General features: G+C 45.8%; 7 protein-coding genes across 15 annotated transcripts; 4 read left to right on the top strand and 3 right to left on the bottom strand.

Moving 5' to 3' along the window:
* The first annotated feature begins 33,601 nt into the window (after window positions 1-33,601).
* APOBEC4 (apolipoprotein B mRNA editing enzyme catalytic polypeptide like 4) lies at window positions 33,602-34,620 on the top strand. Its single transcript, XM_075037548.1, has one exon. It carries the CDS (start codon window positions 33,602-33,604, stop codon window positions 34,580-34,582), a length of 981 nt encoding a protein of 326 aa, XP_074893649.1. The 3' UTR covers window positions 34,583-34,620.
* A 1,714-nt stretch (window positions 34,621-36,334) lies between these two features.
* Window positions 36,335-41,250, top strand: ARPC5 (actin related protein 2/3 complex subunit 5). The gene is made up of 4 exons (XM_075038677.1): window positions 36,335-36,527; window positions 37,398-37,469; window positions 39,270-39,446; window positions 39,962-41,250. The coding sequence occupies exons 1-4, from the start codon at window positions 36,384-36,386 to the stop codon at window positions 40,022-40,024; spliced, it is 456 nt and encodes a 151-aa protein (XP_074894778.1). The 5' UTR covers window positions 36,335-36,383; the 3' UTR covers window positions 40,025-41,250.
* A 4,119-nt stretch (window positions 41,251-45,369) lies between these two features.
* NCF2 (neutrophil cytosolic factor 2) lies at window positions 45,370-56,775 on the top strand. Its single transcript, XM_075038675.1, has 15 exons — window positions 45,370-45,586; window positions 46,076-46,158; window positions 46,477-46,585; window positions 46,811-46,945; window positions 47,287-47,394; window positions 48,386-48,445; window positions 49,585-49,628; window positions 49,845-49,986; window positions 50,275-50,337; window positions 50,726-50,804; window positions 52,484-52,527; window positions 53,290-53,441; window positions 53,516-53,627; window positions 53,875-54,037; window positions 56,155-56,775. The coding sequence occupies exons 1-15, from the start codon at window positions 45,413-45,415 to the stop codon at window positions 56,250-56,252; spliced, it is 1,566 nt and encodes a 521-aa protein (XP_074894776.1). The 5' UTR covers window positions 45,370-45,412; the 3' UTR covers window positions 56,253-56,775.
* Window positions 56,776-57,724: 949 nt separating this feature from the next.
* SMG7 (SMG7 nonsense mediated mRNA decay factor) lies at window positions 57,725-113,389 on the bottom strand. Of its 9 annotated transcripts, XM_075038671.1 has the most exons (26): window positions 113,032-113,389; window positions 104,434-104,585; window positions 103,427-103,534; window positions 90,432-90,463; window positions 89,036-89,153; window positions 87,907-88,039; window positions 84,439-84,610; window positions 83,513-83,584; window positions 82,310-82,460; window positions 81,840-81,975; window positions 79,580-79,742; window positions 78,357-78,513; window positions 75,331-75,401; window positions 74,936-74,996; window positions 74,146-74,265; window positions 73,469-73,904; window positions 69,581-69,725; window positions 68,206-68,346; window positions 67,958-68,088; window positions 66,836-67,201; window positions 65,151-65,300; window positions 62,932-63,012; window positions 62,157-62,316; window positions 60,636-60,806; window positions 60,395-60,546; window positions 57,725-59,879 (listed from the first exon to the last, which is right to left on the bottom strand). In XM_075038671.1, the coding sequence occupies exons 2-26, from the start codon at window positions 104,460-104,462 to the stop codon at window positions 59,766-59,768; spliced, it is 3,570 nt and encodes a 1,189-aa protein (XP_074894772.1). In that variant the 5' UTR covers window positions 104,463-104,585; window positions 113,032-113,389; the 3' UTR covers window positions 57,725-59,765. The 9 variants fall into 9 exon arrangements, with proteins under 9 accessions (XP_074894772.1, XP_074894767.1, XP_074894769.1 ...); XM_075038666.1 differs by having other exon boundaries at window positions 67,958-68,346; XM_075038668.1 differs by having other exon boundaries at window positions 67,958-68,346; window positions 78,360-78,513.
* A 13,299-nt stretch (window positions 113,390-126,688) lies between these two features.
* On the top strand, window positions 126,689-156,106 carry NMNAT2 (nicotinamide nucleotide adenylyltransferase 2). The gene is made up of 11 exons (XM_075037547.1): window positions 126,689-126,773; window positions 147,917-148,005; window positions 148,733-148,800; window positions 149,495-149,573; window positions 150,747-150,876; window positions 151,523-151,603; window positions 151,719-151,763; window positions 153,076-153,152; window positions 154,777-154,878; window positions 155,122-155,189; window positions 155,319-156,106. The coding sequence occupies exons 1-11, from the start codon at window positions 126,689-126,691 to the stop codon at window positions 155,419-155,421; spliced, it is 927 nt and encodes a 308-aa protein (XP_074893648.1). The 3' UTR covers window positions 155,422-156,106.
* A 2,651-nt stretch (window positions 156,107-158,757) lies between these two features.
* On the bottom strand, window positions 158,758-178,929 carry LAMC2 (laminin subunit gamma 2). The gene is made up of 23 exons (XM_075038665.1): window positions 178,764-178,929; window positions 174,164-174,352; window positions 171,539-171,668; window positions 170,501-170,599; window positions 170,185-170,321; window positions 169,671-169,793; window positions 169,352-169,541; window positions 168,885-168,997; window positions 168,351-168,569; window positions 167,194-167,373; window positions 166,448-166,681; window positions 166,069-166,205; window positions 165,584-165,737; window positions 165,255-165,460; window positions 164,898-164,977; window positions 164,282-164,419; window positions 163,344-163,488; window positions 162,929-163,078; window positions 162,287-162,401; window positions 162,000-162,199; window positions 161,240-161,402; window positions 161,056-161,151; window positions 158,758-160,844 (listed from the first exon to the last, which is right to left on the bottom strand). Exons 1-23 carry the CDS (start codon window positions 178,843-178,845, stop codon window positions 160,594-160,596), a joined length of 3,531 nt encoding a protein of 1,176 aa, XP_074894766.1. The 5' UTR covers window positions 178,846-178,929; the 3' UTR covers window positions 158,758-160,593.
* Window positions 178,930-184,373: 5,444 nt separating this feature from the next.
* Window positions 184,374-256,296, bottom strand: LAMC1 (laminin subunit gamma 1). Its single transcript, XM_075038664.1, has 28 exons — window positions 255,650-256,296; window positions 211,454-211,758; window positions 209,349-209,479; window positions 208,158-208,324; window positions 206,768-206,956; window positions 204,635-204,752; window positions 204,437-204,535; window positions 204,196-204,332; window positions 203,200-203,322; window positions 202,925-203,114; window positions 202,550-202,662; window positions 200,989-201,210; window positions 200,706-200,894; window positions 199,056-199,301; window positions 198,559-198,712; window positions 197,973-198,115; window positions 197,081-197,259; window positions 196,764-196,920; window positions 194,338-194,543; window positions 193,836-193,915; window positions 192,146-192,283; window positions 191,809-191,953; window positions 189,894-190,043; window positions 189,376-189,490; window positions 188,802-189,001; window positions 188,412-188,570; window positions 187,779-187,878; window positions 184,374-187,364 (listed from the first exon to the last, which is right to left on the bottom strand). The coding sequence occupies exons 1-28, from the start codon at window positions 256,044-256,046 to the stop codon at window positions 187,108-187,110; spliced, it is 4,809 nt and encodes a 1,602-aa protein (XP_074894765.1). The 5' UTR covers window positions 256,047-256,296; the 3' UTR covers window positions 184,374-187,107.
* Window positions 256,297-257,350: the final 1,054 nt, after the last annotated feature.

Raw genomic sequence — 257,350 nt, 5'->3', positions numbered from 1 at the left:
CCGGTTTTCCACATCACAATTTTTAGGTGCGAAAAATGGAGTCTGCCTTGAATTCATGCAGCTGGCCCAGCAGGCGTGCAAGCAGTTTCAGAACAAATTGCTATTGAACAGGACAAACATATTTTAGCATATTAAAATGGATATCCAGCTACAAGGACTATAACACCAAAGCCAAATAATTAATCTGTACTGAAATAAAAGCTCTATTGTGGTAAGATGTTCTGGTGGCACTACCATTACTTTGGGTGGCAGTCACCAAAAAATGGCAGGTATTTCCAACTATTTCTTTAATAAGAAGAAAATGGCAGTGAGTTAATACATTGGGAAGGGGCACACGTATTTGACTCAATTTAGCTTCTGTTGAATCACGCATTTCAGACTGTATCCTTAGGGAACACCTTCTTATGGAGAAACAAGCTCAGGACTTTTCATTCAAGGTAGGGCACAAGCCCTCTCATGGATGATGTTTCTGAATCCTCTTGGTCACTGACAAGTGACAGAGAGAAGCTCCGTCAGGAAGGAGTGCCAGAGGAACTCACCCAGTTTAACAAACAGCAAAAAGCTACCCTTTTTATTAATTGGATTTGCCATTAGTCCTGCTTAGAGTTAGACTATTGTCCAGATTATTTTTGGTGAGACACGGTGCCCAGACTTTGTAACATTGAACACAGACACACCTTTCTAAAAAAAACCAAATTGAAATCACAGTGAAAGGTTACAGGAGGGACAGTAATCAGGCATATAATTCTGTGGTATATCAAACTGCATCCTACTTTTGTAATAGTGTTAATAGTGTTTTGAATTTACACATTGTCTTTCATCCTAATAGACCACAAGGACTGTACGAACAAGCTACCGTATAAGCTGCATCACTGGCACATGGTCACACCTGGGCTGCTGAACAAGAACGTGCAACATGCACAGTGGCCTGCAGGGCAGTAAGTGGAGACGGAAATTTTGGCCAAGGTGATGAGGTCCATATGGCAACAGATAGAAGTATTGTACAAAAGCAAAGAGCTACCTACGCTCTTCCGGATTTGAAGCTGAAATTTCATACAATCTAAATCACACACAAATGTTAATCTTTACCCCTAGTTCTCAGCTCTGCCAACAAGCACCTGAGATGGCAAATTGTTGTTATCTGGGTTTTTTGAGCATCATCCACCCTCCGCTGTCATGGTGCTAAATGCTTGTGAAGGTATATATACTTAAAAGGCAGCTATTTTCCAGCTCAACAGATTTCTGAGTGAGCCTTGAAGATGATATATTTACAACGGGATATTTGGTTCTGTAGTGTCCTCAGTCAGCTCATCTGGGAGGAAAGTATCAGAATTAGCCTGAAGGAAAAATTCATTGTCTATGCTAAGAGTTATTGCTTTTTAAGGATGAGGCAAAAAAAACCCCAACCCAATATTAAAATACTCTGTCTTTTGTAGAAACCTTCAGTATTTACTTGATTGAAATCTTAATCTAGTTATTTTGTTTACTTATCCCTTAAATTAATTTACATGATTAAGCTTCTAGAAACTGTTTCTATTCACTAGTTTAGCTGCAAGGGGAAAATTGCAAGATGGCCAGGACAACACGCAGTGCAACTTAGTCTGACAAATTAATTTGATCTTTAGCCCCTACCTAGTATGCTAGTTCAGAAAAGCATGTAAGCAGTAGCTTTACTTTAGCATGAGCTTGAAACATTCACATCAAAGGAACTAAATTCTTAAGATTCTTTGATGAACTGGAGTCTAGACCCTGAAATCAAAGTGAATTGCAGGTTCAAACCTCCATGGGACTGAGTCTTCTCCCCACAAGAATTGCATCAAATATCACATTGCAAAAAAGCCCAGCAATCACATTTTCAACAGATTTTCAGTGAAAACCTGTTTATCCAAATCCTCTACCAATTCTAATATTTGCAGTTTTCTAGTTCCTTGGAAGTCTGGACTCTCCTGATAATCATCTCACTTGGGAAAAGGATATTTGTAGGTTGGGGTGGTATCTTCATTAAAGCAGCTGGCAGGGGATGGGATAGTGTTTTCCAACAGTATTTGCTTCTTTCCAGCTAAACAAAGATGTCAGTTTAAATATATTACCTCTTTTGACAGACCTTGTCCGTATTTATAACATCAGATCTCATAGCTACAGCAACGCTGTTACACGGAATACAAGAAATTTCTCTCGGACTGGTAGAATGTTTCAAAGTGAATGAAACATACTGTACTGACTACAAATTTAACAGAAGGCCCCTTTTTAACTCCAACTCCTGTCATTAACTTTTACCAAAACATGTCTGTGTATGTATATGTAACATATATGTATTTATTTGGTCTTTCAGAGAGAAAGGATTATGCTCAGTCTAGGCTCCTAAACATCTGCCTTATATCCAAACACTGATTATTTAATACTGGAAAGGAAGAAAAGCATATGTAACATTTAACTTCCATTTAGTTGCATTCTAAGACCATTATGTAGTATTCAACCACTTACTTGAGACCAAGAGACAGGATCAGAATGCACAAGGAAAACATGAAGACAAAGCAGGCTCTGATTAATCTAAAAGATGTTCTGTAAAGATTTCAAGGACCGAAGGAAGCATGAAAAAGAATAAGAACAGTCTGCAACTCGGTTCAGTAGAACTGCTGGTTTGCTCTTTTAACAGACTTTAATCATGAAACCGATCTATACCAATGAGCCACACTCATGGTCAACGTTGTGTTAAATATTTGGTTCTTTCCAAATCATGTTCACATGCAATAATACATTCCTGCCATAATCAAGCTCTTTGCCTGCCGTTTCTACTGAATCAGAATTGTTCCTCTAATACATCTGAGCATGTATTCGCTCCCCCTCACAACAAGAGAGAAATACAAATCCACTTGTGAATGCAACCTTACACTTCTCACAGTGAAATGTTATATAAGAAAATACTTTGAGGTCTGGAAAGTTCTCAAACTGCAGATCATTGACCACTTACAGCCCAACGAGAACTCACTGACTGTCCACAGAGCAATAAGTTAGTCACAGAGTGATGATTTTTCCTTGTTTTCAGCTGTTGCTACAGCTGGTGTGCAGACACTTTCATGAGAAGACAAAGCAAAAGACCTATAAACCAGCTGGAAATAAAGAACAGCTAGTCTTACTGCCTCTGCTAGGGGCCTAACAGAAGGAGAAGAGGAAACAGAAGTCAGAGATACCCAAATAAGGAAAATATTTGGGAGAGCAAAGGAAAAGGATAAAGTAACCAGGTGATGTAAGTATCATCCCAGACAGCTTCTCCATGAGAGAAAGGCATCATGCAGACTAAAAGGAAAGAAGCCAGGTACCAGCAAGCTACATACATATTAGCTTCACTGGGAAAGGATGCTTAGTGGGAGGTGGGAAAGAAAAACACACAACTGTCTCATTTTTTTTCCAAAAAAGGGAAAATACTCCTTGCATTACAAAAAATGTAAGTTAGGCCATGGTTTCAAGATGTTCCTTTCAATGGCAGTGCCAGATCAAGCAATTTCCACTCCCTGGTGCTTGATCATGCCAGGGGCTAGAATTGTTTGCATGTTGGATATGCTAGATGTTTCCTAGTAACCATGCCTTTGCATTAAATTTTTTTACAATATTACCTTTTTTTCTGTTTTTTTCTAAGAAGCAATGGCTACCACCTCAAGGCTACTATCTATACGTGTGCAACTGTTAATTGGAAAAGAGGATTCCATGAGACAGTCTGCCTGTTCATCCTGTAGAAAATATGAGAATCTATCACATAGAATAAAGCCTGTCCAAAGAGACACCCCTGCAATGGATGATGCATTAGAAGTGCATGCCTACAAAAGGAAATAAATACCATTTCTATTAAGACTATCTCATTAATTATTATTTGTCTGGTTTCTCTATAACCACATTTAGTTCTTGCTTTCAGTTTATGGCACATGCCCTCAATTTGATAACTAACAGGTGCTGCAGACTACAGTTCTTGAGATTGAAACTAATTAAAAAAAAAAATCACACACAGATGAGCCACAAAAGCTATAGAATGCAGAGACTATAGAAATGCAAACACAAATCAGTTTTATATTGTGTTTTAATGACTGTGGACTCTGACCTGTAGTTTGGCTGCAGAGAGCTCTTTACCACAGTTACCATATGAAAATCACCTGGTAGTATTCCTTTACATTGTGCACACTCGAGTTCCTGCTTTCCACTCAATTACACAGTTAGCTTGTCAGGGAGTGCTTTAGATCTGCTTAACATTTAGTATGCTACAATCTCACCTACACTGAAGGTCCTTTACAGCACAAAGCACCTCACAGGCACATACCTCATGCAGTCATTTCCATCAGTACAGGGACAATACTTTGCACATGCTGCATGCTGATGTAGAGGGTGACAGAGGTGAGCCAGGTCCTCCATCTTCCTCATTTGGAAATAAATTAACTTGGATATTTGTATTCTTTAAATGAATGAGATGCACTGTCACTACATGTCAGAGAGTAAGAAAAATTGTTGGGATCAAAAATTAAATTTTAATTTCAAACCACTAACTAATCAAAGCAAAAGAAACATTACATTAAACACTGTATGTCTGATCTTCTACTGTCTGCAACCTTAGCAATCCTTACTCCTGTACAAAAAGGGAAAAACAAAGTTCCCCACTCACTCTGAAGAGAGTTGAAAAATGTGACAATGCAGTAGCAGCTCAGTAAAGAACTAGATACACAAGTTCACCATAATCTGTCTTTGCTGACACTAGAATTAGAGGCCTTCAAGTAATTGGAAATACTAACCAGCTTCATTGTAAAATGCCAGAGGAAATGTAGCAGAGCTCCCATACATAAAACTAAATTAATGATTCATAAGGCTGCATAATTAACAATGCTAAGTCAAAAAATTATGTAGTTAAGGAAGCACATCCAGCCTTCCCTTGACCTCTCATTTCACATGTGATTGCAATTAGATAGGCATGCACTATTTCACAAACTATGCCGTCCAATAGGATATGGCATACTTTTGTATAATCTCAGATCTGGGTGGCGTATCTCCTTCAGGAACAGCAAGTCCTTAGACTTCCATTTGTTAAGACTTCAAAGCAATGCTGCTTGCAAAACCAGTCACATCACCGGTAAACTACACCACCTGCAACATCATATGGAGAAACAACGGCGCATTCTACTCCCTGTCCCTTGAACCTTTTGACTCAAAGAGGAGTGTAAGTAGTGCCAGTGTACCTCAGAGTCTGGTCTTATACCTGCCCCCTACTCAGTCTGCAGAAACCTCTCTTGGTGCTTTCAAAACGACCTGTAGGAGCAGAGACAGAAGGTCCTAGGAACTTGAGTCTCAGTCACACATATCTCAAAACACCCAGAAACTTTTCTTAGACCATAAGCGCTTTATGAGGTCTTGTGTTCCTTTTCCAGCCCCATGTGTCCCTGCTGTTTCAAACCAATATCTTTCTCTAGTTTCATGCTGAATAGCTACTCAGGTGTTCACAGCAAATCCTGTTGGCTGCACCCTTCACAAGCTTTGAAGGAAAAAACAAAACCCTGAAGTGCATGCTGAGTACATGGTTTTCTAAGGCTCGTAACTCAGTCAAATCAAAGCCAAGACTAAGACACTTCATAGGTATGGCTATTTCAATGCCAAATTTTAGCACACAGGCCTCAGCCACTCACGCTGCAGAACTGTTCAAAAGAAGGCAGAAAAAACTCTTTATGGAGGGGAAAAATAGTTTTCCACTCTCCTCATACTCACACATGGATGAAATGTTTTCACTCAAACTTTCCAAAAAATTCACCTTTGAGCAGAATCCAAGGGCCTCATTTGAACAATTTTAAAACTTTCTGCAAAGAATAAATACTTTAATCATATAAAAAGGCATTGCTCAATTACAAATTTGACTGTGGGTAATTCTCCTGACATCAATTCCATTTCTCCTGATTTACATTGTCATGAGACCAGAATGAAACCCAGTGCCTTCACAGAACTAATAAAAATTATTACTCCCTTCTCCAACAAAAAGTTATGGAAGACTGAAAAGAGAAGGCTAATATAACCAGCAAGCATTATATACCTATAAGAACAGTGACAAAAATAACTGTCATAGAAGAGCAGACCAAAATGCCTAAACCTCTAAGCTTCATAGCAAAATATTCATGTTACAAGACAATGGAAAATGGTGGAAAGGCAGAGCTCCAGAGGTATTTGAGGTTGAAGAGGACAATGGCTCCCCATCAGTCCTCCCCAGCCATGGTCAAACAGAGCTGGCCTTGGCATACAGCAGAGCTCCAGGACAACCTGGTGACTTCTTCAGCCAAATGGAGATTTGGATCTTGCAGCAGATCCTGCACGAGCACAGCCCATGTCTAACTCAGCTGATAGTTTAGGCATGGAGTTATACCTGAACTGCCTATGAGTTGCATGCATTTACTACCATTTCATGATAATTCAATCATATTGCCAAAAAAAAAAAAGGTAAATACAACGTCACATGGTAATGTCACTCAGTAATTTCTTTGTAAACAAGATGGTACAAAACACCTACAACAGGTCAAGGGTTGAGAACTGAAGAGGCAGTGAGCGAAGCATTCAGATCTTGCTCAGTGCAACAAGACTATCTTGAGGGATAGCAGGGTATTAACAAAGTGAAAGTTGCTTATGCTGTTGAGATCACTCTGATTGTAAACAATGGGACCATGTTCCTTTCTCTTATTATTGCTTCATAGAGCAATAGGCAAGCATGCATATAAAGGAGAAGACAGGGAGATAGAGCTCACCAATTTCTTCCTTTTTCAAGGAAGGGACTGATTTACAGTTACATCTTTTATACGCACATACACAACACACTTCCATTTAGTATCATCAGTATTGTAACCGCTGAGTTTTCTGCCATAGCTCCTAGACAGCATCATAGAATAAGTAAGTCAAACAAACATAAGAAAAAAAATCCTACAGGCATTGTAATATAAATGGGTCATTTTTTTGCATCAGCTGAATTAAGGAAAAGAAAACCCCTTTCCTGATTTGTGAATCAAATGGCTCTCATATACAAGTGTCACTCAAAAGATTGCCTTCTCTGTGTTTCAGATCTTTTTTTTGCACCTAAGTAAGGTTTAATAATTAAATTGGTCGTGGAGCAAACACATATTGGGTTGGTTTAGCAAAATTTTAATTTTCCCTAATTGCTCTCTCGTCTCCATAAACAGGCTGATTCTTCATAAGAAGCTTCTTACTTTCAATACATTTACAAATTTGTTATTTATATTATTGGCTAGTTGGTACTCAATCCTCCTCCTCATCCCCAAATTACTTGCCATAGTTTGTGTTGTCTTCTAGCAAGCTTCAGTTTCCAGAACAAGAAATTTAACTATTTGATTAAATGAGCTCTCAAAACTTCCCATTTACAAACATAACTTTCTTTTTCCCTTCTGCTCTGTTTTGTTTTGCTTTGGTTACAGATATACTACACATATGCCTTTTATGGCCCTGTTACAGTATGCTTAAACAGTATAAATCTCTGTTGACTATGAGGATTTCCATCTCCTTAATTTTCACTCTAGAGTCTTTTTCATTTTTCTTCTTAAAAAAGAAATATTTCCTCCTCTAGAAGGCTGTATCACTCTGGTATCCTTTAATCCAAGCACTCCCCAGAGGACTCTGGGCTTAATAATTATATTGGAGTGTCTATTATTTAGGATACTGGGAGTACTTCCCACTCTATCTGGGGCCTCCCATTCCTCTGAACAGACTTTTGCCAGCTAACTCTGTATTTATATCCAGCTAGTTCAAAGCCCAAGGACTTTGTCCCTCCCACCCATTGAGTTATAATCAGACGGCATGTCTTAAGTTTGAATCATTCACTTCATGCAGACGCAGTTTCCAGAAAGAGTAAATGAAGAGTTTCAATTTAAATGCTGTTCCTACAACAAATCCTAGTATTCACATGTTTTCAATGGCATTGTATATGTTGGAGATCACAATTAAAATGTCCAAAAGTAACTCCATAGCTTAGACTTAAAATAGGAAAATCTGTATAAACCCGTCTTGTGAACTGTGAACCCCAAAACAAAGTCTGGCATTTCTGAACGTTGTGCACAAACACAACACTCTTAACCTCTAAGAGGTTATTAAAATAACAGGGATAAATTAATCATAAATCCTTGTATTAATATCATAGTTTATCTTATTTGCTTTTTTATTCTAAATGACCCATATTAAACTTAAACCTACGTCCCCCTTTATTGTGAGACATATTTCAAAATACTCAGAAATCCCTAGACCCCGTTTTAAGAAGCCTGCCAATCATATAAGGGAGCTCTTCTGGATGCTGAAGACTCTTGAACACCATGGACAGATTTCTCAGCCAGATCTAAAACAAATTCTTGCAAGCTTTCATGTAAGATGGGCACTCTGTGAGATTCTCTGGTCTCAGATCACAATGCTGTTAATCCAAGCCAACAAAGGATTCCCAGTAGTGTAACAGAAAACAGAACATAGGCTTCAATTCAGCTCAGAGCAAAGACATGAGAAAGAATCTAATTTTCCAGTTGGCTTGGGCTACTGACCCTACCTTTTTCCCATTGCTCAAGCAACAGTAAGCCAGAGTTGTCATCTTTTTTCTTTTCTTCATTGGGTTAAAAGGGAAATAATTGAAGTGAAGCAAGAATTCAGCTTATCTATGGGTGTCTTGTTTTCTTTAATGCTACATTCATTCTATCTGATTTCACCAAATCCTACAGGGATTTTATTACCCTCTCATAGCCCTGCTACAGAGCCAAGGAGGCACCATTAAATCAGACTCCTACTCCACAGCTTTCTTTTGAGTGCTGTTTGCAGGGAGGAGCAAAGAACAAGAGAGTTGTAAACAAATATGTAACAATTAACATTAGAAATGTATATACTGGGCCCTCCGCAACCACGTAATGTTTTTTCATCATACATACCACGCAAAAAATTAAAATTTCAGGGCTTTACTAACTACCACAGCCTTGAACACAGAAATCTCTAAATTAGAAAGGAAATCTTTTGAGTGCAGTGCAATAAAATCCAGGTTTGGGGAGGCTGGGGTTTGGGGTTTTTGAGTTGTTTTTCTGTTTGTTTGGTTGTTTTTACCTCCTCTATCTCTAAAATATTCCATAGTAAGATACAACAGTCTATACACCAGTGACTTGCCTTCTGCGGGCTGTCTGAGCAGTTCACGTGTTGCTCTGGTGAGTTGCTCCTTGATCTTCTACCAAATCTCGAAAGAAACAGGTCCCTGAAGGAGAAATTCTGTACCTGTTTGAAAGCAACAGAAAAGCAGTTTTAAAATGCAGATAGCAATACATTTACTTTTAATGTTTATTATCTCTCTCTCTCTCTTGTGAAACACAACTGAATAAGATCATTACACAGAAAAGGAAGATGCTCAGTCATGTTCATTAGATGCAGTGCCAGCCACTCACAACCGATGGCATGGTTACATACACCCAAGCCCCTTCCTGGCTCGCTTAAATTTCTGCTTTCTCTGACATTAGAGTAAGTACTGCTATTGCAGTAGCCTAAACCCGTAACCTAGGTAGCACATCTACTTCTCCCTCTTGACTACACTGCATGTGTAATAGCAGTGCTGAGACTTCCTTGATCAGGACACATCTAGATTAAGAAAATGGGTACTAAATAAGTTTCTGGAAGTGACCTATTTTGCTAGGAGAGGGAAAAATGCTTTTACCAGCATAAGTCAGCTCCAACGTTTTTCCCTTTATGTTGTTATGACTCTTGTCTTCCACCTATTGCAAACTCTGAGCTTTCCAAAGCCCATGTTCCTGTCCTCCAGATCAGTCAAAACGCAGCATTAAGACTTTCTTTCTCATTCAGTTATTTAATATTCACTTTTAAGATCCCTCAGAACCTGATCTCTCTTCTGACTCTCCTTATTTTCATCTCTTAGAAGCTTCTCACCTCTGCTGATGCTTCTCACAGATCAATGCCTGCCAGAAGCTCCCAGTGGTAAAGTTCACTGCCAGGCTTTTTCTTTGGTATGCTACCAATACACACTTGATAACCATTTCAAACTGATAAACCCAGCTTTGAGATGCACCTTTATTCTGATGCCAAAAAAGGATCTCCAGTTCACAACAGTGACATAAAGATCGTGTGCGACACAAGCAATATTTCCTTTACTAACAGAAGTTTAAATGTTTTACAGCCTGCAGTTGATGCATATCACTAGTGATCTACAAGTATTTGCTCTCTCTGGTCCCTTCCAACCCAAGCCATTCTATGATTCTATGATCCATAGAGTCCAACATCCAACAGTCATGCCAACCGATGCTACTCTGATGTAGATTAATAGAGTACAACCCACTTGAAAGTTAGATCAATACCTATTAAAAATTCGGTGAACTTTTGGGACCAGTATGCCCCAGCATGCTCAGCTATCCTCAGCTAAAGAGAGATCCCTTTTACTACTTGTGCTCTTGCTACTTGGCTGCTGCTGTAGTGCATATATCACTTCCTTGAAGAAGTGCTGCTAGTGACTTCAGTGGATTCACTTGCAAGGGAAAGGTGACAGGATTAGAACCACAGCCTGTAAACACTTCAGTACCCTCTGGGATTATGTTGTTTTATTATTATTGGCACATTGTGCTCAGACAGCAAAGACATTCATTTAAGGATACTAGTTTCTATTTCCAGCTATTTTTACATCTATTACATCTATTTTTGTTTGAACTTATTTAAAGACAACATTATCAACCCAGAAACAAACGACAGGAAGGAGATGGAAGTCCACAATGCTTGAGACTCTAGACAATGACAGGAAATGCCCTGTGTTTTGACAGTTCCCCCAATTCTCTTCCAGATGATCTTTACTGAAGAATTAGACAAAGTCCAAAAAGCAAAATAAAAACATAAACAAAACTCTGTGAAGGGGAAATCCTCTTGTATTCAGATACCAGCAGAGTGGAAAAGTTTAGAGAGAATCCAGGTCTAGAACATTATGTCAGAAAAAAAAAATTGTCTATATAAAAGCAGGAATGGAACAGCGACACGACAGTTACAAGATGTAACAGGAACGAATGATTCTGTGTTCCACTTGGAGAAATCTCATTGTCTGCCTCGAAGCAAAATTACAAACAAACAAACAAACAAAACAATCATTTAGTGTGTTTTGTGATGGGTATATTAACAAGATATTTGGCTTAGGTATTTTCAAAGTACCCACCATAGTGACAGTTGAACATTGTACATGAACATTTTAGGTATATGAAGCTTCACATCCAATCTGTTTCTGAGATCTCCACTAGCTCAGACAAGAAATGTCCTTTAGCTTATATATGCCTTCTTAATAACTAATACATGAACATAAAATCTCAGCTGTGTTAAAGAAAAGTTTAGAAAACCTACCAACGAGCAAGCCAGACTGTAGATCAGTTTTGTGCTATTCTGAACAAGCATCTAGCTTACTAGCAATGGAGCATTACTGAGCAAACTCAAACCCTATTCATTGTATCAGGATGACATTACTAAAGATGTATTTTGAAGTTTTTACATATGCAAAGATCTAGCTGAAGTCAAACATAGTTTCTCCTCAGTAAAAACCAAGTAAGAACTTCAAAATTGGCCAAGGTTGAACATTGTAACACAAAAGTTTGAGCAGAAGCCAACTGTTTTGCTCCCCAGAGATCAGTTGGAAATGCACCAATAAACAGGATGGAAGATACTCTTTTCAAGGGAATAGTACAAACAGAAAATTAATTGTGCAATATGTTACTGTGCTCAGGGAGACAAACTGGATTGGAAATCAAAACCTAGAGCAGATAATTAATAATTATGCAGTTATATTACAAAACACTAAAATACACACAAAAAGTCAAAGGAATATTAAATTCTTTCACTTTGGGTTATAAGCTGAACACTGATAGGATCCATGGAGGAACTTTTCCTATAAGAAGTTACTCCATCCTTGTCCACAACTGAACTGTCAGGAGCTATATATGCACTACATAGGCAATTTGTCAATCTTGGTATAGCCACAGCTGCCTTCCACATCACAGGGATTTTGCAGCATCCTCAAAGAATGAGCTAAAACATACAGTCTTTCATCCACAAATAATTTCTTACCTGAAACTGCCTTACTAGAGAAGACTACTCAAACTGCAAGGCAATTCTTTAGTAATACTGCCAGCAAGAATACCAAAAAGTGTCAAATACAATAAAGGAGTTTATAAAGTGGTAACCAGTGCACAGAGGACTGGAATAAACCACCCGATGCATTTCCCATCCAGCAGCAGACAGCATCAGATGGCAGTATGTTTCAGTCATTACAGATTTATCCTGAATTAAACCTGCAAGCAAGAAGTGAAATGACTTTATATCTTCCTCTTCCCCCAAATATGTGTCAATTATTCTTTATGGCTTGTTTTCTTAACCTTTCTTTTGCAAAGCAAAAAGAAAGCAAAGAAGCCATAGCCGCCTTATCTTTTTCTTTTTTTTTTAAGAAAAAAACCAGAGAATTTTTAAGCTTACTGCAAACCACTACCAGACGTGCATTTATCACCATAACGTGGTGTGATGTGTCAGTTGATAATCTGGCGCCCACTTAAGAGAAGGAATTCAGCTTATTTTTTGTTCCACTAGCTAGTCCAAAACCAAGTGCAAAGTTGCACAATCCCTCCAACTTTGTTGGAGATGCAATAGTCAGAACCAAGATTCACAGAAGAGGGAAGGAAAAAAAAAAGTCATATGTTAAAAACGCAAGAGTTCGGCAGAGAAAAACACTGCTCTTTCACTTTCCCAGGCAGGTTTCTTGCTCTTCCAAGTGGACTCCAGACTTCATGTATTTCTTTCCCTCTTTCCCTCCCTCCCTCTCTCCCCCAACCCTTGATGATAGTATTTGGCAGGAACTTTTAATTAAAAAAAATCCAGACTGCCTTTGTGCTACCCCAGCAAACCTCTCTGGGGAAATGATGTTCTTTGCTCAGCAATTCCTGTTCAGCACAGAGTGCCAACACGAGGAAAACAGCTGGAGTGACTTCCTATTCTCCATTCAGGCCTGGCGGCCTAGGAACAAATCCTTACAAAAAGAAAGAGACGTTGAAACCAACAAAGATTCATTGACAAAGAAATCCACGATGACTTTTGTAAGATGTTATTTTCAGCTCATGTTTTTAAATTAATACATTCAGTCTCGCAGAATAACATTGAACTCATTAACAACCTAATCCAACTACCACCAAAGCTGTGGAAAAGCTTCATACCAAGTGGCAACCAGAACAACAACTTTAATGAAGAAAGCTGATCAGTTGTAAAGACTATGCAGGAATGACCTGGGCAATGGGCTTGAGCAGCCCTTGCTACAACAGTCTGAACCTGGACACAACCTCCAGCACTAACAAATAGCAACAGTAATGCAAAGCAACAGATATACACTCTATATCATCACCCAATAAATAAGCTGAGGCTCGAGTGTACATTTTCTAGGCCAGACGTGTCCTAATACAAGTGATCCAGGCAGCAATCTTGCCATACATCACGATTTTATCTCATTTTGCGTTTTCCTTGAGGAACCTCCTGTTTAGTCCCTGAAAAGTCTTGCCTTTCATTCACATACAAATAATTTGCTATATTCCAACACTGCAATATGGGTCCCCCAATAACTCCTTAAACACCTAAAAAATGAAGATAATGCAAACATTACTACTTTTTAAGTCTTGCAGTTATGTCATCCTCATATGGGGGAGGGAGGACCTTGCCAGATGGGATTGATAATTATGTGGCTGTAATCCTAACAGCTGTCATTCAGACACATAAGAATATTGTCCAGTTTAATCTGAACACCAAGAGATTTACTTTAAATCCCTTTCCACTCTGTAGAAAAGCAATACTAACTATGCAGCTATCACCACATCTCCCCAGGCTTCAAGATTATTTTGATGGACATTTATTTTTTTCCTGAGAAACACAATGTCTATTTACATGTGCAGGAGAAGCCAACATTTAATCCAAGGATTACAGTCATGAAGTCCTGCTATTCTAAATCAGTCTGCTCCTTGGGCTTTAAGTTGAAAATCCATATATTACTTGCTAACTTCCTTACATTTAAATCTCAAAATGCAAAGCATCTGAGATCATAGCCAAGTTCTGGAAGAGACCCAACAGTTAAATCTCCAGGGAAGTCAGGCAAGGCTGATAATTGGGTTCAGACAAGGATATATATTTGGTTTTTTACTACACCGATACTGGATAACACTCCAGCTTTTGCATTTTTCCCCTTTTTTCAGCTTTGCTCCTTTCTGCCTTTTAAGGAAAGGTGACCTTTTTAATTGCCTCTCATCACTAATCACATCTAGATAATAGTAACTAGCTAACCCTTTACAATAGTCTGGCTACTAATGGTTTAGTGAGGGGGGAAGGAAGAGAGGAGAGAGCAGTGTTATACCTCTAAGGCGATAGACTTTACAATTTGAAGATCTGTCCTTTTCCTGAGGCTGTGTCATCACAACACTCACACCGCTTGCATCTGAATGACAGGATGGGTCCCTTTCCTTCTCTCCCCATCTCCTTTTCTTAAATTACCATGAATTTCCCTCACTGTAACCTTGTTGCCAGTTCTCAGCCTACCCAGTGGACAAATGACAGATTCCTTTGGTTCAGTCTGCAGTTGAGGGATGAGGAGAGCAGTTCCTCCAACAGTATTTAGAAAAGAAGAATGGAAACAAACATTCCAAAATAATATTCGACTGATTATACAAATGCTGATTAACATAAAACTACATTAAAACAAAGTGCCCTGCATGTAACATACCGGGCATATAACTTGCCTGTTCCTACTTGTTTAATCAAAAGACTTAAGAAAAAAAGACACGAAGTGTATCACATTCAAGTTATGACTAGTTTCAGGATCAGAATACAGCGCTAGCCATCTCCCATAACAGTCATATGGCAACAAATCTTTTACCTGTGCTAACCTGTCCTCCATAATCTTTGTTGGTCTCCTATGTTTATACAAGAACGGAGTACAACACCCAGATCAAATGCAGTTATTAAACAGGTATGCTAAAAAAGAGACACCACAGCAAAACTTAATTAGTCTCCATGGGAGACAGACACCAGGGGGACTATGGAGTCCCTCTTCAAGACTTTATTATGCTTCTTGTGCTTGTGAAAATGTTTCTTATCTAGGTCACTGTTTTACCTTTTCCTACTCAATTATTTGAAGAATTGTTTTACAGCCTCCTTTGATCTAGGTATTCAGGCCAGCAACAATACAGCACAGAGTGGGGTAAATGGTATCTTAAACAATATTTAGTGAAGACCATAGAAGAATTTTTCCAGTTTATCATGTTTCCACTGCAAAGAAAGGTGCCATTAAAACCGAGAGCACACCTACACAACAGTAGCTCAAGAAGGCCCCCAAGATAAGCAGCTACTGACCTGACTGGGCCTTTCCTCAGCTGCAGCAATCAGTGTGTTTGCCACATATAATCTACCCAAACCCCTGAAATTTATTGAACAGCGAATTGAGAGGATGCGACAACTGCAAACCGATTCTTCATTAGACCTGCAGCTAGAAAGGCATTATGTACGTGTTGAAGAAGAAACTCTAAGTCCAGAGGTTTGTAAGTTAGTAGCAAGTCATAAAACTCCTAACCACAGCAGTCAGAACCTGACAAGATGTTGGGAAGGATCAACCTTACTCTGAGGGCTCAGCTGGCTAACTCTTTAAAACAACACTGAAGGAATTAGATCAGTGTACTCTTTCTTTTTTTGGCTTGATTTCCCAGGCAATCACACTGCCTGCCACCCTCCCCCTTAAAACAGTGGATTCAAGCCAGGTTGAACAGAAATTTAAACTGCTGCATGGTTGATGGAAATCTTCTACAGCTGGAAAGGAGGAAAGGCTGGCCCTTCTAGCATCTCATTGATAAAAAATGACCTAATCTTGGGAAATATTTCATTCTGAGCAAACATCATCTTCGAATCCAGAATCAATCACAAAACACAAACTAGACAAAAACCAGGCTTCATTAATTCTGGCCTCCATGGTTGAGAGTGCCTGAAAACACATAGTAGGACATATTCGACAGATGTCAGAAAACCTTGTATGTGGAGTTTCGGAACAGATACAGAGACGCTCAGAGACTTGGATTATCTTTAAACCCCATAATGCAGACCTGAAACAAATCAGTTTTGTGAGCAAAAGAATGAATGAAGCCTAACTTCTGATAGATTTGTAACCCAAGTCTTTCATCCCTTCCTCCACATAACTCCCTTACAAACACCTTAATCCTACCCTCCTTCCCACGTAGCCCAGGAAAAAAACAACTTATTTTGTAGCTGGTCCTCACTGCCACTGACTGCCCAACCAGCACATCCATGCCAAGTGGCCCACTAGAGGAAAACGGAGGAGAAAACTTTTGGAGCCTCAGCTGCAAGCCTTTCTCACAGTGGGGTCAAGACAGAAGTTCTCTATCCAAGTGCTGATTTTTATGACTGTTGCATTACTACCTGGGAAACCTCTACTGCTTTGCCAAATTGAGCTGATATCTGCAAAGCGATTCAAGATTCCATTGAAATACAGGTAAAAGAAGGCATAGTCACATAAACCTCACTTGCTTAGGCCAATAAATAAAATTGCTTTGAGATTAGAGAGAATTTGAAAATGTCCTTGTGAAAGAGATGTTTTGGAGCAATGTTAGGAAACCTTTAATAAGAGATGGCTTGATTATACAATTGTAGCCAAAAAAAAGAAAAAAAAAAGAAAAAAAAAAGAGCATCTTAGGCATGAAAGGGATTTTATACAATATTGACTGAAACAGATGAAGACAATATAAGATACAGTTGATTCTGGAAACAATCAAAAGTCAAAACTAAGACCTTCACGAAGCTTTTACAAAATCAGAATTCAGGCTCTCCCAGGAGAAGAGAGCTGCAGATTCTGAGACTGGATGACTCACAGCAGTTTACAGTCCCGCACACACACACATACAGTCCATTGGTGATATCCATTTATGCTATTGTAGTGAACTATACAAGTTCTGGTAACTCAGAAGTGAATACATATCCTGTTTGGTCATTTTTACTTACAGGGTCACTAGTTTCAAAAGAAGAGCATGCAAGGCAGCTAAGGGCAGTAGCTGCATCTGGCTTCCCAGATAAATTAACTTGCCATCATAAATGGAAATTTTTACTTTTCACTTGAGTTTTAGCACAAAGTCAGAGCATTACATATTCCTTGATCAACTTGTATGAAGAAAGAATGCTAATAAGAAAGAGGACGGCAGGTGGATACCCTGTAAGCTGTGCAATGACAGAGAGGAGCGTGGGAAATGTGCTACGTGGAAAGAAGTTGGAAACTGAAGGAAAAAACCTCCTGGCAGTTTGAATCCTCTTGTATACAAAGTTGTTGCTTTTATAAACAAGTGAATTGGGTTTATAAAAAAGTCTGGCTCTAACGATATTTTCTATCTAATGAGAAAAGTCTGCAAGAACCCAAAATACTGGCAAGCTGCTTGGGTCAAAAGGGGACCACTGTAACCGGAACGTAATACTATCGATTACTGAGGATTGGGAGTCAGGGCTTTGGCACTGCCTCGCATAATTTTTGGAAACTTGCATGATTTTAGGAAGAGTTTCCTGTGTTTACCTATGTTTAAGGCATGGATAACACATAGAACTGCTCCAAAATTTTCTGACATTGTTTTTTTTAACCAGAAAATGGGTCATCTATTGAGTCAATGTGGTTCATTAGAAATACCTTTGGTTTGAAATATCTTTCCCCCAAACTGAGAGACTTTCCAGCAGAATTCTCCCTAGACTCCTACCATCTTTGTCCCTAGCCAGAGGCTCACTAGTGCTTATGACTCCAGAAACTGTAAATTGCTGAAATAAATGTGTTAATGGAATTAACATAAATGCGAATGGCATTTAAAAAACCACAAACCAACCAATCAAACAAAAAACCCTGCAGTATCTAGGGGACTTCTCTATTTGTGTGAAATGTAAGCACTAGTTTGTTTGAACCAAAATTAGGCTTTGAAATAAAACTAAGGCTTTCTGCTTTTTTAGACACCTCTTTCTTTCCTCACACAGGATAGTATGAAACTTCAGTTACTTCACAGCAGTTTATGGTCCTTCCTCCACTATTCCTTCCCTCTTCCAAACCAGACAAAATAAGCATGTCACCCCTGAGTTCCTTCTGTCTACAAGAAGGTAACCATTCAGCTTTGGCCATGTCCCCACAAAGGAATAAATCTCTTCAAGTGTTTCCCATTCATGCTCACCAAGAAAATATACTTGCTTCTTACACATATTATGATGGAATCTATACAGCAAAACCAAGATCTAATCCTGTGTCAGACACTTTATAAATAAATACAACAGGACTCTTCCTGCCCCAAGGAGTTTAGTTCCACATCTGTAGAGCACTTTGAAGACATCAGACTGAAGGTACTACAGAGATATTAAATAATTTAAAAAATATTAAAAGCAACTAAACCAGCAGGTTTTCTTTCATGTAAAGGAACTATGCCTTGCTAGCACAACACAAGCTGTATGTTGGGTGGAAATCCAGGTTTTCCATGACTCACTATGACACCTGGCCAAAACCAGAAAACAGCTACATTCTTCCTGTGCAGAGTTCTATTTATTTTCTGTTCATATTTTGAAAAGAAGCTTTATCGTCATGTATTTTTACTTTACTTTCATTGTTTTATAAGATCATTTTAATTGTATTATTTCTTAGTGGCAAAAAAAGGCAGATATTTAGAGTGCCCCTTCTCCTGCTAAATTCAGAGGGAGAAGGGGAAAAAACCCCATCACTCTAGAAGAGCAGAATCGAGAAAAAAAATTATCACCTGTACAGGAGTGTTACAAAGACTATGGGTAAAAAAATGCCCTTCTCAAAAAACTTGGTTTGGAGAATACAAGAGGTAAACACAACTTTTTTTAAATGCATCTAACCTGTATTCAGGGCAATAGTAGAAACTATAATTGTGGAAAGTGAAACAATGAGTTACAGTACTACAGAGCAAAAAATTCCCGTGTCCTGTACATGGCAAGTGATACAACATACCATGCAGGCTGAGAATCTGAGAGGCAGCAAAATATTTCATCTATTGCATTCCAGACTGGTATCAAAATGGAGACATGGCATTTTATAAATTCAGCTATCAAGCACTTGTACATAAAATAGAGAGAGATAGCAGCAGTCAATTAGGTAGCATCCACAGCTGTCAACCATTAACCCTTAGCCCATATATATATATATATATATAAACATACATAAAAATACATAAAAATCAAGGATCAAAGCACCAACACCCAACAAACACACACAAGCCATTCTGCATTGTCTTTGCAAGTGCTATTAAGAATTATCCAAGGTATTCTTAAGATCTGATGAGAAATCCAGACACAGCCCTACTAAAGCATTTGAAAACCTAAAGAAAAAGAAAATTGCAGTTCTTTAAGCATTTCCTATATCACAGTAAGATTTTTCTCCCACTCTGGGATATAAAAGCCTGAGCTCTTTGCAAAAGGCATGACTATACCAGATGTACTTTTTTCTCAATCAAATCTGTTTCAATTTCTCTTTTAGAAGGATATGGGTTTATGCTACAGCCTTCATACTGAAGTGCATCAAAAGGCTGTACAGAACAATGATTTACTTTCAATTATCACCTGACTTTGTAGGCAAACCGTATGAGCACAAAGGACCCACCATTAAGTCCAGCACAGTTTGGGTCATTACAACTTGGGTTTTGTAACATTTAGCACTTTTATGACATCCTTTATGAGGTCTCCTCACATTTCACAGATTTTTACTGAATTGAACATCCCACAATTCTCTAAGAAGCAAGGGTGAAATGTTACAAGGATGAATATTACAGAGCAGGAACTGAACCACTGGCAGTTAAAATACTGGGAGGGACTGTCTCTGTGGAAGAGCCAGGAATAAATCCCAGAAGTATTGATTTGCCATTCTTTGCTCTAACCAGTAGGTTCAGCCAGTGCTCCTCTCCCCAGCCACATCGACTGTCTTTTCACCACACATTCAGCAATTGGCCACATACACAGCTATTGTATAGGACAGAGCAATTCCTCTATATCATCTTGCAGGGCATTGTAAACATGCTCTCAGGAGTTAGCAGAGCAATACCTGGAAAGAATTAGCCTGTTATTTTGTACGTAAGCAGCAACACAAAACGAAAACCCCAAAACATCCAAATATAATAAACTGTGTAGTGTAAAAAAACATGTTCATTAAAAGCAAACACACAGCAAGTATATATATTGGGAAAAAATGTATCTTGCTTTCACATATACAGTCTGATTCCATTAAAAGGCAAAGCTGCAAGAAGCAGGACCAGTAAGCTTCACACACAAATTCAACATCGATATGAGTAAGAATCACATCTGCATTACACTAGTTAGAACAACAACCAAATGGGCTGCCGGACCCTCAGCTTCTGGGCAGGACCTGCCCACTGATGGTGATGTGTAATTCAGTGAGTTACAGGCAAGTCTGGGATTCTCCAAAGTGTCTGACACTGGCCCTTTTTTTTTCAGATGTGATGCTGATCTATTCAGAGTTCTTTGATCTGTTTCTATAAGGGCCAGCTCTAGGGGGATGTGAGAAGGCTACATCTGGCTCCTGCTACAGCACATCTGGCTTGTAATGGGAACAGCTGGTGCATACAAGCATTGGGGCACTGGAAGAAACTGCTGTTCTGGGGAAAGTTAGTCTTGCTGACACAAAGCTGGAAAAATCTGGATTCTTTCCCTCGCTCAGTTAGTAACTCACCTGTACCTCAGTTTATTGCTCTATACACTGAACATAAATGGTTCTGATTCTGTTACACTAAATACTACTGGTACAATGACTTCATAGATTTAGCTAGCTCAGAGAAATGCGTAGTCTATTTCATTGCTATTTACAAAAGTGTTTTAGAAGTCCTGAAACAAGGGTTATATAGCAGAACAGGGCATCAGTATTTTGAAAATAATCTTTAGTCACATTCAGAACAAAGAAAAAATAAGAAGATGTTCCTCACCCATAAGTTTATCCATCTGAAAGGTTAGCAAGCATTAAACCTCCTAGAGTGTCTCAAATATCTGGACAGAAATATCAAAACAGGGGCTTTGAGGTATTTTCAACACAACCAGAAGGAGGAAGGACCAGACTGCAGACCCATGAGGTTCAATTCGAATAGATAACTTCACTGCTTATCTGATCTACATCTGCAATCTGAATCTTTTGAGGTTCGCCCGCCACCACTAAATATGACACCAAGCTGAGAACGCAGGAAACCTCAACTGATTTAGTCAAGAAATCACGTAGGCAACAAAATGACATCATGCAATTCTTGCAATTTAACACTGGCAAAAGGGAGAAGGGGGCAGAGAAGGAAGAGGGAGGAAGTCCACTATCCCATAAATGCAGGGTACTCCATAGCCAGTGATATTCTCATATTTTTCTATTTGTTTTTATCCACTTTCCTGTTCTGCTTTTCCCCCTCCTCAGAAGCTTCTCAGCACTGCAGCTAACATGAAATAACACGAAACTCAAACTTCCCATTGTCTTAATACCATCAATTATACCAGGAAATGCCTTGTTCTCTCCTAAATGATTCTGATAAAAACCAACTTCAATTGCACAATGCACACATCTAGAAACAGGAAATTATTTCATATTGCAATTTCTACTGGACCTTGAGGTGACTAACAGAATTTAGGTAGTTTACATGAGTTTTAACCAGACCAAATAAGAGACTTCAGTGCTGTATACAGAAACAGTTTCCCCTATTCAATCGGCAAGCATGGAGAGCTGCCCTGCACATATCAAAGGAGTCGGAGTGAATTCCTGTCATCCATACTGAATACATCACTTTATCCAACCATGACATAAAAGAAAAAAGCTGGCTCTTTTCTCATAAAAAGGAAAATAGCAATACACTGAAATCACATGTCTTCTAGGCAGCTTGCCAAGCACACTTTGTTTTCATTGACTAAAATAATGCCTAACAATAGAAATTGAAAGCAGATTTTCCTATGCTATAAAAAGTCTTATTCTATTAGAGACCAGCAGATCTTAAATAGTGTTATTTAGCTAACACTCATCTCTGCATAGTGAAAGAACATAGGTCATTTAAATAGAGAAATATTAGTGACTCTTTCTCCACTCTTCTACTGTTTTAATGACTAAGTTAGAGATGGAACTGGCCCAAAACAACACTTTGAGCCCTACCAAACCATTTGGAAATGTACACCACATAGTCCCATTTATTGGTTCCCTGATGACCATTCTCGTAAATAACCCCAAAAGTCACAAGGGCCATAGAGGCTGTTTGGGATGCCCAGGCTCAAAGCCCACAGTTAAAACATCCCCAGGCATCTCTGGGTGTTCCCAAAGAACACCAAATTCTGTCCTCCTCTCTCTTCTTGTTGACATACAGCCAGCACTTCTCAGTCTGTTTGATCTGAGTCACCACCAGGCAGCTAGTTTGGAAGGACGAGCTGATAGGTGTAATCATCCTTTATTGCACTAGCTAATTTTGATTTGCCTGGTTTATACCAACAACAGACTGGAATCACAACTCAAATGGGGTTTATGCCAGTGCAACTCCATTTATTTCAAAAGAAGGGCCCTAAATTAGACAAGTGGAAGTGAGATCAGAATTGGACTGAATATTGGTGCAATATGCTACATGTACACAGCTCATAGTTCATACAAAAATTAAAATGAACATTTCTGCCTGTCTCATGATGCTTACGCAATTAGTCAGTAAAACTTTCTCTGGCCCTATCCTTCTGGAAACCGTCCTAACTCTACTGCTCTTCACTGAAGCAAATCTGTATACACATTAATCATTTGACCCTAAATCTCAAATTATTTTCTGAACTGATAATTTCTAAGAATGTGTTGTGGTTTAACCCTAGCCAGCAACTAAGCACCACGCAGCCGCTCACTCACTCCCCCCCCACCCAGTGGGATGGGGGAGAAAATCGGGAAAAGAAGCAAAACCAGCAGGTTGAGATAAGAACAGTTTAATAGAACAGAAAAGAAGAAACTAATGATAATGATAACACTAATAAAATGACAACAGTAGTAATAAAAGGATTGGAATGTACAAATGATGCGCAGGGCAATTGCTCACCACCCGCCGACCGACACCCAGCTAGTCCCCGAGTGGCGATTCCCTGCCCCCACTTCCCAGTTCCTAAACTAGATGGGATGTCCCATGGTATGGAATACCCCGTTGGCCAGTTTGGGTCAGGTGCCCTGGCTGTGTCCTGTGCCAACTTCTTGTGCCCCTCCAGCTTTCTCACTGGCTGGGCATGAGAAGCTGAAAAATCCTTGACTTTAGGCTAAACACTACTGAGCAACAACTGAAAACATCAGTGTTATCAACATTCTTCGCATACTGAACTCAAAACATAGCACTGTACCAGCTACTAGGAAGACAGTTAACTCTATCCCAGCTGAAACCAGGACAGAATGAAATGTGGCTCTCCGAGCCCCAAGAATCATCTTCACTTTAAATGGAAAGAAGATGAAGTGGCATAGTACTAGCAGTCAATCAGTAGCTGTTTCCAATCTTTTTTTTGTTAAGTTTCTTCTTTCTACTTGCTTCATGTGTTCCATGTGAATTGCAGCCAGCTTTGTAGACCTGCTCCATTTTCCAGTCCTGTAAAAACTGATAGGTAAATAGAACCAAACTCAGAAGTATCATTCTACCTTAAAAAAAAAAAAAAAAGTTATATATAAGGTCCCTTCTCTTTCCATCTCTAAATTTACGTTTTGGTCTTTTATATTTTCTGTCGAAAAACACAGGCTTTTGGCAAGTTCACTGGCTTTTTCATAGGTCAAGAGGAAACCCGTCCAATTGTTTAACAAACAAAGCATACTGATAACACTTTAGAAAGTAATATGGAAGAATTTATCAACCTAGAATCTGTAGTGTGACTATACTCAATAGAATGGGAATTTTTCTAAAATAATCAAAAAGCAAAAAAAATCCTGAGTTACTTAATCTATAATTTTTCCTTATACTTTTTGCTGTCCTAAAATTTAAACTGGTCAGCCTGCCTATGACATTTAGGTATTCTTTATTTGTCATTCACCTTACAGATTGCTTGCTGCTGCAGGACAAATCTGCATTTCAGTACAAGAGATTGCAGTATCTCTCTCATGCCTCGAATATGACTAATGAGGATACTGCCCAATTTTAATGTCAAATGGGAGCAATACCCAGTCTAAAAGCCATCAGGAGGAGAGAACTCACATTTCAGGAAGAGGTGAGTAGGAAGTGCATAGGAAAACCACCAAAATGAAGAGACAGGTGTCAGGAGAAGGATGAATGTGATTCACTAATTTACCCGAATGGATGCGATGGTGTGTATCTCAAGGTTACGCAAAGACTATAAAATATGAAGGAAGACTGCCAGCTTTCTCCACTCTATGGCACTCACAGCTTATTCTTGACTCGACAGTTTCCTGCTTTATTCAAGATGGACAATATTCCAAAGCCAGCAAGCATTTGTCTTTCATTTTCTCTGGTTTTACCTCTGCCCACTCCAGACAATTGCAATATATATTTTTTTTTAAGTAACATTCTTGCCTTCTCTTCAATATTGATTAGAAACAATCTGACAGATGGAGTTTTTGATCAGTTAACAATTAAATGTATTTTTCTCATTTTTATGATCTAGTTACTTACATTTTTTAAGCCTGTGAATATAATCAAAGCAGGGCCAGATTTTTCCCATATGCAAGCACAGGAGTAACCTACTGTAACATACAGACCATATAAAAAAATTGGCAAACCATTAACCAAACTGTCAACAATTCATCCTTAGGTAGCAACTGGGGAAAAAACCAACCAACCAAACAAAACCTCAAAAAAACCAGACAAACTAACACCACTACCAATCTCTGTCCAGTGACATTCACACTTTTCAGAATATTTGCTGCATGGCCAGAAGTTAGGATACTGATAACTAACATGTTAAGTTTCCACTCTGCCTTTAATGCCAATAGCATGTATTATTCAGCAGTCACCAGTTAAAAGGCTGTGCACAAAATCATGAAAACCCTTATGTTAGATTTAGTTGCTGCAATTTCAGTTTATATTCCCTAGGAGAATGCATACATAAGGACAGTATTTTTCTAGCACAAAAGAAAGACATATATATGTTCTGAGCTTCACAAACTGAAGATACAACAGCCTTTATGGAGATTATTATACAGGCGAATAAAGCAAATCTCTCTCATTTACCATACCCACATGGTTCCCTGAAACCTGAGCACACGAATGTCTGGTTCTGATCATTCACCCATGTAAGTGTGTGTAAACCATACCTTATGCAGGAAAGGATGAGCAAAACCCTAAGAAATGTATCAATATTACTTGTCTACAAATAAAGCCAACAGAGTAAAAGTCAGATAGCAAATATAGGTATGAACTTCCCCTTCCTTCCAGTGGGCTGGAAGAAACCATGAGCAAAACCACTTGACCAAGTCCTGAAAAAGAGGATGAGAAAGGTCACCCTGCTGATCTGGAAAAAAGACTTTTGAGCACTGCTGCTAGATTCCAGGAAGAAACTGGAAGAATCATCTCTTGAAAAGAGGAGGAACAAAAGATAAGTCAGAAGATGATGACAGCAGTATACTGTGGGTCAGTGTTGTTTAGAAAACAGCTTGTTTCTTTTGAGAGCTAAAGGACTCCAAAAGCCTTGAAGAGGAGCATGACCTGGCCAGGAAAATGAAGTGATAAAAAAGAGGGATGACCAGAAAACCCGGAGCAGCAGGTGGCACATGACAATTTGTAATACCAAGCTTCACACTGCAGGATGAGGCACCTTCCAGATCCACATGCAAACCTCACTGACATGGTCAGCATCCTTCCTCTCACCTGTGTCTGCAAAACCAAGAAGTAGGTTCAGTATCCTCGCTGTTATGAAATAAACTGTTTCCTCTTTCCAACAGAAAAATGATACCAACAGTTACTTTCAAGAGCTAGACCTCCACTGAATCCAGTCAAAACTACATTTTCTTTTAGAAGGAAAGCAAGGTAGTGAATTAGGCTGGTGCTTTAGATTACCAGATCATTTGCACTGCTGCAGATGAAACCAAGACAAAAAGGAAAAAACTTTGTCGTACCTGAGAGACATACAAACATACACAAAGTACAGACGATCTCACTCTTGGATAGCAATGCTCATACTTAGCCCTTGAGATAGGAACCCAGCTAACAAAACCAGATTACTGCTGAAGAACTTCAGTGCTTTTCACTTTTTCAAAGTTTGAAAGATTTATTGTTGGAAGGCAGATGAGCCCTTTCTTTCAGTAAAAGGAGCTTAACTTTCACACCAGCCTCATGAAGTGCTGAAGGTTGGCAATAATACCAGTGCAAATCTTAGATCCTAATTTATTTGGGGTGTACACCAAGAAATAAGGCATTTGTAGCTGCCGTGTGACATATCTTTTTTCGAACCTCTATTTACATTTTTTTAATCCAACCACATATTGATCCAAATTCATATCCATGACAGTAACAGCAGGTATCAATTTGACCAGTTTTACACAATGTTAACCATCACCCTCAGCAGCCAGTACCCTCCCTCATACAATAACTAAGTAATCTTTGGCAGCTGTTACTGTTTTAGTCCTGTACCCTGCAAAGATTTATACATCTGCTTAACTTTATCCATGTAAACAGTCCCAGTGACATTAGCAAGAGCCCTCACATTTGTTAATTTAAATTTTGTAGAAACAGGCCATTGCCTAGAATTCTCACAAGCAAATAAAACCTGAGTCTGAAATAAATATGATTATAATTTCTTCACTTTGTGTTTTCAGGTTCCCATTTTTCATGACACCTTCTCAAGTGGCCTTAGAATCAAATATGTGTCTCCAAGCCCAGAAAATCTTTCAAGGGCCCTTTTAGATGTCTGCCTGTCTACAAGTGAAAGCCATCAAAAGGAACAGCATGATCCTTTGAAAAGAAAACACTTGAATATCAGTTATGGCCATTTGCCTCAACAGTTTTATAATCACACTGAATAGTGATCTACATAGACTATTGAAACTAAGTGAACCAGAGGGTAAGCGGCTCTCAGGCCAGTCTAGCATATTGCATATCTATTTTTGCTAATCTTGGCCTAATTCAACAGCAAAATTCTATTTAATGGCCACATTGAGGTCACGAGCACCTATCTAATAAAAAAAAAGTAATAAATCAACATTGTTAGTGCAATGTATTCTGGAGAGAGCAAACACTGAAGTATGAGGGGTGCTAGAGACATCAGTTAAAACTGTCTGGTCTTCCTGATTCAAGATCATGCAGTTTCTAGCTGTAACTCTTTTCCTTGGCCATTTACTTTACTGCCTGTTGTAGCTGCTACAACTAAGAGCATATGAGCCAAAAGAACACCCGCCCTTTGTTGCAGTCTCCAGGATTCATCCACAACATGCAAAATATTTTCCCTTGCTTGATGCCAAGGTGAGGGGGCCTAATTCTCAATTCCTCTAATATAGCAAAAATAGAAATGACACAGCTGAAGTGCGCAAATACCCAGTATCGCTTAATGGCCCTCTGCATGTTACAGTCCCAGGCCATTACACCTCCATGGACATGCCATTTGGCTCTTGCTGGCTTACATTTTCAAACATTCAGTTTACATCCACAGCGTTAAGGTTTACCCCATTTATGCACATAATAGGTGAACTTCTGGTATAAAGAACAACTCTGTAGTGAGTTGATCTGTGTAGTGCTATAGAACCCAACAAATTGACACCACCTTCAACAAGAACCAGCAAAGTTTCCATTGTTTTTATATATTTAGCATTCTTAAGCAATTCAGGCAATTCATGCTGAGACCTTCTGACTCAACTGATATAAAATAGGCCTTTCTCTCCTCTTTTTTTGCTGCTTCTGTAGGGTTATTAGCCTAAAATCCTAAAGAAACAAAGCCTATGCAATCCTGCTGTCTTTCTGCTCCCTTCCTGCTCCATCTTATCCGATTTCTGAACTCATTTACTCACTTGAACCCATCAAATGCAGCTGAGAAATGAACAGAGCTCACCAATACGCTGGGTTCCTACTAACTTCTGGAAAATCAGCAGACAAATGGAGATGGAAGAAAATGCCCCCACTAAGGAATATTTGTCAGCGTAACTCATCTGCTACCTGCTCGGCTAGCTACCCATCAGCTGATCAGGACCTGCATGGTTTGAAACACGTCACAGCCAGCCCCTTTTCCTGCCCAGCTAACAGAGAGCTGAGAGACTGCTACCAAAAGGAACAGTTCAGAGGTGGTATTAGGGGTGAGATTATAAGTGATGCCAAAAAAACCCAACCCAGAAATAATTTTCAGGCAAAGAGGTGGTGATAAATAAGACCCAAGCCCCTGTAGTACCTCTGAAACTTCAGGAGGCCTGCTGCCCATCAGGCAGCATATGAAAACCACAGTTTCATATCGAGTCCTCTGAGATTACAGACAGTTTGGATATAGCAGAATGCTTTGCCTGCCTAGCAAGGAATTTAATTTTCATGATCACCATTAGCCGATGTACATGCCAATGTAACAGAAGTGGAAGGCAAGCTGCTGTTCATTACGCTGTTTGTTATCAGAGGCATCATAAAATTTATCAGTGGATGGAGGATTTAAAACTAACTGAAATCTGTGGTTTTAAATTCCACTCTGAATAAACAGACAGGGAAAAATACTTATTTTTAGACATAAAGATAGAGAAAGGGAAACAAACAAAATAAAGCAGTGGAGCTCTGGAAAAATCTCTGGAAGCAAGGTGATAATTTAAATCACTTTGAGGCTGGACAAGACAGGTGGGGAAAGTTTGGTGGAAAGGTTTTGTGAAGGTCTGACTTTCACACAAGCTCGAGCAGGAAACGTTCCAAACTCAGGACCTAAATCCTGACTAATCTTTACAGCCTGGTGGCAGAATGCAAAATACCAGGGCTCCGCTCTGGAGCTGTAAGCCAGCGTTCCTGTAGTCCTAGATATGCCAAACTCTCATGCCAAATGAACTCAAGATTGTTGAGTGTGAAGGCAAGTTATGCCGCAACAGCTCAGGTTTAAAATGTCCGTGTGGATGTGTTTATTAGTAGTTGTGGATAGCATTCTGCTTCTTCCTTCACTTCCTTTGCTTCTTAGTTTTAAAATCTTAGGACTGCACAAGAACGTCAAGTCTCTGGCTGTTTAAAGGACCATGTGACTCCTCTGTACTTTGAACTCAGATAAACTTCTTACTGAATGAAGTCATGTGTAAAATGCTTTCCAACAGAGATTATTTTGAACCAAGCTGTACTAAGAAATGCAACAGAATTTCAACACTCATACTTCAGCAGCAAAACAAGGAACCATTCTTATACTGAGTGCAGCACTTTGTGGGGAAGCACCAGATCCCCTCACATAACGAGAACTACACTTGTACTAGACTATGGAAGTAGATCATGTTTGAGTTCAGGGAGTAAAAAAATCATCATACTTCCATATGATCACACATCAGAAAAAACAGCTTTTGGCTTATCAATGCATGCAACTTTGCTTCCAAAAGACACCTTCATAAATCACAGTATCCCAAGTTTAAATCAGTAAAACCAGTAACAGGTCCAAACTGGCCACATTGGGATGGATCAGAATTTCTGTGTGCTTTTTAGCCTGAAGAGATACCAGGTTTTAGTTAATATTTGGATAAAAAAAAATTCACAGCCCTGATCATTATGCTTTTTTTCCCTCAGAGGAGAACATATGGCTTGTATCCTGGCTAACTTCCAATCTGAGTAATTATGTACTGACCACATAAGTTTCTCCTGTGGTTTTAACTGGATAAAGCATTCCTCTCCAGTTCCTCCTGTGAACATTTATACCTTGTTGTGGAGCACTATTAAAAAGCTACTGCCCTCTGCCCCAAAGATGGCTGCATTTTAGTAATAAGCGAAACAATTTCTTAAAGTTATAATTATATCCCTGTCCCCTCCAAATATAGTTGGGAGGGACAGGGATATGATTATAATTTTAGATATAACTGGGGGGGACGTGGATCTGTTAAAACATGTTTTAAATTCCTAATTGTATCCATTAGACATGATCTTCTGTATCAGGATGATGTTTTGATGCAATGAAATTGATAGGTGAAGTTGGTATTTTTCCTAACAACTTCAAGTGTTAAAAGACCTACCCTTAGGTTCATATGGCATATTTAATAGCAAGCATTTCTTCTGAGGATGTGGAACAGCCTATGAACTCACAAAGGGCTGTGTGTTGAAAAGATTAATATTAGAGAAGATGCGGGCAAGCTTTCTGCTCAAACACGTGGGACAACCAGACAAAGCAAAAGAACAGTTTGGATACCTTGCTTTTATACTAGGGCATTGACGATTTTTATTTGGATAAAGAGAATGAAACAGAATGAGCTATACACAACACCACAGTCTAGCACATATCCTGAAGATCTCAAAGCACTTTGCAACTGGTTAGTGCCAATAGGAGTACTGGCAACAAGCACTAGGAGAGGCATCTTATAACAAACTACAGAACCAAACTAGGTAGCTGATCAGGTAAAATTCTTCTCCCCCCCAGTCAGAATTGCAAACACTGAAATCAAGACTAAAATTACCAAAAAGGGAGAAGTAATTTTGAGTACCTTCTATTTCCCAGCCTGAAACCATCTGAATTCTAGATTTCCAACTTACATAAACTATTAGCTTCAGCTAAAGTCTGCAGCATTTACTACCTCTGCAGATGCATCAGGATCACTGTGACAAATTAGGCACCCTGAGAGTCAGAAGCCACTTTAACAATTTCCCCTGTGTGGGATCTAAGTGACACTAAGCAGCAGAAATACCAGTAAGAGAGCCATTTAGACCAGTCTATATTTTAAACACTTGGTCAGATTTATAAACTGCTTTGAAGATGACAAATGCTACTGAGCTGTTCAGTATTACTGAATAAAATTGTGCATGGGAATGAATTCTTTTCTGCAAGAGAGCTGCATGATAAGTGCTCCCATTAGCTACTTAATCCACACAGCTGTATACATACAGGCACATCCCTATGTACATGCATATATATTCATCAGTTCAAGAGATCTTGTGTAGCACATTTGCACTTTTTTTTCTACTTTAGAAAAATCATGCAAAAAAAAGGAAGAAAAAACAACTTTCTGCTTTCTCGTAAACCAGACATGTGTCCATTCTGAGAACATGATGAATGGTCAGCTTTCTTCCATTTTGCTCAACTTGCACTTTTTGTAAACATCCTTCCTCTTTGCACACCCAAAATGATCTGTTACGAGACTGACGTACATGGCAAATGAGAAGCCTCTGCCATTTATATTCACAGATTCATTGGGATTCTGCTCCCCAGCCCTCTCTGCTCTTCAGAGCCGGCAGAGGATTCAGACGTGTGGAAAGGCTGGAGCCTGCAGTGGCAGAGCGAGCAGCCCTGGTCACTGCGAGCTCCAGCCGGCTCACCAGGACAGTGCTGGCAAAGAAGCCAAAGGCTGGTGCAGCGCACGCAGAAATGCACTTGGGTTGTGGGAACGCTGTTCCGATTAATCCATTAAATTAGGTAGTTTGGGATTTGACTCTCATCCTGTAAGGATGTAACACTATCGATTGAGAAGACTGAATATTTTCTAGGTTTTGATCAGGTTAAACCAGCAAACAAACAAAAAAAGGCAAGTTTTAGGGGGAGATATAAAATTTTAAGTGTCTCTGGTGGCACCCGTTTAAACACACTGAAACGGAGTTCAAGCCGTTGCCTCGATCAACAGGGGTAACATGGGATACATCTCTGGTGTGCAACATTGCCATCATGCGGCCATTCCAGCTCTGCAGAAGTACCAGCAGAGACAGAAGGAATCGGAACCTTGCCCTATGTTTGCAGCTTTTTAAATTCTCTTTAATAATATTGGCAACCTACAGGAGAAATGGTGAGGTGGTGATAACTCTCTCCTAACATCCCTCTACAAAGAAAAACACCCCCTTCTTCAAACCTGCTCTTTTTTTGTGTCAGGTGTCAAACGCATTTTTCATTTTCTGAGACACACTGCTGCCGTGATTATGTTGCAATGCACACTATAGACTAGAACTGAACGTCAAAAATGTACAGAAACATCAAAAATGACAAGTAGAGCATTCCTGATGTCAGGAAGCCAATCTTTAGAAGTAATCTGAATGAGAACGGCACAATGGCCAGGAAAGAGCTCCAACACGGAAAAATACATGGAAGTTGGCATAGAGTCAGGAGTGGGAAACAAAGCAAATGAACCAAATTAGTAATTTAAGAAGAAAATTAAATCCTGACAGCCAGAGGGCAAAACAACATGGAATACAGAAGCAAGCTGTAATAAAATATGGAGATGGAAAAGTTGTACATAGTCAGAAAAGTAGTAACAGAATTAAACCGGACCCAGGGATGAGGAGTAGCTCAATTAGAGCAGCAGTGAAGAAAAATAATTATCTGCTTGAGTCAGGAGTTGTTCATCTACACAAAATTTGTGTTTGCAGTCATCTGGAACCCTGTCCAAGCAGAGCAGGCATAATGTAGCATAATGGCCCACTGCTTGCTTGAATTACAGCCTCAGAGAGGGACACACGCAAACTTCTTAGAGAATGGACAACCTTGTTGCCTGTGTACGAGCGCAGAAGTACAGCAGGAGCTGTCTACCCAGCTGGCACAACAGACAGGCATACACAGAAATAACAATCACCTGGAAACAAATTCAATAACATATTCATTAGAACAACATCCATCCTTCAGCTATAAAAACCTTGTATCAAAACAGCACTAAAGAAACAAAGGAAGCTTAATCACTGATGATAGGAAACTAATATTGACAGGCAAAGAACAGAAGCTTAACTACCACAGGTGGCTGGCCGTACAAAAGAAAATCCTGTTTGTATTCTTGTCTCCTAGCACTTGGCACCTGTAAACAACTAAAGGAGCCTGCCTGCCATCACCATTACAACTAGAGCAAATCTACCGCACTTGGGAAAGATCATTCTACAGCTGAACTGCCAAAACCGGGGGGGCAATAGTAACTTTCTTCTTCATTGTATAATTTTGGGAAAAAAAAAAAAAAAAAAAGCTTCCAATATCACTAAAGTGGAAACTCTGAATCTATCCTAAAAAGCCAGTGAAGAAAATCAGATAAATATTTACTATTACCCTGAGCTGGAGCTGCTGAGATGGTAATTATGCCTTTTTTTTGTTGGTGTTTACTTGTTTGTTTTGCCAGATTGCATAAGGCTCATCTGCTAATCAATTCCTAAAAAAACATGGCTGTTTTTTATTATGCAGTTTCTTCTGTCTAGGGTAAGAGGGCAGAAGCCAGAGAAATAGTCTTTACTCGTGTTTTTAGCAAAAAGGCTAGTTTGTGAAAACTAAAAGTGTTCCCAGGCTGCAAGACAGCTTTGTTCTCTGTGTCATCGACCAAGTTTCTAGACGCTGCTACAAGTTTCAGTATATTTCTGAAGAGATTATCCGCTATTATTTTTGCAGCTTAAATCCAAAACAAATTGAAGGGCTGAATTGAAATATTACTTTCCTTTTTCACTCAGGACTGTCAGCTATACAGCACATAAACAGGGAGATTTTTCAACAGAACATGAATCTGGGAGAGAAAACCATTTTCCAAGAATATCTGACAAATCAGGGGACTGTGGTAAAGCCCTATTGCTGGCAGAGACAGAACCACATCTGTGCTAAGTGTCCCTACCACATACGGACTGGTGAAGAAGCAAGGATGCCTTACGCAGAATTTTGCAGGGTCTTTGCTTTCCCATACAGATCAACAGCAACTTTCGCAACTCTCCGAAATACACACCTTCTCTTCTATGAACTGAGGAGTTTCTCGGGCAGAGTAGTCCAAAAAGGCCATGCTACAAACTGTACTGACCAAGACAACCATCCAGAATCTATGCTGTTTGAGATGGGTGGTTATCTGGATGCAGTTACAGATACCCATGAAAACATTGGATGCATCATGCTCTATTCAAATTACTCTCCTTGTAACGAGGCTTACCACTGCTGCATAAGTAAAATCTACAACTTCTTGCTGAAGTATCCAGAAGTCACGCTCTGCATCTATTTCTCTCAGCTTTATCACACTGAAGACAGTTTCCCCCCAGCTGTGTGGAACCGGGAAGCTTTGCGGAGCCTCTCCAGCCTGTGGCCTCGGGTGACTCTGCAGAGACTGCCTGGGGCGGCACAGCATTACCTCCTCTGTAATTTTGTGTACGGCATCCCAGGGTCAACCCTTTATCACCCAGCTCCACCATCAAGAAACCTAGCAGATGAACAAAATCCACATCAAATTAACAGCTTAAGAGGAATTAAACCATATTTGAGGAAAGCCTTTCTACAAGTGATGCAGGGAAAGCCTGCTGTGCAGCAGAGCTTAAAGGCCTTTTCATCTCCTAGCCTGGCCTCCCAACAGCCTTTCCAAGCGATGAAAGGCAGTCTGCTACCTCCAATGTCTCAAAGAGACTTGGTGCTTTTCCCAGGCATTTTTCTGCCCTTTCAGAGGGAACATCTATACCCCAGACCTAAAAATATAGTAAGGCATTTTAAAATGCCAAAGGAATAATTCAATGGAACTTATAATTCTGAAATGTTTCCAAGCAGCAGACACCTACTCTGAAGATGATATAAATTGAACCACCTTCAGGCTGTAAAACTGAGATCACAGGTGGCAAAAAGAACCCCCACCAATAAAGTCATCTCCTACAAAAGTTAACCCACAGAATAACTGTGGGTCTCAAATAACTGATTATTAAGATAACATGCTTTTATTTTAGTCCTATACCTTTCAAACATAAACCCATAGCAGTAAAACCAAAACCTCAGTATCTTCTGATTACCTCCTGCAACTAATTTATTTGTTGCCCTTAAGGCAATTTCTACCAGAAATATGTAAACAGTCCACAAGCTACAACCACAACTACAGCTGGATTGTAGCCTCCCAGCTGAGGCAACTTTGGTGGAACACGTGACATATCCTAAATTCCTCCTCTATTAAGAAGGTGGTTCTGCAGGTAAGGCTGATATATGAGCAACGTTTTCCCACCAGCTGTTTCATTAATAACAGGGGGGTTTATATACATATATATCTGTGTGTGCGTACATGGTTTTTGTTTTTCCTAGGGCTGCTGCCTTCCATTAAGAGGAACCTCACAAAGCTGTGTGATTTTCTACTTAGTAAGAAGTATCTAACAGGATAATACAGATAACAGATCTTTACAGTCCAAGCGTAACTTAAAGAAGTTCCTATCATTTGGAGCAGTGTTTTCACTTTGTGATTCAATATATTTGTTATTGTACTAAAGGTCTTAAAGAATGGGGCAACTGAAGTCAAGAACATGTTGTTCCCCAGCAAATGGTGGTTCCTTCCCAGGTAATGTCAACTGTGAATAAACACACTGGCTAATTTTGTAGCAGTGCTTCTGATCCTTTTTTACTCTTTCTGTGGTCACAGCCATTATGTGTGCGATTAAAAAAAAAGAGGCTGCTTCCCAGTGTGGCCTTAAACTTCAGCAGAGGTGATCCCACTTGGAAACTCAAAAGTTTTCCTGAGTCTCTTAGGATGTAAGGGAGGCGGAACTGCACTAGCATCCACCAGATCCCTTACTTTCACGGCACCTAGGCGCTTTTTTAGAAAAGCTTTCTTGAATTAGATCATACTCACTCCGCACTTTCTGATAAAATGCTAACTAGCACGATCACGAGAGGCTGCCTGCACTGTAGTATCGGGGTGATTACTTTCTTTGGCCGAGAAAGATAAAGCCAACGCTATCTTTCGAGTCTTGCGGTAACAGAGCGGTGCTTGAGCTCGGGCTCCCAGGTGCGGAGCCAGACCCTGTTTGGGGCACACCCCACGTCGGCGCCAGGCTGTGCGAACCCCGCTTCGCACCCCCAGCAGGCGCCTGACGGGGCGGCGGCCTCCTGCCTCGCTCATACCCATCTGAAAACGGGACCGAAGTCGATCCCGCACAGCATCGCGTGCTGCCTCCAGGTCCGCAGGGAGAGCGCTGTCGCGGTCTGCCAGGGGACGGCAAACCCGCACCTCGCCGGTGGCCGAGGGCCAGCCGCGCCCGCCCACGGCTCGGGCGGTAATGCGCGTCCCCGCTACCGTGGCGACCGACCAGCCCCGCCCTCAGCGATGACGCACTCGCAGCCAACCAACGGCAGCTCGCCTCCCTCCTGCGCCCCCTCGCGCCGCGGGCGGGAGGTCGTCCCCTCAGTGCGCCTGCGCAGGGCGCGGCCCCCTCCCTCCGCCCCCCCCGCCCCCCCCCGCCTCGCGCGTGCGCTCCGGGGGCTAGGCGGGCGGGGGCGGCTGGGCGGAGGGCGCCTGCGCGGAGCGGCGGGCGGCGGCGGGGAGCGGCGAGACCATGGCGAAGCACACGGTGTCGTCGGCGCGGTTCCGCCGGGTGGATGTGGACGAGTACGACGAGAACAAGTTCGTGGATGAGGAGGAAGGAGGCGACGGGCAAGCGGGGCCCGATGAGGGCGAGGTGGACTCGTGCCTGCGGCAATATCCTTCCGCCGCCGGGGCGGGAAGAAGTCCCGTCAGCAGCGGCGGGGGCGCGGGGCGGGCGGGGAGCGGCCGCGGCGGCCGGTGCCGCCGGGGCTGCCTTTTATGGGAGCATCCGTGCCCGGCGCTCCCGCCGAGGGATGGAGGGGGGCGAGCCGGCAGAGTCCTGACAGGAGGGCGGGAAGAGTCTGACGGGCGGCCGGCGGTGAGAGGGAGGAGGAGGAGGGCGGCCGGGGCTGACAGGAGGAAGGGGCCCAGGACGGACAGGAGGAAGGGGCCCAGGACTGACAGGAGGAAGGCGGCCCCGCTTCCTCTCTCAGGGCAGAGGCGGCATGTCCCGGGGCTGCGGTATTGGGAGGTGTCTTATGGGGGGAGGAGGCGGGCGGCGAGAGGGATGGAGGAAGGGGGGTTCCTGTGGCGGAAAGGAGAGCTCCGTCTGCCCGCTCCTACTGCCGGCTTCCTGGGCTGGCTGGCTCCTGGAGTAGCTTTTCCCACCGGCCGCTGCTGGGTTGCTGCCCCGGCGGCTGGTGGAGGTGGATGTGCTGAGCTGAGGCCTGTTCTCGAGGGCAGCTACAAATTGCAGAAGTGATGGAGAATAATTTTTTACTTGGATCCTCATTCAACAAAAGGCCCAAGAAGTATTCTGCAATATTGGAACTGTACAGCATCTTGTTGGTGCTGCTCCTTCCTCAGGTGGCCTAATAATTGCTACCTTACACTGTAATCTATGCTATCTGTTGAGGGAATCATTGCATCCACTGAACCTTAAGTATTTTCAGTCACGCACAAGCCAGCTAGAAGTATCGCTGTCCTGGAGCTGGTTCTGTTGACTTCCAAATACATGGTGTCTAGTCCTTAACCATCTGGCACAGGGAACATGATGGCTGCACTACAGGCGGCTCTGAAGAACCCTCCTATCAACACAAAGAACCAGGCAGTGAAGGTGAAAAATTAACTAAATCACTTACGGGTCACTCCTTAAAAATCCTTTCCTGTTTTTATAACCCCCACTCCACCCACCCTGCCAGGTGTACTTCGAGGAAGCCAAGGAAGCTGGTTTTAGGGTATTCCCCGGTGTCAAAACATCCATGACCTCCAGTGTTTTAATCTTGTTCAAAGTACCGTAGCTTGGATGTCATCTGTCCACATACCTTTAACCTGGTGCTAGATCAGGTCTCGTGTGTTCTCCTAGCTGCATTGGTGGTATATTGTGTGCCCTGACTAACTAACTCCACACCTCACCAGGTGCCCATGTCTGATCCAGACCTGGCAGCACATAGATGTAGTTGGTACTGAACAAGCAAGGAACCACAGCTGCTGTAGTCACCTCTGACTAATGAAACTCTACTAGCACAGCCAGATCGTGAACCTACAAAAAAGGAAGAACTGATGGTTATTGCAGCCAATCAAAATTAAGACGTTAAAACCTCAGAACACGCAAGCACTCCCCCTGTGACAGAATATGGGAGCCTACTGTGTGCATGTATTTCTGAATCACCCCAGAATAAACCTTGAATGGCTAATGATTGCAGCGGGAAGAGGAAGAGGCAGATAAGATGTGGAGCTGCCTAGATGGTGCCTGCAGAGGTCTGTTCTCCCTGGTTGAACAGAGCCCGATGGTCACGTTTCCGTGCTGCTCACCAGGCCACCGCTGGAGATTTTTTCACCTAGCCTTAGCCCTTTCCTGAGGGTTTTCACAGGGTTGTGAGATCCAGCTATCTGTTACAGATAGTGCTGTATAGAAGACTGAACAGCTTTGTCCTCACATTAATGACTTGTTTCCATTAGATGTATATGGATGTATTTAAGAATACACTTTGAAGGCAGTGGAATTGAAGAGAGCAGAGTGACTGAATTCTGATGTTTGGCTTCTTTTTTAGTTGATCTCATGGAACTTTTATGTTTTTACTTATAGCTTTTCATGTGAGGTCTCGCTAAGCCAAGCAGCTATGGGATATTAAATTGAACAAGAAAACTAACATCCATAATTTCTGAAGAAGGAAGCTGCTTGAAGTATTTGTATAATGGAATTATTCAAAAGTCCAACAAACCCAAGACCTTTTTCTTTCATCCTCCCTCAGTTAAGATGGATGAACAGGAATAGCTGCTTTTTGCTGATTACATGGCTAATCTGCTCCTGTAATCATGCCACACACGTTCCTGGGCCTGAAGTGACATCCAGGTCAACTTCCAAATGGTTATTAATGCAAAATATTAATGCTGCCAGTTTGCATCCGGTGTGCCTGGGACAGAATTTGACTGTACTGAAAATATGTGGCTTCCAGCAGTCACCTCTTCCAGGCTGGCCAATGGCACTTCATGGAATAAAATAGTTGCATCACATTAAACAGTACAAAGGCATGGAAAAGGCTCTGATGACAAGGGAGGCCAGTCAAGTACTTAATTCTTATACTTCTTTTGGAATTTGCCAGACCTCGAGTTTTTATATGAAAATTTATTATTTAGCCATAACCTCATTTAATAGGTGGACAATTGCAAACACAAGCAGACAGGCAGAAAACCTAGAGCAGGACAAACGTGTTAAACTCCTTTATGCTGTTTATCATTGGGAGGACGTGTCTGTTATACATTATTATCACAAGCTTTGTACACAAACTGCCCTATTCAAACATTTTAGAATTGTTTAAAAAAAATCTAGTTTTATTTGTTGGAGAGACGAGTAATATTTGAACGCACCTTATATGAGAGTGAATGTATCTCTGCTCTCCTTATTTTTTGAAAGGATCGTGCAGAAAGTATTGTCCTGAAGGTCCTCATCTCTTTCAAAGCCAACGATATTGAGAAGGCGGTGCAGTCGCTGGACAAGAACGGCGTTGACCTGCTCATGAAGTACATCTACAAAGGCTTTGAGAGCCCCTCAGACAACAGCAGCGCCGTGCTGCTGCAGTGGCATGAGAAGGTGCGTTTATAGGGCATGCTCTTGCCTGGGTTATCCATGGTAGCAGGTTCTTGGGGCCAAGGCATGCTCACGGAGCCTGGTAAGAACCGCCTTTCTGTCTGGTAAAACTGAAATGCTATATTTCACACTGTGAGGAAGGTACAGTCATGCGAGCTTATGTGCCTACTTCTGATTCCTTGGGTAAAGATTTTACAGTTAAAAATTGGTTTTATGTTAGACTGAGGCAAACAAAATGGTTCAATCCAGTGATTCAAGAGGATGGAAGTAGAATTTACTTCCTAGAGGGAAGCAAAATTTGTGACTTGGTTATGCAGGGAAATAAAAGCTTGTTAAATAACTGTCTTCAAAGCAAATGCAATCATCCTTTCATGTCACCCTGACTGTGAGAGTTGTTTTTAATGTAAAGAGTGGGGAGATGCTCATTTGAAGCACAGTCGGGAAGCCTTTCTCATCAGCAGTCATTTCAGCCTGTAGCTACCTTGACCTGGTGTTAATTGCCGTGTTTCTCTTCTCAGGCCCTGGCTGCTGGCGGAGTAGGGTCCATTGTCCGTGTTTTGACTGCCAGGAAAACTGTTTAAATCCAGCAGCTAGTGGTTGTCTGCCATCCACGACGTGGGAAATGCTGGTACAAAACCCAAACAACCAAATGCCATTGCTGCCCTGTGGGCAGCACCTGTCTCTCAGCTTGCCTTCTCGCTGCTTCTTTCATACCTGACAAATAATGCATATCGTGATCTCTTTTTTGTTAAATTCTGGAAAATTATGAAGGTGCAATTTTATTTCTAACAGGAATATTTGGTACTCGCGGACATTTCAGTGACACGTATAATGACATATACAACTTCATGTTTAGGGTGATTTGCATTTGTGTATAATTATGGCAGATTTGGACCTGACTTTCCAACCAAATGCTGAGGGACGTAGGGCAATGTCTTAATTATTTTCGCTAGCCAAGCAGTGTTTTGATGTAAGATCTATATTTTGAGAAGTGGGGCAGCTATTAATATAGGTAAAACTGGACCATGTTTCCTTTGGTCAGCCTCTGAACCTACACCCGTTAATAGGACAGAAAGCAAAGGCTCCATTCCAACCCCAATTATCATTCCAGAGCACTGAGTATTTTCCTTAACCTCGCATCTCACGGCCTGTTCAGATTCCTTGTGGTCAGTCAAATGCTGGGTCCGCAGCGGGGAAAGTCACAACGGGATGAAGTTGTCCGTCACGCAGTTTGGATGGTAGAATTTAAAAGGTTGATGGTCCATTTACACTGGAGTCCAGCCCAGTGAACTCTTTTTATTTTGGGGAGCAAAGATCCTGAAGAGAAGAAGAAAAAGCAGCTTTCACACAGCAAATCACCTTTCAGCAACTTGAAAGTGATTTGATTTTTGTCAAGCACAACACAGAGGCTGCCTGGGGTAATCTGAGAAACACATAGTGGTATCCAAGCCATCCTTGCAGAGCTCCCTTATTTTGTTTTCTGGATGTATAGGGTTTTAGTGGATACCAGGCAGTTGACATTCCTGTTGCATTGTGCCACAGCGTGTTAGCTAGTGGGCAAATTGGGTTCCAAAATAAAGAGGACTACTTTAAAAAGAATTAGTAAAGCCCAGGGCATCCCAGGCCACAGATCACCGTTGAAGGTTTAGGGCCAGGGCTGAAATACATGTGTTTTACGTTGGCCATTTTACTGCAGTTCAGTTGTGTAAAACTGTTGGGGAACTTGTGAAATCTTTGCTGGTTTTTGATATCTGCTTTTTTTGTAATAATAATAAAGACCAGACAATAAATCGTCACTGAATATTTACTTGGTGTCTGAAATGCCTTGAATTTTCAGTAGGCTGCTATTTCAGAATGGACAACAATGAAAAAGCAAGCCATAAAACTTTTCCCCTCTGTTATTTTTCTTGATAGGCTTCCTTTCTAGAGGTAATTTGTACCTGTGTGTAATGGCAATACATGCACAGCTTCATCCAACTGAAAAATACAAGATTATTTTAGCGAGATATTTGAACAACAAAAAATGATCCAAACGAGGACTACTAGAGATGTCTCTGCCTATGCTAAAATTGTAGCCAGAGAGCAAGATCCTTACAACCACTAATGTTAGATGCTTTCTCAAGAACAAAAGAAGGAAAAGGGTAATGGCCTAGCAGGGCTGTTGTGTGGAGCAAAACTCGACTTCACAGTCGGCCTTTTGTTTGTGTCTCTGCCTGCCCCAGCTCCAAAAGATTAAACATTTAATTGTTAGTTGTAATAATAATTTAAGCACAGATACAGTCCTGGGCTTGGCCTGTGTGTGTCTACATCATAGCTTATGACATACATACTCAGCTTGAACTTCTGAAGGGCGCAGCATACAGAAACCTGGTGTTGAGCACTCTGACATCTGAAGGACATTGCATATTCATTACCCAAGTCATTGCTTTGGGAAAGCAGAGCTAGTGCCTTCAGGTGGCGCAGACCAAAGCGTTCCTGATGTGCCATGTTTGCTCAGGAATCAGTAAGAAGGCAGCCTCCGTAAAAGCCTTTTTTCCTTTCATCCCACCTCCTGCTCCCTCTGTTTCCCCAGGACAGTCGGAGACCTGCGCAGCTGCTGCGTGCAGTGGACACAGGCAGGCATGGGCAGCCAGCCCGGTGTTGCAGCTGGAGCAGCAGTGCCTTTCCGAGCAGGGCTGCAGAGCCCTGTCACCCCGCCTGCCTCGCTCAGTCGCCCACGGGGCAGTCGAGGGGCACAGTGCCCCATGTCCTTGCGGCCTCAGCGCAGACAGGAACTGGCGTGGTTACCCGTCAACCGCTTGGTGCCTTCCTTCCCTTCCTTCCTAGGATGCTTTTTCTTGTTTAACTTCTGCAGAAGAACATAGGCACAACAACAGGAGGCACTGGGCACACAAAGTGGCAGACCTGGCCTTGCTGCAGAGACCACAGATGGCCAGGTTTCAACCATACATGCATACAGAAGCCTCAGCCTCCTGGGCACGTGAGGTGATGGCTCAGTCCTTAAAGCTCTCCCAGTTACTGTGTCTGGCTTCTCTGTTGCCTTCCGTTTGTCCAAATTTGGTTAAGAGGCCCATCAATCCTCGTTTAAAAAAAAAAAAAAAAACATTAATAAAAAGAGAAGTGAAAAATATTTTCCAAAATAATGGATGTCAAAGCAGGTCAGCTACCTCTAGGTGGCATTAGGTAAACGAAGGCAACAAGAAGGGGATCTTAAGGTTCTCTGGTTTCCCCTCGGCCTAGGCTATGATGTATTCAGAAACATTTACATCCTCTGCATCTGCGTTCAGGGATGTGCTAAAAGAAGATGCACCGATGTGGGGGTAGTAGTGCAAGATTTGCAGGAAGGCATCTCTCCTATTAACTGATTGACAGGAAGGTAAAAAGTAAATCTAGTTTACATTGAAAAAAAATGACCTCTTTTCTCCAAGGGGGTGTTTTAATCCTTTGAGTAGTATGGCACAACAGGTTTCTAAGAGGAAAACAGAGGAAGGTGGGCATGGAAGAAAAAACCCTAAACAAATCAATTTTGCAAAATGCATTTCCCTGCCTATTATGAGAAGGAAGCCTTCAATGAAAAATACTCTACACACAGATCAGACCTACTCGAAGGGGGACAGCGTTTGCAGACTTCTACTAGGAAGGCTCAGCACACTTCTGAGGTTCGCTTGCAAACCTCCCACTGCTGCCTTTGCCTTTGACCGGGATGTGTGGCAACAGCACCTTATCAGTCACATCCTGCTTTTGTAACAGCCAAGAGAAACTGCTGGTCTCCCTCTGCCCGGAGCTGTGGCCCCCGCCAAGCCCTGGGCTCCGAGTCACCCATCACTTGGCCAAAGAGTTCCCTCGGGCTCCTGCCTCACCCCCTGCCACTGTTAAGGGAGTGAGCCAAAAACTCGGGTCCTGTGCAGAGAGAGCACTCAGACCTGCCTTCCAGGGAAGGAGCTGGACATACTCCGTCTCCTCCATTCCTCCTGCGTTACATATCTCCCAAACAACAGCAATCCCCTTGGTCTTTCTTCATGTGTAATGTTTTCTAGTGCACAGATCAGTCTTTTGGGGGGTCTCTTCTCTCCACAAATGATGATAAAATCTTGCATACTGTTGCTGTACAAACTTAAAAATGACTGCTGCACCTTAGCTGGATTTTGGGTGTTTCTACGTATATCTTACCTGTCTCTTGGCAATCTGCATTTGTGCCAGATTCCAAGAATCTCCCATGGGAGATGTCACCATCGCTGTTACTTACTTCCTCTTGGATGTTATCGTAGAAGAAACGTTTGCCTACTAAATCAATTTGATGATAAGAGAAAGAGGAACAAGAGACTCACTCTTATTAGATGGGGTGTGTTTATGGCAGCTTTGAAATTCCTTGAATGTTACATTAAAAATAACCAAGCAGAAGTATAGCTGCTCTGAGCATTTGCTGCGCTTGCATCTTTCATATCCCATCTTTCTGTGAAACGCAAGGAAAAACACTTGTCACAGGGGTGATCTCGCATCCTCCTCCAGCTCCCCTTGTACCAGTTTTGGGATCAACCTGATCCTACTGGTGTGCCAATTCAGATAATTAAATGAGCAGAAAATTATCGCTACAATAAGGTGAACCATTTCCTATGAGATGGGGTCTCCCATTCCCCAAAGGAATGAGAAAAGGCGTCTCAGATGTTTTCACGCTCACCATGTTGTTATTCCCACCCCTCTCCTTCAGCATCACTTTGGCTGGTTGCATTTCCCTCTGCTTTTCCAGAGCTCCAAGAGTCTCCTCCATGCTCCCATAGGAAGCCCACGGGAGCCAGCTGGGTGCACAGGAGTGCCAAGGGCACACTTACAACTGGAGAACCAAAGAGAGCCCAAGGTTGTGCTCCGTCCTACTTTTGACTGAAAACCAACTCCTTGCTCTTCAGTGGCTTGGCTTTCTTCCTGAGCAGAAGTTAAACAAAAGTCTCCTCCACAGTCTCCATCCTGCTGTTGGCATCATAATTTGCTGGGGAAGTGTGAGTAAATGCACGAGGGCCAAGTCCTGCTGACTTATTTTAAGCTCTTACAAAACACCAGCATCACTGGTAGATGAGGCAGAGGCAAAGAACTTCCCAACCTACTTTGAAACCACGTGTGGAGCACCCAGCTCCAAACCTTCTGAGTCAGCAGGTCAGACCCCAGTCATCGCTACCTTTGCAGCTACCACATGCTCAGTGACCCCCTACCCTCCCAACAGCGCTCCGGAGCCAGGTTACGCTCCGTTGGCCATAAAACACCTCAACAGAAGTGACCTTGGGCTGAGCACGAGTTAACCACCGCTGCCGGAGCTCAGCATGGCACGGCCGCTGCCCCCCAAAGCCCCATCCTTGGGCAGCTCCACGCACCCCCAGCAGCAGAGCTCCTCACTGGGGCAACACCGTGGGGGGACAGGCAGGACAAAAGGTTTCCCAGGCTGTGCCTTGGGCTGTACCTCGCCCTCTGGGTTGGGCAGGCAGGCAGGACAGCCCCAGCCCAGCTGCAGGAGATGCCTGCGGGAACTATTTAGCAACTACCTTCATCGAGGACCACGCTTTGGAGGGCACAAGGGGCTCGGCTGCAGCGCTCGCCCTGTGGCTTTGCAACCCTCAATTCGACTGGTCAACCACCCAGCCGACAAAATCCATGGCTTTTCATGAAAAACCCGGAGAAGGAAAACCCAAAGAGGCGAGGAGCAGCTGCCAGAGAGGACCTGGTGTGCAACCCAAGGCAGCGCAGCGTGGAAACCATCTGTGGCTGAGGCAGCCTCTGCCCCACTTCCCCATCCCGGGGCTGCGTTTCACTGACGTGAGCAAGGCCACTTCCTGCCAGGTTTGCAACACAGGCAGCAGGGAAGGCAGAAATACGGGCAGAAGGGAGCTAGAGAGAGCCTGAGCAGCACCACAAGGAAGGACGAGGAGAGGGGCAAAACCCACGACGCGGCCAGGGACCCCACGAGCCGTTCCCACCGCGCCATGTCCCTGGTTGAGACGATCCGGCTGTGGCAAGAAGGGGTGTGCGCGGTGGACGGGAAGGAATGGAGGGCAGCCCTGGATGCCTTCATGGCTGTCCAGAACCCCCCTGCCAAAATCTGCTTTAACATCGGCTGCATCCACCTTGTTCTGGGGAAGCTGGCCGAGGCGGAGGAGGTAAGGTACAGCCCTTACAGTCACTACTCTGCTCACAGGCACCAGCGAGTTTGCACATGGACCTGCCAGACAGGTAGATGCAGTGGGAAAGGGAGGAATTAAGGGTCATGGTCTAAGGGAAGGATTCAGGACCTTTTAAAGCAGGGATGAAGTGTGACACCCCTGGGCTGTTCCTGCTGGACCTGTTTTCTCCGTGGATCAGATGTGAAGCAGCAGAAGAGGTGCACAGCTTGCTGCTTGCACTCTCTCCCTCCCAGATGTGACAGCAGGGCACTAAGCTGCTGAGCGAGCAGTAGCAGATGGTTCCAGCTCAAAAAAATTAGAAGCCTAGTACAGGCTCCAGCATCCAGTGCCCAACGCTGCAGGGAGCCATAGCCCAGAGCCCAGCTTAGGCCGCTGAGCTAAAGCAGAACAGGTATAACCACTATACACCCTCAGTTTTTTAAAGCTTTCTCAACCCCTTTTTGTCCCCCTCCTACCTCCATGCAGGCATTCACCCGGAGCATCGGCTGTGACAAGCACCTAGCGGTGGCTTATTTCCAGCGGGGGACCGTGTTTTACCGGAGGCAGAAGTGAGTGGAAGGGTTTAAAGTTTCTTTTTTTGCCACTTGCGGAGATGCCAGCCTTTGGCTGAGGATGGCCCCAGGCAGGTTGGTACCTCGGGGCCAAACTGCAACCCCTTGAGGTAGGACAGGCTCCTGTTCATCAGCAGTGCAGTCTTGGGATTAACACCAACCTTGGAGCATCTCTCCTCCCCCTGGGGTATCCAAAAACACTACAAGGAGATAGGAGAGACCCAACTAAACTCAAACAAGTTTAAGTAAAAACTTAGAGGCACCTGTGAGGGGTGCCACCATGAGGTGGTGATGCCCTTGTCCTCTGCTCCACAGCCATGAAGATGCCATCAAAGATTTCAAAGAGGCACTGGCCCAGCTGCGAGGCAACCGGCTCATCGACTACAAGATCCTGGGGCTGCGGTACAGGCTCTTTGCTTGTGAGGTGAGAAAGACTTGACCAGCAGTTTTGATCCCAAAGGGTTGTTCACCATCTCAAGAAATCTAAGGAGAAGACAGCCAACCTCTCTTTGTGCCTTGCAAAAAAGCAAGCAAACTGGTGCAGTGCTCTGTGTGATGCCACCACCCTGCTGTCCTCTCCTTCGCCACGCTCCTGGCAATGGTCTGGCTGCTGTAAAAGCTCATTTCCTTGCTCCCATCCCTCCGGCAGATACTCTACAACATCGCGCTGGTGTACGCCACGATGGAGGACTGGAAGAAAGCTGAGGAGTACCTGACACTGGCCATGAGTATGAAGAGTGAGCCCCAGCACAACAAGATCGACAGAGCAATGGAAGCCATCCTGGTAAGGAGGAGCAGGTCTTGCAGCCGTCGTGTTTGCTCACAGCAGCCCCACAGGGAGGAGGGAGAAAAATATGAGTGACAGAGAAACTGCCTTTTACCTCTGGCTTTAGCAGAGCAGGAGAAAAACACAGTGGGCTGAGCAAAATGTGGGTGTCATAGTGAGATATGAGTTGGTGGGAAGAGCTTTGGGTCACTGGGGAGGCAAGGACAGGAAGACCAGGTTAAATTGGGCTGGCACGGTGGTGTTTTGACTTTATGGAGAGAGACCTTAGAGAAAGAATGGGACATTAAGCAGTCCCTGCTCTGACCTCTGAAGAGCGCTATGACTTCTTTGTGCTACAGAAGCAGAAACTCTATGAGCTGGTGGCCATTCCTGCAGGGAAGCTGTTTAGACCAAATGAAAAGCAAGTGGCTCAGCTGGAGAAGAAGGACTACCTGGGAAAGGCTATGGTAAGAAAGAAGCATCTTATTTATTCGGGACAAGCCTGTGGGCTGAGGAGAGCTACTGACTGCCCTCTCACCACCCCTCTGAGCTGCTGTCTGCTGCCTGGTGGGCAGCCAGAGCTATGGAGCTGGTTCATGCCTCAGGGATCCTCCCAGGCATGGAGGGAGGGGTGGCACATAGGCGTCTCATGGGGAACAGGGACACTGCAAGAACAGAGGAGCTAAAAGCATTTTTCTGCAGAGCATGGCCTATTTTCAGTTTCTCTCTTTAGTGAGACATAAGGGACAGTCAGGCAGCAACGAGCTGGAAAGGTTCTGCTGGAGCTTCAACTCGAGCCAAGATTTTTTCAGGGGGAAAAAGAAGCTATTTAACATCTGACACCCACAAATGACCTCCAGCTCTTCCCCTGCTCCATTTGAAAGAAGCTTTTCAGCTCAGAGAAGCGAGTAAGCTTTTCTCCCACGAGTGTGCAAAATCCAAGCACTGGGAGATCATCCTTGAGCTCTGGTCCTGGGAGGCAGTGCTCCTCCAGAAAGGGAACCACTGGCTGTGCAGGCACTGGGGAATCTGACGACCAAGAGCTAAACAGCTCCTTGGGTGTCAGAGGAAGCCCAGAAACATGCACACAAACATTTATGAATTTTCTAAATTATGTTTAAAGTCACCTATAGGAGGTAAAGGCTTGAGCTGGACACTTTGGCTCCCTTCAACATTTGTGATTAAAACATAGAGGGAAACTTTTAGGTTATAATGGCTCTAACCACAGTAACAGCAAAGCTAAGAGCTGAGAACTTACCACAGCTGAGAGGTGAGCTTTGGTGCCAGAAGCACTCAGCCTGTAGTCAAAGATGCTTAGCCTAAAATCACAGCCCCTTTTGAATCTGAAGCATCCTGAGGAATTTGGCTTGGCCAACAGCAAAGGAGAAGGGTGGACATCGGAGGTCTAAGAGAGGTCTACAAGCACCAAGTCACTAACCTGTCTGTCTTTGGGTCTAGGTGGTGGCATCCGTGGTGGACAAGGATGATTTTTCAGGATTTGCTCCACTCCAACCACAGGTAAGGCACCACCAGTGAAAGTTCAGGGGGACGTGGGGATGGGTATCATCTCACAGCTTGCCAAGGGCTCTGGCTCACAGTAGGGAGCAAACAGCAGCATCCCCACCGTGAACTTTCTGCTACTGCTGTGGGGAGGAGGCGGGCACTGCCTCCACGTCTCAGCTGCTCTCTCCATCATCAGAAAGCACAGCCCAAACCCACCTACGTCTGTGGTTGAGGTTAAGCTGGTTCCCTGAATGCAGAAGCAGTGGCGTGGCGGCACATCCTCTGCCCCCGCCGTTGCTGTGGGGTGACGGCTTTCGTCAGGGAGCTGTTTCAGACCCTCCTTCTAAGATTCATTAGGGTTCATCTGTCTAAGCTTGAGTGGAGAAACAAGAGCAGTTCTGCTTCCATTCTCCATCCTCCTCCCAGTTCCTGAAGCCCCTTACATTTTCCATGCCATTTTCCTGATGATGTAGCAGCATCTTCCCATCTCTAAAGGCGCTCGAGAGTTTTTGCAGGAGCTTTTTAGAAGGATACAGGGAAGTGCAGCCGCTGCAGCCTACGGCACCATTACACAAGATAAAATATGCTCTTCTCAATGCAGCCAAGCGCTGACACCTCGCTACAGGAGTCAGGCCTATTTCAAGTAGCTTCTTCAGAGGCCAGAGACCTTAAATTACCTCGGCAGGAGAGACCATAAAGCACTACAGCATGGGATTTTACAAGCAGGGTAATGGGAAAATACAGGGAAGCACAACTTAGTTTAAACCAGCTGATCTCAAATCCTTGATCTCAACACTCTGTGAGCTCAACCCAAAATCAAGAGTGAAAACAGGATTGTCTCTGAAAACCAGCCACAGGTGGAAGAATTAGGAAACTGCTCCTTAGAAGGAGCAAAGCCAGTGATATTCCTCATGGCACTTAAAGCAGCTGCTTTATGCATCAGGGTGGCAGAGAGCCGAAAACCTACTGCAGCCAGCTGCAAAGCAGCAGAAAACTCCCTTTAGGTTCAAATTGTCTGACCTGACACCAGCCCAGGGAGGAAGGAACTGTGTAGGGGTGATGGCAGGAGTGGTAGAAGGCTGCAGGACATTTCTGCAAAGCAACTGAAATCCTCCAGGTTACTGATCAATTTCTTTTTGTCTTCTTGTTGGCAGGCCTCTGGTCCCCCACCCAGGCCCAAGACCCCAGAAATCCTCACGTAAGTTGAATGAAGGATGGACAATGATACTAACCCACGCAGCCAGGTCCAACCCCATCCTGCACCATCGCAGCCGAGCGTCCAGCTGGCACCCAAAACGCAGGGGGGACTGGGAACAGACCATAGAAACACCGAGGTAGAGGTCTGGGTTCCCCCTACAAAGTAAAACAACAATGTCACCTGCTTTACTGACCTGTCTGCTGCTCCCGCACCCAGGGCCCTCAAAGGGCAGCCGCACCGCGTCCTGTACGAGTTCATCCCCGAGACCGCTGAGGAGCTGCAGGTCCTGCCAGGAAACATTGTCTTTGTCCTGAAGAAAGAGAAGGACAATTGGGCTACGGTGATGTTCAACGGAAAGGTACCGGGACGTGCTTGGCAGGAGGGGGCAGATGCTGTGGGGTTCTGCAGAGGACTTGCAGGGCGAAGCCTTGCCATCAGCAATTGAGTTTCCGGCTTAAGTCCCTTACGTCCGCCCTGGCTTAATCCACAGGGCTCAGTGAAACCCATCCAACCTGCAGCAACTAACCTTCAAGCCTCAGGGACTCTCCTGCAGTCAGGGCAGGGTGAGGACAAGCTCAGTTGTGTCCTCCAGCAGTGGGTTGCCTCCTTGCCAAGCAATCCCCACTCATCTTTCCTTCCCCCACAGAAAGGGATCGTCCCCTGCAACTACCTTGAGCCTGTGGAGCTCCAGAACAAGCTGCATATCCAGGTGAGGAGGCCCAGGAGGAGATGGTGTCCTGGGGAGAGCAGATCCCCACACATGCACCCCCCACCTATTCCAGGCCTTCCAGCAGGACCCATACCTGCAACTCCCTCCCCCTCATAATGCTGGAGTTGGTCCTTCTGGCTCATGGTCACCTTAACACGAGCTCAGAGACCTGCAAAATCTGGGCAGATGGCGTGTTGACGGTCCCCTGGGTAGTGGTTGGCAATGCTGGGGAGATAAGGGGTAGCAAAGTCACCCCTCCCCAGTTCAAGACTCCAAACTGGCGTTGGGAAAATAAGGGGTTGGAGAGTGGGCTCCATGAGGCAGCAGTGCCCCAGCTCCCTTAGGAAGGGTGGGATTGACAGCACCACCTTCTTCCCATCCGGCACAGGAAGAAACCCCTCTTGAAGCAGAGATCCCAGAGTCACCCAGCTCTGCCGCTCCAGAGAAGCCGCGGCGGCCAGCACCAGGTCAGTGAGGGGGAGTTGAAGGGATGGGGGTGCCTTAGGGGCAAAACACCCAGCAGCAAGTTTGAGATGGTTTCCTTGGTGCCATGTCCTCACGATTTAAGATCAGGGCTAGGGCTCATCTCCATCTTGTTCCCGGACCCATCTGCAGTCAAGGATGGGGAGACATTAAAGCAGGAAGCAGAGACAGCAGCTGCAGTACTGAGTAAAATAGAGCATATGGGTCCCCAAGGAAAGCAAGTCCCTCCATGCTCTTAATTAGCACAGTGATTAATTGGAAAAAGGGCCTGGGGATAGGAATGGGGCAAGTGACGCCACTTGTCCAAGTCTTGAAGTAGAAGGTTCCTCACAGGTTTCTCCTTAGAGCAGGGCACCTCTGATGATTTTAGTGCTGCTGTGAGCTGGGCTAGATTCAAAGGAGCTCTAGTTGCCCTGGGAAAGGGATTCCTGGCCAATGCTACCCGGTGTCCCACATCCCAGGCCTGAGGCACTAGGGCCACTGCATCGCCCCCAGCACACTTGGTTCAGGATGTTGGGAAGCTGAAACAGGGCTCTGCTGTCTGTATCCGCGCTGCTGCAGGAGCGCTCAGGTGCACGGTCCAAAATTACTGTTTAAAGCTGGGGAGCGTGTGTGTCTTGGACACATGAGAATGCGAGTTCAAAGAGCTGGGAGGAAGCATTGTGAGTTGCCCTCTCCAGAAAACATCATGCGGTGCTCGGACATAGAAGCCTGCGGCTGAGCCGCGAGCTCCCCGCCACTGCAGGAAAAACACATTTGGGGTAGAAAATACCACTGTGGAGAGACTGTACTGCATGGGTGTTAACCTGCTGCAGTTTATTCTGGCTATCGACGGCCAACCTGCCAAAAAAACCAGGAATATGTGGACAACCAATTGCCAAGTCCCCTGCTCTGAGGTGGGCCTGAGCCAGTCGATGGTGGGGAAAGGTGCACCAAAAGACCACTACTGACAGGACAGGGCTCGTGTCCCAAGCAGCGCAGCCTCGTAGGCGGTGCAGTGGTAAAGTTGATACAGAAGATGGCTGCGGCTCATGGGAGTTAAGGGAAAACAGCTCAGGCACCCAACAACCTCAAAGAGCATCTTTATGGCACCAAAAGCCATTGCAGATCTAGCAGCAGGACCACATTCAGCAGCGTAGCTCCATCTCTTCCCATAACGAGCACAGTTGTGTCAAAGCACTGACAAAACGGAGAGCAGATCCTTGTGAAGAGAATTCAACAGATTGGCATAAAATCACCCTACCTGGAGGTCTGAATTTAGCTTTACAACCCCAGAGAAGGACAGGGATTGCCTCTGGTTTTCAGTGTGGACCTAGGGAGATCAGAACAGCAAAGAGCAGCTCAAGTTTTTGGGTTTTTTTTGTTTTTAAGTCCACCCAGGAAGGACATCCCACCCCTAAAGCTCCCATCCCTGTAAGAGGGAAGGCACAGAGCCCAAACCTCTGCTCGGTGGTTATACCTAAATCTTACAGATGAAGCCCATCGCAGCTGATGCTGCATCCGTTCAAGGGACCACTGCTGGCTCCGGGGTTGGTTGATGTTGCTGCAGATCATGATGGGTGTTGAGGAGAGGGCATGCAGGAGATCTGAGTGTGTATTTAGGCACAGAGCAGCAAGGCCTACTCTGTCCCACTTGCTCAGCCACCTCCTTCATCCTCCACAGACTATGTTCCTGCTACTGCAATGCAGCCGAGAGACGCAGCAAAGGTAACATCTCGTGAACGCAGACCCCGAGATCCTGTTGGCATTACAAATCTGTGTTTATTGCACGTTGAAAAGTGCTGGCATGCCCTGCCAGCACCATGGCCCTGGAAACGTTTCAGGTTTTCATTGTTCAGGAGCTTGTCCGAAGCACACCAGGGCTAGGGACCAGCAGGTCATCAGGACCCAAAGAGGTGACTAGGGTTGCTTTTTTGGGAGTTCTCCTCCAGGTCTGCTCCCCGGTGGACCCGGGGCTGTCAGCAGACCCCTTGTACGACTCTCACCTTGGTTGACCTGTGGCATTTGAGAAGGGAGAAAAAGGGGAGAGCTTGGCTGTAATGCACATGCTCCTGGGCAGGGTCAGCACATCAGAAGCTCACGTGGGGGAGAGAGATGGAAAAATATGACAAACCCAACTCAAAAAAGAGAATGAGGGGGTTGGAGGGTGGACACACCTTGAATTTGGTCACCTGATAGCCAAAATTTAGTTACCAAGTGCCTAATCTCTTACTGTGCTCTCTCCTGGGACAAGCTCAGGGCTGCCAACCAGTGCACATCCAACCACAGCTTGGGTGGCACGGCCACTGACCTGCCCCAGGGGAAGTCCCAAAGGCTGTACATGCTAGCAGAGACGTCTCCCCAACCAGCAGCCAGCTGACATCCCACAGCTCAGAGTTGACTCAAGCAACCACAGTTTCCACACGCCAGTCCCCTCTCCCTACCCTCACTAAGCCACACAAGCTCTGACATTCAGTTTACCGCCTGCAGGAGGCCAAAGCTGCCATCTCCAGCCCCCACATCCTCAAGGTGCATTACAAATACACCGTCGCCCTGCAAGTCGAGCCAGGCCTCTCCTACACAGAGCTCCTGGACTTGGTTTGCAAGAAACTGGAGCTCCAGCCTGAGCACACACAGCTGAGGTGAGGTGCTGCCCGCTGCAGGAGCTGTGTTTTCAGGGCTCCCACCCTTTACCCTACGTCCTCTGCACACCCAGGTACAAGTCTGCAGAGAGCCAAGCGCTGGTGACGCTGAGCGCGGATAACCTGGAGGCGGCTTGGGGCCAGAGCAAGGACAACTGTCTGACAGTCTGGTGCGACATCACAGAGGTCAGTGATGGCTGGTGGTGGCGGCCACCTTTTCTGCCCGCTCCCAGCAAGGAACCTAAGCAGACGTTGCCTTTGCTTTCCTTGCTGCAAGTGCAGGTTTGTGGCTTTCAAAGCTAGGCAGCGACCTCATGAAAGGCAGAGGAGCAAAGAGTGGCGAAGAGGAGAAGCAGGGCTTGTGTCTCTTACCCTGGTACAAAGAAAAAGGAGAAGCCAAAAGGTGTCCTTACCAGCTTATTTCCTGCCCTAGGGAGAAGGGTTTTTACCGGACAGCAAACCAGAGGAGTCGCTGCAGGAGCCAGTGCCGGAGGAGAGAGGACCAACCCAAGTTGTAGCCCAGTACAGTTACGAAGCCACCCAACCTGAAGACCTGGAATTTCAGGCGGGAGACGTGATACTCATTTTATCCAAAGGTAATCGTGCTCTTCCTGCGATAGGGGAGGGGAGGGACCTCCCAGCTCTGGTGAGAGCATGAGTCTGACCCTGAGATGCCGAGCTCCTGGAACAGCTGCTGCTCAGTTCAGTGGAAGTTGTGGGTTCCCAACATCTGCCAGTCAGGACAAGAACTCTCAGGTATTTGGTCAGACACTGGATGCACGTTCTTCAGTGGATCCTACAAGCCTCACTGGGGACTTTGATCTCTTTCCCCAAACCCTCCTGTCCTCCAAACAAACTGTTCACGCTGCAGACCTGCAGAGCAACAGCCTGGCTCAGGCAGTCTTCACTGACAGCAAAGTTCTCCTGCAAGTTGCAGTTTACCATGTTTAGACGGAAAACGGGCTGCTCAGATTTCTGCCACAGGGCACTCTGAGAAAGCTTGCATTGCATGCAAACACTTTACAAGATGGGTTAGAAAAGAAGCTTGCAGAGATTGCATGAGCATGAGGTGGCAGCTGGAAGCCAGGGGAAAGGACAACCCAAAGACACATGAGAGTTGCTTTCCTTCACATTGCTAAGAGCTTTGTCACTGAGCTTCCAGTTTCCAGATTCACAGGGCAAATTTGCTCCATCCCCATGAAAGAAAAAAAAATAAATGAAAAACCAATCCAACCTACTGAGGTGTTTCTAGCTTCTGCTTTGCATGCTCCTGCTGAAGGACAGGGTTTTCAGCTTACCAGGCAATTCTCTGGAGCCACAAGACAAGCAGGAGCTAAAGTCTGCAAGATTGCTTTCTACAGGTGCCTTCTTCCACCACAACGGCCTTGTGCTGTAGCAGCAGCAGAGCCCCTCCAGCTCTACCATGGGCTTCCCACCCAAGCGTCAGTGTTACACACACTTCTTCCAACATATTTGCATCCCACCTCCATTTCTGCCACCCCCTTCCCCAAACACTTTCAAGACAGGAGAGTTTCACTTGAGCTGTGTTTAAGCTTACTGATCACAGTTTATTTTTTAAAGGAGATGCCTCATTTTGGCTGCCACCCCCACAATGGGAAAATGCTCTTACTCCTATTCCTCTCACCTGGCACCTTTTTCTGGCTGGTTTTCTTTTTAAGGGTACAATCTTCCATTAGCCTCAATCCTCTTCAATATTAGTCTTTAGTGCTTCTATGAGAATTGAGGCTTAAATACAGACTAAATCTCAGCAAGATCTACAAGATGTTTTTGAGTTGGATCTTTTCAAGCCTGTGCAGAATGCACAGGAGGGAGGACAAAGTTACCATGCTTCAGCAAAAGCTGCTGGTGAGCCCGTATCAGGTGAAGAATTACGTACAGACACTGCACAGGGCATTTGTTTCGCTCCTCAGTTGAGCCTGAGTGAAATCAAGACATCAGAAATAGTTTTAAAGGCAAAACAATTATGATACTTTGCTATATGTAGCTCTATCACTAATTTGTGCTGGCTGGCAGGCTTCAACAGCAGTACACAAGCTATCATAGTCCCCCCTCCACTGCTGTACAGGTGAGTTTTTGCACTGTACAACATTGATGACTCCCCCCACCCCAAAATCCTACTCTCTCCTCCACTGCTGAGCTAAATATTTCCCATCCAAAAGTTGGTTCTCACCTTATTTGGTTCCCACCTTATTTGGTTCCCCACAGCAAGAGTTTTCAGAGCTCCTACGCTTTACTCAATCCAGGGTAGCAGACAGAGGGTTTTGCTTTGGGTGGGTTTTGGTTTTTTTTTTTTTTCCCTTTTTAATACAAACATGGAACAGCAGGTAAAAATACACTTTAGTTGGCATCTTGAAGACGACAGCCCAAGGTCTCAGGTCCTTGCTCTCCACACTTTGTTTCCGTGGCCTTCTATTCAAAGTAGTTTCTAAGCCCCTTGGTCTCTATTTTTGTCTACTTTCCCCAGTTTCATCTGGCAGTGCATTCTTTCTTTCCTTACAGCTTTGCTCTCTACCTCATTCCTCCCCAGGCCCTTTCTCCACATACCTCTCTTTACCAAGCTTTAGCATGGCTAAAAGGTTTATCAGTAGAAAACCTTAAAATGGTGATGTCAAGCCTGTCTGTAGCACATGGAGGTTATTATGGTCCTGTATATCCCTAGGGTGACAAAAATTGTGTTGATTTTATCTTCCAGTGAATGAAGACTGGTTAGAAGGCCAGTGCAACGGGAAGATAGGCATCTTCCCATCCGCTTTCGTTCAACAGTCTAACACTAAAGACCCAGAGATGTGATTTCAGAAGAGCTTAAAGTCATGGACATGGAAAGAAATTAAGAATTCAACTGCTGCAATTAAGAAGTTTCCATATTAATCACTGCATCTGAAGATGAACTTTAAATATTATAGCTACTTGTATTAAAAGCTTTATTTTTTTTATTTTACCTTTTGCATTGTTCTCTAAAACAGGTACTTATTAAAAAGTTGCTAATTGTCTTCCTGTTAGGAATACATTCAGTCCTAAAACCTGTGCTTGCCAAGAGACTTGCTCTGTCCCACTGGCCCTACCCTTAACAAAGCTTTTATACAGACATGCCAGCAGCCTGGAAAACCCTCGAGAGGGTGGTGCCACTTGCATTTACAGCCCTGCCAACAGATCCAGAAGAGGAACTGGCATTCAGGAAGCTACAGACCGGGCAAGGCTAAACAGCGTTTGCTTCCTTAAAACATTACTGCCAACCCCAAGAGCTTAAGGGACACCATGCAGCCTCACCCTGCTCCAACTGACAATTCACTTCAAAATCACACTGACTTTGAAAACCCCCACCAATAAACATATACACATTTTGTTTCACCTTTGGGAGCTGTATCTCAAAGCTTTTTTCTCAGCAGTCAGAAGAGACAGTAACTGAGAAAGACACTGCCTGGAATCTCAGCAGGTCATACAGCAGCCAAGTTGTCTTCTTTATAAAAGCCTACACAACTTTGATGCCCCATTCCCTATTCAAGACATTTGCCCCCCTCTGTACTTGGCACTACTTTCACAGTATTTCACCTTCCCCGGCTGCTGACAGCTGGTACTTCTGGCATTTTAAAATTATCCCTGGCATTTTAAAATTTTCTACCTTGCCCCGTCCTCAAAACACACAAGCTGTAGGTATGGCCAGCCACGTACAGCATTGGGAGCGCTTTCCTTTAAAGGTGCTAAGGGCAGCGGTTTCCCCTCTTCAGATCCTATCACACAAATTCAGGACAACCCCACTGTCCCAATAAACTAAATATCATATTTATTTTTAAAGGAACTTACTCTGAAGAGTCGTCTGGATACAGTGAACACCTGTCATTTCAAAACCAGAACATCTCTGTAGTTTTCTTTGACACATTTAGAAGTATGCTGTTTCAAAACTGACTGCAAACAGTCAACATCCCAAACTGCAGGCAGGTCGACAGCAGAAGGATCTGTGTCCTCCAGCTCTCCCTGCCTGTGCTCTACCTGGTTCAGTCTGCAACTGAAGAAGAGGTTTGCAAGCTACTCCCATCCCAGATTTTTGGTTCGGTACATAAAACGCATTGCACGCAGGAAGTACAAAACCATGATCCAATTAGCTTGCACTGAGCCCAAGCCAGAAACTCTGTTATTTATTTAGTTCTCTTTCAAATAGAAAAAAAAAAAAAGAAAAAAATCAACTTCTGACTTCTCCAAAAAAATAATGCATTTTTATAAACCTGCAGCCAAGTTACACAGGAAATAAATGCTACACACAGACCTGGGTGGAGAGAACATGGTTTAATTAAAGGCAAAGCTGATTTCAGCAGCTGCAGTTCTTGCACAGACAGACAATAAACACAAAAAAAGCTTACGACACAAACCAGTTTCTGTTGGGGGCCCCTTCCCTCGCTCCCCCAGGCGTCGGAGGGCGGGAGGGGAGTCCCAGCCGAGAGTCGGACACATTCCCAAGGCTGGATGCTCATGCACAAGTGGAACGGTGCGGCTGGGACCCTGGCACTGCCGGGAGTGAGATGGCGAACCTGGTTAGCTCGTCTAGGGTGCAAGAGTCAGTGACGGTTCAAACACTGGAATGTCGCAGCTGCCTGGGTGCACAGCTCGATACACAAACCAGGAGGGCTGGAGGGAAGTACAGAGGGGTTTGGTTCACGTTACCACTGGGTGGGAACTTCACTTTTTGGACTTTTTAAAGGAAATACAGCTTCGAAATGCAACGAAGAACAGTGATGTTGCTAAGGTGGAGATCGTGGGGGAGCTGCTCATACCCCAAGAGGGGTATCGTGTCTCCTCCGTCTTCCCTTTTTGTATTTTTTGGGGCTGCCCAGACTCCAGTGTCACTTCGGCTTCTGCATGTGCTTTGCTCTGCAGCTGACTTTCAGCTCAGAGATCCTGAATCATCACACAAACCCCTACTGCTAAACACAGCAAATAGACATTGAGATTGTTTCCGTAACTTCCCTGGGAAACCTAACAAAAATGCTGTCCTTTTCTTTAACGAAGCTTCCAGTCTTCCTTCCCCCTAATAAATAGCAAATAAAACATTTTCCTTTTCCCTTCTGCACCTTTTCATCTATGAACAGCACTATGCTTTCTTCCGTGTGTGGGTTACACACGTGTGTCCATGGGTGCCTTGATTTTCATTCTGGAACTGAAAGTTTGGGGCTGCAGCTGGGGGCGGGGGGGCACGAGGGGACAGGTTTCTGCAGAGCTGATGCGTGCCTGCGGGGGTGCGTACATTCCGCACTGTCCAGGCTGACTGTCGGCTTTACCCAGCCCTGCTGGACCCCTGACTATTTTCTGCAAGATGTTGCACATTGGTAATGAAACTACTAGCATCCAGCAAAGATAGGAGGATGGAGAGAGAAAGAAAAAAAAAAACCCAAACAAAAACCACTGAAAGCTTTCTACCTACCTATTAAAATGAGTCAGGCTGTGAATGCACAGACTAGCCTGCCCTTTGTGGGGCTAGCCACTATGCTACAGTAAAATGTACAGGAATCAAACATTAATTTAAAACCCCATAGCAGTTAACTTGCTTGTCCAGCAGAGTGCTGCAATGCCCCACGTCACCAATTATAGCTCAAACACCTGCTGAGAGGAGGGCATTTCATGCTGGAGTCTCTAACCCACCCATGGGCTGGCCAAAGCCTTTGGGTGAAAGGTGAAGTGGTGCCAAGTGCCAGACTCTCCTTCATGAAACTCCTTCGCTAGCCCAGGAGATAGAGCCCCACCTTGCCACCAACCACCTCTGACCGGAGCAGCAACTGGGGCTTTCATTGCTACACACTGACTACAAAGCACGTCTGTGTACGGAAGAATTCAGTGTGATCTTACTACTGAGATAGTAATAAAGATGTTTAGGAGTAATTTCAACTACATTCTCAGTCAGCAAAGCAATCATTAATGGATTCCTATTTTATCTCCCCAAAGAGAGGAAAAGGATTGAGAAGTTCTCATTGGCTTCTCCCATCTGCCCTTCATTCTCAGCTTTTACTTCCCATGTGGCTGGGGACATGCACGATGGAGAAGGTGAGAGGCGGTGATATCGGGTTACTGAGTGAGACAAACAGCAGTTCCTCTCTCCCTCCAGAGGGCCCAGGGATGGGAGAGTTCCTGATGTTGTTTTCTTGCACTGCAGACGTTTTGTGCACACTCAGTGGGTTGGTGGAGCACTTACGCCCTCCTGACAGCAAGGAACAGAAGAGAGGGCTGCCACCTGCACAGGACTGTGTGGGCCAGTCCTGCAAACCCAACATGCCATGGTTTATGGAGCCTTCGTTTGCAAGGGTTGCCACCTCTGTCTCAATGCGGCGGGTTCATGGTGCCTTGTCCGCGTTGCTGCTTCTGCTTCTGCTGCATTAACAGCTGCTCCAGGGCTGAGGGTCCAGGATGCATCATGGAACTGGACCAGATGGACTAAAAACAAACAGGCAACACTAGCACCTCCTTGCGTCAGACAGCCCCCCTCTTACAGATGAGAAAATGGAGATGGTTTTCTATATTCTCCCTCTTTATCACTCATACCTGGCTTATCATGAAAGTTATCCAGACTTCAAAGAAAGCTTTCTAAAAAGAGGCTCCCTGGAAGAAGCTCATCCTCCTCCAGAATCCTCATTACCATAAATATTCATCCCACATTAACAATTACTAATTTGAGACTAGTCAAAGCAAACGTTGTAATTTCTTCCAGTTCTGCCAACCTGGTCTCATTCTAGAACATATTCTAGAACAGCAAGAACTGGAAAACTGTGACATCTTCCAGCACTGGTCACACCTCCCACATTGCCTGCATAAGTCAATCTGCAGAAAAAGCCTTCGGTTTCTGACACTGAACTCTGACACCTGCAATAGGCTAACACCCATCACTGGATCTTCTGGCCCCACAGACAAGCACCCTGAGCATTCCTGAGCACAGTTTCAGTCAAGCATACCTTCAGGCTCTCCATAAGCACAGCTGAGGAGTCCTCCATAGCAGGAGGGCCTTGGGCTGCCCAGGTGCCACTGGGAGCACTGGACTGGTGCCAGCTGCTCTCTGAAGATGACGATGTTGCTGGGAGATAGTCCAGACCAAACCCTCCTATCGCTAAAATGGGAGAAAGACAAGTTCAAAGGAAACCACTGCAAAACAAAACTGTCAGCTGGCTTCACACAAGCCTGGAACCCAGCACTTGCCTGGCTTATCTGTTTTCCAGCGGTCTGCGACTCTCCTGTCTCTGTTGTCTGGAGTCCCAATAGGTCCAAAGTTGGAGAAGGGAACAGAATTGTGGTTATGGGTTGGAGGGGAGCTTGGCAAGCTGCTAGGGTTGGAGGAGTGAGGAGACTGGCTGGCTGGTGTCGAATGATCTAGTGATTACAAGGCAAGAGGAAAAAGGTCAACAGAAACAGCAGGAGCTTCCTGATTTTGAATTTCTTAGTGCTGCTGCAAATACAGCCATCACCCAGTTTTCTCCAATACTGAAGGTCAGTTTTTATTCCCTCCATTACATCAGCATAATGCAAATTCCTACGTTCTGAGTGAAAATTTTTGTGCATATAAAAACAGAATGACTGTTTAATGCATACATGTGCTTACCAGAAAAAACAAAAAACCAGGAAACCTCAAAAGGGCTGGCTAGCCAAAGTGAGTTTTCCCCATGTTTCTTGAAGAACTTCTCAAACTGAAAAAAAACACCTGTCTCTAAGCTTGACAAACCAATTAAAAAAAAAAAAGACATTAGACCTTGAGGAGTTTGCAAGTTTACAGCTCAAACTCCCAAGTCTGTGAATGTTTACGCTTCAATGAGTCTTAAAGCAATTCAGACCAGAACCCAATACTGAGCAAGAGAGGAGAGCAAGCATGGAAAAGCTTATCTGCAGGCAGGAGAGAATGATGCCTGAAGACAACACAGTATAGCAGAGTGGCAGGAGACTATGCAGTCTTGAATGAAGAGGTGAAGGGAGAGAAAGCTGAAACCATGTGAGCCATAAATCCTGCTAGAATAAAAGCACTTTGCAACTCCTTCCATTTCTCCCACAAATGGTTATTCCTGGTTCATTGCAAAAGTTTCAGTGCAACCAAAAATCTCATCCAGTGCAGATGTCATTTAAAATCCACTCATTACTTAGATTAAACTAATTCCTCCCCTCACGCTCTTCTGGATTTTTAGTGAGAATAAAATGACGACATAATAGTTTTGGTTTATGTCTTTAATATAATTACTAGGGAAAAAGCTGGTTTGCTTTGTAGGCTGCTTAACAGTAAAAAAAAGCCCAAAACCCAAAAAACCACTGTCATATTTTCCTCCACACCCTTCAGTCATATAGTTTCTTTCTCTTTCCGATATCTACATTATGAAGTCCAGTTCTTCCTGCTTTTTCCAAAGTAGCAACACTGAAAGTATATGGATGCTTGAGTTAAAGCCTTACCCCCAAATGCTTGTCAAGAATCTAAGTTAAAGACTTCAGGATTTAACACCTACAACTTTTATCCTGCTCAACTACTTCAATTAAAATCCAGATTCTTACACTATATTAATTACAGAATCCCCTCATATTTCTGAAGATATAAAAAAAAAAAACCCAAAGAGAAACCTTCAGATACCTTGTCAAGCAGGTATTTTTTTAATTTCCAGTTAAATGTAACTTGCAGTAGGTTCAGAATTAACTCAAATCCTATTAAATCACTAGACACAAGAAAAACCATACCAGGATTACCTGAGCTGGCTGGAAGGGATGGAGACCATGGAGTCCCCTCAAAGAGAGAATATAGTGAAGTCTCCTGATGAGCAACTGAAGGGGTGACCTCTGTTTTTGTGCTGGTATTCATGTTTTTCCCATATACCTCATTGAACATGCTGTTATTTGGATATCTTTCCTGTAAAAAAAACATGAATGTAAGAGTTTTGGTCTTGGACTTATTTCAAACACTGAGACTGTACAAAGGAAACAATTATAGATCAGAATATTTTCCTAACTCGTTTTTCACTCCCCAGCCCCCTCTTCTTTGACCATTTTATTTAACATGAAGTCCATCATATTCTGAGTCAGGACAGATTTCTCCTGACTGGACTGCAAAGCCTTCACAAAATCTTTAAATTCCCAGTACTCACAAAAATTGTAGCAAGACCCTGCTCAGTTCTCTGGAACAGAACAGGCAATCCATTGCTCAGGAAATAAAAACCTACACACCATAATACTTTGAGATGCACCTTTTCAGTCAATTTCACAATTCTGCTAAGAGTAAGGGACCCATGAACTCAGCAAGATTCAACAGTATGTCTGCAGAACTATAGCTAGGATGAATTTGAGAAGACAACTGAAAAAGGCAGAGATAATCTTGCTGATACGGACTGCAATTAGGTACCCATATAGATTTCTTTCAGGTTCTCCATTGGTTTGAACTAAAGGTTATCCCCATAGTTCTGCCATGTTACCTAGTTTAATGGTAAGCTCAAACAGCAAAGGGCTGCAGACTCTGGTCCTCACTTACCTGATTAAGAGAGAAGCCACTGAGGGACAGGAAAGACGACGACTGAGACATCAATTCTGATGGTTTTTCCAGCAGGGACTTCTTCAGAAATCAAAAAGGGAAAAAGAGCAGTTAGCGTTCAGTGTAGTGAGCAGGAGGAAAGTATGCTACCAAAAACTGACAAGGTGTTTTTTGGTCACATTTAAAACCTTCTTAGTATTTTAGCTCCAGCACGCTGGAGGACAGAGGGGACAAACTAACAAATGCAGAAAATCAGTAGTTTCCCTACTAATTGTAATTAAAATCTAAATTAAAATCTAAAAACCAACAATCACAACAGCTGAGAGTCTCAGGCAAACCCCCACTGCCAGAACAGCTTTTCAAATCCTAAGTGTAATACTCTGATGCATCTAGAGGGGAGATTCCTGCCAAAAAATCCCTACGGTTGTGTAAAACTTTGTACAAATGAGACAGGATCCGTCCCAGTGATCAGAGGACTCCTTCAAACATGATTAGACTCCTGTATGTTGCTACTGACAGAGTATTTTTCAGTTTTGAGTGCATCCCTGCTGTACAGACATTCTTGGACAGCAAGAGCAGCCAAGTGCTGTGATTTTTTAATTGGGTTAAACAGTCCAAGTTTCATTTAGCACTCACTCATTTTCATTATAAATGACTGTAGAGAAGAAGGAAAAAAAATGCCCAGCGTTTAAAACAGGGGTCCCAAAACTCTCCCTGGGGTTCCACATCAAGATATTATGGACCATGACCTTTTCCATCATCTATGCCATGCCCTCTCATACAGCTGTTATTGCCAGCATAATATTTCTCAGCTTTCTCTTCAGTTCTTACTATGATTAAGCAGTGAAAAATAGCATCTCTAAAACAAGCCTATTTAGGGAAGAAATGGGATCAGTTATCATCAATACAGAAACCAAAGAAAAATTATAAGGCTCAGGTGCTGGATAATGAACACCAACAAATTTAGGCTGAGGATCACCAAGCCATAGAATTAGCGAAGCCATAAGTAAAACTGTGCATGATCCAAAATGAAAGCTGTAGTCTTGTTCCAAATAAAAGCCCTCTTGCACTCATACCACCTCAGCATGTCAGATGTTTTTACATTTATTGTTCAAACAACCACAACCTGAACTAGCATCCCTCTCTCTTTAACGTGGTCTCAGTATCTGGAATATCTTTGCTTTTACCCTGCAAACCTAATACAAATAGCCTCATTTTCTTGGCAAGCAGCTCCTAGCTTGTTAGATTTTCAGTGACAGCTCATTACTTTGAAAGCACATTTTAAAAGGCAGACAAAATTCACACTCTGCATATCCACACAGCTTGCACAGAGAAGAATTGCCTTCCATTTGTCAGCAGTCAGCAACAGTAGGAGCTTCAAAGGAAGCTGCTGAAGAAGCAGCTATTAGTTTCTTAGCAAAGGTATCTAATGAGACAGAAATGGGTGTCTATTTTGCTACTGGCTCCTTGGGATGGCACGTAAAATAACTGAGGAATAGACTTAATCAGAGCTTTCAAGTAGAGTCACAAGTAACTCTTCTTTGTTACTGCTACTAATCTGAAATAGTAGTATTTAATGGACGTGCCTCTAGCCATACTAGAAAGGCGTACTGCATTTTCAGAGGCAATTTACAAATTCAGCAGCTCTAAGACCCTCCAAGCTACTGAACTAGAAAGGTTTTAATACATAAACGTAGAAAAAATCTATCAAAAATTACTGTATTACTATAGGACTTACTGAATATTTAGCCAGTTGCTTGCAATTTTCTTCCAAAGCCATCTTGCTCTTTTACAATCTCTTCTGCATTTAGTAGGGCAGCTTCGCCCTGCCTTTATGGAATTTTTATATGCAGATTATAAGCAGCCACACTTGTTCTGATGACTTCCCACAGCTGAATCTGTGCTCCCCCTTGCCCTTATTAATAAGCCCATACAACTGCAGAAGAATGAGTACATTAAATGATGCACCTACATCTCTCCTGCAGACTGCACTTACAAAAAACCCACTCTGAACAAATTGGGCCTGGATTCGGCCCAAGAGCTATACCGTGGGCCTTCAGCTGGTCTAAGCTCTCGCCTGAAGACTAGCTCAAGGATGAGGGAGGGAAGTGGACAGGAGGGATGGGGGAGAGAAAGGAGTTTCACATTTCTTATAATTTCACAGAAGAAAGAGATGCCAGTTAAGAGTGAGAAGCAGCAGTATTACATCAAATACATACAAATAGGCTTCGTCCAGGAAGAGAGGCGAGAGGCCCCAGCAGAGCTGGGTAAAGATCAGGAGGATTAGAGAAAATCAGCTCTTCCTCATCCTCCAAGGCAGCCAGACTCTTTAACAGGTCCGGAGGAAGCAGAGGGGAGCTCTTGGGGTCCTAGTGACAGAAATGAGCACAGTGAGACAACAGAAAGCAGAAAGGGGATCAGCAAGAGACAGCAAGGAGAGGCTAAGCCACAGCAGGACAAGAGAAATTAGCAAGAGAAAGGCAGAAGGTGGCATGCAGAAGTGCAAGGTGAGAAAGTGGTGCAGCAGAAGCGTGTCGAGGTACACAGAGAGAAAAAGCTGAGCAGAAAACATAACTAGCCACGTAGCCTAATGAGTCCTGGGAGGAGCACCGTACCATCAAAATGATGGGCAGCTAGTTTTAATTAGTGGAGTGTGTGCTTCCCATTGCATCTATCCCAAATACTGAACCTGTTTCACATTCAAGGACAAGGAACACAAAATCTTACAATTATTCTTCTGTAGCTGACCTGTGAGTAATTTAGGTTTCAAGTAAAGTTAGGTTTGCATCTTCTTCCCTCCTCTATTTGTGGAGTTCAAATCCCACAAGACATATTTCCAACTGCTAAGGGCTGCTACGCCAACGTACAGCTGACCAGAACGCTGAGGCAAAAAACCCTGCAAAGTGCTGGTCAAACTTGACATCTTGACTTTTGTGAGGGATGCTTAAAACACAAGCATCATGGGTGCAGCTTCTGTCTGTACTGCACTGCGCTTGCACCAAGGCAAGGTTTTCCTTTTAGAGATGAGAACATGGCTTTGATCCCATCTCCATCTAAAAACCACAACCTGACATCACGGTAGAGGCAGACTTCTGTATATTGTCTGGCTTTTCTCTCTGAAGGATAAGCCAAGTGATCTTAGCTGACCTTCTTTCTGAAAATCCTGAGTGTATTTACAGAGGTGCATCTGACCAAAGGTTTAAAGAGGCCTCTGTTTAAGTTTCCTTATAAACATCACCAAAGCACTCACAGACAACTTCAGGACTGTTAAAAAGTAACAAAGATTGCAGGTTTATAAGCAGCAGCATGAAGCACAACCGCATGCACAGAAGCAAAGTATTCCATTATTGCAACCAAGACCTAAGGAAGTCATTCAGCTCTCTCACTGTGTGGTGTGATTTGCAGGAAAAACAAAAAAAAAAATCCAAGACAAGACTGCTCCTACCATCCTTGATTTCCAGCCTCAATCTGACTATTGCAGCCTCAGCCATTCAACACACTCAAGATGCTATATGGGTGTTAAGAGTTCATCTAATTCAACTGCAGCTATTTGGATAGCTTTTATGGTTTTCATTAGTTGCCAGACAAGAATTTTCCCCAAAACTATCAGCTGCCATGTTTCTCGACCTGACACAGTGCAGAGATCAATGTCACATCTACACTGAACAAGACTTACACCTACTTGGAACCAAATCTTCAAGAGCCGGATCCCAAACACAGGCAACTAAAATGGAGAATTCATCACTGTTGGCTGGAATCCCATTTACTGATACCCCGGCTCCCTACTAAAGCTCACACTGACATACGTAGGGCTACAGGGCATTCCTGAAACAGGCAAACTCCTAGAGCTGTCAGGAATATCAGAGCCTTGTTGGTTTTCATCACTTATAGCATGGATCCTTACCTCAAAGGTCATCCTGGAGACAGCATCCTGCTCTGGGCGGAAGACTCCTTGCCGTTTTCCCCTGCGGTCCATGTTAGATTGCTGTGCCATCACCCTATTGTCAGCCATGCCATAGGAAGAGTCCCAGTAATATTCTGGCACCTTGACTTCTGAGGGGTTCTGGTTATATGGCTCCATTGGGAAAGGCTTCATTTTTTTCTCCAGAGGTTGCTGTTGCATCACGGGAGGCTGTAATGACTGTTCAAATAATTTTAGAGGGTCCTGGGCCTGCAGGTAGTAGGACTGCTTTACGGGTATGATCTTCCCCAGTGAGCCTTGGACTTGAGGTGGGTTCCAGAGCTGCTTTGATGAGTCTGTCTGCGGATACTGAGGAAGACACGCATGATTTCAGCAGTGGGTAGGAACAATTAATGTTAACTGAATGCCTAACTCCATTCAAACTGTCAGTCTGGCTCACTTGTGATAGACATTCCACAAACATTCTGATTTGCTAAATTATTCACCAAAATGCAGTCTTGATAAGCATCTAATACTCCCTATTCAAGCCTTATGCCAACAGCCGAGTATAATCCTTACTCTAATCCAGTACCTTGTAAACACCTTTACTAAGGTACTGAGCCAGCATTTTGCTGCCCAGAACACCAGGAAGGTCTCACCATCAAGTCCAGACATGCCAGAAGGGAGATTTTCTCCTGCACAATGTGAGCATAAAATAAGCTGTGAGGGAACTGACACTGCAATCCAGTTAGCCAAAAGGAGAGTGCAGGTGAAGGTTCAGACTTGGTCAGTCCTCATTAATCACACAACAATACTAGAAAGGCCCAAGACAGAAATACCTGATCAGAAATATCATCTTCATACCTTGTCTATAAACAGAAACACACAGAAAACAGATGACCACTTTCCCATTCCAGTTCCCATACCTCCCTCTCAGTTACAGAATTGTATGTTCATACCCACTAAACTTCAGCGCTTTTTCAAATTTGCCCAGAAGTTCACAGATCAAAATTCCACCCTAAAGTCTTTAACGATGGTTTTGAAATGGCAACCCAGGAACTTAAGTCTTGAATGTTGCCATTTAATTTTAAATTAAGCTTAGCACATTGCATTAGTTAAGTTTACCTGCTGGAATCCGGAGTGGTGTGGCGGGCTCTTCCCCAGGCCCTGCACAGCTTTCGTAGGGGACTGTTGCTGCTGTTGCTGGGCCAGAGCTTGGACCTGTAACTGGCTTGCAGACTGTGCTGTTGCCTGAGCTGGTAAAGATGAGAGGGGTTGCTGGGAAGGAGGTGGTGTTTGCTGAGGTCCCTGGGTCATTGGCCCTGGTCCAGAGGGCCGTTGCTGGCTGTAAGGAATGTGGGACTGTTTCCCACCTTGCACCTGGTTTCCTGCAGGCGAGTGAGCTGTGGGCTGGAGGAAGGTTCCTGGGACAGAAACGCCACCTGGGAAGGTGTACCCCGTGCTCATGGAGAAAGCCACAGGAGGGGGGACAACGTAGGTTGGAGGTGGAAACCCTGGCAAAGATAAAAATGCACCTTTAATCAAAATTTGGCAGAGCAGGTAGCTCCCTCAAGAAAACATTTAGTGTGGGTTTTTGGTGTTGGCTGGTATTTTGCTCATTTAGACCATGAGGACAGAAAACACAAAGTACAGTTTGTATATATGCCCCATAACATCCTTTCTCACCTCTGCATGCACATACATAGCTGTGATCAAAGGGTTATTCAGAGTTTGTTCTTGAGCTTTCTTACAATATTCCAGGTACTGATAACAGTCAGCCAGGGCAGTATCTGGGAGAGTCGTATGTTTCCAGACACACACCCCCCCAACCTCCTTGCCTTTTTTTTTCCCCTGCTACCTTTTTCCTTCACCATTCTGGGGTTTTGATGCTTTAGCCCCAAAGTTCCCTCCCCCCTCAAACACGCGTTTTCGGGGACTAAGCTTCTGCAGCATGGACAGAAGCAATCAGTAAGTCTACTGCCTCCTACCAGAGGATCACCAGTCTCAGAATCAATTTAGATAGAGACAGATGGTAAGCAAACAAATCCTCATATCCACAAGATCAACTTCTTTCTTGTAGTTCACACTGAAAAGCTGGGTTTAGAAGGCAAGCTTTAATTCTGCGTCTCACAGGCCAGATTTTATGCTGACTTTGGGACAGGGAAGATATCCCTTTGTCTTATATTAAGCAACTACACCTAACAGCTGCAGGGAAGATAAAGCTTCCAGCTATTTTCTGAGCAAACGTGGACAGCAAGGTATGACAGGAACACTGCACAACAAAATGGGAACATGCAACGTGGCAGCAACAGCAAATAAGAACACACAAATTACAGCTTGAAACATGAGCACCACTACAAAAGAAACTGAGCTTTAAAGAAGAAAGCAGTGTGATTGATCTTTTGTAATGGAGTCCTATGCACAGAGAACGCTTCCTCCTGAGCTAGCAGAAGACTTTGTCATGTTTGGACTAAATTCAGAAACAGCCTACTGTTAAGTTCCTTGATCTCACACCCACTAACCAAAAAGGTGGCAGATTTCATGACAGACCTTGATTCCAAAGCATAAGGAATCTTATTTACCTCATTCCAGTTCTGCTATGCCCTCTCTTTACTACTTTGTAAGATTATCAATGTGAGAATTTACGCTCATTAAAACAGCTCCTACCTTCAGAGGCTGTAACAACCACTAATACAGGATTTGCTTTGCAGTCAACAGTAAATCACACTTCAAAAGAATGCAAATTACCTGGCCGGCTAGGAAGGGGAGGGAAGGCTCCTGGGTGATGAATGGGGATGAACTGAGAACTGCTGGCCTGACTTGGAGTCTGAGTTACAGGTGTTTTCCTGGCTTCAGACACCGGAGTCTTCCTCATCTCTGTCTGGGATTTCACCTAATGCAAAAGAAAGAAGAAATTAGGTAACTTTTCCTGTAATTACCCACATCACGTCTCAAGCCAAAAAATGAACTCCCAGATTGTCTGAGAGATTATTGTCTTTTCCCTAAGCAACTGGGAGAGGTTTGGAACACAGGAACCCAGTTCCCTCCTCACTGACCTCAGGCAGGTTACCCAGCTTGTCCTCAGGCATTCCTTGCCTCACAAAAGCACTCTAAGGATAGCTACCCAGAAGACTGCAACAGGCTCCTTCTCTAGCAAGAGAGTGGGAAGCAGACATCATAATATCCTCAGACCATACAAAGAACTTACCATGCTGCTCACCTGCAGTGCCCTAAAAACAAAACAAAAAGTGCAGATGCTATTATGCTTCTCCTAGGGCACTGCTTCAACCTAACACATGCTACTTACCTGCAGCACCTTAAAAAACAAATACTACCACATTCTTCCTAGGGAACTCTTTCAGCCTAATCCATACAGTGACTTATATGCATAAACTCCTGCATACCATGAAATTCTTTTGACCAAGAGCATACAAGACAAATAGCAGAAGTGCTTAACCTCTTTCAGTTTACTGTGTAACTGCTGTATGTTTTGTTAAAAAGAGCTGCACCAGTTAAAGGCAGAGAGAAGAATGTAATGTAATGTTTACCTGATTCTGAGTCTGCTGCAGTCTGGGTCTTCCTGGAGAGGAAGACAGAGGGGAAGACTACTTTCCCTTTCTGTTCAGCTCGGCAGAACTGCCTGGAATGCAAGATGGAGCAGGCAGGAAAAAGACAGCAAGCAAGGAACCCGGGCAATACAGAAAGGGCCCAGGAGCAGATCTGATGCCAAGCCTCAAAGGTGGTTGAAAGAAAGGGTTTTATCATGGACCAAATTAAAAAACTCCAAACCAAACAAAACAAAACTGTGCGCTGTTTATTTCAACATTTAGTGCTGCTGAGTTGAAAGGAGTTAGAGGGCAGGTCTTTTCTGCCAAAACACAGTAGTAAAGGGGTAGATGCATTCAAACACTTTCTTAAGTTGTTTTTCAAATAATTCTGAAATTCCCCACTTAGACATTATGGGAATGTAGTTTATTTTTTGTGTTTAATTAAAAAAGCAGGTTGTAAGACTGGGAGGTTTGGGTGTATTTTTGATCTCCCGCTAGAAAAAGCCAGGAGGGAACTCCACCTCAAGGTTCTGGCTGATGCTAAGCACCATGAATGATGCAGCCCCTGCTCATGCCGCATCTGTTCACTGCCCACCTTCACCCTTCATCACATTCTGTATATTCAACTTATATTGTGCTGTCCCTTTTTTCTCCACAATGAGCCAAGCATTTTTATAACTCATACTGAGAGCTGTGCATTCTTTTATAGCAATGTTGGAGAATTCAAAGACACTCTTCCTGCCATGGGATTTTAAAACATGAGCTCTAGTACATCATGAACTCAAAGCTGCTATGACACATTTCCAAAGATGGCTTACAAAACACACCTCCCCCCCCAAGATTTATAGTCAACTTTTAAAAGCTAAATAACTAACATTGATTAATCAAGACAGACAAGTTTCAGTTGCTTCCCTGCTTCTACTTCACCTCACTTCAGAAGTGTCAATACTACAAAATATTTACTCCCCCAGTGGTCCTGAGGGTTTCCTACACAGTGCTTGGGAGAAGCACCATTTCATCACAGTGGTCTCTTAAGAATACATTACACCTTGAGCAATTCTGCATGCAACCTTCCTCAGCACGTAACATTATTTTCCCTACAGAGCAGAGATTCAACCTATGACACGCTTTCATGATCCTGTCTGACTGTGGAAGTTTTCAGCTTATCTGCAAAACAGGATTAATTACTTTTGTATAACATTCTTAACATTTTTGCTAAGTAGGAGCTGCAACATTTGCAGCATTTAGGCTTTGGAAGGCAATGAGCTATGGAGAATATAAAAGCTTGAAATATCAAGGAAGGCCAAAGCAGAGCACTAACAGACCACCAGTCAGTGCAAAACCTACACTGGTTTCTCCTCAGCCAGTGGAAAGCAAACCTTCCCCATCTTCTGGAGTAGGTCTGGATAAATAAGTCCACCAAACTATATAAAACAAAAGACATTTCATTGTAATAGTTGCCGTAACAAATACAGCTGATGGAACTAAACAGTAAAAATTAATTTCTATTCAACACGAGATGAAGAGTGACCAACCACATCAGAACGGATTCGGCTACAGTTGGGTTTGAAATAAGTTTTTCCTGGGTTTGTTATCTCTTAAGACTAAGACAAACAAATTTCTGATAAATCAGCTGGGTTAGAATTAAAATACTTCCCTATCCAGAAAACTACACGTACTTCTCAGAAGATCTATTGGTTTTGATCAGCCTCAAGCCCTTATGTTGCAAGACAGGGGCACGAACACTGAAACTGGGATTTGTGCTCAGGCCTGCAACCACATTCCAGACATGTTCAACAAATAAGAAACCTGCTATTCTAACTCACCTACCTAAGTTGCTTTTTAGATACCAGACTCTTGTTCAGTGACTCATGAATGACTGCCACACGGTTCCTGTAGGCTACTCCCCTTTACAGCCCTTGGTAGGACCCCCTGCAAAACCAACTGAACAACACTGCCAGTTCAGACCCTCCATTTCATAATGATGATGTTTAACAGCAAATAACCAGGAGAAGAACAAGAAGAATGATCCAAGGGTCCTAACATGACAAGCCAGAAACACTGAAAGAGCTGGTTTGTCTAGCCCAGGGAAAACAAGACCTCAATTACACAGGCCTTCAGAACAGTTGCAAAGAGGAAGACTTAAGTTATTCTGCAGACCTGTTTGAGGAAGCAGTAATAGGCTAACACAGAGGCAAGAGAGATGAAGTGCATTAGGAAATGATTTCCACTTACAAGAACTGCGAAGAACTAACACAGTTTCTCTAGGGAAATAATAGTCTCCATCACTATCATTAAATGCCTCCAGGCATCATCAGGGAATGACTGAGATGCAGCCAAACTATCCAGGTACAGATCAGATCAACCCTGAAACTCTACACCCTTATTTACTATAACTCAATGGAAGTCAGACCAGTAAATTCACTATCTACTTATAAGGTGAGCATTTTTGTACATAGTGCTCACAGAAATAGGGCAAAAAAGCATGCCTTAAAAATATGACTGAGAAAAGAGCAGCTGATATGAAAACCAACAATTTTGAGCAAGTGTCTGAGCACAGAATTAAGTACAGTGTGGCTTTCCCTACTTCCAGAGAGCCACCTGACTGCATGCATAGTATGGAGAGTCTTGCTCCACACAAACAACTGGGTGCTTTTGCGATGAGTTCAATTTTTTGAATATGCACAAGTCAACTGAACCAAAAATGCAGAATACCCAGTTACTTCACAAGAGACCAAGAGCATGACTGCGACCTGGCCATGCAATGCCTTGGAAGCCTGAATAATTTATGGAACAACAGGTAGAAGTTTGCTTTTAAGATAGTTAACATAGCAAAATCACCTTTCATTGCTCCCTACCTTTTCCTCCCCAACAAACTGAGACAGCATCAAAGAAAAGGGCAGAGACCCAAAGATCACTAATACCTGGTCTTTGAGATAGATGTGTTTCTGGTTTTTTTGTGCATTAGCTGTACCTGCAGGGCCCACAGTGAGACCTTGACTCTGCTGTACTCTATACAAGCAGCAATGACCCTGACACAAACATTGTACTGCCTAAGACGCAGTATCGCTTTGATCTAAAGGCTTACCTGAACTGCCACGTTCTGTTTTCCTGCTTCCTGCATTTTATCCAAGCCGCACTTCTTGGTCTCATTCTTTCTTTTATTGTTGTCCTTCTTTCCATCATTCTTATTGGCTACTATTCCTTTGCTATAGTCCCGTCTTTCCCTACCTACATCTTTAGGGGGATAGATTCGCCCTTGCTCTCTGTTAATTTCCCGTGGTTTGATGTTCTCTTTGAATGTGACCATTGGTTTTTCTCCTGCATCACAGTTGTTGTTCAGGCTTCTGCCAGAGGACAGAACTGATTTGAGTCCAGGGCTCCCATCTGTAGATAGTGGGTCTGCAACAGATGTTTCCTGCAAGGCGAGACTCTCTTTGGCTTCACTAGGGTCCTCTAGTAATAGTTCTGGGATTTCTGTCAAAAACAACAGCTTTCCTACCTCATTTTCACACTGAATCAACCTGAAAAAGAAAGGAATCGAAAAGCAAGTATATTACTCCAAATACATTCCTTATCATAATCAGTCAATGAAGCAATGGCATGCTGACCCACAGAATATGTTACTAGCGCTGTCAGCATCTTGTATTCACATTATATCTAATTGCTGTGTTGAATAGTGAGAAAAATAACATTCAACTCTGGCACCTGCATTACCTAAGCTTACAGCAGCAAGTGAAACACAGAGAAGCTACATGCAGTTACCTCGGCTGGTTATCAGCGATCCATTTGCCTGTGAAGATCAGGCGCTGTTGCCGTATCCGACGTTGTTGCCCTTCCTTATCTCCTGTAATTGCCTGGTGGCCTTTGGAAAAATCCAAGTTCCTAGTATTGACATAGGAGAGGGAATAATATTAACTACACAATTACCCTCTGCAACATCGTATTTCTTCAGAAATACAACTGGTCAGCATTACTCTACTATAAGCTGTGAAATCTCACCAGATACTACTCAAAACTTCACTGTTACAGATGTCTGACTTACAGATGCAATTCTCTTCTGGTAAGATGCACCTACATTAAAGAGGTTTGGTGGTGCTTTTTGAAAAAACAAAAGGCCAAAAGCTCATCTGTGTAATAGTAAAAAAAAAATCACAAAAATAATAGTTGAGTGAATACATCTAATATTTAGTCAGCATTTGTGCATGATGTTAGGTAGAGGGATACAGTTAAAAACAGTAAAAACCAGCAAAGTAAAAACACATCAAGCAGTTTTCATGTAAAAGTATTCCCTTCCTCACTTCTTAAGTTTTTCCCTTTCAATTTACTAGTCTGAAGACTACAGAAGAAAAACAAAAAAGTCAGGAGCAATGTTATGAGCTCATGACTTTCCCTAGAGTTTTACTACATTGTCTATTATAGTTGTTTTGAAAAGATACCTATGTCAATCCATACAGTAGTAAGTATTCATAAATAAGGTACTGTAGAGAACAGGTCAATGTCTATCAAAGTAGCGACATCAGCAAGAGTACCATTTCCTTCAACTGTCACCCACCTGAATGAAGGCCTCAGAGCCAAGAATCCTTGCAACTCAAATTCTTCTGGAAGGGGGGTTGCTGGCAAATAGACAGTAAACAGCGTAAGGAAAGCATGAAAGCATTAAGTACAGTATAATAAGTAGATACCTCAGCAAGGTCACTACACACAGTAGAGCCTTCTATTAACATGCTCAATTGTACTGGTCCACCCTGCAATCTGAGGAGCTCAGCAATGATAAAGTAGAGCAAAGTCTGCTCAGCATGAGAAAGCAGCATTTGCAAGTATTCATATGCACTAATACTAGAATACAACTTGCTCCCTTATTTGCTCTTCAACTGCAATTCCCCAGAACGTCAGGAAAAACATGCATCATTCCCAGTTCTTTACAGCACAGACTAGAAGTATACTTACCATTATTATTGGATAGATCTTCCTCATGAGGCTGGAAGCTGTTTAGAAGAGAAATCAGCCAGGGCCATATGCTACAAATCAGAAAACAGACAAACTCTAAGTGAAAACTACAAAACATGCAATCTATTCACCAAGAAAACACTGAACTGTTACACAGTCACAGCTCCTATGAATCCTCTGATTCCCAAGAAAAGGTAAAGTTTCTCTCAAGTGTCAGGGAAAAGACCACTTTCTTGAAAAAAAGCAGTGTTTTTAAAAAGCCAGTCTAAAGTTACAAAGGAAGCCAGGCTCTTGCAGCATAGTGTTCATTACCCAGCAAGTCAGAAAACCTGCTATGAATTTAACTAGACAAACCTATTGCATGAGCAAATGTTCAAAGCACCCGTTTGCAATTCATGTTGTCCAGTTCAAAGCTGACTGGTCTCAAGGCACAGTAAATTAATCAGTTGAGAAGCAAAACAAATTATTAAGATACAGCTGTACATAAGTACTTCTGTTCTGCAAACTTTAACACAGTACTGTAGCACTGAAACGGTTACCAGAAAGGTAAGACCGTCTAAGTAACAGTTGCGTTGAGTAAGACCATTAAACTAGATGCTAACTGGCAGTCTCCCTGCCTTGCACTGGCAATACCAGTACAAGCAATGACTGGAAATTCTTTTAAAAGGCCCTGAAGCAAATAATTTAAAAAATCACAATGATCACTGCATAGGTGGTTAACATTTAACTGCCACCAACAGGCTGCTTTCTCCTATTTTTTTAAAGCTCCAACCCAAAAGTCTAAGCACCCTTCTTCTGCTTTAGTGATGGGCACCAAGTCCATGGGGACAACAGAAAACTATTTTAGGAAGGTGTCCACCGTGCTCAGTGTTAGTGAAATGAATCTGTCCTCCCTCAGCAAGGCTTTCAGCCACCATCTAGCACCTGGACTGGAGAATGGAACATGCACCTGAAAGCCTGAGGTCAGCCACTTTCCTGCACTGCCGCAGGGACTGGAAACATGATGTTTATGCTCATTCTCTACACTAAACTAAGCATTAGTTCCTTCCCATGATTGACAAGGAACAGAAGGAGGAAAAAAGGGAGAGTGCAAGTCTGTTGCAACCTACAGTAAACTGCAATCTTCCTGTACAACGTTTGAAATAATGAGATTTCATAATAAGAGATCTCTAAAGAGTGATGTCGTGACACATGTGAAAACTTAGACGTAATGTGGCTTCCACAGGGCAGGTTTGGAAAACTCATTTCCAAAGAGCACACACTAGTACTGATATAGTCATTTCTGTCCTCAGTTCTTGCCTTCAGGTTAATCTGTTTTTCTAGGTAAACACATTTCCTTCCTATTTCAGAAGTTTGTACAGTTTGGGGTACAATTATCCACAGGAAAATGATAAGCATAGAGTGGGGACAACTGAAAGTTTAAAAAGGAATAAGGATTATTTCTTGAACAACGAGCACAATTAAGTATGAATTCAGAATAAGGAAGACTTTTCAATATAAAGCAGACATCAGGTTATTAAACAGAGGCCAATAAAGGTATGCATGTGTGTAGTCTGCAAAGAATGACTTTCATTAGGATCTTCCAATAGAAATATAAAGAAAACTCTCATCCTTACAAATAATGGGGAAGATGGACAGTCATCTCAAATTTTAGAGCCAACAAATGTAATGGCTACTAACTAATGCCCATTTTGACAATTCTTAGCAGTACTTCCTTTTGAAGTTCAGCTGTGCACTTTACAGCTGTTTGCTGCCCACTTCACAACTCCTTTGTACGACAAGTACCTCAGAATATCATGTTATCACACCACAGATTTCAAAACCAGACATGTTCTTTAAAGAGAGCCTCATAGTTTTATGGGCAGAAGGACCTACTCTGGCTAACTCAAAATATATATTCACACCTGATGATTCATTTTGATACTCCATAAAGTACTGCCTGCATCTCCTTTCTGCAATGACTTTACATCTAGTAGTATCAATCTTTCCTATTAAAATACTGGTATAAAGTCTTCCTTCAGAATATGCATACAGTAATACTTATTACCATCTAAAAACAATTTGTGAACTCTTATTTTTCCTTAATATTGCCTTCAGGAACTCTGGAATTGAAGTTTGCAAAACTCCAGGGCTTTAGGTTTTACACATGTCTGAGCGAGTCTTATTAATCGTCTAGCAAACCGAGGTTGTAGGGACCCCTGCTCCCCACACATCAATGTACAGAAAATACGAGCCTTGGCTAGAATTGCATCTTATGGCACACACTGCCAAGACAGAGCTGAAACCACTGTGGCACATTGCACAAGATCAGCTAAGCAAGCTGTTTTCACACTGTTTTCCTTAAAGTGGCCACCCTAGGAAAAATACTCATCCACCTGTGTCAGTAACAGTCACTCTGATTTGAAGAATCACCTTACAGGTCAGAAACACTTTATTGAATCACTGTAATTTATGAAGAGTTAATAGGCTATAAAAAAGTTGGTGAGTTTTGAACTATTTAAGCCTAAATTTATGAGATTAGAAGCAGAAGTGAAAAATCAGAGCAACAGTCCAGAACAATAATGCCTATGCTGACATTTAAAGACCACCTCTACTAAATTCAATTTAATTCCTGGATGATGAGCCAAGAAAACTGAATTCCAGCACTGCCCAAGAGATGGCTTAATGCATGAAATTAAGGCAAGTACTATCCTGCCACCTACCTCAATAAATCTGAGAAATCATTACAATAGATTAGACTAAAGGTACACTCAGTAGTTCTGCTCAAGTCAGACATTATAAAGTAGATCCCTCTGATCTTAAAAAAAGTTACATGCAAACCTAAAGCCAATTAAAACAGTGAGTTTGTTCATGTAGCCCACAAGTCTCACATTTTGTTTTATGAACTTTTTAGCACATACATTCTCTATCATTTTGATGTCTGTAATAATAAGATATACAAACACTTTTCCCATTACTAATTTGTGGATCACCAGTTATTATTACTTTATGCTATCAAATGTATCAAAAGAAAGATTAACACTCACTACCGTCTTTCATCAACCACTGCCTCCTGGAAAACACTGGGCCTAAGTTTCAGCCAGTCCATTGAAACCTTCACAGCTGGAAGAGGATATGCAGCCCCAGAGTCCTCCTGGTAGTCATTTTGTAAAGGACACTTGCACAGAACTCCAAGAAAGGACACTAGAAACAGAGCAGGAAAAAACCAATCAAACAAAAAAAAAAACCCCAAAGGATGAGGGAATGATACTTTAAAGTTGACCAAATAACCTAACCAAACACATCCCACCCATAAAACCCTATTTTTAAGAGCTAGTTCTTTAGAACAAAGCAGCCCAATTACTTAATCTTAAAAAATCCACCAGCAGATCAGAACACCTTTTTTTCAATACAGAGTTTTCTACCATGAAGCAGAATCTTGGTGTTTTTTTCCCCCCTCTCCTTTTATGTGTCACGGCAAATCATTTTGGTAAGTTAACAAAATCCGGTGAGACAAGCCCATTACAAAAATATTCATTTATTTATTTATTAGAAACGATCAACTCAACTATCTATCTGCATTTTATCCACTTTCCCAGGTCAGCAAGCACACAAATCCACCAGAGCTAGCTCTGCAGGCAGCCACCCAGCTCAGACCCATTTGCGCACACAAGCTGACGAACAGTAACCACACCAGTGTGACCATGGTGCTTTCAGAATCAACGCCAGGCTGGAACCTGGAGAAATTCAGCTATTCAGAAATTTAGGTGTTTACAGACAAGGCCAAGCAGATCACGGGCCGGATCAGGTTAAGCAAATCAGCATTATGCAGCTAGAGTCTAAAATGCTCTGCACTCCCACTTATCTCCTAGTTGATATTATCAAGAGCACAGAAGCAGTTGAGGTCCTAGTTCAGTCAGCTTCAACTTCAGTCCTGTTGAATCAGAACTAGCTCCATTCAAAGCAACTCAGACCACATTGCAGCCAACTGCAGAGCAGCCCCACCAAATCGGATCCAACTTTGCACCCAAGTTAAAGTGTTCCTTCAGAACCAGGAAAAAGATGCAGAGTTCTGTAAGGCTTCAAACAGAGTAAGCCCAGGGCACATAAATCCAGTGTTAGTCAGCATTGCTAGACATAAACGATCCTGCACAACCATCTTCTCTCAACTTTCTCCCTTAACATCTATTCTCATCGCTTACCTCACACCACCATTAAGCTAGATCCTGACAGCAAATTACTAATGGACTCCATTACTTTTCGTACTTACTGAAGAGAGCCAGTAACTGTGTCCAGCAGAGCTGCTCATCCTGGCTGTAGCTGTGCTGCTCTGTTTCATTGCTGAAGTCTCGCAGGTGGTGTAGTTGAAACAGATTGATAACAGTAATATGTACTAACTGCTGAGAATTGAAGGCCTTTTGGAATAACAACCTCTGCAACAAAGACACATGTACAATGTATGTATTTTTATATGGTAAAGCACACACTTGAAAGGATTAGTAGTTGCTATTTCACTGCTTGACTAATGCTTCTGCCCTTAAGGCAATATTCATTCTAGATTTTATTTTCAGGTCATCCCTATTAGCACAGCACTGGGCTTCCCAGGAGGACATGGGCAGATGCCCACTGTTAAGCCCAAGGTTTTTGCTCACACACCAACTCACATACATGCACAACAAATCAACACCCCCTTAGATATGGTTCTCTTTCAGAGCAAGTGCAACTTTAATTTGCAATGACAACATTGCAATGCAACTGCACGAACTGCAGAGGCATGTATATCCACTGTATTTTTCAGTCTTCTGAAGACAGAGCACAGAGAAGGTGACATTTGGGAAAAAAAAACCAAACAACAAAACCCCAGGAAAATTTAACTGCTGTGTGGTTATGTATTAAAGACTAATTCCACATCTGACTTCATGGGTCATGGAATGCCACAGTGGACTAAAATAGCATGAGCTATTTACAAATGCATTTCAGTAACTATGCTGTAAGAGACACGTTTCTCAGAACAGGAAAAGAAACTTTAATGCTTTTTTGGAGCATTATGAGGAAAAAAAAGGAGATATCCTAAACCATAACCAACTTACCTTCAGACACAACAGTCAGGGAGGCAAGTGAATTAACCAGCGTAAGCATCAGGAAAAGGTTTGAGCTCCATGTTCAACCTTGATTTTTAGTTAAGGGCATGAAGCACTGTACAGCTGACAACTCAAACTGGCAGAGCTGTCAGCAGCAGAATCATGAGCCTGGCTGAACGCTCTAACCCTACAACTGCTCTCCTCATTCAGAGGTAAAATCAGCTACACAGTTAAAGTGATTATCCACCACACAGCCAATTTCAGATCCACATTCAACCCATTTAAGTCAGAAGAGTTGCTCTCTAGTAAATTAAGCCTTATGTTGCATAATATAAACAAAAAAGTAATCTAAGCAACAAAGCAGGACTCAATTAGCCCTCTTTTAACACCCTGGATCAGTTTAGAAAAGTAAGACTGTTCCACATGCCTGAGCAATGCCCATAATTATTGATTATAAGTATTGTGGAAAAAGCAGTACTTGTTCAACAGCCAACATCACACACAGAGAGATACAACTGTAAAATTTTGAAACATTACTTTAACTCCCAGTGTTCATGCAGCTCACATTCAAAGCTAATACAATTCACAAGAAGTTTTGCATCTTTAAAATTTATTTTAAACACAGTTTGGACCTAGCTGTAGCAGCCCAATTCAATGCAAAAAAATGCAAAAAGACACTGTAACGAACATTTGTAATTCTTTATATTGCTAAGACCACCTTCCTCTTTCTTAATTTGGAAAAGCATCAACTGCTCTGTTGAACATATCCACGCTGAAGCAGAGCAGTTTCCAAAAGGCACCTAACAGTTAGTATGATGTCCTCTTTGAAATTGTACTGCTCTGTATAAATACGTTACAAAATTCTCTTTGTTTCAGTCTTTGCTATATTGTCCAACTTAATGAGCTGGCTATATAATTAATGGGTACTCCTGGATTTTTGAGAGGAAACGTGTTCTGAATAGTTCTAGTCTACACACAAGTCAAGGTTGTACTGGCATACTTTTTAAAGGCAAACCACTGACAGGAGAGGCAAGTTGTCTGAGGAAGATTAAAAGCAGCCTTAATGACCAGTGGGAGTGAATGAATGCCATCCAAAAATGAAGCTCTCAAAATTCCTCAGGCAACTGAGCCAACACTTCCCAGATGAATCAAGTGCTTTTCACAGGTATCCAAGAATCATCCAGGTTAAAGAGCAGAGAATCAGTGGTCATTGATTTCTCCTGTATCTCCACCAACAACGCACCACATGTCAAATGGGAAAAATCCCTACTATTTGCAGAAGTCAACAGAACTATCCACTGTTACCTGCAATGCAAACCTTCCATAACTGGCTACTTGAGCTTCCTGTATTTCAGCATGTGAAAAAGTTATTATTGGACTGTAATTTCAGAACTCAGTCGCTAAAAATATTCTCCTCAACATACTAATTAATATGTTGTTAGAACTAACCTTGAACTGTTCTTCCAGCTTTTCTCGAAGTGGGCTCAGCTTCTCCAAGCTCTTACTCAGGTACACATGGCCATGGAATTTAATAAATGCCTTGATGAAGTCAGACACACTCCATCGAGTCTTCACCTCATCACGACTATATTCAGAACAGAAATACCCGACCTCAGTCTTTGGAATTAGACCCAGCTGCACATAACATTACATACTTTTTCTGTGAAGTTCAAGAAAGGAGGAATGTCCATGTAAAGCTACTTTTTCATGTCAGCACAATATGCCTATTTCCTGCATCCACTATTTGTGCTCAGGAGCGTCCCATTGTTCCACACATGTGTAAGGATGCTCTGACTGGACAGTGGTTGAGGAACTTCTGTTTCTACTACCAAACATGAATAACTTCTGGCAAGGGAGATAGATTTGGAAGAAGTCTCCTCCATCTTATCTAAGCGGAAGTATATTATGCTTAGTCTTACCTTTCCAGTGCTTTAGAAAGTGCTTTCTGTAGGTTAGTGGAGGCAGCTGGGAAAGGAAACTTCACAGCAATGCTTCTGCAGTAGTAGAAAATTGTGGTCAAGTGGTCTCCTTTGGAGGAAGCTAGAATAGCCAATTGATTATAAGGCTGACCTAAGGGAGAAAAAGATGTTATCCAACAAGTTGTCATTCAGTAAAGCATGTTAGAGTTCAGAATAATGTGGTTACTTGAAAAGGAAGTACAAAGTCCTAAATTCTTCAACAGACAAGGTTCAGGTTCATTTGCTGACCCTTTTACTCCAGCCTCATATCAGTATGACTCAAATGAAAAAGCTTCTAAATTTGTGGTGCAGTGTTTTTGGTTGGGGGGATTGGGTGTGAGGTTTTTTGTGGGGGTTTTTTCTGGTCTGGGGTTTTTATTTGGTTGGTTTTTTACAAACATCCTTTAAAACTGGACAACAAATATGGCTTAAAGGTTTTTGTCTAAACAAGAAGATACTGTCAAAAGCAAGCTTTCACCACCAACATATTTATCTTCATCTATTTGGACAAAATCTAGCCCAGTTTTACCTCATGAGGCAAACCCAACTGTCAACAGTTGTTCATATTTTTTTATCTACAGTTAGAATACAGAGAATTTTTCAGTTAGAATATAACTGGCTAAAAAAATGGAATTACTGGTTTCAGCAGCCTGGCTCAAAAATGATTTATCCTTCTCTCACTATCCTTACATTTTGGACCACTGTAAGCCAATAGCTAAAAAAGCTATATCCCTGAACTAAAGAAGCCCTTAACTTGCATGAGGAACTTGAAAAAACCGATTTTAGCTACTTAACTTTACAAATTGTCATGTGAACAAACAATAAAAGAAATAAATGCTGGTCGTAGGCAAGTTTTCATTAATTGTACTTTATAACATATGAATGTAACATGGTATAATGAAGCAGTAGTGAAGCCTTGGAGTGAAGCTTTGTATTACCTTCTTTGTTTCTAAATCTTCACAAAAAGGAGACAAGTGATACAGATCAGGCAAATAGCTATTATTCAAATGATTTACCAACAGTTCAGGCTTTGTTGCATGATTGCTTTGGGTATTTGGGGAGGGAGATTTATATAAAATCCCAAGTTTCCAACTGCCACACAAGAAAAGCAACACCCCAAATCTTCCTTTGGAATTATGAACCTAAAAGGTATCCCAGACTCACCATTAGAAGGGACAAGCTGAGCTGCATGTCTGTAGTAAGACTCTGCCTGGCTGGTCTGATTCCTATAGCGAGCTAAGAAAACAACAAAAAACCCAGCTTGAGGCATAAATGTCAACCATCCTGCACTTTTAATATAACCCAGTTTACCTGAAGAGCATTTTACTACTATTTTAGAAATAAGAATCAGAAGAACATACAATTACACAAAACAGCATGAAGATTCAACACGTTGAATTTTGAAGTGTTTTTTCCTCAGATCCTATGTCACAGCTTATCAGTTCTTATGTAGAAAAATGTTGTGCCAATAGCATCACATCCAGATAGCTACAAAATATTTTTCATACTTCTCTGCACAATCAGCAACTAGATGTACTTTTAGGTTGTTCCAAAAGCAATTGCAGATTCCTATGAATACAGAACTTTCTACAACACACAGTTCTACTCTAATCAACAAAGAAATAAACCTGTTGAACTTGATGTAAAAAAGAAACCTTGTTTATGAAAGGCTGGATTTCTAAGTGCTGCCTTTGTATGTATGTAAGATTTAAAAGTAATGTTCTGAAATGGACAAGTATGCTAGCCTGCTGCAACAAGCTTTTGTAATAGTTACTGGTTTTAACATTTCACTATGCCTACCAGCTATAACATGATTAGTATGCTAGAAGACAGATTCTAGCAAATCACTAGAAAGCTAGTGATTAACTGTCTCCACGCATTAATGTGTAACGCACATTACAAAAGTCTAACAGCATTACTTTCCGGACCTTTCCCCCTGCAGCAACAACCAAACATACAATCAGCTACTAGCTACTGATTTGGAGCACACTTGGTCCAGCAGTTGCCCAGAGTATGTCCAGATCCCTCTTTGTGCAGGCTGAATACAGGTAGAACTCAATGTCCCACCTCTTCTTCCTTCAAAAACTCACCAATATCTCCAAGGTGGACAAGGCAGTGCTGGCAGATGTAAGAGCAGGAGCTAGATTGCGGCTTCACTATGGCGCTGGTGTGCGTCTGTTTATTGCTAATGATTCCCAGCTGGGAAGACTTTACACGACATGGCAAGTCTACATTAAAAACTGTGCACAATTCCTGTAATAACTAGAAAAACAGGTCTAGTTTAGTAGCAGCTAGAGACAGTAATCAGAAAAGCACTGAAACAATTGACAAAACTAACAGAGCATCACTCGGAGGCACAGATTAGCTACACATATTTGAAGTGAACAAGCCTAGGTTACTGAAAGGGAGACTTTAAATCACATTCTCCATACAGAAGTCATTGAGCTCCATTTTTCTGCCCAGAATCATGAAGGGAAGTTTTACTTCTCTTCTGTAAAAAAGAGTTGTGCATCCCAAACCAGTAAGCAACTCAATTCTCATGATACTTAAATTACCAAGCATGTATCAGTGGAGATTGACTATAAGAGGTCTACAAATCTTGTTGGGTTTTGTGATTTTGTTTATTTTGCTGGGGATTTTTTTTTTGTTTGGGGTTTTGATGCTGTTTTTTAAGTAGGACACTCAAGAGGAACACAGTCTTTTTTACACCTTGATGAAGTGACACCATTCTCTGAAAATAATAGAAAGGAATGCCTCTCATCCTCCGAAGAAGCTTGTTCCAACATAAGAAACCGCACTACCCTGACTTAAAATTTAGAGAGAAGCCAGAACAAAACCAAGTTTGTAGGCAATGCAAGGCAACAGTGGCTAACAGCTCAGTGGCTGAGTTGTCAGTAAATATTTGTCCTAAGCTAACAGTGAGACTCTTTCAAAGAACAAGGCATCAGTTACTTGTTCAAATATCTCGAAAGCTGATTGAATGAAAACCTGAACTTTGCCATTCTAATTAGTGCTTTTGAAGTTATTCCTAATGGACTACAGCAAACACTCTGGAAACTAACAGTAACCATGTAGCAATGAAAAGTGCTTGTTATACTGTGTTACAGGGTTAAAAATGCAAGTAAGAATTGAGAGACCTTCTCCCAGCCAGGAACATACTCAAGTCTCCAAATAAAACAGACCTGCGGCAGAGCTCCACTTCCAGATAAAGGCATAAGGAAAGCCGAGGGTTGACAGAGATGCATACTCTGTCAACGGCTAAACACGCAATGCGGTGCTTTTGCTTGCTGCAGAAAAATGTTTGCGTTACACTTCCCTCCCCTTTTGCTCTTTTATACAGTAGATAAAAATCCCCAAATGCAAGGGATCTCACAGCTGAAAGCTGGATAAAAGAGATAAACTTGACATCTTCCAAACATGCTGAATTAGAATTCATGCTCTCTTTCAAAGGTGTCATTTACACAGGCCTCACAGTTGGAGAACAGGTATCTTGCCCGAGCAAAATCTTTAGACTAAAAATGGGACGATTAACATCACAGCAAACAGAGAAAGACGAACCAGTCTGTGGTGTCATACACAAAAAGCACAAAAGTCCCTGATACACTTCAGGGAAGAACAAGGCTTTTGCAAGACAAATGGCGGAGATGGTAGAAAACCCTTGGCAATCATGCCACAGCCTGTCAAACTGGCTGCTTCAAATAAGCAGCTTTCCAAAAAAAAAAAAAAAAAAAAAGATAATCACGCAGATCCTGGAAGAAAAGCTGGGGTTGCCTTGCAGATGTTCAGAATCAAAGTAGGAATTGATACAGTAAGAATGACCTACTGTGCATGTTGTAACCTGAAGACTGTGCAAACTAGCCATGACAGAAAGTCTATTCAGACCACTACTTGAGATCAAGGATTTAGCAGTGACAATGTTGCTGAAGCATACACCAAAGGAGGGGAAAAAAGGAAAGAAAGGCAAGTTATCTTTAAGGCCATTATCACACACCAACTCTTATTATCCATAATCTACAAGCTGAAATCTAACACTGGAAAGAGTGTATGTAAGAGGACAAAAAAACAGCAGTAAGGAATAAATACATGAATAGGAATCACACCCCTTTTGCAATTACATGAAAACCTTGCAAAAGACACTTAGTGCAAGACCACCCACCAATACAGCTTTGCTTAAGGTGAAGAAAAGCTCCTGTAACTGAAGTTAGCAATTCTAAACAATCGTTGACAAAAATATAGAATTAAGACTGAAGATGTGCTTGTAAGCCTGGGAGTCTTGATCAAAAAACAGCAAGACATTATATGTTGTAAATGCCACATAATATTCTTGGGGACAACCACCCTACTTAAATGCACAACCGTGGTGGGCACTAAATTAGGTATTATTCAGAAAAAGAGCTGTATTCCAATAGGTATGTAGAAAGTATATAGACAGTTCTTGGAAAACATTAACTCAATGCTCACCATTGGTGTTAGGAATTACAAGGAAGGGACACAGAACAAAGTACGAAACATTAAGGTATCCTACACATTCTCAGTGCATCTCCATTTTGGAATTCATTCTGTGCTGGAATAACTGGAGCCCAGAACAAAACCAATTATCTTTGCTTATCCTTTGTTATATAAGGGAAGTACCACATTTTTCAAAATGAAGAGGAATTATGACAATGGCCCACAAATTCATGCATAATAATAAGAAAGTGAATGGGAATTTTTAGAGAAACAGCAGAAAAAAGAACTAAGAGTACAATGAAATCATCAGTTAACATGTTTGTTGGGCTTGACATTTTTTTGTGTCATTGTTTCTCTCAGACATTACAACTAAAATACAGAATTTTTCACCACAGATCACTGCAGGGACCAGAGTAAACAGCTTCAAGAGGGACGGGAGAGTCAGTGAAGGCTAGACCTCCTAATAGCTAGATGACTCAGATATAAACTAGCTCAAGAAAGCAACATACCTACAAGGCAGAAAGCAAGAGACTAGAGCAATAAAGTATCATTCTACATTTTCCTGCTGCTTAATGCGCACTCTAAGCAGTCACAGCAGACTACTGCAAGAGACAAAATATGGGGCTAAATGGACCTTTGATCTTACCCAAAGCAGTGGGTTTTAGGCTTTAAAGCAGATTCTACTGGAAGGGAACTTATACTGTTGCCATGTTTTTATGAAGCACCAAAACCAACTACTAGATTCACAGAAGTTTCAGATCAACTCAAGGCTGCAGCTGATGGAAAGAAAGCACATCACCAGCTTTGTAGACATGTTCTACTGAAAGCACCAGTGTTAGCAAGGTACACTGCTTGATCCAGAACAGCAACAGTTTCCTACGCTAAGGGAAAAGAACAGATTTTCCCCACCTGAAACCGATTCTCCTGCCCTTCCTCAAAGAGATTAACACTAGTTCTTCATGCTGGTATGGTATCAGAGCTCATCTCTCATGAGCAGTTGCTGGAGCGGCACAGGAGAACTCACCCACATGCAAGCAGCATAAGGCTGAAGCCTGCTTGCTTCCAGACTATGCAAATATACCACAGCCAACATCTTTTTTGCAACTCACCTGTGTGTAGAAGCCACTAGCTGCCTCTAAGAACAGAGAAAGGTTCGCCTGAACTTCGCTCCGATTTGGATTTGCTCTATTTTTCGCCTGACCCTGTAGCGTTGTGATCTGATTTTTAAAGGCATGATTCCAACTGAAAACAAAATAAGTGTGGTTTGTTTTTTTTTACTCTGGAAGTGTCAATGCAGATAGCATAAGCAACAGGAAAGAACTGTTTAGTTACGTAGCATCAGACATGAAAATGAAGTATATTCAAATTCAGGCAACATGCGGATTACAATTAATGTTAAATACTTAAGAAATACCTTTCCCCACCTCTCATAACTAGAGAAATGAATCCCGATACTGTATAGCTAACACTGTAACAGCATTAATATTTGCTTGTAATTGTTTTGTTTTAGGCAGCATAGTGCTCTCTTCTGAAAACAGGATGTGGGGTATAGAAAGTCCAGTTAAAAATCATTCAGCATCTGGAGGCATGGACAGGACAACTCAGCCAGCCTACTCATCTTGCTTCCCTCAGAGTGCTGGAAGAACCACATGCCTCTCAACTAAACCTGTTACAACCCATCTTAAATAACAGGGAATGGACTCGGGGCATGAAGAAAACTCAGCAGGATCTTCCCCTGATACTGGGGTGCTCACGGCACATTAAGAAAAGTTCTCTCCTGATATTCCTCCCTCTGCCCAGCCCTACCTCAGAGGGCTTAAAGCGAGGGTCTTTGGCAGCTACTCAACTCCTGTGAGACCTTGCTCAAAGCTCCAGGTGATTACATCAGGCAAATTTCCTCCTTTCTGGAAACTCCAAACTTCGGCCCTTCCATGACAGCACAGAAGACTGATGTTTCTTTGCTCTCTCCTTTCCATGTGGCTCACCAAAACCTGCTCCTGCATGACACGGCTGCTGCTAATTGCCAGAGGTAAAATACTAACCTACTGAATGCTCTTCATCAACTCTGCAGTGCATTCTCATGTTTCATCCACAGCACAGCTCTCATTTTAAAGAAAATAAGACAACCATTTCACAGGATACAATCGCTTTTCTGGAAGCCTCAGGGTTTCCTGCTCATCAGCCCAGATTACATATAAATATATATATGTATACACGCAAATTTACTGAGGTACTTACAGGTCCTGCTCCACTTTTTTATCTAAAGCATATTCCAAATCGGTCACTAGCATTTTCTGATATAAGTCCTGTAGAGCCTGTCTGGACGTCCAGACTTCTGCTGGACCCAGCTTTGAATCTGAGCAACAAAAGAGAAAAAACAAAGACACAATAGTTTTTGCAATACTCAAACTTACGGAGTTATTCCAACTGATTTTTCACTCACCCACCAAAGTAAAGAACTTAGCACAGTGTAAGACACCCAATGCCAAACACCCACTTTTATCACAGATTCATCAGAATGGTGAAATACAAGAACTACAGAGGGACTGGGAATTAACTGATCACTGATTAACTGATCAGTCTCCTACAACACCAAAATTAGACATAAGCAAAGTCAGCAGCTGGCAAGTGAAAAAAAAAAAAAGAGGTGATTCTCTGCAAGTCATTAAACTGCAGAACTTCTTGCCACTGGATGAATTTAGAAAAATTTCCAGAGTAGTCTGAAAAAATTAGCAGAAAAGAAATCTATCAAGGGATGCTAAATAGGACAGTCCCTCAAGCCAATACTGTTGGTATTTAGGAGAACATTGTGGACAAGTACTACTGCACGCTTGCCATTTTCTAACTCTTTAGTAGCCATCTGCTTTCCATCACCAAGGGTGAATGCAAACACTACTCCCTGCTATCTCCAGTTACAGAGTCCAATTTCCCCTGCCTTGTAAAATCACCTCAGCTGGGGCTGTGGGAGCACAAGGGATGGGCCTCACCACCAAGAAACCACTCTGCTGATGGTGTAGCCACTCCTGCTGGGTCAGATGGATCCAGGCAGTTACAAGGTTCCTACGGGGACTACATCAACCTGCTACATGTACTTCGCCAAGGTGGTAAGCACAGCTGAGCATAGGTTCATTATGCAAGCTGCTTGTACTGTGTGGCTGATCCATTAATATAAAATATACATATTCCATAAACACACACAGCTTAAAACATAGCTGGTAGCATTTCATAGCATCTACAGGCTGCACTTTCATAACACATGTAGTAGTATTCAGATCAACTTTTCCATCACCCAGGTTTCTCAAAACCATCCAGATTCTTGCTAACCCCAAGTACAGCAGTTCCTGTGGTAGTCTGGACAGGAGTCTCTGGGAGAGGAGTAGGGGTGTGACCTCCAGCTCCAAATGCTTTAAAACACCCAAAGTCAACTTTAAAAATACATGTATTTTAGATCGGGGCGAGAGGGGCACAGTTGTTAAAATGCTATTTATTTATACACAGAGGACAAACCTTTAACATAACATCACACACTTTCCAGAGAATTCTTAGGAAAGATAAGCATACAGAACACAAAAGGAAAACAAAACCAGGAATCAAGTATTACCAGCTAGATCAACTGCATAATAAAGGCAATTACCTGTCATGTCAGCCTTCAGGACTTCTGCCTGCCTGTAAGAAAGCAATAAAACAATAAATTAGAAGCAGACTGATCAAAATAAATGAATTACGCTAAAGCACATTCATGCAGCAGTGAGCAGAGAAAGCGGGGCCAGCTCTGTAGAGGCAGCCTACAACCTACACTGCTATAGTTTACCCCATGCAGTATGGATTTGAGCTACTGTTGTTTAACAGTAGGATTTCTTCTAATTCATACCATAACAAAAGTCAACTGTTCACCTTTCCCTGCTTAGCTTAAGTCTCTTTCAGAAAAAATATAAAGTAGAAAACCCTTACACAATATTTTAAGCTTTACCTGCCAGCAGTGTCCTGCCGATATTAGCGATACCTGCTTACCTGTAACTGGAAATTTGATAGTAACTCTAAGTTGTCACATGTGAAATGCAGTAGCCAACACACAGCAAAGCAAATTCCCATCAGTGCCTGTTAGCACACTGCTACAGCCCTCCTGCCCCTCCGTCCTGCACTAGCTTTCCTTAAGGAGAGGCAATAAAAAGACTTTGGCTTCCCCAGTCTCCTCTCTTCCTTGCGCTGCCTCCCTAAAGTCATGGTTTGTTCAGATTTTCAAGAAGAAAGAACATACAGAACATACAGAAAGAATGGCAACTATAGTGACCAACTACCACTCCTTCGCTGAACATCCTCTGCAAATCCCCACTGTTCATGGAGGCTGGCAAACGGTTTCTCAAATAGAGGAACATCAGGACACAGTCCTCATTAAATAAATATTTACGAATGGTCATCAATGGCTGGATGGAGCAGGCAAACAAGATGCTACAGTTAAGCACTGTGTCAGCGGTACATAAAACTTCAAGGGGCAGTGCTGCTGGCCTCTCTGATAAACATAGAATTAGCACAGGGCAGGCAGAGGCACAAGGGACACAAGGCTGCCTGGTTTGGCTAGGTTTTTAGTGGAACATGTCCCTTTATTTTGCTACACTCAAACGTTTACATATATTTGCAAAGAATGTAAGCTTTCCATACCAGACATGAAATCCTTCTAGCATATGAAATACCCACTTCCACTTGCATCCCTCAGCAAAAAAAACTAGATGGAAGTCACACTGTAACTAACATGAAAGTCAGATGCCAGCTTAGGAAATAATGGAGAGCCAGGCGAAAGCACCACCTAATCCCTAAAGACGCTTCAGAAACAAGCATATACTCTCTCTTGCCAATGTGAAGTTGTGGTGACTGTAAAAATAGTTTTTCAGGTTTTTCTGGGTTCTACCTACTGGCCACAAATTACAGGGAAGGTTTTGAGATCCACATCAGGATTAAAAAGATATCACAATAGTGCCAGCGCTTCACTAGGAAGATGTATACAGGTATGTCCCTTCATAAAACTTTTATTTATTAAATGCAAGAATTACCTGTAGCAACTCAGCACAGTCATCACAGTGTACCATCCAAGAAGCAATGGGATGCTCCAAGGGCTCTAATTAAGTTAAGAATATCTTAACCGGTGCCAGAAGTAAATCTGTACGTTCCTCACCTGCTTCACAAAGTTAATCTATTTAAGATAACTTCTTTGAGTTTATTTCTTTCAAGAAGGTGTTAATTCATTTTTTCAACTCCTAACAACAGGGAACACTGGAAGAAGAGATAACCTATTATTACTGACAGAGAGACAAGCAAGGAAAATTGTAGATATTGTGTCATGAGAAAGCTGAAAGGCCAAGAAACATTTCTGCCTCATCCACATGGAGGTAATGAAAGGCACCTTAGCGATGCTCTCCCCATCGCTGCAGCTAGCAGGATGGGAAAGAGCAGATCTTTTCCCCCACACAGCTAAGAACCACCAAAAAGGATGGCAATCTCCTCTGCGTGCTGTGCCTCGGGAGCCTCTGCAACGCTGACCTGCAAGTCTAGTCAAGCACAAAGCTGAGCCAATTCTGGGATGCTATGACTCGGCAGCTAGAAATGCCACTGCTCAGAAGGAAAAGCTGACTTGCTCAGGTGCTGAAGTCTCTCTTTTTTTAACAGCCAGCCAAGTTAATACAGTTTGGCTCGCACTTTAAACACCTGCCAGTTGTGCAAACTTTTTATTTGAGCTGAGAACACACTCTGTGTTGCCAAAGCCATGAATCCTACTGAGAGGCTCAGCCCAAGCGGGACATGCAGTACTGCTCCAGCAAATTCTCCTCCAGGCAAAAAGACTCTACCCTTTAAAAGCCAAGAACTGCTACTCTGAAAATTACTTGTGCAGTACTTTCCACTATGTTAAGCACTAATCTTTGAAGGGGGAAATACAAATAGCACCACTATAAAGGCTTTCTTTTTATAAAGTTTTGACTAGCTGTTGCCCGGAGAATTTAGATGAAGAAAGCCTCAACCCCTACATCTGTGCAACTGCTGACAGATGCTCTGTAAACGCATAGCCCTAACAATATCTCTGGACCTGAACTTTCATCAAAACGTTTTTTTAGTACACCTTTTTTGGAAGACAATACTTACAGGCTTACAGAACAAGAGCATTTAGCACCAGTCTCTTCACTGGCTGTAAAGCAAACTGCCTTTTATATTTTATAAGCTTGCAACAAGCTACACTAAGGCGATTATCACTGTTTTAATAAAATGTATAGAAGTTATTTCAATACTTCCTAGAGGCCAAAGGAATTAGTAAAGTATGTCTAGCATTAGCATGCTCTGCTTCTCATTTCCACCTAAAACCAACTTTTATTTAAAACAGCTGAATCTACCATGGCTAAGCCAGGATAAGGGGGTAGCCTGGCTACTGAACTTGTTCTGCATCAGTGGCAAACTATTAGCACCTCAAGAGAAAAGATGCATTGCCTGTTCCTCGAACAGGTTTTACTGAAGAGCGGATGCCAATGCTCAGAGAGTCCTAGGTGGCACAAATCAGAGTTCACTGATAACGGCAAGAGTTCCTGACCATGCAAATGGCTCCTTGTATTGTAAAGCATCTTTTAACAAGCTTTTTTTGTCCATATATTTTCTTGCACTGCCTCATATTGAATTTGCATTAGAATGACTCATTCGGGTGCAAAAATACATTGCCTGCCAGCAGACCTGGTACAACTTGCTTACGCATTCTATCATTTCAAGAATATCCTCTGCCTCCTTGCCCAGTTGGACTCAGCCATTCAGTCTTCAAGTCAAGTTTCCCCAAGTTTATTGGTCCAAAGCCACATAAGCACAAACCATAGTTCAAAAAATCGTATTTCAAGCATCACTGTTAGATGATACAGCATTGTGATAACTGTTCTTTGTAATTTCCTAACCAAATATAAATGCAGCCCATGCTTTAGTTCAACTCAAAATTCAAATACAAAAGCCTTCCACTCAATTCAGTAAAATAGTTTGACAGCCAAACAAATTTTCATTTTATGCAAATACTTGAAAAGCTTCAAAACTTTAAAAGACAGTAGTAAGGACCTTCTTTTGATGTTACAAATGCATAACATATATTAAAATTTAAGTACCCACAGATGGCAAAGGGAACTTTTCTTCTCTTAAAAACCTGGCCATATATAAAGTCCAGTTTTGCTGTAACTCAGGGGAACTCAGACACTACATTTAGCCTGGAATGAATCACCGGATTTAGCAAAGGAAGGTAAAACAGACACATTTCATTTTTCCATTTTCAAGTTTTCACCATTCTTGATCAATTTAGTCTTCCCTAAGCAGAAAAAGAAACCAAATTGTTCCCCTTCAACTGATAAACACTACAGAAGCCCCACAAATATAGGGATGATTCTCCCACGCACATTTTAAAGTGTTTAAACCATCACATTGAGAGCCTGAAAGGCATATTGACAGATCATGTAGTAGCCCTTACACTTTCACACTAGGATGGGTTGCTTAATTTGCTCTTAAAATCCTACAAGAAAAGATCATACAACCTCCCTGGTTAACTATTCTATTGCTCAGTGATAGTCCAGAAGTTTTTTCTGAAACAACAACCTAAGGCCCCGCTGCTGCAAACCAAGTCCTCTCCGCAGCGCACCCAGCTGCCATGCAGAGCTCCTTATCACCACTTTTGTCTAACAGCCACTTGGAAAACCAAAGACTTAAATGCATACTCTGAACAACCAGTTCTCTCTTCCAGGCTAAAACGTCAACCTTCATAAATCAAGTTTTCTAATCCTCTTATTGCCACCCAATTTCAAACTCCATTCATGTACCACTAAACAGAAGGATCTATTTTACTGTTGCCCCCAAAACAGCTCATCTGTTTCAATACATATTCTTCAGTTCTGTTATAATTCAAAGCATGCATAATAACAAATTTTCAGTTCTGCGTACACCACGCTGCAGTTGTAAGAGGGTAATATCAGTTCTACAGAAGCACAGTTTTGTTAACAAGCTTCATTATCAAGCACAGAAAAGCAAATAAAATTAAGCCCACGTTTTCAACGCAGGAGTCTTGTGTTACCCAGCTAACACCCGCTATTTCTGAAAGTCCAACAGGTCAAAGTCAAGCTTCACTTACACCACACTCCTCATTTATGCAGTGAGGATGAGCCAGGCATGACCTGCTATGGCACGACAAGTTCTACAAAAAACGTGGAAAAACCCCCACCTCACAAAAAAAAAAGAAATCAACAAAAAAAACCCACACCAAAAACCACCCCACTGAACACGACACTGCTTTCCATCATGTCTAAAGGGGAACTCCACTCGGTTTTCCCCTGGCAGCCCTGAAGCATCAGCAGCTGTATCAGTTCCCTTATCAAATCTCAGTAACACAAACCCCCTGATAAGGAATTGAGGATTTTCAGTACTAGAATGGGTAATGAGTCCAGGCAGCTGGGCTTATAAAAGCAATCAGAATCCAAACTAAAAACCATATTAAATGGTCAGGGTAGTTTCACTCCAAGCAGGAATTTATATGCCTGCACTTCTCTTCCCTGGAGGTACGTGCAGAAAATGTCCTGCAATGAAAAGTGCCCACAGCCTAGTGAGCCTTAGCAGGAGGTGACTGATTCAAAGGCTCATCAAGGGCACTGCCAGAAAGTTTTCCTTCTTCTGAAACTGAATACGAAGATATAGAACATATATAAAATAAAAGTAGGAAATCTTTCATTTTGGGTAGGGAAGGTAAATTTTCCATGCTAGCATACTAAAAAGAAAGTCAAATACACTTAATACTTAAAACAAACTAATATTCTATTTTAATCATTCCAATACATGGCAAGGCTCACACCCAGAAGGAACTCCAAAGCAACATCCAGCAACTAATATTTTAGATTTTCCTCAAAGTAATAGTTAACTTCAACAAAAACTTATAATGGCCTCAGTGGGTTTCTTGTTTGTATTTAAGCACACCCATGCTGATCCAGGGCAGTGGAAAGCAGTAGAAAAGACTAACAGCACGGGCACTGAATATTCTACAGCAGATTTAGGGAAGAGTTGGTTTGCTCAGAAGCCCCTAAACACTGTACCCAAGACAGAATTCACATCTGGAGTTCAGCACTGAGCAAAAATTACTGTCTGATACAAGTGGCTGACAGTTTTATGGGAAATAAGCATTATTCCTTCCACTCCTAAGAGTAACCACTAACACTTGCTAAAATATAAAGCTTTATTAGCAGTTTTTAAAGACTCACTGGGCACTAATCCTTTACAGCTGGTACACTTTGCTAAAGGTTAGATTTTGAAAGATACAGAAATAACTCTGACTTCCCTGAACTATTTTGTAGACAGCAACTGTATCTCTAACTACAACCTCTCAAAGGGAAATATTTTCATAGCAATCTTGGGATTGTGCACAAACCTAGATTTTTATACCTGAGTAACAGTAACAGGGAACTTGCAGTTAAACTTCATCTTTGATATTTTCTTCACCTATTAATTCAATATCACCTGAATATAACAGGCTTCAGACAGCACCTCCAGTTAACAGCCTGACACATCCTTTTCCTGAAAGGGTATCTGGATGGAGTCAGGATTGTGCTGCAGTATAGGGAGTCCGATATAGATTTTACTTACTTATTTGTGTATAGACTTCACCTACTCACTTGTGCATCAGATATGTACTGTTTAACAACTTTTTTTAAGCAGCTTTATCTTTATTGAACAAGTTCTTAATGTTCCAAACTTGCAAGTGTTGCCACCTAATTTAAACTACCATAGTTTTTTCATAAAGTGCTGAAACCACTTGCTTCAGAGCAGGCAGGTTTTGGTGATGTCAGCTCTTAATGACGCAGCAAGAGATCTTCGGGCTGTGAGTCATCGAGTTAAATGCTCCATGTACCTTTGACACTGAAAGGACACTCTTCACAGATATGGCAACGAAAACCACCTTCAACAGTACTGCTTTATTGTCAATTTTATGTGCTAACTAGTTTAAAGCTTATTATTCCTGTTACAGGCAGCTGAAGCCAGCGTACAGCTAATTTCTTTGACCAGTGGCTTTGTCAGATTATAGCTGTAGATCAAAGCCACACAAACAATTAATTCAGCATCAGTGTAACTGCAAGTAAAAAAAACATCTCTGCAAACAGATGCTAAAGCAAGCAATCACTACCCGAATCCAAACCCTCTCCACAGGGAATCCTGCTCTATTACCTTCTTGTTCCCACCTCAGCTGAGAGGAATGGTGAGAAACGGGGACACAGAATAGGATTATTTTTTTAATCCCACCTTCCCCCTTTCTCCTAGTCCAGGCTCTATTAGAAGCAAGTCATAATAATCATCCTCAAAAAGCAACCACCAAAAGCAATCCTTTCCAAGTTTGATCAGAACTGACAATCCTCCTCCCTGGATAAGAGTAAAACTACCCTCGCAGTCAGCTTCATTCAAACTCATTTTTTTCCTCCAATTTACTTGAAGTCAGTTGCTTTGCCTCAAGATGTGCCCAAAGGTAAAAGCTACCCTAAGGGAAGTTTATATGTGCTTACTCTCCGATTTAACCTACAGGGAGGGAAAAACAAGTCTCCTACCCCGCTCAGGCTTCCAGTGTTCAGCTGTCTCCACCGAAGTTGCCACTAGCTCTCATTACAGCCTAGAGCTCACATAAAGCACAGGAGTGAGCCTGAGCCTTTTTAGAAGAGCAACGCTGCAAAAGTGAGCCTCAGAAATGGGATCCTGTCCCTACAGGCTGTCATTCAGGATCAGCAATATGCCTGTGTCTATTCCATAGAGTTCTAAAATTTGTCAGGAGAGTAACGTGCAAACTAAATACCCAACAATCTGTATTCTTCAATTCAAACAAAAATAGCTTGGAATAAATGTACAGTTTTAAGACTAGCTCAGGAAAGCTCAGCTGTGTTTTCCATAGTCACTGCTTTGTAAAGATATTTTAAAAATACTATGCTGTTCTTCAGCTTTTCATCTTGACCTACTACTTATCTGGAATTTTACTGGAGCCATAAGGGAGAAAACTAACCTCTAAATGGATGTTGCCCATGAAAGAAAAGCACAAGAACTCCAATCACCTTTACTTTGTTTACCTTCCAGAAGCTGACAGCGTCAGTCCGCAGGTAACCCTGACAGTGTTTTCAGTATAGAAAAATTAAGAGCAAATATGCAAATGTCTGGCACTTCAAGACATGGATATCTTTTCATATTTTAAGGAATATCTTTAAGTGAAAGTTTCTAATAGGAAACAGTCAGCAGATGAATACACTTATGGAATACTGTTTCCTTATCAGCATCCATACAGTAACACATCTACTGCATAGTCTGACAACACATCAGCTTTGCAGTTGACCTGAGAACAAGTCAATGGCAAAATGTTTCACATAGAATATATAATCTTTCTCTGTATCTCCTTAAACTTTGCGCTATCCATTGGTCAAGATAGTTTTTGAAAACTAAAGCAATCTTAAAGGTGTGAAGGCACAAAAAATTCTTCAAGATTGCCTTGCAATCCACTCAACCATTGACAGCCAGCTCCCTTAAAAATCTACAGATTTTGGAGAGAAAAATCAAAAAGCTCTGCTCACTCACTACCCACAATGAGGAACTTTTGGTAAGCACACAGAACGGTTATTACTTCTTATGACTACAGTGCTAAGCAGGATGTGAGAGGTTTGCATCTGAACTACCTTACTTCCCATGGTAATTCCCACAAGGTTTTGAGACTGAGCAAGGAAAAGCAATAGAATTACCTTCTGAACAAACAAACAAACTCTAAACAACAAGAACGCCCCCCCCCCCCAAATTATGCCCTTGTAATATTACTATCTTTGCTCTTTCAATTCTGCCCTGATTAGAGTGCACACAATACCAGGTTTCAGTTGTGATAAATACATTGTAACACTAGTACTCATTTGTTATATTACAGTTCTTAACACGAGTGAAGATTTTATCAAGTCAAGAGCTGGAAACTGCAAAAAATAGGTGTTAAAGTAAGTGAACATTATTTAACTTCTTTTAACAGCTTTTGCATTGTGAAAACCATGTCCAGAATTATGGAAAATGCAGAAATCGGAGCACTGAGATCAGATTCAGATGGATATCATCACATCAGTTTCAGAAAGTTATGCTATTTAAGTCAGCCTTGCAGCAGCCAGATCAGCTAAGGTCAGGCAGCAGATGCCAACCCTCCCTGGACATTGTATGAGATCCCCCAGGCAAGTGTACCACATTCAGTTCAAAGGCTGGTACTTACATAGTCAATTTAGTGACATACTCTTGCAAGACGGATAAAATATGCCCTCTCACCTGTCTGTGGTGCTGGAGAGCAGAGCACCTGCAGCTAGGAGTTAGTTACAAAGGTGACATACATTTCCCCTTGGGAAGTTCACCCCACTTTGCATGAAGAGAGCAATATTTGCAACCCTGTAAGTCCTGACTTTCAGCTTTAGTAGCTTCCTGCTGCCTCTAGCCTCCACTTATAGCTTGGGATATAAAACTGAGATCTTGCTGATTTTCAGTGTTTTCTATGGACCCCTTTCTTCTCAATCCCTGACTCTGAAATTACCCCTTGCCCAGCAGCAAACACTGATCCTTACACTCAGTCAAGCTGAAAATGACTCACCTGTACAGAGAAAGGAATTACCATTAAAGAGGATTCAGTTATTGGGATTTCAAGATACTGTCTTCCCTGCTGAGCAGCAGATGGAGAAAGAGCAAATATATTACACATTGCCATCAGAGGTGGCAAAAATAAAGCGCAAGTAACCTTTCATACTGTGCTTGTAGCAAGTTCACTACGATAGATACAGTGGAGTTCGGCATTTTGAACATGTGCTTTCCAAGCACTAACACTGAGATCTATGCCCAGATACTCAAGACCTTCATAAACACAGGGCCTAAAGCAAAATTATTGATATTTAAATTATTCACTGCAGTCATTCAACAATTGTATGAAGCTGGTTTTTGCCCAACCCCATTCATTTTATAAACTCACAATTATGTAAACATCACACAAAACACATATCTATGCACAAATGTGACATACCCAGAAGTTTTAAAATAGCTTTTAATAATTAAGAGATTTTTTCAGTCTGGAAGGACACTGCATGGTTTAGGCAAGCTATGACAAATAACACTCAGATTACATCTGAGTATGATCCTAATTGCAAGCTGCATCTTGGAAATTATTTTCAATTCTCCATCTTGAAACTAAATGCAAGCCACACTCTGAAAGCACAGCAATGGCATGAAGGCTGAACACCAGTCAGGGTGAACTATATTGGCCATTTATGATAATTAAATGGGTACTCAGTGCATCATTGCCAATAGTTTACAAGAGTCTCATTAGCTGCTTCCCATTCTCTATCAGAAACACATAGGCAACACTGTTCTGAAACATACTTACTTTTCAACTAGAGAATATTCAAAGAATTATTTTCCCCAAAAAAGTATGGAAATAAGAAAAAGTAAGAGGTGGAATCCTCTACCACCACAGGTTTAATGCAGCTCTATCAAATACAGTAATTTCTAATGGAAAAAAAACCCCACCAAAACCCAGCACCAAACCAAAAAAACACAATCATTAAATTATCACCTCAAACCACACAACCAGCAATATTCACCACATATTTCAGCAAAAGTATAAACATGACACAAGGTACCAAGGATACATGTTTGAGCTGCATGGAGCTATGGGAAGGAGAGTTTGTTACTGAACCTCAGACTCAGCTTCTGTTTTATCAACACACAACTGTCCCGTAGTCCTCTGCTCTTGGTTCTCCTCAGTTTGCGAGCATCTCATCCAGATGGGCTGTCCGCCACAAAACCCAAGAGTCCACCACCAAAACACACGTACTCCTGGAACATGTAAAAGTTACTCTCCTGTCTGTGTTCAGCTGAAGGAGAAACCTATGACCAATCCAACCAGCTCAGATCTAGCAAATTTTATTAGCTAACAAGGAGTGAAGCAGCATGGATACGCTACTACGAGTACTGCTCCTCTCTAGGAACGGTGTAGCTTGAAGCTTTTGAGCCCTGTTGAACACAAATGGGTCCTGAGGAAAAGCAACCTGGCTGAAGTGGTGCAGCTCACTCGGCTGAGTCCGGCTGATCTCCACAGCTCTGCTTGCAGCAGGTCCAAACTGCCTTCGAACAGAGGTGCCACCACCGCAGCCACTGCCCTGCAGAGCACTCTCAGGTACTGCCAGTTAACCAGTTACCTACCTTTCCCATTTAAAAAACTAATGAATTGGTTAGGGGCAAGGCAAGTGTTTGAACAAATTTCTAACTTCCAAGGTTAATCCTGCTTTTAGGGATTAAACTTTTTTATAAAAATAATTTTATTTCAAATTTAAATCTCAATACCTTAGCTGCAGAACTAAAAAGGACTGTGTCTTAGAAGTTCACACAATGTTCAGCCAACTACAGATCAGTATCTGCTTTAGGAATCACGTATGGAAAATTTTTTGGGTTTAGCACATCTTTATTGAACATAAACCAAACTGCAGTTTTCCAGACTACAGTCTCCCTTTCAATAGTCAGACCAGATTGTTCATTACATTCATTTTACCTTCTGCAATGGCTGAGGAACAGACTCCATAGCAATAGACTAACTAACACATCTGGCCTGAAGATCAAATCTTGAGGCTGGAAAGGACCTCAAAAGATTATGTAGCCCATTCACTCCCCCGATGTTATTCCTGACAATCATTTGCAATGCTTGTTTTTTAAGTCCTCCAGAGGCGGATACCTCCATACCGCAAAGCAGCCTACCCCAGCCACCTTGCTAAACCATTTCCACATGGCACTATGTCTTGCCTTAAATAATCACAGTATGCCTTGGTTTCACCCACTCTGGCTCCTTCCTCCCACCAAATCCCTCAGCAAACATCACCAGCCTCGCTCAATGCACCACTACCTCCATAAGGTGGTAAAGACACAGGGACTGTCCTCACCTGGTTAGACTGAGAAGGCATTTTCTGAATCTTTGCTGCATATTAAGCAAGAATGGATGATGCCGGGAAAAGATTCAGCATGTGACTACACAATTACTGATTATTAACTTAACACTTGTGCATTACTCAGGTTGCACAAGCCAACTCAGCCCTGGCATTTCACTTTGCAACCACAATAGCTTGGATCTCATAATCAAATGCTTTGTATAGTATACCAGCATGTCCAAAACAAATTTTAAAATAGAATAATTTTGGCACTGTATTTCAGCATTTGACAATAAAGCATGGAAACTACGTGAATCATGCTGCTCTAACCCCAAAATCTGAAATCCATATGTTCAACAGCATTTTCAACCATACGAATAAAATTTCCTGGAGCTGAATCTTTAAAGGCACAAAGATCTTGTCTTTCTGATCTGTCATTCCTAAAAAGACAAGACACTCTTGGGCCACGTCACTTAACAAATCAGCACAGCAGTTTCTAGTTTCGGAGTCCTCAAAGAACTGTTTCAGGAATTAATAGAATCAGTTATACATAATAGAAAATACCTTTTTTGTAACCATCTTTAATGCAAAGTGTACAGCATTTTACCTGATTTTAAAAGAGCATCCCAAATTCTGACTAAATAATGTAATGTTACAGGTAGACAGATCACTTTTTTTAGTGTTCATTTCTGCCTAGCTGTCTATAATGGAAGCTACCAAAATAGTCTGTACTTGCACAAGCAGCATCAGCAAGCATTTTACACCTTCATTAGAAAGATACTGGAAATGTCTTTCCAGATAGTTTCAAGCTTTAGATGTTATTTTAGTCCTTGATATCAAAACCAGGAGAAGATGAGTACTTCAGCTGAAGCTGGACTGTACACCCAGCAAGCCACAATCCCCTGCAACTGTCTTTGCCCCAAGCTCCATAACTCCTACAGCCTACCTCAAAACAAAATCTCTAGAATGAAAGAGTCAGGCTATGTTCAAACCGGGTGGAGAAACTCCCAGAAGTTCATGCCCTAGCATAAGCTATGCGACCTGCTCCTAAATTAAGGCCTTCTGTATTAATTCAAATGAATGTTGACAATGCATATTCAGCATTTTACCACTTCTTTTCTAGTTAAAAATTTCACATATATGTTCAACTTCATGCATATTAATGGTATTAAGACAAACTGAAACACCTTCTAGATTTTTATTGTAAGTTTACTCTGCATCTTTTAATAATTTATTTTATAATCATCAATCCATGTAGAAAGCTCACCTTTTTCTTCATATTGAAGTAACATTTCCTCTATTTTACTTAGTAACTGCAGCAAGATGTTGGAGTTCTAAGAGCTACAGTTTTCATGTTTTTATACATTCAGTGGGTTTTTTCTTTAGACACTATTCTTATTGCCATTCACAAAAACCAGACCCACTAGTATATTGGCTTTTTCCAGGGAATAGCTGGCTAGATCAAGCCTCTACCTCAGAAATTTTGTCACAGCATTGTCCTCGACAAGTATTTACACTACTTCAAGACAGACAACTAGCACCTATTCAACAGACAAAAGTCTCGTCCCATCCTTCTTTCTCCCCCTCTTCATAGGTACAGATGACTAGCATTTCTACTTTAAGGTGTTATTATTAGGCTAGTCTGGAAAAGCTACCCTGAAGACCCCTCTTAATGGCTCAAGTGTACCTCAAATTAAGAGCACAAACGGTCAATGGCACTGCCAAAATCAGTACTGACTGCAGAAGGAACTGAAGCTGGAGGCTGTCAAAGGTTCCTTGCTGGCTGCAGGAAACCCTGGTTTAAAAAAAGATTATCACAGTCACAGCTGTTTGACACAGCAATATCCACATGCTTTCTTCAAATCACAGTGAGACTAAGACAGGACATGGCAAAGCAAATACCAGGAGACTTTCATTGCAACAGAAAGTACAGTAACAGAATTTATAGGATTATCATAAAACAAAGGGGAAAAAATATTCTTCCCAACAGATTTATTGAAAATTCTTTTCCTTCTCTTCCTGACAACACCTGTAAGGAAGTCAAACTGTGATAAATAATGTAGCACAGACCACTGGGGAGTCCAGGGGGCCCTAGAATAGGCTGGCTGCAAACAAACTGCCCTTTGCTGTAGCCTGATCAAATAGGAACAACTATCAAGGCCTCATTAAATCAAAGCACCAAGAAGACCAAAGTCAGTCTTGAATAAAGATTCTTGATGCCCAAAAGATCCATTTTACTGCATCCAAACAAAAAGTCTAATCTCTGCCTAAGGTTCTATAAAGTAATTTAAGAAATTTTCCCCAAGTTCATTTAGCAGAATCAATCTTAAACGTTTCACTGGAAATAAATTCAGAATTAATTTCTCACTTCGTAACAGCTAGAGAGCAGCTCTCTGAGATAATTCAGCCATACGACAAGTGGGGCCTGCAGACTCAAAACAGACAATGCTTCAGAGGGCGGGGGAGAGGAAATAAAATAAAAATCGGCTTACACATACCAATATTAGATGAGGCAGAAAACTGTTCAATAGGGCTAAGCACTAGGGGATACTTGCAACACCACAGACAATGAAATTAAAATATGAGAAATAGACTGCTGATGTATTAGAGACATCATAAGCACTTTCAGAAAAATGACATTTCTTTTCCCTAAAGGTGGAAGAGAAAATTAACTCTAGCAGGACTCCGAAGTACCTCAAGGGTATCTCTGATTTGAGTCCCATCAGTGAAATTCAGTCTGTCGCCCACGGCTGTGTAACAATCCCAAGAGACTCCTCAGCCTTCTGGTTCCTTATGATAATCCCTTGAGTGCAGAAGCCAGTGTGAATAATCCGAGAAAAGTCCTACTGGAATACAGAAAGAAGAGAAAGCAGGCCTAATGTTACTCAAAAAGCTCTTATTCCACCCCAACTCACAGCATTACATTGATCTGAATAGGTAGCTGCTGATTTATCTCAGAAGAATTGAAATACACAGCAACAGAACACTGCTTAAGCCATTTCCCCTTTGTTGTTGTCTACGAAGTCCCCAAGCTTACAAACAGAAGTTCTTCTTAAACTCAAATGGGAAGAAAAGCTGTGGCCAGACAAGTCTAGAAACATGGCCTAAAGGCAGGACTCAGAGCACAGCTGCACAAGTGGAAGCTGGTGATGAAACCAGTACAACTGTAGAGCTACATTCAACAAGATACTGCATGCAACACCATGAGTGCTCAAGAGGCACATACATAAAAAGCCACCAGCCCTCCCTCCTCTATGAAACAGTGAGAAACTATGGCCCACAAGTCAGCTCCATGATTCCTCATGTCACTCCACAATAAACATTGTTAGCCCTCTATTTTCACTGCAGTAAGATGGAGAATTAGAGTTAAGATGCCATACTCCATACTCCTCCCTGAGCACAGGAAAACTTATGCTTTACCAAACACCACTGAAATCTATGACCTCTCTAGTAATAAACTTTAAGAAGTACAGGACCAAAGTATGCAAATCTGCTAATGATTTAAGGAAACAAATCTGTGGTTTTATTCCCCTCCTGCTTGACAGCAGCTGTGCAGCTTTCAAGTGAGATGAGGACAAGCCTCAAGTTCAAAGTAATAAAAGCAGTAACTAATGTCCTCCCACATACACTCCTTACACATTATAGCTGCATTCCTTAACTGCTCTTCCACCATTCCTTACTCTGAGGAGTCTGCTCCTGCTAGTGGATCTCTACTGGTGTTGTGAAGACCCAATGGCAGTCGTAAAGGACCTTGTCCTGGTTTTGGCTGGGATAGAGTTAATTTTCTTTCTAATAGCTGGTAATGTTTTGGATTTAGTATGAGAATGATGTTGATAACACACTGATGTTTTTAATTGTTGCTAAATAGTGTTTAGACTAAGTCAAGGATTTTCCAGCTTCTCATGCCCAGACAGCAAGAAGGCTGGAGGACCACAAGAAGTTGGGAGGGGACACAGCCAGGACAGCTGACCCAAACTGGCCAAAGAGATATTCCATACCATGTGATATCAGGCCCAGTATATAAACTGGGGGGAGTTGGCCTGGGGGGGCGCAAATCACTGCTTGGGAACTAACTGGGCATCAGTCTGCAAGTGGTGAGCAACTGTATTGTGCATCACCTGTTTTGTATATTCCAATTATTTTATTATTATTGTTGTTGTCATTTTATTATTATCATTTTTTTTTTCCTTTCTGTCCTATTAAACTGTCTTTATGTCAACCCATGAGTTTTACTTTTTTTCCCCAATTCTCTCCCCATCCCACTGGGTAGGGGGGAAGTGAGCGAGCAGCTGCATGGTGCTTAGTTGCTAGCCGGGGTTAAACCACAACAGACCCTTAAAAGTCTACAACCCCCAGCAGCTCCTCATCCAACCAAATCAGCAAACTATCCTCTCCTCCTTCCCCAGCCACCATGCACTCAGACCTGCTATTACTCCTCTTCCATACTGATTTTTGCTGGCTGAGCAGCACAGGGAAGATGCCAAGGCACCTGTCCATCAAGTCTTCTCCCATGAACCCAAGCAATCCTGAGCAGTGACTGCAGCCAGCCTTTTCTTCTCAAGTGGGAAGCACCAAGATATCTGAAAATGCGTGCAATAGCCAGTGTGGCAAACTGAAAAGCAGGGCAGCTTCACATTCCATATAGAATGATGGAAATAAAGCTTTAAGTTGCTTGAGGTAAAAGTTAGCAATACAATTCAAGTGCCCAGATCAGCTTATTTGGAGGCAAAAAAACATCTCACTGGAGCAGGCTAGAGTTACTTCTTATAAAACTGATATGTGGAAGATAAACTCTTAGGACAGAAGGAACAGATTTTATGAGTAGCTTGAATATCACACATGCTTTACATTGAGCACTTAAATAAAATAGCTAAGCATTCATTAAGCAATTTTTAACAGGCAAATGTATATTACCATGCATCAAAATGAAGAAACTCAGCAAAAACCCTCCAAACCCCTATATTCAGGGAAGGGGACAGCCTTCTGAAAATGCCTTGCTGCAGCTTAAGTGCCCCATCAAAACTTCAGATAAGCATCACCTGGTTTCACTGCCACAACAGAACCTTCTCCTTTTCAATAAAGATCAAACTACATTGGAACATGCAGGTTAGAACAAGAACTAATTGCTACAAGAATCATCCCTGCCATCAAAAATAAATACAGCTGTAACTTTACTTACACTAACCTGCACTTCTAGGTCACTGGAACAGTGTTTTGCAAGTAACCTCAAAGCACAGCACAAAGAAAGCCCGGTAACAGCATCCAAAATAAGCTGTGTTCTGCAGCAAGAAAGAAAAAAAAAAGGGGAGACTCTCAGCCCAGACTGAAAACAGGGGTACTCTTTGCGACAGTGATACCAGCTACATTCTCTATATATTATATTCTCTCTATATATTCTATATATAGCTACAGTTATATTCTAGGAGATGAGGCATTATTTACTAGTGTTATGGGTCAGTGAGTACTTTAATGATAGCGAGCGCTAGCACTAGAAGAAGCAGTCCCACCCTGCCCTTACTATTAGTCCCTCATTCTTGTTGCACACAGCCTCACTCCTTTGGTCAGCATGTGTGTGGTAACATGATGAATGGGATCAGGAAATCATCTCAGGCTAAACTCCGCGGGTAAAAAAACAAAACAAAACCAGTTTTAACCTAGTGTAGTTCCCCAATCCAGTTCACTGAAGACCTGGCCATAAACTTACGCCATCAAACCAGGGCTGAGGGTGAGAGGAAGAGTGACAAACTTCTGTCAGGAGCAGTTCAAGTTTAAAACACCCTTTGTCTATATGGCCAAGCTTTTGCCAAGTACTAAGCAAGCAGGGTCAAGTTCTCTGATTATTGCAGCCCTCTTCCCTCTGGCACGCATTCATACATAGTCACCTTCCTGCCAGTCCCTCTACCAGAAAAATATGCCCACCACCTGCTAAACTGCACATGCATTCCAATCCTCGCTATTAACTCCATACAGAGGAGCAAACTGAAACTCCATGCACAGAAAAGCACACGCCACGGCTGACGTGAAACTCTGCACGTGCTGATTTACACCAGCTGAGCTCTGCCTGCTTCTCTCTCAACAGGCACACTCATGTGGATCAGTCTAACTAGCTAACTTTGATAAAGTTAATGGCAACAATCAACTCTGAGACTTCTATCCCTCTGTCGAAGACTGCTAAAATTTCTTAAAGCCATTTGAGAAAGAGGAGAAAAAAAGGTGATAAGCAGTACATTTGCACAAGCCTTGTTTCCTTAGGAATCTAGGCTTGAAAAAAAGTATCAGAACTATGATAGCACGCTCAGCCAACTTGTGACTTTAGCACAAGTTGACCCTGGGTGGCAGGATGCTCAATAATCCAAATCCCCATGACAGGAAGAAGGGAGTAAGTAATAGCTGCCCAGAGACCTGAGGGGTACGGTGCGTGTCTTGGGGCTCTCAGCAAGATGAATTTCCTTCAGCAGAAAGCTCAGAGGAGAACTGCTTAACATTTTTATTGTCATTCTTTTTACTTCATAGGTCACCACAAAACCATTGTTGATCAGTAATAAGTAGTAATCATCATCAGTCTTATTTGCCTTTTTAAACCATTACCCTCAGCCTTAAAGAATAAGAATAAGTGTTGCTCATACTAAATATTGGCAGCAATTCTAGTTATCAAATGTTAGAAACACCTTGTATGGTTAAAAAAAAAAAAAAAGGTGAGAGGAAGAGTGACACCACCCACTCATACTCATTACAAGAGAGACAAAATAAGAAGGGACACTTTCCCTTTATGTTCCCCCAAAGAAAACACTGTGCTATGAGGTGCCTCCTGAAAGGCCAACACAGTATTTCATCTCTCCACTACTCTTCCCCTGTTTAAAATTCAAGAGTAAACAATGTATGAAAGTAGCATTAATCATTTCAGAACATAAAAAAGCTGGAGGGAATACTTTCCAAGACTGACTGGTCTTGTTCAGATAGCAAGGCAAATCAAGAAAGATGCGGATCAACTGGAGCAAGGTCCGCAGAGGCCCCCAGGGCAGTCAGAACTGGAGCACTTGCATTTGGGACTGGAGGAGAGGCCGCAGGAGTGGGGCTTGGTCAGCCTGGGGCAGGGAAGGCTTCAGGGCACCCACAGCAGCCACATGCCTGCGGGGAAGGGATCGAGAAGATGGAGCCAGGCTCTCCACAGTGGCATGTGGTGGGAGGATGAGAGACAATCGGTGTAAGTTAAAAATATGAGAGGTTCAGGCTGGATGTAAAGAAAATCTTTTCCATCAGGAGGACAGTCAAGGAGTAGCACAGGCTGCCCCAAAAGGCTGAGCTGTCTCCATCCTTGGAGGTTTCCAAGACCTGAGTGGATCAAGCCCTGAGCAATCTGGTCTGACCCCAGAGCTGCCCCTACTTTGAGCAGGAGGTTGGACAGGCACCTCCTGAGGTCACCTCCAGCCCAGTTACATTGTGATTCTATGAACTCCAGGAAGCACACTGCAGGCACACGTTACAAGATTCTCTATTAAGAAGTCATATTTACTAACTTTTTCCTCCAAATATTCTCAAGATAATTAAAAAGCTGACTCTGCCTGTCTCACTGAGACTCATTCTGGGTTTCAAACAGTATTCTGGTTTGTGCCTTTCCAGCACTGACAGAAACCAACTCTACATCATCCTGATCAGAATCAGTACCAGAACATGCTCACATGCACAGACTGCAGCACTAAATTACTTCTGCTCTACCCTCCTCCATTAACAGTGAAGAAACACTGCAAGAGGTGTGTCACGGACTGGCAGACAGCAAAGGAGCAACCATGAAGAGACACAACAGATGCAGAAGTTAATGGAGCTACTGATGAGTCTTTGAAAAGAGAGCCACAATTTAAATTATTAAAGCAGTCAAACCTTTAATGAAGTTGGTTATAGCCTCATCATAAGACTACAGGAAACTACCTACTGGTTTGTCAGCACTAGAATTTCTAAGCAGTGTTCAAGCCCTGTAATTCAAGCACTTTTTATTCTATGTTTACGGAGTGCTAAAAGCCACAATTTACCAGGGTAATGTGACATTTAACTAGTAACTAGAGTTCGCATCTTTGTGAAATGCAATTGAGACACTCGTATCTCAGTCAAATTGCTAAACTTTTTAATCCAAGTTATGTTTTGAACATTAACATATAAAATTGGCAATGAAGATCATTTCCTTAAAGTGAACCAACGTGGACTAAAGCTCAATACTGTCTCATAAAAAGGATGCACTTGGAAGTTTCTGTGGTATTATGCTAGAAATCCTACCTGTAGTGATATTTTGCTTAAAAGTGACATCTTCTGTACCTAGCAGGATATGCAAAATGTTTACTGTAAGATGACTGCCCCACAAGATTAATTTGATTTATGGGGAGTACTTGTAGATTCCCAGAGCTGTAGAGATGGTATGGGTACAAATTTTTAGCCAGATGAGACAAACACGTTCACCTAAACGAGAGGTGCGAACCATGCCTCTTTTTCCTAAGAGCTCTTTGAAAGAACCTTCAGAAAGGTCTACTCACCTGACCAGATATAATGCAAATCTTTGAAAAGTGACTCAAACAATGACCAGAGAGAATTATCTAAGAAACTGGATGGGACAGAATACACTCCACTACTCTTGAAAGGTGACCTTGAAAAGTATAAGATTAGGAAAGCAAAAATCCCAACACTTTCTTATAAGATATGAAGATGACTTACAAACAGACTCTCCTGCAACTCTTTAAAAGACTTGGTACATGAAGTCTGACCTTTGATCACTCTGGAAGTGTAGGAGTCTCAGGTGTTTTGCAGTTCTTGCACTTTGATTGAAGGGGTACAATCTTTTAAGGACAGCGTTTTAAAACAGTTGATTCCGGTACATTATACAGAAAGCAAGAGACTGGTAGTGGAGGAGTTAAGGCAGTCCAGCTAAAAGACCTTTCTTCCCTGCTCATTTTTTAAGCGTCTCGATTCTTGCAGAGTCATTATTTCACTAGTTATTCAACCATTATGTGGTCACCTTAGAAATTCAGCTCTCTTCTGTCTAAACTTCAAATATAGAGAAAGATTTCTCACAAAAACTTTCCTGTCCCTCCATAGTTTTAAGATGATGAAGACGAGCAGAGACTAATTGCTCCACATCTTCTTTTGGCACAATATTAAGTTGCCCTTTCATGTAATTATACTTTTGCCTATTTATTCCTTCATCATTACACTCGGATTGAGCTTGTAATGCTAGACTAAGAAGGAGGATGCCCTCCTCCTTAAGGCAAAGGACTAGCAAAACTGGCTCTGAGAGTCTGAGGTTCTATTCCCAGTTCTCTTTATGAGCTTGGGCTGCAGTAATCTGCAGCTCAATTTCTGCCCTATGCAAATCAAACAATTTAAATATACACTCCGTGGAAGTAAAAACCATTTCACAGCTTTTAAGGAAACCGCCCCCGAGCTTACCCCAAATGTTCTTTAGAAGGAGAAGGTGAAGATTACTGACTACAAAGTGCTTGAAAAGTTTGGAAGGGGGAGTGTCCTGTTGTGGTTTTTTTTTAGGAGATAAGGTTCTTGGTGACAAAGACAGGAGTCATTACTTGCAATACTTTAGTGCCCAGATGCTTCAGTCTCCTTGTATTAGGCACAATACAAACAAAGCAGGCGGAGGGGGGAGTGATAAAGGTCCAGGATGAGCTATGGTGTTGGAGGAACAAAGCTAGGAGAAATAGGTGATTACTGCCCACATGGCTGCAAGCAAGGAGGGTCTCCAGCTTGGTACAGCAGAATACATAATGCTAATAAAGAGGCCAGTGGTGCAGGAAGGCAACCGGGGCAGGACAAGCACAACTTCAGCAGTACTGCCTTGTAAAGATGCAAGGCAGCTGAAGACTCGTAGTCATAGGGAGGGAGAGGGGAAGAAGAGATTACAACATTATTAAGACATATACTAAAATACAGAAGCAAGTCTTTTACTGGTAGAGGAGAGCTAATAATAAGGCACTTAAGAGCTTTTTCCATAATGCAGTAGGAAAGAAAGAATGAAGAAGTTTCTAAGACAGCATAGGTTAGCAGCCTGACAGAGAAAAAGGCTCATAAACTCACTATTAGAGAAGGGATTACTACTTTTTTTTTTTTGTCTTTTCCAAAAAGATAAACTTGAGTCAGGATCTGGACTACCAGAAGGAGGCAGACAGAGATACAAGACAAGATGAGGAGGAAGGGGAGGATTTGGAGAATCAGTAAGGGGAGGCAGCTGAAGTGTTTCAGAACCCTGGATAGAAAGTGTTTTGGAAATATAAAAACCTCCTTGAATTCACTCCTTAGAAATCCCTCCCAAGTCCTGAACTCTTCAGAAAGAGCGTGCATGCCCTTTTGGCACATCTACACTTTTCCCAGGAGGTGCTCTGGAAGGGTTGGAGGGGGACAACACGTGAGGGTTCACACGATATTTAGCATTTTACACCTACTGAAAACCCACTTGTATCTCGATGCTCCTTTCCAAAATTACTAAAGAAAGAGCGTTTCACACCCAAAAGCTAAGTTTACCCAAAAGCCTATCAAAGTTCTGCTCATGTCAATGTGAGGCATCTAGGGTTCTGGACTTCAGGGACTCAGGAGCATTTTCGTTCAGCAAAGCATTTCAAAGAAGCATGACCCCAGCAGACTCGCTTCTCCCCCGAGCCCTCAGCTGACCGTCTCCAAAACCGATCAACTAAGCCACGACAGAGGACTTCCAGCAGGCCGCGGGCTGACTGGCGAGGGCTGAGACGCAACTCCTGCTACTCCCATTCTGCCAGAGCACCTCACGGGGCTGCGAGCCCAGGTTTCGCTTCACCGCTGGGGTCAAACTCCGCAGTCGCTCCGCAGTGGCGGGTTATCACGGCACCTACTCGAAAGGGGCTGGAGAATTTCGTCAGGGAAGCCGGTGGGCTCCCCTTCCCTCCCCGAGGCTCCAAGGCACCGGCTTGACCTTGCTGAGGAGCCCTCGCCGCGCCGGGCCGCCCTCGGCAAACCGGCAGCCCGGGCCACCCGCCTGCGGGTACGCGGTTCCGTCCCGCCTCGGCCCCCGCTCCCCGCCAGCGGTGTGGGGCTCGGTAACGTGGCGGCCGGGTCCCCCCCCCTCTCCTCCTCCTCCCCACCCCTCCCCGGTCACATTCCCCTCACAGTCCCGAGCTCCTCGCTGCCGCTGTGAGGCCTCCTCACGCCCGAGGGGACCACGTCCTCCCGCTCCCCGCCGCCTCCAGGGCCGCTGGCCGCGGCCTCACCTCGGAGCAGGCGGCGATCCCCCCCCCCCGGCCTCACTGCTTCCCGGCCGGCGCTCACCGGAGATACTGCGCACACAGCAGGCTCATCCTCCGCTGCTCGCCGCCCCGTCCCGCCGCGGGTCTCACAGCCCGGGCCGGCCTGCCGCTCCCGCGCCGCCGCCGCTGCTGCTACCGCTGCCGCCTCCGGCCGCCGCCGCCATCTTCCCGTGCAGGGCCTGCCGCCGCGGGGGAGGGGCGACAGGAAGGAAGGGGCGGGGGTGTCCCCGCTCTGCGCTCCGGCCGGGCAGAGACGGCCCGCGCCCCGCCGGCCCCGGCAGCGCCGGTCCCAGCAACCTCAGCGGCCCCGGCAGGCCCCGGCAGCCGCCGCCGCTCGCTCGCCCGTCCTCCCGCCGCCCCGCTGAGGCGCCCTGACCCTCCCGCCGCGCTGTCCGCGCTTCCGGGCCCAGCCCCGCCCCCACCGGCACTTCCGGCGGCGCCACCGGCAAACCCTTCCCCCGCGCCTCCCCCTCCCCGCCGACCCGCGGCGGCGCCCGCCGATTGGCTCGCCTGCTGCCATAGCAACCGAGGGGGCAGCGGGGCGTCGTCACGGCAACGGCGGCGCCTTCCCGCCCGCCGGTGCCGGTGCCGGTGCCGGGCCTGGGCCTGGGCCTGCAGCCGCCCCGTTAAGCGGCCGCTCCCTCCCCGGGCCCCTCGCAACGGCGCCTCGTTTTATCAGATTCCCCTCCACGGAGCTCGGGGAGGCGAGAGGGTCGGCTTGCCGAGAGGCGGTGGCCCACGGCGCTGTGGGGGAGCCCCTGTCCCTCAGCGCGAGGGCGGCGGTAGCGGCCCCGCGCTTTCCTGACAGAAAAGGTTTTAGTGGGAACAACGCTAATAGGCCTGGACCTCCCACATAAACCAGACTGCCCCTTCCCTGCCTGCTTGCTCACCCACACTGAAGGATACCCATGGTTTGGCTGCTCAGCTGTCCAGCGCCGAGGGTCACCCCAAAGTGTCCCGAATGGCCCTCATCTCAGATTCCCTCCATTACCCAAAACCACTGGCAGCACCAGCCCCAGCACCTGGGAGGCAGCAAGCTCAGGCTCGGGGTGGGCTTTGTGCCAGGGATGCAGCCCACAGCCCCAGAGTCAGTACTGCAGTCGGCAGGTCTCGGTGTAGAGCCGGGACCCAGGCACATTAGGCGGTAACCTTGCGCATCTGTACAGCAGTCTATCACATCTAAATATTTACACCATTTACACCATGTGGTGCCGCCTCCTGTGCCAACTTGGTGACTCGTTTTATGTGCAAACTTGTCTTTTGGGGCAGGAAAAATCCCACTGAGTTCAGTGACCATTCGACCAAGTGGGCCAGCCTGAAGAAATGAGACAGATGACAATCTGGGAGCAGATGAGCTCTGAGGAGGCTGGCTAATGCAGTTGTGTTATTTGAGCACATAAGTGACCCCGAGGACAAAATGAAAGATCGTGTTTCAAAAATAAATCCCTCATACTTTTTCAGGTTGAAACGAGAACGTATTTAGGGAAATGATTTTCAGGGCGCCACATGTTTAAACAGAAGCTTCTCAAGGCTGCAGAATCAGTTTCCTGGTTTCAGTGCAATCTGGGCTGGGCAGTGAGCCATGCTGCCAAACCTCCTGTCGAATCCTGCGGACCTCCTTGGGCAGACACCGCACCAGGGCTCAGGGCTCTGCCTCCATCCCTGCAGGCTCTCAGCTGCAGAGCAGGAGCAAACTGGTTCAGCACTGGGCAAACTGAGGCTGCTCCTGCCTGCCCGGAGCCTGTCCTGGGCTAAAACAGACAGGTTGTGTCCACACAGCTGCCACAGGAACTCTGTGAGATTGTATCTCTTGTTTCAGTGCACAAATGCAGCTCTTCTAAACTGCATCTCTCAGGGCACACTGTCCAGGACTCTCCACAGACCCTTCACATTGCCAGTGTGATCTGGAGCCTTGTCCCCTGGCTCCTGAACTGGCACACTGAGGCCACCCTGCATCGTGGAGGAGATCCCCAGGCAACACTAACTGCTGCACAGATACCTTGAGCTTGCCTCTATTCTTCACATATTTTTCCATCCATTCCTTCTCCTTATGGAGGAGTTGAATAAGCCAAGTTTTGAAAGTAGAAACACCTTAAACTGGTGCCGCTTTCCCTCCCACCAGCCCCTCACTTCCACCCCCTGTTGCAGCCGGATCCTTCTCCAGTTCCGTGTTTGCAGCATCCCAGAGCAGTGGAGTGGTGCTGTGAGAACAGCTTACATTGGATTAAGCAGCAAAAGCCAAAACCTTACAGGAAGGAATGCAGACTCCCTGTGAGCCTCCCCACCTTCCACAGAGCTGACCTGGGATTTTCCTGTCAGTTTTCTCCATCACTCTTCACCCAGGGGCTGTTCCAGGGACTCGTCCTCCCTTCTTTAGCCTTGGCCAAACAAACTGTTGCTTTTCCATTTTTTTCTGCTTTTTTTGCTGGAGAGGATCCCCTGCCAGAGACTTCCTCCCAAGCAGAACAATGTTGTACAGCCTGACTATAAGGTAGCCACCAAACTGCGAAGAGCACTCTGGCACATCCTCTGCTTCATGCCTTCCTGGCAGCAATGTTATTGCTTAAAATAAAAGGTGATTCCTTATTTTTCAGTCCTCTTTAGCACCATGCTGGACCTTAGACAAAGTCACTGGCATGCAGGCTGTTGTTCTCCGCAACTGCAAGCACACTTCTGAGCTCAACAGGTTGGATCTGTGCAAATAGGACTTTCCAGGGCTGCCTCGCCCTGACCTCTGCATTTGCATATGGATAGGAGAGGGGAAATTCAAAGGCAGAAGCTTGATTTGGGGGCATTTTGGCCAGGGAGGGGGTGACACTTTCTGGCTTTCTGCAGTATCTCTTCAGCCAATGAACGCAGGTCTCATCCAGGAGGCCACAAAGTGCTTCCTTGAAGCATCACACTCATGCTGCGTCAGGCAGAAGCAAGGAGTGGGCAGCGTTGACTCAGTGGTTGTCTTGTTTGGCCTTGCCTGAGTCCAGTCCACCTCCAGAGCCACCCCAAAAGACCCAAGAGCTTCGCATGGGGCAGAACTGGCTTCTGAGTCTTGAGCAGTGGGGAAAAGGCAGCCCCAAGTATTTTCAAGTGAGTCTGATGGGTGTTGTTGCCAGTGTTATTTAGCCTGTTTAATGCCAATATAAATTGCTGAGCAGAACCGTTCCTCAAGGCAGCTGTATGAGGGAAGCTATGGCCCGTCAGGGCAACCTGCCTAGCCACAAAGCCTCCCTTTGCCTTTTCTCATTCATCTTGAATATCTTCCAGCCACAGAAGCAAAGGATATCAGACCCTGCACAGGTTTTTCTGTGTTTTTCAGGGCTTTTCCTCTGAATTGTGGAGTCTTTCACTTCCCTCCGAGTTTCTGTGCTGTTGGAATGGATCTGTCCATTAGGACAGTGTGTCCATGTGTTTCTTTCCCCTGCCTGCCCTTCTTGCCTCTTGGAGAGCTCTTTCACGTCCCCCCGCCTCCAAATTTGGCCTCAGTTTCTCCCACATGGCGTTTTTGAGGACTTGGCATTGCTGCTGATCACTCCGCTCTGTTTCTTATCAATTTCTACTCCGAACTTTTTGTGCACACAGCAAGGGGGCTAATTTCCTTCCATTTAAGGGCAAGCCACGAGTCAATTTCTACTTTGTTTCGTTCCAAGAGATTTGTGATAAAAGCCTTATCTTCAAAGAAGCAGATTTCTTATAGAGGTCAACACATATTATCATTTTTGTCATTAATGGGTCAATAACTGTGGCGTACCATTTTATTAATTACACAGCATCAGGAAGTATTTGATCCCCTGATGAGGGTGGTAGACCAGAGATACTGTGAACCCAGTGAATAACCCTAGTCCTCAGCCAGCAACGCAGCCAAAATGCCCAGGAGCAAAGCTGCTCTGCTCTCCAGAGGGGAAGTCTCGTAATCCCAAATGTGAATCTGTTTTACACCTTTCAACAGCCTCTGTTACCGTACAAGCTCAGCATTTCACAGACCTTGGATATGTTTATTCTCAAAACACTGATCTAGCCTGCTCTAAGAGGAGAGTGAGTGACCATCCCCACTTAACAGATAGTCAGAGGAGCAGAAGAGATTTCCTCAAGGTCATTTCAGACAAGAGTGGAGAGGTGGAGGAAACTGGGGCCCGCTCTCATCCTTCTTCATTAACACTAACATCTTTAATTGTCCAGGAACACCCTGTGAGCCTTGCAGAGTACAAGGTCTCCCTTTTGTGTGTGTAAACTCTCCCCCTGTTTCATGTACAGATGTGGCCGCTGGACAGCCTTCTGTCTCAGTGCCAAACCTTCGCTTTTAGGTCTTTGAGACATCACATTTTCCTGCTGCTTAGGGTGAAAACCTGGGATCAAGGAAAAATGAGAGTACAGCTCAACAACTGAATGATTAAACGCCAGATTCTCTGCAGGTTTGGTGATTATTTCAATCTAAATGTTGTGAATGTGGGAAATTAGCACTCAAAAGCAATTGAAGAACTTGAAGGAAGAAACAAAGTATGAAGATACCTAAACAACCTTAATTTTGCCCTGTATTCATCCCTCTCAGTAATTATGTTACAGTGATTAAAATGTATTTATTGTCATCCCAGATTATACCACTTAGATTTTTAATTGTTATTGACAAAAGCCTCATCTTACTCTAATTATAACCTCATTTCTCCAAATATAGCCCATACATAAAACTTCAGGAATTTTGACTATATAGAGGTTTGTCACGTCTTCATTATTCCCTTGCAAATATCACTTAGAACGAAGAAAAAATTGTAAAATAGGCTGCATCTCTTAAAGAAACCTCTTTTAATCCTTATAATTCATACAGTATCTAATGGATTTACTTTTAATTCTTTGAGAGTAAGTGCTGTGCATTCTGGAAAGAAGTACCCTTTCACACTAAATAAAAGCAAAATCCCTCTTGGAAGGGAAAGAGAAAGCAGCTGTTCCTGGGGAGCCACGCCGAGTGCGTCCGCCTCACATCCCCATCCCACATAACCCAGCTCAGGTTGTGACTGTGCAGATCGATCCATCCTGCACGGCTGAGCTGTAACCTCAGACAGAATTAGAGACATTAAAATGCCTGTGGAGCTAATTGCATCTGTGGCCAATGCTCAGCTGCTGAATATGGGCGAGAGAGAAATCTGTTACCAAGCTGACCTTCCTGAGGAGATAGCTTGAAAAGTCAGTCCAGTGTCCTACAAACACTGCACAGCATTTGGGATCAGTTTGCAAAGGCCACCACACCAGGATGTTAGGTCCACAACCTCAACACATCTCCAGGAGCCCACGGGAGCTTTATCCCACGGCACCCTTTGGCAGCTTCTTCCACGACATGATGAACCATGCCCTGAGAAAAGCTCTTGAGCTGGAAGAGGCAGTCACTAGTTGGGCCCTGGCCATGCTCCCCAGGGTACTAATGAATTTTCAGACCTCAGTTATAAGTCATCTCTTTAACTGGCTGCCCTTCAGCCTTGCTGACTCCTTCCTTGTTTGAATGTCTGCTCCTACCTTGGATCACCAGAAATGGAAGGTTTCTTCCTTTGGGCCAGGCTTTCCCATCCCATGTGGCCTCAGAACTGGTTGCCCTGGGTTCAGCAGCTCCCTCCAGCTCAACCAGGCTGACACCATAGGAGCTACCTCTGAGCCTTGCTCATGTGCTTCCACTTACTGTCCTGTGCAGTTGCTCCATGATCAACTGGTTCAGCTTGGCCAGCCCAATCCGCCAGTCCAGTCTGGCTTCCTTATAGTTGCAAATCCTTTCCCTCCCAGGGGCTGGGCTTGCAGGCCTGAGTTTTGTTTAGATACATTCATGTTAGGTCTCAAAAATGGGTGTAAATCAAAAAGCTGGTTTTGTGGGAACCAAGGTGTCCTGGTTTCAGCTGGGATAGAGTTAATTGTCTTCCTAGTAGCTGGTACAGTGCTATGGTTTTGAGTTAGGTATGAGAAGAATGTTGATAACACTGATGTTTTCAGTTGTTGCTAAGTAATGTTTAGTCTAAAGTCAAGGATTTTTCAGCTTCTCATGCCCAGCCAGCAAGAAAGCTGGAAGGGAACATAGCAACCAGTGATGAGGAAAAGGCCAATGTACTTAATGCCTTCTTTTCCTCAGTCTTTAATAGTGAGTCCAGTCATCCTCAGGGTACTCCACCCCTTGAGCTGGAAGGTAAGGATGAAGAGCATAACATACCCCACTTAATCCAGGAGGAAATAGTTCATGACCTACTATGCCATCTGGACACTCAGAAATCTATGGGACCTGATGGGATCCATCCAACAGTACTGAGGGAACTGGCAGAGGTCCTTGCCAAGCCACTCTCCATCATCTATCAGTGATCCTGGTCAACAGGGGAGGTCCCAGAGGACTGGAGGCTTGCCAACGTGACTCCCATTTATGAGAAGGGTCGGAGGGATGATCCAGGGAACTACAGGCCTGTCAGCCTGACCTCGGTACTGGGGAAGATTATGGAACAGTTTGTCTTGAGACCACTCACATGGCAAGTCCAGGATAAGAAGGGGATCAGGCCCAGTCAGCATGGGTTTATGAAAGGCAGGTCCTGCTTGACCAACCTGATCTTCTTCTATGACCAGGCGACCTGCCTAGAGGATGAAGGAAAGGCTGTGGATGTTATCTACCTAGACTTCAGTAAGGCCTTTGACACTGTCTCTCATGGCATACTCCTTGAGAAGCTGGCGTCTCATGGCCTGGATAAGTGCACTCTTCACTGGGTGAAAAACTGGCTGGATGGCCGAGCCCAGAGGGTGGTGGTGAATGGGGTGAAATCCAGTTGGCGGCAGGTCACAAGTGGTGTTCCCCAGGGCTTGGTGTCGGGCCCTGTTCTGTTTAATATCTTTATTGATAATTTGGATGAGGGGATTGAGTGCACCCTCAGCAAGTTTGCAAACGACACCAAGTTGGGAGGCAGGGTCAATCTGCTTGAGGGTAGGGAGGGTCTACAAAGAGATCTGGACAGGCTGGATTGATGGGCTGAGGCCAATTGTATGAAGTTCAACGAGGCCGAGTGCCGGGTCCTGCACTTCGGTCACAACAACCCCATGCAGCGCTACAGGCTGGGTAAAGAGTGGCTGGAAAGCTGCCCGGCAGAGAAAGACCTGGGTGTGCTGGTTGACAGCCGGCTGAATATGAGCCAGCAGTGTGCCCAGGTGGCCAAGAAGGCCAACGGCATCCTGGCCTGTGTCAGAAATAGTGTGGCCAGCAGGAGCAGGGAGGTGGTTGTTCCCCTGTACTGGGCACTGGTGAGGCCGCACCTCGAGTCCTGTGTTCAGTTTTGGGCCCCTCACTACAGGAAAGACATGGAGGTGCTGGAGCGTGTCCAGAGAAGGGCAACCAAGTTGGTGAGGGGCCTGGAGCACAAGTCCTGTGAGGAACGGCTGAGGGAACTGGGGCTCTTTAGTCTAGAAAAGAGGAGGCTGAGGGGAGACCTTATCGCTCTCTACAACTACCTGAGGGGGGTTGTAGTGAGGTGGGTGCTGGTCTCTTCTGTCAGGTGGCTGGAGATAGGACGAGAGGAAATGGCCTCATGTTGCGGCAAGGGAGATTTAGGTTAGATATTAGGAAAAAATTTTTTACTGAGAGGGTTGTCAAACATTGGAATGGGCTGCCTAGGGAAGTGGTTGAGTCACCATCCCTGGTGTTATTAAAAAAGCGAGTGGATAGGGTGCTTCAGGACATGGTTTAGTGGGCATGGTTAATGGTTGGACTCGATGATCTTGAAGGTCTTTTCCAACCTAAATGATTCTATGATTCTATAAGTTGGGATGGGACACAGCCAGGGCAGCTGACCCAAAGTGGCCAACAGGGTATTCCATACCATGTGACGTCACATCTAGTATATAAACTGGGGATCACCGCTCAGGGACTAACTGGGTGCCAGTCAGTGGGTGGTGAGCAATTGCGTTGTGTGTCACTTGTATATTATAATCCTTTTATTATTACTATTGTCATTTTATTAGTGTTATTATCATTATTAGTTTCCTCTTTTCTGTTCTATTAAACCATTCTTATCTCAACCCATGAGTTCTACTTTTCCCGATTTTCTCCCCCATGCCACTGGATGGGGGGGAAGTGAGTGAGCAGCTGCATAGTGCTTAGTTGCTGACTGGGGTTAAACCACAACACAAGGATTTTATTCCAACTGGGCCACAAAGTGACTGACTCCCTAATTAAAGATCTTTTCCTTCTTAATTCTCAAGGAAAGGCTTTTTTTTTTTTTAATGTACATTGTTGCATTACAAAAATTTCTTAAGAGTTACAGGGCTGGCACGTGGGGAGCAGAACTGAACCCCCTTGTTAGCTCTAGACAGCAAAGGCTCTGAATTGTGCCGGGGTAGGTTCACAACTGGTTTAAGCCGCTTTAACTCCTTGTCTGGACCTCACAATTGCTCGGCTGTGGGTAACATGGCCAAAGGACTTGATTTGATTTGTGATTGCTGGGTCCAGCAGCAGAGAGTAGGTGGGGGGGGGCAGTGAAAGGATACCCAACTCAGGGGCACTTCCCATACGGCAGGTCCCACCTGGGATCAGTCTGCAAGGAAAGGAGCCAGAAGAGATGTGAGGAACCTCCTCAGGGCCTCCATCCTCTGCTTGGGAGATGCTTTTAAGCTCAGGTCCCTGCTTGCCTGCCCTTGCAAAGCAGCCTCTCCCACTGCCCACCCTGGCAGGATTTTCTCCAATAGATTTGAGTTGTTTTAAAGAGTTTGCAAACTGTCAGTTTAAAAACCTTAAGCTGGAAGTTTTCCCTTCCTCCTACTGAGCCCAAGGGGAGAGACAAGATGAAAGGCAGTGCCAAGAGGACCAAGGAGTCCCCATCCCTCACCCCAGCACACACAGTCACAATCTTTCTGCTTTCTGCTGCATGTCCCCACTGCTTGTGGGGTCCCTCTGCCCAGACAGCAAAGAGCTGGACAGATCTGCATACAGAAATACCCTTCGTGTGAACCACAGGCGATGTTTCAGGTGTGCTTAACAGGTCTAGCCTCGCTTCTCAAGTCCCACAGGCAAGGATTTTGCAGTGCTGCTACAAGCTCCCTGTGTCAGGGTAGGTAAGTTGCTGCATTTCTCTGTGCTATTTTCTTCCTTGGAGAATAAAACCAAGCTATTCATCCTTCTGCCCTCTGTCCTGCTGCACCAGCTCCACAGATGGCAGATGGCTGCTTGCCACCATGGGCTGGGTTGGAGCCCAAATCAGCTGGGAGTCTCGGGGCGCTCCGGTGCTGCATGGCAATCACAGCGAGGGCTGGCAGGGAGCATCTGGCTCCTGCGGCTGGGGCCGTTGTCTTCACCAGTAGGAAATTTGCACCCACATGTTCACAGAAAGCAGCAAGGAAAAGAAAATAAAGGCTGGGTTGGAAAACACTGGGGGGAAAATGGTGAAATAACCTCCTCCCACACACCTAGTCTGTGTTGGAGGCGAGGAGCCTCTCTCCCTCTGCACCCCGGTCTCTACCAGGTGCTTGGCTCTGGGTGCACATTTCGGTGGGCTGTGCCTCAGGCTGGCTGATCCACTGCACAGCCTGGCAGGCATCACTCCCGTGCCAAAACCCGCCGCCGCTCCTGAACCAGCAGCGTTGCTAAGTGACAGCTGATTTACCACATCGCTCACCCACCCCAGCATGCAGCAGGAAAGCAAAGGGAGAGGTACGGGCAGCGCTGGCCAGACCTCATCCCCACCATGGGTAACCCACATCTGGACAGGCCACCTTAACCTTTCGCTATCTGGTGTTTAAGGTCAAACCACCTCATGAAATGGAGCAGGCAGAGAGGTTCAGCCCTGCACACAAGTTGCTGGTGGGCCTACACTGGTGGGCTGTGGTGGGGATCACCAGGCAGCAGGAGAGCTCAGCCACGCACGGTTTTCTCCGTTTGTGCCTTCTCCTGCAACAGCAGCACCTGATGCTCCTAAGGCTGCAGGTGGTGCAACCTATGGAAGGCTGAAGGGAAAAGATGCCTCCCTGCAAGATTTCCTGTGCAAAATTAGTGGGGAATGGGGTTAGGATCAACAAAAAATTCATTTTCAAGTGTCTCACCTGAGCTTCAGTCTCTTCTGTATGAAAGGAGCCAGTGAAGGCGTCTTGTAAAGGGCACCCTCCCACATTTCATATCAGTGCAGAGTTGTACAACCCCAAGGGAAGGGGGTAGGACACCATCTTAGGTGGGAACATGCAGAAGAGAAGCACCATGTTCCCTATCGACAAGACCTCTTGCAGCTCTGGGCTTGAGCCAAACCAGTAGTGTCACAATGCCGTTCCCATCTAAAACCTGCTCTGATGTACAGGGGGGTGAGCTAAGGAGCTCTGGGCCCATCACCGGGGGATGGCTGAGCCCAAGGTCGGCTCTTGTGCAGGAACTGTGGCGGCTTGCAGCTTGCTCCATTGCTTTACTCAAGCAATGATTGCTCCCTCTGATAGAGACGCTAGAGCATCCACAATGGAAACAAGCACTGTTATCCGCACTTTGCCAACGTGGAAACTAGCTTACCCAGAAACATGTTGTAGTTCAGCACCAAAACCATGGCAATTGAGGTCTCCCTGCTTTCCAAAGGAAAAGAGGTTTCTGTCCCTTGGTGTATTAGACTCCAGCTTTTGAACCTGTTGGTTAATTTTTAACAAAACTGGACAACAAGTTTTGTGAAAACAGAGAGAGACATGCACACACAGGACCGGTCAGTCAGCACACACATGGGACTGAGAGAAGCTTGAAGAACGTCCTTGTCCTCTGCTGTCACCCCGAGGCTTATAAAAGCCAATTAAAGCCTGTGGCTTTAAAGGCAGAGTTATACTGAGCACAGCACCAGTGTTAAACAGCAGAGAGCCACAATTTTTCCTTAAGTAGCTTATCTCTCCCTTTCGGGGTAAGCTCGGAGGAGCAGCACACAAAAGTCCGACACAACCCCCAAAACCTCATCCCATTGAATCATCAAATGTCCATACAGAGCTAGTAAGAAGGTAGAGCACCACTTTCTGAGAAAACATAAAAATGCACCATACCTTTCCTGACTTGATGCTATTTGTTCATTTATTTATCACCATTTATGCACGCAGCTGATGAAAAGAGATGGATCTGCTTCCCCTGCCCTTTCTGAGCTGAGCAAGCAAAAGTGACACCCATGTTTTTAGGACACTGTTAGACCTTTGCACGGATTAGGGGTCACTGCACACATCTAATTTGATGGCTGACCTCCTTCAGCCTTGCACCCAGGTCATGCTGCCACCAAGATAGTTTTTGGCAGGGGCCAGGGGAGGCAGCTGCATGGGCAGCACCTCTACCAGCTCAGCAGGGAGGTGGTTGGGCTGCCATTCTTGATCCCACCTCGTCCCCCAGCTCAGCCCATCCTGCAGCCGATCTGCCATGTCCGTGTCACCTACCAGCCCATCGTCGTGGGGTTTGCTGGGCTTTGAGACTCACACCAAGAGCAAACCTCTGAGAACCCAAATAATTTTGTGTTTGCAGCAGCAAGCTCCCCACGTGGATTTCTGCTGGTGAGAAAACAGGATTTGCTGAAGGATTTTTGCCTGTAGCCAGACATTTACACCCTTATATACCATTTTTCCCTCCTACTTGAGAGTATTTGCCTAGTATTTTTTTATTTTTATTTTTTTCCTGGCTGTAAGAACCTCTGGCTAATGCACATAAACTTCTTTCTCCTTTCCATGCTGCCTATGCTGTCTGGGTGGGGTTTTTAATGGTTTGTTTAAATTCTGGCAGCTCTGCCTGCCTCCCTCCCGGTCCCCATCCTGCAGCCTTCAACCTGCAAGGCCTATTCAAAGGGGGCTGTGAGCCCTCAAACACCAGCGGGTTTCGAGCTGGCTTGTTGCCAAAGAGGAGCACCCTGCTAATATGTCCTACATCTCCCTGGGGATCTGGATGGAGTCGAAGGGAAGAGACAGGGAGCAAGGGGCAGAGCACACCATCTGTCTCAGCATCCCTCTCCCTCAATGCTAGCTTAGTCTGAACTAAAAATCACCATTAAAAACAAATGCCAGGGTGTGTTACTGCACCCCTACATGGCCAGAGAGACCAGCATTTGCTATTGTGTGCTCCTGAGGGTATGACTGCAGCCAGGATTTAAAGTTTCCCTGAGCAAATGGACTCAATGTCTTCTTGAGTTCTTGTCTGGGGGTGTTGCTCCTTCATATTGCTCAGGAATAGGACCGATGAGCATCCCAGCACCCAGTTGAGTTGGCAGGGCAAAAGTTTTGAAGCAAAGGACTGGAAATAATTCGTCTTAGCAGGACAGCGAGGAATACACACTGCTGTTGTGGGCAGGGCTGGAAGCCACCACCCTGGGAAAGCAGAGGGGAGATAACAGTGGCTGCGAAGCCATGTGGTTGGTACCTCTTAAGGACAGGGAGGGAGGAAGGAGGACAGATGAAGGAAGGGAAAGGGAAACCTTTTGGTGGCAAATAACTCCTTGCTGGGAGGAAAGGCTGCCTGTAGGAGATGGAGAGAAGCAACAGGACAGAGACAGCCTTTGGAAGGTGGCTGAAGGCAGCTGCCTGCAGCTCTGGCCACAGTGGCTGTGAGCAGAGAAGGCTCTGCCAGCCCTTTCTCGGGGAGAGGAGCTTCTTTAGCAGAGAACAGCAATGCTGCAATGATACAAATGAGAAATGAAGACAATTAGTCAGTCAGTCAGTCTGGTGCTGGTTTACCTTGCCATAAAGACTGGTTTTCTGTGCACCCACACCAACTATTTGATGTTCGCTTCCTTCAGACAGTGAAATGGTGGCACTGGGTGAAGCCAAAGCCCCCCAAGCCAGTTTCCCCACAGGGTCCCAGAAAAGGGCATTGCAGAGATGCTGCACTGTGGCTGGGGTGGCTGGGAGGCCTGTGTGGGTCCTGGGCTGGCCCTGCAGGGGCTGGGGCTGGGGTCTCTGGGGTCATCTGAGCAGGACTGGGGGAACACGCAGAGCCTAGCTGCTCTTGAACACTGAGGTGTGTGCGCGGGTGGGTGTGTGTTACATCTCCTCAGCCCTGGGGATGCCAATGTGTCACCGCTGCTTGGGAGGGGGGGCACAGCCCCTGTGTGTGTGTGCGTATGTGCATGCAGGTATCTGTCACCTCTCCCCAGCCCTCCTCGTTGGAGGGACATGCATGTCCGTGTGCGTGTGTGTGCACACGTGCAGTTGTGCACGTGTGTGTGCATGTGGATGTGTGCCCATATGTGTGCGTGTATGGATGCGTGCGTGTGGGTGGGCGCATGCCTCTGCACCTGTGCGTGCACACATTTGTGCCTGTGGACATGGATTCGTGCACGTGGGTGTGCGTTCGCGTGCACACGTGTATGTGTATACATACATAGGTATCTCTGCGAGTACATACCCAGGTGTCTGGCCGCAGCCCCCAGCCCCTGGGCAGGGGCTGCCCGGCCTGCCTGCCTGCGCGTGTGTGTCTGGGCCGTATCTGCGTGTGCAAGCGTGCCCGGGCACCCACCCGTGCCCCAGGCGGTGCGGGGAGGGGGGGGGGGGCGGCCCCAGCCCCGGCCCCGGCCCCGCTCCCGCAGCCGCGGCGCCGCCCCCGCTCCCGCCCCGGCCCCGCTCCCTCCCTCCCTTCTTCCCTCCTCCCCTCCCTCCCTCCCTCCCTCCCTCCCTCCCGCCGCCGCCGCAGCCGCACCGAGACACAAAAAGCGGCTGGGGCCGGGCTGGGCAGGGCCGGGCAGGGCCGCGCCGGCACCATGACGGAGACCACCAAGACCCACGTTATCCTGCTGGCCTGCGGCAGCTTCAACCCCATCACCAAGGGCCACATCCAGATGTTCGGTCAGTCCCGCCGGGACCCCCGGCAGGGGGGCGGGGGGTGGGGGTTGGAGCTGCATGCCGGGGGGTGTGGGGGAGCATTTTGGGGGGAGGGGGGGGTGTCCCCGTTGGCGGGGGACCGCGGCGGGGGGGGGCGGGAGCGGCGGGGCGGCCCCGGGCCGGGCGCTGTCCGCGGCGGGCGGTGCTGAAGGCGCCGCGGGCGGAGGCCGACCCGGCCCCCGGCCCCCCCGAGAGACGGCAGCGGAAGGGCTGGCATCCAACCCGGGGTTACGTTTCCCTTAAGATAGCGGGGCTCCCCCCGTCCGCACTCCCCTCGTCACGCTCCCGCCCCCACACACCGCCGGGGTCGGTCCTGGCAAGGGCTCCTGGCCGGTATTTGTCATCCACCGCTTGGGTCTGCGAGGCTGCGGCGGCTGCAGCAGTTTTGTATCCTCTCTGAGCCGGGAGGGAGGGAGGGAGGGAGCGGGCCAAGCCGCTAAAGCCAGGTATGGCAGAAGTGAACAAAAATACAGGCGGTTCACTGAAGCATTAGAATACCCAACCTCTAGATCGATGACGGGTCAAAGGAATCGGCAACGTTCCTGTGAGATGATTGATATTGCTGAGCATCCGTGAGATGATCCAAATGACGGGGATGCTAGAATCACTGCTACAGCCTGTTCAGGCAAGACAAGAGGGAGGCAGGGAGAGAGGGAGGGATGGAGGAAGGGCAGTCTCTGTCAAAGGCAGTCTGACATGCCATAAATACTGACGGTTCGGGCGAAGCTCAAAATGCCTGGAGATCCCTATACAAACAGTGACTTCCCTGGGGTGGGGAGGAGTCCTCTGAGAGTGAAGTGTCCACTGCAGACCACCAAATAAAATGGGACTAGAAAGATCACCTCCTCTAACAACCCTTCTTGGAGTGTCGAGAGAGGAGCCATCCTTGATGTCTGATAGGAGATTTGAGGCTGGGGAGCAGATGCTGAAGGTCTCGTGCTTCAGCTGGAGAAGCATCCCTGGGGTTTCTAAAAGCTGTACATAAGTTTCTAAGTGCAAAAATAATTGAAATCAGCTTGGGGTATTTCTGCATCAGATCTTGTTCTTGTAGATCATAATGAGTTGGGCAGCAGGCTAGAAAATGATGGGTTTCTAGATGCAAATGATCACATTGTTATTCCATTTCATAAGTGCCACCAAATGTAGTCCTGGGCACCACTATACCTGAAATGTCAAAAAATCCTATTCCCTAAGTGAAAAGCAATTGTGAACAAGAAGAAACCAGAGGAACTATTTACAAGTAAAAACAATAATTAAATGAAATTACAGGGGCTTGATTGATAGAAGCAACTATTGATAAAAGATTTCTGTAATCCACATTATTTAGTCTTAGATGATATTTTGATTAAGAAAAGTAATACTAAAAATATCAACGTGGCCCATATTCAGCAGACAAAAAACCAGTAACAAGATATAATTTAGAAAATAAGGATTGGTGAGATGTTGGTATCCAGCAGGTGTTTTTAGTAGACTTCTGGTGAGATTTTTTTTTTTTTTACTCTATATTGTTCAGTATCTTTATCAATGACCTGCAAGAAAATATATAATCCCTGCTGGTAAAAAGCACCAATGACCCCAAAGTGGGTAGAATAGTGGTTAATGATGGTAATGAGTCAGTTGTGCTGCCTGACTCGGATTGTTTGATAAAAAGGGCTTGTTCAAACAGCGAAGTCAAATGCAAAGTCATATGTCCAGTAAAGAGAAACGCGTGTCAAATATAAACAACAGGCAAATGTCTTCTGCGAAGCAGCGACTGTGTCAAGGACTGAGGAGTGATTGTGCACAGCTCACTGAATACAAACCCTGTGTGACGCTGTAAATAAAGCAGCAAATGCAATCCTTGTAGATAGAAGCAGGGGAATATCAAGCAGAAGAGCAAGATTGTATTAATTTCGTGAACAGCATTAGCAAAACCCTTCTTGGAGGAACAGTAAAAAGAATTACATTAGCTCCAGAAACCAGGCTTTGTGGCAAGAGTCTACAGAGGCTCAGTCTAGATCCATACTTAAAGATGTTAAGGTGCAACTTGATCATGGCCTTTAAGTATCTGCTTGGGGAAGGGATATGTGATATGTCGTGGAAGGGGGCTCCTTTATTCAGCAGAATGAGGACCTGTGAGATGCCAGGAGCAGGTTTAGATGCCACACAACTTCAAACTACAAATATGGTGTGTGGTCTTGAGTGAAGGTAATCAAGTAGTAGGAAAAAGTACTTGAGTACCTGATGGATTCTCTGACACCTGAAGGCTGTAAATCAAGACTCAGACATCTTTCAGGAAGATAGGTTTTAGCTCAAAGAGGATGGCTTGATGTGGAAATTTTCTTTGCCTATGCCTTGTAGAGATCCTGGAATATAAGTCTTGAGATACCTGATAGGGACAAATGAGGCCTCCACGAGGAAAGGACACAAAATTTAGCTTCTAAATCCCTGTTCATTTTTGTTTGAGAAACACTTCCCCCTGAGTCTAAAAGAATAATCATGTGAAGCCACAGGAATCTCAACCAAAATCTGTGTTACTTCTTTAGCTCTGTGCTATACTAGTCCAACCAAAACAGTACTCCATCCTGTAAATGTTGCATTTCAAACAGCTGAATTTGTGCAAAAATATTGTCTTTATCTTTCAGACAAATATTTGAGCTTTGTGAGCCTGATAGAAGGATTTTTTTGCTTAACATAGAGAGATACAATGTATCTATTTAACACATGGCACTAATTAAGCCAAAAGGAAGTATAGGGTTTGCACTGGAATGCCACTGTAGACACAAGATTGTATGCCAACCATCATTTCTCTCAGTTTGGATCTTATCATGTTTTATTCAGGCCAAAAGCCAACCTTTTCCCATAGGATTTCTGCCTGAATAGGAGATGGGTTAATTATTTTGAAGTCTCTAATAGTGGGGGAAAGGTTCCTACTGGGTTATTTTTTGCACCAGTCACATGAAGTTAAGACTCAGTATCATTGCTATCCTTGGGTTTCCAGAAAGCTAGGATTCTTGTCACAACCCCAGACCTGCAACTGCAACCCACTGCTGACCCTCATGTCTGTGTGGAGCTGAACTTACTGCAGCAGGGCTTCCTCCGGCCTCTGCCGGTTACAAGGCTGGGTCACTAGGGCTCACCAAATGAGGTTGATTCATGTCTGTGTATATAAAATGAATACCATACATATAAATTAATAATTAACATAAGATACATAATATATAATAAAAAAGTAGGTGAGATACAGTGCTGTACAGCCATCCATACCAAGGGGTTGAGACAAACACCCACATAGCCCTGAAAACACTCTGAGTTATTTGTGGTATCAGATGTGCTTTGAGATATATGTATGTTCTGAGTCACAATTTTGAGTTGTATTTTCTAGCTTTATGTGGCTATGAGAAACAGTTTAGGATGTTAATGTAGTGGGAAGGAAAGGCAGGAGGAGAGGAGAGGGCAGAGGTTGTTTCTCAAACTTGACATGAACATTGGTGGGCTTTAGCCTGAAATGAAACTCCATTTATATCCTAAAGAAGCAAGGAGAAGGAAAAGCAGATCCCATGCAAAAGGTCTTAATAATTCAGATTCAGATTCAGAACAAAGTCCTGCATTAAAGCCACATGAAAACCCCACCACTGTTTGGTGCCAGGGAGCCCAACTGCTTAGCTCGGCCAGCACACACCCAAACTCAAACCAATTCACTTTAATTTCCAGCTGACACTCGGAGAAACAGTGAGCATGGAGTAGATGCTTAACCCTCCTCCCTTGCAGCTGGCTCAGGAGGAGAACCTCTGAGACGTCCCCACGCTGGCTTCAGCATCTCAGTGTTGAACCGCTGGGGACACGTGGGTAGGCACGTCACTGCGGGCAGTGGGATTTGCTGCCTAAAGGACATCTCCCTCCATCTTGGCCTTGCCACAGTCCACCTCCTGCTTCCTTCCCGTGCAAGCGATGCCACCCAAAGGACAAAAGCCAACGAACCAATGTCAAAACCAAAATCTAATCCGCGCAGCCCTGCTAATGCACTGAAGCCTGTGCTGGCGCTTTTCCAGCTCACAAGCTTGTGCTTGCTTTGTCAATTAAATCATTTCCCCACCTTGTTCCAGCTCAGGGAACCCCTACATGACTGTGTCCTCCTCCTGCCTGGGGTTCAGAGCATGAAAACCAAAGGGCAGCCCTGCAGAGCAAGGTAGAAAGTGTATTTTTCAACCAAAAAAATGTGGTTCACTTTGAAGATGGTCTTGGGTAAAATACTGGTGTTGAAGGCATCAACCGCCCAAGGTCAGAGGCTCCAGGGTTTGCATGGTTCTCCCTCCTGGTGTTTCAGGATTGGAGAGGGAGCCAACAAACTGCCAGAGCTGGAAAGAAGATGCTGAGTGAATTTCTTTGTAGTTCTGCAGGGGAAAGGGCTTGTACTGTCCCGTGGATATGTGAGAATTGGAGGCTTGTTCTGATGATTTCTGCAGACTGAAACAGGAGGGATTTGGAGGGGGGAAGATGGTATCAGGTCAATTGAGATGCAGTGTTTTGATATTGATTTTTTTTTCTATTTTCTTTTTATTCATTTTTTCTTAAATTGTAGAAGAAAAGACCTCTCTGCAAATGCCTCTGTTCCCCACTTCTGCATGTTAGACATTTTTTCTTGCTTTTTTCAAGTTCTGAAATTCCTCACAACCCATCCTTCTGCGTGCAAACTTCTAGCTTCAAGGAAACGGCCTTGCTCACCAAACATGGTTTCATTTCTGCCCAGCTCTAAGAGCAGCTTACACAGCTTCATCTCCGGGGCTTGGGTCATCTATCAACCCCAACTCTTTCTGACATGTCTCTGTCCCGCTTTCCACCTCTGCTCATCAGCCTTTGATTAGCAGAGCTTTATTGGGCATCTCCTTGCCCTTGCAGAGGAAGGTTTCATGCCACCCTTCCCCTCTCCTGGCCGCACAGTGCCCATGAGTTCCAGCGACATGGAGGTGGGGGGCTGCAGGGGTGCTGAGAGGCAGAAGTTTGGGTGACCTCCGAGGAAAGGGTTGGGAGATCATTATTTGACTCTGTCAGCGGCACTTGGCCTTTTTTTACAGCTTTTTTTCTGGATTTTAATCAACTCTGTAGCGTCTGCTCATCTCCTGCGCATTGGTTTATGGAGTGATGGGCTGCTCCAAGTCTGCTCACGTGCAAGGAAGGGGCTTGCAAGATGTTGTTCAGATGTGGCCTTCTTGTAGGGAGCCTTAGTATCTTAGATGTTTTAAACCTGTTTGGCCATAGAGTTTCCCACCCACTTCATTTCAGATAGTACCAGGACCTGGACTTGTGCAGAAAAACATAGCTCATAGATAGAGTGAATCTTGAAAGTCAGCAAATCTCCACAATCTTCCCTTTCCTCACCCTTTGTGTCTAATTAGAATTAAATGGTCCCTATATCCTACATGCCTCTGTTATTGAAGAGAGTTTATATCCCAACCAACAGCTGGGTAAAAAACATTTCTGATGGAAAACAATGAAAGAGGATTCTGCCATCAAAAGTAAAACTCTCCGTTGCATGGCTTCTTAAGAAAATTTGAGCAATTAAAAATCCCAGCAGGCTGCTCTTTGATTATTCAACGCAGCCCTGGTAGAAGAGCAGCACTGAGGTCTGCTGCATCACATAAAGTGGGTTTTGAGATAAAGGGATGGGGTTTTGTAAGTAAAGAGAGAGGAAGAGGCAGGAGCTGAGGCTTTTGTTTTTCTGTTGGGTTGTTTTAATATCCTGAATTTCAAGAATCACTTTTTCTTTTTCTTTTTTTTTTTTTTTTTTGAGATGACTGAGCTGCAGGGTAGCTTAATGAGACCATCACAGCCTGGGACGGAGCTGGGAGCAATGCGTGTGCAGAATGACAACTCACCCTTTTCCCTTTTGCTTAAATGTGAATATATCTGCAAACGACCAGAAGAAAAATTCCTCCCCAGCCCCCATCTAGCAAAAGCTTGTCAGGAGCTCGAGAGAGGCTTTGCCTCTACCATCTGCAACATGAGTAAGAAGTCAAGGCCTCTGCAAGGCTGTCTCGTGTTTCCATTTCATCTCCAGGCTGAAATCTGAATGCATAATTAGCCAGAGCAATCGATGGAGTAAGAGGTGGCTAATGGGATTCTGGGAGGATGTGATGGACAGGGAGGGCCTGACTGAGCCCGGGCTTTGCTCCACATGGCGTTGGCGCGGCTCGGGGACCACAGGCAGCACAGGCAGCATGGCAGTGGGAAGGATTCGACCCAGGGCAGAGCCAGGACAGACGTTACTTATAACACCCTGGGTGACTTATTGGACATGGGGAATTGTAGCATCCATGCTCATCTCTCAGCAGCTTTTTAAGGTAATCCTGGCCGGGCTCTGCAGCCACGTAGAGGAGCTTCCACTGACACCCAAGCTGCTGAAATGGTAGCAGATAGCCAAAATCTTTCATAGGTAGAAGGGGTCTGGGACGGCAAGACATGCCCAGCCTGGCCAAGTGCTCCTGGCTCAAAGCGGTGGCAGACGGCAAAACCGGTCAGCCCAGCCTTGTGTCGTGATGAGTGAGTCACCGACATGCCCTCGCTCCCAGCACTTGCCCAAAATGTGCCGAAACTACAGTTTCTTGGGTGCTGGGCTGGGAGGATAGAGCAGGACTGCAGCACCCATGGCTCTTCTGGGTGCCATTAAATATCAGTTAATGTCACATTCCCATCACTGCACCCCATACAGACTCTTTTTTTCATGGCTGTTATCACCAGCTTCCTCCATCTCAAGCATCTCATCTCCTCTTTATGACCCACAGAGAGGAATAGTTTCCCCAAGCACCAGATTAAACTCCATCAATAACTACTCAGGGATTCTTTTAAAATATTTATAAGGTCTTAAATATTTAGCAGTATTTATTACGGTCTGTGAGACATTACATTGTCTCTATGACAATGCCACCTCCCAAAATGTGCCATGTACCCTCTCTTACTTCCACCAACTATAAACAAAACCTGCAGTGAAAAATCCAGTCCTACAACCTCATTCAAGAAAGAAACAGGGGCTCCGCTTCCATTTAAAACTCTTTGTGCTTGCTAAGATGCTCACACCTCCTGCGTCATCTTCTCTGATACTTTTTAACAGCAGCCTGTGTGATGCCGAGGGTATCAATTAGCTGAATGCTAAACCCCAGCAGTGGCAGTCCACATCTCTTGTGTGACCTTGGGCAAGTCACTTAATCTCTCCTGAGTGGTGCAATGAGGGGGGACTCAAGTCTCTGCTTTGCCTGCCAGGCTGCTCTGGGTTTGTGTCAGGTACCGCAGTGATGGGGGACACAGGTAGGAACGGTTTGTGATTAGGCTGATCTTCGTGCACCTGAGCAGCAGGTAGCCCAAATCAGACATCCTCATCCCTGCATGCTCTGGCCTCCAAAATCCCATCTGGGAGCAAGGCGGGGAGGCTGCAAGGGGTACCCCACGCTGAGGAAGAAGGCATAGAGGTGCATCAGACCTGGGGTCAAGACCACATCCCACCACTTGCAGCCAGGGGGCAAGGGGCAAGCAGAAAGAGTCCAGCTGTGCTGAATGTGCATCACAACCCTAACCCTAACCTTAACCCTAACCTCCACCTGGGACCAGGGAGCCCGAAGCAGCTACGGAAAGACCCAACAACCTCTAAGACAGAAAAATCAGCCTAAAATGGAGATAAAGCCAGGACACGTCTGGATTTTGAGATGAGCATGTCCTCTCTGGCATTCATAACCCCTGAATCCAAGGGGTCCCGGGGTGCCACCGGTGCCCAGCCAAGCAGGGCTGGATTTTCAGGGTGCTCTGTGTGGAGAAAGTCGGGCAAAATATGTAGTGCCCATCACAGCCCTGAAAACAAACCAGGGCCAGGGCACAGCTCTCATCCCCCCCACAAAGCGGCATTGCTTGCACATGTTGATGGTGCGCAGTCATGCCTGGAGAAGACAACCTAGGTTGGGGGCATGTTTTTTTAATCTCCCTTTCCAGCATCAACTAGTTTCCTTCAAAGCCTGAGCTACTGGATGTAGCTTGGTCATACCAGCAGAAAATGGCTAAATTTGTATTTTGGGAACCGAAAAACCTAGAGTCTTTAGAAATATATATTTTCAAGAGCCACTGTAGGGCTTGCCCCAGGAGGAGGTGAACTGGGATGTCTGTTTTGGAGCTGGAGCAAGAGACAAACACAGAGGAGCTTCCCACGGGATGGGTGGAGAGCCTGTCTCTGAGCCAGGCAAGGAAGGACTTACTCAGCCCCTGCTCCACAAAGGTTTCTATTTTCACTGAAAATCCAACAGCCCCTAATTGAGCTTAAGCCCTCCCTGAGGAGATCACATTTTTCTAGGGCTTATTGGCAAGGGAAGTAAGAAAATCTAGTTTTCCCAGCAAGATCTTGCGAGTTGGGTTGGGGATGCTGAAAGGCATAGCTTTCCTTCTGGCACCTTTGCTTTGTGCAAAGACATCATCAATGCTTCTTTTGGGGGAAGTGGCATCTTGGGAATAGATCTGCAAAGAGAGAGGGTTTCACTGAGCCATGCAGCCAGGCAAGACACAGCTGCAGTAATGGGAACGTGACATCCCTTTGGTGTCACCATGAGGCTGAAGTCCTACCTTGGCTACCTCAGCCACCCCATGCTGTCACCAGCATCCCCCCGGCCTTTCTCCATCTGCGTAGATGGGATGTTGTCTGCCTGCACGGTCCTGGTTCAGCCAAAGCAGATCCCTGCCAGCATCAGCATTTTCGGACACTTTGCCAGCAAAGGCAAGCCATGGGTCAGGCTCACAGCGTGGAGGTCAGCCCCATGTAGAGGCAACCCAAGACCAGCAAAGAGCCTCTGGGAAAATGCTCCCCATCTCTGCTCCATGGGGAATCAGGGACCATAAATCCTCCGCTTCTGCTAGGGTTGTGATCCCACTGCACATCAGCCCGAAGGAGCAGCACGACACGCGCCAGGGCGTACAAAGCACTGCCTTTGATGTGCTACAACGGCTTGGAAGTGAAAACAAACGGAACGCTTGCACAGGGAAATTAGGGCAGCGGAAAACAAGTGTGGAAATCTGTTCGAGTTTTTTTTCCCCTCTATTATTTAAAAAAAAAAGGCACTGGGTGACACTGATTTCATAGCCCGTGTCTGGCTGAGATGGGGACTGGGACCTCTCCAGGGATGAACACTGAGGTGCCTGTCCTACTTTGGCTGAGCCACCCGCATCCTGGCGGAAGCAAAATAAGACCATGGCAGAATAATGAAAATATTTGCCAGGTGCCTTTTGCTGCTACCTGTGTCCTGTTTGACTCTATCCATGGGCCCAGGGTGATAAAAATCATTTCAAAGAGAGCAGTTGGGGCTATCTGGAACACCCTCCCCTTTGCTTGCTGAACCGTTTATTTTTGCCTCTGATATTTAGACTCTCATCAAACCTGAGATACAGCCACAGAATACCAGCTCCAGGCCAGATTCACACCACAAATTGATGTTGCTTTACTGTGGGCCATGCGTTTACATCACTTTACACCAGCTGGAGAGCTGTTAGCTTCCAAAAACCCTATAGGAGAGAGGGATTTCAGCTGAAATTGCTCCAACCGCTTTCTCCCCCCTCAGTTCACTCCCCTGGTTTGTACTTAAATAAATCCCGGTGCTCAGAGGGACATTTTACACTGAGCTCTAGCAAATGCACATTTTAGCACGTTTCTCTCTAAAAAATGAGGGAAATACTACACTGGAAAACTCACCTCTCTCCACCATGCACCATGCTACAGTGTGCACAGCTCTTGCTGACTTGCAGGGCAGCCAGCTTGTGCACCAGCCAGGGAAGGGTGGCTCACCTCTCACTTTTCACTTCAATACCATGCGTAAGGACACTTGGCTTACCTAGAGATGCTTCATCCTTCTCTAAGGGCTTCTAAGCAAGATGTTTCGGTGCTGTCCCATAGCAGGGAGCTCAAAAAAACGTCCTTCTTTACATGAAGTTGTCTTCTTCATCCATTTTTATCTGCTAAGAGTTGCTTTTACCAGGTTAGATGCTTCCCCTCGCCTTGCCAGCCCCAAGACCTCTAAGAGGCCCAGGCAGCAGCTCTGGGTGTCAAATACCAGGTGGAAGGTGGTCCACTTTGGCAGGACTCAGCTGCCCATCCTTCAGGTGAGACCCAGCAAGGTGCTGAGCATGTTCCACCTCTCCCTGTGATACCAGGATGGAGATCTCTGGGCAATAAATCATACCACTTCACCTTAGAAATGGTGAGAGTGACAGCACTGTGCTAGTCACCTGCCTGGCAGAAAAGTAGGTCCAGTCCCTACCTGGAGGAGCTGGTGGCAGCTTCAACTCAAGCAGCAGCTCCCTGTATTTGTCCCTATGTTGCTCACCTGATGGGTGTTGCTTGCTCCCACCTGCTCCATCCCAGCAGGGTGGGATGCTCCAAGGGGAAGAAGTGCTTCGGCTTGCGTTGCTTTGCCAGGCTCTTCCTCAGATGTTTCTTCTCAAGCTCTGGGACCTGGAGGGTTTCTTCCCGGGCTCCTGTGTGCCTTCTCACACACACCACCTCTTGCAATAATGCTGTTCTGAAATAAGAGGAAAAAATAGGATGCCTTCAATTTCAGTTTCAATGATATCAAATAAGCTGTTCCTCTATGGCTTCATCTAAGAAACACAGATCATCTGGGACCAGCCAGGTCCCCAGCCCAGGCCCTGTCTTGTGGGTCTTCAGCAAATGCTCTGCTATTCCTAAGTCAGCTCACTGTGACTCAGTCTTCAACCTTTTTTTTTTGTTTGGTTTAAACATCTAATTTCACTTTTCTGCCATGAGGCCACAAGTGTTCAACAGATGGTGATAGTGTGAGTCTCGTTAGTCATCACTCGGGCGGCTCTCAGAGTTGGACACTGGTGGGGGGCCTGGGTGGGCTGAGAGGTGGGAGGGTCAGGTGCTGCAGTGTCACTTCTCTGGGGCCTTTTGTAGTCTTTGCTTCCACCATGAATTTCGAGTTATTTGGTGGCCAGTGCTTTTTTGTGCTTATGAAAAGCTGTTAAAACAAATGTACAGCAATGACTGAAGCCATTTAGCATGGAAGTCCCTTCCAAATTCATTACTTCTACAATGCCTGGGTGCACCTATGGACTAACAGGATGGGGGAAAAGTATGTAACAGAGCAATTAGCTGAGAGATGAAAATCATTAAGCATTAGGGGGCTTAATGGGATTTTTCTACCAACCAAAAGTCTCCTGGGAATCTGACTGAGATCATCTCAGAGGCACTGAGCTCAAGGCAGAACAGGTTGTTTGGGTCAGTGGGACACACTGGGATCTCCCTAGGCTTGCCTTGGGAAGGGTCAACCCCATGATGAAGAACCACTCTCTACCCCTCCTTTTGCTTCTTCCCAAAAGAGAAACCTCCCTTGAAGAGCAGTCAGGGCTTGTTCTTCTAGTAGTAATGTCTTCTTGTCCCTCCAGGAAGTGCAGGGAATGGAGGTGCCAATGATTTCCCCAGCTCTAACCAAGGTCTGGCTGTAGGCGATGGGTGGGTGAAGATGCTGGTTGGGGCAGAGAAAGTGGCCCTGGGGCAGGCGGGCTAGCTGGGCTCTGAGATGAGTACATCTCTGATGAATACATCCCTGATTTGGCATTCAGAGTTATATGTATTTTTAAAAAAAAATTAAAAAATATATATATACACACACACACATATCCCTCAATTAGACTGAGAATAACTGCTGGCTCCTTGCCCGAATTGGGCTCGGGGTAGGAAGCAACATTTAGGTCCTGCAAGTGCTGCTAGCTCAAGAATAAAACAAAGTGTGCTGGCGTATCTGGGTCACTCTCCCCTGCAGGAGAAGGTATTTTAGACAGTGGGAAAGCACCTGCCTTGCCCTCAGCACCTTGTGGCCGCATCCTGCCTCTCATCCAAGGATGTCAAAGGCCAAATTGCTCGAAATGAAAATGAGACACCCGGGAAATGGTTTTGCCTTCTCTATTACTCGTGTACCCTGTGCACTCTCCTCTGCCCTGGCTTTCGGGGAAGAGAGATTAAGATTGTGCAAAACTTTCTTGCCTCTCTGCTACCTCATGTGTGTTTTCGGCAGGCTGGTGCAGAGTATGAGTGGGCTGCAGCTTGAATCCCCCATGGGGAGAAGGGCATAAATCAGAGCTGGCTGGTGGCATTCCTCCGTAAAAAAAAAAAAAAAAAAAAAAAAAAAGGAAGTCTTAGGGGTGCAGATGAACCAGGTACAGAGGCAAAGAAAATACAAGCTGAAATTGCACCTTGAAAAATTGAACATGAGGAATATTTGATTTCATTAACATCAATTTAGGTGATGGAACAGTGCCAGACGAGCCGAAACATTGCGATTAAATATACTCAGTGAGAACCACCATAAAGAAACATCTCTTAAATAAGCACTGATTTCCTACTGGGGAAGCAGGACGCTATTTTTTGACACAATCCAGACAAAATCATCGCTTATCATTTTTGTAGCCCTGGAGCGGTCTTTCCCCACTGTCATCTTGCAGGAAAGTGGTAGACCCAAAAATATTTGAAGTGCATTTGCAGGGGAGGCGAGCAAAGCTGGGCTGGGGCAGTGGGGAGGTGTCACCAGTGCTTGGGAAGGGTCCAAGTGTCACCCGTGTCCCTTTCTTCCCCAACATAGCAAGGCTAAGGTCAACCACCAGCTGCCATGGAAGGGCTGTGCCAGGAGGCATAGACCCTGGGAGCCATGGCTGAAAGCTCTCCACCACACAAGCACGCAGCCAACGGGCTAATGGATGTCTTGGCAGGGTCCATTGCTGGTGTTTATTTATGTCAACAATATTTAAAAGCCATGCAAGGCTGTCTGGAGCATTAAGGACAATTTACACTGGAAAAGAAATGAACTTTTCTCTTCCAAGCCAACATGCTTGCATTGGTGTTGCAGGCTATAAAGTGCTCATAGAAAATGAAAATACTGGAGGGTGTTTTCTGGGGTTCAGCATGGTCTCTGGACATCACAAGTATTCAACAGGCAAGAAATGGGCTGGGAAAGGGCTGGGAAGCCGTGACAGAAGGCTGAGCTCAACGACAATGAACAGGCCAGAAAGCCAACAAACCATCAGAGAAGTGGGACAGAGAGTCCTGAGACTGATGGCTTTTCAGGCCACAACCTACTCTTTCCCAGGCAGAAATCTTTGCACAAGCAGGGAGGGAAGGTTGGGAGCTGCACAGGTGGCTGACCGTAAGGAATATGGATGAGAGGATGAATGCAAAGCTACTGCAGTGTCTTTGGCCTTAGTCATGTCTGCAGGGGGACCATGAACCTGGTCCCCACCAGCAGCATATTTTGCATGAAAGATGCAGCGAATTTTGTTAAAAAAGGTCTTTTCTGAGAACATGGACCTGGGAGTCTGGAGGAAGCACCACAACATCAGAGCAGCCGCAGCGGTTCAAAGTGATGACCTACCAAACCCAGCATCCCATTTCCAGAAACCTGGAAGAGCAACTAGTGCCGTGCTTGGGTGTGGAACTCCTCAGCTTAGCCTCATGCTGTGCACAGCCCTGCTTTCTTCAGGTTGGAAGACTCAAGGACAGCAGAAGACCCAAAGGCAGCAGGAGCCCCAAGGACAGAAGGAGCCCCAAGGACAGCAGGAGACCTGAGGACAGCAGAAGACTCACCCTCTTTGCCCTTTCTGTGCCATCCATGACCGCCGTCCTGTCTCCCTGCCCTTGCTGCCCAACTCCTAGTTGCTCCTCACATGGAGCCATGTTGCTGATCACCCATCGTTTCAAGATACTGAGACCCACACCTCCTCCTGCACATGCCAAGGAGCACACGCTGCGGCAGGAGGCACTGTGACCTTAGCCCAGAGCAAGGAATGAACCACTAACATCCCCAGGATCTCTTACAAGATCTAAAGCAGTTTTGTCTTGCATTGTACAGAGGATGGGACTCAAGGCTTGATGAGCTAACGTGTTTGGACAGGCTTGACTATGGCTACTGGTCGCCCTCTCCATTTAGCCACTGAAGAGTACGTCAGTCTAAGAAGATTCAATCTGTGAGGGGAAAAAAAAAAGAAAAAGGAGGTTTAAATGCAGCATCATGATTGCAGTGCAGATGCATCTAGACACTGCAAACTAATGCTGCGATCTTGTGCCACCCTGAAGCCATGGTGCCACCTGCCCCGAATCCTCAGCCACCGTCCTGGCAGTGAGGGTGGCTACTCCCACCACAGTGCCAGCCCCAACTAGCAGCACAGCTCCTCCCCAAATGGGATTTGAGATGTCATTTAAGAAAATGGAATCCTTTTAAAGGCTTTTGCTTAGGAGTGGATGGCTGTGAATATCTGGGTTAGCTGATGGCTACATGAAGAAGCAAGCCAGCAGAGCCACAAGTGAGTGGACAGAGCTGCCCAATGGACATGGCCCTGCAAGCAAACGGACATGCTCTGTCCCAAAAACAAGTGAGAACAGACCAGTCTGGGACATGAAGAGATGCTCTGCAAGTTGTAGGCAAGGCAGGACCAGAAGGCAGGTCTTCCCATTCCTGGGTCAGCCCTCTGCTACACCATACTGCTGCTTCGTAGCCCGCATGTTTGCCCAAATACTTCCCTTGCAGAGATTTCATAGTCAATAAATATATATTTTTTTCCCATGCATATTTAAGTTCTGTTTGGTATTTCTGAGGTAGACAACAAGCTCTTGAAAATGCAGATCCCAACATTTCTATATATTTTTTGGAGAACAGCATCATTTTTACAGGTTTCTCTAAATAATATTGTGCAGGTTAAAAACAAATGAACAATTTTGATGGCAACACAGAGAGCAACATCCATCTCCTCCCAGCAGCACACCCCTCCGTGAGTGCTGCAAGGCCAGTGGCACATCAGCATCCCACAGGATGTGTCCCGCTGAAGCTGTTGGCCTTGCTGTAGAAACAGGCAAATACATTTTCTGCCTGCAGTCACAAAAACTATATGGGTTTGCTTGGATTTCCAATCCTTGCCATGCATTTGTAGGAGATGAACTGTTTTCTGCAGGAAAAGGTGTTTTATGAAGGCAGGCAGGCGCTGGTGGTAGAGAGTCGGTGTGAGCTCCTGAGAGCTGGAGCTGAGATGACGTGCCACCAGCATGGATCACATCCCCTGAAGATGCGGGCCTGGCACTGGGCTGTTTAAATACAGACCTTGAGAAATTGATAGCCAGGTGAAATCATTGGCTTTTCCCACCAAAAATTCAAGGCAAATTAATACCATCAGCTGTCCTTCAGAATGTGAAGCGGAGGTTACATGCAAGGAGTTCAGCTTGTCTTAAGAGTGAACTTTACGAAGGAGCTGTACGCAGAGGAGAAGCCATGGAAATGAATGGGTCAGTGTTTTTAAACTTCTTTTGGCAAGGAAAATCAAGTCAGGGTGAAGCACGGCATAATGAGAGGATGTGTTCATTTCAAACTCAATGGCATCTTTTTTGTTAGGGAATTTCCTTTTTTTTTTAATTTGCATTTTAAATTGCATTATGATATAAGGGTAGATGCTGGTCCCTCGATCTTGGCTCCTCTGCACACTTGAAGCCCCAGCTCTCCTGCGTGGCAGTGTGTCGGAGCAGGTCCGCTTTGGCTTTTCCAAAAATCATGCCTGGATTTTGTCCCTGTGCGGTGGCAAACAATTCCAAGCATTTCAGTTGTCTTCTTGCGTGTGCTTCCAAGGCAGTCAGGATAGCCTTCCCACAAACCTCCTCTGCTTCTAGGCTCATCCAATAACATTTCTTCTTCCCTTTTAATTCCTCTTCCATCATCACAGCTCAATTCTTTTTTTGCTATAAAAGTCTCTTGATACTGTTTTCTGTAACTTATACCCTATGCAGTCATCTGTTTTTCAATCTAGAAGAGGTCCCAGGACATGGTTGGTGTGAAAGATGCCAGAAAGAGCAGAAGCAGGGAAAAAAATGGCTTTTTTTTCTCTCCCTCTTGATTGATTAAACTTGAAGACACTGATGGGAAAGTTGGTAGCATCAATAAAGGCGAGCACAGAGCATTGGAGAGGGAGAAGTGCTGCTGGTATCCCCTGATTCCTCTTTTTAAAATGCAGAATGGAGAAGAAAGAGGAATTTTTTGCACATTTGGCTTTCTGGGCAGTGGTTACAGAGGGCTGTCATGGTGGGCTGCAAAGGGAATCCCACCACCCATGGAGTTTTGTGCTTTAATTTATGATGCTGGTTCAACCTCAAACCCCCTTGCCCATGGGGAAAAAAAACCCAAAAATCCACCCAAGAATATTGTATTTTTCTGTGTGTGCTCCCCCATAGGGTGCTTTGCTGGGTACCACTTGGAGCACAGATAGCCATAGTCACGCACAGAGCTAGGTTCCGTTCCCTCGCTGCCCTGGTGAAACCCGCTGGCGGATGGAGATGCTCCCACACAGTTCCCTGCAGATAAACAATGAGCAAAGACAAAAAAGTATGGTTCAGACTAAACTGCCACTGTTAACCCCTTTTTGCTCAGGATTTTGAGGGCAGGGAGGGAAACTTTCAGTACATCTAATCCAGGCAATTGAATTTTACTTCCTGCACCGATCGAATTATTTAAGTGTGTTTTTCTCTCTCTGGGGGCTGGCACACCCAGGACACAAGAGCTGGGAAGGAAGCCAGGGAAAGGATTTTGGGTGAGTCTGAGGAAGAGGTTTTATTGAGGCTGGCAAACTTCCCACAGGCTGTCACAGGGGCCTGGGGCTGCTCAATGCCCTCAAGCGGGGAAAAAAAGTCCATGGCAATTATAGTTCCTTAATTGACTTTTAACTGACCTGATAGCTAGTAGAAATTTCAAAATTTGGAGGAAAAAATTTTGTCCAAGTGGTTCTTCAGCGACATCCCTACTTCCCTTCCCTGCTTAGCCCCTCTCGCCTCCCTTGACATACAAGCACTCTTCGTCCATCCCAAGCTATTGCAAGGGAGCTCTAAAATAATCTTAGGGATGAATTTTTGTCCTGAAGCAGAGCAGGAGCGAGGGCACAGGAGCTGAAGAGATGCATTGCTGGGAGAATTGTCCTTTCCTAAACAGCACAATCCCATCCACACCACCCAGAGAAGATAATTTGACAGGGAAACATGCAGGAAAAGCACACCCATCGATGTATCTGTGGAAAAGACCCTTTCCCCACATCTGGACCTGCCAGGCTGTGCTCTCACCTGCCTGTTGTGCCAAGCTGTGGCCCAGGGCTCAGCCACCGCTCCCACATGCTCAAATCCAACCAGTGCTACCCTCATGGTGCTGGCAGGCATGAACAAGCCCGTGGCTAATTTTCAACCAGCAGCAGGACAATGAGGTGTTTCTGTTGCCACTAAAAGCCCAGGAGCCCCAGTTCACCGCAGCAGCTCCAGAAGATGCAGCAGGATCCCCTGTCCGCTCATGTTCTTTGTGCCCATCATGACCATACTTGCATCCAGCAAACACTGAGTGTTCTCCTTCCCCTCTCTTTCCCTGTTTCTCTCTGGGAAAGTTTCTTTTGGAGGGGAAGCAGGAACGTGGCTGCTTTGGCAAAGATGGGTTTGTAGGGTGGGTCCCCTGCCCCAACAGCTGATGCCACGTTGAGGGGCCAGGATAGGGAAACTTCCCCAGATGGCAAGAGCTAGCGTTGCTGCTTATTTCCAAGGAATAAGGCAGCTACACCACTAAGGGAAGCAGGAGCAGACTGGAGAGCTTCGCATCAGCTTTAGTGGGTGCCAGCTGGGGCTGGGTGCAGGTGACAGTGAGGAGGAAGGTTCCCTGCAAGTGTCTCCCTGCAGCTGCTGCATGGGAGGGCACCAGCCTTTCAGGCAGGGCTGCTCCCCGTCCCCTGGGGGAACACTGGTGGCTGGAGCAGGGTGCCTGTAGGATATGATGTGCAGTGACATCTCGGGGTGGCTGATGGATCCTGAAGTCACCTTAGCTTCAAAAATGCTCGTTTTCTTTGCAAACGCAAAATATTTTTCTAGATCCTCCACTTGCAAAAAAAAAAGCGCTTTCTAGTGACTCATCGATCTTGTCTCCTTCTTTTGCTTTTACCTTTTTTATCTTTTTTTTCTTTCTACCATCTCAATAGCTGGGGTGGGCAGTGCTGCACTGTGCACTACCCAACCAACCTCCCCATGCTTGGCAGAGGTGGCAGGGCCAGCACCACCACCAACAACAACCTGCCCCACACTCGCACCTCCCAGCCTCTTCCTCCTCGCTTTCTGTTGGGCTGCAACCCCCCGGCAGTGCCGTGGTTCATGCACAGGCACAGTCTGCCTGGGGGACAAGGTGGTTGCAATGCACCCAGTGGGAGAACTCAAGTAAAGGGGGTGGGTCATACAGCTACAAAAGCTTGGGGGGCAGGAGGTATTGTTGTTGCAGCATGAAAAGATGGGACTTTCCATCCTGAGTGTTGGTGAGAAACCCTCTTTTCTTCTCTGAGAGCATCTTCAGAGAAGCATTGGGGCACAAATGTGTGTGCTCTGGGCGGGCAGAGGGAGGTCAGACACAGCATAGGAGCCCACAGGAGTTTAGCAACTCTTCACCAGCATTTTTATCCTCAAATGCCACCTTTTGGAAATATCAGCCCAAGACTGTGCATCAGGCTGGAGGGACTCTGGCAAGTCTCTTGGCATAGTGGGACACAGGCAATGTGTTGACACAGGGTGGGAGCGGTGTAAGAGCCATGCAGCTGCTGGGGGACCAGCTGGGGCATGGGTGCTGGGTGCCACGGGAAGGGGACCCAGGGAAAAGCCCCAGGGACAATGCGGCTGATGTTTAATACCATGTATCAGCAGGGAGCAGAGAGAATTTGAGGGAGAAATGGCTGAAGGCAATGAAGCCAGATGCATCAGTGGATAACAGCATCACTGCAGCAGAGCCGTGACAAAGATGGGTGCAACCCTATGAGGCATCAGCAAAGAGGTTTCTAGAAGGGGAGGACATCATCACAATTGCCCAAATCCTGAGGCAGCCCTGCCTGCAGGCAGGGAGGGAAGCAGGATGGGTGGCTGCATCAGGACCAGCCCAAGGAAAGAGGGGAAAACTGGCAGGGGAGAAGTGCCCAAAAGCAAGTGAGACTTTGGAGATCGGCCAGCAGCTGCAGCAAGGACCATGCCATGACTAGCCCTGCCATTGCTCTTGCAGTGGACCTACTGTTCCCCGACAGGATGGCTCCATCTGTCTGTCCAAGACCACACAGGGTAGACCCCAGGCGCCCACATGCAGGGCATTTGAGCCTCCCATTCTCCAGTGCATGCAGGAAGGGTTTTCCCCCATCCTGCTGTGATGATGTGCTCTCAGACCAATATTGTCTCTCCTCTGCCAAGACTTAGTCCTGCAGTAGCAGCTCCCAGCAGCTGCTGTCCATGAGTTGGATCAAGCAGGGAGTGAACAGGGCTTGAGCAAGCAGGATACAAGCAAAGTTGGTGCAAGCAGAGTTGGAGCAAGCAGGGTTCGAGCTAGAGGTGGGGAGCTCACCAGCAGCAGCCCAGTGCTTTCCAGCAGAGAGGAGCAGATGGGGTTGAGCATCTTGGTCCTGGTGCACTGCTCCTCCTGGTGAACCCTTCGGCATTTCCAAAACAGCGGCACATGAGGTGTGGGTCTTGCAGTGGGGGTGACAGGGATCCATCCGTGTTAAGCACCCATGCATGCAGCTCCATGCATGATGGCAATTTTTATTCAGGCTGTCAACCAACAGCACATCTTAGAATCACAAACTTGGGTTGGGAGGGACCTTCAAAGATCATCTAGTCCAACCCCTTCCCACCATGGGCAGTGATGTCTTTCAACAGGTTGCTCAAAGCCCTGTCCAGCCTGACCTGCAACACTTCCAATGGTGGGGCATCCACAACTTCTCTGGGCAACCTGTTCCAGCATCCCACCACCCTTACTGTAAAAAATTTTTTTCCTTATATTTACCTTAGAACTACTCTTGTTTAATTTAAAACTGTTGCCCCTTGTCCTGTCACTTCAGGCCCTGGTAAAAAGTCTCCATTCTTCTTATAAGCCAGCTTTATATATTGAAAGGCCACAATAAGGTCTCCCCAGAGCTTTCTCTTCTCCAGGCTGAACAACCTCAGCTCTCTCAACCTTTCTCCATAGCAGAGGTGTTGCAGCCCTCTGACCATTTCCATGGCCCTTCTATGACAGACACATGTCTGTCTTGTGCCAGGGACCCCAAAGCTGGATGCAGTACTCCAGGTGGGGTCTCACAAGAGCGGAGTAGAGGGGAGCATCCCCTCCCTCAACTGGCCATGCTGCTGGTGCTGCACTCAGGACATGATTGGCTTTCTGGGCTGCGAGCACACATTGCTGGTTCATGTCCAACTTGTCACCCACCACTATCCCCTTCTCAGCAGGGCTGCTTTCAACCAATCCATCCCCCAGCCTGTATTGACATCGTCCTGCAGGGAGTTATGGCCAGCCACTGATGCATGAGCTGGCAAAAAGTTTTCTGTTCATAAAACCATGGGGTTGTCTCCACAGCCCAGCAGTGGCGGAGGCAGCAGGTTTTGTTATTATCCTTGGTTTTTTTTAATCTTGCCCACATCTAAGGGGTCCTTGTCAGAAGTGATGCTTGAAGTTAGGGGAGCCATCAGCCACCTTCCAGCTGCTAAGAAAGCTTTTGGCTGGTAGTCAGCAGCAAACTGTAGCAGGCGAGGAAGGGAGAATTCATGAGGAGAGAAAGGGATATAGTTTATGGGCAGGGAAAAATAGAAAGGAAGGGATTTGTCTGCAGGCAGTGAATGAACCAGCTTCATGCATCACCTTGTGAGCTCAGTCTGCCTCCTCCAGGGCTGACAAAAGAGCCCATCTCTGCTGAGCAGCTCTCAGTGGTGCAGGCTCTGGCTGCCCCTCTGGTGCCCTGGTGAGGTGGTTGAAGGTGATTTAGGGTCTGAATGTGATTTAGCTTTTGCTAAAGACTTGCCTTCTTCCACCAAATCCTCATTCCCACAAGGTTTGGGGATCACCAGGAAAATCCATGCTCAGCATCACCAAGGATGGCACTGAATGAGATGAGCAGTAAAGATGAAGCCAGCCCTTCCCTTGGTTGCCTTGCCCATCCGGTGCTGCCTGAGCTGGCATGAGCTGCTCCATGGGCTTTGGGGAAAGCCGGTGGGTGGCAGCGGGGTATTGCAGGGCTCAGTGGGTCCAGCTGAATCCCCCTGCACCCTTTTCCTTGTCCTCCTCCTTCAGAGCGAGCCCGGGATTACCTGCACAAGACCGGACGCTTCATTGTCATTGGTGGCATTGTCTCGCCTGTGCACGACTCCTATGGGAAGACGGTGGGTCACCTGCATTTTCCTTTTCTGCCTCCTACATGCAATGGTATGTCTGAAGCCAGGGGTGAGCGCTAGGCAGCACTGCCTGTACCTGTGGTCCTTTCATGGACCTCTTCTGCCTGGGGCAGCTCCTGACCACAGGAATGTCTCCAAGAGGAGGGAGAGTATTAAACCACCCACTCTTTAGATAAAAACTGCAGCAAGACCCTACAACCAGCCAAAGTACTAGACAGCAGAGAGAAACATACTCACCCAAAATGGCAGTGGTCATCTTGTTGGATTGGGGTTTTTCTGTTTGTTTGAATGATTTCAGAGCCAATTTTATTGTGGGGATGGCAACAATGCAAATAGGGACCTTTAAAAGCACTTTCTGTGGCAGGGGAAATCCAAATTAGGTGAGGAGAGATTTTCCTCTTCTCTGGAAAGCTGGAGAAATTTCATCAAGAAAACCACCATCCCCAGGTCCGACCCCACTGCAGCACAGGGTTGAGAGTGGTGGTGCTGAGCAAATCTTACCAACTGGTACGTAACAAGGGCTGAAGTAAGGCAGGGACTCCTCCCCTCCAGCAAACAGGACTTTAAATAAATTTTTGTGGGCAGGAACAAATCCTTCTGGCCTGTGTCATCTGAGCGAGCCTGATGCTCTGCCTTGGGAAGGTTTGCGAGCCCAGGCTGGCCAGGGCACGATGCTTGCCTCCTGTAACCGTTCCTGAATCACCCTCTCTTGCAGGGTCTGGTCTCAAGCCGGCACCGCCTGACCATGTGCCAACTGGCCGTCCAGTCCTCCGACTGGATCAGGTGAGTGGCAGACCCCACACCCGCTGCGGCACCAGCAGCCCCCGGCAGCCCCTGCCACTTCCTCAGCACCGTGGGGGCAAAGTCCCATGTATGAAGTGGAGATGCCACGAGCTGCTAGAGCTCGAGGATGCACTTTCTCCTCTCCCTGCCAAACCTTGATTAAAAACTAGAGGCCTTCCTCTCCTAGTCTAGCAGAGAACTAATGAGGAGTGTTACACCATCCTTCAAGGGGACCCTTTGGCTTCAGAGGGTCTTGCAAGCCCCCTGCTGAGTCTGTGGTGTCTGGGTGAGGCCCAAAGTCTTGTGCCGTGGCACCTTCCCTTTCTACATCTGCAGCAGCAACCCACGGACTCTCCCCTTCCCAGCATTGCCATGTGCCCTCTGGCAGCTAAGGTGGGACCAGAAACATCTCCGGGCTGGCCTCAGGAAACAGGGTTGTAACACGTGTGGTTACATCCAAGCCAAAGGAAAGCTGGTTAGTTGGGTACCAAGAGTGGAAAGGTGTCCAGGCACACATTCAGGCCCCCAAAGCTATTAATGAGAGCTGGATGTCCAGAGGCCATGGCAGAACTGGGGGAGCGATAGCGGCTGCTCATGGCACTGCTGGCCAGCCCAGTGGGGAGGAGGTGGCATGGCCAGGAGGTCCAGGCAGTGGCGGTTGGCCAACACTGTTGCCTTGCTGTGCTCTCTGCAGGGTGGACCCCTGGGAGTGCTACCAGGACACCTGGCAGACCACCTGCAGCGTGCTGGAGCACCACCGCGACCTGATGAAGGTGAGGCAGCCTCTGCACCGTGGGAGCACCTGGGGTGAGGGTGTGGCGAGAGTGCAGGAGTGGGGTTGCTCTTGCACCGGCACATGGACTTCAACAACCAAAATACAGCCGGGACAGACAGAAAGACTTGCAAGAACGCACCCAAAATCCTGACCTGGAAGAGGTGCAAGATACCTTGACACAGCCGCTTTGAGCTCCTTGCCCTGACGGTGAAAGCAAATTGAGCCCTCCAGCCAGAGCCAGCAGCTGTCCCAGTCCCACGCACACCAGGAGGGGAGCAGGGTTGAAGGCAGAGTGGGCATAAGCCCAAATCATTAATGCCGACCATTTGGTCCACCCTGAGGGGAAGGAGAGGTAGATATGGGCATCCCTACTCATCAACTGAGCCGAAACTGCTGCATGAACCCGACAGAGTGACTCAGTGGGAAATTCAGCATCTGAGAAGTCCCTGGGGAGCCCAAAACCCAGGAGGAAAAGTCCCTCCGCAGCCCAGGCAGGCCTGAGAGCCGAGGAGGAAGGTGACTGCCCTTGGGTGACTGCAGGGACGGGGAGAGCAGGGCTGCTGCCAACACTTGGATATAGCGAGCAAACCAAGGAGGGGAAATGGTTAAAACAGCATCATTCAAACTCACATGCACCCCAGACAGGAGGCACAGAAGTAGCATTAACCAGCCCAACGGGATGTCAGTACAGCCAGGGACTATGGTGCTGAAGCCAGAGAGCCCCTGGAGCTGCCTGCCTTCTCCTGCAGGGACCGGCGGAGGACATGTTTGCTCCCAGGGTAATGTGTAAGCTGCTGGCTTTGCACAGCTGATTCATCAGCTGCTGTATTTTTATTTATTCATCAGAATTTATGAGCACCTCCAGGCGATGGGGGCAATGCCTTCCCGCAGGCAGCACAGCTGCAGCCTTGCCAGCCTCATGGGTCCACACAAAAAGTTAATCCCACCATTCCCAGCCTTAATCATGAATCATTACCCACAGCCTCCTGCTAGCCCCAGGCCCATCCAGTGAGGTCGGATGGGACAGGAGATCCTAAAGTGAGCTTGGACATACTGTCACTGAAAATAACCTTCAGCCTGGGGTGCGGAGGCTCGATATGGGGGTCGTAAAGGTTTTGGGAGGTAGCTGGAGTGAAGGCACTGTTCCAACTACATCTCTCCCTCATTGCAGAGAGTGACTGGCTGCATCCTCTCCAATGTCAACACGCCCTCCATTACTCCTGTGATCGGCCAGCCCCAGAACGAGTCCTCACAGACCATCTACCAGAACAACAATAACGTCTCCAACAAGCCCACTGCGGGTAAGGGAAGGTGGATGACTATCCACCCCTCACCTCCCAGCCAGGGCTGCCAAGCATTGGGAACAGTGCTCCATCATCTTACTTTTGGGTCAGGTCACTCATCAGGCTCCATGCACCAAGGCCAGGGTCAGGTGGGGACGCAATGGAGAAGTGAGTTAGCATCCAGCACAGCAAGGAGAGCCACGAACAGCTTAAAATGGCTGTGAAATCTCACTGGACTTCAGCTGGATGATGTTCAGGCAGTGAGATCAGCGAAGAGAAAGCCTACTTGGTACCCATGGGGTGCATGCAAGGGATGAACTAGCAGGAGCAGTGACGTGGCTGGATCTCCCACAAGCCAGTGGGATGTGGGACGCGGAGGTATTAGCTGGGGACAAGAGGGGACATTATTTAAATCCCATAAAAATGAACATCTTGTGATTTTTTATTTTTTTTTTTTAGTGATTTTATCTGTCCAGCTGGTCCCTTCAAGGCACAGCGTAGTGCTCTTGGGAGTTAAGACTGTGAAAGGAGGTGGTGGGGAGATGCTGAGAGCAGTTCCCGCACCTGGGCACAGGAGCATGTCTCAGGACCAGGGTGGCCAAAGTTCTTCTGTGCATTGGTCGCACAGCCTCTCTCCCATTAATTTTTAATTCTTCACCTTTAGCAAAGATCCTGGGGAAGGTGGGAGAAAGCCTGAGCCGGATTTGCTGCGTTCGCCCACCCATGGAGCGCTTCACCTTTGTGGGTATGTAGAGGAAAGGTCCAGCATCGCCTCTGCTTTAGCTCCAGCCCCCAGCCTTGCTCCCAGCCCCCTCTTCTAGGCCACAGACCAGCACCTCTGTTTTGCTTCCCTTTCCCAGATGAAAACGCCAACTTGGGGACGGTGATGAGATACGAGGAGATCGGTGAGTACGCAGCCCCCCTCCATGTCGCTCCGGCTCCTCTGGGCCAGCGATATGTGGCTGGGGAGCAGCTGCACAACAGATCTGGTGGCGAGCAAAGGACGCTGGATCATCTCACCCTGGTGCCAGCTATTGAGGCTCAGGAGTGAAACAGGAGCAGCGCTAAACTGGCCTGAGCCCATTCCTATTGGCAGACAAACAGCCTGAAATAAGGGAGTGAGCAGTGGGGACCCGGCTCCCAGCAATGGCACAGACCTGCCATGGTATCATGCCTTAAAAGTCACCCCAAGTGCCACCAAATTTGCCCTCTCGTGGTGGTGTCACCCACATGCTCACATTGCCTGCAGCCCTGCAGAGCTTTGTGTGTGGCAGCAGGAGGCATTTCAGCTGCCTGACCAGCCACGGTGCCCCTTTCTCTAAAACCCTTTAGGGGTTTGAGACCTACTGGGCTGCCACACACTTGACACCACGGTACATCACCCAGGGCTCTGCATGGGGAGCTTGCTGGTGTTTCTGAGATCCATTTCATGGGCTAGCTCACACACAGCCTGGTACAACACCCATCCTAGCACTGGCACCATGCAGAGCCCAAAGGCTTTGGCCACCTGGAAATGCCAACCAGGGAGACACCTTCCCATGCAGCCACCTCTTCCCACCCCTCAGGGCAGGTTTATGGCTTTCCTCCGGCGACTGTGCAAATAAATTAATCTTTATGGGCCCATTGGAGCAGAAAGCTCCTTTCCGCAGCACAACTTTCTTGCTGAGCAGCAAAGCCAACTCTCAAAGCAAGCTGTGGGCAAGCACCAGTCCCAGCCTGGGGAGAGGAAGGGAGGACATGGAAGTCCTCCAAGATGAGCAACCCACACCATCAGCTTTGCTAAAGCAAACATGGCCATGCCCAGGGCTCCGAGCAGTCCCCTGGGCTTTCCCCGTTGCCCCATGGCTGGAGCCCCTGCAGCAGATCACAAAGTGATTGTCGGTGCCCATAGCATGGAGAAACTACTCCCTTCCCCGGGGATACCCCACCTCCAATGCTGGAGCACAGCCATAGTTGAACAGCACGTAGCAATGTTGACAACAACCCAGCAGCACAGGAGAGGAGCTGAAATAAAGTAGGGTGGTGGGTATTTGATGTTTGGCACCAGTAGAGATGTGAGAAGGAACACGGGATCTTTAGCAGGACTTGCTTTGGCAGGAGAGGTCTGTGCAGAAAAGGATCCCCCCGAGCAGTGCAATGGGATGGCAGGGGGCAGGGACAGTGCCTGCTCAGCCCTGTTTGCTCCCACCTCTGAGCTTCTGTGTTTCTTTTCTTCAGAGCTTCGCATCTTACTGCTCTGTGGCAGCGACCTGCTGGAGTCCTTCTGCATCCCCGGTCTCTGGAATGAGGCAGACGTGAGTCACCACCACTGGGCACCCCTCCATGCTCCTCTTCCCCAGGCTCCCTTCCTCCTCCTCTGCTTCCCACACCCACCACTCCTGGGAGTCACTCAGGTCCTTTGGGATGGCAGGAGCTGTGCTAACCATCCCCACTGCCTCTTCCATCCCAACCCTGACCCTCACCTCCCCTAGCCAAGGGCAGCCTGAGGGACAGGGTCTTCTGCTCCAGGGTCACCAACCCTACCCAGCCTCCCCTTCCACAGACCCAAGCCCTGGTCCCACTCACCGTTCACGTGGAGGACTTCACCTGGGGTGCAGGGTAAGCCCATCCCAAGGGATTTTCAAAGGCTGCGCTCCCACTCCTTGTCCCTTAGAAGGAGCCAGCATCAGGTAGATGCCAGTCTCAGCAGAGTGAAGTGTGGAGGTACAGGAAATAAGGTATTTACAAAAGTTGGCCAGACCTCAGAAATTAAACATGTTTACAGCCAAATCAACAGCTTTTACTTAATAAAAGGCTTTTCCTGCAATGCAGGGTACCCAAGTACCCATCTTTATAAAGGCCAAGAAATAAAACCATCTTGACTTCTCAGGCAGATGATGCCTCACACCAGTTCACAGCTGACATGAGCCCATCTCAGCACCTTCACTACCACAACTCAAATGGACAAAATCCACTGCCCACCCCTCTGTGCCCCCCCAGCCCCCATAGTGAAGGACTGCAGCAGGACACCCAGCACCCTGGACACTGCGGTCACCACCTGAAGATGCCATATTTTCATGGGAGGACATCAGCCCTAGAGAGGGGCTGGGTTACTGACCCGCACGCTCCTCCCAGCAGTCAGAGTTGTGCTGGCTGTGGGAGATCACCTGGCTCTTCACTGAAATTGGGCGGTCAACACAATCCCCCCATTCCCTCCGCCTTGAGCCTCTCAACTATTTCTAAAATCAGTTACCGCATCTTCAATCCTAAGTTTTTTTAAAACTTAGCTGGCAGATATCTCCTCTGAAAGGCTGCAAAACCTGAGATGAGGCAAGTCTTGAAGCCCAGCACAAAGGATGCAAAAATTGGATATCAAAGCATAGGCAGAAGAGGCATTCTGCCCCAGCACCACCTCACAGGCTCCTGCTGCCTGAATTTGCTGACCTAGAGCTCTTTCAGATGAGCCTCCTTTGTCTCACCTGAGACAGGTGTGAGCAGCAGGAGCTCTCCCCCCGCAGTGGCAAACTTGGCCACCGGCCTTGGTGCAAACAACTTTGCAAGAACAACCCTACAAGACCTCTGTCAGGACCAACACGTCCATCCTGCTTATAAACCCTTCCAGCGAGGCAGAGGTCATGTTCTCCTTGGGCAACCTCTTCTGCCACCACGGTCCTTCTACCATGACAAGTCCTCCCTAAAGCCTAACCTCAATGTCTCATAATAGGATTTAACTCTGTGCGTTTTTACCTCATCCACTGCAGACCACTCACCATGCCTTAATTCCAAGTTTCTGCCAAAGGCCATTGAGATAGCCTCAAATTCACTTTCTGTCTCCATCCAGACCATGGCCCAGCTTTCATGGTGCAGAGGGGTCGGCAGACAGTGGCAGGTTTTGCATGGGGTGGCTATAAAGCTCTCCCTGCTTTGGCTTGCTCCTAGATGGAGGTGATCGTCGGGGAGTTTGGGATCGTGGTGGTGCCCCGGGACGGAGCAGACCCCGACCGGATCATGAACCACTCCTCCATACTCCGCAAGTACAAAGTAAGTGAATACATGTGTGGCCAGGGAAGGCTGTGAGAGGACCTGCAGCCTTCTTTAGCCAGGCGAGCACTTCTGCCACAGGGCACAAGATATCTCAAGGCCAGATGCTCTCAGCTGCTGGGTGGGATCAGCAATAGGGTCACCATGCAGCAGTCCCCTGAGGCCAGTGGGGTGGGGGGCTGGCAGGGCAGACACCCGCTTTCAGACCATCCCTTCATTCCTCTCTTCCTTCTTCCCCTGCAGAACAACATCCTGGTGGTGAAGGACGACTCAAACCACCCCATGTCAGTCGTCAGCTCCACCAAAAGCAGGTGGGTGAGGTAGGGGGACTCCCACTACGGTGCGGGGAGAGGGGTGCCCCCAGCCAGCCCCTCCACTTGCAGGGGTACGTGACCCACCCAAATGGGCTCTGACCCCCTTCTCTCCCCCAACACCCCCAGACTGGCCCTGCAGCATGGAGACGGACACGTTGTGGATTACCTCTGCCAGCCTGTCATCGACTACATCCTCAAGAGCCAGCTCTACATCAACGCCTCCGGCTAAGCGCCAGAGGTCTTGCAGCGAGACAGCCCTTGTGTCCCGCCTGCCTACAGCTCTCCATCACTCTTTCTCTCTCTCTCAGTCCGTGTCTCCATCTCTGTCCCCACCCCATGGCCTCCTGCTCGTGTCTGCCTCTCTCCCCCGGCGCCAATGCTCCATCGTGCAGCAATGTCCAGGGAACTGCAGCACAGCCCTGAAGGGAATGGTTTGGTCTCTTTTTTCAGGGAACTGCCCTCCCCCTCATATGTGGGGAGGGAGGGGGGACCAGTAAAAGAGCGATGTGCTTGGTGCGCTCGAGGGGAGGCAGCTCTGGCACCCCCCTCCAAGCATGTCACTGGGAAATGGTCCCCCCCCCGGTCCATCCTCCCAGCATGCTCAGAGCAGGGGCTTCCTCTTCTGCATCATCTTACAGTACTTAAGCTCAGTAAATCTAGGCGGACTTTTTTTTCTTAAATAGTTTTAGCGCGAGTCCTCTGGGCCTCTCAACACGATGACCAAATGAATCCTGGCTGGCTGTGGGCAGTTGCAACCCAACTGGCTCAGTGCCCCATGGCAGGTGTACCACTTCAGGCCAGCAGTAGGACAAGCCAGCTAACAAAATCCTCCTTCTGGCCCTGAAAAATCATGGAGAGGGCATTTCTGAAGGGGAGCAGAGGCCTTGGCAAGCATTGCTGCCAAAGCATTACTAGGGGAGAATGTCATGTCTTACCTTTCCTTGGCTGCAAGTGAACCCAACCCACCCCAAGGCAAGTGGAGTTGGGGTGATGCTCTACTCAGACCCAGTGTCGGAGAGGGCACCCCACTGCACCTAGAAAGGGACCTGCCATTTATGAAGCCAAGAAAAAAGGGAGGAAGAAGCAAGCAGGTGGTGACCCAAAGCCTCTGGTGAGAATTTGCCCCAAACCCAGCTGAGCTTTGTGGAGGCTGGCTCCATCCCCATCCTCTAGCCTCCAGATCTCCATTTCTGTCTGTAAACTTCCCCCTTCTCCCTCCGCTCCTACCCTCTTCCTCTCCTTGAAGAGTTTATTAAATGCATGATACTTTCCCCCTCCCAAACCAGCTGTGGCTACTTTGCACATCCTTTGGGACATGCCAGGCTTCTGCTCTCCTCCCTGTGACATGCTCCCAAATGCCGGGGATGGAGCCTAGTAGGGATGCATTAAAATCAGGGCAGGTAACAAGGAGCAAAAGAAAATTATTTAAGTCCTGCAGAGAGGAGTGTTGCTGAAGCAGGCCGTTGTCCTGCTGAGCATCTCTAGGGTGCAAGGACCAGGCACAGCCCCTGGGAAAGATCACAGCCGCAAGGAAGAAGGTACAGTCCTGCTTTACTCCTCACCTTTTCCTCTCCCTTTGCTCCATTTAATCTTGTATTGCTTTGGATATAGCCCTGCTGCCTATAGCTCCTGGACATCTGCCCACTCCCCATAAATTTGGGCTAACTAGGCTGAGGCTAAGCCACACCACCACACTCTCCCAAAGCACGACCATTACCCATGCTGGCTTTGTGGCTTTCCCAGGGCAGCGCTGTGACTAGCTGCTGGTCCCCAGCAAGGGACAGTGTTGTGTTGAGACACCCAAGGGCTGGGAGTGCTCCAGGGTGTTTCAGGGAAAGATCTGAAATTACCTGAAATTACACCCCCCATCCCCTTAAAAGTCTACAAAGGGTCACAAGCTGCTCTCATGGAAGCTCCAAAGATGAGAGATTGCACTAAATTTGGTGACCTGCTGGATGCTGCTGGCATCTCTATAACAGCAAGCAACTTTGGACAAAACAAGGTAGCCTACAGCCACAGGCTCCTTGCAGCAGGCAGTGTTTTACAAGCAGTAGCTAACAACTTCTCAAGGAGGGCACAGCTCTTCCCAGAAGGGAAAGCAAGAGAGACAGAAGTGATGTGACATGCCCAAAGGCCAGAAGAGGTCTTTTCTTGCCAGGGATTTCCCCCCCGCACAGAGAGGCTTGTTCAGGAACTGTTGTAAATTGGGCAGCTGAATCCCTCAGTGCCAGGTCTGGTATCTCCAGGCAGTTGCGTACGTATCCCGTGGGGTGAGGAGATACACAGACACCAAAGCAGAGAGGGTGGCAAGAGTGTGCGGGACTTGGAGTGCAGGGACGCCTCTTCTCCAGGGAAGTCTTCAGCCAGTTCGAGCGGCTCACAAGCATCCTACTGAGCTCCCTTAGCTAACACGCTGGGCAGGTGCCCATGGTGGGACATCTCATCCATGAGACACTCAACATACATAAGCCAGTAGCTAGAGTCCTCTCCACCTGTTGTTCTCACATGTTCAGTTTTTCAGTCTCTCCTCCCTAACACAGAAGTTATTTCAGAGAGCAGCCTCCTTTCCTTGCCAGATGTCACCCATGTTTCTTAGCTCCAAGCCGGAGGAGAAAAAGCAATGGTAGCGACCAGCCTCCAAAACACATACACACACATAGAGCGGGATTTTAACCTCCTGGGGGAGCGATGCCTCTTTGAAGGGGGAGGAAGGACAGTGGGTTTTAAGTGAGGAAAAGACACAGGGAAATAAAACAAAGGAGATAGAGAAGGAAGGCAGGCAGCGTGTCCGAGAGCCATCTCAGATCCTCCCTCCCTCCCTCAGGTACGCAAGATGGGACGCAGGGGAAGCCAGACGGCTTCCCACCCCATTGCAGTTAGGACGGCATGCCTTAGAGACGTAGAGTTGTGGTACGGATGATGAGTATATTCTGTTTTACTAGTCTTACCTGCGCCTTTGTGTATCCGCTCAGTAAAACTCACAGTACAGGGGGGGTGGGATGGGGGGTTTGTAACAGGTCATTCAGCTCTGGGACCAGTTTGGAAAATGTCTTTGGGTGGGCATGGAGAAAAAAAATAAACATCCCTGAAGATCCACGTGACCACCAGGGAGGTGAGGACTGGGGTTTCCAGGATGCAGGGGAGGGGTGGGAAGAAGCTCGTGGGTTTTGGTCTTTGAACCTCCACTTTTAAACAGTGCAATTTGCTGAAAGAGAAATGAACTTCAAATGCCTTTTGGGGGAAAAAAAAAAGGGGGGGGGGGAAGGGGTTGAAGTTGCCATGCCACTAATTTCACCTTTGTCAAAAGTTTTGGAGCCTAATTTTTTTTTTCTTCTGTTGCTATATGAAAAAAATGGTCATTGACAAAAAAAACTTTATCAGCAAAATGTTTAAATTATGTAATAAACAAAACAAAACAAAAAGATGTTACTGGTGTCATTTTGAAACAGGCCCCAAGATCAAGTCAGCATGAAGAGCGCAACTGGCTGTACTGCTGGGAAAACCAATGGCCAAACTCACCCAAAACAGGGAGCTAGAGAAAACAAACCAGTAGGCAAGATCCAGCCAAAAGTATTCATTATTTATTGACCTTCTTTCTCCCTTTCAAAAAACCCAACTCATGGAAAACTGAAGTCAGGTCCATATCCCTATGCTGTACAATGGGAGAAGGAAGACATGCCAGAGGCAATACATCTCACTTAAATAAAAGTATAAGGCAGGCATATTACTTGGTATATCCTTATCAAGCAAAAGCATGGGCACTGCTTTATCAGAGAATCAGAGCTAACGAGGGGTGAGCATGTCCCCCAAAGTGTCCTCCTCCGTCCCAGACCTCTTCTTTCACCACCACGCAGGTCAGGGGGCTTCAGCAGAGTTGACTTCCAGCATTTGCTGGCTCTTTTTCCCCCTGAAATGGCATCTAAAGGAAGCTGGGAGTGGTGTCTGAACGGAGCTGGACCCACAGGAAAGCTGTGGGTGGGTGACGGGAGCACTGTGATCTTCAGCTCCTCCAAGCTCTGCTCAGATGTACGGTGGGAAACCCTGCAGTTCTGAGCCTCTGAGAAACAGCCAGCACCACGTGGGAGGGAGAGTAAAACTGGCAGCACCAAACCAAAGGCGGAGACACATTCAAGACATCATCAATGCTTTTAAACGGATCAAATCAGGATGCTGGCAATCCAGCAGGATGGGGCCAAGCTCTCAGACATGAAAGCCTGTGGCTGCAGACCCCTAGAGAAAGCCCCTGTTCCTGTGACAAGTGCTGCAGGGTCCTGGGTGCTTGTGCAGAGGGGACACCACCTTGCTTCTCCTGGGCTCTGGGACACCCAGGAAGCTGCCTGGTACCAAACTGACTGGTCTTGGAAGGAAAGGTTGTGCTTGAGTGTGTAAGGGGATGGTAGGGAGACCTGTGTTCGCCCAGGAGCAACTTTGAAAAGAAGGCCATCCCTGAGGGGCTTTGGGACTCAAAGAGAAGTGTGGGAGAAAGAAAGGGGGCCCTCTCCTCCTGGCTGAAGGGAGCAGATGGAGCAGGAAAGACTTTCCACTTGAGAAGCCCCAGCAGTGCTCTCCTCCTCTGATGACCTGCTAGCCTAGGATCCCCTTCTTCCTCCATCCAGCACATTACCCTGAGCTCAAAACCAGCAGGTATCTTCATTTTTTTCCCTTTAGCAAAACAGTAACCACCTCACCAAGAAGCACCATGGAAGACCTGCAGCTTTATGAAAAGGGTCATCAGCAGCATCTGATGCTGAATCTCCAAGCCACAGCAAAAGCCACACCAGAGCCGCTCCCAGGAAGGTAAAGACTGGGCAGGCTGGGAGAAGAAAGCCACATGAAGCGTCACTGGTGTCACAGATCAAAACTTATCTCCCCTAGCTGCCACTTCATGCTGCTCGCTCCCTGCCTCCTGAGCTACCAAAGGTGAGGAAGACCCTGCAGAGAACATGAGGAGGTGGTGGTGGTGGCAATATCAAAAGTAAGAACAGAGACTCTAGTCCTTCTGTGTGTGCCAGACGAGGAGAGGAGATCCACAGGGGATGGAGAACCTCTCAGCCATGAACTTCAGGCTCTGAACCGTGCCAACTCCGAAGGCTGACACCAAGCAACCTCCATCTGCACCTCAGAAATGTTGTAGAAATGGGATGTTGGGCAGTCAGTAGCACATTCATGTAACCAGGTGTCTCCTTCCTCCTGTGACCGAGGGACATACCACTTTGAAAAATCAGGGACTCTCCAGGGCCAGTGTGACGATGTGAACTTCAGCTGCCACGCTGAACTTGAGGGTGAGGATCAGTTCAACACAATCAAACACAGCTGGTCCTGCCAGGTTTGGGGAGGGCAGCTGGGCCAGGCTCTCCTGCCTTCACAGCCTGGCAGGCACTGCAGCCTTTCCAGAGCTCGTTCACGGCAATTCAATGGCTTTTGTGTTGTAACAGCCCGGAGGAAGATTCTTCTGGATATTCTCCAGGTTCTTAATATCTGCCAGGATCTCGTCAATGCTGCTCTCCAGCGTCTGCACCCGGGCCTTCTGCAGCGCGGCTGTCTGCTCCAGCTCCAACATTTCAACCTTCAGCTGGTTGCTTCTGGTTTTGGCTTTGCTAAAATTCATCTCGAGCTGCTTCAGGCCTTCCTCGTCCACAGCACCAGGTTGGTCTGTTGCACAGGAGGAAAACAAGGAAGAGGGAATGATTCATGGAGGCTGAGGACTAGATTCTCCTAGATACTTCATCTCCACCCTGCTACTGCCCAGCCTGTTTACAGGCATCACCTGAGGCAGCTTCCCACACAACTCCCAGCATCCCTGCCCAGACCCCAGTGGGGACCTGTCTCCATCCATCCCCTGCAGCACCAGCGCGAAACCTACTCATCAGACGCAGCAGCTCTTCCAGGGTGCTCAACGTCTCCTGCACGACCACCCCTGCCCGGCCAGCCTTGGCGTGGACCTTCTGAGCTTCCTGAGCTGTCTGAAGAAGGGAAGGAGACAGCTGTAAGGTGAAGTCTTGCCCAAACATCGACAGGGAAGGGGGCAAGACAAGGGAGATGGGGACCCACCTCCTGTATCACAGTGGCATCCGCCTCGACCTCCAAAAGCTTCCTCTCAAATTCACCATCCACTTCCTTGGCCTCATGCTGCAGGGTGGCCACTGCCTTCTCTAGGGCGAGGACACCATCAGCCGTCTTGTTGGCTTCCACCTTCAGCCTTGTGATCTCCTAGGAAAGACAAAGGGACTTTCAGAGGAGCAGAGTATGGCTGAAATTGGTCTGGGTGCACTGGGGTGTGGAGCTGGTGGGAAGTGGTTCCTTCCACAAGGACCAAAACTACTGCAGGCTATCCATCGTCCTTCATGTGCTCCCACCAGTTGCTCCAGAGAGTTGTTTCTATGATTATGGCTCAACCCCTCCTGCAAACATCACCGAATCCCTTGGGAATTACAACATACAGTCTAGGAGTCAAACTCACCAATGCCAATTCTGGGAGCTCACAAGCCTGCCAGCAGCTCAGACTGTGGAAGCAAAAAATCTCCTTGGGTCACCAAAAGGTGGCTACAAAGATGCCACAGAGATCCTCACAGGACAAACATGCCTGCAAAGATCCTCATGAGCCCATGCATCTATAGGCAACTCTGTTATCTCTGCAGGACCCACTATAGACAAACGTCAGCCAAAAAGTCAACACATCAGGTCCAACAGTCAGTGCATCAGGCCCACCATGAAGGCCCGTTGGAGTTGCCAACCATCTCCTCTTCTTCCATGGTTTTCCCTTCCAAACCCTTTTCTGCCAGCAACAGCACCAGGGCTGGCCCTCACCTGCTGTATCTCCATGGTGATCTCCTTCGCTTCCCCTGCCACACTGCTGGCTGCCTTGGATTTGGAAGCGGCACTGCCCAGGATCGCTTCAGCTTGTTCCATCTTCTCCCTGGCACTTGCAACCATGCTGCTGATAATCGGTAGCCTCTTCATGGCATCTTCAGCTTCCCTTCTCTTGTCATCCGCTTGCAGGTTAAACTCTGAAAGAAACGCATGTGGAAATGAAGCTGCGCTACCTTTGCGAGATCCCACAAGGGAAGGGAAAGGAAGGGTTTCTAGGACATTACCCCGGAGGCTCTTCAGGATCTGTTCCACCTCATAGAAGGTGGCGTTGCCAGCACTCACGGCTTGCAGGGCTGTGCTCCTGGCGAGGTTGGCTCGGGACAGCAGCTGCGTCAGTGTCTGTGACAGGCCAAAGGGACACAACAGGCAGATGAAGGACACAGTATGGGAGCATTGGACACTCCCAGAGCAATCTGCAAGGAGTGGCAGACATGGGAGAGAAGACCCACCACCTTGTTCCCAAATGCCTGCTCTTGCCCCTGAATCAAGGCTACCACAGCCTGATCTGTCAGCAGAGGCTTGTGCCAGTGCTCCTCAACCAGCTCCAGCCATCCTGAGTCATCTTAGCTCTAATCTTTCCAAGACCAGGTCTTCATCCTGCCTTATATGGAGGAGATATGCAGGTGAGACCCCGCACCAGGAGCTCCACGCAGACGGTGAGGTCTCCCGCCGGCTCCAGAAGACCAACCTCAAGTGGCTGCTTTTCTGAGGAAGGGTACTATCCTGCAGCAGGCGGGCAGAGCTACGTCCCCTTTGGCAAACAGGCTAGGACAGCTGGTAGTAGCGGTGGTGCCACAGGCATCCCATCAAGGTTCCAGCTCACGCTGAGGACAACTCAAGCCGCAGCCCCCCAGCCGACCTCTTACCGCTCTCTCCCCCTCTCCCCTTCGCAGCAGCTGCTTGATTTCTTCCTCCCAGCGCCCCGTGCGGCTCTGCAGCTGCCTGTACTGTGCCATGTAGGTGTCCACCAGGCTCAGAAGAGCACTGGCATCCTGCTTCAGCCGGGTTGCTTCCCCCTGAAACAGAGATACGATGACTGGCTGGGGGTCCCAGCATCTCCCCAGTGCTTGCCGGGAACCACGGCAAGCAGCGACAGATGCTCGTCTCTTGCTCCTTGTGCCGCAGCCAGTTACAGGGGCAAAAGGGTGGGAAGATGGATATCCAATGGCTCTCTAATGGGGATGGAGCCCTGGGAAAGGCTGAGCTGCTGGCAGGGTAGCAGGGAGGGCGTAGGGGAGAGCAAAAGGGGATCTCCTGGTCCCACAGGCACAAAGCCCTCACCTCAAAGGACCCAATGTCGGTCTTCATCAGGCGGGACAGGGAGCTGAGGAGCACCAGGCTGCCCTGATAAGCCTTGTCTGCCTCAGAGGCCATCCCATCGGCCTCAGCCTTCAGGCCTCCAGCCAGCGACTTCAGCTCCTCATACCTGCACGGATGTGAGGTTGAAGAGCACGGTACCAGCCAAGCTGCCAACCTCCCACCACAGTGTTAATACTGCCTCCTACATCAGCTGGCTCACGTTCTCCAAGGCCACGTGCAGGTTTATCATTCAGGGAAAGCTAATTGCAAACATCCTCCACATCCCAGCCCCTCTGCCAAGCAGGGCATCTGGTGGTTCCTTGCTCCCGCTTCAGAAACCAAAGGCGTCTCACTCCAGCTGAACCCTCAACAGGCTCCATGGTGGCTCTGCTAATCCCTGCCCTGCCACTGGATGTTTCCTCCTACATAGCCCCATTCAGCTCCTTAACTTCGTTCAGGGCTGTTGCTCGCACTCCACCAGTGGTGTGCAAAATCCCAGCACCACGGTGGGCTCTGAACAGGCACCAGCCCGACCAGCAAAGCCACCCAGACAACATGGGGCTAAATCTACCCTTGGGCTAAACCCAGCCCAGATCCGCAACTATGTGTGGAAGTAGTCCCCGGGAGCTTGTTCACATACACGGCATTAAACCCCTTCCCCCAGCTGCATGCAGGCCCCTGGGAACATTGTGGTCCGTGGGGTGGGAAGCAGATGCTCCGCAGAGGTGCCAACCCTCCATCCCCACCGCTCAGAACTGCCAGCGACCGAAGTCCATGCAAGTCCCTGCCTGCTCTGCCTCCAACTGCATGTTTCTGCTACTAAGCTGGGGAGGCAGGGAAGGGGGCACAGATGCTTGGCCACCCCCCTCCTCCCTCCCACATCCTCCCACAACACGCAGGAGAACGCAGCCTCCACTCACTTCCCGAGCAGCCCCTGCAAGGAGCCGGAGGTGGTCGTCTCTCCTCTGGCAGCCGCGCGCACCAGCTCCAGCGCCTGCCGTGCGTCCTCCCGTGCCGCCTTCGCGGCTTGCTCGATGGTGTTGGCAGCTTGCGTGTGGCTGCAAAGCAGGAGGGGCAGGCTTGTGAGAAAGGTTTCCCGCTCGAGTTTTCCCCACCAGCTTCCTTTACCGTTGTATTCAGCAACGCTGGGTCACACCCTCTCGGGAAATGCAGCGTGTTTGAGAAGGGGACCCGTACTTTGCTTGTCCCTCCTGCATCTCTCCCAAGGGTAGAGGAGCACCAGGGGGGGAGGCAGATGCTGCCTGTTCCAATTGGCCACCCATGGGCCAAACTCTGACCCCAAAGATGCTTCTAAAACACACACAACACCACCTTCAAAGGCAACCGAGGACAGATCTGTAGGGCAGCGAAGCCAGCCCAGCAGCTGCGTCTTCCCCTGCCCCAGGGCTGGCACAGAGGTTGTGGCAGCTGCAGCCCAGTGGCTAGGCAAGGAGCCCCCAAAAGGACTTTCTGGGCACCCAGCAGGATCTCAGTCCCCCTTCCCTTCTCTCGCGGCTGACAGCAGGAGCAACTCACCTGTTGGCCAGTCTGAGAGCCTCCTGGGCCAGCATCAAGAACTGATTCGAGTCCCCAGGAAGGTTTGAAACGGGAATGGTCTGAGGAGAGAGGAAGAGAGGTATGAGTGCTTTTCCCTGCCCTTCATCTGATTCAGTAGCAAGAGAGGCAACTGCAGCATGTTGAACCTGCACAGCCCCCCCAAGACTGCTGCCAGCACCTCTCCAGGTCCCAGCCCTACAGAAAGTGCCACCAGAACATCATCTGCACTCACAAAACAAACATAATAGCTAGCATACATTGAATTCTTGCTTTGTCCATGGATTTTTTTTCAGCCCTGGGCTAGACTAGGAACGCGTTGCTCAAGGATGCTCTTACCACCTGACGCAGAGTGGCTCCACTGCGGTCCAGGTCCAGCCTGGCTCTCTCCAGCAGCTGCCGGGTATCCTGTACCTGCCTCTCGTACTGGCCCCCGAGAGACCTCAGCCTCTCCACTGTTGCCTTGATCCCATCCAAGCGGCTCTGGGAGCTGGACCCTTGCCCCTTCATCTTGGCCACGCGGCTTTCCAGAGACCTGTCAGAGGCTGGTGAGAGGGAAAGAGGAAGGCTGAAGAGAAACTCATCGCTGAGCAAAAAGTCACAAGCAGCAAAACCTTCTCCTGATACAGCGCAGATGGACTTATCAGAGGGCAGCGGGTGGGTGGTACCTTGCAGGCTCAGGGCTTCCCCGAGGATGGTCCGCAGCGTCTCCTCAGCCAGCTGCATCCTCCCCTCCAGCTCCTGGCTCTCGGCCCCACCGCCAGCTCGCACCTCTGAGAACAGCAGCTCCAGCTCTGCCAGCTGCTGCAGGTACAGGTCCACCTGCAACCACAGCAGACCAGGCCATCAGTCAGCGGGGTGACAAACCCACAGTGGAAAGACCACGGTGGGAACCAGGTCCACAGTCTGACCAGAGAATGGAGAGCAAAGCGAGGGCTCATTTTTGGGTGGGGCACAGCAGGCCAGCAGCTCTAGGTTGTTGGGGGTTTGTTGGTTGAATTGGGTATAAACACAAAGTTCAGGCTCAGCCTGCAAAATCACGTCTCACTCGCACCAGGAGGTGCTTGAAGAGGCCAGGAGGAGATGTTTGAATGTAAGCATATCGCTGCACCCCTTGCCGCTCAGTGGCCCCAGGGCTGGCACAAATGCTCACCTGGGCTTTCACCTGGCCGTAGCAAGCCGGGCACTCACTCTCTTCACAGGTGGGACCCTCGAAGCCAGGCTTGCAGATGCAGCTCCCATCACTCCCACACTTCAGGGGCTCGGCACCAGCCGAGTCGCAGGCACAGGCTGCAGGTTGGAGCGGCATAGGTTCAAAGGAGCCTGTCCCCACCTCAAGTCTCAGCAAATCCTTCCATCCACCCTCTCCCCCCTGCTCTCCTCCCACCGTTTAGACCTGTGCTCTGGTTCCTGCTCCCTGCTCCCGCTTTCCAGCCTTGGCTTTTATAGCATTCCCCTTCCCATCAAGCCACTCTGCACTCCAGTGTGGATTTTCTTACTCATCCCCAGCACAAACGGTGCCTGGCTCTCACCTCTGCACTTGTTGGCAGGATCGGGGGCCAGGGGGTTCCCAAAGAAGCCGTCTTTGCAGCGGTCGCAGTAGAAGCCGGCAGTGTTGTAGATGCACTTGAGGCACTCGCCCGTCCGGCGGTCGCAGTTCCCCACGGCATTGGGCTCCACGTTACCGTTGCACTGGCACGGCTGGCAGGGCTGGGAAGCCGCTGGGTCTCCAAAATAGCCGTCGGCACAGTACTCGCAGTTGGCCCCTGGGAAAAGAGAGATGGGGCAAAGCTCACACTCTTGCTCAAAAGCAGAGGCTGCCTCGCTCCCTCTGCCTTGCAGAAATGGGGGCGTTCGGCCCCATCGGGGCTGACACAACAGCACCTCCACTCTCCTCACCACCACCGCCAACACACAATGCTCTGGGCAGGCTCTTGAAAGCGGGATGCAACAACTGACCTCAGGCAAGTTGTTTCCTATTTTTTTTTTCCCCTATTTTTCCATTCCCCTCCCTCTCCACCCATCCTTTTTCCAACCATGTTATCTGTTTAGATAAGAACCTTTCCTGGGACAGGGCAATGAACATTTACACAGCCCTGGGGGCTGCAACACCCCATTACAGGCAGAAGCAGCAGTGCTGTAAGCAAGCTGGGCTGAGAAGGTGAGATGATCCACCTGGCTCTGAGCATCCTGGCCCACCGATGCCTGCGTCTCCCTGTACAGCAGGTAGAAGCTCTAGAGAAAGGCAGAGCAGAAGCGACCTGGGGAAGGGCATTACCGGCAGCTCCAGCAGGGCAGTGGTCACAGATGACCTCCTCGCCGCCCGGCACCACTGAGCAGCCTTGGCCATTGCTGCAGGGACATGCCCTGCAGCTGTGTGGCTGCCAGGGGTCTCGGTAGAAGCCAAAGGGGCAGCTGACACTGTTGCCCACGTTTTCATCTCCTGAGTAGCATTCCCCTGGAAGGAGGAAGGAAAAGGCTTAGGGCAGTTTGGTCTCACCCCTGGTGGGTCACCCTCCATCAGTCCACCTCCCAGCCACCCTTTGCTGGTGGCCACACCACCCTCTGCAACACAAGCACCCATGGTCCAGCGTCCTCCACCGGACCCCTTGAGATCCCCACACCTGCCCATAACATGATCTATTTCTCTGCCCATCAGTCCTTCACCATGCGGGAAGGACCATCCCCTGCTCTTACAATGGGAGCCCAGCAAGACCCCACCAGTAGCCCACGCCAGGGCAAGAAGGCTGGCTATCACCACCCAAAAGTGGCTGTATCTCATTTTTCACAGCTCATATAGCTCCCGAGGAGCCACATGTTGCTTTTTGTGCCTCCTGTTCGATGCTCAAATATTTGGAAATTCCAATTCAGACTTAGAAAATACTGACAGCTTAACTTTGCATTACCTTGATTTTACATGGCAACACCATGGGCTATTTTAACAAGACAGTAAAATATGTTCACATCGCTGATATCTACTCACACCACATAGAATCAAGGAATAGTTTGGGTCGGAAGGGACCTTTAAAGGTCATCTAGTCCTACCCCCCTGCAATAAGCAGGGACATCTTCAACTAGATTAGGTTGCTCAGAGCACCATTCAACCTGATGGGTTACCACACTTACCTTTAAAACAAAAAGTCAGAAGAAAAGTTTTTAATGCTATCCAGGCAGTAGGAGATGCTTTTTCTCCAATGAGCATCATCTAAACCCAATTTGGTCCAAAGGCATCGTACCTGTTTTTCTGTCCACAGCACTCCTAGGTTCTGGGGAGCTTTATCCATGATGTTCCCCATACTCCAGCCCCCCAAGTCAGTGATCTTGCCCCACTCAGTACCTCCCCCCACCTCCCTATAGCTCAATTCTCAGGATGCAGGCAGCCACTCTGCAATCCCATACGCCCTACAAGCACAGCATAGTGGTGGCTTCTCTTACCAGTGTCGGGATCACAAATTCCTCCCCCCTGGCAATTGCACAGCACGCAGATGCTGAAGGGCCCCAGGCCGGGGGCATCCCTGCGGTAGCCAGGGGCGCACCTCTCGCAGAACTGGCCCCGGTACCCCGGTGGGCACTGGCAGCGCTCCACCCAGGGAGCAGGGACTCCAGCGATGGGCTGCGCCGACACCAGGGTGACATTGTCGATGTAGCCAGTGCCTGGAGGGAGATATGGCCGGTCACCCGCAGGGTCCAGCAGCTCCACCTGCAAGTCCCCCATGCACGGGACCTGCACGGGTTGCATGTTTCATTACAATGCCCACAGGCCGATGGACCAGAGCCAAGGCTTTGCTGTCCCCGCTGTTGCCATCCTGCTCAATGTCTTCATAATTTATTTTGTCCATCTTGGGGCACTTTTTAAAATTATTATTATTTTTTAATACCTGTTAGCAAAGGTGTCTCCACCTGGAGACTTAGCATCTCCAGCAACGAGGAGAAGCCAACCCTGTGCTTGCATGCTCTCCCCCCACTTACTGTACTCCCCAAAGGTGGCTCGGATCCAGAGAGCTGTCAGGTTTCCCAGCAGCCTGCGATATTCAAAGTGATTCAGCCTCGGGCTCCAGTTGCTGCTCGGGTGCTCATCCAACCTGCAGTGGGAGATGGGAAAAGTGGAACCGGTTTCAAGAAAATGAGATACCTCATCAAGAAAATGCAGCAGCCCTCGCCCATCTTCCTCCCGAGCTCAAGGCTTTGGAGAACAACCTCCACCCATGCAACTGACCCCGAGCAAAGTACCCAGCCCAACCTCAAGTCAGATTTTCTACTGCCTCTTTCACAAAGTAAACTCCTCATCTAGGAGAGAAGCACCTGAGGTGCCCAAACCAGCCCAAACCAGGCAACCATTTGCCACCTCCAAGGGATCACAGCTGAATCCAGGAGCTCCTTGAAGCTGCAGCCTTTCTTGCTCCCCCTGCCCCAAACACCCCAGCATCTCCCTTTACCTGAACACGTATGTCTGGCTGACACCGCAGGGCAGGACCTTCCCCTGGGGCAAGAAGGGGGCAGTGACTCTCAGGCCATCTCCTTCCAGGACCACGTCATGCGGTGATGGATGGCGTCCCCCTCGGTCCAGGCGGTAATCAAAGGAGAGCGTTTGGCTGTAGCTCAGCTGCTGGTTCCCGAGGAATTTTGCTGCAAAGGGAAGAAAGGGAGAAAATGGAAGGCTTAAAACCTTGCCTTCCTCCTAAAGGCTCAGTTCACAGGATCAGACCAAGCAAAGGGGACACCATCAACTCTCCCCGTCACCAATCCCACACCTACCAGGTGCCACAAAGTATATAGGCTCCGATCTCCTCGCTGCTATGAAGGCATCCTGATGGCGCGGGGACCACTGGAGCTGGGCTGGGGAACCACTTTCATGGACACCTCGCCAGCCTTCAGCACCTGCAGCACCAACAAGGAGCAGTCAGCAGGGACAGGGAATCTCTTTCCAGGACTCCAGCAACTTTCTCAAGCTGTGTCTTATCAAAACCCTCCAGCTTCCTACCCCTTGACCTCCAAGGGGGTAGCACAGATATCCCTGTGCCAATACATCTGTAAATAAGCCAGGCTGAGCATAGAGGTTTCCTGCCAAGTGGTAGGAAAGACATGATAAAGCAAGCTTACACTCCACCCCACCCTCGCACCCTACTTCTGCCTATGATCAAGCCATCCCGACCATCAAAGGACAGGGACTGCCAGCAGGGCTGTGAACCAGGCAGGTCCTCCAGCATGTCAAAGAGGAGGGATGGCAAACACCCCCAGGAGCCGTAGGGATGTCCTGCTTAGGCTTCACCTTGCTGGAAGGTGGAGGTGATGTTGTAGATGCTGTGGTTGTCTGCGCTGACGCACACAGCTGAGTGCCCATAGCAAAAGCAGGGGGAGCATCCCATGGGGTTTCTGGCATCCAGGTTATAGAAATTTCGCTTGCACCTGGGAAAACACAAGAAGGTGACAATGTTCAAGTCCATTTTCTCCTCTTCCTGGCCAACACAACCATCGCCACAGCTTGAGGTCATCACCAGGCTGGGATGGCAAGATGTGCATGCACAACTGCCAGGGAGATGGAGGACATGCCACACAGAGGTCCAGCAAGTCCTCCTGACACCCACCTCTCGCACCGCTCTCCAGTAGTGCTCGCCTTGCAGACACAGCGGCCAGAAAGGCAGCCCCCCGTGCTGCCAGCTGGGTCGCACTCACACTGTAGGCTCCTGCAACAGGGACAGCGGGAACCTCTACTTGGATTTCCAGCTTGGCCTGGGAGCTCAGTGCCCCCAGCCGTTACACAAGACAGTGAAGAACCGCCCTCCCCCCAGCTACCAGTCCCATGCTAGAAGGGAAAAAAATAATCAGCAGAACCATCTCTCTAAGTAATCCAGCTGCAGCAATATGGATGCCAGGCTGAGACAGTGCCCAACACTACTGCCCCAGGACACCCCAGAGCACCAGACCCACCTACAAGAGCAAAGCGAAGCTCTGCTGAGCTTAATAAAGCCTGGCTGAGTTTAATAGACGCTGGCTGAGCTCCAGCAGGCAGCAACATCCCAGGGAGGCTCAGGCAGGAGGCCAGACATGCCAGCACAGCTGCAGGCAGCCACCCCTCACCCCCACCCTTTGCCTGCTGGGGGCCCCAAAGGAGCAACGGCGGGGTGAAGCAAGGAAGAAGAGGACGCAGCGCTGGGGAAGCCAAACCAGAAACGCTTCGAAAGGTGTTTAAACAGGGCTTTGTGCAAAGGAAGGGGTTGATTTTTGTATGCACATCTTTGCATAGGGGCAGTCCTTGCAAGTGGCACCGACACCAGGCAGACCCACGCGTGGGCAGGTTTTATTTTACATCGGCTAGTCTACCTGGTGCCCGTTTGGCGTTATCTGGATAGTAAAGCAATCACCTTGGAGTATGATTAAGCTCAGATTTTGATCCTATTACATGACAGTGAGCCCTGCAGGCTGGAATGGAGGTCCAGCCCCATCAAGCCTGCTCTCTCCCAGCAAGGTTAGCTTAAGGCTATGGGTATGCTGCCACAAAACAAACTTCCTCTGCCCTTGCACAGGGTGTTTTCAGCCAGCACGGGCTCTTTACAGGGGCTGGGAGAGCTCTGGAGGCTGGCCCTCCAGCTGCCCCCATGCCACCAATGGTCACCAGCACTTACTGCCCACTCCTCCGGCACCCAGCCTCAGAGAGGGACTCAAAGCCCGGCTGGCACTGGTCGCACTTCTTGCCCATCACACCAGGTTTGCAGCTGCACCGGCCGTCGCTGTCGCACTGTGGGCTGAAGGCACCTGCGGAAAGAGGGGAAGGAGAGGTTTGGACAGGCACCTCCCTGCACCGTCCCGGCAATGCTGCTGTCTGCAAGGGAGCAAAGCACCATATCGTCATTGCAGCAGCTACCCACCCCCAGCGACAGGTCACCCCTTGAGATCCCAGCACAGGACTGAGACACCAGGTCTGGCTGTTAAAGCTGCTCCAGCCTTCCCAACTGATGCAGGAGACTTGGAGGACATAAATCCCAGCAGGCATTGACCAGATGCCCAGGACAAGGATCCTCTTCTCTCCTATAAAGGTCATTGTGAAGGATAAGACCAACTCTAGGGCATGCAAACCAAGCAGAGAATTTTTTCTTCTTTGCCAGACCCTCTGCTAGTAGACATTGGTAGAACTTGATTTTGGTGCCTCTACAAGGATCTTACGGGGCCAAGGGCCATGGCAGGATCTTTCGTTTCCAACCTACAGCTGTGCATATGCAGACATCAAGGGCAGAGGATGCCAGAGCCATGGGCAACCGTCCTGCCGCTGGGCCCTCCTGGCACACCAGTGCAAGGGGCAGCCAAGGTGATATTCACCCCACCACCACCTTAAAGCTTATTGCTCTGTCCTCTTGCCACCTGTTTTTTGTGTTAGGTGGTGCTTCTAGTGATCTCCCTGCATCAACAGAGACCGACAGGCATTTCAGTATCTATAGCACCTCAGTGCAAAATGTATGAGCTACCTGCTTGCAGAGCATCCAAAACCTGATGAGGATGAAGGAGCAATCATAGCTACTGTGTAACCACCACAAAACCCACAGAAAACACTCCAGGGCTAGAAATCCCATCTTGTAGCCCTGCAGCCTGCAAAAAGCTGCCGGAGGAGCTGGAGAGGCTGAAGCCTCCTGTCCTTCCCCAAGTGCTGTGGCACTTTGCACCACCTCCCCTCCTGAGGCGCAATGCTGTGAACTCAGGAATTATCCTTTCACTTTTACAATGCAATTAAAAGCCTTTGCTGAGCCCGCCAAATGTTGTGACATCCAGGAACCACCAGCCTGACTCACAAAGCTGGCAAAAGCCGCTGCTTCCCCAGTTGGGGCTTGGCTGCCATCCTCAAGGGACAAGCAGCTCCCCACAAGGCAGCTCCTGGTGGGCATCAGCAGGTTCATGGCCACCTGCCAAATTCATGGTGGAGTGGAGCAGGATCCCTCTCAGTGAAGCATGGATTGTTGATGGAGATGCTGGAGGGAAGGGTTGCCATCCAGAGGGACCTTGACAGGCTGGAGGAATGGGCCCATGTGAACCTCATGAAGTTCAATAAGGTCAAGTGCAAGGTCCTGCACTTGGGTCAGGGCAATTCCCAATATCAGTACAGACTAGGGGATGGATGGATGGAGAGCAACTCTGTGGAGAAGGATGTGGGGATACTGACAGGGTGGCAAATTGGACATGGCTGGCAACGTGTGCTCGCAGCCCAGAAAGCCAATCGTGTCCTGGGTGCATCACCAGCAGCGTGGCCAGCAGGTCAAGGGGGTTGATGCTCCCCCTCTACTCCACTCTCATGAGACACCACCTGGAGTATTGCATCCAGCTCTGGGGTCCCCAGCACAAGACATGGACACCTTAGAGCGGGTCCAGAGGAGGCCACAGAAAGGGTCAGAGGGCTGGAACACCTCTGCTATAGAGAAAGGTTGAGATAGTTGAGGTTGTTTGGCCTGGAGAAGAAAAGGCTCCAGGGAGACCTTACTGAAGCCTTTCAATATATAAAAGGGGCTCGATATACAAAGGCAAGCTTTGCAAAGGCTTTTAATTGCATTGTAAAAGTGAAAGGATAATTCCTGAATTCACAGCATTGTGCCTCAGGAGAGGAGGTGGTATAAAGACAGAAAGACTTTTTACTAGGGCCTGTAGTGACAGAACAAGGGGCAAAGGTTTTAATATGAAAGAGAGGAGGTTTAGATTGGACATAAGGAAGAAATGTTTTATGATGAGGATGGTGGGACACTGGAACAAGTCACCAAGAGAAGTTGTAGGTGCCTCGTCATTGGAAGTGTTCAAGGACAGGTTGGACAGGGCTTTGAGCAATCTGGTCTAGTGAAAGATGTCCTTGCCCATGGCAGGGAGGTAGGACTAGATGATCTTTGGAGGCCTCTTCCAATCCAAGTCATTCTGTGAGTCTGATTATTTTTGGGGGTAGCTGGGTCTTAAAGCCTGGATGCAGCCTTGAGCTCCTGAGGGGTTCAAAACTCCCAGCACCAAGCAGTGGAGCACCGAGGAGGAGGAGGAGCTCCTATGACTTACAGTGCAGCAACACAGTGCTGGGCTCTGGCAGCTCCCCAGATAATCCCACCTGGAACCAAGCTCACCCCGCTTGCTCCTCCCGCGATGCTCTGGTCCGATGTGTAGGGATCCAGAGCCTGACCCGGCCGATGTCCTCAGCAGGGCCAAGGGACACAGACGGCGGCAGGCACTTTAAGCCCCCCTTACACCCCTGACCCAACGCCCTCCCCTCCCAGCAAGCGGCCACGTACCCTGGGGGTGGCAGCGGCAGGGCAGGCAGCAGTCCTCCTCCCGCTGGCGGAAGAAGCCCTCCTTGCAGCGCTCGCAACGGACACCCTCCGTGTTGCCGAGGCAGCCGAGGCAGCGGTACCCGTTCCCCGTCTCCCTCAGGAGGTGCCAGTCGAAGACGCACTGCCTGGACATCCCGTTGCAGTCGCAGACTGGGGAGAGGAGAGAGATGTCTCAAATGATGCTTAGAGATGAGGGCACCAGTTGTGAAGCTGTCAACCCACCCTGACGGCCAAGGAACAAGCCCAGGTGAGGCAAACCTCCTCTTCTTGGTCTGCTAGTAGTGAGCCCTGTCCCCACATTTCTGCACTTGTCCCCACGCATCTGCATCCATCAGCCACCCCTGTGCCACCAGTGCCCACGCTGTGCCCCGCATCCCCGTGCTTTGGAGCGATGCCCGATTTCACTGCTGACACAGCTCAGGATGGACAAATCCCCCAAGCCAAGCAGCCCTGCTCCACAGTGCAGCACGGCCAGGGATGTTCTCCATCCTTTCAGAGGCCTTCCAACACAATAAGGTCTTTGAGTAAGCAGAGGTGGGAAAAAAAAACCAAAACAACCAAACCTTGTGCTGAGAAAAGCACGGGGAATCTTACTGGTGACTTCAGGGAAAAGGGAAGGATCCCTGAGATTATGTTTTGCTTCACCCGGCCTCTGACCAGGAGTGAGCCCAGAAGAAAAATTTCAACCAACTTCCAGAAACTCCCCCCATCTAGGTCTGCAGTGCGAGTGTCCTCCCAGCCAAGCGCATGGATGATGGGAAGTGGTTTGTGATCAGAGGAGCTCAGCAGAAGCGTGCCAGCCAAAAGGTAGATTTAAAAAAAAAAAAAAAAAAAAAAAAAAGGTTTTGGCAGGATTACACAAGTTCATCTCACCTCATCCTCCCCAGGAATAAAAGCAGCAGCTGCCCATATCACTGCATGACAGATGCCAGGAAGGACAGACATGGGATTTTTGCATCCCACTACAGCCAGGAGAGACAGGACCTCTGGAGGGCAGACTGGCAGATATCTCACCAGACATGCCTGCTCCAGCACTCTTCTTCATTGCCTCACCCAGGACTTCTCTTGAAGCCACCTCTCATCCACTTGCCAAGCCCTCAGTGGCCAGTACTAGCATTTAAGCCTGAGGATGTTTATTTCAGATTACTTCCTCAGCGCCACCAAGGAGAGCAGACATGGTTGAGAAAATGGTTGGCAAAGACAGGCAGGAGAAAGAAACACGCTAAGGCAAAAAGCAGGATCTGTAGGGGTGCAGAGCCTGCTGACGAGCTGCTCCAAACCACCCCAATGCTGCCACAGGATCCTCAACCTCCCTCTAAGAAGCTCTGCTCACTACTGGCCTCCTTGGCACACAAAAGGCAGCCCCCAGCCACCCACCCCCAGCTCAAGTCACCTCTGACAGCACGGGGAGGTGGAGGAAATCCAAAAGCAAGCGGAAACCTGCAGCATGGATGCAGATGGCAGGTTGCACTTGATACTTGGGGAGGCTCCTCCTTCCCAGGGCTCTTCTGGCACAGCTTAGCCCGAGGATACAAAGTCCCTGTCCTCTGCATCTGTGATTCCCAGGACCAGGCGAAGCCTCCTGCGCTCACCACCCAAGCACGCAGTGCCCGCCACCCTCACACACACCCATGAGCACCCGCATACCAGACGAAGGCACTCAGAAAGCTGCAGCCAAGCCTGCTGCCAAGGAGATGACCTCATGCACCAGCAAACAGGGAGAGAGATTTTTCCAGCTCCGGCAAACATGGTTCTTTCCTTGAAGCCTGCCTGCCAGGAGACTGAGAGCCAGCTGCAGAAGGTCTTCTGCCACCCCAGTCTGCTGGGAGGGGACCTGTGGGTGCAGAAGTCCTGCCTCTTAGGGTATGAGGAAAGCATCTAGAGCCTCAGTGGACATCACCAGTGGCCAAAGGGCAGAGACAGTACGAACAACCCACTGAAAGCAGCAGCGCAGGACTTTCTCAAGGTATTTGTGCTCACCTTCACGGTGGGACTGCTTGGGGTCGATCCCACCCCCCATTCCTCCACCATAAAGCTAGAATATCTCAAGTTGGAAGAGACCCATAAGGATCACCAAGTTAAACTCCACCCATGCATCACCCTACCTCTACATAATCCAGAGGATTTACTGGGTTGCTAAATTACAGGCATGAGCACTGTTACCCCAGGGTATGTAAACCTTTGTTTCAGGTCTTGCTCTAAGGCTACAGCATGTTGAGAGCCAGCTCTCCAGCCCTGGCACAGATTCAGATCTCGCTAATCCAAAACCATTTAAGATGCTGTTGCAGATTAGTGCCACCACCTCACCAGTGTAGCTGTTTCTGTTGCTGGTCTTCTCCTGGAAACTTGGGAGCTCAGGCAGGTTAATCTTTACCAAGAATGAGGCACTGGAGTTGCTAACGAGATAGAGCATGCAGGAGCTGCTGAAAGAGGAGGACCAACTGAGCATGGGATCATTTTTGTACCCAGGTGCCCTGAAGCTCTGTCCTGAGATCATCCAGTTCTCAGACAGCTGTGGAAAAGAACAGGCTCCACAGAGGAGAAGGTTTGCAGCTGGATTTCTTCAGCGCAACATTGGGATGAAGGAGGTCCGTGGCACGCATCCAGTAGGACACCATTCCCCCAGCTCCCGCCCAGCAAAATAAAGTGTGAAAAATGCTTGTTTGCTGTACTGAGACAAACTCTCACATCAGAAGGCTTGGAGAAGACGACAGGCAGCTTTGGACCTCTTAAATTATCTTCTTAAATTCACAAAACCAGAAAATGAGGTTGGCCCTGGGTCTGCAAGGAGCAGATCCAATAGCCCTGTATGTATGAGCTGGTCTGCAAAGACTAATCCTTTCATCAAGAGACCAACAGACCTTTGCATGCAACAAAGCCTCCATGACAACATGTGCCATTCTCTGCTTTGTGCTTTTGGGACAGTGACCCAGAAGGCTGTCCCAACTGCTACCCAAAGTCCTGGGTTTCCCCATCACCTGACTCCACAGCTTTCTCGCTGCAGGAAGACCTGCCTGTGTCTCCATCAGCATCAGCAAGGAGAGACCACACAGCAAGAGCTAAAAGCTGCCATTTGGTGTCTTGTCTTTTCCGACACACCGAGTTAGACGCCTCATTGGCACAGTGGAGCTCTGACCTCCACACCCCGAATCTTCCCCAAACCCTGGCAGATCCCTTCAGCCATCATGTGCAGGCGCACACCACCAAGGTAAACGCACGCTTGCTCGGGCGAGGCTCTGCCCAATTCAGAGTACAAGCACCCTGACCTCTGCTGCTCAACTGGATCATACCTGAACCCAATTTGACTCAAGGAGTTCATCCGCAAGCGAAACAGGATTACGTGTTCTAATTGCAAGGGACCAGAGGAATAACAGCACAGGAGACTAATTCACACCACCGAACCAACTCAGAAAGTCTGCTGCAGCATAAAAGCATGGCTGGTTATCGACTGTCGCTTTTACATACACACAGAAACAGGTTCAAGGGTCCATGGAAAAGCAGAGGTTGCCTACATGCTGCCAGGAAGTGGAGGGAAAGAATCTACACCAGTATTTTAAAACTTGCATACAATTAAGGCTGCTGTAATAATTATCCAAGTAGCATGTAAAGAAAATCAGGTCTTTTCAAAAAAAGAGAAAAAAAGAACACCCCTACCTCCCCACCCCCTGAAAAAAAACCCCAATTATTCAGCACTTTTTTCCCCTATCACGTTGCACTGCACTTAAAGGAAAACTGATAAAAGACCACCTTCCAGTCCAGTAAGCATATTTCAGAACACCAGTACTGAAGGCAAAAAAAAAATTGAAATCACTTAGTATTTATAAAATACATATGAAAACCTTATTTTGGCTAAACATATCCATCTCCAGAGTATAGCCAATATGACTGAAACCCCGATACTGAATTACCACCAGGCTGAATGCACTTAAACATCCCTGCATTGCACTCTCTGCTACAATTGCACATGCAAGAGGATCCTCTAAATTTTTAAAGTTTGCCATCAGTCTAGGTACCATGGATGACTCCCTACCCTCCGTGGGGTGCGGCGGGGCCGTGGGCACATCGTAAGCCCTACAGACTCACACAAAATAAAAACACCACATGTGTTGCTACAGCAAACTGGATGCTGGATGCTTCCAGCTCTTCCGCAGGCTTAAGGAAGGTTTTGGGTCCAGCAGCGGTGGGCAGATCAGCCACCCGCTCCCTGGGTGATGCTTGTGCTCATGCCCGAATCCCACCCAAGTCGCAAGGCTTTATACAGAAAGCAATAAAGTAATTGCACATTAAAAAGAGGTTATTTAAAGGGAATGCCAGTAAAAAAACCAAAGTCTAAATGCTCATACAGTATTTAACCCTGGAGGAAATGTAAGGAGAAGTGCCCACAGATCCAATTTTAATCCCAAAGGTGGGAGGGGAGAGCACCCTAGCAGGGTGCTGCGGCACCCAGGTGGCTCCCAGTTATCAGCACTCTCTGGCACTGGGGCAGGGCTGCAAGCAAAGCCGCCGACGGGATTGCACGTCAGCACAAAAGCAGGAACAGCCGACCTTCCCGAAGCCTCACCTTCTCCTCTGTTGGCACTCAGGGCTGCGGGCAGGAGAGACGCCATGAAGCAGCAGAAGGCCAGGAGCCAGCACCCAGCCATTTCTTGTGCTGGGGAGCGCAAGGTGCCCACTCCAGCAGACAACGGCAGGGCTCGCAACTGGCTGCCTATTGCCTTTTTTTTTTTTTTTCCCGTGTGGTTTTTATGGGCTGCTCCACCTGAGTCACTCCCAACAGGAAGAGCACGTGTGCCGTGGGCTGACTCACCCCAAGCAAGAAGAGCCCAGCCCAGGGAGCGCAGACAGGCTCCCGCCCCGCGCCATCGAGAGAGGCGCATCGATGGGGCACAGCACCCCAAGGACCTCCTGCCTGCACCCTCCTAGGGCTGCTAGCTCACAGGGAAAAAGAAAACGTAGCCACAACCCCTGCAGACGCCCCTCCTGGAGTCCCACTCGCCCAGCTCCATCCCACCCGCTGTCGCTCCCTCCACAGGCAGGGCACCGGTGCTGGCCGAGGAGAGCCGGGCTGCCCGGGCATGCAGGCGGCTTGCAGGGAGCTAAATGAAACACGATGAGCTCACAGGAAGCCTGGGGAAGGTGGGCAGGGACTGCCTGCTCACAAGCCAGGTCCAGCCAACCAACCCCCAAGAGCAGGGCTCAAAAGCAGCCAAAAGAGATGACTAGAAGGACTCACAGCCGAGGGCTGCTGGGGATGCAAAAAGACCCTGAGAACAGCTTATGCACGTACTCAGAAAGCAGTTCTATCAGGATTTACCAGACAAGAATCAGGTTCAGGAAATCCTCAGACCTGAAAATGGGGTGGAGGCCAGGAACCATCACACATGTTTGCTTTTGCTCCTGATGTAGAAAATGAGGTTACAGGGGTCCTTGGCCTGACGCAGTACAACTTTCATACTAGAAAGAGGATGAGGAGTGGAGACAGAGGGGAAAAGGCTTGCCTGAGGTCACTGATGGAGCCAGGATGAGAATGCAAGGCTCCACAGCCCCAGGTCCATTAGCATTTTGGTCCCAAGGGTAGCCAACGAGCCACGCAAGACACGAAGGCCAATTCCACCTTGCTCCTCAGCTTTACCTTGGAGAAGGACATGACCACTTCTACAGGGAAGAGAGAAATCCGGAGGCATGGGTCCTCCTAGTTCTGCATACGTCAGGATAAGTGAGATGCCGGTACACTTACCTGACCTGCAAAAGCAGTCCACCAGAGGATCACAAGGAAGGATGGTCCCTTGTGCTGCATCACAACATCTTCCCTACTTACTGTCATGAGACACCTACTGTCACAAGTGACCACGAGTGGTCCATGAGCATCTTTAGATGGAATGAAGACACCTAACAGATTTGCCCCCAGTCTAAGACACAAGTTGCCTTTCAGGTCACCTTCTGCATTAGGGAGTGAAACTCAACCCAACAGTGCTGACACACTGCTCATTTCAGAGCTAACAAACCCAGGATGATTAACATTTAGGTCCTTATCTGAGCCTGTTACGCTGCCCAACAGCCTCCAGACACTCGTGCACCTGGAGCTGACTCAGAGGGCTTTCCTCCACGGCTCCTGGTGATGTCATGGGCACAACCAGCCCAAATTCACCACATCTTTGCACCTCCCTTTGCCAAGCTTACCTGTCTCCACTGATTGAGCCAACTCTTTTGTAAACAGTCTGTTTCCTTTTAATTTCACATGCTGGGTCTTAACATAGTTCACAGCAAGGAACCCAGCTTCATGAACACTCTGGTGACATGTTGGGTTTTGGCACCCAAGGCTGTCTTATCCGATTTATTTTTTTTTATTATTGTTATTTTTCTTTTAAGAAGCAAGACAAAACCACTTATGGTATTCCCACTGATTTAGCAGTCCTTAGGGTCTACTTATTCCTCTAATGAAACACACTTCATCCCTTTTGCTCTAAAGTACATCACTTGCCCGAAACACCTCTGCTGCATCCTTGCTACCCACTGACACCCCTCTGCTCAAGAAATTCACCTCCAGCAATGGTGTCAGTACAGCGGTTCCCTTGGACCTTGCCCAGCCCAAGTCCTTGGCTGATTTCTCTCTTGGAAGACCAGCTCTCACCATCAGGAAGCTTTTCCCTTATCTGGCTCCTCTGTGTTATCCCTTCTATCTCACCATTATCACCCCACCTCTTACTTCACTTCTGCAAACAAGGCACTGACACAGCTCTCTCTCCAGTCATTTCTGCATATTTACTTAGGTTACTCTTACCTCGTCATCCCCCACCATCCTTCAAAATCACCTCTGAAAACCACATGAATGTGTGCCATGAGACAACCAAAATGTAGTCTCTGGGGCCCTGATTTCCTAAACACACCAGCAAACAGATGCCCACCACCCTGCACAGAGCAAATGTTGCCCACCATAACCCATCACTACAGCAGCACCCTTTAGAAAAAGGGTCTCTCGTAAACACAGTTAACAGAAATGTTACCTTTTAGAGTTAGTGTAAGTGTAAGCGATGGGAGGCATGAAGAATAGCGGTGCTCATCAGACACTCCAATGAAACAGTATTTCTTCACTGGAGAACCCAGGTCTTTTAATCTGCAACATAAGAAGAGTCCTTCTGAAGATGTCTTATGCTCATTCTTCGTAACAGAGCTAAGCAAGCTGCTCCTGCAGGGAGACCACTGCAGCGGCTGGCAAGTTTATCAGTCCTTGAGGACACGGCCATGGCAGAACTAACCACTCCAAAGACAGTCCGAATCCACTAATAATCTGAATTTTGCTGATGGTTGCCAGTGGCGATGAATGCGTGAAAGCCCCAAAGTAACAGTTTTATTGATGTAACCAAGGGAGAGAACCCATTTTGGTGGCTTGTGACAGATAAATGACACCAGGATGTTGTACATGTCCTTGCAGCCCAGCTCAACCCTGGCACCCCTAAAACCTCCCTCCCTCCACAAGGGACTTTGAGCTGCAACATCCTCCTGTAACTCCAGCCCTGGGCTGCTTCTGTAGGCAGCCTCACTTCTCCATCGGGGTTTGTCGAAAAGTGGTTTATCTCAGGCTATTTTCTGTTTGCTTGCCCCCTGTCCTTGACACTGTGCACATGCACCCGCTCATCGCCAGCCTCTTCGAGCCTGAGGAGTTTCTCCTCTAGTCCGGCAGCACACCTTTATCCTGTCACCTGGGACTTCCTCGGTGTGGAAAATCAGGAATCCTGCCCCGCTGGTATCGCCAAACACATGGCGCAGCGATAAAGCCTGGACTTCAGTCTCTCCTCTGCCAGATGGCTGCCCTGGGCTTCTCAAAGCAGGCTTAGAGCCAGCACACCGAGCCGCCTTCCCCGTGCCAGCATGTTTTGGTTTTACGGCTGGTTTTGGTGGGTCTAGAGACACAGTTAAGACACCTGGGGGCAGCCCTTGCTCAGGGGTGGCAAAACTCCTGGTGTCAGGCAGGGCCACCCAGAGCAGAGGGGACCATTCAGGCAGACGCAGGCAGGAGAGCAGGCAGGCAGCAGGACACGGGGGGTCACAGCAGTGACGGCGGTGAGCAAGCAGGGCAGGGCGGCTGTGGCGGCGGCACAGCAAGGAAGCGCCGTCGTGTCTGGCCTTGCCTTGCCTGTGCCCTGCCCGTACCAGCCAGGGGGTGAGACAGACAGACAGACAGAGATGAGGGAAGGCGGCTGTGCTGTCCCACCGCCTTCCCCCTCCACCTGCGTGCCCCACAGCAGTGGCTGCTGGGCTTCAATAGGGACCTCGGTGGGACTTTTTTTTTTTTTTTAAAAGGTATTCCTGCTGTATCTCAGATGGGGGCACTCTGAAGGTATTGGTCTGGCAGCTAACTAGAAAGATGAACTAACCAAGAACGTGGTCCAAGATGGGGAGCACAGGACACCGCCAGTTCGGTGTGACAGCTGTACGTCCTCTTCTCCTTCCTCAGATCCACGCGGGCACACTAGAGCTGCCTCCTCCAGCCAGTCGCTCCAGCACTCCCTAATTCCTGCCAATACCTCATTCTCCCCGGCAGCGAAAGAACCTGGCTCAGCAGCCCCGCGAGGTTAGGTCCCCTGAACTTCAGCCTCCCCAGAGCAGCCCATGAAGCCCCCAAGCCCCGGTCCTCGAGCCACTCTCTTCTCCCACCCTGCTGGGAGAAGCACCCCAATGATTTTTACCCAGCCGCAAAGATCCCGGCTGATGACTGACCAGTGCCGTTCCATCCACGCCCCTCCCTTGCCCCCTGCCAGCCTCTCGCATCTTTAGAGAACACATGAGAGATGACAGAGCTTGAACTTGGATAGTCAGAAAAAACACAGAGAATTAGAGGAGGAAAAAAAGCCACCGGAGCATGGCTTGGCCACTCCTCACCAAGGTCTCTCCTCTTCCAAGCTCAGCCCATGCTGAGCGGAGAACATCTGAGGAGGGTGTTTCTACGTGGACTTCAAAATGTCAATGTAATACTTTAGTGACCTGGAAGCAGTCCTTACGCTCCCTTGAGCGTGCTCTTCCCTGCGGCAGATAGCACAGGTTGCCCTCAAAAAACTCCTGTTTTTTTATATAGCTTCACCTTAATTAGGGATTTTACTCAGGCTCCACAGGACAAGCACTGATGCTGTGTGACCTGAAGATAAAATGAAGGGCACAGACTTGCTTCCTAAGCTGAAAATTTTAGCTCAAAAATGGTAGGAGGCTCCACATCAAGCTACAGCCCATGCAAAGTCAACACCATCCCACCACGTGATTCCCTGCTCCCCAACTGCTACCTACAGCCCAGCTGAAAACATCAGACAGATTTTACCAGCTGGGATTTGCTCAACAGCAATGTTGGCCAAAAAAAAAAAAAAAATTTTTTTAGAAAACAAATGCATTAGTGGCAGTTGTGGTTGAAGAACAAAAAGCTGAAGCTAGACAAACTGAAATAAAAAAAATAACAAACTTACCAATTGAGAAGGGATTAGCTCTGATGCAAGTTAATGAGATGTGTGTTTTCCTCTGCTGAGAAAAATAAAAGAAATCCAGTCTGCAGCTGTAAGATGGGTGTGATTGCAAAACTGCCCAGTCTGTTATCAGTTATCTGTCCTGACATTAAAAACTTGCTTAGTTCAGGAATAAGATTTATCCAGGGCTCTGGCAGACAGGACCCACAGAACACCAGAGTACCCAGACTTATGGCAAATTCCCAGTAGAGAAATTTCAGCTTCTTTACTTAGGGGTTTTGTTTTTCTTCCTAGGAGCCCCATCCTCTTCCATGTTCAGCTGAAAGCAGAAAGGATTCTACCTTTACATTGTAAAGAAACACTGCCCCCCTCCCCCCCCCCCAATTCCCCAGGGCTTTCCAGGACAGTACAGCTCCAATAGCATCAGCACCAACAACATAATCTTATTTTTTAAGGCCTGGAAAGTCAGCAGCATAAAATTCATTGTAGCCACAGCAATGGAGCAGTGGACACAGGGAGAAATCATAATCACTACAGCCATCTGCAGCCCACCACACAAATTTCCAAATTACTTTTCCCTTTTTCCCACCCCAATCCAGGTAATCTGATTAATTAAGCAAGAGATGAATCTTACAACTGAGACACATGCCCATCAACAGCTCTCCCCAGTGCCCTCCCCCTCCCCTCCCCCCAAAAGCAATACTCAAAAGAATGGCAAGGTATAAGGGGTTACAAATATTCAGACTTTATTATAAATAAGAAATACTGTTTTATACATAAAAACTGCAAGTGTTGCATTTTGTTCACCGCCCCAGACAGCAAGACCACAGATTAAGGCAAAAAGCTGGAGTGAAGGCACATACTGAGGGGGCCACAGTCAGGAATAAGGTCATGAAGGGACTGTCACTTGTTGCCCGTGACACCCGGCACTCCACCAGCAGCTGTTGCATCATCACATTACGTAAAGAAATAACTGGACTTATACAATGAATAATGGCTGTAATGCAGTAGTGATTAAGAGATTGCTTATAAAGTTTTTTTTTTTATTTAAAAATAAAATTCTGTTAAAAACAGCTTAAAAAAAAAAAAGCGGAAAACCTTAGGCCTGAGGTCAGCCAGGGCATGCACGCATCTTCGCATCTGCTCTTCTCACAGCCTTGGCAGAGAGGTGACGCGGTTACAGCCAGCCATCTGACCAGAGCAGCCGGCCAAGACACTGACCTCAAAGTCCCACGCGCGTGGGCAAGCACAGGTAAGCTCTCCTCCGTGTATTAGGTATGTCTGCAGGCAGGGGGAAATCCCAAGCTGGTAAATTGTAAGAATCTCTAAGAGAAGGGGTACAAGAGCAATGGGGGTTTGCTGGGTACAGCCCCTGCCCAGCAGCACAGTTCCCGAGGGTGCACCAAGCCTCCTGCCTTGCACAGTGGTATCAAGACATCCCCAAATCCAGCCCTCCGACTACCTCGACACTGGGTCCGGTCTCCCAACAGCACTACAGCTCTTCACAGCCCAGCTGCAAGGCCACAGTCCCTGCTCTCCTCCTGGCACAATGTCCCCAGGAACAAGGGACACAGAACGGGATGCTGCGAGCACCATGCATCAGGGCTGGCTTTGGAAGGAGGGCTAGAAAGCATCCACCCAACAGGCAAAGTGGTTATTGCTGATGCCCATATGGGTGCTGAGGGTACAGAAGAGGGAAGAAAGCAGGAGCCCAGCTAGGAGAAATACCAAGCTCTAAGGGAATAATATGGAGAGAAGCGATATATGGTGCACGCGCCTCGACGGCTATAAGGGAAAGCACATAGAGGAGACCAGGCTGTGCCACTCTGGAAATATGGCTGAGTATATTTACACACACACATGCACACATGAGAGACTTCCTCACACTATAATCATGATAAAAAAACGGAAAAAAAAATCACATTCACACAAAAAATATAAATTTGAAATAATTAATAGCACCAGTGTGTGTCAGATAATAATTTCTTCCCCGCTACGCAAACGTACGAAGTTGCATAGTGTTTAAGGATAGATATATACTGGATCTCAAGGAAAGGGAGGGGGAGGGAAGCCAGGCTGGAGGCAAGGAGGAAGCCGCAGAGGATGCTCTCCGTCTCAGAGGAGGGCTGGAGGAGGAGCGAGGGGCTCCCCACCGCTCCTACCCAGCACCAGTAAGCAGCTGGGAGGCACTACCTGGGGAAGAAGCCTGCTGGGGAGGTGGCGGTAGCGGTGTGAAATGCAGACCTGCCACCCAAGCCTGGCCTGAAGTCCCTGTGCTGCGGTGGCTTTACGGTGACCGGGAGATCGGTAGGCAAAAAGAAAAGAGGGCACTGGTAAATTCCAGCTCTTTCTCCCAGCTTAAAAACAGGCAACAGGCAAGAGCAATGCCAGGAGATACAAAAATACCACTGTCCTCCTTCAGGAAAAAGATGGGGAGAAAGAACTTTTCATTTCCACTTGCATGCCTCCTTCCTTCCCCACCCAAAGACATTCAGCATGAAGGCCAGTACAGCTGTCAGAGCTCTCTGGATGGCAGCTCTCCTCTTCATGACTTCTCCTGCTTGAACAAACTAATCTGTCAAACAGACATTTGCAGCCTAAAAAAAACCAGATTCTCTGGCAAGTCAGTAGCAACACCTACAGACGGGAACACAGCTCCCAGCCTACACATTCCCCAGCCTGGACTACCTAGCAGGTAGCTGCTTACAGACCGGACCCAAAACTTCTCCACAGACCAGGAACGGGGCTGGCAAGACCTACCATGCCACCAGTATCCCATCTTCCCAAAGAGCTCTTCTCAGAGGCTGCGTTTTTCTCAGAGCAATGCATCATCACAGAAAGCATTTCAGAAAGAGGCTTTGGCCATTTTGTCAAAGGCTACCAACGCTGTCAGATTGGCCACTAGTTAACAAAAAAAAAAAATTCACAGGGTTACAAGTTGGGAAGAAGGATCTGAATGAGTGCAGCTATACTGGCCATTACAGTAATACTTTGGTAGCCATCCCCTTCCTTCATAGGGACAGAGAGCTCTGGGACGAAGGATTTTACAGTCGAGGGGAAAAGAGAGGAGAGAAAGTAGGGTTAGTTTTGCCTTGCTGTATACAGCTCACATGGTTATTTCTGAACCACAGTATAAAGAGTCCAGAGCATCTCACATCCTTGCACTAATCAAAGGGAAACTGTGTCTGAGAAAGGGGCAAAGGCGGAGTGCTCAGGAAGACAATTTATATAAAAAAACCCTTTGATGCCCAAAGACGGATATTTAATTTGCTTCTCTTAAAAAAAAATCAAAAAAACAAAAACCACTTTCAACTTATCCTGATTTGAAAAGAAAACAGCGGCTGCGAGCAGTGAAGAGTTGGGGATTTGAAGAAGGTGATGTGTGTTAAGGCACTCCATAGCCAAACCACCGCTCCACCACTCACTGGGAGAATACCCCCCACCCCCAGCGCACCCTTAGGGTTTCTCAATGGACGGGGTGTTAAAACAGCCAGACGGCAAGGTCTTCTTGATGTCTTCCAGGTTGCTAATGTCCTTCAGGATCTCTTCAATGTCCCTGTTATAGGCCTGTATCGCATCATCTTGCTTCCTGGCTTCTCTCTCAAGGAAAGACACTTTCTGGTCCAGGTCACTGTCTTTCATCTGGTCTTTGGCACTGTTCAGGGTACCCTCAATTTCATTCAGTTTGTTCAAGTCCACCGTCTCCAGTTGCCCTGAAAAGCCAGAAGCAAATAGTGAAGTCCACTAAAAAACCTTTGATGCTCTGGTTTTGGGTGCTTGCACAGCTGAGCCCATACTGAGACCTCCATTGGGCCATCTCTGTACTAGAAACAGTGTTTAAAATGGGACTAACCAAATGAGTTACACCTTTAGTACCTCAAAAACAGTCCTCAGCTTGCAGAAAAGCAGTACTGAACATTGCAAAACGAGCATTGAGGCCACCCCAGGAAAGAAAAAAAACCCCAAAGGTCTTGCTGAGAACACGTAAGCCCCATTTCTAGAAGCCAACAGACCCATTTGATTCTTTGCACAGCACCGGCAGGGAAGCCAGCACACCACACCAGCTGCCAACACTGCCACATCAGGAAAACACTCAAAGGCACACGGCACATTAAGGACAGTCTTACCTAATTGATCCAGCAGGTCATTAATGACAGCAAGCAAGCTGTTCACAGAGTTCTTTGCTTTTCTTGCGTTGTCTTCTGCCTCCTGGGCAGCTTGTGAGGCCTGCAGGGTATAAAATAATGAGAGCACAAAAAAGGCTGTAGGGATTACAAAGCTGCTGCCTCTCCTCTTCCCAGGTCTGCCCAAGCAGCTAGTCACACACATCCCTGGCTCCTCTCTCCATGATAACACTCCTGCACTGAGACCTTTACCACAGTGCTGGCAAAGACTGACAAACTCCAAATAATCAGATTTCTGTTTATTTCAGGATGGGAATTCCTGATAACTGAGCAGTATTTTGCAGGAAAAGTCAGAACAGAGTCAACAGGGCTACAGTCAGGTTTCAGTTAAAATCAAAGTGTTGCATTAAGAAAACCGGCTCTCAAATTCCAGCAGGGAACTGGTGCTAATGCCAGCAGAGAAGCTCCTTTGCTCATCTCATGTTTTCAATCCCACTTAAAACTTATAAGAGACTGAACACTGGCTGGACCCAGTGCTGTCTTTGCAAGAGGACAGCAGGAGAAAAGCTTGCATTGCCAGGACAGCAGGGAGAAGGCAGCTTCTTGCCACTGCTGCTACCTGCCAGCATTACTTACCATGCCTGCCATCATCATATCCTGCTCAGCATCATCCTGCTTCCGCTTCAGCTCTTTTTCTGCATCCTGTAGTTGCTTCATCATGTCATCTACTTCTTTGGCCAGCCCCGTCACATCAGCAAAAGTCTTGTCAGCTTCGGCTCTGGTAGCAGCAGCACTCTACAGCCAACAAGGGGAACAGGATGGAAAAAGGTGGTGAAAGTGCAGAACTTCCTTAAATTGTTTTCATCAAAATGCACCGATTTCCTATCATGCCACATTTTGCATTCTCTAGCAGGGAATACAGCCAAAAGCACGTGGGGGCTCACCAGAAAATACTGGAAGAAGAGTTTATGCAGCTACACACAAATATCTCGGCGGGGGGTGGCTTCAGAACTGCAGAGGACTCACCTTCTGAACAGAACCTGCGATTTTCTCAGCATCATCTGCTTTAGTCTTGGCTTCACGGGCATCAGCAGCAGCACTGCCAAGCGCCAGCTCTGCCTGGCGTGTTTTATTATTGGCTTCAGCAATGGTCTGGGTAATGGCAGGAATCTTTTTCAGTGCCTCCTCAGCTGCCGTCTTGTTATCATTCACCCGCTTATCAAAATCTAAGAAAGGGCAAAACAGATTCTTATCACTTGCTCCAGAAGAGCCTTGGGATGCTTCTTTGACCAAGCTACCCAGGCTTTGCCATCTTGACATTAGAGGGACAAAGAGCAAATTCAGGTGTGGGGGAATATATGCTTCAGCTCTCCCTATCACGCATCTTCTGATGCTAAATAAGGAACTTTAACAAAAAGAGATTTCTAGTCACTAAAAACGTTTCTATTTTTTTCTTTAAAGAAAAAAAAAAAAAGCCAAAACAACCCACCCAACACCCAGGTACTGGCAATAGCATGGCCCATTCAACTTAAGATACCCTACTGCCAAGTGACTTGTCACACAGGAATCGAAGGATTCACTGCAAGTGCTTTTTCTTTACCTTTCAGGTTGCTGAGAATGGTATTAGCTTCCTGCAGTGTGCCATTGCCCTTCCGAGCAGCTTCTTCAGCCAGGGCTTTCGCTGCATCTGCTCGAGCCAAGAGCTGGTCTGCAGTCTAAGGAGATATGACACGTATCTATTCTTACCTTTTGAAGGATGACATCTAGATGTATCAAAAAGCATTGCTCAGCCTGAAACACCAAAACTATACAGAACAGCATGCATCCCTGAGCAGCAATGCTTCCTCTGAAACCAGGTGAACTTAGGTACTTTTGGAATACTGTTCTGAACATGGTGAAGACACCACACCTGGGAAACATCCCCTATTATCCTATAGAAACTCAATGCCATTGCTTTTACCAGCTTTTTGCATCTCCTTTCAGAAACCATTCTTCAGTATTCTTCTCAGTAACAAGCACTGCTAAGACTGAATAAGACCAAATCTTTCATATCTTGCCAATTACTTGTTTTCCATGTTTTTTTCCAGGAAACAAAAGCCTGCACAAAACAGAACTGACCTGCTGCTCTGTCTTCCCTTTCTCCAAGAGGTTCTTTACTTCTAGCTCCTTTCCTTTCATGTCTTCTCTCAAGTCCTCATAATCTTTCAGCTTCCTGGCAATTAGCTGATCTAACTCCTCCGCTTCCTTCTTGATCTTATTTGCTTCATTCTGCAGGTAGAAAGCAGAAACAAACACAGACTCCTAAACGTTAAAGAATTTCTGAACAGGTGGCAAAACACAGTATAGTTTCTAACGGTAAAACACACAGAAGCTATGATGGGTTCCCATGTCTTACAACTGCAGTTATAACTTTGCCTTCAAAGCTCTAAATACCATGAGGGTCAGTGCAATGAAAGACAGAGGTTGCAAACAGTTTTGTGTGCAAGAAAATCTACTGCACTACAGTGAGTATGGGTGTCCTGGTTTCGGCTGGGAGAGTTAATTTTCTTTCTAGTAGCTGGTATAGTGTTATGGTTTGGATTTAGGATGAGAAGAATGTTGATAACACACTGATATTTTCAGTATAAACACTACTTAGCAACAACTAAGTCAAGTATTTTTTCAGCTTCTCATGCCCAGCCAGCAAGAAGGCTGGAGGGGCACAAGGAGTTGGGAGGGGACACAGCCAGGACAGCTGACCCAAACCGGCCAAAGGGGTATTCCATACCATGTAACGTCATGCCCAGTATACAAAATGGGGGGAGTCGGCCAGGGTGGGAGCTGGATTGCTGCTTTGGCATTGGTCAGTGGGTGGTGAGCAATTACACTGTGCATCACTTGTCGTCTTCTTGGGTTTTATTTCTGTTTCTGTTATATTCCTTTTCATTACAATTATTATTATATTTCATTATTTGTATTGTTGTTGTTATATTTTAGTTTAAACTGTTTTTATCTCAACCCATGAGTTTTACTTTTTTTCCCTGATTCTCCTCCCCATCTCACTGGGAGTGGGGAGAAGTGAGAGAGCAGCTGTGTGGTGCTTAGTTGCTGGCTGGGGTTAAACCATGACAGGAGAGGGAGCAGTTCTGCAGGCTTCAGAGGGAACTGAAATTTTTGCACTTCTCTGTCCAAGCCAAGATATGGCAAACATTTCACTCAGGTTTTTGTCCTTCAGGGATTGGGGGAGGTGGCGGTTTACCTATGTAGTTTCCTGCATGCAAGTCTCCTGCATAAAAGCTGAAATGCACAAGTCTAGATTATGCCTAGATGGACAAAAATTCCACAGACTGTTCTTAGGCAGAGAAACATGAGCAGAGCATACAAGGTATGTCAGCAACCTGATATAATGCTTGTCCTCATTGATCTTTAGAAAATGCTGTGCATGTGTCCTGGTTTGGCTGGGACAGAGTTGATTTTCCTTCTAGTAGCTGGTATAGTGTTGTGTCTTGGATTTAGTATGAGAATTATGTTGATGGCAACAACTGAAAACATCCATGTGTTAAGTAGTGTTTAGTCTAAAGTCAAGGATTTTTCAGTTTCTTATGCCTAGCCAGCAAGAAGGCTGGAGGGGCAGAAGAAGTTGTGAGGTGACACAGCCAGGGCCGCTGGCACAAAGTTGCCAAAGGGGTATTCCATACCATGTGACATCATGCCCAGTATATAAAGTGGGGGGAGTTGGCTAGTGGGGTGATCGCTGCTCAGGAACTAACCAGACGTCAGTCGGTGAGTGGCAAGCAATTGCATTGTGCATCACTTGTTTTGTATATTCCAATCCTTTTATTATTATTGTCATTTTATTATTGTTATTATTATCATTATTAGCTTCTTCCTTTCTGTTCTATTAAACTGTTCTTATCTCCACCCACAAGTTTTACCTTTTTCCTTCCCATTCTCTCCCCCATCCCACTTTGAGGGGGAAGCGAGCGACTGGCTGCATGGTGCTTAGCTGCTGGCCGGGGTTATACCACAACAGCATGATGGTTTCTGCACGTACCTCCAGCCTCGTGGAATCCACAGTAGGCAGACTGGTGAGATTAGCGTAGATCTGTAGGGCTTTGTTTCCAGCTTCCTCTGCCTCTGCAAGCACCCTGTTGGCCTGTTTCTCTAGGTCTTGAGAAATGTTCTTTGCTTGATTATACCTAAAAACCCCAAGGATCCAGTTACGCTACAATTGTTTTTGTAGATCTGAACTTACTAAGAGAGTAGAGAGACTAAGAAATTGAAAGACAACTCCCATAAAACCCAAAGCATACAACACTACAGAAGGCATCTTAGTTTTGAGCACTGCTTTAAAGCCAGGAAATAATAAGAATTTTCTGTTACTGACTCACTTCTGGTTGAGCTCATCAATGTCGTTTGCAGTTTGGTTTTCCCCAGCCAAGGTCTTCAGCAGCAGTTGATATGCTTCTGTGGAAGTGTCATTTGCTGCCTTGGCTATACGAACAATCTCATCAGCTTCTTTTTTGTGTCTGGACAAGATAATAGAAGGAAGATAACGCCATTAGAATTGTCAGCCAGTGGTTTCCATCCTTGTATTGGGCTTGTGTGGCAAGGTTTTGGGAGCGGGGGGGTTACAGGGGTGGCTTCTGTAAGAAGCTGCTGGAAGCTTCCCCTATGTCTGACAGAGTCAATAACAGCCGGCTCTAAGATGGACCCACCGCTGGCCAAGGCCGAGCCAATCAGCGATAGTGGTAATGCCTCTGTGATAATATATTTAAGAAGGAAAAAAAGTTGCAGGGCACACAGAAACCGCAGCCCGAGAGAGGAGTGAGAACATGTAAGAGAAACAACCCTGCAGACCCCCAGGTCAGTGAAGAAGGAGGAGGAGGAGGTCCTCCAGGTGCCAGAGCAGAGATTCCCCTGCAGCCCATGGGGAAGACCATGGAGAGGCAGGTTGTCCCCCTGCACCCCATGGAGATCCACAGTGGAGCAGATATCTACCTGCAGCCCATGGAGGACCCCACACTGGAGCAGGTGGGTGCCCGAAGGAGGCTGTGACCCCATGGGAAGCCTGCACTGGAGCAGGCTCCTGGCAGGACCTGTGGATCTGTGGAGAGAGGAGCCCACGGAGCAGGTTTTCTGGCAGGACTTGTGACCCCGTGGGGGACCCACGCTGGAGCAGTGTGCTCCTGAAGGACTGCACGCCATGGAAGGGACCCATGCTGGAGCAGTTCGTGAAGAACTGCAGCCCACAGGAAGGACCCATGTTGGAGAAGTTCATGGAGGACTGTCTCCCATGGGAGGGACCCCACAATAGAGCAGGGGAAGAGTGTGACGAGTCCTGCCCCTGAAGAGGATGAAGCGGCAGAGATAATGTGTGATGAACTGACCATAAACCCCATTCCCAGTCCCCCTGCACTGCTGGGGGGTACGTAGAGAATCCAGGAGTGAAGTTGTTCCCAGGAAGAAGGAAGGGGTGGAGGGAAGGTGTTCTGAGATTTGGTTTTATTTCTCATTACCCTACTCTGCTTGATTGGCAATAAATTGAGTTAATTTTCCCCAAGCCGAGTCTGTTTTGCCCGTGATTGTAATTTGTGAGTGATCTCTCCCTGTCCTTATCTCGACCCACAAGCCCTTTGTTATATTTTCTCTCCCCTGTCCAGCTGAGGGGGGGAGTGATAGAACAGCTTTGGTGGGTACCTGGCATCCAGCCAGGGTCAACCCACCACAATCCTCAATGCCAAATTTTCTCTTACTTTTCCTTCCTTCACCCAGATTTGCATGTGGAAGATGCCAAAAATTTGCAATGGAAGATGCTGTTTGAGACCATTTCTGCAACCCAGGCAGCACTCCAGCAGTGCCCACAAGAACAGCGGAAAGGCACCGCTATGGTTGTACATGTCCCTCCTTCACATGTCTAGTGTTTGCCCTCAGTGATACATAGGCATGCACCCAGTGACAAACTCTTACTCAGCAAAGGGCGTATGTTTCATATCAAGCAAATGAAATTTTGCTTCCCCCTTGTAGGGAAGAGCAGGGCACTGATGTGGGCTGTGAGGAGCATGTCTTGCCACAGCCTACCTTTCAGCCAGCTTACGGGCCTCTTCTGCCAATAGAGTCATGTTGTTAGGGTCCCTGCTTGACTCTGGAGGTGTAATGGACTGGAAAAAAAAGAAAGAAAAAAATCTTAAAGCTCTTCTTTCATCTTCTATTCATCTTTGCTTTAAATATTTACTGTCATGATCTAAATGTCTGAGATGTGTCTACCCTATGTCTGATTTCTCTGTATTTTTTTCTTCAGCTCATGCAGTTTCCACCACTGATTATCCCTTAAAAACAAAAGTACTGGTATTTATTTAGGGGTTCTTGCTTTGGTTTCTTTGAGCAGGGGCTAAGACACAATCTATGACAGACACTGGTGATCTTCCTTTATTTATTTCCCATGATCTTGGGTAGGGGAGAAGATATTTCCATAGCAAATTTGCTATATGAGAGAGAGAACAAGCAAAGAAACACACCATAGGGCAGGGAAAGGAAAGGCCCTCTCCACTCCTAACCATGTGGGATCTTGCAGCACACTCACCACATTGTCAGCTGCCATCTTTGCCTTCTCAAGCATATCGGAAGCTAAGCTGATCAGATCCTCCGTGTCCTCCACCCGCAACCGGGCTTGCTCCGCCAGATTCTCTGTCTCCCGCACTGTGCCCTGGATGTTCCTCAGCCTGTTGAGCTGACTCACTAGTGTGCTGTTGATGTCTTTGAGACGATCCATGAGGCCTTGATCTACATCTGAAAAACATGATATAAGAGACAGGCAGCAAAATTAATTACAGCAGGAAGAGAAGCTGGAGCAGCAGCTTACCACTGCAAGCAACACGTTGGTAGGTTTAATCCCCTATTGAAAGGGGACCAGCAAAGCTGTTTCATAAGTCAGTCAGCTTGAGATCAAAGCCATCATCAGAATGTGCACCAAATATGAGAAATGAAAAGTCATTAACTACTGATAAGACAATCCTGCTGGGTGTTGGAACTGACTCTGATGGTGTATTTTGTGTTCAGAATCATGTTTCACCTCTATCATTGACTTAAAGACAACAGAGCTGCTCCTCAAGAGGTACGAAACATCTGCTTTGTGAATTCTCTGACAAGAGCTGGCGGGATAGAGCCTTGGTTCTCCAATGTGTAGGACTTGAGCCCTGCAAACTTCCCCAAATTTTTGGACCACCAGCTAACTCCCCACATAATTATATATTAATTATTAATTATATATTATTATAATAGAGCCATAAAAGCATAGATATGTATCTCATGACCAGGGACAATTACTTTTGAAAAGGCAAGAGCATTATTAAGAGATGAAGTAGAAGCAGAAGCCTGCAGGTCTCCAAAATTAAGATTTTTCCCAAATACATTGCCTTGACCTTGCAGCAAATTTTAAGTATTGAACATGAACATTTGACACATTTCAAAAACATACTATAAACTATGTATCAAGTAGAAAAACACAAATAAGTGCTACAGGTGTGCACAGATTTTTGCAAGGGTAGTTATTTTTGCATTTAACTTGCTTCTTCATTAGGGAAGAGCAACAAAGCTGGTAAAGGGTCTAGAGCACAAGTCTTAGGAGGAGCAGCTGAGGGAACTGGGGTTGTTTAGCCTAGAGAAAAGGAGGCTCAGGGGAGACCTTATTGCTCTCTACAACTACCTGAAAGGAGGTTGTAGCAAGATGGGTGTCCATCTCTTCTCCCAAGTAACAAGCAACAGGACAAGAGGAAATGGCCTCAAGTTGTGCCACGGGAAGTTTAGGTTGGATATTAGGAAAAATTTCTTCACCCAAAGGGTTTTCAAGCATTGGAACAGGCTGCCCAGGGAAGTGTTTGAGTCACCATTCCTGGAGGTATTTAAAAGACATGTAGATGTGGCACTTAGGGACATGGTTTAGTGGTGGACTTGGCAGTGTTAGGTTTACAGCTGGACTTGATGATCTTAAGGGTCTTTTCCAACTTGAATGATTCTATGGTTCTACGAGGTGGAAAGAAAGATGAAAAATACCACCACAAAACCCAATCCATTCCCTCACCTTTCTCCAAACCCCAGCCTCCTACCCCCCTATGTGGGACTATTACCTAGGCATGGATGGCAAGTAAGCAGTGTAAAGCTACCTTAGCTAAAATTGAGAAGAGCTTCAGCGATCATTCCCACTGGCAGGAATCTTTCCAAGCAAACGCACGCATTAGATGTGTGTCAGCTTTTTCCCAGCTTCATGCAGAAGGGCACAGATTTTTCCAAAGTGGGCTAAAATCACTGAACCAACTCCCAGGGGAACATCTTTTACTGCAAAGTCAACAGTCTTCTTCAAGTTGCTCTTCTCCAAAACACACATCAGCTTATATATTAAAAAGACCCTAAGGACAAACCACTGCCACATTGCTTAACATCCTGCTCACAGACATCCTATGGCAGAGGCAACAGTACAAGGATCAATGTGAAGCAGAGTTTAACAGGAAAAATAGCTACAAGTCTCCACAACAGCACTTTTCAGAACATTATATGCTTTATAGCAGCATAATTAAGCCTGCCAGCAGGATTTTGAAGCCTTCATTCTGATCACTGATGATATCCCAACAAGAACTGCTTTATCCCAAGATGTCTGAGCAAATTTATAAGCATAAGTAAGTATGTTGGAAAGCCTTCTGCTTGTTTAACAAGTAAAAACCTCCTTCGCATGTGGAGAAGAGGGTAACACATAAAACACTTGCATTTGTACAGAGCTAGAGGCAGATCTTTACTTGGCATGTACAACAGTGACCACTAGGAGAACAGCAAGGATAAAAGCACAGCCACCGTTGTTTTGATAACAACATACACTGTCTCAGTGCTATCTGAAATAGCTGTCTATCCTAACGCACAGCATAGGCTTGAAATAAAACATGCTGTGTCCAAAGGGAACAGGAACATCAAGCAAAGAGTTCATTTCACATTGGTCCATGTCTGATCAGGTCAATTCACCTTTGCTGTTTTGTGCTTCCTGGAGCAACTCCATAACATCTCTTTCTGCCTGCTTCAATCTCTCTTCAAAGGCTTGATCAGTTACAGTTTCTTCTCCTGTACCAAGATTTGCTATAAGATTTTCCAGCTCCTGCAACCTCTCTCGTTGCTCCGCCACCTACGTGAGAGGGACAGAGCACAGCTATGAGACACAGCAAAGCACCTTGCACCTCTCTGCTTTCAACAAGCATCAGCCAGCCACAGGCATAAAAGCTGCTGCACAAGCGGGCACGTGCCACTGTCTCCAGTGGTACCAACAGTGGCATTTGTGGCCTTACCTTATCTTTCACTAATCTGTAACAGGCTGGACACTCTTGGCAGCCTGGCCACGAACGGTTGTAGAAATAGTTCTCCTCACACTGGTCGCAGCGGCTCCCCACAAAGCCTTCCTTGCACTCACAGCGGCCGTTCTCCTGGCACTGCAGGGAGTGAGAACCCTCAGGATCACAGTCACAGGCTGCGGGGAAGTTACACCTCAGTCAGACTGGAGAAGAGGCAGAAATACCCTAAAACCCACGGGGTCAAAGCATACCCTCAATACCCTAAAATGTCTGCAAGGGCACAAACCCACAGCTGGAGCCCTGCTCCCAATCGGGGCACTTCTACCCAGTGCAGGGCACTCTGTCTAGCTGGATGCAACATTCATTGCATGTATTCACAGTGTTGCAATTACCTCTCCCACAAAGCTTTACAATTTTTTACCCCATTTCGTTGTAACCAACTGCAGTTAATTTTTCTGCTCTTCACAGGCAGGGATATCAAGGAGGAAAGTTTGGATCATCCTGTTTTTCAACCATGTTTACAAGATCTGTTGCTTCTCAAGACAGAATCTGTATATTCAGGCCATTTGCAGAATAGTTGTGCAAAGAGATTTAACATTAGGAAACAGGACTGTTGCAGGACAAGATTCAGAGAATGTATTTACACCTAAGGGAAGTGGGTATCTAAAATGTTGGAGTTCTTCCTACCCCCAATTTAAAAAAATAATAAAAGAAAAAGGGGATAAGAGATCAAATTTATGTCCACACCCTGCATGGTGAAGAGTGCCAACTTCCGCTGCGATGAAGAGTGAGGTGTGAAAGTACCTTCCCATAGACAGGAGAAAAGCAAAGGCAAGGCTGGCTGTGCAACATCCTTGCCATCTGCCCCGCTCCAGCCTCTCAGACTTACGTTTACAGCCTTCGGAGCCAAAGCCAAAGTGGTTGACCTCGCATCTGTCACAATGCTGGCCGGCAACGCCAGGCTGGCACTCGCACTGCCCAGTTCGGATGTCGCATTGGCCGTTGGTGGAGCCCAGTGCGTGGCAGTTGCACCTGGGAGAGGCAGCCACACATCAGGCAGTGACACAGAAGGGAGGCACAGGTGAAGCACCTCTCTGAAGGAGCCCTAATGAGCACAGCTCAATGTTTCCATTTGCCAAAAGTCACTTTCCTTGCTGGGCAGATGCAGGAGGCAAGGCACTGTGCCTTTGAACTGTGCAAGGTCACTTGATGCCTGCACTAAAAAAGGAACCCACGAGTCCCTGCTACCAACAATCACACAGTCATGTGGTACTTTTCTATTTAAAACCCTGATTTAAAACTATTTATAAAGCTATTTAAGTCAGGCTTTTTGTACAGCCTTCATAGCTGCTCTTCCCCACCCATAGGGGCATGGAGGCACACCAGTTACTTGTGACAAACATCACATTCCTGCACAAGGTAAGCACAGACACCCCAAAACCAGGCTCTTTGCCCCAAGCGAAGGCAAACATCACCTCTCACAGCCACGTCCGCTCTGGAGGTTGAAGAAGCCAGGCTCACAGGCACTGCAGTCCCTCCCGGTGACATGAGACAGACACTCACACTGCCCGGTCACTTGATTACAACTCGTCTGCTGATTCACAGTGCCATAGGGATTGCAGTGACAAGCTGCAAAAATAAAAGGGATGGAGAGATATGCAGAAAGTTAGGAGTCCCTTGTTGTGTTGGTACCCTGCTAGCCTGTCCTAGATCAAAACTAGATCAAATGGGCCTAGATCAAAAACACATGGCAACCCAGCCCCCGCACCACACAATGTTTTTGCTTCGATTGCAGTAAGCACCCACAAACACAAGCATTTTAGCAAGCTAGAACCACCGAACCAGGATAAAGTCACACATTGCTGCTGACAGGCACGAACAACAGCCTGACACTGTGTCCTAACAACACATAACAAAACAGCAGCTCTTGGGGACAAACCCATTTTTATATGCAAGAGGAACCGGCTCACACCTTTGCACTTGTCAGCAGGATCAGGGGCCAGGGGGTTCCCAAAGAAGCCGTCTTTGCAGCGGTCGCAGTAGAAGCCAGCGGTGTTGTAGATGCACTTGAGGCACTCGCCTGTCTGGCGGTCACAGTTCCCCACAGCATTGGGATCGATGTTGTCGTTGCACTGGCAGAGGCGACAAGGCCTCACAGCACCGTTTTCGCCCAGTGGGTCTCCAAAATAGGCATCATCACACAGCTCGCACCTCTTGCCTGGGATGCAACAGAAACACACATGCTGCAGCAGAATGCCCTTTGCTGCCGTCTCACCCGGACCCTCTTTGCAGTCCCTTCTGAAAAGTAAGCTCTCCAGCTTCCTCCCTTTTTATCCTTCTGTTGCGGCCAGAAAGGTGCACGAAACCATGCACAAATCCCTTTCCCATCTCTAAATTTAAGCTGCTTTTTCACTGGAACTTTGCATTATGAATTATTTCAGCTCCTCCTTTCCCTCCTATTCCTTTAAGCCGAACCTAATGCTTGTAATTTGTTGTTAATTTAAAGAGTCCAGCCAGGTAGAGCTCTGTGGGGCATCACTGCTCCAGGAAGCCCCACTGCCAGTGAGATCTGGCAAGCCTCTACAGGCAGCCAGTGAAGCATCCAGTTCCCAGCTCCCTATGATTACTGCAGATTTGACCCCACCAGGCAGCTATAAGCTCCATTTCTTAGGCAGTTCTTCCACACGCAAACCCTCTTTTCCCTCACATCCCAAGAAGGTGGTGGGAGACAGGAGGAACTCTTCTGCGATCATATAGCTACAAGTAAAGATGAGCTTATACTGACACCTGAGCTGCTGGGAACCTGGATCCCTAGACTCTGCTTTGGTTCACGAAGCAATGGCCCCCATGGGAACCCCCAAAAGCTGCTTCTGTGCTTGGCCAGGGGCTTTTCTAAGCATTTCAAACATTTACAGGTATTCTGGACTTTGGACTCTACCATGCTAAGCATAAAATCAGTAGAATGTTATGGAGGCTGCCAACCATCCTAAGGCTTCCTTGCTGTTTGCAGGCTGAACAAAAGCCTCTGCTTAACAACTCAGGTACATGCTCAGACTTCATGGTTTTCACTAAGAAAAAAAAAAAAAAAAAAAGATCTGTACCCATTCACATATTTCTCTTTAGAACTGCTGAGCATAAATTTGGTCTTGTATTTTTTGGGCAGTGTTTGTGAGTCACTGCAGCCTTCCTGCTTTTCCTAGGGAAGGCACTGGCCCTCCCCTCCAAGCATCCCACAGTGCCTCTCCAGCTGGCAAACTGCATCTTCTAATTTTATCTCAGTCTGACCCGCCTTCCTGGCTCTTTTAAATCTATCCTATTTTTTGCCCAACACCACACAATTAACAGAGCTCTATTAGAAGCTAGCACGACACACCTATGTAGCACAGAAATGTTCAGACTAAGCCTGCTTCCCTTTTGTTTTTGAGGCAGGCACAAAGAACATGGGTAGCTCTGAGCCTCACACAGGACAGAAGACAGGGCTGAGGAACAGAGAAGGATTTGAATGAGAACACAGCAGCTTTCAGTGCTGCTCACTGTGGGTCAGAGCCCCAGAACTGACAAGAGACACATTTCCACAGGCACACGGGGTGTAGAAAAAAAGACTTTTCGTGTAGGAACACACCTGTAGTGCCAGCCTGGCAGCTGGTGCACACAACCTCCTTCGTGCGGGGCACAATGGCACAGCTCGAGCTGCCTGGGCATGGGCAGGGCTGGCAGTCTGAGGCTGTGCCCACCGTCGCATCTCCATAATAGCCATCACTGCACTTCTCACAGTGGTACCCCGCTGTGTTATCCCTGCAATTGCATGCACCTGGAATAGAGAGGGACATTGGTTTTGCTTCATCATCCAACCCAGAAAGAACCACCGCCCTCTCGCTGCTCCCTGTTTTATCAGCCCTTCTTACCCGTCTCTGGCTCGCATGTCTCACTGTGCCCATTGCAAGCGCAAGGCACGCAGGGGCTGTAGGGCCCAAGGCTTGGTGTCTCTCGCCGGTACCCAGAGGAGCAGCGCTCACAAAACTGCCCCTCATATCCCACTGGACAGGAGCAGCTCTCCACCCAGGCCACGGGCACACCGGGTCCAGGACGAGCACTTGTGATGGTAACATCATCCAGGTGGCCAGCACCTAGAAAGCACCAAGAGGGATGACGCTTTGTAACCACAAAGGCTCTCATCACCACTTCACCAAACACACATCTGAATGGCACAAGACACCAACAGGTGGATGCTCACAGCTGGTAAGGTAAATCAAGAAGCAAAATCCTCCAGGAAGGTTTAGACAGATCAGAAAAGATGCGATACAGCTCACAAAGGGCATACGCAGGGCAGGAAAGTTGAGAATAACAATACAGAGGAGAATGCTGAGAACTGCATGTGAGCAAGTACAGTCAGTTAAAATAAGTTATATTTTGCATGCATATGGTTTCCAATTCCAAATCAAATACCAAAACCAATTCCTGTCTTTTTAAGGAGGGCAGACCATCTCTCCAGCAATTTTAATACGCCGTCTCTAACACGGCATCTGCAAACCATGCCTTGGGGCAAACTCTTCAGCTATTCCTCTCACGCCATTCCTTCACCTGGCATTTGAGCACTCGCCCCTCTCCTCCCTGTCCCTTCTCTGCAGAACAGAGCCCAGACACAACATAGCTGTTTTTTAACTTACAGCAGTGCATTTGTACCACCACAGAAGCTCCAGAGCATCAAGCAGAGCCTCAGCTCCCACATATTAGCAGCAGCTACAGCACTCAGGGGACGGCTTGCTCCACACCTTTCCTCCCCCTCCATTTCACAGCCCCACATTCTACTTTATGAGCTACCTCTACTAAAACACTTGCACCTTTCCCACCTTCCCCAAATACAAATTCATCCTTTGCATCTTTCTGCAAAAATTCTTCTTCACATGACAATACCCAAGGATGCAGATATTTTCACTCCTAATTCGTGACTGATTTTTCTAAATCCTCATTATGAGGCACTTTCACTCAAGTGCAGCACAGGCAGTGCTTTCAAGACCTCGTCCTTCCCATTTGTCATGCCAAGGCAAGACCAGGAAATATGGGGGATGTAACCATTCCCAGTGTAGCAGAAACCAAGGCCAAATGTTGTGAACTCCCTACATCTCTCCTACTATGTCCTTCAGGACTCTGTGCTATGTATTTCTACCAATTTGGAAGACACTGGCTATGCAATACAGCAAAACCCCCACATTTAGAAGCAAAAAATCACAGGTGATGGGTGCTCAGCTTCCAGACTCTCAAAGGCAGCACCTTTCTTCCCCATGTCCTCTTCCGGAGGCCTGGGAGAAGCTGTTACACAGGAAGGCCAGGTGAAAAGCAATTAGCACAGTATTTGCAAAATAAGCTGCCACAGCTATTTATGACCTGGCCCTATAACAAAACAACCCAAACACTAGAGGAATGAGTCTGCCCCTCTCTTCTGCGACATCCTGCTCAGCAACTTACTTCTCTCACTATACGTCCCACGGATCTTAATGGAAGTCAAGTTGTGGAGAAGCTTCTGGAAGTCAAATGCCGTAAGAGCAGGCCTCCACGGGTAGTCTGTAGCCTCATGTAGCCTATGGAAAAGAGCATCATCAGCAAAGCTTTCAGATGCTAACAGCTGTGCCCTTTTAAAGCACCCTTTCTAACAGTGGTATGCTATTGCAACATAATTCATATATGCTTATGCAACGCTGCTAGACAGCAACCTTCCAATCAACCTGATAAGACCACTTCTGAGCTAAAATTTATGCTGTTTGTTTTCTCAAAAGCTCAGAGGCCAGGGGCACCACAGGCTAGGTCCCACCTGCTTCCACCACGCCTGGAGAGTCCTCTCACCTGAAGGTGTAGATCAGCGCCTTCTCACTGGGGTAAGGGTTGCCCTGGGCAATGAGTGGCACTGACACTCTCAGCCCAGCCCCTTCCAGCACCAGGTCCTCTGCAGAGAGGCGCGTGTCCTGTCTGTCCACGCGAAAGGAGAAGGTCAGGTTTTGCCCGTAACTCAAAACCTGGTTGCCCAAGAACTTGCCTGAAAGGGGAAGAAATCCTTAGTTAGGGGACAGAACAGAAAGGGCACAAGCAGCACAGAAAGCCTCACTTTTCAAATGACCTACGTGGTGCAACAAAATACATGGGGAAGTAGCTGTCCGAGATAACAGAGATATCCTGGGTCTCCGCACTCCACTGGAGTAAGACTTCTGAGCCATCGCGCTGCTCAGCACGCCACTCGTCCTCTCCTGAAAAAAAAAAATGAAACGTGCAAGCATTAACACCCTTCAAAGACGTAGCTTTGCACACACTTCTCATGTCATACTGCACACTGCTCATATATAACTCATCTACAGTCTGTACACTGGTACTAACAGACTTCAGAAAGTAGCTGTGCAGAAGAACGTAGATAGCAAACATCATCTTTCCCATTTATGCCCTTAACTCGAGTGCTGATTTGAACCCTCTGAACTTTGAACCCTGTGACAACTACTTGTTCAAAATCTTCTTTTCTAAAGACCTTAAGCAGGGATGGGAAAACCTGCAATCCCCTACGACTTGAGAGTTTCAGCCTTTGTACGAACTGTTCTCCAGTGGAATTTTAATTAAAAAGATGTTCTTTTCAGACTAGGCAGCATGAAAACATGCATACACAGGAAACTGACTGTATGAAAAAAGATTTTTCCTGAGCTTACAGACCCATCGGAAACACAACCGTGTTTCAGAGCCATGTAAACCCCAAATCTAAAATTATTGTAACCCTCTCAGTCAGAAACTCCTGATTTGGTTCTAAAACTGAGAAAATGCCCCCTTGCCAGCACCTCTCTCAAACTATAAGAAGTTTGTATTTGCAATTCTCACTTGCACCTGCATGTTGTACATTAGCACTGGGTGCCTGAAGTCCCAGCTGTGAATTCATTCCTCCCTAGCTGAACAAACGAGCTGCAGACATGGAAGTTCCCAGTAACTTCAGAAATAACTCAACACTTCCAAAAGAGGGATCCCAGACCTGCCTGCCCAAGATTTGCAGTCTTGCAGAGAGAGGAAGGAGCAGGTTTTTTAATCGCTTCTGACTTGAGTCTACAGCGCAGCCCAAGATACAAAGGAAGGTTCAATTTTACCAAACTGGAAGCTGGAGGTGATACTATAGATACTGTAGCCGATGGCGTTGGTGCAAACTGAAGAGTGTCCAAAACAGAAGCAGGGGGTACAGCCCCTTGGATTGGAGGAATCCAGATGGAAAAATCCAGGTTTGCATCTGAAGATGTGAAGGAAAGAGAATTCATTTCCCTGATGCTTACCCCTGGCCATCACTCGAATGTTTCTCATTCTTGAAACAAAGCCACAGGAAGAGAAACTCACCTCTCACAGTGAAAGCCTTCAACATTGTCCTTGCATGTACACCGTCCTGTCTCAACATTGCATTCCCCAGTGCTGCCAGCCAGATTGCAAGAACAGTGCCTGAAAGAGTCAGGAGAGAGGATAACTCATCAAGAGCCAACACAAAAAGCTTTAAAAAGGAGCCTAGATTTTCTTTTAGAGAGCAGCAGTCCCCCTTACCTGCACCCGGCTTCAGAGAGGGAGTGGAAACCTGGCTGGCACCGGTCGCACTTATCACCCATCACACCAGGTTTACAGCTGCACTGGCCATAGCTGTCGCACTGCGTGCTGAGGGAGCCTGTGGGGAGAGCAGGGACAGGCACCTCAGCAGACCCACACAGCTCTATTAGCATGCAATTTTTTTCAACTCTACAAAATGGGCAATAAATATGGGAAAAGAAAGTGGGAAGCATAGCTTCAAGCTGACGAGTGACAGCTTACCTAAAGACTGCCTCTAATTCACAGGGATTTTCCCCCAGCAGCTCTAGAGAGATGAATCGTTACCTAGTCTTCCAAACTATATTCAGCTTTTAAGTACTCCTACCAACCAACCTTTTAATATGTAAGTTGCATCCTTATTCCTGTTTCATCCTCAACATTACCTTGGCATGCCTCTTTAATTCCATGCCTGTTTTACCCTGCAACACACCATTTCCGAGATTTTATTCCTTGAATCCCTTGTGTTCTCCCTAATCACCATCTCCCCTTTGCCAGGGGATATCCTGACCTCTCCCTTTCATGCTACGATTTCCTTTCCTCCCTTGATTCCCAAGTTGGATTTAAAGACTAAACCATCTACTCAGAGTGAGGCTGCATGTGCTACTATTAACCCTAACAAACTCTTCAGCAAAACTCTCATTTTTGGAAGGACACCTTCCTCAGTAATGCCCTGTTAAAGCAAACTTGCACAAAAAGCAGCAAGAGGTTTCTTTAATCCACAGTGGACAAAATGCTTTCTCCCAAGCACCAGTGTAGCTAGAAGCCTAGGAGCTGTCAGCACTGTAAGAGTTAACTACCAGGAAAAAAGTATTTTAATATACAGAAATAGTTGCTTCTTTCCACTTCAATCCACACCAGAAGATTATAGCAAAGTGAAGAGTTAAGATGATTAGGCTGGACAGAAGAACTCACAAAACCTTTACCATATACAGCCAAAGTTCAAACCCCCTTTGCAGCACCACTTATAATAGGAAAAAAACAGTATTTGGACAAAAAATAGCAATCTAAACCTATCCAGGGGCTTCAAATACACCCTGGGTGCCAGTGTGCCACAGAACACAAGCCAATAGCTGTTATAAAGCCCTTTGAAATTTGTCCTTAAAGACCCAAGAAGTCACCTCCCTGCTGCCTCTTGACCATCTCAGCTGACACCAACTCTCACCCCTCTTAAAATAAGGTCCGAGAGGAGGACCTGGGAGAGCAGATGGAGGAAGAAAGAGGCCTTTCTTGGTCAAAAATTTCACAACTGTACAACTCTCTGACCAAATTAGACAGGAGATGTACCCTGGCAGACCTCTCGCTGGCTGACTTTTAGGGCATGCTGCAAGCAATTACTTATTCCAGCTACTCTATTTTGGAATCTCACATCATATCTTACTATCTGTTACCCTTTTGTCTCCTTCCCCCTTATTTGCTGTGGGCTGGTATAGTTATGGCATCACACCATACAGGTCAAGTGGTTCCCTTGACGACAAAAGATTTGTTCTCCTGCCAGAATTTTTTCCGCTTTGTTTGGGGGAGTTTGTTTGCTTTTTAAAGGAGTTTAACTACATATTCTGAGTTTACTTTGTTTTTTCTCACCCCCACCCCCTTTTGTGTTTAAGGTTTCACTGGTTTGTATTTATAGTGCTTGGATACTCAGTAGGAGAAACTGATGCAGCTAAAGTTTACTACAATTCTTCAGTATGAACAACTTCCAGAAATATTCGCTCACATCATCTTGTTTATTAAGAATTTAAATGAGCTCTTTAGTACTGGGAGTGTCCAGGGTAACACATATGCAGTGGAAAAAAAAAAAAACAAACCACAACCAAAAAACCAAAATAAAAATCTATTTCAGAACACATTTGAAGGAGTAAATGCTTCAGAGGTGAACCATCTGCTCCTGCCACCGCAACCCCAATTAGATCCAAGGATAATTTAAACCAAAATACCACCCAATAAACATTTCCTACATGGGGAGAAAAAGCAAGAAAAACAGACAAAAAACCCCTCTTTTTATCCTGTAGTTTGCAATTAGCTGCATAATCAAGAGAAGAGCTAGCTTTTGTGCATGGAAGTTTGCAGGCAGAAATGTTTGCTGCCACTACTTACCAACTGGGTTGCAGCTGCAGGGCAGACATCCCTCCTCACTCCCCAGGCGGTAGAAGCTGTCCCTGCACCTTTCGCAGTGGGCACCGCTGGTGTTATCCGAGCAGCCCGTGCAGTGGCCCCCATGGCCCGTTGAGCGGTATAACTCAGGGTCAAAGTAGCATTCCTGTGACCTCCCGTTGCAGTCGCAAGCTGCAAAGACAAGGGTACCATCAGCGAACAGCCCATGTGGCTATCTGATCCTGACAGTCACAAAACCTGCTATGCAAACCTTAATATTAAGTTGTAGGGGAGCTGGAATAGAGCCTTTAACCATACCGAGACCCAGGCACAGATCCCCTAAGGCATTTATACATCAAAGAGAAGAAAAAGAAGAAAGCATATTTTTGTGGTGGTTGAACACGGGGAGGGGGAAGCAAGGCTGTAGCGACAAAACAGGCTCATTGAGACCATTCTCATCCACATCCAGAAGAAAACCAGCATTTTCTACCCCACTCCCTTCCATATGGGGCTGCCATTTGCAGCTGAAATGCCACCCTCCCACACAGCAATGCCTATCTCCATCATGCAAACAAGCACAAGAAGATAACAACAAGGCTGACTCCATGCTGTAAGGAGAGTTTCCCCCCTGGATTACCAATCTCCTGTCTAGTGAGCAGAAGACCTGGGATTGACTGGCCTGTCAAGGGAAGCCACAGGTCTGGACCAGACAGCTGGGACTGATCAACACACACAGAGGTCAGACAGGAAGAAAGCTTTTCTGTCTGATAAAGCTTCCCCAATAAAGTAAACTACCAGGAGCTGTGGTCTGTGACACAAAATCAAGCAAAAATAAATTGGCATTCGGTCACAGAGATCCACATTTGCAGTCCAGAACTGTTGCAACAGCCTTGAAATTGGATGAAATAGTTGACAAGTAACTGTAAAAACCAATAAACCAAATACAAGAGGAAGTCAGTGGATGCTAAATGAGGCGCTTTTTCAAGGTCAATTATACTCCGGCACACTAAATAGTTTTTTCTATGGGTTCCATAAAGTACAAGCCTGTACATTTTTGCAACATGTCTCTTTTCTAAAGGTTGCTCCCATCCTTCTCCAGAAAGGAGATGACCCTTTCTGGGGATCTACCAGAAAGCTCCTACAAGATAGGAGTAGAGTAGAAGGAACAGCAGTCCCACCAAATCTCTGCTGAAAAACACCAGCACTGGCTAACTGCAACCGAGACAACTTAAAACCATGTGAAATCTCTACTGAAAAGCACTAGAACTGTGCTTAACACTGGTCAACTGCAACTGAGACAACTTAAAACCACCCAGGGCCAGCTTCTGGATGCCAACAGAGGCAGGGGACCCAACCCCTCAGAGATTTTCCCCTCAAGCATGGCCACACGTACGCAAGCATTCATTGGCACTCTCTGCTGTCGCTCTCCTCCATGGACGGTCATTGAAGAAAGGAAGACACTTTTCACAGTCAACCCCAAAGGTGTTGTGTTTGCAGTTGCAGACCAGCTTCCCCAGCTCGTTCTTCACACACTCACTTGCGTGCCCATTACATTTGCATCTGGTTAACAAGAGACAAGGAACAAGTATTTAAACTCCAGCAATCCAGGTCACTCACAAAGCCATCCCAAAACCAAATGATCTTTGAAAGTCCCTTCCAATCCAAACCATTCTATGAAACAAATAGGTGTAGCATGCTTGAGGTAGGCATTTGGAAATGCAAGAATGTCAACCAACTCCTTCGCAGTCTGTCCCTAAAACAGAATAAGCTGAGTAGGAGAAGCAAAGATTTTGTTGGCTTTATGTTAGTACGTTCTCCATAGCTTCTCTCATAAGAGTCCAGGAAAAGGCATGCATGCTGACCGTGTGCTTGTATCAGTAAGAAATTAAATAGTACAAAGGTGACCAATACAGAAGCCCAGGGACCTCCACAGACTGGTGGTGCAGCCAATGCAAATTCCCAGGTTGTCAAATTCCAGTCTCAGGCCTGCTCTCTGCAAACAGTCCAAAACACTGCACTGGTCTCAGTTCTGTTTATGAAAACATTTTATCATCAACAACCTAAGATTTAAGCATTCTGCAATAGGTTTTGGCAAAAGGAACAGACAACCACAGTATAGTACAATGTTTCAGATCTCCACAGGAGATAGCTCCCAAAATATATGTGAAGCAGAGACATTCAGATTTTCTACTTACTGTTATTCTAGGCTACAGATACAGGCAGAGAACAACTAATGACAGGTTAAAAACCACACAAAGCACGGGGTAGAAAAAAGTTGGGGTTTCTTCTTTTGTTTTACATTTTTGTCACTCTTTTCACCCTCCACTCTCACAAATCACTTAACGTTTGATCTAATCACAAAAAAAAAAAAATTGAATCTGTCTGCCCTGAAATTATAGCCACAAGAGATTATATACAGTATTTGCAAGGTTCATAAGATTCATTCTACTGCATTTTTGGTTTAGGACAGTCAATAAAGACCAGAGCCTAATGGTACCATGTGAGCATAATCAAAATCTTTAAAGCACTCTAGTAATCCTGACCAAAAGCTTTTAATAAGTACAGAGGTTTATTGTCTACTCACCTACCACCCACAGCAAAATCAGAAATTGCATAGTAATAAGACTTGAGAACTTTTGGGTCATTGAAAACTTCATCTCCAAATGTGTTCAGACGATTGAGGGTCACTCTAATATCTGTAGCCGTCACCCATTCCTAGAGCAGACAGAAATCCCATCAGATTAAACATCAAACATCCCCCTTAAGCACATACCAGTGCTGTGCCATTAGCAGTCATATTCACAAAGTCATTCATCAATCAGCAAGTTTCTTCCTCATCATTTTAATCCTCTGCACCTCAGAAGCTTATATGTCCCTGCCCAAGAGGCATTACACCACATCCTCTTGGTTTGTGTTTTCCAGACCCTGCTCCTCTCTAGGTACCCTTTCCAATGCCTCTTCAGATCTTGACTGCTCTCAGCTGAGCAGCAGTGGGTAACATTACAAGCAAAAAGCACAGTGCCCACAATTATGCAAGCTTGTCAATTGTACGTATCTATCTGACCACAGTTTTCCTGCAAAGCTTTACAGCATGAACAGGAAAGGGTTTAGGGTACACTTGTCTGCAGACATACACTGCCAGATGAAAAGACACAGACAGATGAATGAGGCTGGGGGAGGCTGAGGAAGGAAAACAGACAGGCAGATCTGACTTACAACACAAGAGCTTTTCATAATATTTACACAGCATCTTCACCACAGTACCCTACCCTCCTCTGGCAACAGCCAGCAAATGTAGCCTGTCCCCAGATTTCACACCACCTTCAGTCAGTGACTGTCATTAGTACCTCCTCGTTTTTACTACAGCTTTTGCAATACCATTTTCCTTCAGACACCATAAAAAAGAACATGAGAAAAACATCCCTGTATGTACAACCGTACTGCAGCTGCGTCACTGCTTAGCCAGTACAACAAGAAGATTTACCGAATTACAAACACTGGCATAAACACATGGAAGCGCTGAGCACAAAATACACATTTACTTCAGTTCTGAAAAGCAATGCCAGAGGTTTGTACATATTTTAGGGAACTGGCGGTCAGGTCTCTCTTCCTTACAAAAAGAATTTTATCAGAAAATTATACACCATATCCCTAACTTGAAACCTCTCTGTTCACTTTAACAATTAAACCCTGTTTTCTGCCAGGGCTAGCTACACCAGCAAGGTGGCCAAACTGGTTCTTTTCCATTTTAGGAGTTGTGTTCTCTTTCCCATTAATCTTTATTTTTGTTTGCAGACATGAGCCCCACCAGATTCTGCTATTCTGCTCTTCTGCCCACTGGCTGGGGATCAGAGACAGGTGAGCCCTGAGCCTGCTGGGTGCTCATGTCTCAGTCTGCTCCTGCTACTCTAAGAGGAAAGGGAAAAAGGGGTGATCACAGCTCCGAAATGAAGGAGATGAGCCCTGATGGGGCAAACCCCACAGCTTCAGCTCCTTGTCGCAATATAAGCTGGAGAAGTCATCAAGCAGAATACAGAAAGTGGCAAGCAAATCGGATGAACTGGTGCTCCTAGTATGCTCATGACTGCTGCTCAACCGGCACTGTGAATGCTAACAACAAAAAAATCCCGACCGAACCCCCTCACCAAGCCACTTGTAAGAGAAAACAAATACTGTGGATAAAATCAAGCTCCCCCACCCCAACACACATGTATGAGAACAGGTTAGGGCTTCCAGTAAGCCTTTATTTGTTTGGAAGAATCTCACATTTTTTAAATTTTTGTGCTCAAAATATACATGCAGATGCCCCAAATATTCATTTGACTTAGGCTTTACCTTCCTCTGTCCTTATATCTGAAACAACAGCAAAATGCCCACAGCTGCTTTTGAAGCAGGCAGAGATTTACATCCAGCCTCTAAAGACTTCCATGACACCTCATGACAAATCATCCTTAGTGCCACCAATTCTGCTTTTTGTACCATAAACTTACTAACAATAGAGTCAAGAGTTCAACTCTTACTTCAAAAGAGTCTTTTTGGATTGTCCATTCCAACTTACCTGTGCAAGTGCCTTTCAGTATGAATAAGGGCTGTAGCGCAGCCCACAGTCAGCACAAAGCCACAACCCACAATGACTAAACAGAAAGACACAACTCAGACCACCTCACTGACTTAGTCCTCCTCACATACCTGTAGCACAGGGCTGTTGTCAAAGTTATAGGCACTGGGACGTCCCTCCAGTGTTGAGAATGCCACGTTGCCCCCAGTGAGAGGGGAGATGTCACTGAACTCATCCGTGCAGAGCGCCTGCTGCTCATCCTCGCCAGTCCGAATAAAGCCGCGATTGACTTTGTGATACGTGCTCTCACAGGAGCCACTGTAATACTGGTAGGGCACCCATGGGCCATCTTCCCTGGTGCGTTTGTAGATTGCAAAGCTCTCCGGCCGACTGGTGTGAAATTTCAGACGCACATATGTGATGTCAAAGGCCTTTCCTGCAGATGACAGAAGACAGATATGAGAAAGACTCAAACAAAACAAAGAACGGAAAAAGCTGTGCTGCAATTTTCTCTTTGGAAGAAACATCTCGTCTAGTACTACGCAGCAGTATGAGCACTGTCCAGTAGCAGCAGAAGTATGTCTTCCATTCCTATGCACTGCATCTCCCAACAAAGACAAGGCGAAGGAACCAAAGGCAGAAGTCGAGGGCAGGCTGAGTAGACAAATAAACAGACCTACACACTTCTGTGCAACCAAACACACATGTCAAGCTGCAATTCTCTTCTGCAGACATCACCAACAACATCCTTACCCCAACACATGAGCAATAACATCAGAACCATTAACAGTTTGTGTGTATCTAAGGCCAGGTCCAATTTAACCATGCCATTTGATAATATTTCTTCCAAACACAGGTATGGGAGAAACAGTATTAACCAGAGACGTAAGAGTCACACTGTAGAGCCTGTTTTGTACCTCTGCTTCCTCCCTAAACAGATAATATCCCAAACTCTTTCTACTACTCATGAAGCTTTTCCTCCAGCACTGAACTACTGAGTACGCCCTCTTCTACTCATTCCCTGGGAAAGACAAAACAAGGTTTAAGTTTCCCAGACCCTATGATTAAAGTTGCCAAGACACTTTTCAGATCAAACTGCAATGATTTACAAGCTAGCCATGTTCTCCCTCTCCCAGGACAATAAATGTAAATCCACCTCCCTGCCATCTCTATTAATCTCCTAACAGGTTTGTGGCAATTAACAGATCGTCCTCCCTCATGGATTCTTCTCCAGTTACTCCAGTATCTACCCCCATGCACATAAAGCAATTACCTAGGGGATTCAGGCCCCTGAGAAAATCCATCAGGAAAAAGGACCATAGCACACTTCAGTCACCTTCCTCTGCTATCCCCACCAGCTGAGGGGCAGATTCCCAGGAGGAGGCATACAGCTGCATGCCAGCTGTTCTTGCTCCACCTCGGCAAGCAGACCATGTACAATCAGGACACCCTGGTGCACGTAGGGAACTTGCTAAAACAACATGAGGTTTGTCTGGAACAAAACCTCAGGTGTTTAGCTCCTGCCATGCTCTTTTACACTCTCATCACCTCCAAAAAAACCACTGCTCTAAGTAGAGGTTGCAGCCATCACTGGTCCCTTTGCTGACCAAAAAAAAAAGCTACTAGAAGAGTTTCAACTGATTGAGAAACAGGTTTTTTTTCTGCCTGTAGAAGTCACACAGATTTAACCTCAATTTGTAAAATGAATTAACTCCACCGTGTTAAATTTTAACAGGAGGCTTCACACCTGCTGAAGCGTGGCTCACTTCACAAGTTAAAGCAGACCAGGCACCAGGCAACAAGAACAGTGTGCCTCTCAAAGCACACACACAAAACCTGATGGCAATGAATCAGGTCATGAACCACAGTTCTTGCTCATGGGCCACCCACTAGTTTATCCTGGGACCAGCCTGCATTAGGGACATCACACCCAGACCCCAGCCAGTGCAAGGGAGGAACCTTTGTCCTTTCTGGCTGCTGGAAACACCAAAGTAGCAAGAGAAGCTTGGCAAAGGGTCCAGAAATCAACATACTAGAAAAAAAATTTAAGTAAAAATCAGACATACAGCATCTGAAAAAACTTACAACTACATGTCCCAAGGATAAAAAAGACTAATCTTGTGTTTAAAGCCAAAGAAATCCACCAATACCCCAACCTACCAAAAAGTACTATCTATGCATGACATGCAAGATAGCTGAGGCATTGTACAGATACAACCCCCCCGCCCCCCCCCCCCCCCCCCGCCAATACTTCCCACAAAATACCCTTTCCTACTTATATCACATGTGAGGTTATGGATGACCTAAGCACAAAACTGGAAGCCAGACATTCACAGTCTGTGGCTATTGCTCAATACTATCTCACTGCTGGTTTGGGGTCAAATTATTTTACCAGATCTTATTACACACAGAAGACAAGTAAGACGCAATCACACTATTAATGCCAAATTGCTTCCACGAGGGCTAGAAACTCCTGAGGATCAACACCTGACTGCCCAACACAAGAGATTAACCCTGTTTCATAAGAAAAATACTTCCAAATAAATGGAATCTCAATGTAAGGCAAGAAGAAGCAGACATCACCCACACAAGTCAGTCCCTCCCAGGTTTCCCATTTCTCCTGCTACACGGTTTCTTCTCAAGAAGAAAGCTCTTCACTGAAGGCAAAGTATGCTTCAGAGGTGAAGAGCGTGCACACGCAGAAACTCAAGGTGAGCACACCAGACACAAGCCAATAGGCCAGACATGCACAAAGATCTTTTTCAGGCCCATGGTAAACCCAGGATATACTCCTCATCTTTTCCAGCTAAAGGCAAGTAGCCCCAGAAGCAAATGCCTCCTCAGTCTTCTGCAGGAAAACCCTAGTATACATGTTGACCTGCAACTTGCCCATCGAAAGTGTTGAAGTTCTCAGGCTGGCAGCAACTAAAACCAGACCTGCTATCAGGGTTTTACCACAAACAAAACTGTCATCAGCTTAATGAGAAAGTTTTCTTTGAGCTCACCTGCTAAAATAAAGCAAAATATGAGGCTGAAAGTCTGCCCTGGTGGGATTTCTTTAGGCAATTTTCATGACAAGGGAAAACAGTGAAGATATCAGGCAAAGGCAGCCTTTCCATGAGTCAAGAGGGGAAAAAAAATAAGCCAGAGCCAACAGCATGAAGAACATTCAATTAAATTGTGTCAACTGAATTGTCAAGCATACTCTGGTACTTTGACTTGAGATGGTTAGTTTTCTTCTACTAGTAACTGCATTCCTCTAGCGTGAAGCGAAAACCCTGCATTCAGGCTTCATTAAGATGATTTTGGGGAGGAAATGCTTCAAAAGAATCCTGGGAATGAAGAGGGGGCCGGGCATGTACTCTCACTCCACACACACAACCTTCTGCTCTAGCAGAAAGGCCAGGTCACAGCCTGCACGTCCCGAAAAAGAACTATTTTTTTTCCTCTCCACTAGAACTGAATTACAGTCCCTGTTTCCTGACATGGTCTCCTACAGCTCCTTGCAAAAATTCCAGCTCAGCTAAAGACACAACACAAGCAAACTGCACTCTGGGCAGCACAAAAACGTTTTCCACAGAAATCCCTTGTGCTAAATGAAAAGGACCTTCCCTTTTTCATCTTCAGTTTTACATGGCAGGCCAAAGAAAATGCATTCAAAACCCTCTCAACCAAGCAATCCAAGTGAAAAAGACATTTATTTCAGCTGGCAGCATAACTACTTGAGAAATCCTGTTAATGGCATTAAACAGGAATGCAGTTAATGCACACAGAGCAGCTGTGCACTAGCACCCTATCAGCTTGCCATGGGTAAATACTGCTGGAACAATAGAGTTTACCCAAGACCAGCTGACACAGTGTTGAAATGCATTTCCCCACTGTTCATACTGAACACAGAAGCTGTGCTTAGCAGCCTGGCAGCTAGCAGGGCTCTTCAAGGTTGCAGAGCCTTTTTCTAGGAAAGATAAGCCACCTAGGCTGCTTTCAAGTCTTCCAGGGCGAAATAACAGGTGAAAGGCAGTTTTAAACGTTTCATCTGGAAGACAAAAACTCATTGTTCTCCTGTTCCTAGAAGCTGGTAATTATTTTGATCTCAGTTTGGCTTAGAAGTGTCTGATAGTGTCAAGTATCAGACAGTATTTCCCCCTGTGTACTGAGAAGTGGCAGATCTATTTTGTAGGAAGAACTCCAGATGTTTGTTATAAAAGTTTGTTAGTAGAAAGACAACATGCAGTAATTTGCAACAATGAGCTCAGCACTTCAGGAGCACAACCTGACATGTCTTTAAAGCATCCAGAGCTCAAAATCATGAGCCCTACATTTTAAAACTGCATCTTTTCTGAGGCATGAAGCCATTCACCAGCAAGTGAAAAGGTGACAAAATAACCAGTCCCTTTTGATAATTCAGGCTGATGTAGAAAACACTAATATCTTTCTCTAGAGTAAGCAAGCACATGCATAAGCCTTCAAGACAGTATTGCAATTACAGATTCAAGCAAGCAAGCAAGTCTGGGTGCCTGCCGAGGCGGCAGCAGTGGCACTGGAAACATTCAGTGTTGGTTGATGCAGGGGACACTTCCCCAACAACCTGCTCACATTGTTGGGCTCACCACAGCTGCCAGATGTCATCAGCGATTAAAGCCCTCCCTCAGCAGCGTTATCGCCCAATTCTGTATCCCAAGGTCCACCAGGCAATGCGCCATGCTGAAAACCATAGACTGGAAAAATGTAAGCAAATGCTATTTAGATCTTTAGAAACTCCTCCCTTTTCCCCAAGTTAGGAATTCATTCCTACACACAAAAGGCCTCCTTGTATTCAGAACCCTTAGAACGGATGGATAATTTACATCAGGAAAACGTCCCGCCAGCTGGCACGCCAACTACAAGCACTGAATTGTGAGCGGATGCCTGGATGAGATAAGCCCAGATGACACTCACTGCCTCCATTACTGGTCCACCCACATCCCCTGCATGCAGGAAGAAACCACACTACCTTTTCTGCACTCTCTACTATCCTTCAGTGCAACCTCCCAGCAGTGAGCTTTAGAATACAGCCACTGAGTTTTGCTGCCCAGGGAAAAAAAAAAAAATCCATCTGAGAGGATTGTATTGGGCAAAGAACCAAGCCTTTGCAGATTTATTTTCAGCAAAATTCACTGAGCAGTATTGAAATAGTTAAACTTTATTCCTCTTATGGTTGGCCTCTGTTTCAAGGCAGCTTTTTTCACACAGGTACCTGCTAACAACCTATTTCTAAGTAAAGGTTAAAAGAACTGAAAACAAACTAGTAAAAAATATTAGCATACTTACTACTTTTTGACTGGATTTCATTGCCGTTTTGCAGTGACAAGACAGAAAGCAAGCAATTACCATTGGCATTTCATTTTGCTCTCATCTGACCTGTTTCTCTATCACTCTCAGGAAGAAAGGACATCTGTCCCAGTTTACTAGACTGGAACATGCTCCATGCCATTCGCCCATCTTGTTCTTACTCCTACCTCAATTCTGCCCTTCTTGAACCATCAACTCTGCCCACCATGCAATGCTGGACCAGCTATAAGCAGACAGACTTACTCTGCTGCTTCAAGACATAAACACTCATCTGCTCCTCTCTAACAAATAAAGAGCTACCGGCCATAGCAGGAGGCAGCATCTTACACTCTTACGCTACCACGACATGCAAAGGGTAGCACAGATACTGGAACCTCACATGAGCAGCAAATTGCAAGGGATAGAAACGTTGATATCAGTAGACAGAGGCCAGCAGTTTCACAAGATCTTGTTCAAGACTGATCACTGCTTCTGGAGTCAACCAACCACTCCAAGTTCTCACCTACTGCAATATTTTATTCAGCCTCCCATGCTAGAAACCCTCCTGAAGGCTTCCTTCCTGGAGCACAGGAGCTGCAGACAAGAGGGGAATACTTAAGGAGAATGAATTATCCCATCCCATGGAATGGGAGAGGATTTTCCCACATGCAGATAGGCAACAAGAGCAGGACAGTGTTTATAAGGAGGGGACAAGAGTGAGAAACATCCTGAGCAACTCAACCTTTGGCAATAAAAAAAGTTATTAAACAACAACAGTCCAACACCTGCAAGACACATAAGCAGTAAGTTATGTCGCTTGCATCACATGTGCATGAAAAAGCCAAACGTACAACAGAAAGCAAGAAATTATTGTAGTTCTAGAGCAAATGTCCTTTACAACTACACCCTAGTTTTTCTGGGAAAATTTGTGGAGGAGGAGGAAGACGAGAGCACTGGTATTGCACAAGCAAATGGAATATCCAGCATATGAAGAAAGAAAATGAATGATTTCCATTTCCTGGCAATCTTCACTGGGGAAATAACTCTATGCAGGAGCATGGACAACAGCTCTCAAATGCTGAGTGGTGGCCCTTATGGGAACACAAACTAGTAATAATAAACCTTAGGTTTATTTTCTTGTCCTCACCTGAAGAGCCTGGAGATTCAGGCACATATGTCATGAACAGAAACCACCTGAAGGATTTTAACACAATCTCATCATAAACCACGCTCCACCAAACCAAAGATTTTGACATGCGGAACTTCACCACAGACAGGCGCCTGGGTTTTAAGAAAGGCTGATGGAGATATAAACATGGGTTGCTTTTTCTAGGCACTTGTACTAAGACAGGGACAGAGGAAGGAAACGGGTTTGGGACACTGGGGGAATGAGCGCAGCCTTGAGCACGCTGGAACGAAGACGAACTCCCACCACCCCATTAGATCATGCATTCTTCCAGTGCTCCTGAACAAAGGCACCATTGACTTGTGTGTGTGGGCGGCTCCGGACAGCAAAAGGCTGCCCAGTAAATTATTGCACGATAATCCAACATTGATAAGTCATCGAGGCTGCTTGTTCTAGTCATGTTTCCAAAGGGCGGAGGAGGGGAAAACTTATTTCCCCCTGCAAGGGCTGAAGGCAGCCTTGTAAGAAATGCATTTTTTCATTTGATCACTCCTAAGTCAGTGTAAAAGTCACAAAACATTGTCCAATAATTCAGTACAGCTTGCTGCCTTATTTGTACAGCTTTGATGCAAAGATGTTAAGTCCGTTTCCCAAAACAGCCAGCTGTGTTTATTCACTAGGGACTGGAAAGATCCCATGTACAACACAAAAGTCCTATCTGCACAGGAAGCCTCAAAGTCCTTTTTCAGCACAAACAATAAAAGTTCATTTTAAAAAAGCACTTTACACTTGGCAAGCACTGCCAGATCACAGATGATCAAGGACACCATGGGCCATTTTGGGGAGGGCTCCATTTCATTCACATATCCGGATTGCAAAGCTGCCTCCTGCCACCACTGTTGGCACCAAGACAAGCAGGATCTGGGTTATGGTGGGTTGGGATCCTTGGAAAGTTCATCTGCTTGTGTCAAATGTCCAGAAGCTGCTCCGTGACCCATACAGAACAGGTATGGGTGAAACCGAGTCACTGCCCCAACTGAAAGAGCAAAGTGGGGGGGTCACTCCCCTTCCTCCTCTCAAAAATGGAGGTTTACCCAAGGGAAAAAAAAAAAAAACCACAACAAAAAACCCCAAGCAAAACCCAACCATATATTGTTCTGAAAAATGTATTTATCCAGAGAAGACAAAAAAAGCTGTCTTTTGTCCTTTATTCCCAGCAGGAGAGTGCATGGCAATTACCAAGAAACCATCATTTTGTCACCAATAGTCTGTAATGACACCACCAACAGCAACTTCAGTAATAACCACTCTTTAAATGTGGCAATTTCCACCCATTCCAACTCACTGTGGGACCCTAGTGCCCCAATAAGGTTACGTTTTCCCAGGGGTTTTCCTCATGCTGGAGATACTGCTATCATCCAGTAATAACCAAAGCAAGCAGCTTCCACCACCACAGCCCCCAGAAGATCAGAGCTGGTAGAAGCAGCAAGCCAGAGGAGATTCACCAAAAAGCTTTCGATTGAATTTTTCAGTGCGGTACTTCTCATCCTTGGCAACACAGCAAGGCATCTCTTATGAACATTTCTTGAGTAAGAAGGCATCTCCAAATGAATCACAACAAAGCAACAAATCTTATTCACCTTCAAGTCATTCTCATTGCATTCAACTTAAAGTGACAAAACAAAGAGCAAATCACATTACATTTTAATTTCCCCTCAGATACTTTAATTTGACAGTAGGAGGTGTAGGAGGGAATATTCCTGACATTCAGCTCCAACTGTATCTTTTCAGAGATGAAGATGTGGGGATGGAAGAATGACTGGAAGACTAAAAATTACTTTCAAATTCCAAAGAAAAAGTTTAAATAACTAAACAAAAATGAAGTTACAGCTTCTTTAAATATGATATGTGGCCAACTGGAAAACACATGACTTATTGTAATAAGAAAATAAGTTTATTGCATTGTAGTGCAGTACCTTGCAAACAAATTTAAATATCAAATAAACTGGTGAGAATTACAAAACCATCCATTTAAAGGACAACTCAATTTTACTGACTTGTGACCAAAAAGAAAAAATTCAAATAAAAAGCATTTCACAAATGGGATAGTTAGTGCAGGAATGTTAACAGCCTTTCCTGAGGTCTGTTTTCCTTCTGCATGCCCTCCCAGGAGCCTCGCCCTCCAAGCAGCTCAATGCCCCTCCTTCACATGCTTTCAACTAGCACACCTAAAATCAAAGCATATGCAATGCTTCAGCTTAAGAAGTTCAGCAAACCCAAATGACCAGAGTTGAAAACGTCCCAGTCAAAGGCATCATGGAAGTTATTTTGGATGGTGTCCGCAGGTACGGGTGAGATGCCAGACACCCCTTGTTCCAGCCCCAGCACTCCTGGAGGGGAGGTATGCCAGCTCCCACCAGAGCACTGCCTCTCAACCCAGTTCAACAGCTCCATTGCTCATGATAATCAGCTGCTAGTTTCTATTAAGTAATGCTTTGAAGCCTTTTCCCCCTGCCTGTTGAAAAGCAGCACTTTCCCCACTCACCCCCCTCCTCCTCCACATGTGTTCGTAGCCCACAACAGTTCTAACACCTGGCTTCGTTCCTATCTGAATTAGATATCAAAAACACACAGCTTGCGTTGTTGAGCCTAATTAAGAACAAATTAAGTGATACAACTACATAGGAGCACTCTGAGCAGCAGCAAGTTCAGCAGCTCTGGGAGCAAGACAACCTTCCAGACTAGCTCCTACACTGCTGGCTGTACAGCCATGGAGAGGCCAGCAATGTTCCTTACACAAAACACTGAATTCTCTGGAATTTTGATGGTTTAATCTCCCTCCCACCCCTGCCCTTCCACCTCCCACTCACCAGCCACAGATTTTTTTCAGACACAGGCCATAATTAACACCACAGCTATTTGGAAGTAATACCATTGCTATTAGCATCCATCAGCTGGCCCCAATGAAGACAAGACAGCTTTCTTTTCTCAAGTATTTAAGCAGTTTTGCATTCTTCAATAAACATTTAAGAAAACTAACTTTTAGCACATTTGAATCACACTGCTTAAGGTTGCACAGTTCGTACTCCTCCTGCCTCCCCATCTCCCACTGAGAAAGCTCTCCCTCCTCCCAAGACTCCCATTATGGATTTTAAGTAGTGGTTTACATGCCTTCATACTATCTTTTAATGCATTTTCAGTCAGTTACAGGCTTATGCACAAGCTACCATTATTTATGAAACACAAGTTAGAGCAATATCCATACGGACCATTTTCAACCACCCACTCGCACAACAGTTTTACTTTCTCAGCCTATTAAGCCAGGGAAGGAACTGGGATAAACAGACTTGACAAAACCATTGCTGGAGCTAGGCCATTTCCAAAACAAAGCTTACCACTGAGTTATGTTTCAAATATGTTTTGGAAAGTCAGAAGCAAAGCTCTTCCAAATTTTTCTTTAAGCAGAGAGGGAATTGCACTCCAGTTCTCAACTGTCAAGTAACAGCCAGCATGTGCCTTCAACTCTGCCTTCGGAGAATAAACTGCACAAACTGCAAACGCTTATGGTAATTGCAAAGGTGTATTAAACATACAATTGTGCAAGTTCACGTTCATCCACACATGCTGTCTGGAGACACGTGAAGGACAAGGAACTACTAAATGCAGTGATTATGCCTAAAGAAAGAGTGTTTAGCAGAAAACCACATGTACTTGAGAAGATAGCATGGCTTAGCATGACCAGTCTCCCACAGAAGCAACTCCATAAGATTACTTTGGAACACCATGAACAAAGAAAATGAAACTGGATGCTCTCTGCTGACTCTTCAAAGATAATACTAACTGCTGGCTTCTCAATACTTCCAGCTGCAAAATCTGAAGCCCTTGGTTTAATTCACAGACTAGAACAGAGCCAAATCTGCTTTACATCAGGCTCCAAAACACCTCAATGTATCCACACCAAACCTAGATTTGGAAAGTTACCTGTAGATCAAAACTCCTTCTACCGTGGCTAAAGGCTGCCCATCCAGGAACAGAGAAAACTCTAAAAAAGCAAAAAAAAAAAAAGGTAGGTGCACAGTCTTGCCTTACCATTTTGTATAAGAGGGAGATTTCCAGACTAAGACAGCATTACTTTGCTGCTCCTTTGCAAAGGAAGGATTTAAAAGAAGGTACCAACATAGTCGCTGAAGTGGGACTGAATACCACCTGGGATACCACAGAGAGTATAACATCAAAGGAGTTTCCTACAAAGCATGTTTTCCTACAACAGCCCCAGTGGAAACAAAAAAAGTTAAATGTTAATTAATGTGTTTAAAAGACCTTCCACGGGGAATTCTAATTTGTTGTGCTTATCTACTGGTCTTGAAAGACAGGCCATACAGCATGGTAAAAAGCTAAATGTTAGTGCCTGGTTCCCAGTGGCAGGAATGCAACTGAACCCTAGTAATTCTGGATGTGCAATTAATTCACTTCATTAGCAGTAGAGCAGCAAGGCAGCTGTGCTGTGAAGAACAGACTGAGTAGCCTGATAGAAGCTAAGCAAAGAAATACATTTTATTCCCAGATGGGCAGAGGTCACAGTGCTCAAGAACTCAGACCTGCCTTTAAGCAAAAAAAGCGTGTATTAGGAACAGCTGCAGAAACACTTAACAGAACAAAGTCCAGACAAGGCAACAAGAAACCCACTAACTCCACAAAAAGTAGGTTCATCAGGCACTGGATTGTTGCAGAGGACATTGCCAGTGAAGTCACTGTGGAAGACGACCCCTGCAAGCAGCCTTCCAGCAAGCACCCAAGAAGCATCTTGCACATTAGAGGACAAAACTCCCATCCTCAAGCACCATATTGAGAGGCACATTTTATGACTTGTTAGATCATACCACATCCTCCCCAGTCGCACACAGGTTCTGCAGCAGCACAGAGGGTGATTGCACAGAAAATAAGTTGAACCATTTGCACCGAATGCCAAGTGATGAGATTTTCTTCAGGCACACTACACCACTGTGAAGCCTAAATGAACTCTACCAGAAGGTATTTTTCTGAAGAGAGAGACTATTAAAAATTCATTTTCTGATTAGTACTGCTAAGGCAGTGACATGCTTTTAAAAATGTTGAACCCCCAGTTGATGAAAAAGCCTTTTCTGAAGTTAGAAGGTAACTCTTGTAACTCAATTAGTAAGGCAAACTCTGGCACATCAAAACTTCAAGTGATTTGTTGACCATCAGTGGCAGCCCATGAAGTAGGGGTTGAAATATTTCTTCCTCCCTCTGCTTTCAGAGTCCTTAGTATGTATACTGACTCTTTTGACAGTATTTTTTCGGGGGAAGGGGAAGAAACAGTCACATAAACCCATCTGTAAAGCTGCTGCCTTTGTGAAGTCTCAAACAATATAGCACTCTCAAGCCTTTGTTTTCACTAAATCCTTACATTTAGTAGTAGGTCAAACCCAGACCAACCTACCTGTGGCCCTTCAACCTACAGACACCCCAAGAGAGCTGAAGAGCATCATGCTCTTCAATCTACCATTGAGTTACAGCAATGAGGGCTTGTCTTCTCCAAAAGCTCAGGCTTTTGAGACCCCACAGTATTCCCATATCTCTGTTGCCTAGACAGGTACCTCATTCAGAGGTCAAGGGAAGCTACCACCACACAACCCCAAATGTTAACCTTCACAGATATGACCATTACCAAGACATCAAGGAGCCTGCAAAAGATCAAAATTTGGACAAAGCACAGACAGCTCAAGGAAAACCAAAGCTACTTCGCTTGGAAAATAGAATCATTTGAGAAACCCACAGAGCCAAGCTAAGATTTCATTTTCCGCAGGAGATGTGCAGCCCACCTTCATCAAAACATTATAAAGCCCTTAAACTCTGCTCCACCTCATCCAGGAAGACATGTTTCTTACCTCTGCTCTCAAAAACTTCTATCACTCCTTCCTAAACAAGGATCCAGCTAAAGCAATCAATACATTTATCACTGCAAAAAAGATTTGTGTAACTTGGTGCAACAGAAATGGAGAAAAATCAAAGAGATACCAAATCATACAAATTCTAGAGGCTTGCTTCCTTAATCAGATAATTATTTTTAGCAGTCTACCGATTCCCAGTAAACTTCTGATATCAAATGAAGATTAGTCCTTATCCTCAAAGCAATTAATAGGGCCAACCATAGGCAAAAATGCCCCTAATTTTAAACCCTCAACAACAGCACACATCAGCCATAGTAGACAGCAGCTATCTTCTTCTGGCACAATGCACATCATGCTGGGTCTCTAATTCAAACACATACAATTTAGAGAGAAAACATTTTACCAAAGGAGATTCAGCAGTCACATGAGCCTCTGCAAGGAGAAAATAAGTCAAACCCAGGATCTGTCCATGTTAAAGAAATGCTGTAAATGCATTGGAGCAGTGGGGGAAGGATCTTCATTCATCAGAAACACATGGAACACCAACAGTCTTCTACTTTCAAACCCACTCAAACTTTTCCTTACAGAACTGCACACTACATTAAAAGTGAAAAGCCTTTCTCTATAGTGTTTTTAGTTTGAAAATAAAGAGTTGCGAGATATTAAAAGCTTACCAAGGACTTCATCACTGGTCTTCAATGCAAGGCATTTTGTTACCATAGAGCAGCAGATGAACACAAGACAAGCAGAAGGACAACTAACAGCTGTCAAGATCTGCTTGGGAGACATTTCAAGTCACTTCACCCAGAATGACATACAATTCCTGATACTGCTAAAACAGGAGGGGTGGGACAGAAGGAGCCCTGTGAGCAGAGGAATTAATAACATACAGCTTCCTAAATGTGAGCCTCTTGGTTGAGTTTTAGAAGGGAAGTCTTGCATCTCCTCAACTCCATGACAGGGATATCTTCGAAGTCACATCTGACTGCAGAAGCCAAAAACTGTGAGAGATGAAGATGTATGTTCGAATCCTGGTTCCTTCTTTGGTTGACCTTTTCCATAACACTAACAAGAGCTGTCATTATTGTGGAGAGCTTCTTCCTCCTACCCATCCAAGCAGAAGAGCAAAGGGTTCAGAAACTACGTGGGACACGATGGGGCACAGACCAAATTCTTAGATGAGCTTTACTTCCATAGGGCAATGCACTCCAGCAAGAGAAACACAACTGCCTCTTGTTTGTAAAGAGTAAACTAACAGCCATGCCTTCCTGAGTCATTGCAAAAAATTTCATGAGTCTCTCATGACATTGTCAGGAAAAAAGCTTTAACATAAAAAGTTAATGGAGCAATATCAGATATAACAGCCTCCCTCTGGATGAGCAAATGGACAGTGACAACCTTCTTGGATGCCCTCCTCCTCCAAAGACGTAGAGAGCAGTTTTAGTAAATGGTTTCATTAGCAGTTTCTACTCCCCAAAGAGATCAACACTTGAAGTACTTCAAATGCATGGACAAGTTGCACACACACTTATGTTTCCTTTCACCAAGGTCTGATGACCCTATATTTTGCTGTAGATTATTTGCATTAGTATAAAAATCTTATTCTATCTGAAAAAGCCCTTTTATGAAACATATATTCTAATTTCCTTTAAAGTCAGGAAAAAAGTAATTTTTAAGCTCATTCAACATTTCTACTACCAGCATGCCAGCTCAGATACTTGCTGAATTTTCTTAACACAAGAAAAAAAATGCTCAAAGTACACCCAGTATAGTTTAATTTCAGGTCTCCTTATACAAGCTGATGCAAAGAAAAGTTCTGCTATTAAAAAAAAAAAGCTATCGGCCCATAATTAGGTTTTACGCAGACAACAAGAAGAGAGAGCCTTAAGTCAATACCAACAGTAACATAATCACTTCCAGATCATGCTGGAAGAAATAACTTCTGCAAGAAGTTATTTGAACTTTTTATCTCAATTACTTTTTGCAAAGCTAAGGATAGCAGTAAAAAGTTAATTTTCAGTTGATTAAAAAACAGCAATGTACATTTCTTTTAACAAGTGTATAAAGAAATCCAGAGCTGCACTCTGATTTCTGAAACACAGTGATGAGGGTGGGGAAGTAGTACAATGCTAGACAGCAAGCTGATAGTGTTGACAACTTAGGGTGGAGGATTTCCCTGGAATAGCTGATTTTGCTGAGGATAAGGGAGCAGCTTTCCCTATACTTCAAAGTGCAGTATTACTCTGGTAAAATACTGCTAGAGTAAGCAGAGCTTACTTTGGATGATACCTGGGAGAAGACCTTCAGGGAGTTTTAGAATGCATTCATGCTTAGCCTCTTACCTCTCACTTCAGCTGTAAGAGTACAATTTCCTTCCTCCTCCCAGTCTTTCTTTATCTAGACTCCCTAAGTACTGAAGGTAAGTAAATGTGAGCGGGGGAGGAACAACCAAGGAAAAAACACCCACAAACACAGAAGTTGGAAGGTGTGCAGCTAAAAATTTGTACACAAAGTATTTTTTACCCACACAAAGCTCACTGCTAAAGAAATGGTCACTATGCTGATCACATACTGCTTCATTTTCTCAAGTATTACTGAGTTGATAGCCTAACCAGGTCTGGTTACTTTGTATTTTAATTTATGTTGTAGAAAAACAGGGCAGTTGGACAGATTGGCTTTTTAAGGGCATTTCAATCTCCCAGGAACATTAAGTACACAAACTATTCACTGCTTCATTAACCAAGCGACCAGATAGTAATGGCCTTCAAATTTAAACCACATTGCCTAACATGAGCATATCCTCCCCCAGACTAACTGCTTGAAGAGTAATCTATTTTCCCCCAGCTCATGGGAAAACAAAGCCAGGCTGTTCCCAGCCTTTTCATGGACATACCATAAGCTTTGGAAATAAGATGAACTTCAGCAGCTAAAGCTATAAGCACGAAGATGCAGAAGAAGAAAATCATTGTGTTGTCTAGTTGCAGTCATATATTACACTGCAATTCAGAAAATCTTTTTCGTAATCAATTCTTCTCAAGATTCAACTCCTTCCCTCAAATATTTCAAGGTCCCTCCAACACAAAAATTTTTACAGCTGAAAAAGGTGGATTTACTCAGTTATTTGCTAAACAAAGTTTCCCTAAATATTTGTAACTCTATAGCAAACAAGCATGAAGCTGTGCCAAGTCTATTTGTATAGAATAGTCTCCATATAGTGTTTAAATGAGCACTAAACTAAAAAAAATAAAAAAAAAAAAATAACAGTAAGTCCTGGCTATGAGATCATTGAGCTTGTATTCCAGGCCCAGATGCTCAGCACCCAGAAAACTTAGAGGTCTCCCTTCCCCCCCCACTGCTTTTAAACCCCTTTAAAAGCAACTAATTCACCCAGTTCCCACTTCCAAGTCTAACAATGAAGTGCTACAACAGCTCCCCAGATAATCTCTCAATCCTAATACCCACCATTAACTGCGAATCTTAAAACTGTACTCAAACAAAACATCGCGGGGGGGGGGGGGGGGGGGAGTACCTTCACACCTATGTCAAAGAAAATGATAAAATAGCAAAAGCTTGGTTACAAACTTGTAGGCAGAGTTGGTTTAATCCTTGGTTTCATCTACTCCTTTGTCCAAACGGCAGCAGGGGGTTGTGGGATTAAACATCTCCCAGCTGAAGTCAAGGTATTAAAAGATTTTTTTTCAAGGAACTCCCCTTTCTTTAGTGATTCTGTATGTGTGTCATCTTCAACAGCATAGATACTACTTCAAGTTTCAATTCCAACTCAAAATTAAACTCCAAGTTTGTTTTCCAAATAAAGACATCAGCACACCCTTTACAACATGTTAAGACTTCTTTCATCCCCCAAGCTGCATAACTATGCACATCTTCAGCATCAACGTTATTCCCAGTAACTGTCCAAATATGTGAAAGAGAGAAAAGCATTAATACACGCGCTACATCTGAAGTGCTCTTGCACTACCATAGACTGGAGGAGAAGTGGTAATCTCACAGTGGTACCTGCATACCTTTGGGGATGCTGGGTTAGGGTTTTCTTGTTACACGTAAGTGTTTATTGTTACAAAAACTGCTCAGATAAACCACCACCGCTGCTCAAGACAGTCACCATTCTCCCTCTCTCAAAGGGAAAGCATTAAGAAAGAATAAATAAATAAAATTCAGGTCTACAGTGTGGTCTAAAGGCAAAAGCATATAGGTGCCCTGCATCCAGCTGAGTGCGCAAGGCTGGGGAAGGGCTGTGCTCCATGACAAGGACTGCCAGATCCACTAAAACCAGATACGTCGCATCTGCTCCCTTTCAATCACTCAGAGTCTGGACAGCCCAATCAAGCACGAACTGTACTAATATTTTTGTTTCTCCTCCTGTTTACCCCTCAAAACTTGCAGCTGCAGTGGAAAGCCTCTCCTCCTCGTCACAGAAGCCCCACCAGGCCAGAAGTTGCAGAACAGCACATTGAGCTGTCCAGCTCCTCCGCCCCCACGCATTGGGTGCCAAAGCATCAGAGCTCCGAATCAACATCTGACCCCACCCCACTGAACCCCAAGGTCCAAAGCTTCCCACACAAGGGTCTGGGACCCATCCTGGCAGCAGGGGTCCACATTTCACAGGCCCACTGTCAAGTGCCATCAGTGACAGATAAAGCACACCTGTGCTTCAAAAGAGTTTGAGGATTAAACAAAACAGATTTCAGCACGAAGGAGATGGCCCATCCCTCTCCTGCTCACAAGAAGCACCTGCTGCTTCTCTCTTCCTCCTCCTTGCAGATCCTCACCAAACATGCAGGGAGCTACAGCCTTTTCGGGCTGCAGAGCAAGTACAAGAGAACAGCCAGTGCTGTAAAAAAAGTATGCTCCAGGCTTACACATTCCCAAGATGAGGGGCAGGATGGTCAAGAGAAATTTGTGTCCTTGCCCATGATAATTAATGGCCAACTTTTGATGGATAAGGGTTTCCATGGGGTAATGAAGTTGACCATCTCCTCCCTCCCAAAAAATATAAATTGAAAACTTTTTTATTCATTTGAGCACTGAATATTTAAAACATATTAGGGCATTATCCAACAGTAAATTAAAGCATTACATTGCTGGCTTAATAGTTTGAGTTCTTCGGTGTTAGAAAATATTTTGCTTCTTTTAGTAAGTATTGAGGTCACCACCCACCCCATCCCAGTTTCAGGATAGGGAAGGGAGTGGTTTTGAGACTTTATAGGCACATACTCTCTCAAAAATCAATCCAAAGAGCTTTAACTGATACTCAGCATAAAGTCAGAGCTTAAATGATCTACAGCAGTGGTTCATGCTGAACAAGATTATTTTGCACCAGGTGCTCCTGCTAAATGCTACTAGAGCCTAGTAACCTCAGCAGTGCTATCCAACTTCACCACATTCCCAAAACCATCCTGCAGCAGCATTGCCTACACTACAGTGAAGGATGCCATTTCCTACACCAACTTTTCCATTCCTAAAATTTTCCTGCTCTCCTCCAAGTTCTTGAAGTTTAACCCATGCCATCAGCCTCCCCCCCTGCCATTTTTCCAATAGCTTCTTAAATTCCATTGTCAATTCCAACCAGCAGAGAGGTCTTGAGAGTCACTGAGTTCATACAAGGTTTGCAGAGGGGTCATAGCAATAACAATTTAGTAGCCATTGGACACACCTGTTCTCACTTGGTTAGATCTTCCACTACTAAACAAGAGCTGAGATGCAATTAATCCCACCTGCCAGTGGTGACACACCCAATAACACATGGCTAAGTGTTTTTCTCAGAGTTAGTTCAGATCTCATCAATGTAAGTGAATAGCTGAAACATTTTTCCTTCCAGCATGCAATACTAAACACATCCACGGGGTATTTTATCTGCTGGGGTGCTACTGAATAACCTGATCTCACTGCAGCCTTTTGAAATTCCCTAAAAACCACGTAACCAAATTCATTAGCACTAACTTCACTAGCTGTGTCATCTGAAAATATTACCTCTTCACTTTTTAAAGAGATTAAAAACCACAGATGCCAACAGAGGTTCTTGAGAAATCCTATTTCTAAACTGTGATGAAAAGTGACTGCACTTGTTTTCCCCTCCTCACCACAGACAAATTCTGGAGTGTAAAAGCTTTCCAAGCCTATCCCATACTCTAGCAAATGCTCATCTTTTTTTTAATCCCAGGAACACACCTTAGACAATAACTTATTTTTGTTTCTTTCACTGAAAAGGGGTCAGTTGAGTTTAGGAGAATCACTGCACTGATCTGCCCTATACCCTACTCCCAGTACAACATGGTCATCAGACTCTTCCCTCCCTCTCTCCCAGAAATCCTGACAATCACCAAAATATCCTCTTGGCTGTAAACGAGGAATATGAACAGGGCTTTTTTTCTTTCATTTTAAAAGACCTTAAGACCACTGGAACAACAACTTCAGAGCTTGAAGCATTTATTAGTAGTTCGACCACCTCACAGCTAAGCTCCTATGCTAAGACCTTGCCCTCCCTTTGAGGTAATGCTGCTGTTTTCTCTGGACCACAGCTGTCCTGGCATGGGCAACTCCATCCAAACCCTGTTAAACTCATTAGGAGAAACAGTAAGTGCCATCTCTTGGTAACATTGGCATTCAGCAGAATTTACCACCTGAAGCTCAGCAATGAAGAACAAAAAATGGCTTTTGTGTCACTTGCTCTACCAAGGTCAAACCTCCAACTAGACAGTCATCAAAGTGACCCAATGTCATGCCCAGTGGGGCTCCTCCCAACACTTCCAGCATAGAGCAGCAGAAACCCACTTAACTGGTAACATCAACACTTCATGAGTTCAACATCACCAGCTATAAACAAAATATCAGTAAAAACAAGGATGCTGCCCTGGAAAGGGAGACTAGCACACAGTGAGGCCCTCCCAAGGATGTAAGAAAGCAGATGAAACCACAATCAGGGTTCATTCCCACCCCAACACAACCACTAATTTTGTTGCAAGATCCAAAAAAGCAGATGGACTTTAAGCCTCCCAGCCCAGCAGGCACAGGTGGGGTGACCCAGCCCTGGGCAGCAAGGGCTGCCATACCAGCTCAGGGTGCGGCTCCAGAAGAGGTGGACTCGAGCAAAGATAAGAGGTGGCCTGTGCCTGAGCTCCTATTCCCACTCCTCCTCCTCTGCCTGGAGGCTGGGAGCAAGTTTTGTAAACCACTGCTCCCAGACATGCAAACCAGAGCAGATCAAGCATATGTTTATATGTATTTACACATTCTGTTTACAGAAGTCTCTGGAACTAATAAGAGAAATCATTTTATCTGTCCACAGGGGGTGGGGGCAGAGGAGAAGATACTGTAAATGCAGAAATAAGCACCATCTGTTCCTCCTGACTACCCCTGTCTACCCTTCCAGCTCAGATGAACTCCCTAAACCACGCTTCAGCAATGTTGAGCTGTGAGCTGCCTTCTGCATCACCCTCACCTTCACACACACACACAAAATAATGACTTGTTTGGCCAGTAATACACACATGAAGCACTGAGAATGAAAGCACCATATACATCCCACCTGCAGAGGTAAACAGACAAAATGGGCACACACATGCAGCTGATTTCCAGCCTGAAATACACCACATTTGTGAGCCCTAGACATTGCAATCTCTGTGCAACTCTTGCACATGCTGATGACCATCCCTTGTGACACAGCTGGTGGAATTTCAGCTTTCTGTGTTGCCCAAACTGATGCAGAACCACAAGTACTGCATGGGGAAACACTGCTGTAATCAAAAACCAGCCACAGAAACCTCAGCTGTATGTTAGACCTATCCTTGGTTTTCAATACATTGACATCCTGAACTACGAAAAATTGAAACAAATAAATCTAGCAGTCTTCAAATCTCAACTGTAACCTGAAACTGTAGCTATTAGGTCAGGAGGAAACAAGACTAAAAAAAAAAGGACATGCCAATTTTATATAAAAATCCACAGGCACCTGATGCACACATGTAACCCCTCCAGCCTACTTTTCTTGACATCTATTTCTACTACAATTTCTGCTTTACAAAACAGTAGAAAAACCCAAATTCAGAGATCAGCTTGCTATCGATGGTAGTAAAAAACAGCCCAGGGAAGATGTGGTGGGGGAGAGGGCTTCACAATTGTCTGAAGGGGAAATTTCATTTGAGGGTTTTTTCCTACCCACCTCCTTCTACTTTCAACCATTTTAAAACCTCAGAGCTCTAAAGAAAGACTCAGAATTAAGGCTTTTTAGGCACTGCAGGACAGCTCAGGGCTTTTCCAAGCTCCTGTAGCAGGATGCAATAGCTGTTCCATCACACTAACCCACAAGAAGGGTCAACTCCACATATTCTTAACACCCAGTTGTGCAAAACTCATCTTGCACATTAGTCTCTACCACGTCAGAAGCAGTCCCTTGCTCTAGGGCCCAAATACCGCTGGCATCTTTCAGATTTCAGTTTTAATAACCCATTGGGAAGAACAGGACAGTTCACACCTTTCACTTATTGCTGCAGTTACTGCAACTGTGGTTTGCAGAGCACCCAAAGAGAGGGACACTTGTCATTTCTTAACATGGCTTTGTAATCTCAATGAGGTGTTTGCTTCTTGAAAGAAAGTACAACGTCCTGCAGAAAATATAAATTAACAAGGAAGCCTACAGGTAGAGAAGCATCAAGTCCGCAGACCTTCAATGCAAGCATGTCCCACCAAGACGAACAGCAGGGGCAACAAGACATCCCTCGATCCTACCCACCACGCTCTTTGCACAACCACTGAGGTATTCCCAAGTTGCCAGCAACAGAAAATGAGTGAGCCAGCAGAGAGCTCACCAATTCAGCTTCTCCTTTTCTTCTTTCCAGTCACTTCATGTTTTTTCTTAAGGCATTATCTCCATGTTAAATGGATGTATCTCCATGTTAAAATAGTGTATTCTGAAAAGTTACCTTATAATTGATTCTTTACAACCAGGGGCTCAGCAGTCCGCTTTGTGATTACTACCTGGAAAATCCAGATTGTCATGAACAAGAAACCATACAAATCCTGAGAAGCACAACTGCACAGGGAGAAGTCCTCAACATAAACACCAATGCAGTGAGTTACTGTATCACTGCATGAAGAAACAACATGAAGAAGACTTGGAAGTTTTCAAAACCAGGCTGGACGAAGCCCTGAGTAACCTGGTCTGAATTCAACATCAATCCTGCTCCAAGGAGAAGTGTGGACTAGAGGACCTCCTGAGGTCCCTTCCAACCTCACTTCTATGAACAGGAGCAGAATGGGATTAAGGTCCAGGCTGTAGACAAATAAACTCAGACACCTAAATATACATGACTAACCTTCCATGATAGTCAATGGCACCCAAGTCAAAGCATTCAGAAGACTTTGGAGAGCAATGACACTAATGCAGACACCAAGATATTCAGGTGAAGAGCTCTCAAGAGTCACTGACCAAATCTACACCTAAGGTCCACATGGACACCCACCACTAGGAGGGGACCCAGCCCAAGGAAAATAGTCAGAGTATATTACAGCTGCAGACCCACATGCTTTGCTGCTGCAGCCTTCAATACAGAAGACAGACTTCTTTGTACACACGGGGGTCCAAAAGGGCTTAGAAGCATGCAGAGAGGTTCTCATTTGGACTGTTTTCCTTTATAGATTTGTTCAAGTCTGATTTTTACACAAATTATCTGAAATGAACAGGACTGCTGCTGAGCACCACAGATGGAAACAGTCCTGCTGCAGTCCCCTGCATCGGCTCCACAACCCTCAGCTATCTCTGCTGTACAAACCCAAACCCACATCTGCAGAAAGTCTCCGCGTAGCAGACAGTGCAGAGGCAAAGGCAGTGTCAGCTAGCCTTGGGCCTTGCAGGGAACAGACAGGGCAATGTCTCTGGTAGATGGTCCTCTCTAGGTATATTTTTGAAAAATTTTGAAGGACTAAATTAAATAATTTTCCTCCACCTGCACAAAACAGGAGCAGAAAACAACCCCGCTCTGTACCAATACCTCAGGACAGGCAGCACACAGAACCCTAATTCTGCCTGAAACATTTCAACGAATCCACAGCCAAGGAAATGTTTGGTTACCACAGAAGAGACATACCTACCAGACATACAGGACACCATACCCCACTAGCAGTAGCAAGGGAACTCAGCAATGTGTGTATTTAAAGGCTTTATTAATAGAGCCAAGGGGACAACAGTTCTGTTTCATAGCAACCTCCAAGGTTTTGAAGTTTGTTTCTGTTCTTTTTTTGGGACAGAAACAAAATGTCCCTGACATTTTTCATGAACAAAACTGTAACAAGTTATCAGAGTTGGAGATCACCACCTTGCCCCTTCCAGGGGCATCACCCCACGAGTAGGCTGGGTAGAGGTGCAAAACATCACACTTACGAAAAAATAATTTGGGATCTTCCCTACCAGTCCCACTTCAGATCAAGAACTTGAAACTCTGTCTCTACAATCCAGGCCTGTGCTTTAAAAATACAACCAAAACAAAATGTAAAAATGTTATCAGGCTACGGTGTCCAGACCAACTTCTCTTCCTAAAGCTCTAAAGCTAGAAGCATTCCTGGTGATATACTGCTTTAAGTACAAATGCTTATTTTGGCAAAACTTCATCTAGCTGACAGTACTCCACTCTTCTCGTGAGGTTACGAAGGCAGCATCTAGCTGAGAGCCCCCAGCTATGTCTGCTCTCTGAAAAACAATTTGGTTTCAGAGCAAACAGTGCTGCAAATGAAGCGGCATGCACCACCTTCAGAGGAATAAAAAAATCTCCACTCAAAGCCCATGCCACTGCAGCAGGCATGAACATCAAAGACCCTCCAAGGTAGCTCCTCTCAGCACAAGCCCACATGGAGCTGCACGGGCACATCACTCTGCAGCAGCTTCACAGCAGAGTCCCCCAACAGGATTTGGGCTTTTCTTTGCCAAGACAGAGCTGCCTGCCACTCCCAGCTCTACCAAGACATCACTAACTTCTCCTTGCCCACACAGACCAAGCATATCAGAGGGTCAAAGGCCATTTGATGTCAAGTTAACTAGACAATCCTAAAGGCATCCCTTGCCCCAGCTCCTGCTAGGAGCTAAAACCCAAACCCTGAGCAACCCATAGCAACGGAAACGTTTGGGGTTTTTTTCCCCCAAAAGGTTCACACATGCACAAGAATGTCTCCAGGTTTCAGGCAGACCCAGGGACAGCAAAAAGGCGAAGACTGCTATAGAGCAGTGATGCTGTGTGAAAGGACCAGCCAGGAACCGCCACCACCTCAGCTTCCCCCAGATCCCAGCGGGATTCCTGGTTCCTCACGACACAGGAACAACCACTGCATTCAAATGGACCAGCACAGCTGTACCTGCCGGGCACAGTCCCCACACAGGGTCCCCTGTCTGTGCTTCTGGCACCAAACACAAGAGCTCCATTTCTTTGCAAGGCAGATAAATCCAGGCAACAACCATGGGCTGGATTCATGCCTCCACACCACAACCAACACATCTGTCCATTTAATCTTCTACTTTGTTCGGCCATTAAACTTCTTTAGAGCCAGGGACAAGCAATGAATCTGTAGGTCAATTCCTGATGCACATAAGATTTATTTTTATAATTACCTTTGAAGAGGGGTTCACAGACTATTGCTTATATTCTGTTCCCTCTCATGCAACCTTTGGTTGCATCACATTAGAACTGCAGGTGGCATCATCTCAATTATCAATTATTATTATTATAACAGTTTTATAATCCAGCACAGAGTTTTGAAACATTTTAATTCACCCAAAAGGCAGCAAGCCTTAATCAGAAAGGCACACTGACAATCAGCGCCTGGCCATTTCTACCTCTGCAAACCCTCATTTCAAGGGGCTGTGCTGTACTTGGGATATAAACAGTTAGGAAAAAAAAATAGAAGGAACTAAATAAAAAAAAAAAAGTTTTTTGTGGGCTGTTGGTCCAGCAAGAAGGAGAAAAAAAACAAAAAAACAAAAAAACAAAAAAACAAAAAAACAAAAAACTAAGAACTGCCAGTGCTTTATCTTTGCATGCTCAAAGACAGGGGAGAAGAGGTTTCCCTCAGATGCTTCCAAATCAATGTGAATATTTTCAAAACCAGGAGACAAATCAAAAATTGCATGGAGAGGGACAGGCAAGAACCCTGCAGATCAGTGCAAAAGCACTTTACTCATAAGGAGAAGGACAAATATTTGAAAGCCAGGCTGAGTAAACAGGAAAGCCATAGACCCCAGAAACAATAGAATCAGCCAGGCTCCTTTTCTGGGTCTTACCACCAATTGTTTCCCTGTGCTTTTGGAGAGAAGTTTAATGTCTATGAAAAAATTTTCTATTAAGAAATCCTCTCAAAAAGCATATTAGCTTTCAACAGTGCGATGGAGTATCACAGATCAGCTGGGCTGGAGAGCAGATCCTTGGAGCACTTAACCCTGCAAGGCTCGTAGTGCTGTAACCCACCAGCCAACATCAGCAAGATAGACATCAGCAAGACAAACTAGGCCGTTCCAGAGATGAACTTGGGAAGGGGTATTCCAGTTAACACAGGCCAGTACTTCTTATGTCATTATGAATAAAGTGAACCTGGTATGGGGGCTTTTTGTTCAGGTGCGCGTCACAGTGCTAGCGGCAGCCAAAAGATGACACCTTGGGAAAGCCCAGGAAAAGGCAAAGCGTATAAGGAACTCTTTGCAGCACACTTGAACGTCCTACAACATGCAGCCAGGCACCAAGCCAGAGATGGTGGTTTCCTACTCGCCATCCACTCATAGCATGGACCTGCCTTGAGGTTTCAGGCTGGTCCAGTACCATTTCCACCCTTTTCACATATGTGACAAATTCACATAAGTACTCTTGAAAAGATCTCGTGTTCAAGCATCCCAGGTCGCTCATGTCTGGACCACATGCTACCTCTGACATGCACCAGCTAGAAGCGCTAACGCAGCCGACCACCAACCGTTGGGTGTGCTGCACAGCCCCTGCTTGAACAGCAGATAATCTACAGACCTAGTGGGTCACATAGTTCATTGTGTTGAATGTTTCCTCTAGTCAGCAGCATTTGATTTTGGGAAAGACACCAGTAAACAAGAGAGGAAGGCATGAAGAACAGCATGGTTTTTCCTACTGCTTTTGCAAGAGAAGCCACATCATTTGACATGATTGTTAAAGTCCAGGCACCAGCCGCCAGGTGAAGGCCACTAACCTCTGGGTCTGCCTTTCTTTTTATTTAAAAAAAAAAAAAAAAGTTTGACTAGCTATAATACCATAGATTTAAAAAAAAATATTTTTTTTAAGTGTTTTTTTGGGGTGTTGTTTTGGGGGGTTTGTTTTTGAGGGTTTTTTTAAATCCAAAAATAATTATATGCAAAATGCTGGAAAGAAACACAGAAAAACCCTGGATCTCTTTCACAGGCTTTCATCACATTCTACAATTTCACACCCTGTGCAGTTGTGCCTCTGTCACACACCAAAAGCAAAGAACAACTGTGTGGAGATTCCCAAGCTGGTACGAAGCCACAAGCAGGAAGCAGCTCTGAAATACAGGGGTTTGGCAGAAAACAAAGAGAGGCAAAGGAGGAAAGGGAGCCTTGCACATGAGAGGCAAGACAAATCTGACACTGAAAACCAAGTAGCTGTGACAGCTCAAGCACTTTGAGTTTTTATTTCTTCCATGACTGGAAAAGACAGTGAAGAATACAAAAAACAGTGGAAGCAAAAAAAAGAAGAGAAAAAAGAATGAAACCAAAAAACCTCTTTCCCCCAACAGCTAAGTAGCTAAAACTGTCTGTACCAACCCAACAAGAAAGTTCCCAGGCAAAAAGCAAGCTGCCAGCTATATTCCCAAATTTAGCACAGAAACGTTGTGACCTATGACAGTGAATATTTCATAAGTTACAACTACAAGGATAAATAGAAACTTAAAAAAAAGGCCTATAGAAGCACACTACTCATTTGAACTCAAAAAAGCCTCAGAAGGTAACAGTATTTTCTTACCAAGAGAAAAAAATCTGTAGTCTCCGTTATTTTGTTAAAGGAAGTTGAAAACTACTATGTTCTTCATTATTAAAAACCTCCAGCAATATTAAAATAATTTGCCAACATTTACAATTAATTTCTTAAGATGCAAAGTAAATGCATGCACTCGCTCTGAATGCATTTTAGCTATGTGCCATGTGAAGTCAGGGTGGGCTGCTCCCCAGCATACTGCAGCCCCAGCACTGCCACATACCTACTATATCCAAGAAAACAATAAACTTCCACACATTTGGAATAAAAGCACAACCAGTAAGTAACTTGAAGTAAATTAGTTACTTTTATGAAGGCTTTTTTTTTTTATATACACTTTTTAGGATCTCTTTCTATTACTGCAACCATCGTTGCACAAGGTGCAAAGCTGCATGGAGATGAGTATCCTCCTGATGATGTATGATCTGATTTTGGGATCCTTACGAGTCTGGGTGAGGAAGTACTATTAATTGCTCCTTATCAAAATACACATTCCCTTGCTGGGCTGGGTCTTGAAGATTAGATGATCCTACTAAACCAGGGGGAATCCTAATCACATGAGGAGAGGAGAGAAAAAAAAAAATCAAAATCTGTGCAGTGCAAAGGAAGAAAGAAGAGAATAACTGCTACACTGCAAAAACCTGAACTTCAGCAAAACTCCCCCTTATTCCTACCATTTTAGGAAAACTAATAAAAAAATCCACCCCAAAACAACCACCCCACAGCTTCTTACCTTTCCCTTACATTTGTCCTATGTCCCAGTTTCCTGCAGAACTGCAGTTACACACAAGTTACAGATGACTTTCACAGCTGCCCAAGAGACAGTTGGATACAGAATAATACCTGGCAAGCATTGTGCAGGCTTAAGATAAGCTTGTGTGTCTGCTAACACCATCAGCAACAGCACAATAAAACCTGTGTGGTCACCATTAGATTTCCGTGATGACAAGATGCAGATACCAACAGCTGACTGCTACTATAAAGAAGCCAACTCAAGACAGAAGGCTCAGGAAATTGCTCTCCATCATTTCACACACTATTTACATTTGGAAGTTCATCTCCGCAACCACAATGGCCAGAGATGCTCATGATTTAGGTTTATATTTGGGGACACAGCTCCATAGTTACAGAATCCCACCAAATAAAGGTCCTGCATGCCTTTGCCTTCTCTTCTGAAAAGCCTGCCTTTGGTTTGGGGCAAGCTTGGCAAAGTTAGGGGTCCTGAAAAAAATAATTTTATTTTTATAGTGGTTACAACTACTGGGGAGAAGGAAATTGCAGAAACTTACTTATGTGCTGCACGGTACAGATCAGTACAGTGTCATTACCTCCTCTGTATCATCACTTGTGCTTTATTCCCTTATATATATGGGCTTCATTGCACAGCAATGGGACAATGAAAAAAAAAAGAAAAAAGATTTTTAGTAGAGATAAGAGTTGTACCAAAAAGCAAATGGCCTATTAGATACTACTTCAGGTTCTCTTACCGACTAGCTTTGCAGTTGGTGCCTCTTAATTACAAAAGGCAATAATTCTTCAGAAATCCCAAGCTCAGTCTATTATTTGCAATAATCGCACTACCTAGTGAATGGTAGCACACTAAAACCTAATTTATCCAAAAGACAGTCTCTTCTTAGCTCAGAAGAGCAGCTCCTCAGTGAGGGGTCAAGAGGACAGAGAGCAACCCCTTCCAAAACCTGGTGCTTCTTAAAATACAAGGCATGCTTCAGCTTCCAGCGCACCTGTCAACACCAACACAATAGCCCTGCCTTGAGCACTTCTATTTTTAACATTTCCATCCATGCAAAGGATAACTATTTAATAAACTGAAAGGAAGCATAACTAAAAGAGAGAGTTGAACAAGCTTTTTTCAGGGCCAGCCTGATTAACACAAGCACAAGCTATAACCTTAGGCAGCTCAATCCGTATTGCACGCATTACTGAATTACCAACATATACCAGCCTCAGAGACAGGAGGGATCCCAAAAACTGATGCCTGATCACCTGGGAGCACAACAGCACATGACAGGGTTGAATCTGATGCAAAGGTTGATGCACAATATGCTTGTGTAATGGAGTGTCATCTGGTATGGCTGCCGCAGAGAATAGGTGCTATAAAGTTGACCTTAAATAGCTCGTTATTCATTAGATGTATCTGATCCCTTTAATTTTCTTTAGGATGCCTAGGATCACACTGTAAATCTGAGCTCTGACAGAGCGCCTTAAAAAAGCCCTGGACTATGTACACGTGGGCACGCTATCTTTAACGAACAAGCCTTTGCTTGCCTTGCTGGCAGGATTCGGCTTGTGTTCAGGCTGAAGACACCGTGCTCCAAAACAGTCACAAACTTGCTGCGCTGGAAAGAAACTACGCATTTAGCATCAAAAATAAAATGACCCAGAGGTTTTTCAGTCTCTCTCCCAGCAGGAAAGAAGGGCTGTGCACTCCAAAACCCCCAGCAGGACTGTGCAGCTTGTGTACTCCAGTGACTTCACACTACTTATGAAACCAAGCCCATTTTGGACAGCTTTCAAGCATTATCTGGGGAGGAGGGAGTTGACTACTGACCCCCCCTTCCCCCAAATTGGAGGGAAGGAGGATGGATAAAGTTGCACTACAAAACTGTGCCTGCACTCGCAAAGCAGCTTTCAGTGATCTGACAGAAGAGCATCTGTCCCTATGCTCTGCCTTCAGGCATCCACTGCCTATGTCTCCCTTGCAGGATTAAAATAGAAATTACCTCGGTGCATGCTCTGCCCGAGGACTCCCACAACCTGTACACCCCACCGGTGATCACCATACCTCTTCCCAGCACATCAGAGGCAGCTCTAGGCTGGCAGATGGGCTGGATCCTTCCAGCACGAGTCGCCTGGGCAGGAACTGCTGCATACCCATGCAAAAATGCATTGCTCTAGGGGTTTTCTTGCTCATCTTTATCTCTGTGTGGGCAGGACACATACTAAACTGAGACCTCTGCAAGAAAAGCCCTCAGGTATGCTAAACTCGTTTTCTATTCCTCCAGGCACCTGCAGATTAAGCAAGTGGGTGAAAGTTGTGTTAAAAAAAAAAAACACCCCACACAACCTCTCCTTAGAACTAGTGAATACAGTTCATTTGCAGGACCAAAGAGCACTTTTTTTGTCCCTAAAAACAGAAGGCATAACCATTTTTATATTTATATTCTACAAAGATTTATCACCATTCATCAGTTGACACTGTTTGCTGGAAGAACAGCTCTACAGCTCTGTACAGGTGGCAGACAACTTGCAGGAAAACCTCCTTCTAGGAGAAGCATATGCCAACTTCTCATCTCTTAGGAAGCTTTTTAACAAAAGAAATGCTGACGCAGCGTCAGCCCAGCCAACCTGACACATAAAGTACAATATTTCAGCAGGAGCTGTTCTAGCAATTAACCCAAATCACTGAGACACTTCAGCCTCCTTCTCTCCTTCGGCATATGTTTAACTCCTAGATATGCAACTAATATCAGCGGCACAAGAGTCCTTTATGGGTTCTATCTCATCCATCACTACGGGAACTCCAAGCCCATAAAGAGAAAAGCTAGTCATTATGGTGTTATTAATTCTAAAATGAGTAAGCCTATAAATTTAATTGCATTGGGATGCACCATCTTAATCTTCAGCATCACTTATGAAAATCAGATTTAGTTTCACATTGATTTTTTTTATACTTCTTTGTGATTAAAATCTTTAAAAAAGACAAAGAAGTGGACTGTTTATCAAGTGAGTTATCCACTATAGATCAATCTATTGCCCTTGAATCTGCTTCCAGGATACTCAAAGAGCTACATAAATATCAGTTTGCCCACTTATTTTAATGGGTTATTAATTTAAAAAAAAAACAAATTTCATTATTACTACTTATGCAAAGTCAGCTAAAACAAGCTAGGACAGCTGAATCGCCAAATAAAGATGTTTTGCATATAGTAAAAACTCTACAATAATTCGTTTTTTTAACTCAAACACATACATGAATGTCTTCTCCATGAAAATCCTCCCCCAGAAATGCCATCTAATCTCTCAATCTTTGTGTCAGGTTTCTTACTTCAACTAATGAGCTGCATCCATGCGCAAGGAAATTTCAGATTGCTCATTTCCTTCCTATTACAAAAGTCTGAGCTTTCAGAGCTCACAGTAGCTTCCCATAGTCTGAAGTTCTCACTTTGAGTTCATCTTATCACAAAGGTCCTTCTAAAAAAAAGTTGTAGGGTGTTCTCGAAATTGGTTGCAACTGGTATAGTCTGTCCCCCGTCCCCCATCCCCAGGTTGGGCATCCCCAGTGTCTCCTTCCCACTAACCAGCACTTACAAGGCCGTGGACACACCCCAGTATCACCAAGGCCACCAAAAGGTTATCCTTCCATCAAATTAGCTGCTGGGACTTAATCACACAAGCTGAAACAACCAGCCAAGGGCTGCATGATTCCTTGCCCCCAGCTGCAGTGAAGTGGGCAGGGCTGAGAGATGCCAGTGTAGCTTCAGAGACTGTGAAGCAACACCTTCATTCCTTTCCTCCCAAATTTTAAGCACCCCACTGAGCTGCACGACAGCTATTCTGAAATTCACACACGCGAAAGTCTTCTGCCTTGTGATCTGTTGTCACAGTAACTGATCACAAAACACAGGACTGTCAGCATGAAAGCCTTGGGGCTGGTGGAAGAGAAAAGAGGGGAAGCAGCAGATGCACAAGATGAAAACAGTAGAGAGATACACAGCAGGTACTTGAGCACCTCCTGACTACTGCCCATTAAGTCAAGTCCAGAACAGAAAGCCTGAGCTTCCTACTGTTCATCCTTATGGCTTATGCTTCCCTTTGGAGAATCATAAAATAGTTTGGTTTGGAAGGGACCTTTAAAGGTCATCTAGCCCAACTCCCCTGCCATGAGCAAGGACATCTTCAACTAGATCAGGTTGTTCAAAACCCTGTCTAACCTGACCTTGAACGTTTGCAGAGATGGGGCATCTACAACCTCTCTGAGCAATCCGTTCCAGTGTTTCACCACTCTCATCGTAAAAAAATTTTTCTTATATCTAGTCTGAATCTACACTCCTTTAGTTGAAATCCATCACCCCTTGTCCTATCACTATGGGCCCTGCTAAAAAGTCTGTCCCCATCTTTCTTATAGGCCCCCTTTAAGTATTGAAAGGAAGAAGTTTAATGGTGATTTGGTTGTTTTACCTTGGTAACATTCTTCAAAGAAATGAAGTGGCATGTTTAGGCATGGTTGATGGAAGATGCTCCAGGAGTGCCTTACTAATTATTTATTAATCCCTTTTTAATTGCTGATTCAGAATGACCAGTAATCTTTTCCAAAAGTATAAGAATCCTCCCCTCCAAAATCTTTAAACACACCTTTCTCAAGGATGCAAAAAAAAAAAAAAAAAGCACAGAGCTAGGAGTTACACACTTTAACTACAAATGCTTCTTTACACTTCAAAGCAAGTCTCTGCTACCAGAACTTACTTAATTAATCATTAACTCTATGATAGAAAGAGTATGACGTTCTACTCCACAATATGCAAAACCATCATCACTTGTCCTGGAGGCTCTTGTCTTTCATCTCTGCAGGCATATGCAAGGATAAAGAAGTGGTCTTAGCACCTACCTCAAGGAACAGGACAGTCAGAAAGCCACCATCGATTATTTTTTTTTTTTTTTTAAGAGCACAGTGAGGCTGTCCTTATTTTAGACCTGGCAAGACACCTTGTAGTACCCACCACCTGAAGCAACTGCCATTTCCTTCCCAAGGGTAGCCAAGCATCATGTAACTTGATGAGTAACTGCTACATATAAAACACCTTTCACAGGCTCCATGCCTACTTTCTAATCAAAACCTTTTGCAATCCATTGCCTTTTCTGCTGAGTTACCTGTGCTGAAAGCTGGCTTTAAAACATCAGCAGGAGAAAAGCAAAAGCTGCTAGATTTCAACTGTATGTTTTAAGATCAGCTTCCCTTGAGCTGCCGGCACAGCTACCTGAACAAAGCAAGCATTCCTGCAGACCACATACAGCTACAAGAACACACGCTCTGTTTGCATTTTGGACTATTACCAGCAAATTTCTTAAGCAAGTCTGGACACGCGTCACTCCTCAGAGGGGGGTGATAAAGTTTTCCCATGTTACACTAATTACGCACAGAGAGCAGAGACGTGAACCGAACACTCCACACTTTCACATCCTCCACGGTCCAATGGCAACACCAACTCATTTTCTTGAGGTTTCTTCCAGCTAGTCTCTTGTGGTTTCCCCAAAGCCGTGAGCAGCTTTCTGCGGCGAGACCAGAGGAAGCAGTGGGGATGCTAAGCACACAGGGATGCCCAGACCAAGCAGCTGTGTGTTTGCAGGAAGGACAAAAGCCAGCGGGGCTGCCAGCACTGCTGTGAATTTCAAAGACTCATGCGATTTAGCCAGGCATAGTTTAAACTTTCTGGTACACAGTGCTAATGACACAGATTAACAACTCCAAACTGTATTCGTTTTGCTGAACCACCTCTCTTCCCACTACCCCTCTCTATACCCTGTATAAGCACTCAGTACTACTCCCACCAATGGGATCACCCTTTCAAAACACGTTTCATTCCCTCCCACTGTTTACAAGTTAATGTTGACATTTTAGGGGTGGGAGCAATAAAAAAAATAATTTAAAAAAAGTGGGACTTGGGGGACAGAAAGGCTGAGAGACAGGGTCCCTCCCATCTGCCAGAGCAGCATGTTAATTTTCTACCACGCATTTCATGAAAGAACATGCCACAGGCCTGGAGTTGCAAAAGAGACTGTATTGATGACATGAAAAAGGTGATTAATTCTCAGACAAATTAATGAGATGACATATTTTGTAGGAGTTTTGCAACAGGAAGAATTGAGCTTCCTATAAAAAGTTGTAACCTCTTCCACGTAACAGGTAGCGACACCATCCAGGCAAAGATGAGTGTCAACAGCCCAGACCACAGCACTGTTGTAACTGTGCATCCAAATCTTTGGTTAATTAACAATTAATTTGGCAAATAAGAACGTACAAAGAGACTAAAGCTGACTACTTTAAGTGCACCACAAAGCCAGTCCAGCTCATTCCCTGACACAAATAAGAGTTTTATAAGGGGCTGTAACCAAAGCTCTCAACCACTGCTGATGAGTGCAATACTCATGAGCAGTCAATGCCGCAGCTGCATCACAGCTGCTCCAAGCAAATTTCAGACACCAAGGGTAGGTGCTGTCAATTAGGAGTAAAACATGACTTGTCATAAAAAAACCAAAAAAAACCCCAACACACAGGATTGTTACTGCCATGTTTTTGCTTGAACTCACAGACAATCAAAGCACAGAAAGGCAACAAACCCAACTTTGGGAATCTTCTGATATACTTCCCCAGTACTACCCATGTACTTTCAGAGCTGCAGACAAACACATTTTCCTAGAGATTTCTAAAACATATCAGTGGATACCAAGTTAAAGGTCTTTCAAGCATGCCTCTTGGACAATTTTCCATGAAATTGTGCGCTCTATACCCAAATAAAGACTGGCGGCAATCTGCCAGGAAACAGACAGAACCAGCCTGAGGTGCAAGGGGTGCCCCAAGTTCAGCATTTACAGCCCTTCCAGCATCTTCCAAGTAATTACAGGCTTCTCCTGACACAGCTGCTACAATACAGAAAAATTAGGCTACAAGGAAATCTGTGGCAGAGAAAAAATACCTTAAGTTGACCAAAACCCACAACTGCTATCCCTGCCTGCTTGCCAGCAAGAGATGAGCAATATGGTCTCATCTCACAGACTTTCAGCTAGATGCTCACTCATCATCTACGTTGGTGACTTCTAGCAACTTTTTCATCACTCAATAGCCTTGACTCTCCAATTTAAAGAAATTCAATTCTGGAAAAGGAAAAAGGCATTGTTTATTCCTGCCTTTTGAGGAAACTGACAGACAATAACAACTAAGGTCACTTGCAAGAGAACAATGGTTTCAGAGCTATAGTTCTGTCTGTCAATTAATTGTTTCCTAGAGGTATTTACCATGATTTGAAATATCAATCCTTCATGAAAACCACAAGTTTCCCTTCTTAACCAGAAGTCTGGGACTCCGGCACCACAACAACCTACTTGCAATGTTTTCAAATTACCAAAAAGAAATGGACAGCACTAAATACACTTTCTCATAATAGTCATGATAAAAGTATAAGAGGCCCTTATTTCCTAAGAGTGCTATGAAGCTCTTGGAAAAGCTCATTTCTGTATCATTACTTCCAAAATAATCTGCACATTGTTCCATAAACAACTCAGGTTTAGCTGCCCCAATGGTGGAGGCACCAGGGATGGCCCTGCTTGCTCCCCTGCAACCAGGGACCACCAGCTGGAGGGAGGATGTGAGAATGGGGCAGTGTGCACATACGGATGTATGCAGAGTCACTCTGTTTAGAAAGCAGAAGAGTGGTGACTCGTGTAATGCCAGTAATTTAACCACTTAACTCATGCCTGCAGAGCATGGATAGAGGAGACGGAAGAGCCATTCCAGTCCCAAGCACCCCTCACAGCTCTGCCAGCAGTCTCAGCAGAGGGGAGACAGGGGAGGGAACAGGCTGGGAGGCAAAGTAGGGAGAATACTAGATTTCATTAAACAGACACCACATGATGATGGCAGGACATCACTTTAATATTTAGAGTTCATGTTTCACCCTGGCAGCAGCACTGGCCCATGCAGCAGCCACTGCATCCCCACAGCCCCAAATCTCTTCACTCCACACTTTGTATATTTTCTTCATAACCCTGCTGGGAATCAGCAGTGAGAAACATTAGTTTTTAATGACAGAATAATGGCTTCAACTCAGAAAAACTTGTAACTGTCCTTTGATAAGAAGCTTCCTCCCACCCCAAACCTTAGCGTGTGCAAGAGGGAAAACTACAGAATAATACTAAGCATTTAAAAATTGTGAATTTGCATTTTACCTCTCATCTGAGCATCGCCAGAGTCTGACCAAAGTGAAAACAGCCAGCCTCTTATCTGAAGACATGTATAAAGCAGCCAGCACAAGGGGGGCATCTGCAATGCTACCCAAGCAGGCTGAGAGGCTACTGCTGGGACCAGAAGTGCGGGGAGGTCTCAGCTGAACAACCCTATCCTGGGGAGAGAGGAACCTTCCCGCATTGCACAGACCAGGAACATCTCAGTACCAGGGAAACAGGAGCAGAAGGGAGGTGAAGCCCAAGCAGGCTGCAAGGAACTTCAGAAAGGAGAAGAAAGGGAGAGGGGCCAGAAAACACAAGTAAAGCAAACAGGAGGTCTGCAAGCTTAGAGCAACCACAGCCTTAAGCATCAGCTTCTTAACTAGTTCATGAGGCAGCTGATTCTGTGTTAAGAAACCACTTGTCCTGCATTACTCCAGCCAGGATAGCAGGACCCATGAGACCTGTGAAGGCAGCTAGCGAAAGCGGAGAAAGCAGCAGCTGGAAGGAAAGCATCAGTCCCTGTAACAAAATAAAAGTATGTTGCTGGGCCAAGCCCTGCACCCCGACCACTGCAGCCAGGAGGCAGGGCAGAGGGAGACACACTAGATCCCCACAAATAAACCACATTTTTTCAGAAGCTGGGAGGGCAAGGGCAGAAGGCAGGGCAGCCTCTCAACGGCTGCTCCCCAGGGACTAGCCCCACAAGCTGCCGGGAAGAAAATCCCACTGCAAAATCCCACCGGATGGGAGCATGTAAAGGACTGCAGATGAAAGGACTATAAATAATCATGATAATCAGAAGCGGACCACAGAAGTCCTAGGACGAGAATATTTTCTTTTTACTTGGTCAAACAGTCCCACTTAACACTGTGATAGCAAGAAGCATCTGATGGTAGTTTTTCCCAGAAGGGACTAATTTTTCATTCACTAATCTCAGTAAGAGACGCTCCCAACAGAAACTGCACATCTCAGAGCATATAGCTTACACTCCACAACCTTGTAAGTACAGCATAAGAACGTACCAAGAAAACAGCCCATTTGTCCCTCTTCAAGAGGTTCAATGTGACCATCTGCTTAAAGACTGAGACACATTATCTTTTAATTCAAAGAAGATTAGAAAGATTCACTTTCCTGAAACAAAATATACAAGGAAGAATAATATTAAAAAAAAATCAACATCAGTTCAGGATCCTCGATATCCTCCTTCCCCACCCCCCACCCCCCCCCCCAAACACCCAAACCGACTCCTGCAACATGCTGCACAAGCAACAGCTCACTGAGGTGGAAACGAGGTCTTTTCTGATGCCGAGCAGGTTGAGCTATAAAGCAGACCTTGAAAAAAACTCACAAGATGAAAGCAGTGTGCTTAGAACTGGGCTGGTGCCAACCCCGAACTCCGCAGCACTCCCTCAGCCCCACAGCACCGGAAGGAAGGAGCATTTCGAGCAACCCACTGGCAAGCCAAGGGCTACCATGTGCAGTCAGCCACTGCCTGCTTGAATACACGAATGCTGGGGAAGAGCAACCCCTGTCACTGATTGGTTTTGATGATTGGTAGGTTTTAGGGATTTTTTTTTAAGAGACACCTCAGTCACAGCTGATCTTTCCATTACAAAGGTTTAAGAGCAATGCAAGGACCAAGTCTTCCTCCCTTCCCCTTCAGGCCATTGGTAGAGGCCAGCTGCCATGCCTGAAGCCACTTAATAATTCTGTACCCTGATCTTCCAACAGGAGCATCTCAAGCCCCTGAGGATGAATTAGAGAATTACCTTGTCCTCCTGTATAACACAGGACCCACTCAAAAGCCAAGTCAGATAAGCAGCTCTCCAAGCACACTGAAGTCTGCAAGAGAGTTGAGACCATTACAGAAAGCTGACCCAATAACCCACAAACCCTGGGTCTTTGCAAGATCTCAATACAGCATCTCTACAAGTGCCTTAAAAATCTGCCTCTTCCCCCACAAAAACAACAAACCCCCAAACCGACCGTACAAATAAACCCTCAAGCTATCTGGAAATCTACCTCCCATGTACAAGATGGTACTAGCTTACCTACCAAAGAAAAAAAAAACCAATAATAGTTTTTGGATACTATTTCTAAAAGAGGAAATTTTGAAATTCTCCATTACTGAACACAGCTGTGTTGTATCAGAACTGCAGGCATGATTACCACTGGAAACAGCTCTTTGATGACTATCACACTGGAATATCTAAAACAAGTAGAAGCATGGAAACAAGAAGTGCTTTGCCACCCAGTTTCAAAACAAAATGCTGAAGATCACTGAATAATATATAAGGGGGTTGGTTGGGGGTTTTTTTTTTGGTAAAAGATCTCTCAAATAGGGCTGGACTGGTAGAAAAAAGATTAAAGACTGAGGCTCATTTATGTTTTCTTAAATTTAAATAAAATTACCTTGCCATTGCAGATCCTTTTTACAGTTGATGAGTTTCCACCATTTCCCAAGCTTCTACATCAGAAAAACTCTGAGAAATCATTATGTTTTACCTCAGAAGTACCCAACACACCCCACAAAGGCTAACAGCAGCTTGCACCTGCAGTCTGGCAGGCTATGAAAGGCAGCCTCTCATCTCAATATTCCCAGTCCCATTTAACAACTGTACACGTCTACTAGTAGCAGCTCTCTAATTTCACAGCACAGTTGCTTCGTTACCAGCTGTCCTGAACCTCTTGTCAATGCTGATGTGACAGCCAACATCACCATCATACCAGCACGCTACTAAAAACCCAATGTTACTCAAGGGATGCTGCAGACCACGGGAGTAATCCCAGGTAGCTCCTTTGCAGATGGCTTAGCGTTAAGAAATTGTCCTAATATTGAAGAGTTTTAAACACAGCTAGTGATGCCACAGGTCCTCAACACAGGCATCCACATTCATCCCTCACTTAAAGCCTGTAAAGCTTGATTTGCGACACACAGGGCTACTCTGTACCTGGAGGGAAAAAACCCAATACACTCTTGTTTGTGCGGCAGGACAACAGACCCCGCAAGATTTCTGCAATTTATCGGGAAACTATGAAACTTATTTTACTTTCTGATCAAAACACACAGTGGTAGCCACCAATAAACAAGATTTCATGGTTAAGAGACATGTAAAAGCAGGCTGAAACAGTTCTTCTCAGGCAGGAGCTTACAAGAGGGGCCACAGCCCCAGGCTGAGCTTCCAAGGGTTATTACGAACCAGAGACAGTGACGTTAGATGCAACTAGTTCAGTTTAACATGCCAGACCTCATATCCCAGCTAACCCACAGGTAGAAAACAGAGCCAGACGGTGAGCCTGCACGAAATCACTCAGCACAGCGTCACCAGTGGCTGTAAATGATGAATTAGGGCCCAGAGGACACAAACAGGAGGTCTCAGTCTGACAAGGATTATATGATTAAGGACAACACTCAGAAACCTGTTTTTAAGAATTACAGTGAACTAGAGATCTGAATTTCCCATCCATCTGCGCTGGAAATTATTTTCTCTACATGTTGTTGTTTGCAGAGCAATCCTGTTTTTCATTTCTGTGGGAAGCAGCAGCCTGGGATTTTCACTTGCAGGCTCCGAGAGGCTGGGAGACCCTTCCGAAGCCTCAGGCTACAAAAGAAATGCTACCTAATGCTACTGAATAAGCCAGAAACTTTTTGGTAAGCTAACAACTCTGAGCAGCAAGTGACAGTTTCCAAGGTTTAAACCTACAAAAGCAACTACTTGACTGCATCAAAACCAGCGATTAATCCTTCTAGCAACTCAGGGCAACCACCAAAATAGCAGCTGGTTTTGCAGCAAAATGCCACACAATCCCAGCTCTCTCCACTCCCCAAAATAAGCGCTCTGCCACGTACAGTATTCCCAAAGGCATCACACAGTGGCATCAGCATCCCAAGAAAGAGGCAGAACAGAGGAGTTTGAGAAAACCTGGGAATTTAAAAGGTATGCAGGAAGTGATAAAGAGCTTTAAAGCGACTTTATATAACTGCACTGAACAACTGCTGGCCATTAAAAGCCCTGATCTCTTAACTACTCGTGTTGAAACCTGCAAAATGTAAATCAAGCCTTTGCAAGACCAACTAAAATAGAGTCCCCCCCAGGGCTCCGCAAATACCACGGTAAAGCCACTGCGGTAAAGCCACTGCGGAGGCATAGGGCTGGCCCTTCCCAGCCCAGGCTCAACACGTCTTCGAGGGCTTCCCAACACACTCTGTAACACCAGCTTAAGTGCCGGAAACACTCTCCCAACACATTAATTACTATTTCTCAGAGCTTTTAAATTGCAGCTACGCTATGCAAAACTTCACGTGCTTGTTCGCAGCTAGTTTCGCAGTGGTTCCCTAGGAAGGCAACGAACCGCAGCCTCGTAAAGTTTTAAGAGGATAACCAACAAACTAAGGGCATCACTCTGCTGTGCTAAATGAAACAAAGCAACTGATTGCATCCCAGTGGCATAAACTATGTACTTAAGGCACATTTTATAGCCAAAGCTGCTTTTCTGTACTTAAAAAAACAAAAAACACCACACCAGACAAAACCCCCAAAACCTCATCTGCTACAAACAACTGGCAAATCAAGCCAAGGCTGAACGTAAGAACTGGCATCTTGCCTAGGTTTCCTTGTAAATGCCTTCAAATGGCAGTCATACCCCAAACTACGCTTCACGGACAAAGTATATATAACCAAGCATCACTGCTCTCCTCAAAGCCAAATAAAGGACTGAGCAGTTAGAAAAGGGGGAGGTGAAGGAGACGGGCAGTACATTTCTCCTAACAACCAGCAGCTTTTACAAGTTTTTCTTTATTTTATACACACAAGATACCATCCAGGTTGGTGACATGGGTTTCTAAGCTGGTCTGCAGTAGCAATTTCAGAATTCAAGAGCAGGAACACTTAGCTCTAACCACAGTCCATGCCACAAACACAGCTGACATGTTTTTAATGAAGGCAACCAGCAATTTCATTTTTCTTCTTGAAAGGCAGGCTAGCAGAGGACTGCCTTCCAGGACCAAATGCTGGCTCCTCTTCCTAGGCAATGAGAGAATAGGTAGGAATTGGTCTTTCCTGCCTACCAGATAGTCCTGAATTCACAGCTGAGGCCACCGGCATCATCGGACAAGCACATCTCCTGGACATCATCCCTGCTGAGATGCAGCAGGCAGTCATCCATACTGGGAAAGCCAAACCAGACTGCTCCTAGCTTGCAGGCTGTTGATAAAAGCACGGCTGCTCTCAGCGGAGATGGAGCCACCCCACCGCCATGAAATAGCCACCAGTGTGCTGAGGATGCTGCCTCTTTGTCCGAGGAACAAAACACCGGGATCACGATAGCTGAAATTGAGCAGATCCAGGCAGAGTAAAAGTGGTGGGTAAAAATGAGAGGTGGCTCTAGCAGGACCAGTTGGGAAGGGAACAGGGAGGCACATGTAAGAGTGGATTAAAAAAGGTGTAGAAACAGTAGAAACAACAGAAAGCACACAGAAGTTAGAGCTGCAAAAGGAAGAAGTGAGAATCTGCTCTGAAAAAAGATACATCTGAAAAAAGACAAGCCTTTGCCCAGCAACACCACCCAGCACCAAAAATACTCCATGTACCTCCATGCTATTTCTTTTCCCCTTCTTCCAGTGTTCAAAGGTGCATCTTTAACACACAGCTTTGTTTTGGTGCACTACAGGTCTAAATAGCAAAGCTGTGCTAAAACATATGCAAACAAAGGGCTGGGGAGATGCCAGAACTATCCCAACACTCCCAGTAGAAGCGAATGGCACAGGCTGTAAAAATAACGTGACGCTCTGGCTTCAGAAAAGGCAGGCAACTACATACCATAATGCCTCAGCTTCCATCTTCTATTTAAAAGCTGGCACTGCTGCCCCAAAGTCTCTTATTCCTGGAATATACAGGAACATGGGGGGAGGGCAGCGTTGGGAAAAAAAAGACGGTTAGGTCAAGTCTAAATTAGAAATAATTCAACCTGAGGAACAGGAAAATGAGGGAAGCAAAGGGATACTTTTAAGAAGAGTGAAAGAAAGGACAGCAGTGCTCTCCCCTCCTCTCACCCACTAACCTAATTACCCAGACACCACCCTGCAAACAGGTTCAACTACCCCCTTCTCCTGATTTATAGCTGCAAACTCATGTCTCCAAGCCTCTCAGGGGAGGACTCTTACTTAGGAGGTCTTAATACCCTCTCATACAAAGAGAAACAGCTTTTATAACTCCAGAGGCTCCTTGTGCAGTGACTGGTAATTACCCCAATTCCCCTGACCCCAGGAAGCACCCTAACTTCTAGGCACATATCTCCTTTCCCAACACTCCTGCAATCCAAGCCTTCAACTACAATAACGCTGGTTTTTTTTCTGTGTCAGGCTCTTTGCTAGCATCTAATCCCAAAACTAAAGGTTTTTAAACTTGTTTTGAACTGCAGGTTATAAGAAGATTCAAAGAAACCCACATTCACATGTTGGCAATAGACCCACAGTTCTTGTGACCAGGCTCCTCTGAAATGTTACACTGATCTACACAGGCCAAACATCACTCGATGTTAATCAAGACATCCCAAACTGCCAAAAACTGAGCTCAGGGTGGCATATGCATGCTGAAAGCCTGGAGCCAATGCTGCCGGTCCTGAATGGGTGCAAAGCAGCGCTAACCATTTGGGATACCAGTGCTTTTAGAAAGAAAGGTGACTGCAGCATCAAACAAGGATATGGGTTAAAGCACACAGCCTAATCCTCAAAGATCATGCAGAACTAACTGCATAAAAGGGCTTTGTGTCCCAGAATGCCTTTACGTCCTACTGATGTCGATAATTAAGTGTCCCGCAGACCATGGTGTGCCGTGGGGGACAGCCTGCGGGCACACAGAATCCAAACACAGCACCCAACAGCTCACGCAAACAAACATAGTTTGAAGTCTTCAGGAAAGTAGAGCAGAGCAATGCTGCAGAGGGGTCTGGGGCATTTGAGACTAACATGGCACTTTTTTGGTACTCAACAGTTCTTCAACCTGCAATGAACTCAGCAATGCATACAAAGTTGCACAGGAATATTTACTGCTTGCACAGCATGTGCACAGATAGTTTTAAGAAGACTAATAGCAAAGCATTAAGCTAACTCCTGCCACCACCACCATGCCCATAACAAGCTTCCAATTCTTAAAAGGCTTTAGACTACAAATACCCCACCCAAAAACCTAACTGGAAAAAAAACAAATTAAAAAATACCTTCAGAGACCCGAAAGTCAGCCAGGCAGCTTCTGCTTAAAAGTTGTACTCTAGTCTAAAAATATGCCAGAGCAAATTCACAAAGCTACAAAAGCCTGCAAACAAACCTGAAACCCAAGTGGCTGACAACAATCATGTTGCAATGCTACAGTATTTTAAAGATGCAGTTGTTTTCATCAAAGAAACATGCACTTTTTTCAAAGCCCTAGACACAGCCCACTGTTTGCTCCAGTACATTGGAAAAAATATTTTTCAAAGAACACCCCTATACAGACAGGTGCAGAGTCAAGGACAACAATAATACAGACTTGCCTATAAACAAAGTTTTGCCTTGATAATGAAGAGTTATAATGATTTCTATTAAAAAAAGAAGTTGAGATCAAATCTTAGCTTACTGTTTTTTCCAGGTGTCCTGAATAAAAAATACCCAATGTAAAAAAAAAAAGATAAAGAGGCCTTAATAACTACCTCCCCTCATCCTAACGATTATATACACTGGTCTATTTATTTTGAAGCTTCTAACACAAAGAAACACTTTAGGGCAGTGAGATGCTGCCAGGGCAGATGGATGCAGTCTGCAGGTGACCCCTGGTACCAGACTCAGCGCCATCATCTCCATCTCATGAATGTGGGTGGGAGCTTTCACACAACCTGTCCTCTAGTTGCGAAACCCAAGACCCAGCTCCCTGACCCTAATGCAATATTTTTTCCCCCTAATTACACTGAAAGCGAGACACATTACTGAAGCTAAACTTAAGGTTCAACAGCTGCTCTTTATTAGAAACTGTGAATGGTTACGGTGGACCTTTTTTTAATTTTTACTTTATTTAATGACATGAGGATATAAGCTGTGGTTTTAACTTTCTGTTGGCTGGCTTGTCTTCCAGTTCTAAACAATTAGCCTTCCTCCATGTCACAACAGCTAAAATAACCGAATGAACAGAGGAAAAGAAAAGCTTGTCTGCAAACCAAAGTGAGCGCTAAAATACTTTATCCCGAAGGAACCTCTGGGAATGCCATTTTATCAGAAAATTCCCCTTCTCCTTTTTTTGGCTCGATGTTACGGGTTCTGCAGCAATGCGGGCTGCTTTCCGACAAACCTAACCCTCCCAGTACTTAAAGGACAGTGCTGTCCCAGTGTAAGGATGCAGAGCAGATGTGGCCTCGCACACACGCACAGGTCTTCCTGCAGCGCTGGCCGCTTTTCCAGCCGACCTCTCCCACCTGAATGCCACGCCCGCTGCCTGGAAGACCCCAGGGCCCGAGCCTGGCTGGGCACGCCCCGCACCACCGCGACCTCCGCCCCTCGCAGCGCTCGTCTCACGAACCGACAGCACGACCCACGCAGACCGCAAGGGAGCAACCCCTTGCGATATTCCTTTTCGCTTTGCCTCCGCGGGAGAAGGCTGGAATCCAAGTTCCTAAAGCACTGTTTGGCAGCCGTGGCCGTCGTCCTGAGGGAAAACGAAGAGCCTGCGTGCCGCCCTGCAGGACCGACCCCTGCGCCGAGACGACCCGCGCCGCAACCGAGCCTTTGCGCGGGCCAAAGAGAGCCCAGCCGGGATCCAGCGCGGCCGGCCCGTTTACCTGCGCCCCCCCCCCCCCCCCCCAAAAAACCCGCTCCCGCCACTCACCACCCCTCCCGCCCCGCTCCCCGGGGCCCTCGTTACGACCGCCTTGAATCAGCCGGAGCCCACAAAGCCGGGCGCGGGGCGGTTCCTGAGCCCGCCGCCGCCTTTGGCGCCCTTTTCCCCTCAGGAGGGGAAGGGCCGGGGGGGCGTCCCTTACCCAGGTGGAGGGTGAGGTTGACGGCGGTGGGGTGCTGCACGCCGGCCAGCATGGTGCGGCTCTGCCACCAGGTGGCGTCGGCCGGGCTGTTGTAGTCGGTGAGGAAGGCGGCGCCGTGGCGCAGGTGGGGCTGGGCGGCGTCGCAGAGGTGGCAGGACTGGGTGACGCCGGTGACGCCGGTCTGTACGCAGTACTCCTCGGCCGGCGTCCCGCACGTGTGGGTGGCCAGCACCGTGGCGTTGAACGCGGCGTTGACGAACTCGGGCATGCAGCGCTGAGGGCGACCGCTCCGCTCCTCCGCGCACTCGTCCATGGCGCCGCCGCACCGGCCGGGCAACCACAGCCACAGGACCGTCAGCCACAACGCCCGCGCCCGGCGCTCGCCGCCGCCCCCCATGGCGCTTGCGGCCGCGGCGGCGGAGGGGCTGGCCGAGCGGCGCGGGCCGGCGGAGGGGCTGGCTGGCTCGCTCGCTCCTTCGCTGGAACTGCCGCCGCTCTCGCGCCTGGCCGCGGGCTCGGATAGGATGGGCCCGGCCCGGGCGAGGCGAAGCGAGGCGAGGCGAGGCGGCGCGCGCGGCCGGGGGCGGGGCTGCCGGCGCGGGGCAGGCCGGGAGCCTCCCCCCTCCTCCCGGAATGCGCGAGCTTAAAGGGGCGATGCCGGCGGCGGGGTCCGCCCGGAGGAGGAACGCTCGTTTCCCGCCCTCCGCCTGTCTGTGCCGCAGCGGGCGGCTCGGCCGCCGGGGGTCTCGCGGGAGGGGCGACGCCCCCGTGACAGGGCTGGCGGAGGGGGGGGGCGGGAATCTCCCCGCGGCACCGTTGGCGTTGGCTGTCGCGGGCGGGAGTGCCCCCCCACGCCCCCCCCCCGCCATGGCGCGGGGCCCAGCCACCGCCTCTGCCCTGTCAGGATTGAGGAGAAGCCACCCGGTTCTTTCTTTTAAAGGCTTTTCGGGGGGGGGGGGGATCAAGTTTCTCAAGAAATGTGAGAAAATTGATTGTGCTTTGCCAGCTGGACCGTCCTGAACCTGGTTGGTCTTGTGCCTTTCGAGGGCACAGGCCTGAAAGTGGGTCTGAGGGGCACCCGTGTTGCCACCTCAGCCTCTTTGATTTTTAATGAACTCATTTTGTATCTAAATCCAGATCTCTGCACTGCTTAGAGGCATCAGCTCTGTCAGAGCTGGCCAAAGACTGGGTTACGATTTTTAGCTATCACCGTAAATAAGATCTCTCTGTGACTTCTCAGGTTGAGGAACTGTGCAAAGATTAATTGTGTAAAATCCAGGAATCATGTAAAGCCAAAACTGCTTTTACAGGAGAAAGTGCCTCCAGAAGCCTGCTCGGGAAACAGGAAACTACTCGTCGAGATAGAAATTGATAGGAGAGTCAAGCAAAGGCTTTGTAAACTCGCTGTTGGTTATATTCTGAGAGAGTCTGAATGCAGCCTGTGGCTGAAAGAAAAAATACAGCCTGTTCTGGGAAAAAGATGCACTTTCTTGTTTTAAATTAAACACATGTATCCTGTAGAAGCTGACCCTTTGCTTCTTGCCTTGAGAGCCTCTGTCAAACTGTTCACAAGGTCCCCACAGCACATACTCGTAAGAAAGCCTGTGGATTTTCCTGCTGCTGGTAGATGTTGTTATTAAGTTTGGTGCTACACATTGGTGCGGTGATTCCTCTTTTTGCCTCCCCAACAGAGCATTTACC

This window comes from Buteo buteo, chromosome 10 (assembly GCF_964188355.1).
Source record: "Buteo buteo chromosome 10, bButBut1.hap1.1, whole genome shotgun sequence".
NCBI classification, from domain to species: Eukaryota; Metazoa; Chordata; class Aves; order Accipitriformes; family Accipitridae; genus Buteo; species Buteo buteo.
This window is presented reverse-complemented; position numbering and strand designations above follow the sequence as displayed.

What these genes read in the sequence shown, in the direction of transcription:
- LAMC2 (XM_075038665.1), bottom strand. Translation starts at nt 178,845, where the DNA reads ATGGCTGGGTGCTGGCTCCTGGCCTTCTGCTGCTTCATGGCGTCTCTC. An exon ending in TCCTGCCAACAAGTGCAGAG is followed by an intron (nt 166,206 to 166,447) that starts GTGAGAGCCAGG and finishes TCCAACCTGCAG; the next exon opens with CCTGTGCCTGCGACTCGGCT. An exon ending in ACGGCCAGGTGAAAGCCCAG is followed by an intron (nt 165,738 to 166,068) that starts GTGAGCATTTGT and finishes CTGTGGTTGCAG; the next exon opens with GTGGACCTGTACCTGCAGCA.
- NMNAT2 (XM_075037547.1), top strand. Translation starts at nt 126,689, where the DNA reads ATGACGGAGACCACCAAGACCCACGTTATCCTGCTGGCCTGCGGCAGC. An exon ending in GGGCCACATCCAGATGTTCG is followed by an intron (nt 126,774 to 147,916) that starts GTCAGTCCCGCC and finishes CTCCTCCTTCAG; the next exon opens with AGCGAGCCCGGGATTACCTG. An exon ending in GTCTCTGGAATGAGGCAGAC is followed by an intron (nt 153,153 to 154,776) that starts GTGAGTCACCAC and finishes GCTTGCTCCTAG; the next exon opens with ATGGAGGTGATCGTCGGGGA.
- SMG7 (XM_075038666.1), bottom strand. Translation starts at nt 104,462, where the DNA reads ATGGGACTCAAATCAGAGATACCCTTGAG. An exon ending in AAATCAGAGATACCCTTGAG is followed by an intron (nt 103,535 to 104,433) that starts GTACTTCGGAGT and finishes TTTTTAAACCAG; the next exon opens with GGTTTCCTGCAGCCAGCAAG. An exon ending in AGATCTATCCAATAATAATG is followed by an intron (nt 74,997 to 75,330) that starts GTAAGTATACTT and finishes TCTATTTGCCAG; the next exon opens with CAACCCCCCTTCCAGAAGAA.
- ARPC5 (XM_075038677.1), top strand. Translation starts at nt 36,384, where the DNA reads ATGGCGAAGCACACGGTGTCGTCGGCGCGGTTCCGCCGGGTGGATGTG. An exon ending in TGGACTCGTGCCTGCGGCAA is followed by an intron (nt 36,528 to 37,397) that starts TATCCTTCCGCC and finishes CCATCTGGCACA; the next exon opens with GGGAACATGATGGCTGCACT. An exon ending in TGCTGCAGTGGCATGAGAAG is followed by an intron (nt 39,447 to 39,961) that starts GTGCGTTTATAG and finishes TTCTCTTCTCAG; the next exon opens with GCCCTGGCTGCTGGCGGAGT.
- LAMC1 (XM_075038664.1), bottom strand. Translation starts at nt 256,046, where the DNA reads ATGGGGGGCGGCGGCGAGCGCCGGGCGCGGGCGTTGTGGCTGACGGTC. An exon ending in GCGCTGATCTACACCTTCAG is followed by an intron (nt 202,663 to 202,924) that starts GTGAGAGGACTC and finishes TCTTTTCCATAG; the next exon opens with GCTACATGAGGCTACAGACT. An exon ending in GCCCGTAAGCTGGCTGAAAG is followed by an intron (nt 192,284 to 193,835) that starts GTAGGCTGTGGC and finishes TATCTTGTCCAG; the next exon opens with ACACAAAAAAGAAGCTGATG.
- APOBEC4 (XM_075037548.1), top strand. Translation starts at nt 33,602, where the DNA reads ATGAATCTGGGAGAGAAAACCATTTTCCAAGAATATCTGACAAATCAG.
- NCF2 (XM_075038675.1), top strand. Translation starts at nt 45,413, where the DNA reads ATGTCCCTGGTTGAGACGATCCGGCTGTGGCAAGAAGGGGTGTGCGCG. An exon ending in GTGTTTTACCGGAGGCAGAA is followed by an intron (nt 46,159 to 46,476) that starts GTGAGTGGAAGG and finishes TCTGCTCCACAG; the next exon opens with CCATGAAGATGCCATCAAAG. An exon ending in TCTGGTGCGACATCACAGAG is followed by an intron (nt 53,628 to 53,874) that starts GTCAGTGATGGC and finishes TTCCTGCCCTAG; the next exon opens with GGAGAAGGGTTTTTACCGGA.